Consider the following 288,358-nt stretch of genomic DNA (forward strand, 5'->3'; position numbering starts at 1 on the left):
TCTTAAAACTCAGCAATAAGAAAACAAACAACTTGATTTTACTATAGCCGAAAGATCTGAATAGAAATCTCAACAAAGAAAATATACAGTTGGAAAATAAGCATATGAAAAAATACTCAACATCATGTCATTAGAGAATTGCAAATTAAAGTACCAATGAGACACCTGTTAGAATGGCCAACATTTGGAACACTGATAACACCAAATATGAAACAGTAGGAACTCTCATTCACCGCTGTTGAGAATGCGAAATGGTACAGTCACTTTGGGAGACAGTTTGGCAGTTTTCTTCCGAGATTAAACATCCTTCTACCACATGACCCATTGATCACATCTCTGGTTGTTTACTCAAATGATTTGAAAACTTATGTCCACACAAAAACCTACACATGGGTGTCTATGGCAGCTTTTTTCTAATTGCCCAAACCTGGAAGCAACCAAGATGTCCTTCAGTAGATGAATGGACAAATAAACTGTAGTTCATCTAGACAATGAAATATTATTCACTGCTAAAAAGAAATGAGTGACCAAGCTATGAACTGTGTGGAGGAACTTTAAATGCACATTACTAAGTGAAAGGAGCCAATGTGAAATCACTACATACAATATCATTCTAACTAGATGAAATTTGGAAAAAGCAAAACCTTGGAGAGAGTAAAAAGATCAGGGCTTTCCAGGGGTTAATGGAGAGGGAGGGATGAATAGGTGGGATATGGAATTTGTAGGGCAGTGAAACTACTTTGTATGAGAACATACTGATAGATGCATGTCACCATACACTTGTTAAAACCCGTAGAAGGTATGACTCCAAGAATGAATCCTAATGTACACGATGGTCTTTCGGTGATAACGATGTGTCAGTGTAGGGATATCAATTATAACCAATGTACCACTGCAGTACGGAATATTGATAGTGGAGCAGGACGAATGTGGGTGGGCAGAGCGGTTAGATGGGATCTCTCTATACTTTCTGTTCAGCTTTTCTGTGAACCTCCAACTTCCCTAAAACATGAAGCTTAAGCCGGGCATGGTGGCTCATGCCTGTAATCCCAGCACTTTGAGAGGCTGACACAGGTGGATCACTTTGAGCTCAATAAAAACATTACCCAGGTATCGGTGGCTTGCGCCTGTGCTCCTCGGGATGCTGAGGCTGGAGAGTCACTTGAGCCCGGGAAGCAGAGGCTCCAGTGAGCCAAAATCACGCCACTGCACTCCAGCCTGGGGGACAGAGTGATACACTGTCTCAAAACTAACGAAATAAAGTGTATTATTTTTTGAAATACCAGAAAGTTGGGGGTCTCAGCTCCCTGCGGGATCAGTCTATCTACTCCATTTACTTGGTCGATGGAGAAGCTGAGGCCCAGCAAGTGGAAGATACCTGTCCAAAGTTACATAGCAGGCTTGTAGCACAGCCTGAGTCAAAACCAGATGTCTTGTTTCTCTGTCCAATATATGTCACCCTGCCATTGTTTTTCAGTTAGACAATGGCTAGCATGAGTTCTTCTGAAGTAGCCGATGGCTCTATTGTCTGCAAAGGGACAGAACGTCTTAGCCCTAAGCCCTTCTCCCTAGAAGGCAACCACTGTGATTGGTGGGCTTCTGCTTCGTAAGAGACCAGCGCTATTGCCAAGCCCGGGCTTCACTTCTGCCATGAGTTTTGCTGAATCTTCAGGGCTAGGGGAGGCCTCAGAGGAGAGAACCTTGAAAGGAGCCTAAGACCTTTCTCCCGGTTCTGTTCTCAGTGCTCCTGCTCCTGGCCTGAATCCAAAACAGGCTAGAACCAGCAGCACGCCCATTCATTAGATCCTATTTATTAACTGTAAAGGCTCATAATTTGTTTTAAGGGAGACTTTTAAACCTTGACTAACACCGTAGGCTCCCATATGAACAGTAAAATGTGTTTGAATCTGTACAAGCACATTTGAAGCATGCATTGTTTGCACTTTCCAGCAGAGAACCAGTGTCTCTATCAGCACTGTACTCTTCAGATGCCTATGACCAAGGCTCAGGGTTCTATCTGAACCAACACATGATTAGCCCACACTATCCACGTTCACAAAAACAAAAATAAAAATAAACCAATTCATGCGTTGATAATTTAATCTTCGCTGCTTCCTTCCCATTGAAAATGATTTCATGAGCAATAAACCATCAAAGAGAGGTCTCCCTTCTCCTACTCAATTCTAACCCCTCTTCCTGGGGTCTAAGCCCCCACCTGCCACTCCCTATCTGACTCCACTAGTTAATTCCTTTGTCTTCTAGGTTTTCAGCCTAGCCTGTCTACTAACTTTCTCTGGCTAAAACAGGCTTACTTGTCTCTTACCCTTACAATAAGGACTCTCCAACCTGCCACCGTCCGCTCCTCCCCTGGTTACCATCCCACCTCACTCATTTCCCTTCACTCCTCAGTCTTGCAGTTTGGCTTCTGCCCCTGACACTCCCTCGGACCTGCTCAAAAATCCAATGTAAACACCAGACCCAATGGACATTTTTCAGCTCCTCTATTAGAAGGCCTCTCAGCCCTGGGCACTGCTGAACGTGCTCCACTGGAAACTCCCTTCTCCTCAGCCTTCTCTGACCCTCTTCTCTCCCAGGCCTCCTCTACTGTGCTATGATCACTCCTTTGTAGCCACCTTTACTAAGTCATACTCCTCTACCCCTCTTACATGTCAGTGGTCCCCAGGACTCTGTCCTCAGACGTCTTCTTACTCCAGTACTTACACTCTCCCATTCTGGCCCCATCCAATCTCTTCTTTCCCCCTCTATTTATATGCTACCACATCTGTGGCCTGAGCCAGGCCTTCTTCCCTGAGCCCCAGATCCGTATGTCCAGCTGCTGGGTATCCCACTGACATCTCACACATAACACATCCAAGACTGAACTCGTCAACTGACCTCACAAATTTTCCTTTTTGTTCCCTGTTGCCTGTCTTGCCAAATGGCTCCATCAGACATCCATCACTTAAGTCAGAAATCTGGGAATTATCCAAGACTTCTTTGTCTCCTTTACCCTCCCCCATATCCAAACCATCAATTTGTCCTGCTGGCTCTACCTTCAATATGTATACCCAGGACACGGCCACCTCTTTCCACTTCTACTACAGGTTGAGTATCCCTTATCTGAAATGCCTGGAACCAGAAATGATTCAGATTTTAGATTTGGAATATTTGCATTATACTTTCCGGTTGAGCATCCCAAATCCAAAAATCTTAAATCCGACATGCTCCAATGAGAACTTCCTTTGAGCATGATGTCAACAAGTTTCAGCTTTGGGAGCATTTCAGATTTCAGATTTTTGGATTCAGGATGCTCAACCTGCACTACCTTCCTGGTCCAAGTGACCATCCTCTCTTACCTGGATGGATACAATAGCTTCCTAATTGGCCTCCCTGCTTGCACTCTCCTCTTCAGTTCGCACCCCACTCTACAGCCAGAGGGATTGATGGAGCATAAACTAGCCCATATCACTCTCCTGCTGAAAATATTCCAAAGGGTTCTCATCTCACTGAGATGAAAATGCAAACTCCTTACCATTGCATAGAAGGAAATCCACCTTCTGGTTCCTGCCTGCTCTATCCAGCCTTCTCTCACAATAGTCCCCATCCCACCCAATGCTCCAGCCACTTTACATACCAGGGCTACTTTCCCCGTGTGGATCTTTGCTCATAACTGTTCCCTCTGGCTGAAACAATCTCCCCATTATGGTTAGCAAACCCGATGACCACACACTTTCAAGACAGCAATAGAAACCTTTCCTGATACTCCCAGGATGAATCAACCATTCTGTTTGTTGTGTCCTGTAATTCACCATCAGGAAATACTTATTAAGCACTTGTTATGAGCAGTTCCTACCCACTCCTGTAGGTAACCAATTCCATCAGTTTCCGGTTTATTCTTCTTGTGTCTCTTTTTATACAAATGAGCAGATGCCGCTCTATATTTTTTTACTTCCCCTTCCTTCTTACACAAAAGGAAGCATACTACAGACGTTGTTGTTGTTGTTGTTGTCGTTGTTGTTTGCACTTGGCTTTTCTTTCACTTAACAATATATCCTGGAAATCACTCCCTATCAGTGCATAGACAGCATCCTCATTCTTTTTCACAGCTGCATAATATTTCACTCTGTGGCTATGCCATAGTCTATTCAATCACTTTTCTATGTATGGACATTTAGGTAGTTTCTAATATTTTGTGATCATAAACAACACTGCAATGAAAATTCTTGCACGTATGCATTTCCATATTGTTGGAGGTGTATCTGCAGGCTAAATTCCCAAAAATGGAATTGGTGAGTCAGAAGATAAATGCATACATAATTTTGTGAGATGCTGTATCAATTTTATTTCCCTCCAGCCACATGTGAGAGTCACTTTAAGCATTTCTGAGAGAGGGTGTTCTCAGAACATTAACTAGCTCCATTTCCTAGCTGACCTGTCTTTGTCTATGACTGATTCATCCCAGTGCACACAAAGGCCCCTCAGGCACTTAGAACACAACCCTGCCCCTTGAGCACTCGCATCCCAGGGTTAAGGGATAGGGAGCAATGGACAAAACCAAGCCCTGTGCTGGGGAAACGCTCCTGCATTTTCTGCCTTTCACATTCTTTGTTGAGGAGAAACAATAAGCAAATTATACTGGCTCCAAGTACACAAGGCCAGAGGCCCATCAGAAGCTACTTAAATAGGTGTCAAGTAGCTTGAGAAACACAGGAGGAAGTACAAAGAAAATTTAATACTTTTCCAGGCTCAACAAGTACCAGTTTGATTTGTTTGAAGGCCTCCAATAAGAACGGGCATCTATCTTGTAGATAAGCAAGCCATCCTATTGAGAAAAATAATAATAAAAGTAATTTACTGTGCTTCAAAGATCACACAGTGCTTTCACACTCATACATTATCTCATTTGACCCTTACAATAGAGGCTTCCAGGCTGGAACAATTGCTTCATTGGTCAATCTTTGATGTACATTACGTGGTTCGTGGACTTGAGCTGTGATTTATCCACTCAGACTTCAAAGGGTTAACTAGAGCTGAACTCTAAACAACCTGAACTTATTAAAGGCACAGGGTCGGAGGAAGCCTGGGAGCAGGAAGTGGTCAGGAAGCTGAGTGGGCCCCAGGCTCAAATTTCCCTGACCGAGAGCCTCAGATGAATTATGGTGGAAAACCCCCAACTGCACTGTGTCCTCTCCCTTTAATTTAAGCATTTAATAAACAGATTGCATCGTCCTCCAGAAATGAGGAAGGTTAATAATTTCTTTGGATGGAGAGTTCCAAGCAGCTCTGCGGCTTTGTGTGGACCTTCAAAAGAACTGCAGACAGAGTCTGTGCAACTTTTTATACTGGTCTATTAAATTTTCACCAGGCTCCTCTGCCCTCATTAATATCATTAGAGTATAGAACTGAGAACCTGTCCAGGATTTGTCAGACATTTCAGAACATAAGCTAGGGGATTATAAGGCATTCTTCCTGCCAACGTTCCCAGCTGGCAAAGCCCTCCTGCTTCTCCCCGGATGCCCAGGGCACCCCAGCATGGCAGCAGATTATCGCCAGGAGATCGCTCTTGGCAATTCAGCTCACAAGATCCAAGTGTCCACCTGCTCCTACCAACATGTCAGTCCCACCTTCAAAGTGTAAAACAGGGAGGAAGGGTCATTTTCTCTCCTTGGCAATCCCAGGTTGTCAGGGCTTTAAGGGCAATTTGGATGGCACAGAACCTGTAAAGTCGCTGCTTAGGGAAGCACTTATGATGGTAGGCTTTGGGATCAGAATCAGGTAGACCTGAATCCAGATCCTGGCTGTGCCCTTTGTTAGCTGTGTGTTTTGGGGTAAGTCACTTAACCTCTCTGAGCCACAATTTCCTCAACTACGACGTCTGTGTGTAAGGTGAGGGGCATAATAGTATTTGCCTCACAGGAACTGTTGTGGGAATGAAATTAAATAAGAAATATAAAGTGCTTAGCCTGTTATCTGATGCATAGCAGCTATTTGACTCTTAGCATGTGACAACTAGAAGTGAACTTGGAGAGCCTTTACTCCAATTCCCTCAGTTTCCAGATGGAGAAATGGGTCAAGGCGGGAGGTTATCCAACTCACCAACAAAAGAACCAGGATTACAAAAGCTTTCCTGACCCTCTTCACTCCACTATGGTATTTCTCGTCCAAAGCAGATGGGTAAGTAGTGAACCAAGGACCAGCTTGCTAGAGGTCAGGTTGCAGAGATGGCAAATGCCCTTTTGACTAGTGCAATGTAAGAGGGCACTAATGCCACCTAGAAGATAAGGCCACAGCCGGGCACAGTGGTTCATGCCTGTAATCCCAGCATTTTGGGAGGCCAAGGCAGGTGGATCACCTGAGGTTGGGAGTTAAGACCAGCCTGGCCAACATAGTAAAACCCCGTCTCTACTAAAAATACAAAAACTAGAAGGGCGTGGTGGCACACACCTGTAATCCGAGCTACTCTGGAGGCTGAGGCAGGAGAATCCCTTGAACCCAGGAGGCAGAGGTTGCAGAGAACTGAGATCCCCATTGCACTCCTGCCTGGGCAACAGAGAAAAAACAAAAAAGGTAAGGCCTTGTGAGAAGGGGAATTTTCCTGTCTAGGATTATTTTCACGATTATCTACAGTCTAGGCGATTTCAGCAAAGGCTTGGTTGAAAATCCATTTGGTGTCATTTCTCCCTAATTGGTGCTCAACCTGGTCCCCACAAAAAGCAAACGCTTCACTTCGAGCTTTGGAAAGCAGAACATTCATCCTTCTTTGGCTGTAAGCAACGCGCCTCTCCCCAAGGCCTTTTGGACCAGTTACGGGGTGGAGGAGGGAAGGAACTTCTCTCCCCTGCTCACTTTGTGGCGGGAAGTTCTGTGGCTTTTGCAAGGACAAGTGAAGAGTGGCGGAAGGGAGCGAGGATACTGTGGCTCTTGTGATTGGCCATCCACAGAAGTGGTGAGTCAAAGAGCAGCCAATCTCAACCAAGTTCAGGTATTTAGACCCCTCCCCTCCTGACCTCACATGGCCTTGCATGAGGTTTCTGCTTGCTTGCTCTGAGACCAAGAGAGCACTGGGAGTCCTGCCCAGCTCAAACTTCCTTATACTATGGAGGCAGGAAGGAACTGGCCTGCAAGCACTTAGCTCCTGTCTGAGCCACGACCAGACTAAATAAGGTGGGGATCTGTAACTGGGGGCCGATGCCAGCCTCACTGCAGCCCCAGGCACTGGAACAACAGAGCACCCCAAATGCCAGAATTCTTCATTTCCTTCCCACTCTGAGCATCTGCATCAGCTTCCAGAATCCCAGATTTGCCGGAACGCACCAACAAATTCATCCTGCCAGAATTCACTTAGAATTTTCTTCTCAGTTCTCTGTTAACTTCTCTCTTACGGGAGAATAGGATCAGGAAGCAGGGTGATCTTGGGAAAGTCACTCCCGTTCTCTGGGCCTCATTTATAAAATGTGTGAGCTCAACTTTCACAGAAGGCCTCCACAGCCACCACCCACTGCCAGGCCACCATCATAGCCTCCTGACTTGTCTCTCTGCTTCCACTGTTGTCCCCACCTCAATCCATGACCAACAACACAGCAGCCAAAGGACTCTCTTTAAAACACAAATGAGGTCAGGTGTGGTGGCTCACACCTGTAACCTCAGCACTTTGGGAGGCTGAGGTGGGAGGATTTGTTGAGCCCAGGAGTTCAAGACCAGCCTGGACAAGAGGGTGAAACCCCCATCTCTACACACATACACACACACACACACACACGCACATACACACACACACACACACACACACATACACAGTTAAACTGTACCACTCTCCAGCTTAAAAACTTCTCATTCCACTTTTAGTAAAATGCAAAATCCTTACCACGGCCCACAAAGGCCCTAGTGACCTGGCCCCCAGCTAGCTGTATAGTCTTGCCTCCTGCCTCTCACGCCCTCAGTTCCTCTGCTCTAGGTGTGTCGGTCTCTTGCATGTTCCTCACACATGCCAAACTTGCAACTGACTTGGGTCCTTACATAGCTGTTGCCTCCGCCTGGATGCTCTCCCCACAGGTTTTTGTGTTTAACTTCTGGGCATGCTTCTGATCTCAGTTCAAGGCCACTTCCTTGGTAAACCCTCCCTGAACAGCTCCACTCCCCTCCTGCCAAGTTAGTCAAGTCCTCCTGTTATACGCACATTCTGTACACATTGTGCTTTTCCTTTACAGCACTTATCATAATCATAATTCTTTCTGAAATTAATTAACATCCATCTCCCCTGCTTAACTGTAAACACTGTAAGGCCAGGAGACTTGTCTGTTTTGTTCACGGCTTTATCTTTTGTACCTTGTGCAGTGCCTGGTACATAGGAGAAACTCACTAAAAATTGGTTGAAAGAATGAACCCATGAAGCTCCCTGCCAGCTTGGCCTGTCCACAGTGCCAGCCCCACAACTCTTGACCCTGCTATGGCCTCAGCAGGTCACTCTGTTCCCACCTCTCTGGGGCTTATAAAGCAGTGGTGATGGCCCATTAACCTCACTGTCAGGGAAATCTGTCCTCAGAAAAGCCCCGGAATGCAGTCACTCCTAAAGCCAAATGCACAAGACTCTGATTTATGTTATTCAGGCCTCTTGCTCCTCTCATGAGTGACTGAATTCCCTAAGTATCTATCAGGCACCTACTGTATGCCTGGCCCTGTCCTAGAGGCTGCTAGTCTAAAAGCATTAGTCTTCCCAGACTTGGCCCCGGGCTCTTCAAGAGCTCACATGTAAACAACCAATTCTCACGCGAGTCAGACTGTGATAAGTGCCTGGGGGGACAGAGGAAAAAGCAATTGAGTACTGATTGTCCTGTGGAAATTTAGTGGGGGAAGGAGGAGGGGCAGAAGATTGTGCAAGATCTGATTAGTGGCAGAGCAGGAGTGTGTTTCCTGGTGGAAAGATGAGCATTGAGGTAGCATGCCCATGTTGGGAGAGCATTCCAAGGACGGGTCTCTGTCCATTGAGTGGCCCCTAGGGGCTGTGTGCAGGGTGGCAGGAGCACAGGCTCCCTTAATCCACACACTCTCCACCACAGCAGCTCCACATTATTGGGTATGAGGACCACCCAGAGAACCTCTGAAACATGCAGGACTGACGCCTTCCTTCTACCCAGCCCTGTAGATTCTGATTTAGTGGAGCAGGCATGGAGTGTGGCCATCTGCGTGTTTAATAAATCTCCCTATCCCCATGGTTCTGAGGCAGGTGGTTCAAAGAGAATGCTGAGAGGCCCACCACCAGCCTGGTGGGTTGGCAGGTGGCTGAGTCCAGTGGGAACTTCAAAGAAAATGTAGGCCCACAGTGGGAAACATAGCACTGAGGACTGCAGTTGGATCGCTAATTGATGGGGGGCATAGCTGGGTAGGAAGAGGCAGGTTTGCGGATGCGCGGCAAAGTCTGGGTGAGGGTGCAGCTAATGGTATAACAGGGGGTTCTGAGCTCATGACAAGGGTCCTCAGAGTCTTGGTGGCTGTCCACTCCCAAGTTCCCCCCTCCCACCGCCCAGGCCAGAGATCTCTTGTGTGACCAGGTGGTTTCTGGACCAGAAGGAAAGAAATAAGATAATGGTATCTTGGGGCTGAACCCAGTAACAGCAGAATCTCCAGGCCCCGCCATGCCTCTAAATGGGCAGTGCTGGAATCAAGTGTGCTGAGGTTTAAAGTCTACCCTATGGGTAATAGGGAGCCACGGGGAGGGAGAGGAGGACTGGGTGCACTTGATTCCATCCTTCAATTGTGTGTTCATTCCACAGACTTGTGCTGAGGGCCAGACACTGTGCTGAGCCCTGTGGTGTTTGGTGATACCACCATCTGCCCGCCCGTCAAAGCCAGAAACCAGACTGGCATCCTAGACGCTTCTGTCCGTCTTATTTATCCCCTCCCCTCAATCCGCTTATCTACTCTCATTGACTCAACCTCGTAAATGTCCTCTGACTCTCAATCAACCCTCCTCTCCAACCCCCTGGGGCTGCCTTAGTGTCGAAGCTCACTAAGTCTTGCCTGGACTGCAGAAGTTCTTTCACTGCTCTCCCCACACCGAGGCTAGCCTTACTCCAATCCATTCTCCACACTGCAGCCAGACTGATTTGATGGTCTCTTATTTTTATTTTTATTTTTTTAAGAAGGGGTCTTGCTATGTTGCTCAGGCTGATCTCCAATTTCGGGCCTCCAGCAATCCTCCTACCTTGGCCTCCAAAAGTGCTAGGATTACAGGCATGAGCCACAATGCCCGGCAGTTTCTTATTTTTAAATAGATTTACTGAGGTATAGTTTACATATCATCCGATTCAAATTCATACATCTTGGCCGGGCGTGGTGTCTCACGCCTGTAATCCCAGCACTTTGGGAGGCCGAGGCAGGCAGATCACCCGAGGTCAGGAGTTTGAGACCAGCCTGGCTAACATGGTGAAACCCTATCTCTACTAAAAATACAAACTTAGCCAGATGTGGTGGTGCACACCTGTAGTCCAATCTACTCAAGAGTGGAAAGCAGGAGAATTGCTTGAACCCAGGAGGCAGAGGTTGCAGTTAGCTGAGATCGTGCCACTATATTCCAGCCTGAGCGACAGAGCGAGACTCCATCTCAAAACAAAATAAAACAAAACAAAATTCATACCTCTTAAATGTACAATTCAATTATTTTGAGTATATTCACAGAGCTGTGTAACCATCACCACAATCCAATGCTAAAACATTTCCATCATTCCAGAAAGGTCCTTCTTGCCCATTAGAAGTCACTCCCTTGTTCCCAACCCTAGTCTCAGACGACTAATTTACTTTCTGTTTCCATGGAGCTGCATTTTCTGGGTATTTCGTATAATGGATTCATACGATATGGGGTCTTTTGTGTTTGTCTTTGAGTGCCTCTTAATACAGAAGTCTGCTCAGCTACTCTTGAACAATTTCCCATCATTCTCCATCTGAACACTTCCCGCTAATGTTCAAGGTCCTTCATACCTGACCCTGTTCTTGAACTTCCATTGTTCCCTAACGCACACCATGTACGCTTTCCTGCCTCCATGCCTTTGTGCCTACAGCTCCCCTGACTGAAATGCCCTTATCTTCCCCCTAAGCAGGCACCGCCTCTGCTATGTCTTGAACATCCCATTCCCCAAATTCTGCTTACCACTTTCACCCCGTTAGGCACTTTGCACCTTGTATATGCTTTATTCATTGTGCATCTCACACTGCATTATAAGTATGCACACACATTGCTTTCCCAGCTACACGGTAAGTTCCTTGAGGTTGGGGACTATGCTTTTCAACTCTGTAACCCCACACTTGGAACAGATCCTGGTCAAAAAATGTCTGTTGAACCAAACAGAACAGCATAAGGCTATCCAGAAACTGCCCTTGAGGAGCTCACAGTCTTGTGAGGGAGAAAACAGCCCATTCATCAGCCAATCTACATTTACTGAGGTCCTCACTGTGTGACTGTGGGAGGAGAGAGAGGGTAAAAAGGATGAGTGAGCCATGGTGCCTGCCCTCTTGGAGCTTGCAATTGAGTCAAGAAGATACACTCCACAGACTGATGGATTGCAATGCAAAACATTACTCAGTCAAATGCTAGGTGGAACAGTGGGCTGTGTCAAGAGTCCAGGGAAAAGAGTACAGTGACTGTTGCCGGGACACTTTGAGAAAGCTTCATAGAGGAGAAACCTAAGGGTGGGGAAGGGCAGGAGGATTTGGGCAGGGGTGGGCAATGTACAGAGCATCCTTGGATGGTAGCGAGAGAGTGACTTGATCTACATCTCAGGACAGAAGCACGATGGTTTGGAAGACAAAGAGCTGGGAAATCCGTTTAGAAGTGAGTGACTTCACCAAAGACATCCACGATAAGACCTGAACTAAAGCTCTACCAGTGGAAATGGATATGCAGCTAGAGTAGGGTTTCCAGATGTAGTGAATACAAATATAGGACACAGGCCAGGCGCAGTGGCTCATGCCTGTAATCCCAGCACTTTGGGAGTCTAAGATGGGAGAATCAGGAGTTCGAGACCAGCCTGACCAACATGGTGAAACCCCGCCTCTACTAAAAATACAAAAATTAGCTGGGCCTGGTGGCACGCACCTGTAATCCCAGCTGCTCAGGAGGCTGAGGCCCAATTGCTTGAACTCAGGAGGTGTAGATTGCAGTGAGCCAAGATCATGCCATTGCACTCCAGCCTGGGCAACAGAGTGAGACTGCCTCAAAAAAAAAAAAAAAAAAAAAAAAGGCCGGGCGCGGTGGCTCAAGCCTGTCATCCCAGCACTTTGGGAGGCCGAGGCGGGTGGATCACGAGGTCAAGAGATCGAGACCATCCTGGTCAACATGGTGAAACCCCGTCTCTACTAAAAATACAAAAAAACTAGCTGAGCGTGGTGGTGTGTGCCTGTAATCTCAGCTACTCAGGAGGCTGAGGCAGGAGAATTGCCTGAGCCCAGGAGGCGGAGGTTGCGGTGAGCCGAGATCGCGCCATTGCACTCCAGCCTGGGTAACAAGAGCGAAACTCCGTCTCAAACAAAACAAAACAAAACAAAACAAAACAAAAAACAGGACATAATGCAAGGGACATACTTGCACTAAAACATTGTTGTGTTTCTAAAATGCAAATTTAAGTGGGCATCCCTGTGTTTTCTGGCATCTGTTCTGCATTTTCTGACAGCAAGTTTGAGCCAAACTGTGAAAATCTTGAATGCCATGCTACAGTGTTTACTTTGTGCCCTGGGGGTCATGAGAAGCCCCTGAAGGGTTTTAACTTGAGGACTGATGGGATCAGAGATGCCTTTTAGAAGGATGGCTTGGATAACAACAAGGAGAATGGGTTGCTGGGTGGAGCAAGTGTGGAGGCTGTCACAGCAGTTCAAGGAACAGAGGATTAAGGCCTGAACCATGGCAGAGGAGCGGGCATAGAGAAGAAAGTGGGATGCAGGAGCAACTCAGCCCAAATCAGAGGGTGCGACGATAATGACAACTGCTCACTGGGGGAGTAAGGCATGGGGATGTTGCTTGCAGAAGGAGCAGCCTCCAACTACAGACTGGGCGACATCGAGCATCCTGTGATTTTTTCCTCACTACCTCTTGCTGCCCAAGGGAAGGCAGTGAGGCTTAGTTAGAAGAGCCTGAGCAGCTGCCAGAGCTGAATCCCCTCCCAGGCTTTCCCGCAGTCAGTCCTGCACACTTCCCTTTCCCTCTCGGACCCTGGCGCTCGTCCAGAACAGTGTGTTCCCGTGCAGATGTGAGCATTCTGATCTGGATGAATCACTGTCCCTGGACAGAAGGTCCTGCCTGACAGGGCAGGGACCAGGCAACCCCAAAGAACACTCCAAACAGCCTCCTGTGCACTCTTTCAGAAAGCTTCACACCGGGGGACACAACAGGTGCCAAAACAATACTGGCCTTTTTGGGGGTGACTTTCGGCACAACTGATGAAAAAGATGCCCCATCTCAGCCCTGCTGCTGGCCAAGAGTATCTACAACAGCCTCTCAAGCTCAAGTCCAGCACCCCTTGGGGATGCAAGAGTCAGAAAGGCAGAGCCTACTTCTATGTGTTGATTTGCTCCACCCTGGCCCAGATGCTTGAGTTAACTTCAAGTCCCGCCCCCACCCTGTGACCTCATGGCTGCACGTGGATCTGCACATGGCTTCATCAGGGACAGGAGAAGGCTGATAGCAGGGAAGGACACTTCCTCACGGGCTGCAAAGGTAGGGTTAGAATTTGTCCAAGATCCTCACTGTCATTTCTCTAGGATCCAGGAAGCAGTGGTCCCTCAGGGCTTGGGATGGAGTTGCCAGGACCTTCCTTGGTAATGTCTGAGACCATTATGTAATCAGTGGGGAGGCTGCCTAGTACAGTGGTTAAGGTGAGTGGCTCGAAACTCAGATGCATCTGAGTTCTAGCCTTCACTCTCCCCTCACTAGCTGTAGACCTTGGACAAATTACTCAACCTCTCTGAGCCAGAATTTTCGCTACCAAAGTGCAAAATGGTGATAATAAGGGTACATGACAGGATTAAACGAGATTATTCAGGTAAGCATTTAGCCTTGCAACTGGCACTTAGTAAGCATTCAGTAAGTGTTAGTTATTATAATTATCCTCCTTTGATTTTACGCCCATCATGCCCTCTTGGTTCCCTCATCCCTCATCAGACATTTTTCCCCAGGGCCACAGCTCAGGACCATCCCCTTCAGGCCACCGTTGCCTGGCCACAGAGCTTCCTCACAGATCCTTCTCAGACAATGTGTCCTTGCTCCACAGGTAGCAGCTCTCCCTGAGACTTTCGCCCTAATTCGGAGCCACTTGTCCTCTTACCTCAGCACTTTGCCTTTTCTCTGTTGTACCATTGTAGAAGAAGGAGCCAGAGACAGGGAACAAAAGGCAGGGGCAGAGAGCAATCTGGCTAGGCCAGGCTGGACAGAGGAGAAGCCAAGAGTGTGTCCTGTCAACGCTTTTTCCATGTGGGGAAGCAGCCACCGAGGGACTGGCTTTCTGAGCCTGCCCAGCCCCCATCCTGTCCAAAGCTGGACTTCCCCGGGGCCACAGCCTCCACCCCAGCTGAGTTTCTGATATCTTGGGTGGAAGGAAGGAACAAGAAGATCAAAGAGCTCAAAAGATCACCTCCTACATAGCCCTCCTGGCAGCTCCCTCAGTCCAGCCCAGCGCTGCCACCCTCAACTGCTTGCAGGCACCCATGTGCCCCAATTCACACCACATACTTAAAACCCAGGGGGAAAGCCAATCTTTTTTTTTTTTTTTTTCTTTTTACGTTTTTTGAGACAGAGTTTGGCTCTGTTGCTCAGGCTGGAGTACAGTGGCAGGGTCTCGGTTCACTGCAGCTTCTGCCTCCCGGGCTCAAGCAATTCTCCTGCCTAAGCCTCCTGAGTAGCTAGGATTACAGGCGTGCACCGCTAAGCCCCCCTAATTTTTTGTATTTTTAGTAGAGATGGAGTTTTAGCATGTTGGCCAGGCTGGTCTCAAACTCCTGACCTCAAATGATCCACCCGTCTGGGACTCCCAAAGTGCTAGGATTACAGGTGTGAGCCACCACGTCCAGCCGGGAAAGTTAAGCTTGAAAAGAGAGGGGGTTCCTGAGGGTGCCCATCATCAGAGGCATTTGTTTGCTCTCCAAAGTGCCCACCAGGTCTCTCCAAACCTCAAATGAGTTATGGAGAGCAAGTGTAAAAATGTCCCTGGTGCTAAATCAATTAGGATCACCTTGGCAATCAAGCCCTTGATTTAATGTTGGCTTTATTTCCCAGCTGCTTCCGCACCTTCTAGGTAGAATCTCATTAACTCCTTTCCAAGCTCTAGGAAAAAAGCAAGCACCTGAGAAAAGAAGGACACAGCGCTGCATTCAAGCCGCCTTCACAGAGAAAATAGGTAGTCAGTGGGGGAAAAAATTTGCGATGTTATGCTTAAAACATCTGGGAATTGGCCGGGCGCGGTGGCTCAAGCCTGTAATCCCAGCACTTTGGGAGGCCGAGGCGGGTGGATCACGAGGTCAAGAGATCGAGACCATCCTGGTCAACATGGTGAAACCCCCGTCTCTACCAAAAATACAAAAAAATTAGCTGGGCATGGTAGCGCGTGCCTGTAATCCCAGCTACTCAGGAGGCTGAGGCAGGAGAATTGCCTGAACCCAGGAGGCAGAGGTTGCGGTGAGCCGAGATCGCGCCATTGCACTCCAGCCTGGGTAACAAGAGCGAAACTCCGTCTCATAAAAAAAAAAAAAAAAAAAACATCTGGGAATTGGTAGCAGTCCTTTAAAAGCAAGCCTGGCTGGGGGGCCTTTCCACTGGCCTTGCCTAGCTGTCTCCCTCCCACTCAGTACGAAATGTTCTTTCTTTTTGTGGTTATAACCTCTTTTCACTTGGAAGGACTTGCTATGTCTGGACCTTGATCAGGGCTGCTGCTCTAAGACGCTCTCACGCAGTAATAAATTACCCAGTAAGCCTTGGTGGAATATCTCCTCCCCCGCCCCCGCCCAGTCTCTTCCCCTCCCCGTCCTCCTCGTCCCACTGGAACAGTTGCTGTGATTGGCTCTTAGGCGGCTTCCAAGCCCATGCTGATCACCATGCCTTGCCTCTGGCCACCCTCCCCTGTGACCGGCAGCACATGTCTCCCCATGCGGCCGGGCTTGGTAGGGCATGTGGGCCTCCATGCGGCCACCAGACGAGGGCGGGACCTGGACGCTTCACCCGGCCTGGGGCTCCTGGTGAGTTCCGGGCGACACATGTCCTCACTGAAAGCTGCCCAAGAAAACAAAACAAGCTCCACTAACAAGGGAGGCAGGGAAAAGTCGGGGAGGCGGTGAGTGTTCGGCCTCCGAATCCCCGAACCAGAGTGGGATGAGCCAGTGGGCAGGCACAAGGTGGAGAGGCAGGCCCAGCTGGCCACCCTGGTACAGCCTTAGAAGCCAAGCACAGGGGTCTGGAGGAGAGCGGGGGTCAAATGCCTGAGAGCCCGCCTAGGCAGGTAAGGGGAAAGGAGAAAGTGGCAAGGGTGCAAGAGGGTTGTTCTCAAAATTGGCTGCGAATTAGAATCACCTGGGGAGCTTTTACAACTCCAGACATCCCGGCCTCACCTTACACCGATGTTATCGAAATCCTGGGGGGTGAGACCTAGGTAGGACAGTTTTGCTAAACTCCCCAGGTGATTCCAATGTGCAGCTGAGTCTGAAAACCAGCAGTGCAAGAGCGGGACCTGGACGCTTCACCCGGCCTGGGGCTCCTGGTGAGTTCCGGGCGACACATGTCCTCACTGAAAGCTGCCCAAGAAAACAAAACAAGCTCCACTAACAAGGGAGGCAGGGAAAAGTCGGGGAGGCGGTGAGTGTTCGGCCTCCGAATCCCCGAACCAGAGTGGGATGAGCCAGTGGGCAGGCACAAGGTGGAGAGGCAGGCCCAGCTGGCCACCCTGGTACAGCCTTAGAAGCCAAGCACAGGGGTCTGGAGGAGAGCGGGGGTCAAATGCCTGAGAGCCCGCCTAGGCAGGTAAGGGGAAAGGAGAAAGTGGCAAGGGTGCAAGAGGGTTGTTCTCAAAATTGGCTGCGAATTAGAATCACCTGGGGAGCTTTTACAACTCCAGACATCCCGGCCTCACCTTACACCGATGTTATCGAAATCCTGGGGGGTGAGACCTAGGTAGGACAGTTTTGCTAAACTCCCCAGGTGATTCCAATGTGCAGCTGAGTCTGAAAACCAGCAGTGCAAGAGCTCATTCCTCAGACCTGGTCCCGAGCCGGGCAGCGTGCACCACACCTGGGAGCTTGTCAGAAATGCAGAATCTTGAGGCCCAGCTGGGATCTACTGAATCAGTATTTGCATTTTAAAAATAACAGCCCTATTAAAGTATCATTCACATGCCATAAAATTCACCCTGTTAACATGTACAATTCAGCAGTCATTAGTATATCCAGAATGTTGTGCAACCACCACCTCTTATCTGGTTCCATTGTCAGAACTCCAAAAAGAAACCCCGGTCCCTTCAGCAGTCAGTCCCCATTTCCTTCCTTCCACAGCCATGGGCAACCGCTGCTGCACTTTCTGTCTCTAAGGATTTGCCCCGTCTGGATGTTGCAATTACACACGTTACAGTTTGCAAAGCACTGGCATGAAAGACCCTTAAAAGAAACGGCCCTTGCTCCCTTCCCACAATCATTGCCATGCAGCCATGAGGGTCCCGAGTTGCTAGATTCTCTGCTTTTTCACAAGAGAAGCCAGTATGTGGATTTTTATTTGAAATCTTCCACTTTTTAAAAGGTTGGCAACAAAATCAAATTTATGGAAAACACTGTTCGGGCCAAACAAAACCTGCCCGAGGGTTGGATTCAGTCTGTTAGCCAGCAGTTTGCAACTTCTGACAGTCACCAGGTTCTTACCCACACCCACCCAAATCCTTTCTATTCCAGCCATAGTCTGTTTCTTTTTGCTCCAGTTTCCGTGAGTATGGGAAAATAGCTGCTTAGTAGCCTCCTTATAAAATCTCATCTTATTTCTCCCTTCTCCAGATGGACAGCCAAGCATTTCTTGGGGACCTACTATGTGTTTGGTGCTTTATATATTTTTTGAATCACTTAAATCTTCACAACCACCTTTATTGCAGGGATCATTATCCCAGTTTTTTAAAGATGCCGAAACTGGAGCTCAGAGAGGTTAAGTAACTTTCCTGATGTTGCACAGCCACTAAGTGACAAAGCCTAAACTCTTTTTTTTTTTTTTTTTTTTGAGACGGACTTTCGCTCTTGCTACCTAGGCTGGAGTGCAATGGCGCGATCTCGGCTCACCACAACCTCCGCCTCCTGGGTTCAGGCAATTCTCCTGCCTCAGCCTCCTGAGTAGCTGGGATTACAGGCACCCGCCACCATGCCCAGCTAATTTTTGTATTTTTAGTAGAGACGGGGTTTCACCATGTTGACCAGGATGGTCTCGATCTCCTGACCTCGTGATCCACCCGCCTCAGCCTCCCAAAGTGCTGGGATTACAGGCTTGAGCCACCGCGCCCGGCTTGAAGCCTAAACTCTTTCAACCTCACTACACTGCCTCTGCTTCACCAATCTCTGTCTCGAGGCCCACCTTTTATCTCTTTCTTCCTATTCTGAGCCTTTTCCCCAGATGATGGACATGGCTGTTGGATGAAGACTCTTGAGTGTCACAAAGCATGGTCTCAGCAAGTTTAGGACCCATATTTGCTGGCAAGAGTCTCAGTTTCAAGCCCTCAGGCTTGTTTCCCCATAAGTACATTCATCCCTGTCAAATATGTGTCCTGATCTTTGGTTTGGAAAATGTGGTCCACACACAAGTGAGCTGTGCTCTGTTTTGACACTGAATCATACTCAGCTTGTGGTCAACTCCCTCCTTCACTTGGTGATTTTCTTGTTTATTTGTGTTCAGTCAAATTATGTTGTTAGGTTTTGTCACTAACGAGCCCCTTGCACTCATCCCTGCTGAATTTCACCCGGGTTTCACAGGGCTGTCTTCCACTAACCCGTCCAACTGGAAGTCCCTCTCTACTATCTGCTGTGGGTTTGGCCCCCCTCCCAGCCTTCTTTCATTTTCAAGTCACTTCAGGCTTCAGAAAACTGTCTCCACCCTCCAGAAAGGTCCCATCTGGCTTCCTCCCTTCACTGCTCTGGAAATCCTACATAGGTCTCTGTGAGTCGGGGAGCAGGGGCAACCTCCCTGTGGATGGGGGAGCCTCCCTGGGAGGGAATGGGGAGAACAGGTAAAGGGAAGCAAAATCTGCTCCCCTAAATTGGTTGCGGGTGGAGGATCTTGATGTGACTGGGAGTGTCCCCAGCCAATAGCCTTCGGCTGGAACCTCTCTTAGGCTAGCTCCAGACTTAATCTAGTCCCAGGAGGGTGTCAGGGGTCCATGGACCTCTTTTCTGATCAGAGGGATCCTTAGTCCTGGGGGACCATTTGGCAGGAGGTCCTTTAACTCATTCCTGGCCCCTGAGTACACCCTATTGTCTGGGCACTGCAGACTCCCAGGCTGGTTGCTAGGTGCAGGGCTCAAACAATGTAGTGTGACAGTTCCCCAGCCCACCTCAGGGGCCTCCCCAAGCCACAAGGGTGTGGTTTGCAGTCTGGGTACATTCTGTACCCTTACTCTGGGGGCGGGTTTGTGGTTCCAAGCACTGTGCAGCCGAGCCCCGCCCATGCCTTTCCTCTCTAGCCACAAAAACAAGCTTGACACCAAGAGGGGAGGAATCGAGAAAAAAAAGAAAAAAAAAAAAAAGGCTGTTACTGTACAGCTCGTCTCTGAAGACTCCAAGGTGGCCCCGCCCCTTCCCCTTCCCGTGAAGGTTTCCCATGGGTGGACAACCAACAGTGTCACTGGCTGTCTACTGCTGGTTCTTTCCTTCCCTTCCCATGCCTTCCTGAGTGGCTGTCTGAGCCACAGAACAACAACCTAGAGGAGATGCCAAGCAGTGCTCTCTAGGGAGGAGCTGCTACTGTCTTCCCTAGAGCCCCTGAAACAGGACTTTTCTTTCTCTGCCAGCACTGGGCATCTCCACATTCCTCTGGCCATTGCTCTGACTGCTAGGTTCTCGGGCCTCTGCACCTTGGACGTTATTATTAGCATCATTATATCAGCCACCACCGATTGGGGGCCTGTATGGCACTGGGTGCTTCCACCCTTTCCCCATTTAATTATCACAACCACTTCATAAGGTAATCCTAGGTGATGCTTAGCTCACACTCACTGTTGCAAGTGCTTTGCATATCTCATTTAATCCTCACAACAATTTTGAGATGGGTCCCTGTACTGTTATTAACTACATTTTACAGCCAAGGAAACTGAGGCACAGAGCGGTTAAATACTGTGCCCAAGGTCATACACTACTAAGTGAGAGAGTCAGGATTTGAACCCAAGTCTGCTACACTTGAATCCCTGATCTTTCTGCTGGACTGGACTGCATCCACTTCCCCCAGGGTAATCCTGAAAACTGAACACCTCCTGTCTTTTCACTGGAGAATAGGCTAGCTAACTTGGACCTCAGAGGAGAGGACAGCTCCCTGGAGAATCTGGGAGAGGCAAGAACGACCTTTGCCCAGTTGCAGGGATTCCCCAGGACTCCCTGGGCGTCAGGCCACACCCAGTTGCTTCTGCTGGGTTGGCCTTCTGTCTGCTCTGGAGTGGGGTGGGGTAAACTCACTATCCCAGAGCTCTCTTGCACCCTCTTCAGGCAATAAGCTCTCACTGCCGTTCCTGTTCAGGTGACCAATTTTTTACCATCTGAGGCTCTATTTTCAGACCTCAATGCCCACCACCAATCTCTGGGCTGCAAGCTCAGTGGACCAGGCTGCTGCACAGGCTGCTTTGTTTTTATCTTCATGGTGTTTTAAATTTTTTTTTTTTTTACCATTTGAATCATTTTTAGGTGCATAAACAGCATTAAGTACATTCAAATTATTCTGTAACAATTGCTACTCTCCACTTCCAGAACTCTTCATGTTGCAAAACTCTGTACCCATTAAACAATAACCACCCCACACAAACCTGCCCCCGGAGTCAGGTGAAGAATATACTCTTCTTTCCCTCCTCCAGCCCCTAGTAACCACCATTGTATGCTCTGTCTCTATGAATTTGACTATTCTAGGTCCCTCATATAAGTGGAATCATACAGTATTTGTCCTTTTGTGTCTGGCTTATTCAGCTAGCATAATCTCCATGTTGTAGCAGGTGCCAGAGTTTCATTCCCTTTAAGGCTTAAGCTGGTCCCAGGAAGGTGTCAGGGGTCAGTGGACCTCTTTTCCAATCAGAGGGATGTCAGGGGCGTATGGATACTGTACCATTTACTTTATGGATATACCACATTTTGTTTATCCCTTCATCCATTGATACACACTTGGGTTGTTTCTGCCTTTGGACTATTGTGAGGAATGCTGCTGTAAACATTGGTGTACAACAAGTATCTGTTTGAGTCCCTGCTTTTTTTTTTTTTTTTTTTTTTTTTTTTTTTTTTTTTTTGACAGAGTCTCACTCTGTCACCAGGCTGGAGTGCAGTGGCGTGATCTCGGCTCACTGCAACCTCTGCCTCCTGGGTTCAAGCAATTCTTCTGCCTCCGCCTCCTGAGTAGCTGGGATTACAGGTGCATGTCACCAAGCCCAGCTAATTTTGTATTTTAAGTAGAGAACAGGTTTCACCATATTGGCCAGGCTGGTCTCAAGCTCCTGATCTCATGATCCGCCTGCCTCGGCCTCCCAAAGTGCTGGGATTACAGGTGTGAGCCACCACACCCGGCCCCTGCTTTCAATTCTTTGGGGTATATACCTAGGAGTGGATGTTGGGGCCATTTATTTGCCCGTTCCCTCAGGCAGCCTAGCGGCCTGGCCCGCGTCAGAAGATAGCTGCCTTCCCAGCTTTCTGCCATGACTCTGCTTCGTCTCAGTGCACACAACAGCGTCTCTAGGAAAAGGATCTCCTTTCATCCCACCCTACTCCCTGCCCCTGTCACCAATGAATCCCAGCGTCAACTGACTGGTGAGCCTCTCTGGGCTTCATTTTCTGTTTCTCTATCCAGTGTACTTATGGTCACATTCTCTCCCCTTGAAGACCATGTCACTCTTTTTTTTTTGGAGATGGAGTTTCGCTCTTGTCACCCAGGCTGGAGTGCAATGGCGCAATCTTGGCTCACCGCAGCCTCCGCCTCCTGGGTTCAAGCAATTCTCCCGCCTCAGCCTCCTGAGTAGCTGGGATTACAGGCACGTGCCACCATGCCCAGCTAATTCTTTTGTATTTTTAGTAGAGACGGGGTTTCACCATGTTGACCAGGATGGTCTCGATCTCTTGACCTCGTGATCCACCCGCCTCGGCCTCCCAAAGTGCTGGGATTACAGGCTTGAGCCACCGCGCCCGGCCGACCATGTCACTCTTTGTTGCCCTCTTGTTAGCTCCCCAAGGGCGGGGACCACAACTGCAATGGACTTTTAAAACTGGGAGACAGGGCCAGGCGCGGTGGCTCGCACCTGTAATGCTAGCACTTTGAGCGGATCAGCTGAAGTCAGGAGTTTGAGACCAGCCTGGCCAACATGGTGAAACCCTATCTCTACTAAAAATACAAAAATTAGGCCAAATTAGGCTCACATCTGTAATCCCAACACTTTGGGAGGCCGAGATAGGTGGATCACCTGAGGTCAGGAATTAATGACCAGCCTGGGCAACATGGTGAAATCCCGTCTGTATTAAAATATAAAAATTAGCTGGGTGTGGTGGTGCGTGCCTGCAATCCCAGCTACTTGGGAGGCGAGGCAGGAGAATCGCTTGAACTTGGGAGGTGGAGGTTGTAATGCGCAGAGATCGCTCCATTGTGCTCCAGCCTGGGTGACAAGAGTGAAACTCCATCTCAAAAAAAAAAAAAAAAAAGAAGAGGCCTCCTACCTGCCACCAAGTCTTCCATGAGGAGTCAGGGAACACTGCTTCCCAGAGACAGTGCTGACTTTTGTATTGACTCTCGAAAGGGTTGTTTGTCAGACCAACACCTGGCAGGGAGGACAAGGCACACCCCCAGAGAACAGGAAGCTTGTGTGCTGAAGGGTGAAGCTTCTAGGGTGCTGAGGGAGATGCCAAGGATTGGCTGTAGCTAAAGCATAAGGAAGAAGGCAGGGGTAGCAAGATGCAAGGCCAGGGAGGCAGGATCCAGAGCATGGGGAAATCGGGAAGTCTTTTTCTTTTTCTCTCTTTTTTTTTTTTTTTTTTTTTTTTTTTTGAGATGGAGTCTCTGTCGCCCAGGCTGGAGTGCAGTGGCACGATCTTGGCTCGCTGCAACCTCCACCTCCCGGGTGCAAGTGATTCTCCTGCCTCAGCCTCTCGGGTAGCTGCAATTATAGACCTGTGCCACCATACCCATCTAATTTTTGTATTTTTAGTAGCGATGGGGTTTCATCATGTTGGCCAGGCTTGTCTTGAACTCCTGGCCTCAAATCTGCCCGCCTCGGCCTCCCTAAGTGCTGGGATTACAGTAGTGAGCCATCATGTCTGGCTGGGGAAGTCTTTTTCTGTTTTTCTTATTGTTTTCTTTGTTTTGTGAGAGTTTGAACTTTATCCTGCAGATTTTCCAGCTGAGCTTCCCAGAGCACTAAAGTTCCACGGAGCTGCCTCTGTGGAGCTAGCCCGGTAGCTGCTGGTAGTGAGAGTGGCGGAAGGAACAAGGAGGATACCGGGCAGGTGGGGCTACAGGATCAGCACCCTGCTCCAAAAAATCCCACAATTACTTTGCACCCGCTTAATAGAATAGCTCCACCTTTACCTGTGTCAAAAGGTTTTGTTTTGTTTTGTTTTACTTTTTTTGAGACAAGGTCTTGCTCTGTCGACCAAGCTGGAGTGCACTGGCACCATCATGGCTCACTGCAGCCTTGACCTCTCAAGCCCAAGCAATCCTCCCACCGCAGCATCCTGAGTGGCTGGGACAACAGGCATGCACTACCACGCCTGGCTAATTTTTAAAATTTTTTTAGAGGCAGAGTCTCCCTGTTTCCCAGTCTGGATTCAAAGCGACATTCCTGCCTCAGCCTCCCAAAGTGCTGGGATTACAGGTATGAGCCACTGAACTCAGCTTTTATAACTTCTTAAAAAGTTCCACTGTTTCAAAAAATCACCACCCACAGGTTTTAAAATTTTCTATTGTGGACAATGGGCCTATGTGAAAGAATTTGGAGTAGAGGAGTTGATATATTTGACTTAAATATATATCTGACTGTTCTATGGAGAAGGAATTGTAAGAGGGCGTGATTGAAGGCAGAGAAACCAATGAAAAACCCAAGGAAGAAAATAAGGTGGCTTAGACTGGGGTGAAAGCTATGGACGTGGTGAGAAGTGATGGGAATAGGCCTACGTTGAAGTAGAATTGGCATGATAGAGTGATGGACTGGGATGCAGGAGGTAGGGAAGAAGGTGTCAAAGATGACTTCTAGGTCTACCGCTTAAAGCCACTCGTTGAGTGCCTTTTCCTCAGCTGGGGCAGTCTGATTTGTGCAAAACTTGAGTTGTTTGGGCTAGATTCGTTTGGGATATTAGTGAGACATTCAAGTGGAAATGTCATGGAAGTGGTTGGCTGTATGAGTCTGAGTTGAGAGAGGAGGTGTGAAGTGGTGCTGGGAATTAGGATTCATCAGCAACGAAACTGAATGAGATTGCCCGAGGACGGAGTGCAGGTAGAGAAGAGGAGAGAATCTGAGGAGTAAGTCCTGGGACGTTGCAATTAGAAGCCAAATTAGAAGGGCTTGGTAAAGGAGAGTGAGGAGCAGCAGCCAGTGAGGTAAGAAATCCAGGAAAGTGAAAAGGACTCCCAAAAACCTAGTGAGAAAGGAGTTTCAAGAAGGAATGAGTGATCAGTGGAACAAATGGTGCTAAGAAGCATCGTAAGTTAAAGACAGACAATTGACCATCGGGATTGGTAAACTGGAGGAGGCCAGGGACCTTGACAAAAACAATTTTTGTGAATGGCAGGCATGGAAGCTAGACTGGAATGGGTTGAAAATGAACAGATTAAAAAAGAAGAGTGGGCAGGTGTGGTGACTAATGTCTGTAATCCCGGTGCTTTGGAAGGCCAAGGGGAGAGGATCGCTTGAGGCCAGGAGTTCAAAACCAGCCTGGGCAACATAGCGAGACTGCAAGTTTCTACAAAAAAAAAAAAAAAAAAAATCAAAAATTAGCCAAGTGTGGTGGCTCATGCCTGGTCTAGTTATATAAGAGGCTGAGGTAGGAAAAAAAAAAAAAAGTGAAACATTGAAGAGAGGAGGGTGGAAATAAGTTCGAGGGAGGTTGAATCTGAGAAACCTATAAGATGTCCAGACAGAGTGTCCAGTTAGGAAGATAGCTATACAGGCCTGAAGTGCAGGAGAAAAATATGGGTGTCGTAGATAAGATGTGCAAGTCAGTCATTCAATAGGTAATCACCGAAGGTCTGGGATCTGATGAGTTGGAAAAAAGACAGTTATGGTGGTGAATAAAGATACACAGCCAAATGCAGTGGTTCATGCCTGTAATCCCAGCACTTTGGGAGGCTGAGGCTGGAGGATTACTTGATGCTAGGAGTTCCAGGCCAGCCTGGAAAACACAGGGAAACTCTGCCTCTACAAAAAATAAAAAATTTAGCCTGGCATGGTGGTGCATGCCTGTAGTCCCAGCTACTTGGGAGGCTGACGTGAGATTGCTTAGGCCTGGGAGGTCAACGCTACAGTGAGCCGTGATCATGCCACTGCACTCTAGCTTGGGTGACAGAGAAAGATCTTGTCTCAAAAAAAATACGAAGAATTGTAGGGAGCAGGTTACAAGTTGAGAAAATTCCTGGCTGATGACCTGATAAGAGCTAGTTAGGATGTGCTATCCTAAAAGACATAAAGCCAGTCCGTCGAAGGCTGGTGGGAAGACTTTTCGAGACCCAAGGCTGTGAGGGAATTAAGAGCTTTACGGTGAAGATGAGTCTGAATGGGACCTAATTATTGATACTTTATGATCTGGAATCCAATTGTGTGAATGAGGTCATCACTATATCAAGATACAAAAGTAATCACTCATGTTTTAAAAGAAAATGTGGGGCCGGGTACAGTGGTGCACACCTGTAATCCCAGCACTTTTGGAGGCCAATGTGGGCACATTGTCTGAGCTCAGGAGCTCGACACCAGCTTGGGCTACATAGCGAAACCCCGTCTCTACAAAAAATACAAAAATTAGCTGGGCATGGTGGCATGCACCTGTAGTCTCGGCTACTTAGGAGGCTGAGATGGGCGGACTGCTTGAGCCCCAGAGGTTAAAACTGCCAACATCACCACTGTACTCCAGCTTGGGTGACAGTAAGACTCTGTATCAAAAAAAAATTTACATTATAACACCATTTGTGAAAGATATTTAAAACCTCAGAAATTGGACCAGGAATGGTGGCTCACGTCTGTGATCCCAGCACTTTGGGGGGCCAAAGCAGGTGGATCACTTGAGGCCAGGGGTTCGAGACCAGGCTGGCCAACATAGCCAAACCCCGTCTCTACTAAAAACACAAAAATTAGCTGGGCATGGTGGTCCACTCCTGTAGTCCCAGCTACCCTGGAAGCTGAGGCACAAGAATCACTTGAACCCAGGAGGCGGAGGTTGCACTGAGCTGAGATCATGCCACTGCACTCCAGCCTGAGTGACAGAGTGAGATCTTGTCTAATATAATCCAGTATTATATATTTATGGATATATACTATGTAGTAAAGATATGAAAACATGGCATAGGAAGGAACCTTACCACTACCAACTCGAGGATGTTAGTTGCTAGTGGGGAGGGTAGAAGGGGAATGGATGGGGAGAATGCTAATTGGTTTTGCAATGCTTTCTTTCTTCTTTTTTTTAAAAAAATGGATCTAGGTCAAGACTAGCACGGCCAAGATGGTGAAACCTTGTCTCTACTAAAAATACTATATATATATATATATATATATATATTAGCTGGGTGCAGTGGTGTGCGCTTGTAATCCCAGCTACTCGGGAGGATGAGGCAGAGAATTGCTTGAACCTGGGAGGCAGAGGTTGGAGCTGAGATCGCTCCACTGCACTCCAGCCTGGGCGACAGAGCAAGACTCCATATCAAAAAAAAAAAAAAAAGAATCTAGGGTAAATATGACAAAAAGTGAACATCTGTTAAATCTGGGTTCTGACTTCATAAGGTGCTTATTGTGATGGTGTCAACCTCACTGGGATGTCATTAAGAATGAGATAATCTGCCGGGCGCGGTGGCTCAAGCCTGTAATCCCAGCACTTTGGGAGGCCGAGGCGGGTGGATCACGAGGTCGAGAGATCGAGACCATCCTGGTCAACATGGTGAAACCCCATCTCTACTAAAAATACAAAAAATCTAGCTGGGCATGGTGGCGTGTGCCTGTAATCCCAGCTACTCAGGAGGCTGAGGCAGGAGAATTGCCTGAGCCCAGGAGGCGGAGGTTGCGGTGAGCCGAGATCGCGCCATTGCACTCCAGCCTGGGTAACAAGGGCAAAACTCCGTCTCAAAAAAAAAAAAAAAAAAAAAAAAAAAGAATGAGATAATCTATCTAAAGTGCTTTGAACAGGCCAGGTGTGATGGCTCACTCCTGTAATCCCAGCACTGTAATCGTCTCAAAATAAATAAATAAGTGCTTTGAACAGGACTGGTACCTATAGACCCAGTAAGTATGAAGCATTAGAATCATCTGTTATTGTTTCTATACTTTATGTTTCAAGGGTTTCTGAATTAAACATATTTATATTAAAACCAAAAATAGCAACTCCATGTAAAAAGGCCACTATGAACTGCTGAGCACTTTCAGCTCAGTTAGGACTATACAGTAAAACAGGGAAATGGCATTTACTACGAGTCACTTCATCTAACTGCAGTGAGAAATGGACAATGCTGCAGAGGGAGGCATCAAAAGCAAGTGCAAGCAGGGCACCATGGCTCCCCCCGGTTAGTCCCAGCTACTCTGGAGGCTGAGGTGTGAGAATCACTTGAGCACAGGTTAAGGCTATAGTGTGCTATGACCACAACTGTTAACAGCCACTGCACTCCAGCTTGGACAACACAAGAAGACACTGTCTCTTAGGTTTTTTTTGAAAAAAAAAAAAAAAAAAAAAAAAAAGAAGAAGCCGCCAGGCATGGTGGCACACACCTGTAATCCCAGCACTTTGGGAGGCCAGGCTGGTGGATCACTTGAGGCCAGGAGTTCGAGACCAGCCTGGGCAACATGGTGAAACCCGGTCTCTACTAAAATTGCAAAATTTAGCCCGGCGTGATGGGGCATGCCTGTAATCCCAACTACTGGGGAGGCTGAGGCAGAAGAACTGCTTGAACCTGGGAGGTGGAGGTTTCAGTGAGCCGAGATTGTGCCATCACGCTCCAGTCTGGGCGACAGAGCTATACTCCATGTCAAAAAAAAAAAAAAAAGAGAAAAAGAAAACCGGTGTCCAGAGAACAGAAAGGACTTGTGTGATGTTGCCTAGCCACTCAGTGGCAGGTCAGGCAACAGACAAAACTCGCGTGCCCTGATTTTTCTGTAGGGCCTTCGTGCTTTTTTCAAGATCACTCTGCCTTCCTGGCCCTTCAGACTTTAAGCTTTTCACCTTGGAATCAAGATTAGCTTCCCTGAGATTCAGCCGCCTTCAAAATAATTCATCTCCTCTATGCAATACATCATCATCTCACCAGCCTCCACTGGAGCTTTTTTTTTTTTTTTTTTTTTTTTTTCTCTTTTGAGTTGGAGTCTTACTCTGTCACCCAGGCTGGAGTGCAGCGGTGCAATCTTGGCTCACTGCAACCTCCACCTCCCAAGTTCAAGCAATTCTCCTGCCTCAGCCTCCTAAGTAGTTGGGATTATAGGTGTGCACCACCATGCCCGGATAATTTTTGTATATTTATTTTTTGAGACAGTCTCACTCTGTCTCCCAGGCTGGAGTACAATGGTGCAATCTCAGTTCACTGCAACCTCCATATCCTGGGTTCGAGTGATTCTCCTGCCTCAGCCTCCTGTGTAGCTGGGATTACAGGCACGTGCCACCATGCCTGGCTGATTTTGTACTTTTACTACAGATGGGGTCTCACCATGCTGGCCAGGCTGTCTTGAACTCCTGACCTCAGGTGATCTGCCTGTCTCTGTCTCCCAAAGGCTCGAACCACAGCACCGGGCCCTAATTTTTGTATTTTTAGTAGAGACGGGGTTTCATCATGTCATCCAGGCTAGTCTCGAACTCCTGCTCTCAAGCTGATCCACCCGCCTTGGCTTCCCAAAGTGTGGGGATTACAGGTGTGAGCCACCACACCTGGCCCCTGGAGCTTTTCCCAGGTTGGTGCAGAGAGGTAGCCTTCCTCTGTGATGGCTCTGCTCTAGCAGCATGCATTACGGCACCTTGGAAGGATAGAGAACAGTCCCTAATATGTAACCAAGAGCCTGAATTTTCAGTCCTAGGATGATCAAAACAAGCTTCTTTTTTTTTTTTCTTTCTTTCTTTCTTTCTTTCTTTCTTTCTTTCTTTCTTTCTTTCTTTTTCCCAAAACAAGCATTTAAAGGCTGCACACGATGCATATGGAGGTGAGGATGCGGACGCGGGGGCGGGGGGGCGGTGGCAGTGACAAGCAGGAGAGGCCCTGCAAGGCCCAAGAGCAATGAGGGCCAGCTAGGAGAAAAGGTTGAATGGGAGAGTAATTGCCAGACAGGCCATCGAGGAGCACGAGGAAGCTGCTGAGAGGATATGATGGGGGGTTAAGAGGGTGGGTGGAGACTGGAGGTAGAGAGCCAAGCCACGCAGTTATTTAATTACTCCAACTTCACCTTTTCTCCGAAGTGATTTCAGGTGGCTCGCAAGGGCACAGAAAGTATGTCAAGGCAGCATAAATTAAAGATAGAAAAGCAGGGGAGAGTGGACACAAAATACGGCCAAGCATCAGGTTACAGATACATACCACAAAAACCTCTGCTCCCACGAAGGGCAGGCCAAAAAGTTGGCTCTGCCTAAAGCTTTCTAGCAGCCAACAGGAAAGGGGAAACCTTGTTGTTACACAATTCACAATGTCCAGGAGATAAAAACAAATGAATCGCTCAGAAGGGCAAGCGTTTTCAGTACTCAGATCAGACAGGAATTCCTCCCCCGGGGGTCCTCAGAGAGGATGCTGTGGGATACAATGAACAACAACATCCTTGACAACATCCTCTCAATCGCAGTAGCAACAAGTTTCAAAGGGCTGCTTTTCATAGGGACCCTCAGGATCAACTGCCTGTATCCCACCGCAGCCAGGCAATTAGGAGCTAAAAATAGTATGTGAAGGTACAGAACAGAGTATCTAGTATGTTCACATTGGTGGGAAATGAGAGAGTTATATATAGGCATGCATATGCATAGAACTCTCGAAGAATACATTGGTACAGTGGTTGCCTCTAGGGAGAGGAAGTGGACAACTGTGGCCTGGGATAGGAGAGACTTCCTTTTCTTTTTTTTTTTTTTTTTTTTTTTTTTTTGAGATGGAGTTTCGCTCTTGTTACCCAGGCTGGAGTGCAATGGCGCGATCTCGGCTCACCGCAACCTCCGCCTCCTGGGCTCAGGCAATTCTCCTGCCTCAGCCTCCTGAGTAGCTGGGATTATAGGCACGCGCCACCATGCCCAGCTAATTTTTTGTATTTTTAGTAGAGACGGGGTTTCACCATGTTGACCAGGTTGGTCTCGATCTCCCGACCTCGTGATCCACCCTCCTCGGCCTCCCAAAGTGCTGGGATTACAGGCTTGAGCCACCGCGCCCGGCAGAGACTTCCTTTTCATCGTATACCATTTTGTACTGCCTGGATTTTTGTTAACCATGGCTTTTTTTTTTTTCAGTAAAAGCATTGGTTACTAAAATAATAATGGCATTCAGGGGTCAGAAGTTCAGCTGGATTTTCTCTCTGAGCCACAGCCAGCCTGAGGATGTTTGAAAGTTCTCCTTGGTGCTCCAGGAAAGAAGGAAAGTAACATTTATTGAGCAACTCCTGGATGCAAAGGGGCTTGCATTGACAGGATCCTATTTAATCCACACAATAATAAGGTGCTATGAGGTCTATGAGGACAATCAACTCAGTTTTCCTGGAGCACACACGTGAGTTACATGGCTTAGTTTTCTTCCTGCGACTGGCATTTAAGAGAGATGAGCAATTAGGAAGAAAACAAGCAGCTATGGGGAATTTAAGAAAGCAGCTGTCGCCGGGCGCGGTGGCTCACGCCTGTAATTCCAGCACTTTAGGAGGCCGAGGCGGGCAGATCACGAGCTCAGGAGTTTGAGACCGCCCTGGCCAACATGGTGAAACCCTGTCTCTACTAAAAATAGAAAAAATAGACAGGCGTGGTGGCAGGCACCTATAATCCCAGCTACTCGGCAGGCTGAGGCAGGAGAATCACTTGAACCTGGGAGGTGAAGGTTGCAGTGAGCTGAGATTGCGCCACTATACTCCAGCCTGCATGACAGAGCAAGACTCTGTCTTAGAAAAAAAAAGAAAAAAGAAAGCAGTTGTCAGTGGGAGGGACTACCCACGGACTACCCACTCAGCTCATCCGCTTCAACTTACTTTCTCCCATCTCCTTGCCTGGGCTTGAAGCGGTAGGCACTGGTGTAGGCACAGAACTGACAACCCTGATGGTTGCCAGACCTCAGTCAGAAAATCATCATCAGGATCAAAACCAGGATCAACACCAGGATGCACAGGTGAATTTGAATCTCAGAAAAACAACAAAGAATGTTTTGGTATGAGTACGTCCCCAGTGTTGCATAGCTTTATTACCATCCGGTGGCAGTGAAAATCCCAGCTCCGTACCGGGCCTTTTCTGAAACCTGGTAGGGGTGGGGTTGGAAATATCTTCTTGCAAGCTGGCTTCCCACTGGTCCTTGCTGATGTGGGTGGGGTGGGGCCAGCTGGCTTTGCGGTGTTCAGTGATTGCCTAGTTTTATGTCTTGATAGGCTGCCTTTTGCCTGGTCTTTTCCCTAGAGAGAGCCAGATTTTGTTAGGGCTTTTTTTTGTCTGTACCCACTGGAGTTTCTGGGTAGCCAGTCTCTCTAACAACCAGTCTGGGATACATGAGGCAAAAAGAAAACCCAGGAACTCACTGCCTCAGGTCCTGAGGTCTCTACTGGATCTGCTTTCTCTCCATTTTTCAGAGTCTTATGGTCTTTTAATATGTAATATCCAGACTTGTTATCTGACATCCCGTATTTTCATTTTCTTTCTTTTTTAAAAAAAATTCTTGGCCGGGCGCGGTGGCTCAAGCCTGTAATCCCAGCACTTTGGGAGGCCGAGGCGGGTGGATCACAAGGTCAAGAGATCGAGACCATCCTGGTCAACATGGTGAAACCCCATCTCTACTAAAAATACAAAAAAAAATAGCTGGGCATGGTGGTGCGTGCCTGTAATCCCAGCTACTCAGGAGGCTGAGGCAGGAGAATTGCCTGAACCCAGGAGGCGGAGGTTGCGGTGAGCCGAGATCGTGCCATTGCACTCCAGCCTGGGTAACAAGAGCGAAACTCCGTCTCAAAAAAAAAAAAAAAAAAAAAAAACTCTTTTTTTTTTTTGAAACTGAGTCTCACTCTGTAGCCTAGGCTGGAGTGCAGTGACATGATCTCAGTTCACTGCAACCTCCACCTCCCAGGTTCAAGTGATTTTCCTACCTCAGTCTCCCAAGTAGCCGGGACTATAGGTACCCACCAACATGCCCGGCTAATTTTTGTCTTTTTTGTAGAGACGGGGTTTCAACATGTTCATTGGCCAGGCTGGTCTTGAACTCCCAACCTCAAGTGATCTGCCTGCCTCGGCCTCCCAAAGTGCTGGGATTACACGCATCAGCCACCGCACCTGGCCTTTTTTTTTTTTTTTCTCTGAGATGGAGTCATGCTCTGTCACCCAGGCTGGAGTGCAGTTGTGCTGTCTTGGCTCACTGCAACTTACCCAAGTTCAAGTGATTCTCCCACCTCAGCCTCCTGAGTAGCTGGGATTACAGACGTGTGCTACCATGCCTGGCTAATTTTTGTATTTTTAATAGAGATGGGGTTTCACCATCTTGGCCAGGCTGGTCTGAACTCCTGACCTCAATGGATCTGTTCACCTCAGCTTCCCAAAGTGTTGGGATTACAGGCATGAGCCACTGCGCCTGGCCTGTATTTTTATTTTGTAAATCTGGCAACTTTACCCAGGATCCCTACTACCAGCTGAGGGAGCAAATAGGACTTGGGAATTTTGGATGAATTTTCAACCACAATGAGTGGAACAATAAGTTTCTGCTCAACCCCCGTTAACTCAGAAAATCCAGTTGTTTCTGAGGGAATTAAGCTGACTAGCCAGTTTTCTTGCCCATTTCTGTTAATCAAAGTTTTGCTGTGCTTCTAAAACCTTGGCAAACTTCCCTTCCCGTATATTTGCCAGTGACATTGAATTTGTGCTAATGAGGCCCTCTGCTGTCTGAAGAGAGAATGGCAGTTCCATAAATCTAGAGGCTGTAGCCAATTACTCTGCAGCAGAAGAAGGTGGATCAGGAGTTCATAAATTACATTCAATTATGAGAGTAGCTGATCCCAAAACATTGGGGAACTGTAATGGCCTAGATCTGTTTAATTTCAAGATACTCTACCCTTCTCACAGAAACGTGACATAATTTGAAAATGAAGGTTATCTCAAATTGTATTTGGACATTTGGTGACAAGCTCTCCCGGAAACCCCCAAATTGGGAGTACTGGGAGTCATCTTGGGACTTCACTGAGGCAGGCCTGGGCATAGCAGTCAGTGCCATTTGTCAAATAGAAGAAAAGCCTCACTAAGGCCAAGCTAGGACATACGCCCAGAACCTTTGAGGGCCCTTAACTCCACCATACTGAGGGAAGGAGAACAGTGTTCAAACTATGGGGCCAAGTGTACCTCAACCGATAGAGAGGGGCTGGCTTTCCCATCAGCATTGCTTTCTGCTCCATCCAGGCCTTTGCTGGTGAAGTCCTGAGTAGGGGCACAAAGGGAGGCAGAGAGGCAGTAGGAGCGATCACTCCACATACTCCCAGGAAGTTGTTAGGAGGACACCACCCACGGTACAGCCACTCTCCTCCCTGGGGCTTTTCCCTCCCTCCCTTCAACCCAAGAGAACAAACTTCCAAAAAGTACTTACTCCCTAGTCCTACCCTGGAGGAAAGAGGGGGTCTCACACTTACTGAGTGCCAAGAACCTTATCAGGTAATTTACATAATTTATATCATTTACTGTTCACAGTAGCCTTAATAATGACAGTAACACGCTTGATCGAGGGCTGGCTTATGTGCCAAGCACTGCGTTCCCTTCACCCTTCACCATGAGTAGTTCCTCCCACTCCCTTCATCTCCTTCCTTCCTCTTCCTCCTTCCCTCCCTCCCTCCCTCCCTCCCTTCTTCCCTTCCTTCCTCCCTCTGCAGCCTTAAGCTCCTAGGCTCAAGCGATCCTCCCACCTCAGCCTCCTAAGTAGCTGGAACTACCACCTTGCCTGGATAGTTTAAAAAAAAAAAAAAAAAACTTTGTAGCCTGGGCACAGTGGCTCATGCCTGTAACCCCAGCACTTTTGGAGGCTGGGCGGGTGGATCACCTGAGGTCAGTAGTTCGAGACTAGCCTGACCAACGTAGTGAAACCCTGTCTCTACTAAAAATACAAAAAAATTAGCCGGGCGTGGTGGTAGGCACCTGTAATCCCAGCTACTTGGGAGGCTGAGGCAGGAGAATCACTTGAACCCAGGAGGAGGAGGTTACAGTGAGCTGAGATTGTGCCATTGCACTCCAGCCTGGGCAACAAGAGCGAGACTCTGTCTCAAAAAAAAAAAAATCTGTAGAGACAGGGTCTTACTATTTTGCCCAAGCTGGTCTCAAACTCCTGGCCTCAAGCAATTCTCCTCCCTTGGCCTCCCAAAGATCTAGGATTACAAGCCTGAGCCACCACGCCTAGCCTGAGTTGTTTCGTTTAAACCTTACAACACCATGCTGAGGTCAATGCTGCTATTACCCTGCTATAGATCATACAGCCAAGAAGTTATAGAGCTGGGATTTGAAATCAGGTTTAACTCCAAACCCATGCTCTTAACCACTACATTGCACTTCTGGGAATTAATGTAACTCAAATTTGAACCAAGGTCGGTGAAGAACTTTCCAACCTGTGGTGCCTAGGTGAGGAAGTCAGACTGATAGATGTGCAAGAACCCATATGCACACACACAATCTGGAAGGAACTTTGAGCCAGAGTGAGTCTCAAGCTGTCAGTGCCCTCTGCTAAGCAAGCCAGGTAAACACTATGGAGGCAATGATTACTCTTAGGTGGAAAGTAGTGGCTGAAAGGGGAGAGGAGGGGACTTTTGGTTTTTGATCTGGGTGACAGGTATGTTCAGTGTCTGATAATTCATATATATATATATATATATACACACACACACACACACATATATATATAGAAAGAGAGAGAGAGACTGAGTCTTGCTGTGTCACCCAGGCTGTAGTGCAGTATCACGATCTCAGCTCATTGCAGCCTCCACCTCCTGGGTTCAAGCAATCCTTCCAGTTCAGCCTCTTAAGTAGTTGGGACCATAGGCACATGTAACCACACCTGACTATTTTTTTTTATTCTTTGTAGAGAAGCAGTCTCACTATGTTGTCCAAGCTGGTCTTGAACTCCTGGGCTCAAGCCATCGTCCCGCCTGAGCCTCCCCAAATGCTGGAATTATAGGCATGAGCCACTGCACCCAGTTTAGCTATAAATTTATGAATTGTATACTTTCTGCTTTTTTTTTTTTTTTTTTGAGACAGAGTTTCACTCTTGTTGCCCAGGCTGGAGTGCAGGTGTGATCTCGGCTCACTGCAACCTCCACCTTTTGGGTTCAAGCTATTCTCCTGCCTCAGCCTCCCGAGTAGCTGGAATTACAGGTGTGCACCACCATGCCCGGCTAATTTTTGTATTTGTAGTAGAGATGGGGTTTCACCATGTTGGCCAGGGTGGTCTTGAATTCCTGACCTCACGTGATCTGCCTGCCTCAGCCTCCCAAAGTGCTGGGATTATAGACTTGAGCCACCATGCCCCACCCACACTTCCTGCTTTTTTAAAGGCATACAGCATTCTAGGAAGATAGAGTAATTACTTGTGCTGAGTTCCCTGGGTTCTCTCTTTTTTTTTTTTTTCTTTTTCTTTTTGGGTGTTCTTTTTGCCTCCTATATCCCTGACTTGGAGCTGAAGCAGCCGACAACGTGGAAATGCCAATGGGTGCAGATCAAAACAAAGTCTTCTCTCTCTAGGCGAAGGACCAGAAAAAGGGCAGCCTTACAAAGACAGAACATTTTAAATGCTGATCATTCCATTGTAGCTATACACAAGGAAATTTGTGGCCCCCCCACCCACCCCACCAACAAAGCCTGTGTGGAGAGCAGGGACTTCAGCCTTTGCCAGACTGTAACGAGGTACCTGCCTGCAGCCCCTGCTCGGGTGGGGGTCAGAGAAGGCCAAGTAGGGAGCTGGGACTTCATCCCCACTAACATCCTGCTTCCAGTGGTGTCGATGGAGACCATGTGGAGAGGCTGAACTTCCACCCCCACTAGGCTGTAATAAGGTGAGCCCCCCTTTCCTTGCTGGGATGGTGTCAGAAGACCTAGAGGAATGTTGATTTGACCACCACCTAGCAGTAAGAAGGGTCACCAGGTTACGGGTGAGGCTTCTTACACACATTCCCCAAATTTTCTGTAATGCTGTTGTAAAATATCTGTTATTGTTAAAAGACTTACAGTGTTTTCCTTTAAACTCTAAAGTTTAGAGTCTTTTTTTTTAAGGAGACAGGGTCTTACTGTGTTGCCCAGGCTGGATTTGAAGTCCTGGGCTCAAGCAATCTTTATGCCTCAGCCTCCCAAGTAGCTGGGATTACAGGCGCTAGAGCCTTCTCTCTTTCTCCTTCAGATATCCCATAATCCACATTTATATCTTCTGCATTTAATACACTGAATTTCTTCATCGTTCCTTAGCTTTCCTCCCATTCCATAACTTCCCCCATTGTGTCCTCGTCCTCTGAAGACAAACACCCAGGATACTTAAGGCTGGCCTAGTTTATAGCCCCATTGCTTCAGCTTCTTGACTATCCGAAGATGGCATTTGGGCAAAAATGTATTGATGACCACAACGTCTGCTAGCTGCAATGACTGCCCGTTCAGTCCTTCCAGTGAGGTCCCTCGGGCACCTTAAGCTTCGCAGTTCCTAAACTTCAGCCTCATCTCCTGTATTGCATAGTACCAGCATCCACCAGCCACTCAGGCCAGAGAAATGGAAGTTGTTCTGGACTCCTCCCTCTTCCGCAATCCCTGCATTGAAACGTCACCAACTTCTGTTGAATCTTCCTCCAAAATATATTGTAAATTGTTCTGTCCCACCTGCACTTTTCTCACCTCAGCCACTTTCCTCTCCCACTTGGGCCATGCACAGCTTCCTATCCAAACTCCTTCCTCTACTCTTGCCGCTTCCCAACCCATTCTTCACATTACTGCCAGTCCATTTTTTTTTTTTTTTTTTTTAAGACAGTCTCACTCTGTCGCCCAGGCTGTAGTTCAGTCGCATGATCTCAGCTCCTGGGTTCAAGCGATTCTTCTGCCTCAGCCTCCCGAGTAGCTGGGACTACAGGTGCGTGCCACCATGGACCTGGCTAATTTTTGTGTTTTTAGTAGAGATGGGGTTTCACCATATTGGCCCAGCTGGTCTCGAACTCCTGACCTTGTGATCCACCTGCCTTAGCATCCCAAAATGCTGGGATCACAGACATAAGCCACCATGCCTGGCCACTGCCAATCTATTTTAAAATCGAAATCTCATCCTGTTGATGCCCTGTTTAAAATGCTTAGTGACTCCTCTTTGCTCCCAGGATTCAAACTCGCTCGTGTGTCTTATGAGTACGGTTCTTGTATAATTTACTACCGAAACCAGGACAATTTTGAGAGTGAAGGCAGGTGCTGGTAATAAGTATGCAGGGACAACAGACATGTACACTCTCCTTATACAGCCCTTTATGATCTAGTCTCATCAGCCCACCCCTCATCACAGCTCTTCATCCTACCCCAAAACACACACATGTGTTGTTACTCTCTCTTTCACACACACACACACACCAGCCACTTCCTTTTGGGTGTCCAGGTAAACATGTGCTATTCTGCCTGCCTGAAACACTCTTCTCTCTCTCTTTGGCCAACTTCTAGTCAACTACTTAAAAAGTCAAAGTCTTTTTCTACAGGAAGTCTTTCCTGACTCCCAAGGCTGCCTTAGGTGCACCCACCCCAACCCCCATGCTCCCATAGCATTTTGTTACTTTTCACAGCACATTGTAATTACCCATTTCCCTGTTTCTTCCTCTAGACCAAATGCATCTCAGGATCAAGGACCACGTCAGGCCGCTTCTGCATTCCTAGCCTCTAGCACAGTGCTTGGTATGTGAAAATGCACTGAGCTATCTATGCCTTTAGGGCATGCACACATTCCTGTCTGCCGAATGAGTGTGGACTGGGCACCGTGTTTGTTGTCACCCTGGCTGTGGCCAGCATACAGGGGAAGAGAGGACCTGGAAGACCGACAGGTGCTTAGGCTGCTGCTCCTCCCACTGCTGGAGCCCCCAGTCCTGTTGCCCCCCGGGTGCCCCTTACCTCCGTCCTCTCTGCTCGGCGCCCCCTAGTGGCAACTGCTCAGCAGTGACAGGCCCTGTGAGCCAGGTGGCCTCGGCGGCAGGAGAGGAAGTTAATGTGTGCACATGGAGGGGGTGTCCTCAGCCAGGAGGCAGCTCTATACTCAGCTCTGCACCCTGGGGAAAGCCGGGACGAGGCTTCACGGGGAAGCCCTGCAGTCACCATACTCCTTCTCTACCTCGCTGCAGCCCCTCCCACACCACAAAGTCCCCGCCCAGTGTTATCATTAGAGGCTCTGCCCCAAGAACTTTGAGGATGATGACTAAAATTGGGCGGTGCGGCTCCGGGCTGCTTACAAGCGGGAAAATCTCTGCTCAGCGTATTGCCCAGGAGGAATGGATTGGTCAGACCTGGCTGGCCTGTTTTGTTTTATATTCAAACCCTGAATCATAGCCACACCATGTGTGAGCTCATGGCAACTCTATGGGAGAAGCAACAAGAAGGCAGCCGCAGCAGCTGGTGGACGCGCCAGAAGCGGGGGGTGGGGGGGGGGGGCGTGGAGACTTGGCTAAGATAAAATGTTGAGCCAGTCAGAAAAAAAAAGAAACAAAAAGCAAACAAAAAACAATGAGACTAAGGGAATAGGGCCTATTGTCACCCTGTACAGTTTCAGCTATTTTTGCTTCAAAATGAGCTTCCCCTTACTTTTTACAGTTGGCAGCTGAGCTATTAGAGGAATGACTATATTGGGAAAGAGCTCAGGAAAGGAGAAAGATGGGGAGAGGTCTGTCAGTGGAGAGTCTCTGGTTTTCCTTAGGGCATGGGGTGGGGGGACAATAGACCAAGGAGGGGGCATAGAGTAGCCCATGAGCAGTGAGTTCTAGGGAAGAAGGAGCCACAGCCGCATGGCCAGGTTTCTGAGTCTCAGACTCATTCCTGCCTCGGCCTCCCAAAGGGCTGGGATTACAGGGGTGAGCCACCACACCCGTGCAGTATTTTATTATTTATTTATTTATTGCCTGGATCCTAGAACTCAACATTTATTTTAAAAAATAAAAATAACTTATAGGCCGGGTGCGGTGGCTCACACCTGTAATCCCAGCACTTTGGGAGGCTGAGGCGGGTGGATCACTTGAGGTCAGGAGTTCAAGACCAGCCTGCCCAACATGGTGAAACCCCCTCTATAAAAATTAGCCAGGTGTGGTGGCGGGCACCTGTAATCCCAGCATCTTGGGAGACTGAGGCATGAGAATCACTTGAACCTGGGAAGCAGAGGGTGCAGTGAGTCGAGATCACACCACTGCACTCCAGCCTGGGCTACAAAGTAAGACTCTGTCTTAAAATAACAACTTTATAAAGCCAGGCATGCATGCCTGTAGTCCCAGCTGCTTTGGGAGGCTGAGCAGGAGGATCACTCAAGCCCAGGAGTTCAAGGAGTCCAGCCTGGGCTATTCACAGTGAGATTCTGTCTCAAAAAAAAAAAAAAAAAAAAAAAAAAAAAAAACAAAAAACAAGAAACAAAAAACCAAACTTTAAAACTTTATAGCAATAAATAGCAGTTGAAGAGTTGTAAAGAGTCAAATAAATGTTATAAACAAACAGAAATGCTGGAGCCAAGATTCTACGGAGCATCAAGCTTTATCGGCCATAATTTGGTGCACAATTTGCTTTATTCTTAAACAAGGAGTCTCAGACTGGTTAAAAAAAAAAAAGTCTGCGGCCCGGTGCGGTGGCTCAAGCCTGTAATCCCAGCACTTTGGGAGGCCGAGGCGGGTGGATCACAAGGTCAAGAGATCGAGACCATCCTGGTCAACAAGGTGAAACCCCGTCTCTACTAAAAATACAAAAAATTAGCTGGGCATGGTGGCGCGTGCCTGTAATCCCAGCTACTCAGGAGGCTGAGGCAGGAGAATTGCCTGAACCCAGGAGGCGGAGGTTGCGGTGAGCCGAGATCGCGCCATTGCACTCCAGCCTGGGTAAGAGCGAAACTCCGTCTCAAAAAAAAAAAAAAAAAAAAAGTCTGCAAGAGAAAAGCCTCCAAACACAGAAGCAAAGCAGAGGAGGAACTTGTGGCTGTAGCACCCTTGCTTTTAAACCACCACTGCCAAAACAGAAGCTATTTGTTTCCGATAGCAGCATTCAGGAACTAGTGAATGGTTCTAAGGGCAGGGATACCCTGGAGGGTGTTTTGAGGTATTCATATGCCACATGTTGGGCCAGCAGTTGGGAAAAAGGCAGCAAACAACAAATAGGCACATGCTTGGTCAATCTGTGGCCTGCAAATGAGGCATGAATTAACTTCAGAGCACACACCCGCCCCATGGTTAACTCTAACCGTCCCTTCTCCCATTTGCAGCTATGAGGAGGACAGCATAGATGACCCTGGTGACCAGGTGATGATGGAATGGAGTCCCTAAAGAGGACTCCAAAGACACATGATTCTCTTATACTGAAACCTCTTGGTCATATTAAACACAGGTTACAAGTCCTTGCCATGGGTAACTAAAGTGAATCCCCTGTAAAAAGGCAGAGTAAGAAGCCAGGAGTCACCAGGGGCGGTGGCTCATGCCTGTAATCCTGACACATTGGAAGGCTGAGGTGGGAGGATCACTTGAGTCCAGGTGTTTGAGACCAGCCTGGGCAACACAGTGAGACTCCATCTCTACAAAAAAATATTTTTGGGGGCTGGGTGCAGTGGCTCATGCCTGTAATCCCAGCACTTTTGGGAGGCCAAGATGGGAGGATCACGAGGTCAGGAGTTTGAGATCAGCCTGACCAACATGGTGAAACCCTGTCTCTACTAAAAATACAAAAATTAGCTGGGCGTGGTGGTACGTGCCTGTAATCCCAGCTACTCAGGAGGCTGAGGTAGAAGAATCACTCTAACCCAGGAGGCAGAGGTTGCAGTGAGCCAAGATCGTGCCACTGAACTCCAGCCTGGGTAACAGAATGGGACTCCATCTCAAAAAAAAAAAAAAAAAAAAAAAAAAAAATTACATTAGCCAGACTTGGTGGTGCATCTGTTATCCCAGCTACTTGGGAGGATAAGATGGGAGGATTGCTTGAGCCCAGGAGTAAGAGGTTGCTGTGAGCTATGATGATGCCACCACACTCCAGCCTGGGCCTCAGAATGAGACCCTGTCTCTGCGAAAAAATATAAATAAATGAAAGCCAGAACTCAAGGATTTAGAAAGTCAACCAACTGAAGAAACACCTGTCTGAAGACTGGAGGTACAGATAAAAGCAAGGGTAGGAGGCTGGCTCCATTTCCTGACCTAACATAAGGGCTGCTTTTCACACATAGAATGCGTTTACTCTCAACATCTCTGAGTGGTGAACCCCAAGGCAGTAATACAAAGCTTCCTCCCCTCAGCCTCACTTCAAGTTTTTTGTAAGGGAGGTGCCTCCAATAACCAGATCCCCTTTTAGAGGACTTTTCCCTCCTTCCCCACAACTGAGAACTAGTAAGGGCGAGATGGCAGGAGGGCATGGCAATAGGAAAATAATGCTTTGCTGGGGTTTCAGGCTTTTTATTATTTTAATGACCTTCAGGTTGTTAAGGGCTACATGCGATTAATATACAAGTTAACACGGCTGGGCGCGGTGGCTCACACCTGTAATCCCCGCACTTTGGGAGGCCAAGGCAAGTGGATCACGAGGTCAGGAGTTCGAGACCAGCCTGGCCAAGATGTTAAAACCCCGTCTCTACTAACAATACAAAAATTAGCTGGGCGTGGTGGCATGCGCCTGTAATCCTAGCTACTCAGGAGGCTGGGGCAAGAGAATTGCTTGAACCTGGGAGGTGGAGGTTGCAGTGAGCTGAGATAGTGCCATTGTACTCCAGCCTGGGTGATAGAGTGAGACCCTATCTCAAAATAAATAAAAAATAAATAAATATACAAGTTAACACTTTTTTTTTTTTTGGAGACAGAGAGTTTTGCTCTCGTTACCCAGGCTGGAGTGCAATGACGCGATCTCGGCTCACCGCAACCTCCGCCTCCTGGGTTCAGGCAATTCTCCAGCCTCAGCCTCCTGAGTAGCTGGGATTACAGGCACGTGCCACCATGCCCAGCTAATGTTTTGTATTTTTAGTAGAGACGGGGTTTCACCACATTGACCAGGATGGTCTCGATCTCTAGACTTCGTGATCCACCCGCCTCGGCCTCCCAAAGTGCTGGGATTACAGGCTTGAGCCACCGCACCCGGCCCACAATTTAACACTTTAAGCAGAAAACACTTGGTGTCCAAATCTGGAAAGGAGACCAGGAGTAGCAGCCCCAACTTGAGATGAAACAAATCTTTTATAGAGGCACCAACTTGGGGAGTTCCTGAGCTTTTTCTCTTGTCCTAAAGATGCAGGGACGTGAGGAGGTATGAAATAGAATGGACTGATGCCTTTTGCTCAAGAGGAGTCATGTAGCTATCACCACTATCTTGTCAACTGCGCTGGCTGCAACTCCACTTAGCTTTGGTGCTGCCTCCTCCTCATGCCCTTGCAGGTCTGCTCCTGCTACTATTCCCCACAGTCAAGAACTGCTTTGAGGCTGGGTGCAGTGGTTCACGTCTGTAATCCCAGTACTCTGGGAGGCCAAGATGGGTGGTCGGGAGTTCTAGACAAGCCTGGACGACATGGTGAAACCTCATCTCTACTAAAAATACAAAGATTAGTGGCCGGGGACAGTGGGTCACGCCTGTAATCCACTTGGGAGGCTGAGGCGGGCGGATCACGAGGTCAAGAGATCGGCACCATCCTGGCCAACATGGTGAAACTCCGTCTCTACTAAAAATATAAAAATTAGCTGGGTGTGGTGGTGCACCACTGTAATCACAGCTACTCAGGAGGATGAGGCAGGAGAATAGCTTGAACTCACGATGCAGAGATTGCAGTGAGCCAAGATCGTGCCACTGCACTCCAGCCTGGCATCAGATCAAGACTCCATCTCAAAGAAAAAAAAAATTAGCCAGGCAGGCATGGTGGTGCATGTCTGTAATCCCAGGTACCTGTGAGGCTGCGGCAGGAGAATCGCATGAACCCGGGAGGCAGAGTTTGCAGTGAGCCGAGATCACATCACTGCACTCTAGCCTGCATGACAGAATGAGACTCCATCTCAGAAAAAACAAAAACAAAAACTGGAACTGCTTTGAAAGGCGAAAACAAGAACATTGCTTGAGGCCAGGAGTTTGAGACCAGCCTAGGAAAAACAGCAAGACAACATCTCTACAAAAAGTGTAAAAAACTAACCAGGCATGGTGGTATGTGCCTGTAGTCCTAGCTATTCAGAAGGTTGAGGAAGGAGGATCATTTAAGTCCAGGAGTTGAAGGCTGCAGTAATGTAGTAATCTATGATTATGCCACTGCACTCCAGGCTCTTTTAAGAGACTCCTATCTCAAAAAAAAAAAAAAAAAAGAAGAAGAAAAAAGAAAAGAAAAAAAGAGCTGCTGCTTTGCCATCTAACTTGGGTCTCTCCCACTGTAGAAAAAGAAGAACGTTGGCTGGGAGTGGTGGCACATGCCTGTAATCCCAGCACTTTTCGAGGACAAGGTGGGTGGATGGCCTGAGGGCAGGAGTTTGAGACCAGTCTGGCCAACATGACAAAACCCACCTGTACTAAAAATACAAAAAAACTACCCAGGTGTGGTGGCGGGCGCCTGTAGTCCTAGCTACTTGGGAGGCTGAGGCAGGAGAATCGCTTGAATCCAGGAGGCAGAGGTTGTAGTGAGCTGTGATCGTGCCATTGGACTCCAGCATGAGCTATAAGAGTGAAACTCTGTCTCAAAAAAAAAAACACCTAAGAGCTATCATTGGACAGTAAGACATCTAAACCAAACCTTTAGCAGAGAGATCAGTACAGATTATGATATAGACCCCAAATCACACAGATACAGACACTTTATTAGTTTCCTCTACAAGAGACAATAACATCAATATTTTTTAACAGGAATCTCAGTTCACTTGAGAGGCCAAATAGATCCAAAGAAGGAAAATGAAAATTATGTACTTAAATTAATCAAAAGGCACTACGATACCACCTAAAACCTACTGCCTCCGTGGCAGCAGGCTAAGGAAGATCAAGCTACAGCACATCATCTAATGTCAATGTTGGCCATTACATAGCAGGAAGCACGTCTGCTTTCCAGAAGACTGGTACAATGTTCATTTGGGCCCAAGAGGATATTTGGCCAGGAAAGGATCAAGATAGACAAAGGTAAAGCCAAATCGAAAGGAATAGGTACAAAGGAGAATCCAAGCTACACAGTCAAGCAGATGGTGATGGATCAGGCTTCTTCCTCCCAAGAAACATTTGCTGCACTGTGCTGTCTCCCCGCTCAACCACCCCAACCCCCCAACCTCCCCACCCCCCCACCCCCCGACACAACGTCTGCTCAAGTAGAGCTACCTGCTCCTGCCTTACAGGGTGCTCAGCCACCGGGACGAGGTTTGGGGTTACCCAAGGCTCTTACTATAATTTAGCATAGACCTTGAGGAGAACTGGTCACACATGGGTTGGCTTTGTTGCTCGTTCTCAGCAAAGAAAACCCTGAAGCATTCACATGCAAAGTAGGCTGAGCTTCCCCAGTCACAGTCAAACACCCTCACACAACATCCTCAAAAGTCTGAAATCTTGCAGCAGCTGAGCTATGGTTAAAGCTGCAAGGCTCACAAAATCATCAAGGAAGCCAGAATGAGATAATGCAGGTAGGAAGTCCCAGCAGCTCATCTCAATCCGTCTCTCCCCATTTCGGATAAACTCTAATGTACCTGATGTGGGATGCAGAAAGCTATACTGGAGCAAGCCGGGTCTTCTGCTGAATTTGTCATCGAATACCAAGGGAAAACAAGGGGTGGGGTGGATTTTTTTCTCAAAAAGCCTCAGAATTTACTCTATTATAAAGGGACATGGCTGAATAGGTAAGAAACGGATTCCCCATTGTGAGTTCTCCTGATGGCTTCTGCAAGAATCATAGAGATGTCGATCACCTAGAAAGGCAAGAAAGAAAATTAGGTTAATACGATATGGTCAGAGATGACTGGCCAATTTGCAGACAGTGATGAGCAACCGGACAAGTGCTCTTCCTCTTAAAACTGCAACACTGTGCTATTTCCCCATCATGAGGCTGCACTCAGCTACTCTTCACAACAGTTTTAAGATAGCCACTCAGGGCTGGGCGCAGTGGCTCACACCCATAATTCTGGCATTTTAGGAGGCCAAGGTGGGCAGATCACTTGAGGCCAGGAGTTGAAGACCAGCCTGGCCAACACGGTGAAACCCTGTCTCTACAAAAAAAAAAAAAAAAAAAAAATTAGCCAGGCGTGGTGGTGGTGTATACTTGCAGTCCCAGCTACTTGGGAGGCTAAGGTAGGAGGATTGCTTGAGCCTGGGAGTTCGAGGCTATAGTGAGTCAGGATCAGGCCACTGCACTCCAGCTTGGGGAACAGAGTGAGACCATGTCTAAAAAAAAAATGGTGGTGGGTTGACATTTAAAAATCCTTATGAATGAATGAAAAAAAAAAAAAAAAGACTAAGTTGAAAAAAAAATCCTTAAGAATGGCATCATCTGTAATCTCAGCACTTTAGGAGCCTGACATAGGAGAACAGCTTGAGGTTACAAGTTTGAGACCAGCCTGGGCAACAAAGGGAGACACTGTCTCTACATATATCAAAAAAATTAGCTGGGCATGGTGGTACACGCCTGTGATCCCAGCTACTTGGGAGGCAGAGACGAGATGACTGCCTGAGCCTGTGAGGTCGAGGCTGCAGTGACCTTTGATTACACTCCAGCCTGGATAACAGAGCAAGATCCCATCTCAAAAAAGGACAAAAAAAAAAAATGATGATAATCCTCCAATTATACATATTAATTTCAAAAAGCTTATAGATTAATGTAAATATTTTTAAATAAGCAAGGCCTTGTTCTTTTAGTGCAAGAGCACTCAAACTTAGTGCCTAACAATTACTTGGGGGATTACTTTAAAATACTGGTTCCAGGACCTCTGGTTTATAGGTCTTAGATGGAGCAAAGGAATCTACATTTTAATAAGAACCTAGGTCCAAAGCACACTGAGAAACACTAAAGTTGGTAGAAGTGTACAGTCAGTTTAAAGGTTTCACATTATGTCTACGGGGCTGAAAGTTAAGAGTCAGACAAACACGTACTGTAAAGTATGGACTTGAAAACTTTAATTCCCATCAGAATCACTGGGAGAGCCTATTAAAATATAGAATCTTAGGCTTCATCTTCCAGAGATTCTGAGGTCTAGCAATTTAAATTTTTAAACAGGTGATTTTCCCAAGACTTGGCAGTTTGGAAAAAAAAAAAAAAAAAAAAAAGGAAAAGAAACAGATGATTTTTAACTTTTGGGTCACAAATTCTGATGACAAGACTAAATCCTTCGCCGAAGAAAGAAATCTTCAGCATCCAGAGACCTAATTCAACATATCAACATAAGTAACCACCTCCTAAACACTTAGTCAAGTGTTGTTTTGCACGAATCTCATCCTCACTTGTATTTTGGAGCAATGCTTCATCTTGTCCTCCTGAGGTATGGTATTGGTGACTACTACTGCTTCAAAGCACGCGTTGTTGATGCGAGAAATAGCCGGACCAGAGAAGATTCCATGAGTCAAGATAGCATAAACTCTGGTGGCTCCAGCTGAGAGAAGTCTAGAGGGGAAAAAAAGTAGATTTGTATTCATCTTACTTGTCACTGCAGAGTTTCCGTCAGGGAGCAGTAATATTAGCCTGCTTGGGCTGCCATAACAAAATATCATGTGGAAAAAAATAAAAAATAAAAAATAAAATTATAAGGCACAGTGGGTTAGGGGAAAATTTTTTTTAAGGAAAAGAAAATGCCATAGAGTGGGTGGCTTAAATAACAGAAACAAATTTTTCACAGTTCTGGAAGCTTGAAGTCCAAGATCAAGGTGCAGACAAAGTAGGTTTCATGCTGAGGCCTCTTCTCTCGGCTTGTTAGGTGGCCACCTCTTTTGTGAGTGTGAGTGTGTGTGTATGCGTGTGCGCACGTGGGGAAATGCTGGCAAGTTCTCCAGCATTCTCTTCTTGTAAGGGCACTCATCCCATTGTAAGGGCTCTGCCCTAGTGACCTTATCTAATCCTAAATACATCCCCCGCCAAGGTAACTCCAAATATCGTCACATTGGGGTTAGGCCTCAACATATATATGAATTTGGAGAGTATACAATTCAGTCCATATTGAGAGAGAACTGCACTAAGAACTTATCTGAATAGGTTTGAATTGGTGTAAAAAGACTCCAGCACAGACTGCTGCACTCAACAAAATTCACTTCCTCTTCTTTCTGGGCACATAGCTGAACTACATTTCCCAGCTTCCCTCACATAGTTTAGTGTGGCCATGTGGCTTAATTCTGGCTATTAAAATGTGGGCAGACATGATGTACACCACTTTTTGGCTGGGCTTATAAAAATCTTCCAGGGGTGATCCTGTGTCCTTTTCCTTTTCTGGCTGGCTAAAATTGAAATGTTTTCCAAGGTAATCTTAGAAGCCTCATGTTAAAGATACAGCACCAAGATTGAAAGAGTCTGAGCTCCTAACTACTGGTTAGAAAAAATGAGTCCAACAAGAATACTCACATTGGAGTGTGCCATGGACAAGAAGGAAACTATCATATTAGGGAGTTGATCTGTTATAGCGACTAGTATTCCGTTACTTGTACAAGGATGAAATGGGTTTTATGAATGTTTACTCCAGAATCCCAAACCAAGAATCATTCAGCACCCTAATACTTTTTAGCACCTATTCCGTGCCAGGCACTGTGCAAGGCACAGACACAAGAAAGTTTAAAAAAAGCATTCTCGGCCGGGCGCGGTGGCTCAAGCCTGTAATCCCAGCACTTTGGGAGGCCGAGGCGGGTGGATCACGAGGTCAAGAGATCGAGACCATCCTGGTCAACGTGGTGAAACTGCGTCTCTACTAAAAATACAAAAAATTAGCTGGGCATGGTGGTGTGTGCCTGTAATCCCAGCTACTCAAGAGGCTGAGGCAGGGGAATTGCCTGAACCCAGGAGGTGGAGGTTGCGGTGAGCCGAGATCGCGCCATTGCACTCCAGCCTGGGTAACAAGAGCGAAACTCTGTCTCAACAACAACAACAACAAAAAAAAAAAAAAAAAAAAAAAGCATTCTCAGAGCTGGGAGCTGTGGCTCACAGCTGAAATCCCAGCACTTTGGGAGGCTGAGGTGGGAGAATTGCTTGAGCCCAGGAGTTCAAGGACAGCCTGGCAACAGAGTGGGACTCTGTCTCTACAAAAAAAAATGAATTAGCCAACTGTGATGGCACGTGCTTGTAGTCCCAACTACTCAGGGTCTGAGACAGGAGGATTTCTTGAGCCCAAGATTTCAAGGCTGCAGTTAGCCATGATTGTACCACTACACTCCACCCTGGGTAACAGAGTGAGACCATGTCTCAAAATAAAAACAAAAGTAAAAATACCATTCTAAGAAACAATGCTGCTCATAATGGCTTAGATTGAAAGTAATGAGGGGCCATGTAAAATCTTGACGATTTTAAGTGATGGGATCAAACCTCAGTTGCAGGAAGATTAGCAAGCATGGAGAGATAGAGTAGGGAGGTAAGAGAATGGTAACTGGCAACGGAGATCAGAGTAGGGAGGCAATTTAGAACAGTGCAGGCAAGAGATGACAAGTTACATAAACATTAACCTGTCACGGGATTCGAGTGAAAAAAAGAAGCAACACGAACAAAATAGCAGCCGCTTAAAGAAGCAGTTGAGAAGTAAGACCAAGGGCTCTAGCTTAAATATAAATAGGAGCATACATGCCTATCTACTCAGGATGTTTACTTTTTAACTTGTTAAAACAAAAATTGCATGTAGAATACTCAGGGTAATCAAAAAACTTTGGAAATCAGGTGATGGTTATCTAACACTGTGAATATAGTTAATATCATTGAATTGTATACTTAAAATGGTTAAAATGGCAAATTTTAAAAATCTAAGAAAATCTAAAAAAAAAAAAAAGAAGCGTACTCAACAATTTCTATATATTATAATTTAAGCCTTGGTTGATAAAAATCTCCTAAAGTTACTTATCCCCTCAATTTGATTCCAAAAGGAATCAGCAGGCTGAAGACATTTGGACAGCAATTGCTAGCTTTTTCCTTCTAACTACCAGCCCCACCAATCCACACTTACTTGTCAGCTGCATGACAGATTGTGCCACAAGTGTCAGCCATGTCATCCACAAGGATGGCCACCCGATCCTTCACATCTCCCACAAGCACCATGCGGTCCACTTCATTGGCCTTCTTCCGTTCTTTGTGAATCAAGGCAAAGTCCACATTCAGCCTGTCTGCAATGGAGGTCACTCTGCAAAACAGGGGGTGTTCATATGTATCTGTGGCTTCTAAGATAAAAGAAATGGACTAAAGAATGGGCTTGTTTTGGGGAGGAGAACACTGCTTGAAACCAGTAGTTCCCAGGGCTGGAAGAAAGCAACTATCATTGACTGACTTCTCAAAGGCAAATATCACAAACTGGGTTTTATAAACCAATGCCTCCATATCTCCACAGAAGCTTATGAATGTACTGCTCAAACTTAGATGAGCATTCATTCTGAGTAGAGGACAGACACCCTCAACAGTCCAGGAAAGCAGTATAATGCTAACACATGTTTGTTTAATGGACTGGCAGCAGAAGGAATGAGGAAAGAATTAACTAATGCCAGGAGTACAAAGACTGTCCCAATTCCCATCATGGAAGACCGTGACTGGCGAGGTAGTAAGAGAACCTGACTGGCAGGAAAGGAGCAACATCCAGCCTGTTCCAATGCCCATGAGCTCAGCACTTCCCTCAGTGCTGTTGGCAAAACATCCATCAACTGTCACTGTCAACTGTACCTGGACACCAAGCTTGGGAGTTCCTTTTACAATTGCTACATAGAAAGTTATACCAATTACCTAGACAAGCTGGGCATCTCACTATTCAGTCCGAAGGATCTTCTAATCAAAGAGAATTCTTATTTTTCTTATTACAAGAGAATATAACCCAGACTAGAAGGCAGGATAGAAGATAAATTTGTCTTTTGACAAAGCACCGCATAATTCAAACAAAAAGCCATTCAGTGTAGATGACAGTGAGCTGCTCCAGTGGCATGTGTGTTCCTGCTCCGCTGTGCCATCTCCATCATGTGCAAAGCAGCCTGTGCTTGGGGATTTGTCCTGTTTTTTAATGTAGAATTGAACAAACTATAGCATTTTGTCCTGCTTCCCTTGGGACTATGGTCATATGAGTTTTTGCTGGATTAACTGAGAACCTGTGACCACATAATAAGGTTTGAACCATAATCTAGGTAACATTTGTACCTTGATCTAAACAAACCATACCCTGCACTCTCCATTACTACTGCATACGCACATAACATCGATGGTAACCAATTTGCTTGGAATGATTACTTATCTGAGGCAAATGCATGACCAATTAGTTCAAGTATCCCAAACTGCCCATACTCAATGGCCAACAAATTTAGTGACCAACAAAGCATAAAAAGGTCTAGAAAAAGTAACTTCCTACACCTAAGAGAATTACTGTACAAATCAAAATCACACAGGGATCTCTACCTACTCCCAAAACCCTGCCAAGACAGAAGTGATAGACACTCAATTGGAAAATACTCCATCACTATAAGACCATAATAATGAAAAAAATAATCAAGGCTGAGCGCGGTGGCTCACGCCTGTAATCCCAGCACTTTGGGAGGCCAAGATGGACGGTTCACCTGAGGTCAGGAGTTTGAGACCAGCTGGCCAACATGGAGAAACCCCATCTCCAAAGAAAAAATAAATAATCAAGTAGCAATAAGTTGTCTACCCAGCTTCGGAAAGAAAATCCTGCCTATTTCAAATGTGACTATTTTCTAAGTCCCATGGAAAGATATGAAAATAATGACCTACAAATTAAGTATGACAACTACTAGTTGGAGGGATGTTTCTTAGGCTGTCTCTAGCATTATAGATGGTAACTAGCAATTACATGGGACTCACCAAGCCATACATCTGGCTAGGTAACAGAACTCAACTTTCAAGTTATCAATTCTGTTTAAGTTATTGAAATAAAAGAGGTTGTTGAGAAAGTCATCAAAGATTTGAATGGCTTTTAGAAAGTTCTGAATTAGCTCTTCCTAATCATCTGTGTTTTGTAGCTCTTCATTCTATTTCCACAACAAAAAAAAAAACAAGTGTCACACTTTTGAATGCATTACTAACGAGTAATCCACTAAGGAAATCAAGAGCTCTTACTCTGCACAGTGTGAGCTGCAAGGCACTGTAACTGGCAATCCCTGGCAATCAGTTTGTTTAAAATGCTAAGATCTTGGCTTTAAATAAAAACATCATACTTTACTTTCCTTCCTGCTTCATATTTTAATCCCAAGGATCAAAATGATCTAGCCAACGGCATTATAAGAGGGGTGTAAAAGTGAGTTTTCCCACCAATATGTGGTTCAATAGCAGCTGCTATTCATTAGAAAACCACATTTTCGACCCTTCCCAAAAGGTTTATAGCTGTATTGCTAGCTTGGTAGTGCCAAATTACTCATGACTTATTGTCAAGTCCATAATACGATGATTTTTCTGTCTTGCCTGGTCTTCCAAGCAGTGACTCAGGACAGTAGAAGAGGAGAGGATGTCCTAGCTACTTACATCCATTCAAACATACTTACATACTTACAAACTGCCACTTGGATAGAAGAACATCACTCTGTGACACAACCATCTGAAAGATTTTCCCAGTACATTGGGAACAATACTAATTTCGACCATACCTCTTAGCTCCACCAGCATCAGGTGAGACAATAGTGCAGTTCCTCCACTCAGAGATATTCTCCCTTATCCACTTTAGGACAGCTGGCTCTGCATACAAATTGTCCACTGGGATATCAAAAAAGCCCTGTAGAAAGAAGCTAGATCAGTTCTGCCTCCCTTTCCTTGTCCTCCGTTTATAAGTGGCAAACACAAAAGTAGTAACTTGCTCAAAGAATGACTTACTGCAACATTCAAACTGATGGGAAGGCAGGCTCACTGTGGTAGATTATAAAAGCCTCCTTTAATCTGGGCTGTATGAGAGAGCCCAGCCAAGATCAGCAAAGCCAGCCCTCAGTCAAGCCACAACTGACCATAGGAACGGGGTGAGCTCTTGTGAAGAATGGCTAAGTTCAGACAAAACCGTAACAATTGCCCAGTCAACATGCAGACTCAGTGAGTTAGTAAATACTGCTTTATGCCACTAAATGTTGGACTGATTTGTTACTGAGTAAAAGCTAATGGATAAACCAGTTAGAGATGCTATGGTATATAACCTTAGTGTAAGCTACTTATAATAAATGGTCACAATGAATAACTAGAAATCAGGAGATCCATGTTCTAATTCTAATTGATACAAATTAGTTGTATTTCTCAACTAAATACACAAAATTTGTTCCTTTCTATTAAGGAGTACAATCCCTGTCCAGTGTACCTCACTGAATTCCCACAAGCTTCAAATGATAATGATTTGAAAATTTTCTTTTAAAAAATATAAAATAAAGGTCATATTCCACACCCCTTACTTTGGGTTTATGCTCAAAAGTAGGTTTCAATATCTGTGGCTCTAAATTTAAGACCATGACGCTGGGCGCAGTGGCTCACGTCTGTAATTGCAGCACTTTGGGAGGCCAAGGCAGGCGGATCACTTGAGGTGAGGAGTTCGAGACCAGCCTGGCCAACATGGTGAAACCCTATCTCTACTAAAGGAACAAAAACATTAGCCGGGTATGATGGCACGCACCTGTAACACAAACTACTTGGGAGGCTGAGGAAAGAGAATGACTTGAACCCAGGAAGCAGAGGTTGCAGTGAGCCAAGATCCTGCACACTGCACTCCAGCCTGGATAACAGAGCTAGACTCTGCTTCAAAAAAAAAAAAAAAATTTAAGACCATGAATATTCAAGGGAAATAAGAATGATAACTAATTTAACTAATTTAACCTTACCTGGAGCTGAGATGAAAAAAAAAAAAAAATGGTAACTAACAATAACAGCTCCTATCTATGAGTACCTGCCATGGGCCAGGCATTATATTACGAATTTAATGTCTTATACTCACAAGAATGAAACAGTTTATGTTCACAGAAGTTAAGTAACCTTCCCAAGCTTACAAAGCTAGCAAATACCAGAGCCTTTATTCAAAGTAGGTCCGATCCCAAAGCCTATGCTCTTTCTATAAAACTAAACTGCCTCCCTATCTAACCAACTGAAATGACTAAGATCATGCAGTATGCTTAAGGTGAATATTTAAAATGTTGTTGATATCTAGTTTATTTCAGATGTACTTGGGCATAATTTTTGGCTTCTCTGCAGTCTTCAGCATTATCAGTCCTTTCCTTCTACCTCTCAAACACCAATATTTAGCTTCCCCTGATACCTGAATTTGAGAAGCGTGGAGGTCCATGGTGATAATATGATCTGCACCTGCTACAGATAGCATATTTGCAACAAGCTTGGCTGAGATTGGTGCCCGGCTCTAAAGGGAAGGGAGGAAAAGAAAAGAAAAAAACAAGAAGCCAATTTGAAAAACATTCATTTGCCCAAGAAACTATTTATTGTATACCTACTATGTTAAAGGCACTGTGGTACCCAGAAATTCATAGAAGGAGACATGGCCATTGACTTTAAATAGATCATAATCCAGGACAAATATTAAGGGGAACATCACTTTTCCAAATCAGGATACATTGATCAATAAAGAAAATACCTTTCTAACTTTTGTTTTCTTAATGTACACATATTCATTCTATTCAAGTGTTTCCAACGCTCAATTATTCAAACTAGGCAGACTTTAAAAAATAATTTTATTAACGTATCTTTCAACACATAAATACGTAAACCTTTAACGCCTAACTTGTCAAGGTTTAAAGATACATCATAGAATAGTTATTATAGTTTCTTTTGTAAATTGCATCACTACCTTACTCATCTGGAGGTCAAACTTTCCAACAACTATAAATCCCTCCAATAAAACATACTTGTTGCACTGTAAAACAGCAAAATCCATGCCCTTTACCTTACACTCTGTTGGAATAAAAATATCTGACCTTCTTCGAGGCATTGTTTGTAAAACCGGGCATCAATTACAATAGACATGCAAAGTTTTATGTATATGCCTTATCCTCTTAATATACCAGATAAGGTGAGATATATATAGTCTGTCTGTCTGTCTGTCTATCTAATCTAATCTAATCTATCTATGAGTTCAAGTATTCATGTAACAGACTTCAAGTTTTATGAAGAGGTCACAGCTAGGACCCCAATCTTACACTTTGAGAAGATCTACCATAATTAAAAAATACACTCCAGGGGAGTTGGTGCTTAGTCTTACTGATACAATTAAAAATACCAGTGAGCTAAATGAAAGTTATATATGTATGACTGTAATAAAATCCAGACTATAAATGTGTTGCTTTATATAAGCCAATTATACTTCTATTGTTTTGAAGATGGGGTAACACCTACGAAAAGGTGATGTTTAAAATTTCCCCTAAACATATATTTGATAATTTAGGAATTTATTTGTGATTTGGAGCAAGTGCTCCTGCTTCCTCTGCTCAAAAAAATAAGATTCTGCTCCTACCTTATCTTTCTTATCCTGCCGGGCATAAGGGAAGCATGGGATGACTGCAGTAACCCGGCTGGCTGAAGCAATCTTGCAGGCATTAATCATGATCAAAAGCTCCATTAAATTGTCATTGATTTCGCCACAACCACTCTGAACAATGTAGACATCCTCTCCACGTACACTTTCGCCAATTTCCACACTACAATGAGGAAAGAAGGACAACATGAAATAGATTTTAAAGCATTATACTGTCAGCCCTCCATATCTGCAGTTTCCGTATCTATGGCTTCAACCAAGTGTGGATTGAAAATATTTGGGAAAAAAAAATTGCACCTGTATTGAACATGTACAGACTTTTTTCTTTATCATTATTTTCTAAATAATACAGTATAACAACTATTTACATAGTATTTACATTGTATTAAGTATTATAAGTAATCTAGAGATGATTTAAAGTATATGGAGGGGGCCTGGGTACAGTGGCTCATGCCTGTAATCCTAGCACTTTGGGAGGTCGAGGTGGATGGATCACTTGAAGTCATGAGTTTGAGACTAGCCTGGCCAACATGGCAAAACCATGTATGTCTATATTTTACGGCAAAAGTTTCAACACCCATACTTGGTCTCTACCAAGAAAAACCCATCATCTGGGAAAAAAATAATCTCTTAATTCCTGTTCACCAGGTCTAAAAAAAAAAAAAAAAAAAAAAATGCCAGGCAGTGGCTCAAGCCTGTAATCCCATCACTTTGGGAGGCCGAGGCGAGTGGATCACGAAGTCAAGAGATCGAGACCATCCTGGTCAACATGGTGAAACCCCGTCTCTACTAAAAATACAAAAAAAATTAGCTGGGCGTGGTGACGCATGCCTGTAATCCCAGCTACTCAGGAGACTGAGGCAGGAGAATTGCCTGAACCCAGGAGGCAGAGGTTGCGGTGAGCTGAGATCGCGCCATTGCACTCCAGCCTGGGCAACAAGAGCAAAACTCCGTCTCAAAAAAAAAAAAAAAAAAAAAAAAAAAATCAAAAAGAAATAAAGAAAACAATTCAAAAAAATTTAAAAATCACCTTAGTGATACCTCCCTCAAACACTATACTCCCAATTAATCCTCTAAGTCAAGTAGGGGAGCAAGTGTGTATATAGACAAATAGATCAGAATGGCTGACAATCCCTATTGAGTAAGAGAAAAACTTCAGTTCAAATCAAAAGACAATAATAGTTATTAAATAAAAGATCCATACTTCTATCTCACTCTAAGCACTATCTTCTATTTCAGGAACTACCTACTGTCCTATGTCTGCCAGGATCACTTTTACCCACCCTTCTCTCCCCAAAGAAAACTTGAAGGGGCATTCCAAAAGGGACTTTATAAAAACTGACAGAGGCAATTCTATTGCCAGAAGAAGCTGACACAGAAGATGGTTACTTATTTATTCCTTTCTAACCCAAGACAAAAGAGAGCTAGGAGTGGTGGCACACGCCTATAATCCCAGCTACTCAGGAGGCTGAAGCAGGGAGATTGCTTGAGCCCAGGAGTTCAAGTCTAGCCTGGACAACCCAGGAAGACCCCCATCTTAAAAACAAGAAAAGACGAATGGGGTTAGTTGATATTGTAAAGCAACAAAAATAAAAGCAAGTAAAAAAAAAAAAATCAAACTAGAAACCAGTTAAAAACAGGGAAGCTGAGATTTCTGGCAGCCAGAACAAATAAATGCACTAGTTTAGGATAAACCTTTTTTAAGACTGGGAGCAGTGGCTCACACCTGTAATCCCAGAACTTTGGGAGGCGAAGGCAGGCAGATCACCTGAGCTCCCAAGTTCGACACCAACCTTGGCAACACGGTGAAACCCAGTCTCTACCAAAAACCACAAAAATTACCTACGTATGGAGACGTATATATGTAGTCCCAGCTACTCAGGAGGCTGAGGTAGGAGAATTGCTTGAACGCAGGTGGAGGCTGCAGTGAGCGGAGATGAAGCCACTGCACTCCAGCCTGGGTGACACAGCGAGACTCGTCTCAGGGAAGAAAAAAAAAAAAGGCAGTGTTCATTTCAAGGACTTTTGAGACTTTTTCAGACCTTTCTTTACTACAAGCTCTGCCCTTTGAGAGATTTCAGGCTAAAAGAGTCCCTTTTATGTTTTATATTAAACAACTTTGTGGTTGAGAGGCAGAGGCAGGAGGATCACTTGAGCCCAAGAGTTTGAGACCAGCCTGGGCAACATAAAGAGACCTCCTCGCTACAAAACAATTTAAAAATGAGTTGGGAATGTTGGCAAGCACCTGTGATCACAGCTACTGTGGAGACTGAGGTGAGAGGATTGCTTCAGCCCAGGAGTCGGGAGCCACGATCGTGCCACTGCACTCCAGCCTGGGTGACAGAGTGAGACTCTGTCTCAAAAAACAAAACAAACAAAAAAATTTACTGCCCACATTCATCCTCCATATATCAGCTCCTTAACCAAAATCTCCATTTCCCTGGAGGAGAATGAAAGTCAGCCGGGCCCGGTGGCTCAAGCCTGTAATCCCAGCACTTTGGGAGGCTGAGGCGGGTGGATCACAAGGTCGAGAGATCGAGACCAAACTGGTCAACATGGTGAAACCCCGTCTCTACTAAAAATACAAAAAATTAGCTGGGCATGGTGGCGCGTGCCTGTAATCCCAGCTACTCAGGAGGCTGAGGCAGGAGAATTGCCTGAACCCAGGAGGCAGAGGTTGCGGTGAGCCGATATCGTGCCATTGCACTCCAGCCTGGGTAACAAGAGCGAAACTCCGTCTCAAAAAAAAAAAAAAAAAAAAAAGAAAGTCAGGAAGCATACTGATTTCCAGTCATGTATCAGAAGCCTATGGCTCTTGTTTCACTCAAGAACACAGAATATCATCTGTGCTCCAGACATTCACTTGCCAGAGTCAGGTTGTTAAATTAAAAGTTGAAGAACTAATGTATAAATGCAGTTTGGCAATTGATCTCAAATACTATACGGGATAAGCTAACTATTCTGCTATGTGTTTAAAGCTTTATCATTATCAAGTAAGCCCAGAAAACAACATTCTTAGATGACAGTGGCTTATCTCCCTTTACAAATGCCTCAACTATCAGTCAATACAAAAACTGCCCACAAAATTCCTATATTGTGCATGATGTTACCTCAGTATCAGTATTTAGAGGTCTCACCTATAAAATTCTTAGGATTTTGTGCCTGGAAGTTTCTAAAGAACTTTATGGAAATAAAAACTACATAATCCATTGCATATGCCTTTATCCCTCTGGCTGTCAGGAAGCCAAGGGATACAGTTAAAAAAAAAAGTAATACTAAACTTAGTAATCATTTTTGCCAAATTGTTGGCACAATTACCATAGTCCATGGTTTTATAACACTTATGATACCTACCTTAACAAACAGTTTGTACTTGTGACTTTCAAACATACTTCAAATCCTTTCTTGAAAGCAGGTGAGGTATTACGTAAAAATTAAATAATCACTGCTAATTAAGACATCAAAGAGCATCTGATAAATATGTAAATTTAGTAAGAGGTGATATATTTTATTTTATTTTTATTTACATTTTTGAGACAGAATCTTACTCTGCCACTCACGCTGCAGTGCAATGGCGTGATCTCCACTCACTGTAACCTCTGCCTCCCAGGTTCAAGCAATTCTTCTGCCTCAGCCTCCCAAGTAGCTGGAACTACAGGCATGCACCACTATACCCAGCTAATTTTTTTATTTTTAGTAAAGAGAGGGTTTCACCACATTGTTCAGGCTGGTTTCAAACTCCTGACCTCAGGTGATCTGCCTGCCTCGGCCTCCTAAAGTGCTAGGATCACAGGTGTGAGCCACCACACCCAGTCAAGGTGGTTATTTAAATATATATATATTTATTCTAATATATTTATATATTAAATTTATATATTAAATTAAATATATATTATTCTAATATATTTATATATATTAGAATATATATTCTAATATATTTATATTCTATTTAAATATATATATTCTAACATCACAGAAGGCTTGAATAATAACTTTATAAATCACTTATCAAACAAAAAATAAAATTAAACAAAAATAACTTATCAGCTTACCACCCAATACAATCACTAGTACCATTTTTGTTATTGTATCAGCTAATAATCAACCAGCAGCTCAGCTATTTCCCAAAGCCAAACATTTTAAAATTAAAAGTTACCCTCACCATAGAAGGATGTTTGTTATAAGGCATCTATCTAATAACTTGAAAAGGTTATTTATTTTTAAAAGGTGGTGCTTTTGAAAAGATCTTACAAAAACAAAATAAAAGTAGAGAAACTTAGAAAGAAAATAAATAAATAAAATAAAGTAGTACAAGTAAACTAGGTAGGACACTGCCTTGTTTTACTGTGTATAATTCTAATTTCACTTATTAAGACCAATCTCTCTCTACAGTAGTACTATAACATACAGACTTTGACAAAGTCTTTAAAAGTCTATGAGTTGCTGCCGGGCGCGGTGGCTCAAGCCTGTAATCCCAGCACTTTGGGAGGCGGGTGGATCACAAGGTCAAGAGATCGAGACCAACCTTGGTCAACAAGGTGAAACCCCGTCTCTACTAAAAATACAAAAAAATTAGCTGGGCATGGTGGTGCATGCCTGTAATCCCAGCTACTCAGGAGGCTGAGACAGGAGAATTGCCTGAACCCAGGAGGCGGAGGTTGCAGTGAGCCAAGATCGTGCCATTGCACTCCAGGCTGGGTAACAAGAGCGAAACTCCGTCTCAAAAAAAAAAAAAAAAAAAGTCTATGAGTTGCACTCCAATTATAGAGCTTGGTTCACCAAGTCCTCTAAAAATCTTAACCTTATTCTTATGGTTTCTTCTAAGTCTAAGTTATGGCAGTGACTGAGAAAAACACTTGTGCCTAAAACCTGTTTGCTCCTAACACAGTCTATTAAGTGGAAAAACCTAGTTCAGCAATTTAGAGAGTAATACTCCTTGTTCTCTCCCTCTAGTTAATGGAGAGTTCTCCAAATGGCTTTGGGCCAATCATTCTCTTAGCTGTTCTGGAGAGGCAAGAGGACTAGCTATGTCTATCCGATGAGTGAGAAAACTAACTTCTCTTTGCCCTTTCTTTAAGGTCAGGCATAAGTTTATCCAACAAACATGGAATGTCAAGGAACACCAAAAGTGAATCTAAAAAAGTGGATAGTATTTTTTTTTTTTTTTCTTTTGAGACAGAATTTTGCTCTGTCGTCCAGGCTGGAGTGCTGTAGTGCGATCTTGGCTCACTGCAGCCTCCGCCTCCTGGGTTCAAGTGATTCTCCTGCCTCAGCCTCCTGAGTAGCTGGGACCAGGCGCGCACTACCACACTCGGTTAACTTTTGTATTTTTAGTAGAGGTGGGGTTTCACCATGTTGGCCAGGATGGTCTCTGATCTCCTGACCTCATGATCCACCAGCCTTGGCCTCCCAAAATGCTAGGATTAGAGGCATGAGCCACCACACCCAACTGTTGATAGTATTCTTAAGAAAATCTGAAGAATTTAGATTATGGAGACATTGGCATGTGCAAAATACATGGGATTAACTAACCACAATCAGAAGAGACAGATTTCAGGAAAATCCTAGGCAACCAAAGTTCAAGTCTTCTTCCTCTCAGCCAATACGGAGTAACCAAATAAACCGAAATTATGTATCAATATTGAAGAGAACAGAGTCAACATTTCAGTATATCTAAGTTTGTAAAGCCAGGTAATAGATGTTGTCAGCAAAAATTAAAAGAACAATACCCAGAGCTGGGCAAGTTACTCTGCATCTTATGGTAGTTTCCTTCTCTATAAAATAGAGATAGTAAAAGTTATTCCTCATGTGAAGGGATTAAACACAATGTATACTAAATGCTTGGCACGGAAACTAGGACATTTTAGGCATTCACTATACATTAAATATGGCTGGGCGCGGTGGCTCACGCCTGTAATCCCAGCACTTTGGGAGGCCGAGGCGGATCAGGAGGTCAGGAGATTGAGACCATCATGGCTAACATGGTGAAACCCCGCCTCTACTAAAAATACAAAAAAGTTAGTTGGGTGTAGTGGCGCATGCCTGTAGTCCCAGCTACTTGGGAGGCTGAGGCAGGAGAATTGCTTGAACCCAGGAGGCGGAGATTGCAATGAGCCAAGATAGTGCCACTGCACTACAGCCTGGGTAACAGAGCAAGACACCATCTCAAAATAAATAACTAGACAGCCAAGGATGATCCTTATTTTAGAAGAAAAGCTACTCTGATCAAGAGAGCATCAACCCCTGAGATTCTGCCAAATTGTGGTAATAGCAAAATTGTTTTATTTGCGAATAGGCTCGGTAGTTCCCCAACTGATGACACACAGCACTTATTGAGTTGCCTTGTTCATGACCTTTTGATCCCAACAGTCACCTGGGGGAGCAGTTATATAGCAGATTATCATTTCTTCAGTATAGGAAAAACAAAAATGAGGGGAACTCCATAAAAAATCTGTTCAATGAAGGTTTTAGAATATCTAGGAACCAAGAAGCTAATGATTAAGCCAGAAACAAGGAAATCTAACCAGTCAGCAATTATCCATGTTGGAGTTAATAGAAATCAATCAGTAGAAAACTAAGTTGTCCCCCCGCTCTCCTCTCCCAACGTAGCCTCAGGTTCTGGGTTGTTTCATTATGCAGAGGGCAGAAGGATTAACACAAGAAGAAAATAAAGCTTTCATGCTTTCATATTTTTCCTACACGCATAGGAAAAGGATTAAATATCCACAGAGCCACAGAAAACCTCTAAATGAAAAACATTCTTGTCTCCTAGCTGTATTGCCAATCACAAAGTCTAGTCCTGTTTTGTATTCTTTATTAAGGCCCATGAGCTATAATGCTTTGGAAAAATCTAAAGACAGCTTGTAAGCCTCTTTTAACTAAGGTATTGCCTGGTTACAGATGGCAGTGTTTACACTATCATTTGCATCACAATCAGTAGCATAATAATTGGGGAAGAAGCTGTCCTATATAGAAGACATTATTTTATCAGCTGGGTCTAAAAGAGATAAGGGGAGTTACACTTGGAAATCAGTCCAAAGAAGGCAAAAAAGCAAAAGCATTTAGGAAAAACTATTCGAGATATTCTTATTTGATTATTAGGTGAAAACTTTCCCTTTAACAGATCTGTAGGATTGTAGGCAGGGCTCTAATTTAATCGATAGGGCAACAACAAAATACAAATTACACCTATCAGAAACTGAAGATCCCACATGTAGGTGGAAGAGCCACTGAAATAATCAGGAAACCAAGTTTTCTCTAAAACGGTCCCCTGGTGCCGGCAGAGGGTGTAAGTCGGGAGAGGAAGCAAGTTTTACAGGCAAGGCAATGGAAAAAACGCAAGTTGCAATGCACTGTCCAATCCTGGTCTTCCACTACATTACCTGTCCTCAATTATCTTTAACATTCAGGTAAAAAATTGTTTCCTAAAATTCCCTACACAGAGCTTAAAGAAGTAGCCAAGTCCAATGGACTCGGTTACTGAAAAATACGCTTTTGCATGATCTGTACCCCTAGCTGTACTGGGGAAGGTCAGAGATTCCAGAATTCAGGTTTCCTAGATTTTCTGGATGGCTCAAGCCGAGATGCTGACTATCAAGGATGCAGAGTCAACGCATCACTTTAACCAATTAGATTTTTATGCCTCTGATTACTCAAGTAGATGATTCATAAGATGAGAAAAGCCAACGCTTGCTGATCTAAGGGAAGTCGTGATAATTTTGGCGCCTGCAGTACGTAATGTCAATTTCCCTCAACACCAAGCCGGACGGACCAACACCATTTCGAATTTAAAAGCTGCTTCTTGGACTCTAGGAGAAGAAAGACCAGGAGAGCTCAGTACGCAGGTAGGCTCTCTAAATGGAAGCTAGTCCAAGAGCTGAAGCCACCCAGTCCAGCCTGTGTGGCTCAACAGCAAAGCCAAGCCACGTGTCCCTACCGCCGAAGCTAAGCGTCGGTCCCCTCTCGTCACTCTACGCAGTCGCTATCTATTGGGTCCCCCAGCCCTCGCCCTCAAATGCAGAAGCTTCGCTTCATGCTCCATCTTTTGACTCCACCCCACTGCACGGTAAGAATGAACGTGACCTCCCGCGTGAGGCAAAATAACGGAAACACACCGTGGGGTAGGCTAGCCACAGAGCTGCAGCCTGTCCCCCATCCCCCAGTCTGTTTGAGCTCCAGCGGCGACCCCATCCCTCCTATCCTCCACTGCCTGAGCAGGTGAGGTCTAGTCGGGGTCCCAACACGGTCCTTACCAGGTCTCCTGGTTGCTGAATTTCTTCGTCACCACCTTGCCTAGCTCCAGGCCCAGGCGGTCAGCAATTTTCTGAGATAAGTCCTGGTGGGAGCTGCCGCTGAAGATTTTGATATTCGGCATCCTGGCCAACTAACTACCCTAAGCCCTCCGCTAACCGATCGCGGCTGCTGCAGACACCGGAACCGAAGTCGGCCGGAGACTCAATACCAAGCGCTCTGCGTTGCTACTCCGCCATCTTACATTCCCGCCCGGCGCGCGGCTCTAAATTACCCAGAGCCGCGGAGGTGGGGCCAGCAGAGAAGTCCACACCCCGCCAGCAACGATTAGCTGAGAGGGAGCGAAGGGCGGGGTGTGGTCCTCGCTGTAGCTCCGCCTCCTTCCGATCCTTTCAGGTATTGGCTGAAGAGCAGAATGGGGGCGAGACTAACCCATAGCCCGGCCCCCTATAGCTAGGCTGTCGGGGACTGGAGACGTTGGACCGGGGGTAGAGGGATGCTGGTGACGTCTGAGGCAGATCGTTCCCCCTAGCGGGAAATTAACCATGCCTGCTTTTTTTTATTTCCCCTCCCTCAGCGCAAGAAAGTAAGTCTGGCTCTGGTTTATAGTTTCCTTTAAGAAAATCTGTTTATCAGGGTGACAACCACGAGTTTGCGTGTTCTGAACACATTTTTTATCTCTTTATAAGGATGGGGCTGAATTAAAACACTTTTACATCACAGACGTGCATCCAAAGGGTTTGCTTGCCCATTGTAATTGCAGTGTAGCCTTTGCCTGCAAAGACAGTTTCCAAGGGGGAAGTGACTGCAAACATGTCACCTGAATCATCCAAGAGACACTGCAAGAGAAAGTTGTTTTGTTTCTAGTGCTGGAACCAAGTATGTTGACACAAGTGTAGGAGGATGGATTTTCCAAACTATCTGGACAATAAAAGTCTGGTTTTTATAGCCCTTGGAAAGGAAAGAAAATATACTGTGCTATGTGACTTCAGATAAAGAGCCTTGAAAGGATTAAAAAAAAAAAAATCCTGGGTTTTAGTCCTTCCTGCCTCATGTAAGCCTCAGCGTCATCATCTACATGTTGCTAATGTGACCTTTTACACCATGTTTTATTATTTTTATAGTGATACTTGTTCATTGGACCTAAGTGAGCCTTTATTCTTCCACCACGTTTCCGTTAAGCATATTTCAAGAATGAGTTAGAAGTAAGAGAAAAATAATACAATTCTGGAATCAAAAGTGACCATAGTGCTCATAACTACTAAATGTAAAAATAGAAGGGACCTCAGAGATCATATAGTCATTTTACATATGATAAAACTGACATGGAGGTGGGGGAGAGATTTGTCTAAGTGGTAAAGGCAGAAAATACTCAAAGCAGCATCCTATCTTTGTCTTACTGCCATTTTCAGCAGTGTCCATGGAAGACTTCTCCTTCTGACTTTTTGTTGCACGTTTACAAGCTCAGAAATGTAATGTAGGCCCTTGTATATAAGAATACTTAGAGAAGTAAGTAACCTTCAAGGCAGAATATTAGTAGTCTTCCATCATAGGTCATTCATCAAATATTTACTGAGTGTTCTATTGCATACTAGGCATTGAGTGCTAGGCATTGAGGGGAATACAGGTATTTGGCCCAAGGGATTTGTTTATTCAAGAAATATTTACTGAACATTCTTTATGTGCTAGGCCCTGTTTATTGGCACAAGAATACAGTAGTAAACAATTAAAAATACCCCACTCTCATGGAGTTTACATTCTTAAACAATAAGCATTTAATAAGCAAAATACATAGTATGTCAAATGGCAAGAAGTGCTGTGGAAAAAAAAATCAGGCAAGGAAAGTGGGATAATATGCCAGAGTGTAGAGGAGAGAAGTACAATTTTAAGTAGGGTTGTCAGAGAAGACCTGTCTGGGAACGTAACATTTGGTCAAAGACCTGAAAGAGAGAGAAAAAAAAAAATGAGCCATGTTGATATCTCGATAAGCAAAGAGAACAGCAAGGGCAAATACCCTAAGGCGGAAGTATCTAGCTTGTTTGAAGAATACCAATTTGGGGTGAGTGTTGTGGGGTGGAAGTGGAATGTGTCTATAAGAGAAAAGGTGGAAAGCGAGGTCAATGAGATAAGAATGATTAGAGGCCGGCAGGTCTCAGTGGCTCACACCTGTAATCCCACCACTTTGGGAGGCTGAGGTGAATGGATCACTTGAGTTCAGGAGTTCAAGACCAGCCTGGGCAACATGGTGAAACTCCATCTCTACAAATATACAAAAATTAGCCAGACGTGGTGGTGGGCACCTGTAGTCCCAGCTACTCTGGAGGCTGAGGCAGGAGAATCGCTTGAAACCGGGAGGTGGAGGTTGCAGTGAGCTGAGATCGTGCCACTGCACTCCAGCCTGGGTGACAGAGTGAGACCCTGTCTCCAAAGAAAAACAACAAAAGTGATTGTGGGGAGAGTGCTGATCATGCAGAACTTACAAGTTGTTTTAGGGGTTTTGCTTTTACTGAGTAAGAATTTTTAGCACAAACTGACATAATCTAACTTATCTTTTAAAAAGATCACCCCAGCTACCGAGAACAGTGTAGGAGGCAAAATAGGATGCAGGAAGACCAATTAGTAGTTAACTTCCAAAGGGAGGTAATAAGACATTTATACATGTAATGACAAAGCACAGGCAATGTAATACATTACCATAGAAAACACTGTGTTTGGCCGGGCGCGGTGGCTCAAGCCTGTAATCCCAGCACTTTGGGAGGCCGAGGCGGGTGGATCAGGAGGTCGAGAGATCGAGACCATCCTGGTCAACATGGTGAAACCCCGTCTCTACTAAAAAAAAAAATACAAAAAATTAGCTGGGCATGGTGGCACGTGCCTGTAATCCCAGCTACTCAGGAGTCTGAGGCAGGAGAATTGCCTGAACCCAGGAGGTGGAGGTTGCGGTAAGCCGAGATCGCGCCATTGCACTCCAGCCTGGGTAACAAGAGCGAAACTCCGTCTCAAAAAAAAAAAAAAAGACTGTGTTTGGATAATGTAGAGGCTGCTGTAACAAGGAGACTCTAAAATACAGCAGCTCTAATGAGACAAATTATTTCTCTCTTGCATAACAGGCTGGCTGGTCTAGGCCAGTGGAATGATTCTGCTCCATGCTAGATCATGGACACATCCACATTCTAGATCAGAGAAGAGGTCTAGGCAACGGATTTCCTTTTAAGCAAGTGAGATGAAATTTGTCCATCCCACTTTCTCTCGCATCCCTTTGGCAAGGACTCAATCACAATTCACACCTAACTGCAAAAAAGACTAGGAAATGTTTTGTTAGGTGGCCCCGCTCCCAGAAAGAAGAGACAGTGAATTTTGGAGATGCAACTAGAAATCTCCCGTAAGGCCCAAACAAAATGCTCTGCAGGTCCACAGGTAGAAGATATCACCTCTACATCTAGCATCCTGGGAGGTATTTTTGAAGGTAGGAGCACATGAACTATGCGTTGATGAATGAGTAGAGTTTTGACAGGCAACAATTGGGAGGAGGTGGATCTCCCAGGCAGGAAGAAAAGATGAGGAAGCAGAGAGAGGTTTTGAAGAAAAGAAAATAGTTAAGGCCGGGCGCGGTGGCTCAAGCCTGTAATCCCAGCACTTTGGGAGGCCGAGGCGGGTGGATCACGAGGTCAAGAGATCGAGACCATCCTGGTCAACATAGTGAAACCCCGTCTCTACTAAAAATACAAAAAATTAGCTGGGCATGGTGGCGCGTGTCTGTAATCCCAGCTACTCAGGAGGCTGAGGCAGGAGAATTGCCTGAACCCAGGAGGCGGAGCTTGCGGTAAGCCGAGATCGCGCCATTGCACTCCAGCCTGGGTAACAAGAGCGAAACTCTGTCTCAAAAAAAAAAAAAAAAAAAAAAAGAAAAAGAAAAGAAAAAAGAAAATAGTTTAGTTTGGCTGGAATATCAAATACCATATTGGGACTTCACTCAGCAGGCAATAGGAAGCTATTGATTATTCTGGAGTAAGAGCATGATGTGATCATACCTGTGCTTTAGGTAAATTTTTCTGTGTAGAGTGAAGAATAGGGAAGAGATTGGAGGCAGGCAAGTCAGATTGGGAGAGCAAGTTAGTTACGTCATTAACTATGCCAGTAGTGGTAGGGTTTAAGAAGAGGAATGGTGAAGACATTGTGAATCTCAACCTTTTAGAAACCCCTTTAAGAACTTTATGACCACAATACATCCTCTCTTCAGATACAAGTATTCCTCATTTTATTGCACTTTGCTTTATTGCGCTTTGTAGATACTGTATTTTTTACAGCTTGAAGGTTTATGGCAACCCTCTATTGAGCAAGCTTATTGATGCCATTTTTCCAGGAGTATGTATTCATTTTGTGATTCTTTGTCACCTTTTGTTAATTCTTGCAATGTTTCAAGCTTTATTATTTGGGATGCCATGAACCAGGCCTGTATAAGACAGAGAACTTACTTGACAAATGTTGTGTGTGTTCTGTGTTCTGACTGTTCACTGACCAGCCATTCCCCCACTTCTCTTTCTCTCCTCGTGCCTCCTTATTTTCTGAGAGACAACACTATTGAAATTAGGCCAGTTAATAACCCTGCTATGTCCTCTAAGTGAAAGGAAGTGTTGCACGTCTCTCACTTTAAATCAAAAGCTAAAAATGATTAAGCTGAGTGAGGAAGATGTATCAAAAGCTGAGATAGCCTGAAAGCTACATCTCTTGTGCCAATAAACCAAGTTGTGAATGCAAAGGAAAAGTTCTTGAAGGAAATAAATAGTGCTACTCCAGTGAATAAATGAATGGTAAGAAAGCAAAAGAGCTCTATTGACAATATGGAGAAAGCTCGAGTGGTCTGAATAGATCAACCCAGCCACAAAATTCTCTTAAGCCAAAGCCTAAACCAGAGCAAGGCTCTAACTCTCTTTGTTTCTTTGAAGGCTGAGGAGAGGTGAAGAAGCTTCAGAAGAAAAGTATGAAGAAGCTTGCAGAGATTGGTTTATGAGGTTTAAGAAAAGAAGCCATCTCTGTAACACAAAAGTGCAAGGTGGGCCGGGCGCGGTGGCTCAAGCCTGTAATCCCAGCACTTCGGGAGGCCGAGGCGGGTGGATCACGAGATCAAGAGATCGAGACCATCCTGGTCAACATGGTGAAACCCCGTCTCTACTAAAAATACAAAAAAATCAACTGGGCATGGTGGTGCGTGCCTGTAATCCCAGCTACTCAGGAGGCTGAGGCAGGAGAATTGCCTGAACCCAGGAGGCGGAGGTTGCGGTGAGCCGAGATCGCGCCATTGCACTCCAGCCTGGGTAACAAGAGCGAAACTCCGTCTCAAAAAAAAAAAAAAAAAAAAAAAAAAAAAAGTGCAAGGTGAAGCAGCAAGTGCTGATGTAGGAGCTACAGCAAGTTCTCCAGAAGATCCAGCTAAGATTATTGATAAAGATGGCTATACTAAACCACAGATGTTCAATGTAGGTGGTAAAAGCCTTGTGTTGGAAGAAAATGTCATCTAAGAAGTTCTGCTGTGGCTAAAATATTATCAAACAGCATTTTATGCTACAGATAAATCTTTTGTGATAGGAAGTATATCAATGTGGCAAATTTCATTGTTGTCTTTTTTGGAAATTGTTATAGCCAACCCATCCTTCAGTAACTTCCACCCTAATTAGTCACCAGCCCTCAATGTTGAGGCAAGATCCTCCATCAGTAAAAAAAAAAAAAAAAAATTACTACTTGCTAAAGGCTTAGATGATCATTGGCATTTTTTAGCAATAAAGTTTTTCTTTTTTTTAAGACAGAGTCTTACTCTATCACCCAGGCTGGAGTGCAGTGGCATGATCTTGGCTCACTGCAACATCCACTTCTTGGGTTCAAGCGATTGTCATGTCTCAGCCACCTGAGTAGCTGCGATTGCAGGCGTGCACCACCACTATCGGCTAATTTTGTATTTTTAGTACAGACAGGGTTTGGCCATGTTGACCATGATGGTCTCAAACTCCTGGCCTCAAGCTGATCTGCCCAACTCTGCTTCCCAAAGTGCTAGGATTACAGGCATGAGCCACTATGCCAAGCCTACAATAAAGTATTTTTTATTTCAAGTATTGATATGGTTTGGGTATGTGTTCCCTCAAAATCACATATTGAAATGTAATCCCCAGTTGGAAATGGTCCTGGTGAGAGATACATGAGTCATGGAGGTAGATCCCTCATGAATGGCTTGGTGCTGTCCTTGCAATAGTGAGTGCAAGAAGGACAATAGTTTATTCTGAGTTCATGGGAAATCTAGTTGTTTAAAATAGTGTGGCACTTTCCCCCTTTGTTTTCTCTCTCTCTCTCTCTCTCTCTGAGACTGAGTTTTGCTCTGTTGCCCAGGCTTCTCTCTCTCTCTCTTTGAGACTGAGTTTTGCTCTGTTGCCCAGGCTTGAGTGCAGTGGCTCAATCTTAGCTCACTGTAACTTCCGCCTCCCAGGTTCAAGCAATTCTCCTGTCTCAGCCTCCTGAGTAGCTGGGACTATAGGCACCCGCCACCATGCCCGGCTAATTTTTGTATTTTTAGTAGAGACAAGGTTTTGCCATGTTGGCCAGGCTGGTCTAGAACTCCTGACATTGTGATCCACCCACCTTGGCCTCCTAAAGTGTTGGATTACAGGTGTGAGCCACTGCGCCACCCCCCCACCTCCACCCCGCTGACTCCCGCTTTGTTCTCTTGCTTCTGTTCTTGCCATGTGACATGCTGGCTCCCTGTTACCTTCTGCCATGATTGGCAGCTTCCTGAGGCCCTCACCCGGAGCAGATTCCAGCACCACACTTCCTATAAAGTCTGCAGAGCTGTGAGCCAATTAAACCTCTTTTTTGATATAAATTACCCAGACTCAGGTATTTCTTTGTAGTAATGCAAAAAGGAAAAAAAAGCTGATTAGAGGCATGTATATTTTTTTAGACATAATGCTATTGCACATTTAACAGACTGCACTATAGTATAAATGTAATTTCTCTATGCACTGGGAAATCAAAAAATTCATGTGACTGGCCAGGTGTGGTGGCTCACGCCTGTAATCTCAGCACTTTGAGAGGCCTAGGCGAGTGGATCACCTGAGGTTAGGAGTTCAAGACCAGCCTGGCCAACATGGTGAAACCCTGTCTTAAAAAAACATTCATGTGATTTGCTTTATTGCAATGCTTGATTTACTGTGGTGGTCTGGAACTGAGCCCACAATATCTCCAAGGTATGCCTGTAAATTATCATAGAAGCTTGGGCTCATTAGATTAAAACTAAACATAGGCCGGGCGCGGTGGCTCACGCCTGTAATCCCAGCACTTCAGGAGGCTGAGGCGGGTGGATCATGAGGTCAAGAGATCGAGACCATCCTGGTCAACATGGTGAAACCCCATCTCTACCAAAAAAATATACAAAAAATTAGCTGGGCATGGTGGCGCGTGCCTGTAATCCCAGCTACTCAGGAGGCTGAGGCAGGAGAATTGCCTGAACCCGGGAGGCAGAGGTTGCGGTGAGCCAAGATCACGCCATTGCACTCCAGCCTGGGTAACAAGAGCGAAACTCCGTCTCAAAAAACAAACAAACAAACAAACAAACAAAAAGGAACTAAACATAGACCAGGTGTGGCGGGTCACTCCTGTAATGCCAGCACTTTGGGAGGCCAAGGCAGGCAGATCACAAGGCCAGGAGTTGGAGACTACCTGGCCAACATGGTGAGCCCTGTCTCTACTAAAAATACATAAATTAGCCGGGCGTGGTGGCGCTCGCCTGTAATCCCAACTACTCGGGAGGTTGAGGCAGGAAAATTGCTTGAATCCGAAAGTCAGAGGATGCAGTGAGCTGAGATCACACCACTGCACTCCATCCAGCCTGGGTGACAGAACAAGACTCTGTCTTGGGGGAAAAAAAACCCTAAACATTCCATTAGGGCAAAAACTAAGTGCTGTAATCTGATTGACTGTAGAATGTAAACGTGTATGGAAAGAATGTTATCTTTGATCCTTATTTCTCTCTAAAAAGATAAGCACAATCAGGGTATGTGGACAAGGAATTACCCTTTGAGAGATTTAAATTTTTTTTTTTTTTTTTTTGAGATGGAGTTATGCTTTTGTCACCCAGGCTGGAGTGCAGTGGTGCTATCTCAGCTCACTGGAACCTCCGTCCGCCTCCCGGGTTCAAGCCATTCGCCTGCCTCAGTCTCCTGATTAGCTGAGATTACAGGCTCCCAGCTGAGATTACAGGCTCACCACCACGCCCAGCTAATTTTTTTTTTTTTTTTTTTTTTTTTTTTGTATTTTTAGTAGAAACTGGGTTTCACCATGTTGGTCAGGCTGGTCTTGAACTCCTGACCTCAAGTGATCCACCCGCCTCAGCCTCCTAAAGTGCTGGGATTACAGGGTTGAGCTACCTTGCCCGGCAAGAGTTTAAATTTAAATCTCTTTGAGGAGATTTGAATTAAAATACTTTAGAAAAAAAGTGTTTTCAGCCAGGCATGGTGGCTCATGCCTGTAATCCCAGCACTTTGGGAGGCCAAGGCAGGTGAATCACCTGAGGTTAGGAGTTCGAGACCAGCCTGGCCAACATGGTGAAAACCCGTCTCCACTAAAAAAAAAAAAAAAAAAAAAATTAGTCGAGTGTGGTGGTACATGCCTGTAATCCCAGCTACTTGGGAGGCTGAGGCAGTAGAATTGCTTGAACCGGGGAGGTGAAAGTTGCAGTGAGCTGAGATCCTGCCACTGCACTCCAGCCTGGGCAACAGGAATGAAACTCAGTCAAAAAAAAAAAAAAAAAAAAAGAAAAAAGAAAGAAAAAAATCTCCTCAAACTTTTAGGGATAGATGAACATAGACAAATTAGACCATCAGAATAGGGACAATGTATGTGTCAGGTAGGCATTAAGTTCATAAGAGGTGAGGTTTTTAAAAACTGGCTGAGTTGCTGGGCACAGTGGCTCATGCCTGTAATCCCAACACGTTGGGAGGCCGAGGTGGGAGGATCACGAAGTCAGAAGTTCATGACCAGCCTTGCTAAGATGGTGAAACCCCGTCTCTATTAAAAATACAAAAATTAGCAGGGCACGGTGGTAGGCGCCTATAATCCCAGCTACTCGGGAAGCTGAGGCAGGAGAATCGCTTGAACCCTGGAGGGACGGGGGTTACAATGAGCCAAGACCCCACGCCGCTGCACTCCAGCCTGGGCAACAAAGTGAGACTCCATCTCAAAAAAAAAAAAAAAAAAAAAAACTTGCTGAGTTATATGTAAATCATGGTGAGTTCTGTAAATTTGATATACTGTATGTATTTCAAAAGAAATGTGCTGAGGACCTATGTACCAGGGCCTCTGGAGGGTGTGCCTATGGAGAATGAATAGTACACTATCCTTTCCCTTGAGTGGAGTAGGCAAGACAGATGGAGAAATAAGGTTAATACTGTGGGCATGAGAAACACGATCATATTGAAAGGATCTGGGAAGAGTCTTGCAAAAAATGGGTAAAACCAAAGATCTTAACCTGAGGATACAGGGCAGGGAGAAGAGCTTTAACAAAGGCCAGGGGCAGATGACTGTATGTGTGGGGTGAGTCGAGGAAGGGTGTGTTCAGAGCTTGGGCAAGAAAGGCAGCTAGAAGACTGTGATGGTCCGATTTTTTTTTTTTTTTTTTTTTTTAAGACAGGGGCTTGCTATGTTGCCCAGGCTTGTCTCGTACTCCTGGGCTCGAGTGATCCTCATGCTTCAGCCTCCCAAGTAACTAGAACTATAGTCATGTGCTGTTGCACTCAGCTGATGGTCAATTTTTTGTGTCAACTTGAGTAGGCTGTGGTCCCAGCTATTGAATCAAACACTGGTCTGGGTATTACTGTAAAGATACTTTGTAAATGTAATTAGCATTCATAATGGGTCGACTTTAAATACAGGAGATTTTCCTAGTTAGTCTGGGTGGGCCTGATTCAATCAGTTGAAAAGCCTTAAGAGCGGAGCTGAAGTTTCTGTTAGGAAAAAGAAATTCCATGTGTGGACTGCAGCTTCAGCTATTGCCCAGAGTTCCAGCCTGCCCTTCCTGATGGCTTACCCCACAGATTTCAGACTAGCCTAGCCAGCCCCCACAATGATGTAGCCAAGCCAAATCCCTACAATATATATATATATTTTTGAGACAGAGTCTCACTTTGTCGCCCAGGCTGGAGTACAGTGGCACAATCTTGGCTCACTGCAACCTCCGCCTCCTGGGTTCAAGTGATTCTTCTGCTTCAGCCTCCTGAGTAGCTGCGATAACAGGTGCACGCCACCACGCCCAGCTAATTTTTGTATTTTTAGTAGAGATGGGGTTTCACTATATTGGTTAGGCTGGTCTCAAACTTCTGACCTCCTGATCTGCCCACCTTGGCTTCCCAAAGTGCTGGGATTACAGGCATGAGCCACCGTGCCTGGCCAATAAATGTATTAATATACATCTCATACTTGTACTGGTTCTCTTTCTCTCTCTCTCTCTTTTTTTTTTTTTTTTTTTTGAGGTGGATTTTTGCTCTTGTTGCCTAGGCTGGAGTGCAATGGCACAGTCTTGGCTCTCTGCAGCCTCCGCCTCCTGGGTTCAAGCAATTCTCCTGTTTCAGCCTCCCGAGTAGCTGGTATTACAGGGGTGTGCTACCATGCCCAGCTAATTTTGTATTTTTAGTAGAGACGAGGTTTCACCTTGTTGGTCAGGCTGGTCTTGAACTCCTGACCTCAGGTGATACATCCACCTTGGCCTCCCAAAGCGCTGGGATGACAGGCATGAGCCACCGAACCTGGCCAGGTTCTCTTTCTCTAGTTGACCCTGACTGATATAAAAACGGATTGTGGCCGGGCGCGGTGGCTCAAGCCTGTAATCCCAGCATTTTGGGAGGCCGAGGCGGGTGGATCACAAGGTCGAGAGATCGAGACCATCCTGGTCAACATGGTGAAACCCCGTCTCTACTAAAAATACAAAACATTAGCTGGGCATGGCGGCACGTGCCTGTAATCCCAGCTACTCAGGAGGCTGAGGCAGGAGAATTGCCTGAACCCAGGAGACGGAGGTTGCGGTGAGCCGAGATCGCGTCATTGCACTCCAGCCTGGGTAACAAGAGTGAAACTCCGTCTCAAAAAAAAAAAAAAAAAAAAAAAAAAACGGATTGTGGAGGGCTTTGAATGCCAGTTTGAGAGTGCTGAGTAAAGTCCACATGAGGGGAGCTCTGATCCCTGACATGGAAGGAAAGCCAAGGGAAGAGCATTGATAATTTTCGAAAATGCTGCAGGATGCTCTCTTGTCCATATATTATGTTTCCAACTAACTCCAAAGCTTAGGGCTTCCGGAAAAATTATGTAAACACCCTTCTCAATGGAAGGGCTCCCATATTCTCCCCACCCGGTGGGGTGTTTCAGTCTGACTGGCTATTCCTCCCTTTGAGATTCTTCTGCAGGCATTTCTTTTTGTTGTTGTTTATTTTTGCCAGGACGTTTTATTTATTTATTTTTGACAAAGTCTTACTCTGTCACCCATGCTGCAGTGCAGTGGTGCCATCTCAGCTCACTGCACTCTCCATCTCCTGGGCTCAAGCAATCCTCCCACCTCAGCCTCCCAAGTGGCTGGGACTACGCGCATGCACCACCACACCCAGCTAAATTGTTCTGTATTTTTTTGTAGAGATGGGGTCTCACTATGTTGCCCAGGTTGGTCTCAAACTCCTGGCCTTAAGTGATCCGCCCATCTCAGCCTCCCAAAGTGCTCCGGTTACAGTTGTGAGCCATCATACCCGGCATTCTGCAGGCATTTCTGGGGCAGCAACTGTGGACAAAGTACTGTACAGCACTCAGCTTCTGGATTACAGAAATGAATAAAATGTGACGCTTACATCCAAGAACCTTTACAGGCAGACTTGTCGAGCACTAACTTTAACCGCAGACAGAGAGAAAGAAGCCCCCTCCTCTCCTCCTTGCAGCACCAAATCGTCCTTTTCTGAGCCGGCTACTTTGATCCCCAGCACAATACGCTTCTTGCAGCTCAGTGGAAGGTTTGACTAGCTGGGCTTCCTTTTCATCTTCAAGCAACCTGGCCCACGCCTGAGTATTAGCATTTCTTTCAGGGTATTTTCTCTTTTCTATCTCTTATGCCTGCTCCAATTTTTCCCTCTCGGAGCTAGTGTGACCTGCTCTCGTTGTTCATGTTCCCTCCTTGGCCTTGTCAGCCAACCCACAATTCAATGCCAACTGGTGGCACACGGGTGTTTCACTTTTGTAAGCACGCCGGAGAGCTTTCAAAGGCCACCGCAAAGTCTATCACATCAGTAGAGACTGCCCACGCTGCAGCCCATGATAAGAATAAATAAGAGGCTCCTCTTCAAAGCTTTCCTCTTAGTTCATTACGAATAAATAATAGTTTCTTCAAAGGTTAATGCTAATAATCTTAAGGTAGCTATTAGTCATACTAAAGAAATAAGTGCATCCCGTGTTCTTAGCTCTTACACTTTTACCTAGATATTTGCCCTGACATGCGGGGACAAGCCCAGGCAAGTCTTAGGCCAAAGCTTATTCCCCTTCCTTATTTGGTAATGTTACCGCTTCTCTAAGCATTCCTCAACTTACTTCCTCTTTTTCTTTGTTCTCCTCTGCTGTTACATTTTTAGAAAATTTCCATTTCGGGTCAAGCATAGAATGTGAGGTTCCGTTCTGACCAATGGAAACTGGACACGGCAGTAGGGCAATTACATCAGGATATGAAAATTATAAATGTCCTTGTTTCCCTTGTTCAGGTGTGCTCTCATGGCAAGACTGCTGGCGAGTTGCACCCTTTCTAAAGGAAGTAACACTAGCCTTGCTGAGTAATCCATTGTCTTGGTCTGGATTTTTCCTGACATTATAAACCCGTTTCCAATACCGGCCTCACCACCTCTCAGGAGTTGGCCCTTCTATTGGGTCCCAGATTCCTAATCTTATATTCTCTGAGTCTTCAACAGGAATGCAGGCTGTCTGAGGGCAGAGGCTATGTAGCTCTTACAGTCTCTAGCATAGATTAGCCTCAGAGAGTATGCATTTTAAACACTTAAGGATTTGAATTGATAATCTGGATTGACAGGTATCTCAGGATGTGGCTTTTTTTTTTTTTTTAGACAGAGTCTGGCTGTGTCAGCCAGACTGGATTGCAGTGGCATGATCTCAGCTTACTGCAACCTCCGCCTCCCAGGTTCAAGCAATTCTCATGCCCCAGCCTCCCGAGTAGCTGGGACTACAGGTGTGTGCCACCACACCTGGCTAATTTTTTTTTTTTTTTTTTTTTATGACAGGGTTTCACCATGTTGGTCAGGCTGGTCTTGAACTCCCGACCTCAGGTGATCCCCCCGATTTAGCCTCCAAAGTGTTTGGATTACAGGCGTGAGCCACCGCGCCCGGCCTTTTTTTTTTTTTTTTTTTTTTAGTAGAGATGAGATTTCACTATGTTGTCCAGGCTGATCTCAAACTCTTGACCTCAAATGATCTGCCGACTTCAGCCTCCCAAAGTGCTAGGATTACAGGCATGAGCCACTGTACCCTGCCAGGAGGTGACTGTTAATGGCTTCTCCAAAGACGTCAACATAGGAGTCCTCTGGCCTGGGCGTGGTGGCTCACGCCTGTAATCCAAGCACCTTGGAGGACAAGGAGGGTGGATCACCTGAGGTTGGGAGTTCAAGACCAGCCTGACCAACATGGTGAAACCGCGTCTTAAAAAAAAAAAAAAGAAAAGGAGTTCTCTGAAAGAGCAGAGGACTTATACATGTAAATCGTGGTTTTATTAATAAAAGTCTATCTTAAAATGAGTCCTGTTCTGGAAGATTTATCACATATAGTGAAGCTGGCTTGTTTTACCTTAGATAGGATTTGGCTGAAACCTTTAGATGTGTCTCACTCTTCTAGGGTTCTCAAGAGTTTGTTTCTTGTGAATGTAGGTGTTATTGTACAAGGTCAGTATGACATGGAGCTAGAATCATGTAGGGATTTAAAATATGGGAGGTTTCACTCCTTCTTGACAGAAGGTGATTAGATAAAAACAGCAGGACCAAGTGAGTTTTGTAGTTTGTTCTGGTGTTTAAGTTTTATGAACTGGGGAATTCTCCCAGTTTAATTACTGACTTGAATGTTGGGTGATGCTAGAAGTACTTGCCTTTGTTTAAAAATGCTTAAGTGAAAGAATGCTGAGAAAAGGTGCCTTTTAAAAGCTAATAGACACTTTAGTTCAAGCCATTCATTTTACATAGTAAGAAATTGATAGCCAGAGAGGGGAAGTGAATGCCCAAGGTCACACAGCTAGGTTTTGGAAGAGCTGCAAGTCGAATCAAAGTCGTCTGGCTCATGGTATATAGGGCTGTCGCTTGCAGCTCTGTTACAGAGCCAAGCTAATATGGGCTCAGGGCTGCCGAAACTGCAAATCAAATCAAAGTCTCTTTCATTGTTCAGCAGGGGAGAATCTGTCCAGTTTCTTCTTGGTTCTTTGAGTCTTTTCAGGTCCCTGGAGGCATTGTACATTCCCACTGTGCCAGGTTAGGAAAAGGGCAGGGATGCTTATCTTTGCTGCATTGCTTTGCTACCAGGTCTGTCCTTGGTAGTCAAGGCCATATAGCCTTTTTTGGCTATAAGTCAAACTAGGATGCACGAATTGCATTTACTTCCAAGAAAATGCAAATGGCTTGACCATACTGCGGATTTATTCTCCAATTTATGTGAGTGAATCAGGGAGGGGTGGTTGGGATCCTTAGTTTATAAGGGGGCAGGCTGAGGGATTGAGTGATTAGGGCTCTAGAGAAGGCAGAGAGAACAGATGTTACCTCAGTGGCTTGGGCACTCCCCACTGTCATAATCACATAATTGAGAAAAGGGATTTCTGACAGCCACATTACCAAGGTAACACAGCATGCATATCAATTAAAAAAAAAACATGGCCAGGTGTGGTGGCTCTCACCTTTAATCCCAGCACTTTGGGAAGCCGAGGTGGGTTGATGGGTTGATCACCTGAGGTCAGGAGATCAAGACCAGCCTGGCCAACATGGTGAAACCCTGTCTCTACTAAAAATACAAAAGTTAGCTGTGCGTGGTGGTGAGCACCTGTAATCCAAGCTACTTGGGAGGCTAAGGCAGGAGAATTGCTTGAACCCAGGAGGCAGAGGTTGCAGTGAGCCACTGGTCATGCCATTGTACTTCAACCTGGGTGACAAGAGTGAAACTCTGTTAAAAAAAATTTTTTTTAATACAAATATTAGCTGAGTGTGGTGGTGGAAGCCTGTAATCCCAGCTACTTGGGAGACTGAGACAGGAGAATCGCTTGCATGTGGGAGGCGGAGTTTGCAGTGAGCTGAGATGGTGCCACTCACTCTAGCCTGGGCAACAGAGCCAGACTCTGTCTCAAAAAAAGAAAATCGGATTCACTGCATTCTGCATTGGATCTGAGTATATCTGGCATTGTAGGAAGCCCTTATGCCCAGCACAAAGTGCTTTATTCAGTTAATCAGATGGCTGAAGTTCATTATGCTGTCCTGGCAAAGAAAATGTGGAGGTGTAGTTTAAAAGATACAAAGTAGCAGATATGTAGGATGAAGTTCTAGACATCTAATGTACAACATGTAACATGCTCATGGTACCAGTCTTTGCTTGGGGAGATAAAAACCTTTTTCTTTTCTTTTCTTTCTTTTTTTTTTTTTTTTTTTGACATAGAGTCTTACTTTGTTGCCCAGGTTGGAGTGCAATGGCACAGTCTTGGCTCACCGCAACCTCCGCCTCCTGGGTTCAAGCAATTCTCCTGCCTCAGCCTCCTGAGTAGCTGGGATTACAGGCATGCACCACCACGCCCAGCTAATTTTTTGTATGTTTAGCAGAGATGGGGTTTCGCCATGTTGGCCAGGCTGCTCTTGAATTCCTGACCTCAGATGATCCATCAGCCTTGGCCTCCCAAAGTGCTGGGATTACAGGTGTGAGCCTTTGCCCCAGGCATGACTATTCTCTTTGTAAAAAAAACCAAAACCAAAAACCCTTTCCTATTAGTTGAGCCTAAATGTTGAGGAAAAATGAGAAATTCAAGCCTCCTTTAATTATAGCTGCTTCTAGCAAGGAGGATGAGGATGCAGGAAGAGCAGGAAGTTGTCAGAGAAACATGCAAGGGTATTGGCCAAAGGCCAAGACGAGTCTTGTGTTTGCCAGACTGTGTCCCCTGAGGACAGGGATTCTCCATTGAGTAAGTGAGCTGGCTTTGCAATTTCGAATAAAAAGAAAGGCCCAGGGGAGAAGAGGTCTTGAATGTCCTTTTTGAGATAAACTGACTGAAAACGGTTTTGCCTGAGAGCAATAGATATTTGGAGAAAACAATCCCCCAAAGCTCTTCTGGTCAAGTTTCTAGTTCCAGGCCCTCGATGCAAGCTTAATTAGTTTCTGTGGACCAGCTGCAAATGGGGCAGTTCGATTTGCACTTGTTAAGCTTGTACAGCTAAGACTCAGGATTTTTACAGCTGCGTTTTCAGAACCATCTCATTAATCCTCACAGCCGCAGAGGGAAGGCTGAAGACTCAGTCATCTTCATTTTAGAGGAGAGGCCCCAGAAGTAAAATGATGTATACCCCTCATATGGCAGATCAATGGCTGGGCTGAAAAATAGAAGTGAGCCGCCAGGCGCGGTGGCTCAAGCCTGTTATCCCAGCACTTTGGGAGGCCGAGGCGGGTGGATCACGAGGTCGAGAGATCGAGACCATCCTGGTCAACATGGCGAAACCCCGTCTCTACTAAAAATACAAAAAAATTAGCTGGGCATGGTGGCACGTGCCTGTCATCCCAGCTACTCAGGAGGCTGAGGCAGGAGAATTGCCTGAACCCGAGAGGCGGAGGTTGCGGTGAGCCGAGATCGCGCCATGGCACTCCAGCCTGAGCAACAAGAGCGAAACTCCGTCTCAAAAAAAAAAAAAAAAAAAAAAAAAAAGAAGTGAGTCCTAATTCTAGGGTGAGCTGCTCAGCCTAGCCCACACGGATTCCCTGCTTTGCTTACTCATTGCAGGCGCAGAAATCTCCGGCTTGTTCCCCTCAGTCTGGGCTTGGGGCTGAGCCACTGCTAAAGTATGTAATAGACAGCACTTGGGGGACAGGGGCAGTGAAGGGGAGGGAGGCTTTGATAATGCTGCCCCATCTCCTATTGGTGTCCCTTGCTCACACCCTATCACTCCAGGTCTTTCTCTTTTTTTAGAACAGGATTTTTCTCTATCACGTAGATTGGAGTGCAGTGGCAGTGTGACTTCCTGGGCTCAAAGGATTCTCCCACCTCAGTCTCTTGAGTAGCTAGGACTACAGGTGTGTGCTACCATGTCTACTAATTTTCTTTTAAGAGATGGGGTCTCGCCATGTTGCCTTACCTCCCCGAGTGTTGAAATATCAGTCATGAGCCACCTGACCTGGCCATTCCAGGTCTCATATTCCCGAACAAGAACTTGATCCCCACCCTGTGCCCAGATCCATGGAAACGGATGGGTCCCAGATGTTCTCGCCTTGAAGCTTATGCAACCAACTAGCTCATCTTATGGGCCCCGAGTGTGTCAACACTTCCATCAAAGCATGTCTAGTAGTCGAAGAAAGTGAACTTGGATGCTAGGTAGATGGCTATGAGAATGTCCCCAAAAGTATCAGACACAAGACTGAAATGTCTTTGAAATGATATGTATCTTTAAAAGGCATTCAATGTCTACATTCGTCACATGATTCTTTTAGATAAAAATATTTAACGTGTCATTGGAATGATATTTTCCTCTAAAATCTTGGAAAAAAATTCAAATGTGTCAGGAGTATGGGCCACATTGTAACTGGCTTTTTGTGTCTTCCAGCATATTGCTACATACTCTGGAGGGGGGGGGGGGGCTCAGACCCCAGGAGGAGGAGCACAGGGAGTTACATAACAACGGGCAGATGGTACAGGATGAGGGGGGGTGCCACATGCATATTTTGAAGGCCGCTTCTTGGATATAATGCTCAACCCACAGATTTCCATGCACATATACTGTTTCATCCCTGGCTCCCTCAAAGAAGCATGTGGCACAAAGGCACACTGGTGAAGATAAGTTAGGGGACAGGTAGGCTTGTGGTATCCTGCATTCACACTCCAATGTTACAGGCCACCTGTTACCCACAGGCTGCCTGGACCCTGAGCAGCAATTACAGGTCATCTTCTGATGAGTGTGGCTGCATCCATGCCTCTGTTTCCAGGGAAAGTGATTGGCAGGTAACGTTGAAGCTGGGCATGGTGGCTCATGCCTGTAATCCCAGCACTTTGGGAGGCAGAGGTGGACAGATCACTTGAGCCCAGGAGTTAAAAACTTGCCTAAGCAACATGGCAAACCCTGTCTCTACAAAAAAATAAATACATAAAAATAAAAATCAGTTGGGCATGGTGGTTGGCACCTGTAGTCCCAGCTACTCAGGAGACTGAGGAGGGAGGATCGCCTGAGCCCAGGAGGTCTAGGCTGCAGTGAGCTGTAATTGTGCCACTGCACTCCAGCCTGGGTGACAGAGTGAGACTCTGTTTAATAACAACAACAAAAACCCCACAAAGGTGAGTTACTCCCTGCACTTCCGGATACTGCAGAGAATGACCCTGGGTCCACAGAAAGGTGGGGTTGGGCTAAGTACTGTCCAGTAGTAGTTGAAAGCATGATCGGCTGGGTTTGAAAACTGATAGGCTTACCACTTACCAGCTGTGTGATCTTGGGCTAGTGACTTAACTTCTCCAGGCTTTGATTTTCTCCTTTGAGAAGTGGAAATGATAACGGTACCTCTCTCAAAGGATTATTGTGAAGACTAAATGAGATCATGTGTGTAAAGTACTTAGCAGGGTATCTGGCATATGGCAAGTGTTCATACACAGTTGTTTTCATCTATTTAAGGGCAAGGATCAATTTTTCTGTGTTATGAAAGGCTCCCAACATAGTACAGATGCAGATTCCTTTTAGCCAAAGCCTTGAAAATGAGAATGAGGAATCAATACCGAGAGGGAAGGACATCACAGACAGAGAGCAGGGAAAGCTGAACCTGAGCTCATTCCTAAGTGGTAGGTAAAAAAACCTGTAGCTGAAAACATCGCACGAACTCCAGAACATGTCGCTTGTATGCTGGGGTGTGGCACAAACCAAGGACTTGGTGCGTGGATGCGTGGGCCTGTGTGGCAGTCACTAGTAATGCTCATTTGAAACAAGCAGTTCTGTACCTGCAAGAAGGCAAGCTTCATCATTTCCACTTTACAGTGGCTTCCAGCAGGTCAGGACATTGAGCCCAAGAAATCTGCCTGGAGTCCAGGACATTTCTCCAGTGGCCAGGACTGAATCCTCAGAGGTCATTTCCTCCCACTCCATGTAGGACCTCCACCCCGCTCCAGATGTATACCCACAGTCTGGCTTCCAGGCTGCAGGATGAGGAATGGGATGTGGTTATTACCTTCATCCTACTGACTGTTTGGAGGAATTCGATCCTAAGACATAAACATATGCCCTTTCCCAGTGCCGACAGTTGAGCCTCCTCTGCCCCTTTGGCAGCAAAAATTCTGGCTGAGGTAGGTCCTTTCAACTCATTGCTGATGAAATTACCTATTACCCACAGTGTCTTCACAACAGCTTGAAAAAAATGTGATTGTGCCAGCACCCACTGGCATTTTGGGCCCATGCCAACAGTATGAACCCATTTTCCTTTAAGTGGCTGATGTCAGAAAAGCAGGAGTCAAGCTCTGGGGTACTTGGATGGGGCAACTGGAGAGCATCAGCTTCAGGTTCAGATTGAGGCCAAAGATGGCAAGGAAGACACTGGTGGGAATATGACCTCTCCCTGTGCTCCCAGATACTGCAGAGAATGACCCAGGGTCCGCAGAAAGGGAGACTGTCAGCCACCTCAGGAGAGTGTCAGGAGCTTTTGGCAAGTCATTGGTGAAACTCAGCTGAGTTGGTGGGAGATGGGATGATGGCCCTAACTCCTCATCCTTTGATAGGAGGATGCCAGGCTGTTTAGCCATGTCCAACGACACTGCCCCAGATCAACCAGTCCCAGAGGAGACAGAGACCTTTTCACTCGCACAGAAGTCTGGGATGGCTCTCTCATGACAGTCATCTCATTCAACACTCATTCATTCTACAAATATTTATTTGAATATCTACTATGTGCCAGGTACTGTGGGGGTGGGTACCCAGGGTGTAAAACTAAATCAGAATGCTTTCTGACCTCAAGGAGCTACCAGTATAGTTAGTGCAGGGTCTTAGGGCTCCCAAGTTTTTAGACCGTCCAGTTGGGTCATTTTGAGTGGTAGTGGGGTTCACTTTATCGTAGCATTGACTCACACTGAATCCCAACCTTAGTGTTTTGGGACAGTATGCCTGGCAGGCAGCACCCAGAAGAGCTCTGCCTCCAGTCCAAGGGCTGCTGCCTATAGTTCCCTCCCATGTGCAAAGAGGAGTTTTGGCTTGGTGTTGGGGAACATGCAGAGAAGTCCAGCCTGTGTGCCCCTGGCTCCTGCTCAGTGCTTTGCTTCCAAACCTCTTTAGCCATAACCTTTGCAGACATGGGGAAAAAAAGTCTGTACACAGAGTATGGTGGCTCATGCCTGTAATCCCAACACTTTGGGATAACGAGCTGAGTGGATCACCTGAGGTCAGGAGCTCGAGACCAGCCTGACCAATATTGTGAAACCCTGTCTCTACTAAAACTACAAAAATTAGCCAGGCGAGGTGGTGTGCCCCTGTAATCCCAGCTACTAAAGAGGCTGAGGCAGGAGAATCGCTTTGAACCTGGGAGGCGGAGGTTGCAGTGAGCCAAGATCACGCCACTGCACTCCAGCCTGGGTAACAGAGGCAGACTTTGCCTCAAAAAAAAAAAAAAAAAAAAAAAAAATTAGCCGGGTGTGGTGGTGGGTGCCTATAATCCCAGCTACCCAGGAGGCTGAGGCAGGAGAATCGCTTGAACCCAGGAGGCGGAGGTTGCTGTGAGCTGAGATGATGCCATTGCACTCCAGCCTGGGTGACAGAGCAAGACTCCATCTAAAAAAAAAAAAAGAGTTTGTGATCAATCTTTAGAAGTGACTAATTAGGATCGCTGTACACTATTGTGCAGCTTGTATACCCAGCCAATGAAGCAAGTGGGGCTGAAATTACCAAGCCATGTGCCCGTCACACAGAGGGTGTCATGACGGGGGCATGGACAGCAGGGAGAATCTTTTTCTAACTTGGACAAAGATGCCTCATAGGCTAGTGCAGACCTGTAAGTACCAGAAGGATATTAGGAAACAGGAGAAACAAAATAATTTCTCACCCTTGGGTAACTCTGAAGAGCCAGAGGAATTAATCCTGATTAGGGTCCTGATGCTTCCATCGTATGAAACAATCCCTCCCACCCCACTACATGGCCAGAGGCTGTTGCAAAGGACTCCGTAGCCTAAACTTCGAGGTAGTCAGGCTGCACTCTGAGAGCAAGAAGGTACGGTTCAGAGGGAGAGGCCCCATTTCCCAACCCCAGTCTGAGGGGTGGCCTAAAATCCGAATTCTCGGGCCATCTGATACGCTCGGCATACAGCACACTGTGTTTCTTCACATGCCTCCGCCTCCAGCCTTTCAGCTCTGAGGTCACAGCCCTGGTGGCCAGGTGAGCCAGAGGCCCTGTGGTCAAGAGAAAGAGGTAGACAACTTCCAAATCCTGTGAGAAACAAGAGGCTTCAAAGAGGAGCAAAGGGGATCCCCTGCATGTTGAGGAGGTGGCAGGAAGAGGGTTCTTAGCTCTCATCACCCACCAGGGCCCAGTACATGGGAGCAGGGGCCCAGGAAGAGCACACAAAGGGCCACCAGCAACCAACAATTCCAGGACACCCACAAAGAGGCACCGCAAAGACTTATTGGGATAGTAGGATGAATAGATTTAATCACTCTTGCTTGAAAAACAAGACATAAATTAGTATATATATATATAATTTATATATTTTATGTAGTATATATACTATATACAGACATTAGAAAATGTTTCCTTTCTGTGAGGCTCAGGGAGAGGTGAAGGATGGCGGTGAAATGACACAGGCGGGGGCTGAGTGGCGAAGGTGGGAGAAGACCACGTCAGCGCTCCGGCTTGCAGTGGCTGAGGGGAAACGATTCCCCACTGGAGGCATCTCTGGCCCATTCAACAACTTGGTTCTGGGGGAGGAGAAGCAAGGAAGCGAGGGGCTGGCTTCTGCAGAAGGGGCACCCCTCCTCCTTGCGGGAAGAACTCACCACTCAGGGAGACTTTATTGCACTAGGGGCTACCAAGGATGGGCAGAGGTTAAGCACAGTGTACATCTTGACAAAACTCACATCAGAATGAGAGATTTCACATGGGCCTCTCACACAGGGATGAAAGAGAGGCAGACGCGGGGCACGAGGGTACGGCAAGTGGGGGAGATATGGAGAGGTGGACGAGAAGCAATCTATACAGAAGAAACATTGGCTTTCTTTGTTCCCTACAGTGGGACAGTTGGTAGGGACTCCGTGTCTTCACTCCCAGGAAGGTTGCGGGGGTGGGGTGGGGCGGGGGGAAGGTTGGCAGCAGCGGTAGCGGTGGCGGTGGTGGTGGTGGTGGTGGCGGCAGCGGCGGCGGCGGCGGCAGCGGTGGTGGCAATAGGAGGTGTGTGTCAAGGTGGATGTTAAACAGTGTGAATTCCCTTCCAGATGGCTCCAGAGAGGGAGAAAGAGGTGCAGGACTGCACCGGGTAAGGCGCTCAGCTTCTTTTCTTAGAGAGACAAATCCACAGGGTCAATACACAGCCAAAAGCATATACTCAGGATTAACATATCACGCTAGCTTCCAGAAGTTTAAGATATAGTCATCAACACCCCCCGCCCCTCCCCCTTCCCCCCTCCCCCCTCCCCCCTCCCCCTCCCCGATCCACAGCTAAGTCAAACTCCTAAGGACAGTCTGTCTGGTAGAGAGATGTTAAGAGAGGAGCCTCACGCCTGTAGCAACAGCCCCTGCGCTGGGCTGGGCCGGGCCGGGCGGGCTCCTAGGCCTGCGCTGGGTCTCCCCAGGCAGACGTTTTTACCAGGTACCTTACCCAAAACGAGTGGGGTGATCCCAGATGCTTGCTCCCTAGTGGACTGAGCTGCCCTGCCCATCAGTGAGTGGCAGGGCACTTTGGGGATGGCTGGTGTGGAGCTACTGGACCTGGAGGTGAGGGCTCCCCAGGCTGCCAGCCCGTTGGGCAGCTGCAAACAGCCTAGTGTGGCTGTTTTCTGCAGGTATCTCACCCAGGCACAGGCCCTCAGGGTGGCACCTGCCAGTTGAGTGTGAGCCCAGGGTGGTTGGGCACATCTGGACTGAGCGCCCTCTCCCCTTGGCTTGGCGCTGTGGCCTGCTGCTACTGCCACTGCTCCCAGCAGGGGAGCTGATGCCATGAGGAGCTCAAGGCCTGAGGGTCTGCTTGCAGGCCTTGGCTCCCCCAGTACCCAACACGGATGGAGCAGGAAGTGAGCCTGATGTCACCTCTCAGCCCCAGAGAAGAGATAAAATACAGCTCTGCCGTGAGCAGAGTGATGAGGGGCCTTTGCCCTCACAGTGAGGCCCAGACACCAGGGAAGGGGTGAGGACACCCAGGGCGGCAGCTAAGCCTGCAGCCCTTAAGAGAGAGCCTCAATCAAGGGAGTTTCCACTCCCCGGAGACTGACGGGCTCTTGGACCCTGACTAGCCCAGCGGACACACACACTCACCACAAGATGCAAGGACCACAAAGCTCAAACCTGGGGCCATGGTTGGGGAAGGGGGACAGGTGTGGGCAGATGCCCTACTTAATAAGGGTTTTTAAGGAGTGGGTGAATGTGCTCATAACAGTCGCCGAGGTTGGGGAGCCTGGTGGGTGCTCCGTGGCTGCCCCTGCAGCTCCTGCCGCCTGCTGCTGCTGCTGCTGCTGCTGCTGCTGCTGTTGCTGCTGTTGCTGCTGCTGCTGCTGCTGGTTAAGGTTCCGGGCTGTGGACTCCTCAGCTGCACGCAACAGGAAGGTGTAGTTCCTCACCACCTCTTCTACCTTGGCCAGCAGCTCTTGGCGCTGGGCCTCGGAGCGCACGATGAATACCAGCCGCACGAAGGTCTCAATGAGGCTGCTCAGCACCTGGAAGCTGCCCGTGATGGCTGCCAGCATGTGAGTCGGGCTCTTGTCCACATTGGCCACACGGCGGCAGGAGGCCCGGAGCTCCTTGAACTTGAGAGCTAGCTCGAGCTTATACTCGGAGATCTGAGAGACATAGGGCTTGGGGGCACGGGCCTCAGGGCTGGCCACACACTGCCGCAGGACCGTCAGCAGCTCGTTGGTGTCCAGCCGGGCAGCCAGGAAGCCATCAGGGAGGCCATAGGCATGGGCTCTCAGGGCGTTTATCTTGGCCAGGCTCCCCTCGAAGGTGGACACACGGAGGTCAATCTCCTGAGTGCGGGAGGCCTCAGGGCTGCTGCTGCTGCAGGTGGCAGCATCCAGCACCTGCAGGGTCCTGCTCACCACAGGTACCACCTGCTCATCCAGCTTCATGCCGGGCAGGATCTTCATGGGGATAGAGTAGGAGAGCTCATCCTTGCCGTCACTGGCATCATCTGCCATGTCACACTTGCGGTAATAGAAGCAGTAGCGAATGGAGCAGCACTTGCTGCTCTCACTGTCCTCGTCTAGATCGGCAGGCTTCCGGTACACCTCCTCAGGCAGTGAGAACACGGCCATCTGTCTGGGGCCTTTGGTCTCCGGGGCAACCTGGACATAGGAGGGGTCTCCCAGGGTTGGTGACTCCAGAGACCTGCTTTTGGGACCCAAGGCTAGGGGGAGGCTTGCCTCTACCTCCTTGGCCTCCCTGGGCAGCATGCCCAGGGGCAGATGTGGGTAGACATCCGAGGTCAGCGAGGCCCTGTCACCCTGGTCCAGCTCACTGATACTGTAGCGTCGCATCAGTTTCCTGTAATTCGGAGCTCCCAGACATTCGCCCCCTGAGGCACACGTGGTCAGGCATGAAACACCACTCTCCGGGTCTGATCGGCACTCTCGGGATTCCAGGCTGGTAGAACGAATGCGCCGGACATTGATGGGGCTGCTGAGGCTCATGCCTGGGCTAGCTTCTGGCTGCCTCTGGGTAGGGAGGACCCTGTCCCTTTCCCTCCCCCGGAGGCTGGGCACTGGTGTCTGGGCGGCTTGTGGCCGGCCCCCCCGGCAGATGCGCTTGCAGTCGCAGCTGCGCCTCTGCTCGCGGGACATGCCAGGCCCCTGCTGCACAGGGCTGCTGCGGAGCTGGCAGCTACAGCGGCCAGGTGCTGGAGGTTGCAGGTACTCGGTGCCTGGCAACTCCCCCTGGCTTGGTGGTTTTAGAAGCTCCTCAAGGAACTCCAGCTCATACTGCTTTACCTTCTGCAGCTGGGCCTGCCGTTCATCTGTCTCCTTCTTCTGGCGGGTTGGGAAGGTGGCAGAGAATAAATTGCGTAGCCGGAAAGGACCTCGGGATGACTTGGGCTTTGCAGGGCCTTCAGAGGTCGAGTGGGCTCCATTGAGAGTTGTTTCAAGCTTCCTAGAGGGCATAGTGCTCACCTGCCGGCTGGCAGCCTGAGACCTCAGTGGGCTCTGGCCTCGAGGTTGGCAGCTGGGGCTCTGGCCTCGAGACTGGCTGATGGGGCTGTGGCCACGGGGCTGGCAGCTGGGGCTGTGGCTTCTCGAATGGCAGCTGGGGCTCTGCAGAGCCATGGGGTAGCTAGCTCGGGGAACCAGGCTGGTCTCTTCGAGCTTGCTGCTTTTGGGTGTGCTTTCCAGCTGCGCCTTCTCCCCTTGGCTGGAGATGGTGCCCTGCTTTGGTAGGATGGGCTTACCACCCTCTGGCCCACCTTTGCCTGCCACCTCCCCTGTAGCTTGCTTGCCCACTGACTCTCGGCTTGCTCGCAAAAGATAGCTTTTGGGAGGGAAATTTTGAACAGGCAGCCTGTCCTCCTGTGGAGAGAGGTGCAGGCTGTCAGCCCGGCTGCCTGTGGGTGCTCTGGGGCTGGAAGAGACCTCTGTGCCCAGCTGATGCTGAGAATTCCGTGAGGTCTCTGGAGCACTGGGACTCATTTTGAACTTCAAATTCTTATTGGCACTGCTGCTCATCATGCTAACTTCTGGCCTTACCATGCTAACCTCTGGCCTCCCCATGCTGTCCTCCAGCCTTCTCTCACCCCTGCTGGGGGCATTTCCCAAAGCCCCACCAGGAGTGACAAGACTCTTACTGTGAACCACCTGCTGTAGGGCGGCTGAGATGATGGCTGGGGTCACACTGCCCTTTGGGTCCAGGATAAGCTTGGGGCTCAACCTGACCTCCTTGGGCAGGTTCTCTCTCAGCTCAGAGACCTGCTCTTCACTGAGGGATGACGTAGCCGTTCTCAGTGACATCTCTAGGCCTGCCCTAGTGTGGCCAGGCCCTTTGTCCTCAGGAACTGGGGACAGCAGGCTCAGATTCTTCTGTTCACTAAGCTGTGGGGACAGTGCTGGGTGCACTGCCAAGGAGAATGTTCGTTCTCCCTGTGCCTGGCCCTCTGACTGGGGCAGCTTCCTCCGGGCGCCGGGGGGGACAGAACTCTGGCCTGTGGCAACCGGCTGGAGAGACTGGTTGGGATCTGGGCGCCCGAGAGAGTAAGGGGCCGTGAGAACGGCCTGGGCTGCACAGCTCTGGATCCGGAAGGGCAGGTCCTTGCGGGCAAGGAGGCTGTCCTTGTTGAGGTGCTGGGCCAGGAAGTAGGTGGTGTTCTGGTGCTGCTTCATGGCTGACATCATCTCTGACATGTCTGTGAGCTCTGAAGAGTTGGTTTCATGACCCGAGTCCAGCGATGATTCAGGAGTGATTGTGGCCAGCACAATCAGACCTGGAGGAACAGGGATAGGGCTTGTTACGCTTACAGAAATCAAGTTCTTTTCCAGCTCTACACGGTTGTCCCTTGGTATCCATGGGCGATTGGCTCTAGGACTCCTGAAGATTCCAAAACTTGCAGATGCTCAAGTCCCTGATATGAAATGGCACAGTATTTGCATGTAACCTATGTACATCTTCCCATGTACTTTAAATCCTCTCTGGATTACTTATAATACCTAATACAATGTAAATGCTACGTAAATAGTTGTTATACTGTGTTGTTTAGGGAATAGTGACAAGAAAAATCTGTAGATGTTCAGTATAGACATATTTCTTTTTTTTGAATACTTTCGATCTGTGGTTGGTTGAATCAGCGGATGCAGAACCCTCAGATACGGAGGGCTGACTCTTTAGAGAGTGCATGGAGGCCAAGGTTAGCCAGCAGTACTTCCAGCTGGAGAAAACCAGTCAGGCCTGGTGAGAATGCAGGGCTGAAGGTGGGAGGAGTGGAGGGGAGGGGACAAAGAGCGGAAAGCTGTAAGAAGGGGATGAAAGACTGGAATCCAAAACAGAAACAAAAGAGGTGGAGAGGGGATCTGGGCAGTTTGATGGCAAATTACCATGCAAATCACATGCAAAACACCATGCTAATCACAACTATTTTTAGATTCAACAGCTAGGAAATTTTTGTTAATTATCCTAAAGAGGGGCTGGCAAAGAGAGGCCCCACTCTATCCCTCCTCATCTGGCCGGGCCTGCCTACAGTCATTGCAGCTGAGGCCATTTAGCTGAGCTTGTCTGCTCTCCAGCAGCCACATGGGACTCAAGCCTGGGAGCAGCTAGCACTCTCTCCAGACTGGAGCAAAGAGAAATGCCAGCTCTGGGGGCCAAACACACGGGTGCTGTCCAATGTCAAGGGTGTCCTCACACACAGTAAAGGCAGGTTCCCTCTGACCCCAATCCCTTCACCCTCCCTGTCTACACTTTTCCCTGCCTCACATGGTTTCCCATGGTCCCTATTCCTCCCTATCCTTTTTCCGTTGCTGTCATTTACCTCTTCTCTCTTTTTTTTTTCTTTTGAGATGGAGTCTCACTCTGTCACCAGGCTGGAGTGCAGTGGTGCAATCTTGGCTCACTGCAACCTCCGCCTTCCAGGTTCAAGTGATTCTCTTGCCTCAGCCTCCTGACTAGCTGAGACTACAGCACACCCAGCTGATTTTTCTCCTTTTAGTAGACAGGGTTTCACCATGTTGGCCAGGCTAATCTTGAACTCCTGGCCTCAAGTGATTCACCCCCCTCAGACTCCCAAAGTGCTGGGATTACAGGTTGAGCCACTGCACCCAGCCCTCTTCTCTCTCTTTTTTTTTAAGGTGTATGTGTATGGAGGGACATTTGTGTGACTATGGGTACACGTCTGATATGAGTTTGTCTACAAGATGGATATACGTGTGTCTGTAACAGGGAACAGCATGCATGTTGTATGATTCTCCTACTAACTAATATGTTGCAACAATAGCTCCCACTTTCTGAGGCCTTACTGTGTGCTAGGCAGTGCTTACGTGCTTTGCCTGAATGATCTCATTCAATCCTTATGACAACCCCATGTGATAGAACTACTGTTATAAAAATCATTTTGCTAAAGGTTACACTGACAATGATCGAAGAAACCAGGACTTGGGTGGATCTGATTCGGAGCCCATGTTCTTAGACAGGATAAAGACCTCAGCAATGAACAGTGATGGTCCTTGGCTCCCCGGGTCCCAGTTCACTAGGTAGTGAGTTGGTAGTTTTGCTTTGCTTTTTTTTTTTTTTTTTTTTTTTTTTTAAGACGGGGTTTCACCGTGGTGGTCAGGCTGGTCTTGAACCCCCGACCTCAGGCGATCCGCCCGCTTTGGCCTCCAAAGTGCTTGGATTACAGGCGTGAGCCACCACGCCCGGCCTTGCTTTGCTTTCAATCATGTGCATGCTGGAAGTTCTTTGCCTGTCTTCTACATCTCTCACAGTTTTTCTCTGATCCCCCCAACCTGGCCTGCATCCATAGCTGTCATGACCCCAATCCTTGTGATCTATCCGTAAGGCATTTCCAAAAAGATGCAATGACGAGAGCCAGAACTCTAGCTAGAGCTGAGCAGCTGCTCCCTGCTATAACATGGATGCTCCTCTGACCCTATCTAAACAACCTTGGATTCATCCACTTCCCTGACATATCTCAGTGACTCTGACATCTACTTGGGAAGACAAAAATGTTACCTACTGGCCCTTCCTGGACAGGAGAAGAAGGGAGAGGAAAGAAAGAGAAGGAATGGGTCATTACCTGCAGTCTGTGGGGGTGGGGGGTGTGGTCCATCCTCGGATGCAGCCAGGGCTTCCAGAGCCTGCAGAGTGGACACCAGAGCATCATCTAGCTCCTGGGCGTGATCTCGAACTGTCCGGGTCTGCACACTGTCAATCAATGTCACTGGAATCTCGTCGTAAAGAAGCCCACGCAGGTGGCGTCCTTGCTCCTGGCTCTGGACAGCCCGGCGCTTGGAATCATCCTCATCAGAGCTGTTGTCTCGGAAACCAGGGGGTGGGGCAGCAATGGCAGGCAACAGAGAAGTTGTCTCATCTTCCTCCTCCTCCTCCTCCTCACTCCCAGGTGGTGGGAGGGACATCAAATCCACTATGTTGTCACGAGAGGAGCCAGGCTTCCCACCTTTGCGAGGGCCCAGCTGCTCCTGGAGTTTGGCTTTGCAAGAGTCACAGTAGAAATTCAGGGCTTCAGCCCCAAGGGAATTGTCCAAGGTGTAGGACCGGGCCCTGCTGGCACAAGGCTCGTGGTCTAGGCTAGCTGCATCAAAGTCATCGGGGACTACCTCATAACCTTGGCCAGAGCTTTTGGATGTGGGGTCAGACTTGGTTCGGGGCCTGGTCTCCTCAAAGAATATTAGGTTCTCGTTGACATCTGTCCGGCTTTCCTGCTCCTTCCTTTGTTCCCGCATATGGAGGTAGCAGAAGCTGACAAGCTCAGAGTCGGCAGGCGGGGGCGTGCAGCGGCTCGATTTCCTGGGGCTGGTGCCCACGCTGCCCACATAACTACTCTCCTTTTTCCCCAGGTGGCCCCCAGTGACAGGGCGGTGGGCACTGTGCATGTAATCTAAACCCAGAAAGAGAATCAACAGATGAGCCCTGGTGCTGAGGATTGTGACTGAGCTCTCTTGGCATCTGTCGCTCATGTCTCTGCAGCACAACCAAGTGGCAGGTCCCAAGACAAAGCATTACCTGGCTGCCAGAGATTAGGGATAGGGAAGTTGATGAGCTATGCTACTGCTGACCCTGAAAGTAGAGTGAGTAGAGTCTAATAACCTGAGCTACTAATGGCCCCATCACCTCTGAAATGGGAAAAGGCATGGGGTATGGTAAGGGTGGGAGTGAACACCTTAGTTTAGGGCCTGGTATCTGGGCACAGCTGGACTCTTAGATGGATACCCCTGGTCTGCAAGTCAGCTGTAAACGTATGTCCCCATTGGAACTATTCCTGCTCCTGCCCCCACCCCTTTTCAGAGTTTTTCCAACCACCAGTGCTCTATTGTTCTTGTTATCTTGAATCTCTTCTAGCAGAAGGAAATAGATCTGACAAGTTACTAATGCTTTAGTCGGAAACTGTTAAACAGATTACATACAATGCCCAAGAGTTTGCATTTCAAAGAGGCCTGTTGATGGAGGGATCCTAAAAGAATAATGCTGTATAGCAGAATTCCAGGATCTGAATGTGTAAAGTATATGGGAGATAGCTGGGATGTGCATATGTGACAGGAGGGCAGAGGAAGCATTCTTATAATTCTTCAAATTTTATTCCTTTCTGTATTCATACAGGGCCAGCCCTACCTGCCACACATATGCATGTGGCAAATGCTCTCAAGCAACCATTCTTAATGACGGTAGGTGTGTGCATCTGAGAATTATCTATAGCAAATGCTTTATCTGTGAATAGCTTCTCTCATTGTTTTTGGAGGTCTTCCCCATGTTATCTATAAGAATATACTCAGACTGCAGACAGAAAGATGACAAGCACTAAGTTAGGCCCGGGTCCTAATATACATGATCCTACTTAATCTTCATAACAACTCAGTGAGGTAGTTATTATTATCCCCATTTTACAGAGAAAGAAACTGACTCACCTAATGTTACACAGACCGAGTGGTAGACTGGATTTGAGCCTAGGTCTGAAGGACTTCAAAACCTGTGTTTTTAGCCATTACCCTTATAGCTCATCATGGTGGTCAAGATGCTGGAAAACAAGACTTCAAAATGCCTCTCAAACTGCAGTTTGACAGAGTCAATGTGCCAGTGTTGTCTTTGACTAGCGCTCACACCTATGACAAAAGCATAGCACTGGCACCTGGCAACAAAATCCCCAAATACAGGAAGAAAAAACTGACAGAATTGAAGGAAAGAATACACAATTCAACAACAGTAGTAGGAGACTTCAATATTCCACTCTCTTTGCTTGCTTTTTTTTTTTTTTTTTTTTAAATCCCTGAGATGGAGTCTTGCTCTGTTGCCCTGGCTAGAGTGCAGTGTGGTGTGATGATCTCAGCTCACTGCAACCTCTGCTTCCTGGGTTCAGGGGATTCTCCTGCCTCAGCCTCCTGAGTATCTGGGATTACAGGCACCTGCCACCACACCCGGCTAATTTTTTGTGTTTTTGTTAGAGATGGGGTTTCACCATGTTGGCCAGGTTGGTCTCAAAGTCCTGCCCTTAAATGATCCACCTGCCCTGGCCTCCCAAAGTGCAGGGATTACAGGCGTGAGACACCGCACCTGGCCAATACTCCATTTTCAATAACGGATAGGACAAGCAGAATATCAACAAGGAAACAGAGGACCTGAACAATACTATAAATCAAACTAGACCTAACCAAAAGCTATAGAACCGTCTTCCTAACAGTAGCAGAATAGACATTCTTCTTAAGTGCATATGGAACACTATTGTGAATAAACCACATGTTAGAGTATAAATAAGCCTTAGTAGACTTAAAAGGACTAAAATCATACGAAATATATTTTCTGACCACAACATAATTAATTTAGAATTCAATAACAGAAGGGAGTCTGCAAAATTCACAAGTAGAAATTAAACAAAACTCTCCTTTAAAAAATTTTTTGATACAGGGTCTCGCTCTGTTACCCAGGCTGGAGGGTAGTGGTGCGATCTTGGCTCACTGCAACCTCCACCTCCTGGGCTCAAGTGATCCTCCCACTTCAGCCTCCCAAGTAGCTGGGATTACAGGCACCTGCCACCATGCCCAGCTAAGTTTTGTATTTTTGGTAAACATAGGGTTTCACCATGCTGGCCAGGCTGGTCTCAAACTCCTGGCCTCAAGTTATCTGCCTGCCTCGGCCTCCTAAAGTGCTGGGATTACAGGCATGAGCCACCGTGCCCACCCAAAACACTCTTTTTAATTTATTATTTTTTATTTCTTATTTATTTATTTATTTAAAGATGAGGTTTCACCATATTGGTTAGGCTGGTCTCGAACTCTTGACCTCAGGTGATCTGCCCACCTCAGCCTCCCAAAGTGCTGGGATTACAGGTGTCAGCCACCGTGCCTGGCTGCCAAAACACTCTTAAATAACCAAGGTGTCAAGGAAGGACTCACAGCAGAAATTCGAAAATACTTTGAGATGAATAAAAATGAAAATACAACATACCACAATTTATGGGGTCTAGCTAAAGTATATATGTATGTATGTATGTATTTATTTGAGACAGAGTTTCACTCTTGTTGCCTAGGCTGGAGTGCAATGGTGCAATCTCAGCTCACTGCAACCTCTGCCACCTGGGTTCAAGTGATTCTCCTGCCTCAGCCTCCCAAGTAGCAGGCATTACAGGTGTGCACCACTACGCCTGGCTAATTTTGTATTTTTAGTAGAGACGGGGTTTCACTATGTTGGTCAGGTTGGTCTCAAAGTCCTGACATCAAGTGATCCACCCACTTTGTCTCCCAAAGTGCTGGGATCACAGGCGTGAGCCACCATGCCAGGCCTACAATAGTTCTTAAAGGGAAAATATATAGCTGGAAGTGCCTACGTTAAAAAAAAAAAGAAAGATTTCATATGAATTAACATAAACATCCATTTCTACTGTAAGAAACCAGAAAAAGAAGAGCAAACTAAATATTTAGAAAGAATGAATAAGACCTACTATTTGATAACACAATAGGGTGACTATAGTCAATAATAACTTAATTGTACATTTAACAATAACTAAAAGGGCCAGAGTAATCAAATAAGAGAAAGAAATAAAGGGCATCCAAATCAGTAAAGAGGAAGTCGAATTGTCACTGTTCACCGGTGATAAGATCATATGCCTAGAAAACTCTGAAGACATCCAAAAAGCTCCTAGATCTGATAGATGAATTCAATAAAGTTCCAGGATACAAAATCAATGTACACAAATCAGTGGCATTGCTATACATTAACACAGTGACCATGCTGAGAATCAAATCAAGAACTCAACCCCTCTTTTAATAGCTGTAAAGAAATAAAATACTAGGCCGGGTACGGTGGCTCAAGCCTGTCATCCCAGCACTTTGGGAGGCCGAGGCGGGTGGATCACGAGGTCGAGAGATGGAGACCATCCTGGTCAACGTGGTGAAACCCCGTCTCTACTAAAAATACAAAAAAATTAGCTGGGCATGGTGGCGCGTGCCTGTAATCCCAGCTACTTAGGAGGCTGAGGCAGGAGAATTGCCTGAACCCAGGAGGCAGAGGTTGCGGTGAGCCGAGATCGCGCCATTGCACTCCAGCCTGGGTAACAAGAGCGAAACTCCATCTCAAAAATAAATAAATAAATAAATAAATAAATAAAAATAAAAAATAAAAATAAAAAAATAAAATACTTAGGAATATACCTAGCCAAGGAGGTAAAAGACCTCTACAAGGAAAACTGCAAAACACTACTGAAAGAAATCATAGATGACACAAACAAATGAAAACACAGCCCATGCTCATGGATGGCTACAATCAATATTGTGGAAATGACCATACTGCCAAAAGCAATCTACAAATTCAGTGCAATTCCCATCAAAACACCATCACCATTCTTCAGAGAACTACAAAAGACCATCCTAAAATTTATATGGAATGAAAAAAGACCCTGCATAGCCAAAGTAATCCTAGGCAAAAAGAACAAATCTGGAGGCATCACATTACCAGACTTCAAACTATACTACAAGACATGGTACTAGCATAAAAATAGGTACATAGAGCAAAAGAACAGAATAGAGAACCCAGAAATAAAGCCAAATACAGCCAACTGATCTTGGACAGAGCAAACAAAAACATAAAGTGGGGAAAAGAACACCCTATTCAACAAATGGTGCTGGAATAATTGGCAAGCCACATGTAGAAGAATGAAACTGGATCCTCATCTACCACCTTATATATAAATCAACTCAAGATGGATCAAAGACTTAAATCTGAGACCCAAAACCATAAAAATTCCAGAAGATAATACTGGAAAAAGTCTTCAGGACACTGGCTTAAGCAAAGACTTCATGACTGAGAACCCAAAAGCAAATGCAACAAAAACAAAAATAAATAAATGAGACATAATTAAACTAAAAAGCTTCTGCACAGCAAAATAAATAATCAGCAGAGTGAACAGACAACCACAGAGTGGGAGAAAATCTTTGCAAACTATGCACCCGACAAAGGACTAATAATATCCAGAATCTACAAGGAGCTCAAACAAATCAGCAAGGCAAAAAACAAACGATCCCATCAAAAAGCTGGCTAAGGATATGAATAGACAGTTCTCAAAAGGAGATGTACAAATGGCCAATGAGCATATGGAAAAATGCTCAACATCACTAATTATCAGGGAAATGCAAATCAAAATCACAATGCAATACCACCTCACTCCTACAAGAATGGTCATAATTTAAAAATAAAAAAAAATAGATGTTGGTGTGGATGTGGTGAAAAGAGAAGATTTTTACACTGCTACTAGGAATATAAACTAGTACAACCACTATGTAAAACAGTATGGGGATTCCTTAAAAAACTAAAAGTAGGCTGGGCACAGTGGCTCAAGCCTGTAATCCCAGCACTTTGGGAGGCCGAGGCAGGTGGATCACGAGGTCAAGAGATCGAGACCATCCTGGTCAACATGGTGAAACCTCGTTTCTGCTAAAAATACAAAAAAATTAGCTGGGCATGGTGGCGCATGCCTGTAATCCCAGCTACTCAGGAGGCTGAGGCAGGAGAATCGCCTGAACCCAGGAGGCGGAGGTTGCAGTGAGCCGAGATCGCGCCACTGCACTCCAGCCTGGGTAACAAGAGTGGAACTCCGTCTCAAAAAAAAAAAAACAAAAAAAAAAACCACTACCATTTGATCCAGCAACCCCACTACTGGGTATCTAATCAGAGGAAAAGAAGTCATTATATGAAAAGGACACTTGCACATGCACATTTATAGCAGCACAATTCACAACTGCAAAAATATGGAACCTGCCCAAATGCCAATCAATCAACAAGTAGATAAAGAAAATGTGGTACAGCTGGGCACAGTGGCTCATATCTGTAATTCCAGCACTTTTGGAGTCGATATTGCACGACTTCACTCCAGACTGGGTGACAGAGTGAGATTCCATCTCAAAAAAAAAAAAAAAAAAAATATTTAAAATTTTTTTAAAAATATGGTATGTATGTGTATATGTGTGTGTATATATATACATATATATGTATACATATGTATATATATGTATACATATGTATATATATACATATATACATATACACATATATATGTATACATATATATACATATATATATATATGGATGAGATTGGGTACATTCAGGATGGTATGACTGTAGACTAAAACGTGGGAAATACATACAATGGAATACTACTCAGCCATAAAAAGCAATGAAATAATGGCATTTGCAGCAACCTGGATGAAGTTGGAGACCATTATTCTAAGTGAAGTAGCTCAGGAATGGAAAAGCAATATTGTATGTCCTCACTTGTAAGTGGGAGCTAAGCTATGAGGATGCAAAGGCATAAGAATGCTAGGATGGACCCTGGGGACTCGGGGGGAAGGGTGGGAGAGGGTGAGGGCTAAAAAATTGCACATTGGGTACAGGGTATACCGCTCGGGTGCTGGGTACACCAAAGTCTCAGAAATCACCACTGAAGAATTTATCCATGTAACCAAACACCACCTGTTCCCTAAAAACCATTGAAATAAAAATAACATAAAATAACGAAAAGAGTATAATTGGATTGCTTGTAACACAGAGAGAGGATAAATGCTTGAGAGGATGGATGCCCCATTCTCCAGGATGTGATTACTTCATATTGCATGCCTGTCTCAAAACATCTCATGTGCCCCACAAATATATAAAACTACTATGTCCATACAAAAATTAAAAGCAAAACAAAAACAAAGGCAGAAAAAGAAGAGCAAACAACCTAAAGCAAGCAGAAGGAAATACAGAGAGTATAGAAAAACAATAGAGAAAAATCAATGAAACTAAAAGTTGGTGCTTTGAACAGATCAAGACAATTGACAAACCTTTAGTTGAAAAGATCAAACAAAAAAGAGAGAAGACTCAAATTATTAAAATCAGGAAGGAAAGAAAGAATATCACTGCTGACCCTACAGATATGGAATTGATTATAAGCGAATATGATGAATAAGGTTATATCAACTGGATAACCTAAATGAGATAAACAGATTCTTAGAAACATACAATTTGGGCCAGGTACAGTGGCTCACGCCTCTAATCCCAGCACTTTGGGAGGCCAAGGCGGGTGGATCACCTGAGATCAGAAGTTCAAGACCAGCCCAACCAATATGGTGAAACCCTGTCTCTACTAAATACAAAAAATTAGCTGGCCATGGTGGCGCATATTTGTAATACTCAGGAGGCTGAGGCAGAATTGTTTGAACCTAGGAGGTAGAAGTTGCAGTGAGTCGAGATTGTGCCATTGTACTCCAGCCTGGCCAACAAGAGCTAAACTCTATCTCAAAAAAAAAAAAAAAAAAAAAAAAAAAAAAAAAAAAAAAAAAGAAATATACAATTTGCTAAAACTGATTCAAGAAGATAGAAAATCTGAATAGACAATAACAGGAAAAGAAATTGAGATCAGAATTAAAAATCCTCCCTCATCCCCCAAAAAAGCCCAGACCCAGATGACTTTACTAGTGGATTTTACCAAATGCTGAAAGAAGCACTTATACCAATCCTTCACAAACCTTTCCAAAAAACAAGAGAACACTTCTTAACTCATTGTATGAGGCCAGTACTACCTTGATACCAAAACCAGACAAAGATATCATAAAAAAACTACAGACTAATGTCTTTCATGAATACAGACACAAAGTTCCTCAACAAAATACCAGCAAACTGAATTCAGCAACATCTAAAAAAAAAATTATACACCATGACCCAGTGGTGTATAAATACTAACAAACTGAAGCCAGCAACATATAAAAAGAATTATACACCATGACCAAGTGGGATTTATTGCAGTAATGCAAGGTTGCTTTAACATCCAAAAAATCAATATAAGACACCATGTTAATAGACTAGAGGATAAAAACTACATGATCATCTCAATAGACGCACAAAAACATAAATAAAAACATAAATCTAACACCTTTCATGAAAAAACACTCAATAAACTAGAAATAAAAGGGAACTTCCTCAATATGATAAAGGTTATCTATATAAAACTCACAGCTAGCGTCATATTTGATTCAAATGAAAGGATAAAAGCTTAGATCAGGAAGAAGATGAGAATGTCCGTTCTCACCATTTCTTTTTTCTTTTTAAGTCTGGGGTCTGTCCAGATAGTCTCACCACTTCTATTCAACACTATACATAACTGAAAGTTCTAGCTGGGGCAATTAGGAAATATAAGACATCCAGATTAGAAAGGAAAAAATAAAACTATCTCTTGCAGGTTACAAGTTCAATATGCAAAAATCAATTCTATTTTTATACACTAGCAACAAACAACCTGAAAATAAAATTAGGAAGCCCTTCTATTTACAATAACATAAAAAAGAAAAAAATAGTTGTAAATGTACTTATTTTTTATTGTTTAAATCATATTTTACTTACTAATTTATCTTTTTAAAATTTGACTTCTTTATTATTTAACTAGTTATAAATTTAAAAAGGAGAAGCAGGTGGAGTCAAGATGGCTGACTAGAAACCCTGTCTCTATTAAAAATACAAAAACTAGCTGGGTGTGGTGGCATGTGCCTATACTTCCAGCTACTCGGGGAGTTTAGGCAGTAGAATCACTTGAACCTGGGAGACGGAGGTAGCAGTGAGTCAAGATCATGCCACGGCACTCCAGCCTGGGCAATAGAGTGAGGCCCTGTCATAAAAAAAAAAAAAGAGAGATTGCAGGCCAATAGTCAACATTCTTAAAGAAGACCCTGTATAGCCAAGACAATACTAAGGACCTCCTATTCAATAAATGGTGCTGGGAAAACTGGCTAGCCATATGCAGAAAACTGAAACTGGACCCCTTTCTTACACCTTATACAAAAATTAACTCAAGATTGATTAAAGATTTAAATGTAAAACCCCAAACCATAAAAACTCTAGAAGAAAACCTAGGAGGACATTCGGGACATAGGCATGGGCAAAGACTTCTTGAGAAAAACACTAAAAGCAATTGCAACCAAAGCCAAAATTGACAAATGGGCTCTGGTTAAACTAATGAGCTTCTGCACACCAAAAGAAGCTATCATCAGAGTGAACATGCAACTTACAGAATGGGAAAAAACGTTTGCAATCTATCCATCTGATAAAGGTCTAATATCCAGAATTTACAAGAAACGTAAACAAATTTACAAGGAAAAAAACATTAAAAAGTGGGCAAAGAATATGAACAGACACTTCTGAAAAAAAGACATTTATGAGGCCAAAAAAACCACGAAAAAAAGCTCACCATCACTGATCATTAGAGAAATGCAAATCAAAACCACAATAAGATACCATCTCACGCCAGTAAGAATGGTGATTATTAAAAAGTCAGGAAACAATAGATGCTGGTGAGGCTGTGGAGTAATAGGAATGCTTTTACACCGTTGGTGGGAATGTAAATTAGTTCAACCATTGTGGAAGATAGTATGGCGAATCCTCAAGGGTCTATGACCAGAAATACCATTTGACCCAGCAATCCCATTACTGGGTATATATACCCAAAGGAATATAAGTAATTCTACTATAAAGACACATGCATACATAGGTTTATTGCAGCCCTAATTACAATAGCAAAGTCATGGAACCAACACAAATGCCCATCAATGATAGACTGGATAAAGAAAATGTGGTACATATACACCATGGAATACCATGCAGCCATAAAAGAGAATGAGTTCATGTCGTTTGTAGGGACATAGATGAAGCTGAAAACTATCATCCTCAGCAAACTAACACAGGAACAGAAAATGAAATATCTCATGTTCTTACTCACAAGTGGGAGCTGAATGATGAGAAAACATGGACACAGGGTGGGGAACAACACGCACCAGGTCCTGTTGGGGGCTTGGAGGTGAGGGGAGGGAACTTAGAGGACGGGTCAATAGGAGCAGCAAACGACCATGGTACACATACACATATGTAGCAAAGCTGCACGTTCTGCACATGTATCCCGGAACTTAAAGTAAAAAGAAAAGAAAAAAAAAAGAAAAAAGAAAAAAAAAGGAGCAAGATTTGTACACTGAAAACTATATAAGACATTTATGAAAGAAATTAAAGGAGATTTAAATAAATGGAAATATATTCTCTGCTTATAGATTGGAAGACTTAATAAATATTGTTATAACGATAGTACTTTCCAAATTGATCTATAGATTCAACAGAGTCTCTATCAAAATCCCAGCTGACTTTGTCAAAATTGACAGCTAATTCAAGAATTAATATAGAATCTGGCCAGGCGTAATGGCTCACGCCTGTAATCTAAGCACTTTGGAGGCCAAGGCAGGTGGATCACCTGAGGTAGGGAGTTCAAGACCAGCCTGACCAACATGGTGAAACCCCGTCTTAAAAAAAAAAAAAAAAAAAAAAAGAATTAATATAGAATCACAAGAGACCCAGAACAGTCAAAACAATTTTGAAAAAGAAGTACAAAGTAGGATGACTCACACTTTCTGATTTCAAAATTGACTACAAAGCCATAGTAATCAAGACTGTATAGTGCTGGCATACGAATAGACATATAGATCAAGGTAGTAGAATTGAGAGTTCACAAATAACCCCTCACATTTATAGTGAAATAGTCCAATTTAAAAACGGACAAATGGTTTGAATAGATATTTCACCAAAGAAGATATGCAAGTGGCCAATAAGCCTATGAAAAGACGTTCAACATCATTAGCCATCAGGAAACCAAATCATAAGCATAATGAGCTACCACTTCACACACCTATGACAGATGTATTAATAAATAAAAATATGGCCAGGTGTGGTGACTCACTCCTGTAATCCCAGCACTTTGGGAGGTCAAGGTGGGCAGATCACTTGAGGCCAGGCTTTCAGGACCAGCCTGGCCAACATGGCAAAACCCCATCTCTACTCAAAATACAAAAAATTAGCCAGGTGTAGTGGCACACGCCTGTAGTCCCAGCTACTCTGAAGGCTGAGGCAGGAGAATTGCTTGAATCCAGGAGTCAGAGGTCACAGTGAGCTGAGATCATGCCATTGCACTGCAGTCTGGGTGATGGAGGGAGACTCTGTCTCAAAAAACAAACAAAAAGAGCAAAAAAGGGTGCTCTGTATTGTGAAGGGACTTTATGTGGTGTGTCATCTCACACAGTCCTGTCAAATTCCTCATGAAGTAGATAATAGTATTATCCTTATTTACAGATGAGGAAATTGAGACTAAGTTTCTGGCATTTAGTCATAATCACATAGTTAAGATATGGCAAAACAGGGACTGGAACCCAAGTCTATGTGACTTCAGATCTCAAGCTCTTGCAATTTTCCATAGACCATATTGCCCCTTTAAACATGGATTCAATAAGTGGGGTTGGATCAAGCCTTATGGGGCTTTACTGTATCTAGGGAACTCTGGGTCAGTCGGGGAAATATTATTTAATTACCTTCCATCCAGGCCTCTGAGACTTAGGATTAAGTGCTCCAGGGGAGCACTCAATCAAGAGTACGAACTCTAAGTTCGTGATGTCTCTTTACCCCAAGACATTGTCCACAGGTCCTGGGGATGTACCAGGTGCTAACTACCTATGAGACGGCTGAACAATCCGGATAGCCAGTCTGGCGATAAGCTACCATCGAAGGGGGCTCCCAGCGGCATGCCCGATAAGCAGATGGTAACTCCTCTCAGGCAAGGGCTGGAGTTCTAAGAGTGGCTTCCCTCTCTGCAAGATGGAAACATCTCTAAACACTAGACTGTCCAGGCCAGGTAATTCCCTGTCCATCGCTTGGTACTATGACTTCCAGATCAGAGGACAAAATGTTCCTGGAGAAGCCCAAATCTTCTCCTGGCAGAAGATTAGAAATGCCAGTAAAGCTAGGTGCGGCTGGCTGATGTCTGGGACAGTGTGCCTCCCAGATTGCAAATATGTTGTAAATTGCTCATCAGCTTTCCCCAAGGGGGTTGCCCTAGTCTATCCCTCTGTACTCAGTCACTTAGAAGACTGACTAGAAGAAAATGCTTGCCAAGAACACGACGGTGATTCAACTGGAATTATGTTTGAAAATACATGCAGTCTATTTTTATATATAAAACATACGGTCAGTGTGCCACTGACTCAACCAACATTCTAGTACTTGGTCCGTTCTCTTCTATAGTCCAGTAATCACTGGTCATAACGATGACCTAGAGGCCTTGCAAGAACCTCATGTTCTTTCTGAATCATCCAAAAAAAAGTCTATTATGTTCAGTCTTACTTTAGTACTTCGTACATGTTGCTGGATTTTAACTACATGAAAATTGGTAAGCCACTCCTAAGATACATAGTAGCCATTAACCAAAATATTCAATTCACCAGCCCAAACTGTTTTCTAACCATGGTAGAGGACGTAGAGTGAGTTCCTCTAACTGAGGCCCTAAAAGCTTTTTTTCCTGAATTCCCCAAGGATACAGGGAGCTCGGGGATGCAGAAAGATGGTAGCTGCCTTTGGGTTGCCCACCACCTCGTTACAGACAAGAGAACTGGCATTTTTCTGGGCCTTTCTCTAAGCTAAGAGCCTTTCTGGGCTCTCAAACCCAGGGACTGTTCTGTTGTATCTGTTGAATCTCTCATATATCAGTGCAAAGCTACTGACCTTATTGGCCTTATCTTTTTAATCATCTGTCTATATTTTCCCTCTACTAGATTGTAAGCTATGTGAGGGCAAGGATCATAAGGACCATGTCTGTTATTCATGGCTGCATCTTCTGCACCTGGCACATGATAAGTGCTTATTTGTTGAGTGAGTAAGTGTAGTACCTTTGGTGAAGCTACTGATAAAGCCCAAGAAGGACTCTTCCCTACTATGTTCCCATTCTCCCTTTTTTTTTTTTGTTTCTGAGACTTGAAGAAAGGTGATGATTTCACTTTCCCACTTGCTGCTTTAACTTCATTCTGTAGGCCCAATAGGCTGAGCCCTGAGTTGGACTTGCTAACAACTAGCAGCTGCTGTGGGACAAGAATAGAGCTGGCCAGACCTCTCCCTCCCTTTCCTGAGAGACCAGGACCTAAGTGGGCTGTGGCTTTGGACCCTGGGAGAAAAGCCCAGATGAGGTTGGGAGGATGCCTATTCTCTACTGGCCTTTGTTAAGGAACAACAGTTGGTATTGGGGCTTCTGTTCTGGGATGAAAGTAAGGCCTGGTGTAGGAAATTGATTTCAATTTTGGATCTTGGTCCTAAAAGTCTACAATACCAGGAACTGATAATCCCTTCACTGTAAGCTGAGCAGAGGTCTCCTCAGTGGTGCTCTTCCTTTCTTAGAGGCCATGAGACAAAATGTGCACACCGAGTCCTAGAACTTTGCTGGGGCAATGGCAGCTCAGTGAACTCAGGTAGAGCCATGAGGCTCACTCCACCCCACTCCACCCACTAAGAGCAGCTAGTAGTCCACAAATCTAAGAAATGGGGCCCAAGCATTAAACCAGACACCTGGGGAGATGATGCCTACTTCAAGTTCTCATATTTCTGACCAGAAGAGATAGGGAAGGAAGTGCAAAACTTTCTCCAGGTCTCTGCTCCTCAGCTAATTATTGCTACCCCAAGAAGGAGAAGTACTGCAAAAACAGAGACATCGCAGTGGTCCATCTGGCTCCTGCATGGACACAGTGGCCCTGTGCTAGAGGCAACCTGAGTGCCCATATTTCTGCAGGCCCAAGGCGGTTCTCAGGAGCCAGGAAGGTGGCGGCAGGGGGGTGTTCTAAAGCCATGCTTAGCCCATAGAGAACGCAAGGAAACAGATTTGCCTTTGGAAAAGCCACACAGAATGTTGGAATGTGTTCAGTCAGTGAGACTTCAGGAACACAGGAAGCACATATCCCTCTTGTGCTTGGTGCCACTATCCCCAGAGCCCCAGAGCCCCCTTGGTGCCACTATGCTCAGAGCAAGGGGAATACTCGGGGCTAGCATTGGCTAGGGTGCTGATGGGATGACAAAAACCTGTTTGTTAGACAGGGTGGGACTACAGAGCCACCTCTAGTGCCTTTTGAAAGTGTATTCCCCCTGAATAATCTCCACTGTCATATTTTGTCCTTGGCTGAGCTCCGGGTTCTTCACTTTATCTTCCCTTTTCCTTTTCTTCATCTCTAGCCTGCTCAGTACGAGGTATAGTTTACTTGGATGGAATTAGAGAGAGGAAGACCAGAAGTAACAGTGATAATGCTAATGTTGGCTTCTCCATCATTCAGCCATCTGTAGGTTTGTTAGTATGGCCGCCTCTTCAGAGCTGCTCACCTGGAGACATGCAGCAACTCAGCCCTCTGGTTTCTCACTATTCTGTCAGTTCCTTTCCTTTTCTGTGTGGAATCTCTTTCTCTCTTTTCTTTTAAATTTCTTCCTCAACCAAATTATGGAAATGTGGAATCTCTTTCATATGCCTTGGGACTGCCTAGCCTTGCCCAAATCTGTGTTTGGCAGATTGCCATTTAGTTCCTGTAGACAATGTCATAAGATGTAAACTTAGTAATATCATGATGATAGTGATGAAGAGACAAGAGATGAGAAGATGTGTATGGGTCGGGGGTCCACCATCAGGAGTGTGTTTCTGGGTCTGGGTCATCCATCAGGAGTGTGTTTCTGCTCTCAAACACCTCAATCAAGATCTCATCTGACTACTGTTTGTTTTGCAGAGGGAGTCTCACTGTGTTGCCTAGGTTGGAGGACAACAGCAGGATCTCGGCTCACTGCAAACTCTGCCTCCTGGGTTCAAACAATTCTCCTGTCTCAGCCTCCCAAGTAGCTGGGAATACAGGAACCCACCACCACATCTGGCTATTTTTTGTATTTTTTTTTTTTTTTTTTTGAGACAGTCTCACTCTGTCACCCAGGCAGGAGTGCAGTGGTGTGATCTCGGCTCACTGCAACCTCCGCCTCCTAGGTTCAGGTGATTCTCCCGCCTCAGCCTCCCAAACAGCTGGGACTATGGGTGCATCCCACCACACCCGGCTAACTTTTGTATTTTTTGTAGTGAAAAGGTTGCACCATGTTGGCCAGGCTTGTCTCAAACTCCTGACCTCAGGTGATCCACCCACGTTGGCCTCCCAAAGTGCTGGGATTACAGGTGTAAGCCACCATGCCTGACCTATTTTTCGTCTTTTTTTTTTTTTTTTTGTAGAGATAGTGTTTCACCATGTTGGTCAGCTGGTCTCAAACTCCTGACCTCAAGTGATCCGCCTGCCTCGGCCTCCCGAAGTGTAATCTGACTACTCAGAAAACTACAGCCTTGAAGAAAGAAGAAATAGTCAAGCAGCAAGGGCAAGTGGGCTGAGAGTATTCAGCATGTTAGGAGTGTAACTGCTGGGTGTCAGTCTTAGATTCCCTCATGATTTGTGGGTGCTGGGTAGCGGAGAACTTAACGGCATCTATGTGAGCCTTAGGTCTAATATGTGGAGTACCTGCTCTTTGAGCCACCTCTTTCTCCTCCCACCTTTATACTCATTTTCATCTCCACTTCAGCTGAGCCAGAAAACCTGCAAATATCCTCTAGCTCTCTGCACCTGTAAAGCTTTGCCTTAGATCCAATGCAATTATTTAATCAGCTCTATTTATCATGTTTGCTGTTTTAATCATACATTCATTGGCTGACTCAATCACAATGTTGTCACAGTATCCTCTGCAGAACAGGTACATGTGAAGGCCAGCTGTCTTTCCCACTGGGCTGTGCCAGCTAGGATATGGTGCTACAGTGTTGGCTCCTGGCAAATCAGGCACTGTGGGCACGGGGTGAACACTAAGGCGGAGAAATTCTTCCTTCCGTGTCTCCAGGGTCCAAAGGGCCTCTGGCACACCAAAAACCAACCGAGGTTGAGCCCTACCTGCCTTGATCATTGGAGGTGGAAGTGGCTGGCTGGCAGGCCTGGAGAAGACCATCTTCCTGGAATCCAGCAGGAGGCGGCAGTACCCCGCGATCAGGCAGGCAAAATTGGTGGCTTCAGGCCACTCCATCAACAGCACCAGAGGCTGCAGAAGAGAAGGGAATCAACAGGAAGACAGGGGAAGGAGGGAGACAGATACATTTCCAGAGGCATGCTAGCTAGGAAAAGACGACTTGCTTAGTTACAGGAACCATACTTTCTGAACCGAAAACTGAGGTACATGGCTTGACAAATAGTTTCTTCTGATTTGCGAATTTCTTTGTAATAACCTCTTACCCAGGTATCAAAATTAAATCAACCTTTAATTATACATTTAATGAACTACCTTTACTGAAAAGGACTAAAATTATATAACTTCATGGGACTGCTACGTAGCTGTATTTGTGTTTGCCAGGGCTCAGCAGATGTACAGGCCAGCTGGGAGAGCGGGGGTAAAGCTAAGAATCTAGGTTAGACTTCAGAACGGCCTGGAACGCCCTCAATTCTAAGCCCCTTGGATGCAAGAGCTATATCTTGCTCATCTTCACATGTCCCTTTAACACCCAGAACACCTCCCTGGACATAGAGGAATCTCTGTGGAATCAAGTTGTAACTCTGCCTTCTGAGCCAAAGTCTTTCCGGTCTGCAGCTCAGCTTGGAGTGTCATGCTCAGCTGGGCATGGTGGCTCACACCTGTAATCTCAGCATTTTGGGAGGCTGAGGTGGGCAGATCATCTGAGGTCAGGAGTTTGAGACCAGCCTGGTCAACATGGTGAAGCCCCGTCTCTACTAAAAATACAAAAGTTAGCTGGGAGTGGTGGCAGGCACCTGTCATCCCATCTACTCAGGAGGCTGAGGGAGGAGAATCGCTCGAATCAGGGAGGTGGAGGTTGCAGTGAGTTGAGATTGCACCAGTGCACTCCAACCTGGGTGGTAGAGTGAGACTTCATGTCAAAAAAAAAAAAAAAAAAAAAAAAAAAAAAAGAGCGTCATGCTCTATCCCCTTTCCTTTATTTCCCTGTGTCCTTGAGATGTTAATTAGTGTTTCTTAAAAGAGCTCCTTGGTCAAATATGTTTGTGACATTGGGTTAAATAACACTATGCAGACAGATTTACTCTGAGAATTCTTAAGACCTTTTAATATATAATTGTGTACTGGGAAACCTCAAAAGACAGGCTTTAGTATTAGAAGTTTTCTGAATTTATTTGACCTCAAAGATCTATTTTTATTGAACATCTCATAGTAACAAGATTGTTGTGTTGTTGTTGCTGTTAACCCACGTTGGGAAATACTAGCATACATTGTTGACTTCTCTTCCTAACTCTAAATCAGTGAGATTAGTCCTGGGGTTAACTGGTTAACTGTTTAGAGACGAGGCAATGCTATTCAAGAAAATCAGCACCATTTCAAGAAAACCTACTAGTATCTGTATTATAATTTTAACTGTGGCTTGATTAAGCTTGAGTGAGATTGAGGTCAGCCTTGGGGACATTCTCCCTGGAACAGGGCAGTGGTTTCCAGATAAAGACTACTGAAGACTGGCTAAAGAGGGAGCCATGGGGGCTGTGAATCACTCAGAGCAGGTCTTTTTTTATTTTTATTTTTATTTTTTGAGACGGAGTTTCGCTCCTGTTACCCAGGCTGGAGTGCAATGGCGCGATCTCGGCTCACCGCAACCTCCGCCTCCTGGGTTCAGGCAATTCTCCTGCCTCAGCCTCCTGAGTAGCTGGGATTACAGGCACGCGCCATCATGCCCAGCTAATGTTTTGTATTTTTAGTAGAGACGGGGTTTCACCATGTTGACCAGGATGGTCTCGATCTCTCGACCTCGTGATCCACCCGCCTCGGCCTCCCAAAGTGCTGGGATTACAGGCGTGAGCCACCGCGCCCGGCCTCAGAGCAGGTATTAAGAAGCAGGAGAATTAGGCAGGGGAAATGAGGTCCTTCTCTGACCAATGAGGCGGCTACTGCAACAGACTAGGAAAGAGGTAGTTAGGGCCTCCACGAGGGTGGTGGCTGGTCCAGTAAAAAGGAAGGGACATTATGAAGACCTGCTAGAACTTGATCACTAACTAGATTAGCCTTTTTTGTCTGAATCACCATTACCTTGGGCACAATTCTGATTCCAAACCATCTCAGCTGTTAGCTAAAGTTGCACCAGTTTTCTTTTTCCCAGGATTCCAACAGAGAGCCTGAGATAAATTTTGTAGTTCATATAGGCCAGGGGTCGACACACATTTTCTATAAAGGCCTAGGGAGTAAATATTTTATGCAGTGCGGGTCACAACAACTCTGCCATTGTATATAGTGTGGAAATAGCCACAGATAATCTGCAAAGTAAACAAATAGGCATGGCTGTGTTCTAATAGAACGTTATTTACAGAAACAGGCAGTGAGTCAGATTTGGCTCATGGACCATAGTTAGCCACCTGATCTAGAAGTGAAACTTCTTTTTTGCCTTTTTTTTTTTTTTTCAATAGAGACAGGGTCTCACTATGTTGCTCAGGATAGTCTTGAACTCCTGGGCTCAGGTGATCCTCCTTGGCCTCCCAAAGTGCTAGGATTATAGGCATGAGGCACAGCACCCACAGAAGTGAAACTTCTTCACAGCTAGAAACAATTCATTCATCACACATCTCAAGTTATTACATTTGCCAACAGCGATCACCTTCTTTGGAAATTCTTATCTTGGCTTCTGTTTCTGTGAGCCGTGTTCTTGTTCCATAATCTGACCATCTTCACCTCTCTTTGGCTGGCTCTTCATGTGCAACCTCCTCACCCTAGCTATATCCTAGGCTCAGTCTACAGCCCTCAATTCTCCATCAGGGTGGCTGCTTTCACCTCCATGCTGGCGATTCAAAAATCAGCATGCCCCTTGAATTCAGTCTACTCCCTTGCATTCTTTTCCCATTGCAGAAATCATATGGTGCTATGTCTATACTACACAATCTTGTGCTGGATCAAATACTAACTTGGATTCTTTCATAGGTATTGTACATCCAATTACAATGCATGCCATGATAAGGCATTTGTACTCTGCCCCATAGGCAAAAAGTTTGTGATGCTCCTATGGAGTTCATGCAATACCATTAGGAGTAAAAAGGAACACTTTCTACCCTGAGGAACAACCGTTTTGTTTTGTTTTTTTTTTTTTTTTCCAGTGAAAAGGGGGCCAGAGATGAGGTACTACTTTTTAGTCATTATTGAAAAGGGGTAGAGGAGACGTTCATACATCCAGATAACGAATGCTTGTCAGTCACAAGAGAATGGCCAAACTGGCATACAACAAAATAAAAAAGAAGTATGGAAAGGAAATGAACTTGGGGTACAGGGAGTCAGATACCACCTTCTTGCTGTACCCCCTGCTACTGATGGCAGAAGGATATACAGATACAAAGGTTTGAGTGTAAATGGTGGCTACCACCATTACCACAAGGGCCCAAGACTCACTAGGCTTGCCTCAGGAGTATTCACATCGCAGCCATCCCTACTGCCACTGCTTCGTTTCAGGACCTTATCGTCTTCTTCCCAGATCAAAACTCCTCAAGGTACAGGTGAGTGGGTGGCCAATGTGCTGAGACGCGGAGCCTCTTGGTTTCTTAGTCCTATTGCTTCTGGCCACAAGCTGCCTCATCTAGTTTGTATGTATGCCTTGTTTGTCTGTATGTTTTGTCACATAAAGTGTGACATTTCTCATGATAAGGAAAAGGTTGGGACACACTAACCCAAAGACCTCCAATAACCTCCTGACTGGCCTTTCTCCTTCTAGTTTCTACCCACTTGAAGCCATTTCACCTCCATATTGTTGCCTGAAGGTTCTTTCTACTTTATTATTATTAGTAGTAGTAGTAGTCGTAGCAGTAGTAGAGACATGGTCTCACTATGTTTCCCAGGCTGGTCTCAAACTCCTAGCCTCAAGTGATCCTCCCACCTCAGCCTCCCAAAGTGCTGAGATTACAGGCACGAGCCACCATCCTTGGCCCTGAATGACCCCTATAGCCTCTTTCTTTCTTTCTTTCTTTTTTTTTTTTCCAAGACAGAGTCTCAGCCGGGCACAGTGGCTCAAGCCTGTAATCCCAGCACTTTGGGAGGCCGAGGCGGGTGGATCACGAGTTCAAGAGATAGAGACCATCCTGGTCAACATGGTGAAACCCTGTCTCTACTAAAAATACAAAAAATTAGCTGGGCATGGTGGCACGTGCCTGTAATCCCAGCTACTCAGGAGGCTGAGGCAGGAGAATTGCCTGAACCCAGGAGGCGGAGGTTGCGGTGAGCCGAGATCGCGCCATTGCACTCCAGCCTGGGTAACAAGAGCGAAACTCTGTCTCAAAAAAAAAAAAAAAAAAAAAAAAAAAAAAAAAGATGGAGTCTCACTCTGACACCCACACTAGAGTGCAATGGCGCAGTCTCGGCTCGCTGCAGCCTCCGCCTCCTGGGTTCAAGTGATTCTCTTGCCTCAGCTTCTCAAGTAGCTGGGATTACAGGTGTGTGCCACCACAACTGACTATTTTTCGTATTTTTAGTAGAGATGGGGTTTCACCATATTGGCCAGGCTAGTCTTGAACTCCTGACTTCCAGTGATCCACCCACCTCAGCCTCCTAAAGTCTGAAGGCTCTTTCTAAAGCACAAATCTCATTGTCATTTAAAATCTTCAATAGCTCATCACTTGTAGAAAAAAATCCAACTGCCTTACAATGACATACAAAGCCCTTTGGGACCTGGACCCAATCCTCCATTAACTCCACCGGTGCTCCCCTCCCATCACTGTCCCTCACCTTATACTCCAACAATGACAAAATATTTACAGTTCCTCATGTTCTTTCACATCTTCATACCTTAACCTATGCTGTTTCCTCTGACTGAAATGCTCCTGTTCCCTGCTTTGTCCACCCCACAAGCTGCCATAAAGTGGCTATATGCCTCCTTGAGAACATGATCAAGTGAAAGATGCATCCATTCATTCCAGAACTGGGCCAACCTAGTTCCTGCCCTCATGGAGATTACAATCGAGCAAGAAATAAGACATAACCCAAATCAAGTAACCATGGAAATAAATATAATTGCGAGGTGTGATAAGTACTTTGAGGAAAACGCATAGAGAGCTACTCAAACGTAGAATGTCCTGGAGTGGTACGTGGGTGGGTAAGTGTGAATGCGTGCGTGTGTGACTAATTTGGTTTCAGAAGCTGGAGACAGCTTTCAGAAAATAGCATCAGCTGGCAAATATAATGTGAGACCATTTGACCAAAGTAGAGGCCGAATGGCTGGCTGACTGATGAGCTGGCTGGCTGCAGAGCAGTCTGACTCACTTATGACCTGGTTGAGAAGCCGGCTCAGGACAGACAGAATGCCTAACAGCCTCACATTCTGACCGCTGAGCTACCTGGCTGGTTGGCTGGATGGCTAATGGGCAGAATTACTGACTGGAGGCTGTGAGAATGGCTGATTGACTTAATGGTCTGACCACTTCAATTTCCCCTCTTACCCCAATATAGCCCAGTACCAGTAATAAAACAGCATGAACGCAAAATCCTGTGCACAGAGAGGGCCAAGCACATCCCCAGCTGGCTCAGCATAGCACAGCTCATCAGGAGCCTCTCCTTGGCATCCCCAGACAGCCAACTTGGCCCCAGCATGGGCCAAATGCAGCTCACAGTAAAAGGAATACAGATGCACTTTTTGCCAACAGAAAAATGAAATTTTTGCCAACAGGTAAAAATGAAATCAAAAGCAGGCAAACAAAGAGCTTGAACAGGTTCCTTAGAAAGCTTCAAAAACAACATTTTATTTTAGGTAGGATTTTAATAATCATGCTATGTAATGTAACGCTTGTCCCTACAGAAAGCACTAGAGCAATAAAGCTCAAACATGAGACTAGGAGACACGCAGGGCCACAACATATCCCTTGGGACATTCTTTTGATGATGTCTTTTTCCACCTTATGTGCTTCTGTGGTAATGGGGTATGGTAATAGCCCAGGGATGCCTCACTCCCAGGCTGCCATCTCTTGAAGAAAGATATTTGAATTCTACTTCATGTTTGCCCCACTAAGAGCAAGTAAGCTGAGTGAAAACTAATTAATATGCCCAGGCCATCTTCAAATGTAGCATGAGGAAAGGGGAATGGAATCGGAGGCATGAGCCAACCAGGAGAATATACAGCAGGGACTAATTTGACATACTCCAGCCACATCTTCCCAGGATACCCTGGGAGCTATCAGACACTTAGCACTCTGAGATGCCAACTAGGAAAAGGATTTTCCCTGGGGTAGCCTTGGCTTACTCTAGCATCCCTGAAAATAGGAAAAGGATGGAATCCAGGGACCTGGAGGGGAAGGGTACAAGATGATGGTCTAGAGACCCAAGGGATCAGTAGATTTGGTTCTTGCCTTGACAGCATTGGGAAAGGCTAATTGGGCACAGCCAGCCAATTTGGGGGCAAGGCAGAATATCACTTAAGGCAGTGGTTCTCAGGCCAGATACAAATTAGAATCACTTGGAAGGCCGGGCACGATGGCTCAAGCCTAATCCTAGCACTTTGGTAGGCGGAGGTGGGCCGATCACGAGCTCAGGAGTTTGAACCAGTCTGGCCAACATGGTGAAACCCCATCTCTACTAAAGATACAAAAAATCAGCCAGATGTGTTGGCACGTGCCTGTAATCCCAGCTACTCGGGAAGCTGAGGCAGGAGAGTCGCTTGAACCCTGGAGGCTGAGGTTGCAATGAGCCAAGATCACGACACTGCCCTCCAGCCTGGGTGACTGGGCGAGACTGCTTCTCAGGGAAAAAAAAAATAAATAAATCACCTGGAAGTGGTAAAGACCTATGTACTCCTGGGCCCCAACCCCCACAAATTCTGATTTTTAATGGTTTGGGAGGAAAAGTCTGGGCATCCAGTGGCTTTTAAATCTTTACATGTGATTCTAATGTGCAGTCTGGGCTGAGAACTACTTTAAATGAAACATCTTAATTTCACCAGACCCTTCTAGAATATTCCCAGACCAGAGTCTATCTAGGGGAAAATGGGCCAAGTCTGGTTTCTAACTTCCATGTCCTCTGTTGAGGATGTTCAGACAGTCCTTCTTCAGTGTATTCTATGCAGTGGTGTGCTGGTAAATATTTCACAACCAGTTTCTTTCTCTTTCCTTCCTTCCTTCCTTCCTTCCTTCCTTCCTTCCTTCCTTCCCTCTCTCCTTCCTTTCTCTCTCTCTCTCTCTCTCTCTCTCTCTCTTTCTTCTTCTTCTTGATCTTGCTCTTTCACCCAAACTTGGAGTATGGTGGCATGATCATGGATCACTGCAACCTCTGCCTCCCAGGCTCGAGCCATCCTCCCACCTCAACCTCCCGAGTAGCTGGGATTACAAGCACAAACCACCACGCCTGGCTAATTAGGTATTTTTAGTAGACACGGGGTTTCACCATGTTGGCCAAGCTGCTCTGGAACTACTGGCCTCAAACAATCCACCCACCTCAGCCTCACAAAGTGCTGGGATTACAGGCGTGAGCCACTGCACCCGGCCCACAGCCAGTTCTTTCAAGCAGTAATTTGTAGCATTGGCCAATTTCCCTGGTGTACATACTCCCACCATGGCTGCTTTCAAACTATCAACATGATGGCACTGAACAAAGAGTTAGGGAGAGACGTGCCCGGCTGGCTCTGATGCAGTGTGTGAGCCAGCTCCAGCACACCACTGGCCCGATGGATAGATTCTTATTGAGCCATTCTCCAGTAAGAAGCTTCCCAACCCTGCTCTTCCAACTCATTGCCAGAGCCACGTCTCACTAAACACAAATACTGCTGATATAAGAAGCTTTCCTTAATACCCTCAGCCAGAATTTTGTTCTCCCCTGTACTCCCCTAACATGGTCTTGGTACCTCTCCTATGGTATTTCCTTTAGTGTGCCATGTATTTGTGCATTTCGTGTTTTCTTTGAGATGGAGTCTCACTCTGTCACTCAGGGTGGAGTGCAGTACCCGCGATCTCAGCTCACTGCAACCTCCACCTCCTGGGTTCAGGAGATTCTCTTGCCTCAGTCTCCAGAGTAGCTGGGATTACAGGTGTATGCCACGATGTGTGGCGAATTTTTGTATTTTTTGTAGAGACAGCGTTTTGCCATGTCGGCCAGGGTGATCTCGAACTCCTGACCTCAGGTGATCCACCCACCTTGGCCTCTCAAAGTGCTGGGCTTACAGGCATGAACCACCATGCTCAGCCGTATTTGTGCATTTCTATCCTCCAAGCTAGCTAAGCTTCTTGAAGGCAAGGAGCCGTGATTTTCTCTCTCTCTCTTTTTTTTTTCATTTTTGTGGAGAACAGGGTCTCACTATATTGCCCAAGCAGGTCTCAAATTCCTGGGCTCAAGTTACCCTCCCACTTCTGCCTTCCGAAGTGCTGGGGTTACAGGCATGAGCCACTGTACCCAGCAAGCCATGATTTTTTCTCTCTTTTAATTTTTTAAAGTTTTTTGAGACAGACTCTCACTCTGTCTCCCAGGCTGAGATGCAGCGGCTTGATCTCGGCTCACTGCAACCTCTGCCTCCCAGGTTGAAGCAATTCTCCTGTCTCAGCCTCCCAAGTAGCTGGGATTACAATTGTGTACTATCACACCTGGCTTTTTTTTTTTTTTTTTTTTTTTTCGTATTTTCAGTGTAGATGGGTTTTCACCATGTTGGCCAGGCTGGTTTTGAACTTCTGACCTCAAGTGAGCCGCCTCCCTTGGCCTCCCAAAGTGCTAGAATTACAGGCGTGAGCGACTGTGCCCAGCCTCTTTATATAAAACAAAAAATCTGTGTTTAGCATGCTTCCCAGCAACGGCAAGTTCATACTAAATGACTGTTCAATCGAAACCTTGATCTTTTTTTCCTCCCTCAATCTTCCCTTTTTCCTTCCACCACAATATCATCTATTTTGCTTCTGCTGGGCACACAGCACCATTCTTCAGAGCACTTGGGACCCATGAAATAGGCAGCAGGGCTAGGTCTCATAAGACATGAGCATTGTCTGTGCAAGAATGGTATGCAGGGGAGGATAATGCACCCACATCTTACTGATTTTGTGTGTTTCACATCTGCTTTTTTTTTTTTTTTTTTTTTTTCTCATTATCACTGCTGTCCTTCCAGCACAGGCCCTTGTCCCTTCACCCCTGGACTAGTGCCATGATCCCTCCTCAGTGCCCTAGCGCCACATTAGCTTTGCTCTCACCTGTCTTGCACCCTGGTCCAAGTCAGCTTTTATTTGATCACCCCTCTGCTCAAAGACCTATTATGGATTCTCACTGTTCTACCACATTGAATCTAAATTCCATAGACTGGCCTTTGAGGCTTTTAACAAACTTGTTCTGCCCACCTCCAATCTCTGCAATCTCTTTTCTCGTTATTCTCCTCTCCAGCCAAGCAGCTATGCTTATCGACCTGCACATATGGCTTGCTTATTTCTGTGCTTGCTCCTTGCCTTTGAACACATCCCACTTCTCTCTGCTAATTCATGCCTATCACTTCAAGATCCAGCTTAAAACACCCTCTTGTGGGAAGCCAGATCTGGTTAACTCCTTCCTGTTCTTTTGTTCCGTGTTCCACATCATACTTGTCTGTAACATTTGCTTCATATTACTTTTTCTTTACTGATGTTTTGCTTTTGAAAAAATAACAGGTCTCATTCATTGAGCACTTACTGTGTGCCGGGCAGCGTGCTAAGACATTTTATGTACATTTTCTCATTTAATACTCACAACAGGCCGATGCGGTGGCCGGCTCATGCCTGTAATCCCAGTACTTCAGGAGGCAGATGCGGGAGGACTGCTTGAGCCCAGGAGTCCAAGATCCGCCTGGGCAACATAGCGAGACCCCCATCTCTACAATTAAAAAAATAATCCTGACCAACAACTTTTGAGATAGGCATTTCGTTTTGCAGTTGAGGGAATTGGGATTCAGGGAGGTTAAGGCACTTTCTCAAGGTCACACAGCTAGAAAGTAGTAGAGCTGGGATTTGAGCCTAATCTGATTCCAGAGTTCTATACATGTTCTGATGTTGTGCTTTTAAGGCAGGTCATGTTGTGAATCTAGTCTCCCCAATATCATCATCCTTCCACCATAATATCATCTATTTTGAGTGTAGCCTCTCCAGGGCAGCATTCATTCCAGAACTGTGGCTGGATCACTCCTAGAAATAAGCATACTGCTCCTCACTCAGGCGGCACCCACTGTTCAGCGTGTTTCCTCCTAGAGCTTTGGTCATATAGGTCTCAAGCCTGTGCATTCTCAAAGTGATTGCATTACACAATCACCTAGGAAACTGAAAAAAAAAAAATCCTGATGCCTGGGCTTCATCCATGACAAATAAAATCATAATCTCTGAGAGCAGGACCCAGGCATCTGCTTTTTTCTTAAAGCATTTAAGGAAACTCTACTGTGCAGTCAATGTTGAGAATCACTCAGAACACAGAAGACTCGGTTGGAAAGCTGTGTCTCTATTTTAAACCCCTTTTATTTCTCAGGAAGCCACGTCTCTCCTGCCTGCCTTGTCTTCCCTGCCCCCTTCTCTGCCAGTCCATTTGGCTTTTTACCCAACAACATCTGAGGAGGGCAGCAACCATTGGTTGAGGAGGTAGCCACAAGCCAATTAAACATCGGCTCCAAGCCAGTTCCTAAACCAATGGGGATCCTGTGACTCACAGGTGGAAAAATTAACATATTAGAGCTTTCTGGGTTTCACAAAGACAAAAATAAAGCAAATAATTTGCTCTTTTAGAAACAGCAAACACTCCACCTCTTAATCTGCTACCAACATCTCCCCCTGGGAAATCGTTTAAGAAAGGAAAGTTGCAACTCCTCTAAGAGCTTCCGCCAGCTGGCAGGCAGGCCTGCCCCCCACCCACACTGGTCACTGGTATTCAAACAGGAGAGCTGTGGAGTGGGTGGCTGACCAAGACTGCCAGACTTTGCACAGGCGACAGCTGCTTGCCAGTCCGAAGGAGCCGATCTATGGGAATGAATCTAAGGTTCTGGAAGGGCTGGACTTCTGGGAGGTGAAATAAGGACAAGGCTCTGCATGTTCCCCTTCTTCCCAGGCCCTCTCTGTTCTGTTCACACGCTCAGACACTCCCTCTTCAATGACTCAAGGCGCATGTGCTTATGGCAGGGGCCCCCAACTGGTGTGCACACGGAATGGGTAGCGACGGGCCAACATATTCATTCCTATAGTTTCTGGGGCAGCCAGGCAGAATGTGGGGTGGACAGAATCTCTGGGGCTGCTCCGTATACCCCAACGTTCTACATGAATGTTATTTTCTTTCTTTCTTTTTTTTTTTTTTTGAGACCGAGTTTCGCTCTTGTTACCCAGGCTGGAGTGCAATGGCGCGATCTCGGCTCACCGCAACCTCCGCCTCCTGGGTTCGGGCAATTCTCCTGCCTCGGCCTCCCGAGTAGCTGGGATGACAGGCACGCACCACTGTTCCTTTCTTTTCTTTCTTTTTCTTCCTTCCTTTCTTTCTTTTTTTTTTTTTTCTTGAGGCAGGGTCTCACTCTGTTGCCCAGGCTGCAGTGCAGTGGTACAATCACAGGTCACTGCAGCCTCAACCTCCCTGGCTCAGGTGATCCTCCCACCTCAGTCTTCTGAGTAGCTGGGACCCCAGGTGTGTGCGGCCATGCCCAGCTAATTTTTGTATTTTTTGTAGAGACAGGGTTTCACTATGTTGCCCAGGCTGATCTCAAATTCCTGGACTCAAGTGATCTGCCCACCTTGGCTTCCCACAGTGTGGGATTATAGGCATGAGCCACCGTGCTGGCCTGTGAATATAATTTTATATGTGTGCTATATGATATGAGAAAGAGGGGGAGCAGTGGCCTGGGGTTAGCCCCAAATTCTCCAGTTTCCCTGCCCTGTGCTGAAGAACTGTGTCAGGCTGAGCTGACTCTCCCTAGCCTTCCTTAGTGCTGGCTGAACTTTCTATGTGATCAGAACAGCATGTGCTAAAGGGCTGAGAAGGGACAGAAAGATTAGCCCGAAGAGGCCCAGGGTCGAACCCCTTCAGAATAACCGAACCTCACGTAACAGACTCAAATTCGCTTTCTCAAGTTTACTTCTTCTATTCCCAAGGCCTGTTCTGGACAGAAAGAGACCCTCCAAGCAGGGCTTACCTTGGCATCCATGATGCTGGTCTCCACCCGGGCCACGCCCTGGTTCTCCCGGAACAGCTGGATCTTGCTGATCTTGCTGAACTCGGACAGCACAGTGGTGAGGTTGGTTTTGAGGTCAATAACATGGCTGATGCCATGACGGGGTCCCACCAGGAGAGTGGTGGCCGACTGTTTCTCGTCCTGGTGCCCAAGAATGGCAGGCGGTATTCACAGAAAGAAGGGTGGAGGAGTTGGGGAGACGAGGCAGGAGGAGGAAATAGAAAACATGCATTGGACTCTGCTGGTGGGATCTGAAAATATCTGGGGCTCAGTGCCAGACAGGGCAGCTTTAAGGGGAAAATGGTCTGGGACAGAAAATGATTCCTGGGACAGAGCCCCAGATTATGGGTCCAAATGGACACCTTAGCGTCAGCAGCAGGTTGAGTAGAGAATGCAGCAGCAGGACGGGCTCTAGTAAAATAGTGAAGTAGGTGAGGTTTGTCCGGGGGGCCTCTGGAGCACCCTTCCCTACCAAGCCCCGGGGACTTTCCATTTGTTGCTGCAGGCCATTCGAGGCCCCCACCCAGTGCTCTGTCTGAGAAGGTGGCATCCCATGTCTGGTCTTTACTCTCCCCCTACCAACACCCACTCAGACTTGCACTTCTCAGGCCAAAATCTAAACTGGCACAGTAACTCTGCCTAAGGTGTTCAGGGTTGATTGGGTACTTCATGGCAGCCTCCCTCCTTAAGCAGAGATTGGCCTATTAATGGGCACTGTAGCAGGTATGGTCGAGAGAAGTTTTAGCAGTGGTAGGTGGGTGGGAGAAAGATTTGATGGCGTATGAAGGAGGTGGGAGGGGACAGTGGGCTTTCAGTGTTCTGCAAATCCCCATGTGTAAATGGCTACCTCTTGGCCTGAAGGGCTGGATTCCCTTAAGAGGTACTGACAGACTCCTTGGAGCAACCAAGCCTGAGTCCTCTGGTGGCCCATTCCCTGGTATTAGCATCACCCTGAGGAACCTCTGTGTCTGTCTATAGGCACTTTGATAAGTAGCTTTCCATCGTTGTGCCACACTAGCTGACAGTGTACCCCTGGGAGCAAGACAAGCACCTGGATCCAATCAGCAAGATCATTTGCATTCCCTTTCACCAGGGTAAACTAGCCTGGGGCACAGTCTGAGAGTGGGGCCAGCTGTGCCCCGCCCCAGAGCCTTGTTCCTGCAGCAGAGGTGCTGGGCAAGCAGGGGCAATAGAAGGACTCAGGAAACTTAGGGTAGGGGACTGCAGGAGTATGTGTAACAAAAACGAAATAGAGCAGGGGTTGGCAAACTACGGCCCATGGGCCAAATCCCGACCACCACCTATTTTTTATGGCTCAGGAGCTAAGAACGGTTCTTACATTTTTTAATGGTTGAGAAAAAAATCAGAAGAGGCATGTTTTGTGACATGTGAAAGGTACATGAAATTCAAATTTTCGTGTCTCTAGTTATTGGCACATAGCCACGCCCGTTTGTTTATGCATGTCTGTAGCTGCTTTCATGATCTCACAGCTGAGTAGTTGCCGCAGTTGCCCGTATGGCCTGCCTGTAAAACCTAAAATATTTACTATCTGGCCCTTCATGGAAAAAGTTTGCTGAGCCCCAAAATTGAGGAAGAGGAACAAAAAAAGGTCATGGAGGGATACTCAAAACAAGTATCTCCTCCCACTTTATTATTTTACCAGAGGCAGGGCCAGGGAGGGGAGAGGTAGAAGGAGGAGGAAGAGGAAGGCAGGCCTTTAGAAATATTTGCCCCTCCTGCCCCCACACCCAAGGACAAGAGCCAACAAAGGGCTCCCTCCCCACATCCCCCCATCCTGCCCCACTGACCAGGCCCACAGTGTTGAACAAAACGCCCGTGAAGGTAGGAAGTTCGTTCAGAATTCGTAGATACTGGAGCTTTGCCTGAATTGCAGAGCCCTGTGGAAAAACCCATTCAGAAATATGAGAAGCCTGAGGAGCACAGGAAAAGCAAAGCCATGTTCTCAACGAGGAGTCTCAACATCCTAGGACAGTCACCTGTCAGCAAGTGACACTGTGGAGATGTGAAGACGCCCTCCATAAAACTGCAGGAAGGTTCAAGTTCGGACAACTCTTCCCTCTAGCATCTCATCTCCCTTTCTAAAACCTTCTCCTACCTCCTGATCTTCATTCCTAAAGTATGCAGCTTACTCATGTTGTTTTGGGTTTAGTTCCAACTAACTCTGATGCCCCACCTAATCTATACCTCTCTGCTGAGATCTTTCCGACTCCTAGAGTCACCTAGATGCTGGTCATTCCCCAGCTGGGGATCCTGCTCAATACCTTTCATACTAAGTACTCCTAAGTTCCGTAGCTGCACTTCAGGCATTCCTGGTCTCTATCAGCATTCCCTGAGCAATTGCACCAGAAACCTGTGAGTCACGCCGGACTCCTCCTTAATCGTGTCATGTGAGGGCCACCAGTTACCAGAGCATCTGGATTCCTACCCTCTAGCTCCTTTTCCAATCTATCCATCCCTCTTCTCTAGCCAGTCATTGCCTTGACATTCCCACCTGTGTCAGGGTGACAGCCAGGTTACCTTCAGGACGGACACTCATTGTTTCCCTCTTTCTGTCAAGTGCCTCCACACACTGCTAGAGGGAGCATCCTAAAACGTAAGTTTAATCACATCAGCTTCCTGCTTTAAAACCTTAGTGGCTCCCAGCTGCCTACAGGATGAAGTACAACCCTTTTCCTTGGCACACAAGGCCCTCCATGAACTTGCTCCTGCCAACCACTCTGGCCTCTTCTCTTGCCTCTACCTTTACCCTTTGCACACAGCTTGCATTCTCTGCATTGCTTAGGCGGAATGATTCTGTCCTTGCATCATGGTCTCTCACATCTCTGGGCCTTTGTACACATGGATCTCCCTGCCTGGGAAAGACTTCCTCCCATGACCCATGCCCATGGATTGTACTCTGTTTGTCTTTCAAGACCCAGCTCTGGCCTATTCCACCCGCCTCAGGCTGGGCTTAGTATTCTTCCTCTGTGCTTCCAGAGCACCTGTGCCTAATGCACTGTGTTAGGACTGACTACTGTGTTTCTCCATTAAGCTGTGGCTGACTCCGGGACCAAGACCAGGCCCTCTTCATCTTCATATTTCCAGCCCAAGCACGGGGGTGCCTCGAAAAAAATGTTACCTGAGGAGATGGTGGTGAGCACTGATGCTCTCAGTTGAGAAGAAAACAATCTGATTAAATATGCACAGCAAGGTGGGAATGGCTGAACTCTCTGGGGAAATTTACATCTTAAAAGAGAAACTAGTTGGTAATGCAAGAAATCTGGAATGGGAGGAATATATGGGGGCGATTGCGTCCCGTGTGTACATCTGCATGCTGATTCTAGTGCCTCTCACCACTCTTCTGCTTCTTGGGCAGGAAGCACAGGCACACTGAGCCTTACAAAGCTAAGAAGCTGCTGTGGGGCTCGGGAAAGCAGATAGTGGGAGTCCGTCAGAGCACTAGAAAGTGGAGGCACTAACCTGATCCCTCGCCATTCTACCCAGTGACCCATTATCCAGGTCAGGTCTTGTGCCCCCAACTCTCCCCTTTTTCCCTGGGCTGGGGCTTTGTTTCCCACAATTCCATGTCCCAGGACTGATGAATTAGAAAGCTATTGAGGTACAGAGGTACATTTCCTTTTTTGATATTTTATTTAATTTATTATTTTTTTAAAAGTAAAGACGGTGTCTCACTATGTCCCCAGACTGGGTGTCAAACTCCTGGGCTCAAGCGATCCTTCTGCTTCGGCCTCCCAAAGTGCTGGAATTACAGGCACGAGCCATAACGACAGCCTAGTCGTTTCCATGGAAAACATGTGCCTCCCCAGGATTCAATGCTTTCCACATGACAGATGCTCAATTGGCACTGACTAACTGGTGAAAGGATCTGAGAATTATCTCCTCCTGCATCTTGGCCCCTTTGCTTTGAGGACCCTGAGCTCTCTCAGTGATGTGTCACTGAACTGTCTCTTGGGGATGCTCAGGCTTGGGGAAGACTCCTCTTCATAACTGCCCCCACACCTGGCCACCAAGCCATATGTGCACCGGAGTCAAACGCAGTGGTGAGGATCCCCAGAGGACCAGACCCTGCTGGGGAACCACCCAGGATCTCCCTGTGGCCAGTAGTGCCTGAGCACTGTGCCCAGTGGCCTACTCTGGATACCTTGGTGCCGCAGGAAGGATGTGTTTGGTGAGCCTTCAGTTGCTGAGAGAGAGATTTCCGGAGGTTCTTCTCTTTGATGCCCTGCAGGAGGGAGGGGGGAAGAAAGGGTTCCAGACCCCACTCCTTCCTAAAAGCAGAAGAAAAGTAAGAGATTAGTGAGAAAGGCAAAGTGGGACAGAGAGAAGATGGTAAGACAGAAATTGACTGAATCTGAAAGGTAGAGATAGAGGAATAGAGACTGGGAGAAAGAAAAAGGGACAGGGACAGGGACAGGGAAATAACATTAGCCATAGTTCCCTAGTAGAGGCTGTAGCTCTAGGGCTTCATGGGCTAGATATAAGGGACTCCAATTCTCACTCCCATCCCATGTCCTACATTTCTGAAAATCATAGCATAGCTCAACAAGCGTACATTTTCCCTACGCAAATATCTGCCCCATCACAAAGGGCCCCAGTCCAACTCACTCCACATTCTTGAGTGAGATCTTCTGACTAGGTCGAGTGGCTGAGACAGTGATATAGATGTGGAGCGCAGCAAGGCCCAAAAGCATCTCTGGCTTGGGGTCCATTCCAAAGCGTTCTCGAATAACATCATTCCGACTCTGTGAGAGAGGGCAGTCCAAACCTATCAGTTGAAGGAGACATTCCTTCCCCACCCCCTGATCTACTCCCTTACATCCCAGACAATACTCATGGTATCAGTAAGGCATGCTAGATCAAGGGACAGAGGAAGGTGCTCCCCTTGAGCAAGAGACAACACAGGAGCCTGAGGTTTCGGAACCTGTTCACTTCATTCAGCAGATATTGGATGGCCTTCTCAGTGACAGGTGCACACAATGGCAAGGTACAAGCAGACAGTCCAGTTCACTGAAAAAGTGAGACATGGCACCACTTCCTTTTTTTCTTCCTTTTGTAAGAGACCTTCTCACATCTTTTCTTGGGGGTTATACTCACCCCCAAGCTATACATGGCTCCTTCACTAGCTCGGATGGAAACAAGGGGAGAAACATATTAGGAGGGATAGGGCCTTGGCCCAGAAGCCCAGGGTAAGAGCTGGATTGCAAGGATGGGGAGGCATTCTGCTTCATGATGTCTGAAGGACAAAAATATTGATGAGTCAGTCTTCCCTATGCTATCCTAGAGGAGGTCTCCAGGAACTACTGGCCACGGGTATGACAACCCCCAAACCCTGAGGGTGACAGCCCCAGCTATCAATGAGTCAGCTTTGGTTAGACCAGTTGCCCATTTTGTTAAAGTGGAACCAGAATAGACTAAGGGACTAGGGAGCCACAGTGATATCACTATAGTATAGGAGAGAGTGGAAAAGGATTACATCATCAATGATCATCTATGCAGAAAATTCAGTGGAATCTATTACAAAAAATTACTACAGCTATAGTCTTCCCACGGTATCCGTGGAGGATATCTTCCAGGACCCCCATGGATATTGAAATTTGTGGATGTTCAAATCCTTTATATAAAATGCTGTAGTATTTGCATGTAACCTGTGCAAATCCTCCTGTATACTTTAAATCACCTCTAGATTACTTATAGTACCTAATATAATTAAACTGCTAGGTAGGACTGGATGTGATGGCTCATGCCTGTAATCACAGCACTTTGGGAGGCTGAGGCTAGTGGATCACCTAAGATCAGGAGTTTGAAACCAGCCTGACCAACATGGTAAAACCCTGTCACTACTAAAAATACAAAAATTAGCTGGGCATGGTGACACATGCCTGTAATCCCAGCTACTCTAGAGGCTGAAGCAGGAGAATCACTTGAACCTGGGAGGTGGAGGTTCCAGTGAGCCGAGAGCAAAACTCCATCTCCAAAAAAAAAAAAAAAAAGTTACGTAGGCCAGGCACCATGGCTCATGCCTGAAATATCAGCACTTGGGGAGACTGAGACAGGTGAATCACTTGAGGTCAGGAATTTGAGACCAGCTTGGCCAACATGGTGAAACCCTGCCTCTATTAAAAATTCAAAAATTAGGCCAGGGGCGGTGGCTCACCGCTATAATCCCAGCACTTTGGGAGGCCATGGTGGGTGGATCATGAGGTCAAGAGATCGAGAGCATCTGGGTCAACATGGTGAAAACCCGTCTCTACTAAAAATACAAAATTTAGCTGGGCATGGTGGCGCACGCCTGTAGTCCCAGCTCCTCGGGAGGCTGAGGCAGGAGAATTGCTTGAACCCAGGAGGCGGAGGTTGTGGTGAGCCGAAATCGCGCCATTACACTCCAGCCTGGGTAACAAGAGTGAAACTCTGTGTAGAAAAAAAAAAAAAATTCAAAGATTAGCTGGGCATGGTGGTGCACGTCTATAGTCTCAGCTACTTGGGAGGCTGAGGCAGGAGAATCGTTGGAATCTGGGAGGTGGAGGTTGCAGTGAGCTTCGATCATGGCACTGCACTCCAACCTGGGTGACAGAGAAAGACTCCATTACAAAATAAAATAAAATAAAATAAAATAAAATAAAATAAAATAAAATAAAATAATAATGTTCTGTAAATAGTTATTATACTGTATCTTTAAACTTTGTATTTTTTAAATTATTGTACCATTATTTTTTATTGTTTTTTGAATATTTTCAAAATCCACATGTATGGAACCTATAGATATGAAGGGCCAAATGTAGTGAGTTTACCAAGGTTTCAGTATATAAGATCAATACGCAAAAATCAATTATATTTCTATTTTCTTTTAAAAAATCTTTTTTTTTATATAAAGATGGGGGTCTCACTATGTTGCCCAGGCCGGTCTTGAACTCCTGAACTCAAGTGATCTTCCTGTTTCAGCCTCCCAAAGTGCCGGAATTACAGGCGAACATGCCCAACCCCAATTGTATACATGCTAGCAAGAAATAATTGAAAATTGAAATTCAGGCCGGGCGCGGTGGCTCAAGCCTGTAATCCCAGCACTTTGGGAGGCCGAGGCGGGTGGATCACAAGGTCAAGAGATCGAGACCATCCTGGTCAACATGGTGAAACCCCGTCTCTACTAAAAATACAAAAAAAATAGCTGGGCATGGTGGTGCGTGCCTGTAATCCCAGCTACTCAGGAGGCTGAGGCAGGAGAATTGCCTGAACCCAGGAGGCGGAGGTTGCGGTGAGCCGAGATCGCGCCATTGCACTCCAGCCTGGGTAACAAGAGCGAAACTCCGTCTCAAAAAAAAAAAAAAAAAAAAAAAAGAAAATTGAAATTCAAATCAAAATCATTTACAATAGCATCAAAAAATATGAAATAATTGGTGACAAATCTGACAAAACATGTGAAGGCCCATATACTGAAAACTACAAAATACTGTTGAGAAAAATTATAGAAGGTCTAATTAAATGTAGAAATATTGTGTTCAGAGATTGGAAGACTCAATATTGTTAAGATGTCAATTGTCCTCAAATTGATCTATAGTTTCAACATAATCCCAATCCAAATCACAGCAGGTTTTGGTAGAAATTATCAAGGTAATTCTAAAATTCACATGAAAATGCAAAGGACCTATAATAGCCAATCCAACTTTGAAAAAGAACAAAGTTGGAGAACAAATACTTCCTGATTTCAAGAATTATTATGAAGCTCCAGTAATCAAAAGAATGTGATGTTGACATAAGGACAGACAAGTAGATCGACATATCACAATAGAGAGTTCAGAAATAGATCTATACATATATAGACAACAGATTTCTGACAAAAGTACCATGGCAATTCAGTGGAGAAAGGATAGTCTTGTCAACAAAAGGTACTGGAACAACTGGATGTCCATATGCAAAAACAAAAAACAAAAAACCAAAACCCCACGAAACTTTGATGGATACCTTACACCACATACAAAAGTTAATTCAAATGGATCATAGGCCTAAACGTAAAACCGTAAATGATAAAACATCTAGAAAAAAAGAGAAAAATTCTTGTAACCGTGGGCTAGAGAAAGATTTTTTTAGATATGACACCAAAAGCACTGTCCATAAAAGAACAAATTAGCAAACTGGACTTCATGAAAATTCAAACATTTGCTCTGTGAAAGACATTGTTTGGAGACTGAAAAGGCAAGCCACATACTGGAAGAAAATAATTGCAAATAGTATATCCAACAAACAGCTTGCATCCAGAATAAATAAAGAACTCTCAAAACTCAGTAAGAAAGCAACCCAATAAAAAAGCAGGCAAAGATCTAAACAGCCACTTCACCGAAGAAGATGCGTGGCATCAAATAAACAGATGAAAAGATGCTCAACATCATTAGTCATTAGGAAAATGCAAGTGAAAATCATAATGAGATGCCACTACACACTATCAGAATGACTAAATGTTAAAAAAGAATATTGACAATACCAAGTACTGATAAGTATATGAGAAACTGAAACTCTTATACATGGCTGGTGGGAATGAAAGATGGTATAACTACATTTGAAAGAAGTATTGCAGTTTCTTTACAAAATTAAAGAAAGGTACATCTACCATATGCTCAAACCATTCCAAACCTGTTTACCCCAAAGAAAAGAAGGCATATGTCCATACAAAGACTGCTACATGAATGTTCATAGAAGTTTTATTGTAATAACTAAAACCTGGAAACAACCCAAATGTTCATCAACAGATGAATCAATAAACACACTCTAGAATATCCATACCTGACAATAAAAATGAATGAAATATTGATACATGCAACAACATAGATGGATATCAAAATCAGTATGCTGGGCCAAATAACTCTGATCAAAATAAGTGTATGTACCATATGATCTCATTTCTTTATATCTCTAAAAAGTGCCTAGGACTGAGAGGGATGAATTACAAGGTGGCCTGAATAAACTTTTGGCAGTGTTAGATATGTTCCATATTTTGATTGTGGTGATAGTTTCATGGGTATAAACGTAGGTCAAAACTTACAGTATTGTGTATTTCAAACATGTACGGTTTGTAATTTGTCAGTTATCCCTCAATACAGCTGTTACATATAAAAAATAAAGAATACAGCTAAAGTTCATATCATCATGAAGGAGAAGGATAGAATGGACATGATCTTGTCACTAACTTTTAAAATATTCAAATCAAGGTAATCCTTGGAACCTTGAATGAAGAAATTTAGGGCAAAAAAAAAAAAAAAAGAGAGAGAACTAAAACTATGAAATTCACAGAGCAACCACAACTCATTGTCTCCTAGAAGGTTTGTAAATGAACTTGAGGCTATTTGCAAAATGTTCCTAACATTTTAGGTTGTCAGAAGAGTCAAAAAGGACAATCACGATGTCTCATAGCACCTCCCGAGGTATCACCATCAGAGACAGATGAAGTTTTAGTTTTTTCTCTCATTAAGTGCTGCTGTATGTCCTATGGGCAACTAAAAGTCAACATTTCCCAAAATGAACTCATCTTTTCCCTAAACCCATCCCATTGCCTGTATTCTCTAATGGGAATGATACTACCTTCACAAGACACCATTAAGTTAAAGCCTATCCATTCTACCCTTTAAATCTCTCTTGCAACCCATCCCATCTGCTTCGTCACGGCCCTGGTTCTATCCCTTGTCATTTCTTCTGGATAACTGCCATAGCTCCCTAGCTGGTGTACTTCTTCAACACTTGTGTGGTCTTTTGAAATTGCTCATCTGACCAGGCTATTCTCCTTTAATCATTTCTGCTCTCCTACCCTCTGCAGAATTTCTTCACTTTGGCTGCACATTAGGATCACTTGAGGAATTAATAACAAAATACCAGTGTTTGGAACCCACTCCCATAGATTTTGATTCAACTGGTCTTGGATGGGGCACAGCATTTTCCCAAAGTCTGCATCTAGGGTTAAAACCCACCATCACAAGGCAGAGGTTCTCAAAATCTTTTGGGTATCAGAATCCCCTGGAGGGCTTGTTAAAACACAGGGTACTGAATTCTACCTCCAGAGTTTCTGACTCAGTAGGACTGGGCTGGGGCCTAAGAATTTGCATTTCTAACAAGTTTCCAGTTGATTCTGATGCTACCAGTCCAGGAAACATGAAATTGCAAAGAACCTAGAATAGCCACACTTTAAGAATCATTGCCCAGTCTCAATCATAAAGTCTATGCTTGCCTTGGCCTACCAAAGCCTTTCACCCTGCTTCCTGTCTCTCCAATGTTATTTCCCACTTCTCCTTACCCCACATCCTGTACTCTAGCCATTAGAAATCACTCATGGTTCTCTCATTATGCCATGCTGTTTCATGCCACCATGGCTTTGTAAATGCAAGGCCCTTTGCTTAGAGTATGCCCCCTCCACTCCATCTCTCTACACAGCAAACTCCCACTCATTCTTCAAGGCTAAGAGCATGGATACATCACTTCCTCCATTTAGCCTGCACCGTCTCTCTTGTGTTGAGTTGGAAAAATGCTTCCTGAGTGCCCTCATCTTCATTGCACCCTGGTGCTGTCTTATTTATTCATGTACATATGAGCTCTAGTGAGCCAGGACAGTCCTTTATTCACTTCTGATTGCTAGTACCTAGCATAGGACTTAACCCAGAGTAAGTGTCCAGTAAATGTTTCTGGATGAACTGAATTGGGAATCATCTCATACTGGAGCTAACTATTGGGGGTTGGGGCCCATTTAAACCCAAATGGGCTTGTTAAATTTTAGGATAGTAAAGTTTAGGATGCCAGAGTTACTGGGGTTGCTTGTTTCTGAAAGCCGAAGAGATCTGAGTGGACAAATAGACAAGACTTTGAGCTCACAGCCAGCTCAGGTCACCAGGCCAACCAGTTTGGCCATGGTCTACAATCGTAGCAGAAAAGGAAGGAAAGGGCCTTCAGAGCTACCTGGAGGTGGGAAAAACTTACATAGTGACTTCATTGTGGTGGCAGAACAGCCTGCCTGCTTGTTTGTCCACTGGTCTGTCTGTGTATCCCCAAGCCAGACTCTACCTGGATGTATAGATACTCAAAAGCAGCGGGATCCCGACGCAGGAGCTCCACAGGGTCTTTGGGAAAGAAGCTTATTCGGAAGAGGCATTTCATTCCATGATAGTGTGTCCGCTGTACCACCTGAATTCCAGGGATGAAAGGCGAGAAGAAAAGAGATCTGGAATCAATGGCTGGGATGGTGGGCAGGCAGCTCAGTGGCTCCTTAAGGTGGGGCTTGAGGCAGAGCTAAGCTCTTGTTTCCTACTCTGTCTCCCATCTGGCTGATCCCAAAAGTGTTGAGGAGTCAGGTCTTTTTGACTCTTCTGAGCCAAAATAACAGGAATTTTCAAATCACTTATCTAGGACATGACCTTTATCAACCACTGGGTCTAAGGCCCAAGACACTAGGCAGGAAGGTATGGTTCCTGGCAATGGCTCAGACTCTTCTTGCCATGGGATTCATGCCTTTACCTTGCAGAGGGGCTCAGCCTCAAGCAGAGTAAATTGCTGATTAGAGTAAATCAAAGGTTTAAAATCTTATTTGTAGGTACAGATGAAACAACTTGGCACTATATTGATAATTGTTGAACCTGAGAATGGGTAATAGGGTTAATGATACCATATTCCTCCTACTTGTGTGTATGTTTGAAACTTTTCATAATAAAAAAGTTTAAAATCCCATTTGGAAAAGGAGACCAACTGAATTCAAAGGGCTCCTTGGGGGTGAGGGAGGTGCCTAGGCCTCCCTGCAGGCAGGGTGCCCACAACGTTTCCTTCCCACCAGTGAGTCTCTGTATTGCATTTGGCTGAGAGTTAAACTTGAATCTCTCTTTCCAAAAATCCTTTCATCTTTTTGTCTGATTTGGGGTTTTGTTTGGCTTTCATGTTGGCTCTGAAAAGGTATTTCTTCCAGTCTCCCTCTCTAAGTCTGTCCCACCGTAGTTGAGAGTACTGCTTGGTTTTGGCGGTATCTCTGACGCTTCTTGATGCTTCACTGTTGATGAAATGCTAGCCAGAAATCCTGGATTTTCCCAGCCCTTTTCCACACGGCGAGGGCTAGAAAGACCAGATATTTTTTCGACGGGGGTGACATGCTGCCTGTTTTTGACCTTACTCAGTCAATTCTCAACTCCCATTTGTCCTAGGACTTCACTGGCCTTTATGCCACCAGCCTTTATGCAACACTGGCCTTTGTGGTAACCCAGGCTCTGTGTTCCACAATGAGTAAAGTGACCCCTAGTGCTGCTCAGAGGCCCTGGGGAGAGGTGCAGAGGTAGGTGGTTCTGAATTACACCTGACCAGGCATATGGCAAAAGAAGGGACAAATGAGAGCTCTAGGACAAGCGCAAGTTGGGAATTGGCTGAGTAGGGTCTGCTCCCTGACCTTTCCATAATAACCTTCATGCAAAAGGCCGAGTTTTCTCCCAGGAAGCAGAAAAATCTATCATGTGGAGTTTCCAGGAGCCAGGAGACTTGCCATTCGTTGTTCCTTATCTCAGCATTCTGGGTGCCATGTGGTGAATCACCCCACACTCTTACCCCTAGAGACCAAGACTGATGATCTTTATGCTCTTCTCAGCTCACAAAGGCCATTGCCAAAAGCCCCCTGGAGGTGGATAATACCAGCTTTGGGTGAGAACTGTGACTTCTGGGAACCGGCTGAGCATATCATTATGAATTTTCCAGACAGGGAGTGCCTTGGGTCTTCTCTACTAGAGGCCACATGCAAAGCTATGTGGAAAAAAGTGTTACTTACATAAGCTAGGGGTTGCTTGTCCTGAAGAAGCAGAAACTTGTGATTCTGTTCTGGCCCGGCATACTCCAGGACAAGAGCAAAGTGCTCAATGTACCTCAAGGAGAGGCGGTCCTGTAATGTTACCATCACATCCTGTGGGACAGAAAAGAGCCTTGAGAGGGAGATTGGTTCTGGCCTTAAGCTATGATAAGGACTAAACATGGGACGGGGGGATTAAACACCAAGAAAAGAAAGATAGTCCTGGGAGAAGGCTGCAACACTGGCCTTTATGGTAGCCCAGGCTGCGACTCACAATGGGTAAAGTGACCGACGAGCGCCTGCCTCGAGGTGCAGAAGGTCGGTGTTTCTGAAAAGAAGGTGGTTTCTCTCCCTCCCTACCTCTCCTTCCACTCCACAAATTATCTTCTAAATGCTTACTAAATGCCACGCACTGTGTTGGCTCTCCCTTCGCTTTCTCTTACAAGTCAGAATATCCACTTGGGTTTGTCTGTCAACTCTTAGGAATGAACAAAAACAAAAGTGACATTTATATGATTAAAAAGTATACTATTCCTGGATTCATAATCTAAATCAAATGACTTGAGTTACTGGCAAAATGTTCATTTTTGACCATAGCTGGTTTTTATAGATGATCAATTTAGCAACTTGAAAAATGTATCCACGCAGAGGAACTATGTCATGTGTTTTGTGTACAGTCATAAATCTGACTACTTCTGGGTTCCGTCTGCTCTGCTGCCCTACTTTTAATATGAGGGTGTCTGGAAACATATCAGTGGGGGCTGCACAAATGTCGGTTTTGAGACTTCTGCCACCAATTTGCTGTAACTTTGGCTTATACAGGGCTCCAATGTGCGTGTTCATGGAGTCAGCATCTCTCAGCCCCCAAACGCTGGAAAGAATCAGGCTTGGGAATGTGAAGCATCCTTACGACTGCGGTTGCCAAACAAGCCCCTCAGTGAACACTGAAAGACATTCAGTTATTCAAATGTTAGGCTGGAAATTGGTGGGTACTTGAGAGCATCTCTTTGTGTTGTCCAAGTAGTCACAGAGGCGCCAGTGTTGCTGGAGCTCTGTCAGGGACAGATGAGGTTTTCTTTGCAGTTCGGCTGCACTGGGAATGTGGACAGCCAAGCCAGCGATTGCCAACTGGTGTTACAAGTGTAACAGCCCCCGTGCAGGCTGTCAATTCACCCAGGTACCTCTCTGGGACAAGTGGCTTGGCAGCCTGTCAAAGTCCCAATAAGTTGCCAGCACACCCTTCCTGGAGTCAGATTGAGATCACAAAGGAGGGGAACACTGCTATCTTGGAAGGCTGGGGCCACCTGGAAGCCACAATAGAGCTGATGATGTGAGGTGGGAAACTTCAGAGAAGTCTCCAAGGGGAAAGAGAGGGCACTAAACACTCCAGGATGGAGACAGAGCCCACAATGGACCTACCAACCCATGAATAAAACACCAAGGAGGATTCTGACAGAAAGTGATATTCTCCTCTGCGGGAGGCACATTTGGAATCCCCTGGGTGGCTTAGTTCTGCTTCAGTGCCCCCTCCCATAGCCTGAGAACTTCAATAGCCAAAAGACCATTCCATGTCGCCGTAAGCAGTTTGTTTAGGTCCTGGGTCCCCTGCGGGACCTACTTAGGTCTAAGCCTTTCAAAAAAATTCTTCATTCAGGGACTGTCCCACTCCCTGCATAATACTTAGCGCCTCTGACCCTAAGACATAAAATGCCAGTAGCACATCCAATCATTGGGATGACCTAAAACACGCTTAGACACTTCCAAAAGCTCTCGAAGAGTGGGAAGTAGCAATCCTGGTTGAAAACCACTGGCAAGACCCATTCTGACTACCTGATAACTCCTCTGGGCATGCTGGCCCAGGAATTTCTTTACTTATAGGGTTGCCTTGGTCCCAGTGTGGGAACCACAGGATACCTGTGGACCAAGCTGGGTTTTCTGGGTAGATGCTGTAGCGGCCTGGCAGTTTGGGTAGGATTAGTTGCATGAAAACACTCGTTCTGGGAATGGCATTCTCTTTCTGGAGAGAGTCCAGAAGATGCAGGAATGGATATTTCTGTCCCAGAGCAGAGTTGAATCTGGGGGTGAATCATATCATCACTTCTATTCCGAAGGATTAGAGGAAAGTCACTAGGACTTTCTGACACCTGGCTGAGCTGTTAAGAAGCACAGATCAGTAATGGCTCTTCCTGTGAAAAGAACAGCCAAAGGGGCTGTGGCTTGACTTTTCAAATCTTGGTTCAGTGCTTGAGATCAGGTTGTTATTTAAAAAGCTAGGCATAGCTAAGCTAATGTCCCAAGAGACTGTGTTTATTTCTGTGCTTAAACTTGCATAGGTGTTATTGTATCAATATAAATCACTTTTGCTTTATAAATGGTTTAATGATCTTCATACTCCTTAGTTCCTAAGAATCCTGAAGGACCCCATGTAACACAAACACAAAGCAGTTCACAAATGTAAGTGCACACACATGGTTTAACAATTACTAGCACACAGTTGAGCATGCAAATTTCCACCACCACTCTCATCTGGGACTGTGCCTTTTTGCAGCCTTGTGCTAACAAGCATCCAGAGCTTAAAGGCCACCTTACTCCAGTGGCAAGCGGCTATGTGCCGACTCAGAGGAACACAGGACACGCAATCGCATATACTCTGGAGAGGGCTACGCTGATCCAGCGGGAGGAGACTGTATGTACCTTAACAGTGGTCCGGCCATCAAATGTGAATGACTTGATCTGCCCATTTTCTAAGAAAACCTTCAGGACGTTGGGGATGAGGAGGAGAGCTTCCTTCTTCATCATTTTCTGTAAACAAGCAGGAAAGGACAAGGGGAGGGGCTCATTCAGAAGGAGGTAGGAAGCCAGAGGAAGGGTGTGAGAATGGAGAGAGAAAAGGAGATGGAGACAGAGAGCCAAAGGTGTAAGAGGACAGAGACAGAGGAAAGAGCAGATCAATAATACATGGGACCAGAACCAAATTCCCCAACACGACACAGTCATATCAAAAGCTCACCTCCATTTGACATCACAGAGCACCCACATTCTACTGTGGTTCAAACCTCCACAGATCAGAGCATAGGGATCACCACATATCCTCTGAAGGGCTGATGGGAGGCCTCCTTTGGAGTCTACTTTACCCACATGATCTTATCTCTGACTTTTTAAAAAACACCTTCTACGAAGCTTCTAGACTGATCTTATCTCCTGATTTCCCCCTTTGCCCCGGGCTCTTCACAAGCGAAGGTCACTTCCCATCCAGGCCTTGGCTCTGCCTTTTCCCCTCCCTAGGCCCTTTCTGACCTGGCCCCTACCTAGTCTCCAGACTCATCTCTTGCTATTCCTAGTACCCACACCTCCAGACCTCTGATGATTCTTCGTCATTCAGGGACTGTCCCACTCCTGCACAACACTTAGCATCTCTGACCCTGAGACATGAAGAGCTAGTAGCACATCAAATCATTGGGATGACCTGAAACACCCTCGGACTTTTCCTTCTTTCTTTCTTTCTTTCTTTCTTTCTTTCTTTCTTTCTTTCTTTCTTTCTTTCTTTCTTTTTCTTTCTTTCTTTCCTTCTTTCTTTCTCTTTCTCTCTCTTCTTTCTTTTTTTCTTTCCTTGTTTCTTTCTCCTTTTTTTTTCTTTCTCCTTTCTTTCTTTCTTTCTTTCTTTCTTTTTTTTTTTTTTTTGAGACAGAGTCTTGTTCTGACGCTCAGGCTGGAGTGCACTGGCACGATCTTGGCTCAATGAAACCTCCGCCTCCTGAGTTCAAGCAATCCTACCTCAGTCTCTCCAATAGTTGGGATTACAGGCGAGAGTCACCACATCAGGCCCTCAGACATTTTCAAAAGCTCTCTAGTAGTGGGCAGTACTGATTCCGATTCAGAAGTTCTCAATAAAAATTCATTAAATAAGGGCTGTTCTCTTTCTCTGAGGACTCTAAAAGAAAAAAAAAAAAAAGGCTGTGCTCTGTGCCTTTCTTTTTTCCTCTTTGGCAAACTCCTATTTATCTTTCAAAACCCAGCTCAAATATGTATTCTGTAAAGCCTTGGTCTAATATCAGCAGATACTTGGATGTGGTTTTCCATGCATTCCTATAGCAATTTATACACACTTTTCACAATGCTCTTACCATATTTTGTTTTCTTTTGTTTATGAGACAGGGTCTCGCTCTATTGCCCAGGCTAGAGTGCAGTGGTGCAATCATAGCTCACTGCAGCCTCAAACTCCTGGGCTTAAGTGATCCTCCCACGTCAGCCTCCCAAATAGCTAGGACTACAGGCATGTGCCACTGTATCTAGCTAATTTTTTTACTTTTTGTAGTCACAGGGTCTCACTATGTTGCTGAAACTCACCTTTATCATATTTTTGAAAGATATTTGTCTTTCACAATCAAATGATGAACTGAGAGCACAAGGACCATGTCCTATTTATCTTTGTAGTCCCAACACTAAAGAAAGTTTCTGGCACATGTTTGGTGCACAATAAAAGGCTGCTGAATGAATAGGCAGTAGGTGTTTAATGTGTACTTATTGAACAATCACACGCATCCCATTTCCCTGGGCCAACGTCATGATCAGTTCTGTAGGAATGGAAAAGCTGCAGAGATAACCAGATTCCTTAATTCACCAGGCATGCATTGAGCCTCTACTGTATGCGCAACATTACGCTAAGTCTCCATGAGAGCTACAGAAGATTTAAGTCCAGTCTTAAATTTTTGTTATAGTGATTTGGCACACATACACATTATAAAACCAAAGCAAACCAACAGGTATAAGATGGCTAAAGTTTCCTAGATAAGGCAAATTGGATTTTGATTTTGAAGGAGACAGTGGGTATGGGATTTGAGAAGCCAGATGAGAACAGTCCAGACCTAGAGACTGTCACGGATCATTGACAAAGCATGGAAAGAGACAAGCTTAGCTATGGTCAAGTCAACGTGGGAAGTAATAGAATATCAAATTGGAAAAGTGTGACTCCCTGGTCCCCTCCCTAATCTTGAGATGCCTTGCTCCTGCCAGGCCCAGAGGCCCCGGATCCCCCAACTGATGATGCTCGCGGTGGCAGGTTTTATTTAGCACACTGGGTTGGACTCAGATAATTACTTAATTGATTTTGCTTAAAAATAGAGTTGGCAAGGAACGCCCACAGGATTTATTTTTGCTCTGGCTGCTTAATAAAGCCTTGGAACATGAAAGGAAAGGGTTGATAGGACAGCCTGGAGTCACCTGGGCCTGAATTCCCCCCAGGTCCTGACCTGTGATGAGGCTGCTATGGTCCATACTGGCGGCAGCATGGAGAAAGGTGCGTCAGGTAATTGCATGAGTGTAGCGAAAGCTGGAAGATTGATGTCTGTCTCTCAGCCAGACAAGAGCCTTGCACTGTGCCTGCTGGCCTCTCCAAGAAAAAGAAGTAACTCTAGGTGGGTCCCAGCTACTCTGTAGCATTCGCATTCAGATTAGACTGGAGTGGGGGCTTGTTTGTGCCTGTAGCCTAGCTGTGATGTATGGAGAGGGGAATCATGGTGCAGGAAGGAGAGAGTGGCGAAGGGAAAGTGAAAGGGAGAGGAGGGAAGGGGAAGGGGGAGGAAGGGAAGGAGTTCTTCACTGGGTTGCCTGCCCTTGACTAATTACTCTGCAGTGTTGAGATGGGGTAGGATGAACCTGTTCATGCTTCCCAAATCCGAGTCATATGTCCTCTGGGTTTTCAAGCACTCAGGACTCTTCCCAGTGACTTGGATCTCGGGGTCTGTTTCACCCCGATTTGCAGGGACTCAATTTTACTCCTCTTCCCCTCTGTTCACCAATTATCACGTATCTTAAACCTTCTCTGCTAGAATTGACACAGATCCCAACTATCAATCATTCAGACAGCTTGCCCAGTGGGGTCCTGTAGTCCCCTGGGCTTGCCAGCCTTCCTTGTGCAGAGACGGAGGAGGGTATAGGCTGATTTTGGGAATGAGAGTGAGAGAAATGGAGATGGAAGACACCTGTATCCTCTATCCCTTCTTCTCAGTGACTGTGCCTCAATTAATATAGAAGTGCCTGGCACCCTGCTGATTTCCCTTCTCTGTCTGGGCCTGCTATCTTCTCCTGACAACTGCGGCTGTGCCTCAGTACATACATGCCAAGGGCCTCCAGACAGCTCTGCCTGTCACAGCTATCAAAAGCACATGAGTGCCTGTTAGCTCTAGCTGTCCCTTCCGCCCTCACCAGGATATCACTAACTTCTGCAGATTCCCGAGGGACTTGGCCAGAATGCATGACTGCTTAACACACTTCTTTTCTGCTCTTCACCTGCCTCTTCTCATTTGCATATCTGGAGTCGACAGTTCATTGCATGTAAACCTCCCAAAGCAGTGAGAAACACTGTGGCTGGCCAAGACACCCCAGATTGGCAGCTGCATGGCATGGGCTGTCAAATATTACCTGTCCTTCGAAACAATATCACCCAGTAGTAGATTCTGTATTATCTCAATTGGAACCACTTGTCCCCCTCAACATTGCCGAGAGGTATCCAGTAGCAGGGAACAGGTATTCATTTTGCCTCCCTTCTGGTGCTGAGAACACAGCAGGTGTCTAATAAAAACTCGGTGCCTTAATGAGAGTCTGTATCATTTCCCCTAGGCAGCTTCACTCATCACTGCATGGCCTTTTCCAGTCAAGATGTGGAGTTGCAGGATCACTTAAATGTGAAGAGAGCTCAATTTCACCAGCCGCTCATTCCTGGGTCTTCAGGAAGCCATTATTTCCTTCCTGTTTCTATCAAGTAGCAAGAGATGTGTATGGAGCACTTGCTCTGAGTGTAAGCTACTGTGCTACGGATAGAAATTTCTCTAAGCATCAGAAGACTCTTGAGTGAATCAATATATAGTCCTTCTCCCCACAATTCCTGGGGCCTCTCTGGATGTCACATATCCCTCTTCACTCACTACTTTTCCCCCTCCAGCACCTGGATGCTCCCACTCTAACCCACTGGGAAAGCTGTCCACCATAAATAGCCCCAGAGCGAGAGCTAGACAGCCAGGCAGATTATGGCCAGGGGCTGAGGGGAGGGAGCCGAAGCTACACTTACTGCATCTGTTTCTCCAACTGCCACCTGCTCAGAAAATCGAACCTTCACAGGATTGGACCTCAGCTTGGCCTTCTTCGCAGCACTGATGAAAGCAGATTTGGGGGACTGGAAAAAGAACAGAGAGCTGGTGAGTTCTCCATCCCTGGGGAAAACCTGACCTTTGTCACATCAGAGTTAAGATGTCCCAGTACAGGTACACTTTGCATTACTGATCAAGGAGTCAATAAATAAATATCGATTACCTACTAGGTGCAAGGCAGCGTGCTAAATGCTTCCCTGTATAGTTAGTGAATTCTGAAAAGGCTGGGCATGAATTGAATTTGGGTAGCTTGAATCCCATTATTAACACTCCAGGCCTAGGGGAGTTTGCAGAAGTTCTCTAGTAATAACATACATTGACTTTTTATAGATTTGGTTTTCTTAATGTGAGATAGACCTAAATGATGTCTTTTTTTTTTTTTTTTTATGACATCTGAATATAAGCATCCCAAAGAGTTTACAGAAATGGTCTTATTCATCTCACAGACATGCCCTGCCCCAAGGAAGGAGTTGCATAATGAATACTATTTTAGATGTGGAAGAAAGGAGACCTAGCACTCCAAAAGGATTTATCCACAGTTACTATACTACTAGAGAATAGAGGTGTGAGATTTAACCCAGGTCTCCTGGCTTTCTTGTTTTGGGCTCTGCACCACTTTTTTTTATCCAATTCTGTTAGAAATGGCCAAAAAAATCAGCACGGCTTTTTTTTTTTTTTTTTTTTTTTTTTTGACAGAGTTTCACTCCTGTCGCCTAGGCTGGAATGCAGTGGCACAATCTCAGCTCATTGCAACCTCTGATTCTTGGGTTCAAGTGATTCTCCAGCCTTGTCTCCTGAGTAGCTGGGATTACAGGCATGCGCCCCCACACCCAGCTAATTTTGCATTTTTAGTAGAGATGGGGGTCTCACATGTTGGCCAGGCTGGTCTCGAACTCCTGACCTTAAATGGTCCACCTGTCTCAGCCTCCCAAAGTCCTGGGCTTACATGCCACCATGCCCGTTGGCTTTGTAGTTCTTGAAAACTCTTGCACAATTTTAGCAGGAAGCATGATTAGCAAACACTGGAAACTAAGCCTTTCCTGGTTGCTCCTTGGATTCTAGCTCCCTGCTGAGCTCTGTATGGCCCAGCAAGCAGGAAATTCAGGAGGTGCGCTGAGGGGCATCCTAATTGTCTTTAGGGGGTTTTCTTAATGTGAGATAGACCTAAATGATGTAGGGGGGCGTTTATTCATTCATTTGACAAATTTAGGAAGGGCTTACTACATGTCACACACTGTTCTAGGTGATGAGGTATAGAGCAGTAAATAAGACAGACAAAACTCCCTAGCCTCATGGAGTGTCCATTTCAGCAGAGATAGACAGAATAAATATCTTTTTGTATATTTACAAAAAGAAGGTAGCAAAGAAGGATTATGAGGAAAAATAAGGCAGGGTAAAGTACTACATAAGAGAATCAGTGACTTGGGGTGGGAGTGGTGAGGGCATTATTGTAGCAATTTTGTAACATAAAATACATTATTATTAACTATAGTCACCATGCTGTGCAGTAGATATCAAAAACTTATTCCTCCTATCTAACTGAGCCTTTGTACCCTTTGAACAGCATCTCCCCATTCCCTCCCCAACCTCAGTCTCTAGTGATCACCATTCTATGCTCCACTTCTATGATTTTGACGTTTTTAGATTACACATGTAAGTGAGATCATGCGGTATTTGTCTTTCTGTGGCTGGCTTATAATAAAAATATTATTTCATAGCACAATGTCCTCCAAGTTCATGTTGTAGCAAGTGACAGGATTCACTTCTTCTTAGAGGCTGAATAGTATTCCATTGTGTATTTATACCACATTTTCTTCATCCATTAATCTGTTGATGGTGGACACTTAGGTTGTTTCCATATCTTGGCTACGGTGAGTAGTGCTGCCATGAACATGGGAATGCAGATGGCTCTTTGGCATAGTAATTTCAATTCCCTTGGATATATATTCACAAGTAGGATTGTGGAGGGTTTTTGTTTTTTATTTTTGAGATGGAGTCTCGCTCTGTCACCAGGCTGGAGTGCAGTGGCGCAATCTCAGCTCACTGCAACCTCTGCCTCTCGGGTTCAAGCAATTCTCCTGCATCAGCCTCCTGAGTAGCTGCAACTACATATGCGTCACCATGCCCAGCTAATTTTTGTATTTTTAGTAGAGACAGGGTTTCACCATGTTGGCCAGGATGGTCTTGATCTCTTGACCTTGTGATCTACCCGCCTTGGCCTCCCAAAGTGCTGGGATTACATGCTTGAGCCACCAAGCCCGTCCTTAATTTTTTTTTTTTTTTTTTTTTTTTTTTTTTTTTTTTTTTAGATGGAGTCTTGCTCTGTCGCCCAGGCTAGAGTGCAGTGGTGTGATCTCGGCCCACTGCAACCTCTGCCTCTCCAGTTCAAGTGATTCACCTGCTTCAGCCTCCCAAGTAGCTGAGATTACAGGTGTGCATCACCATGCCCAGCTAATTTTTGTATTTTTGATAGAGACAGGTTTTCACCATGTTGGCCAGGCTGGTCTCAAACTCCTGACCTCAAGTGATCCACCCACCTCAGCCTCCCAAAGTGCTGGGATTACAGGTGTCAGCCATGGCGCCTGGTCACTGTGAGGTTATTTTAGACAGGATGGTCAGGGAAGACCTCTCTGAGGATGCGACATTAAGCAGAAACTTAAGGAAGCGAGGGAGAGACGGTCACCAGGCTATCTGGAGAAAAGCTTCTGGGCAGAAACTACAGTAAAGGCCCTGAGGTGAGCTGAGGTGTATGAAGAACAGTAAGGAAGGCCAAGGTGGCTGGAGTGGAGTGATGGAGCAGGAGCGGGAGTGGGAGGGGAGATGCTTAGAGATGCAGCTGGGAGCTGGGTCATGTAGGACCTTGTAAATCATGGTGAGGACTTTGGATTTCACTCCACTACAGGGTTTTGATTGAACAGGGTCTGGTATGCATTTTAAAGGGAAGCTTCTGGCTGCTGTGTGGAAAACAAGTGTAGAAGGGCAATGGCAGAAACAGGGAGACCGGCTGGGGGTCTCTAAGTACAATATTTGTAATTGCAATAAAATGGTTAAAACACAATGGAGGCTTGCGCTAGGATGGTAATGACGGAGATGATGAAAAATGAGTGAATTCTGGATATATTTTGAATACTGAATTAGGATGATATGTTGACTGGATCTGAGGGTGAGAAAAAGGGAGGTGTCAACTGGAAGAATGGAATTGCCATTTACTGAGATGAAGAGGACTAGGGAGTGAATCAGGTTTGGGGCCACTTCAAACCCACCACCCCTATGGGCCTTGCCATGGAGCCTAAGTCCTACAATCAGGAATTTCTTTGTGTTAAGGCCCTGAAGGTCCCTGCCAGCTGGGAATATATTAAGCTATTATCTACCATTTACACTGCAGTTGAGATTCATTTACCAGATCAGCCACAGGGGGGCAGGGCCCTAAGATATCCATCAGAAACAAACGACCTCATTGTGTCTTGGGCCCTGGTCCCAGCTGTGTTGTCTGTCGGAGCCAGCAATCTCATTCCCTACAGAGGGCAGATTGCAAAAAGCCACTTGTTTCACCTGAGTCCAGTAGGAAACTGAAGCAGTGAGTGTCAGTCCTGGCTGCATAGTAGAAATGCTGGAGGAGCTTTTAAAAATCCTGAAGCCCAGGCCCCACCGCAGACCAATTTCGTCAGAATTCCTGGGGGTGAGGTCTGAGCATCATTATTTTTTTCAAGCTTCTGATGATTTCCAAATGCAGCCAAGATTAAGAACCATTGAGCTAAAGGAACCTTAAGACTTCTCATCCTGAGCCAAAGGGGCAATTTGTTGGCAGCAGACAATATAGCACAATGAAATCCAGGGCTGGAGATCATTGCAGAAAGTGATTACAGTATTGATTATACATGGAGTTGATAAATGCCTTTGTGTGTTGCATAGCCTGGTGCTACAATCCTGAGTGGGGGCTGCAGGCTGAGGCAGAGGCAAGAGAAAGGGGCAAGATAGATACATCTGTAACTATCCTCAGGCAGCTCTGTTTGATTCCATCTCCACAGTCACCCAAAGTTCCATCAAGGTGCCACAAACATGAGGCAAATGGAATCTTCTTTCTACCTGACAGTCACCTTCTTTCTTCTCTGCCATCATCTGCCCTCAGATGCCTGCATGGCACAGTGTGCGGAACAAGGCATCTCTAGAGACCTGAATGGGCCATGCAGTCCAACCTTCATTTTCACATGTGAAACAGAGGTCTGTGAAGAGGATACATTTTACCCAAAGTATTGAAATAATTGAGTAGCAGAGCTGAAACCAGAACCCAGGTGTCCTGAGCCTTGGGTTAGTGGTTGTTCCCCCACAGCAGGCTAAAGCTGGGAGTCCATTCCTGATCGTTCATCCACTGGTTCTCGTTGTACCTTGGTGTTATTTAACGAACTCAAACAAATGAAGAACCCCAACTGGTATCTTCTTTGTATGTATCCACCATGGTGGAGACGATGGCATACTTGCTATCCGTACCAAAGATGCAAGATTAGATCCTGCCCTAGAGGGTTTCTGTTTGTACCACTGAAAACCAAAGATTCAGATATTTATAGGAGTAGACCACAAAGGAGGAAATGAAATTGTCAATATTTTCAGGGATTATAGTAATTTCCAGGTGTCTGTTTCAGAGTTATTTTCAGCTTGTTAATGCTTTATTCCTCAATGACCCTTGTCCTGTTGGTCTTTAAGATGCCATCCTATTCTCAGTCTTCAGCCTTGATGCTGGTGACTCACTCATTGCCAGCTGGCCTCTGGTAGATGTCATGGAGTCACGTCTAGCCTTATGCTCAGACACGGGTGAGGCCTGCTTTGCAGTGTGATATGAGGGGTCTCTCAGAGGCCTCTCTGTCCCACAGCATATTCAAAGCTTAGCTGTGGGGCTTGAAGTTCGTAATATTAGGGACACTCCTTTGAATTACAATGGTGAGAACTGGGAAGGTCCTGGTCAAAATGTGAATGTGGTAGCAGGAAGGCATGATACACTTCACGGGCCAGCAAATTGCAGGCCTGCATGGGCCAAATCTTGCTCACCACCTGTTTTTGTAAATAAAGCTTTACTGGAACACAGCCATGATCCTCATTTATGTATTGCCTATGGCTGCTTTTGTACTACTACATATGGCCTCCAAAGTCTAAAATACTTATTACATGGCTCTTCAGAGAAACAGTTTGCCAACCCCTGCACTAATTCATAACCATGCACTAACCAGCTGTTTTTAAAACTTGCCTGATGGTAAGAATCACTGAGGAGTGCTTGTTAAAGCACGGATGCCTAGGCTCACACCAGATTTTAAAAGTTAGAATCTCTGGAAGAGTGGGGCCCAGAAATCTGTAATTGTTGAAGATATCCCAATCCATTAAGCATAGATTAATTGAGTAGGTTAAGGCTGGAACGTTTGAGCTCTTCACTGACCCTATTTTTTTCTCCAAGCAGCTGGGAATCTCATTTTGCAACAGGCACCCTTTCCGGCTAAAATAAATTTTGGCTTGAAACACGGGACTAGAATTGCTAAGTACCTCTGGGGCCACTGCAAGCTCCTTAAAGCAAATATGAAGCCAGCAGTTTGACGGAATAAGGAATAGAAGAGAGAGAAAGTCTGCCTTTCCTTCAGTGCAGAATTCAGCAGCTGGTTATTTTTTGATCATTTTTAAAATTGTGGTGGCTGTGTTAGTACAGATGTCAAGGTTGTGATCAGTCAAATATTGACCAAAGTCAGGTATAGGGCCAAATATTTTAGAGCAAGATAGGGCCCTGCTTTGGTGACGGAAAAAAAAATGAATCTCAGGTTCTTGAAGCTTTGACTGATTCACTCTTCTGCTGGCTGGCTGCCTTTGACACTGAGCCTACTTACAATCAATTCCTGTAACAACCACCAGGGAGCCTAGGACAATGGAGGACCATCCTGGTTTTACCAATCACTGCTAAGGGAACCAGGGGACATTCCTTCCCACACTCAAGTCTGCCTAGACATGAACATATCCTCTCCCTGACTTCCAAAGCCCACCACAAACTACACCTGACTCTCTAACCACCTCTCTCCGATATCAACCTCTCCTCCACTTGGTGGATCTGTCCATAGCTCCCTGCACACCCTGGGCTTGTTACCATCCTGGACCCACTTCATGCTACTTCCTCCCTGTCCCCATCCTTCAGGGTCCTCAGCGTCCCTTTGACCAGCTAAATGCCATCACTTTACAGCTTAGTTCAAATTCTACCTTTATCCCGAATCCTTCCCCAACTCCTCCATTTCCCTTACTGGGTTTCCTATAGTACTCCTGTTAATCCACACTACCATCGCTCATCTCCCCAACTGGGCTGTATAAGCAGAGATTCCATTTTATGTTAATATGTCTCCCCCAGCACCAAGCACATAGTAGACACGGCATAAAATATATTAGTTGATTGTTAAGATTAATTATGAATTAGTTCATTAATTCAGCATAAATGGTTAGCGTATCTACCATCTGCCAAACGCTATACGTCAGAAAGCTCTGCAGAAAACCACTTTCTCTGAGGTGGTTCCCATTCCTTTGGCTTTCTTTTTCTGGGAAGGTGGCTCCAAGTAAAGGGGATTCCAGTTCTTTAAGTACAGGCTGTTTTCAGAACCAGAAAACTAGGGTTTCATTTGAAACAGACAGTCTGTGCTTGCTTTACCAGGGTCATACTAGGTCATAATCCAGTACTTGATCTGTTTAAAAATATTTACTGAGTACCTACTGTGTGCCAAGGTCTAAGGCAAGATTAATAAATATCCAGTCAGTCATGAGGACTACTTGGTAATTCAAAGATTAAGGAACACCCTTAAATAAGTGGAAGCTTATTAAGTGGCTATCTATGCAGTATGGTTTGAGGGGCCCTAGGAAAGAACTCTTGTGATCCATCTCCCTAGTTGTCTGCCATGCTATGAGTCGCTCTTACAAGGAAAATGTCATCTGAGAGAGACTCTATATCAGAACCATTTGGTGAGCCTTTTTTTTTTTTTTTAGACACAGTGTCACTTTGTCGCCAGGTTGGAGTGCAGTGGCGTGATTTTGGCTCACTGCAATCTCCACCTCCTGGGTTCAAGTGATTCCCCTGCCTCAGCCTCCCGAGTAGCTGGGACTACAGGCACGTACCACCATGCCCGGCTAATTTTTTTGTATTTTAGTAGACACAGGGTTTCACCATGTTGGCCAGAGTAGTTTCGATTTCCTGACCTCGTGATCCGCCCACCTTGGCCTCCCAAAGTGCTGGGATTACAGGCATGAGCCACTACACCCGGCCTGGTGAGCCTTTTCAAAAGACCAATACCAGGGCCTCATCTCCAGAGCTTCTAATTCAGTGAGTCAGTGCAAGAGCCCAAGTATCAAGATTTTTGTTTTCTTTTTTTTCCCTGTCTCTGCTGCTCGAATGAATCAGAACTGATAGTTTTCAGAGCTTCTCAGATGGTTCTAGGGCATAATCAGGGTCAGGAACCATTACCAAGCCAGGCGCAGTGGCTCACGCCTGTAATCACAACACTTTGGGAGGCTGGGGCCGGCAGATTACTTGAGGTCAGGAGTTCGAGACCAGCCTGACCAACATGGTGAAACCTCATCTCTACTAAAAATACAAAAATTAGCCAATGTAGTGGCACATGCCTGTAATCCTAGCTACTGGAGGTGGGGGTGCTGAAGCAGGAGAGTCGCTTAAACCCGGGAGGCAGAGGTTGCAGTGAGTTGAGATGGCACCACTGCACTCCAGCCTGGGTGGTAGAGCAAGACTCTGTCTCAAAAAAAAAAAAAAAAAAAAAAAACAACAACAACAACAACAACAACAACAACAAAAAACAAACAAACAAAAAAACCCCACAAAAAACAAACAAGAAAGAACCATTACTAGCCACAGTATGTAGGAGTAGCTATTAAGCTATTATCAGCCACAGAATGTAGGAGCTATTTATAGTAAGAGACTTGCAGATTGTCTGGTCCATTGTTTCCTAAATTTTTATTACAAAAACAGATTCCTGGGCCACATCCTGGACTTATCAAGGGGTTGTCTTCTGGAAGAAGTGGTAATCAAGCTTTATTATGACAAGAGTTCAGTAAGAGGCAAGTCTCCTCACACCCATGAGATATCAAGTGCCTGCTGTCAACACAGTATTATTTTCTGTGATGTAAGAGGTATAACATTAAACACATGGTGGGGGTATTCAGGAAGCTTTCAGTATAGCTAAAGTGAGAAGATCTCTCTCAGTGGAGTCTTGTTAATGTAGTTATGTTCTGTAACATTTCCATGAACATTGAATTAGTGAACACTGAACTGTTGCTACAATATTTCGTATAGATTATGGTGCTAAATTTTAAAAACAACTCATCCTAGTAGCTTCTATGTTCTTTATTTTACAAAGAGAAAATGAGGGTCACAAGTGTTAAGTGACTTGCCTGAGGCCACTCCACTCACAGGTGCCAGAGTCAAGATTCCAACCCCGTCCAGCTGGTCCCAGAACTGTAGTTTGCTTCTTGTACTACACTGCACTGCCCCCTATCGTCTCCACCCTCTGATTACCTCTGTATGGGAACTGACACAAGAAGGCAGAGCATCATCTTGTCCCACTTGGGCTGGGAACGTGTGCATTGGGTAAATAAAAATTTCCACACTCTGCACATGTCTGCAAATGACCAGGGAGGTGCCGTGAGTATTGATTTTGGGGATTATAAATAAATTGTAGGGAGTAGGCAAATTTGCAAACAGGGAATCTGCAAATAATGAGGATCGACTATACATGTATGCAAGGCTGACATTCAGTCGGGATGGCCATACCAGTTGTAAAATATGGAAAGATTCTTTCACACTGATTGGTAAGAAGGCACTGCCCTAAGCTTCCCGGATGCCACCTGATCGCTGCTTCTTGACCTCCTTACAAACATAGATCAACTAAAGGATTAACATCTGGCACAAGTAGGAGGCCTGCAAGACTCTGCTCTGGAGCTATTACTGGCTTCCTACTGTACAGGTAATTAAATGTTTTGACAATTACATCCGTGTGTATGTGCTCATCCACTTCTATGATCCAAGGGCTTAGAGAGCACAAGGCTGAGAACTAGAATGTAAGCTCGGTGAGGGCAGGGACCATGTCTGTCTAGTGCACTGCTATATTTCCAGCCTAGAAGAGTGTGCAGAATAGTAGGTATTTAATAGGCTTAATGAGTGAATGAACAAATTAGGGAAATGCTCATTGAGGTTAATTAGGCAAAGCAGTTTGGAGAACATGAGTATCAAACCGGGTCTTAAAAGAAACAGACATGTATTAGAAGAGATGTGGCATAGCACAAGGACAAAAGTCCATAGGGTAGTAAGACCTAAGAAGACAATGTTCCTAAGAAGGAGAAGGAAATCAGCCTGACCACAGCAAAGGGGCCATGGGTTGGGACCTGCAGAGTGAGCAGAACGGAGGGTAAGAGAATGTTGGAGGCACTGGGATGGGAAAGTTGAGATGGAGATTGGGGGGAATGTTAGGTCCTTTGTTTTGCACCTAAGTTTGAACACTTGATTTTAGTTTAGGTTGCTGTGATGGCTGGAAGCTGGATTTCCTTCATTCCTTCAACCAATATTTATTGGCACTTACTCTGTGCCAGGTGCTGGCGATACAGTAGTAACAAAACATAATCCCTACCCTCACGGAGCTGACATTCTAATGAGGGACAGAGAAGATAAACATGTAAATATAAGATCTCATGGGAATGTAAAATGGCACAACCACTTTGAAAAACAGTCTGGCAGTTTTTTAATAGGCTAAATATACACTTACTATTTGACCCAGCAATCGTATGCTTGGGCATTTATCTCAGAGAAATGAAAACGTATGCCCACAAAAATCCTGTACACAAATATTATAGCAGCTTTATTTGTAGTAGCCAAAAACTGGAAATAGCCCACATGCCCTTCAATGGGTGCATTATTTAAAAAACTGTGGTACATCCACATCATGGAATACTGTGGACTTCTACTCAGCAATAAAATGGAACAAAATATTGATACGTGCAGCAAGTTGGATGAATCTCGAGGGCATTTTGCTAAGTGAAAAAAGCCAGTCTCCAAAGGTTACATATTATATATTTATATTTATATTTGTTTGTTTATTTATTTATTTTGAGACGGGGTCTTGCTCTGTTGCCCAGGCTGGAGTGCAGTGATGTGATCTCGGCTCACTGAAACCTCTGCCTGCTGGGTTCAAGCAATTCTCCTGGCGCAGCCTCCTAAATAGCTGGGACTATAGATGCACGCCACCACGCCTGGCTAACTTTTTGTATTTTTAGTAGAGATGGGTTTTCACCATGCTGGCCAGGCTGGTCTCAAACTCCTGACCTCATGATCCACCCACTTTGGCCTCCCAAAGTGCTGGGATTACAAGTGTGAGCCACCATGCTTGGCCTTTTTGTCTGTTTTTCAAAGAGAAGTGGTCTTGCTCTATTGCTGAGGCTGGAGTATAGTAGTGCTATCGTAGCTCACTGCGGTCTCCAACACCTGGGCTCAAGCAATCCTGCTGCCTCAGCCTCTAAAGTAGCTGAGACTACAGGTGTGCACTAGCACACCTGGCTAAATTAAAAAGAAAAATTCTTAGAGATGAAGTGCTACTCTATGTTGTTCAGGCTGATCTCAAACTCCTGACCTCAAGTGATCCTCCCACCTCAGCCTCCTAAGTAGCTGGAATTCCAGATAAGAGCCACACTGCCTTGCTTCCATTTATATACTATTTTTGAAATGATAATATTACAGAAATGGAAAGTGGTTGACAGGGATTGGGGGTAGGGGGTGAAGTGAGTGTGGTTATAAAAAGACAACATGAGGAATCCTTTTGTTGATAGACTTGTCCAGTGACTTTTTAAAATTTTAAATGTTTGTGGATACATAGTAAGTATATATATTTGTAGGGAACATAAGATACTTTGACACAGGCATGCAATGTTTAGTAACTATATTATGGTAAATGGGGTATCTTGACTGTGTTGGTGGACATATAAACCCACATATGATAAATTCATGTTGAACCATATACATATGTTGTATCATTTTTCCTGGTTTTGCTATTGCACATAGTCTTTGTTTTGTATTGTTTTGTTTTGTTTTTTGAGATGGAGTCTTGCTCTGTCACCCAGGCTGGAGCGCAGTGGTATGATCTCAGCTCACTGCAACCTGTGCTCCTGGGCTCAAACGATTCTCATGCCTCAGCCTCCTGAGCAGCTGGGACTACAGTGTGCTCCACCACGCCCGGCTAACTTTTTTGTATTTTGTGTAGGGACAGGATTTCACCATGTTGGCCTGGCTGGTCTCAAACTCCTGGCCTCAAGTGGTCCACCTGCCTCGGCCTCCCAAAGTGCTGGGATTACAGATGTGAGCCACTGTGTCCAACCTATTGCACATAGTTATGTAAGATGTAACCATTGGGAGAAACAGGGTAACGGGTACATGGTATATCTCTGTACTATCGCTGCAACTTCTTGTGAGCTATAATTATTTCAAAAGAAAAGCTAAAAAATATAATATTTCAGCTCTGATGAAGAAGTAAGCAATATCAGGAGACAGTGACAGGTAGATGCTATTTTAGGAAGAGTAGTCAAGGAAGGCTTCTGCAAGAAGGTGAGATTTGATAAGACCTGACTAACAAAGCAAACCCACACTGGGTCTATGATCAGTGTGGTTAGTAGTAAATTCTAACCATACATCAAGCATGTTTTAGTGCAAGAACTGGTGGCCATTTTCAAGACAGGAGATTGGGAAGTTCGGACTGACTGCCCACTGCCCACTAGGCAACTGCACGCGTGCAGCAAAGTATCAGGGAGGGGACTACTGGCAACAGCAATGGAGGGGTGGGGCTTGCCTGCCCAGAGACAGAACTGGAACTGAGAAAGGCCTATCTGCCTGGGAGCATTGTGTGTATATATGTGAGAGAGTGCATGAGTGTGTCTATATGTGAATAGTGTATGTATGTGAGAATATGTACGTGTATGAGTGTGTGAGTGTATGTGTGTGAGTGTACATCGAGGATCTGTGTGAGTCTATTATGTAGGAGTGTGTGAATGAATGTATGAGTATATTGTGGTATGTACCAGTGTGTTTGTATGTGTGTGAGTGTATCAGTGTGTGAGTGAAGTTCACACAGATGAAGACGAGGTCTGGGAGCTGGGGGTCATGGGGAGAGAGGCAGTTAGCTTGAACCAGGATCGATCTGAACCCTGCTCTTGCCTGGTGAGGCCATGCTGTGCACTTGTGTTCCATCCCTCACTATGTCATCTCTGTGTCTGGAAAATCTTGCCCCACCCCTCAAGGTCCAGCTCAGGTGCAGCCTCCTCCTTTACGCCTTCTCTGATTTCATGTACCTTACCCCCAACAGATGTGACCTCTCCTGTGGCTATACGTTGAGGGTATGGCATCCATGCTGGAGTGCAGAGGACTGTTGGGGACATTAACAAAGGGACAGGTAGGCTGGAGGTAGAGTGAGGGTTCTGAATTTTGCACATGGAAGTTTTGCACCTGGGTTTGTGCATTTACATTAAGATTGCTCTATGGATATAACCAATAATGGACACTGAACTTTCTAAAATCCAACTCTTGAGGAGAGGGGCCTGCAAATTTTTACTTTTAATAAGTAGTCCTGGCAGCTATTATGATCAGGTATGTTTAGGAAACACTGTTCTACTTTAAATCTCTCAATGTACAGTTGATGAAACAGATCCAGAATGAAGAACTGACTCATCTAAGGTCACACAGCCAGTTAAGTGACTGCACTAGGACGAAGATGAATTTGTTTGTCCAACTGTACCTCCCAGCAACTTTATTAAATTCCCTCACATACGGTGCTGTGTCTCATACATTGTAGGTCATTTATATGAATAAGATTAGCACCTATCACTGTCCAGGACTTTATGAGAGTTCACATTGAACAGATACATTTTAATGGAGCATAGCCAAAAAGAAGTGGAAACTGTATTTGGAATTGAGTCAGTGGGCAGCTTAAGTGGGTAAAGCAGAAAGTTCAGGACAGAACACAGCGCAGCGCAGCCCTTCAAAGTCCTCAGCTTTGGACGTGAGCAGAGACATGGTATTCTTTAAGTTCACTCCTAAATCTGAACTCCCAACCCCATCACTGTTGCTTTCCAATATGGAAATGTCATCTCTTCTCAGTCAGGAGGAAGGGCAATGGCAAAGAGGCTCACTCACCTGATGAGTGTGCAGAACTGTAAGAACGATGAATTCCTTAGCGCTCCTACAGAGAAAAGAGGGAACAGGAGAGTAGTGTATCATGCACTAGGTATTCATCTAGTACAAGAAGCAACACCAGAATTTTCCCCTGGCTGCATTCAGGTATATGGATTAGGACAGAGGGCAATCTGAGTGTCTGCATGGAAACTTTGCCTGCCATCATTTGTGGAGGCTGACACAAGCCATCCATATTAGTTCACAAAGGTATCCGAAGATGGTATTACCATTACCTCTGGAGTTGTCATTTTTTAGGTCTTCTTTCATATTCCTTCTCACATACTCTCTGTAGAAATCTCCAAACCTTAGTCGCAATTTTATCTGTAGACTGGAAAATTCTCAAGGAAAACTAAAAGCCTACACTGTGGAACTCAAAGTCAGAGAGTCCTGGGAACCATGTACAATAATTGTTAGTAATTTGATATTTAAGTGAGAGGAGAAATTCAAAGGAAAAACCCAAAGGAGGTCATTTGGTCACCATGACTCATACTCAGCAGATTTGTTTTAATTGAGGGACCGAAAAAGAGAGCCAAGGAGCAACAGATGGAAGCCAAAGCTCTCCAGATAGCAAATATTCAAAAGAATGAAGAATATGAAACTCTTGAGGCAAGAATTATGCCAATGATCAAAGAGGCTGTGAGGTATGAAAACTCTCTCCCAGGAATACATAATCCTTTAAAAGAACTAAAAGAAATGGAAATAGTTTGCCTTGAAGGAGCTTCCCCTCTCCTTGTTGGCCCTTTTCAAATGTTTACGTGAACAAAGTTATTTAAGAAGTAGAGTCAAGCTGCCCTTGGGTTTGGGTATTCAAGAAATGCCAAGGCCTGCAGCTCAAGGACTTTGAACATTTCCCACATTTGGTGAGGCAACCTACAGGGATTAATCAGCCCCAGGGCCTGAGAAGTTCCCAGAAGTAAAGAGCTGTGTTCCAGGAAAAATACTACAGGAAATCTTTCATCTTGAACAGGGAAGGGGAATAACAGAAGTTGGATTACGTGACTCGTCTCCTCCAGCCCCTTCCATGTCTCCCCATTTCATTTCGAACAAAGCCGCAGTCCTTATGATGGCTTCAACGGTTCTCCATTAACTGGACCTATTTTCTACAACTCTCCTCTTTCCTTACCAACTCCAGTCCTACTGGCTTCTCCCCTGTTCCACAATTATGCCAGACACACTCCTGGCCCTAGGGTCTTTGCACTGGCTGTTCTCTCTCCAATGCCTTCTCCTCCTTAAGTCTTTTTTTCAAATGTCACCTTTTCAATGAGGTCAACACTGGCCCTAGTGTTCAGTTACATTTTGCACCCCTGTGCCCAGCACTCCTGATCGTCTTTACCTGCTCTATTCTCTGTTCTTAATAACATTTATCAACTTCTAATATGTGGCACAACTACTTCTCAGCTTTTCTGCTTATGATGTGTTGCCTTTCACTAAAATGTAAACTCCAATGAGCCAGGGATCTTTGTTTGTCTCACTCACTGCTGTATCTTCAGTATCTGGAACAGTGCCTGATGCATCGAGGACAATAATAAATATTGGTTGATTGATTGAATGAATGAATACCCACTGGCTCCCAGGGTTATCAAGAGTGTGCTCTGCTTTAACCCTGAAGGAGCTCTGGAGCCCCTCACAAAATCAGCCTACCTTGTTCTAGAGTGCAAAGATAGCCACTAAAAGCAAAGCAGTGACTTCCAAGGGACAAGGCTGGAAAAACCCCAACATGCCCTAACAGGATAGAAATAACTCACCCCATATTGGTGTGGTAGCAGAGGGTGGAGGGTGGGGAAATGCAATAGACAACTGAACTTGGAGAAGAGACAAAGTAAAGATCATTAGGGATCAGACACATTTCAGGGCATTGAGCTGGAGGGAGCATGCCAAGGAAGACACTCGAGGAGGTAGCATTCCAAAGCTCTCCAGAGCTAGTTAGAGGGTGCTGTTCCACACACAGAACGCTAGGTGTGCCTTTGAAGGCAAGGGAGGAGCTCTGGGACCAGATGGGCTTTTGGGAACCCCAGAAAGACGAGTAGGATGAAAACACTCTGAACCAGGAGGAGTTGAAGGAGATGGAGGTAGAGATGAAGACAGACTATGCAAGGGGATGAGAGAGAGGGTGAGAGAGGGAGAGAGGAAAGGCGAGAGAGAGAACGAGCAAGCATGTACATGGTTCCATCTGGAGTGAAATAACCAAGCTCCCCCAAACTGAGGTTAGCCTACGGAATTAAGAGCCTCTACCTCTTATTCTCTAATTCATTTTCAGCAAATCTACATCAGGGTGTGCGTATGTGGTGTGAATGTGGGGTAGGAGAGTGTGTATAGTGTGTGGTGTGTGTGTGCGTATATGTGTGTAGGGGTAAGGGATGGGTAAAGACGATGTGATTACTCTGCATTTACAGAGAACAGTGATCCCAAAACATTCCCTTTCTTTGTCATCTGCTGCCATCTGGGGAGGGCATTAAGGGGCCACAAACACTACGGGCAGTATCCACACTGGGAGGTTCTTTTCCTCAACCCACTGGCCAGGGATTCTGATTTTTTTCTGGAGCGAAGGAGTTGGTTAATGTCTTGCTTGCACTGTGCATGTCTAGGATGTTCTTTTCGTGGTTTGATTCTCATCTGTCACTTGGTCTGTCCCACCAGACAAAAACAAAGGGGCCGAGATGAGGAGATTTCTCGAGTGGAGGGAGGTGGAGGTGAGACTCCAGCAGGGAGTTCTTTGTGTTTGTTCACATCATTGTGAAGCCAGTGTGCGTGAGACGCTAAGCCAGTATGTGTGAGGGCTCCTGCTAACCCTAAATAGCTGGCCCCTGAAGTTCAGGAACCCTGTCTAGGGCTTCTCTGCCTGGAAGGATTCTGCTCTCAGAATGAGGGAGGACAGTGGTAGCCCCATGTCACTGGTGAGACAGGGGTAGGGATACTGATCAGCTCCTGCCAAGAGGCCCCTGTTACCTGATAAGTTCTATGAGCCTCTCCCTGGGGGCTTCACTCACGTCTTCCTCATTAATAGCCACAATCTGGTCACCAGCCAGGAGCTTGTTCTCAGAGGGGCCTCCTGCAAAGGAGAGGAGAGAAGTGTGAGGGCTTAGGGCTACTGCTGGGAAAGTCCAGGTCTGGGAAAGTCCCCTGTGACTGCAGAAGCTGAAGTGGGTGCTGAGGCCTGGAGATGGTGCAGGCTGAGCAGTGGTGGTGTACGGGGTGCTATTCGAGCTTTCTGCTGCTGCTGCTGCTGCTGCTGCTGCTTATAAGCAGATGGAGGGCAGAGGAATGAAGACAGAGAATGGCGTGGACCTCCTTTAGCTCCATGCCAAGGAAGACATGCTCTGGACTTCAGGAGGGAGCATTCCAAAGCCCTCTAGAGCTGGTTTGAGGGTGCTGTTCCAAACACAAAATGCCAAGTCTGCCTTTGAAGGCAAGGGAGGGGTTCTAGGACCAGGTGGGCTTTTGGGAGTCCCGGAAAGATACGTGGGTTGAAAAGACTTTATCTGGGCATGGTTTGGTAGCAAAAGGTCCCACACTCAGATGAGGTCAATACATGTTTTACTGGCTTGCTTCTTAACAAGGAACACAGACTTCCATCTCACAGAAGGGACTTGCTTAGGCACAAAGAATGACTTCTAGACTACTGGAGGTGGTCAGGTGACAGGAGGAGGGGGAAGGATCTTCTTACTTGAATATTATTCATACTTACTGGTCTGGAAGGACTTAGGCATTGACTTATCTGAAGACAGAAGGAAAAAAACCTAAAGGGTTATTTTTTTCAACACTGAGAAATGTCACCGTCCAATAAACAAGGGGAACAAAGCACATACCCTTGGGCAGTTAGATATTTGTTTTCTTTCCTTCCCATTTCTTTCTTTTCTTTCTCTCTCTCTCTCTCTCTCTCTCTCTCTCTCTCTTATTTTATGGAATCTGACTCTGTTGCCCAGGCTGGAGTGCAGTGGTGCGATCTCATGCAATCTCAGCTCACTGCAACCTCCCCCTCCTGGGTTCAACAGATTCTCCTACCTCAGCCTCCTGAGTAGCTGGGATGACAGGTGTGCTCCACCACACCCAGCTAATTTTTGTATTTTTAGTAGAGATGGAACTTGGCCATGTTGGCCACGGTGGTCTTGAACTCCTGACCTCAGGTGATCTGCCCACTTCAGCCTCCCAAAGTGCTGAGATTACAGGCGTGAGCTGTCGTGCCCACCTCTCCTTCCCATTTCTACTGCAAGGTTAAGAAAGCAGACCTATACGAGGGCCGTACCTTCTTGATTGGGGCAAAGGATGAGGGCAGAGGGGTATCACAAGGGTGTGCTACCTCTGATGTTTAGCAAAGATCTTCTTGGAGAAAAGCTTCTCAGAGACTTGGGGAGAATGAGAAGTCTGATCCAGCCTGACTCAAATTTGAAAGAAATATTCGGTGACACGACCCACTATCAAACCCGCCTTGACTCTTGTCTATGTCCACCTTGAAGGGCCAGATCCCAACTTCTCCCTCTCGCTCCAAAGAAGGGTGCTGCCCAAATTCCAAAAATGTGAGCATACAAAGCAAATGTGTCACTTGGGCACAGCTCAAACATGTCACTTGAGCACAGCACAGTAGGTTCTACACTCTAGAGCCATTGAGCTGTGCTCAAGTGACTTATTGAGGATGCCGAGGATGGGTATGCCAGCACAGGCAGCAGGATTCAGTGCTCAACACACTGGGCCAAATCTCCTGACAGTACACTAGCTTCAGGAGCAGAGTATGGTGGTGAAGAGCCAGACAGACATGGACTTTAATCCAAATTTGCAATTCACTGGTTGTGTGACCTTGGACAAGACATTTAATCTCTCTGATTCTCTCTTACCTCATCTATAAAATGGGAAAATAACAGTATATTTACACCATAGGAATGTCGGGAAGATGAATGAGATGATAAATATCCAGCACTTAAAACAGCTGATGGATGTTGCTAAGAATTGGGTAATTGGTAGTTATACCATCCAAGGGACAGTTCTTTCAACTCATTCATTCCTTCTATCTACTTCTGCCAAAAATGCCAGTCTCTTAGGTGGAGGTCACTCTATCTATTTTCTTCCTCCTTTCCCTGTCCTCCCTTTCTTCCGTCTAACAGAAGAGGTCCTCATGGACCTCAACCGCCTTTATGAGCCTTGGCCCTTTGATGGCACTGGCAACATCAGTCTACTACTGCTTTCACGAATGGTTTGTTGGCTTGATCAACCATAATTGCTCCTCTGTGGGATACTTTTTTGTCTTTATTATGGCCTTAAGTAAAGAACCAAGCAAGTCCTGTGCATTCAGGAGCCACCTCGGCCATTTAAAGTAGGGGCTCCTGGTGGTCTATTACTAAGTGTTAGCTGGTCCCTCTTTCCCAGGATAAGTTTGATTTCTGATCAGAGATTCAAAATCTTTTTGCCAAACTGCATGACTGACCGTGGAGCCTTAGGTCAGCCGCGGACTCCTGTACTAAATTGTTGTTGTGTATGTGTGCTTTTTTTCCCCCTCTGTGCCCTCTAGTTGAAGAGAGAGCTTACAAAAATCTTTTTCTTTCCCTTGGAGGATTGCAAAATTCATCAAATTTCTGCAAGACCAGTTTGTACTCTGACTGCTCCTCTTGACTGAGCGAGAAACTGTTGTAAACATCTAAAGCCTCAGGCCCAGCAAGTCAGGAATAAAGCTCCATTCCGTCTGTCTTTTTTGTCAATGCCTAGCAGATTCAAAACAAAACAGTACTTTAGCCTTTTCCCATTTCAGTCATGATGGCAGGGCTGCCTAGCTTAGGTGGGGCTTTGCTTGTTTCATTTCACATGGTCCCTTTCAGGCCGTACTTCCCCTGCATGGCTCAAACAGGCCCAGGTGCAAACCTTGGCTCTGCTGCTTTATAGCTGAGTGACCCCGGACAAGTCATTTCTCTTTCATTATGCCTCAGTTTCCTTGTTTGCAAAATGGGAAATGATTTTACTGATTTACCTTGCAGGGGTGGCTGTGAGTATTAAACAAGACGATGCAAAGTACATAGTAGATACTTAATCAATGGTAGATGTTTGGTACTGCCACTCAGCCATTCAGAGATTTCATTATCCTTTCCTCTCCTATCCCACCTGTGGTCTGTATCTTGATTCTTGTCTTCAATGGCTGACCTATTTCATGTACATGTCTCCACAACCTGATAGTTAGATTCTTGAGAACAGGAACTGTGTATTGTATTTCCCTACAACACTGCTAGGCTTAGAGTAGGCAATCTATGAATACTTGTTGAATTAAATAGCATTGGTACTTTGTTTTGCAAGGCATTATAGCTCTTTTATGAATGTTCGATGCAAAGGGAAGCTTTATTAAGACTCAGACACTATTAAACAATCGACTGCAGCCTTTTTCTAGGGCTCCTAACAGCCTCGATGCTTTGTGCCTATCAGTCTTAAAAGGCCAGCTCCCTCGCATAGTTATTGTTTGGCAAGTCTTCAACCATTCTTCATGAATTCTTCAGCAACGCAGGTAGAATACTTGGAAGCTCTGCTTTTTGGGAGGATATGTATGTGTTGGGAGACAGGAATCAGGGCTGGGGGACACTCTGAGGGACACCTACCTGGCCTCACAGATCGAACCACCACAGGCCTCTCACTGCCAGCCACGAAGCCAAAGCCATATATAGGGTCTCGGTGAATGGTCACTTGTCGCAGTATCTCTGCTGGCAGCTGCTCACATTCCATATCATTTGCGCTCTCTTCCTGCATCACATGACTGGGGAAAAGGGAAGATGGGAGCAAAACAAGATGCACAGGGAACTAAGCCTCAGAACCAGCTGGGAGAGACGCCGGTTAGGTTCTGGCCCTGGCACCCAGGAGTTTACAGCTTCGCTTCCTACATCCTCTGGAACCAATAGAGATGATGACTGCCTCATATTTCAGATTGGAGAAAGAGAAATCTAGAAACTGTCTTCAGGGCTAGAGCCAACAGAAGAAACTGATGTCATGAGCCCGAAATTAGAGTCAGACCCTTCCTCTTAGATACTGGGACTCCAGAAGGAATCCAATGGAAATATTCTGCAGAAGTTAACTGGTATCCTCCATTGACTTAGCTATTAACTCCCTAAGGAAAACCAAAACTTGGCAGTAAGAGACCGCAAGACAGACAAGTAAGTGGCGGAAGAAATGTGAAGTTGTTCCGGAAGATGGAGCATCTTCATGAAGTCTTGATGCATTTTTTTTTGAGATGAAGTCTCACTCTGTCACCCAGGCTGGAGTGCAGTGGCACAATCTCAGCTCACCACAACCTCTGCCTCCTGGGTTCAAGTGATTCTCCTGCCTCAGCCTCCCAAGTAGCTAGAACTGCAGGCGTGTGCCACCATGCCCAGCTAATTTTTATATTTTTAGTAGAGGTGAGGTTTCGCCATGTTGGCCAGGCTGGTCTCGAACTCCTGGTCTCAAGTGATCCTCTCACCTCAGCCTCCCAAAGTGCTGGGATTATAGGCGAGAACCACCACAACCAGCCCATACTGATGCAATTTTAAGGTTGAATATATCTTAGGATGTATAAAAAAAAATAAGTGATTTAGGCAGCATATATAAATAAATGTGCGAATGTCTGGGGCCACATTTGTCCGTAATGCCAATGTCTTTCAGTTAACGAAACACCTGGAAAAGAGTTCCTGTAGGCCAGAAGGGGAGCTGCATCTTGGGGCTGCCAGCATACCTGAAAGCCCAGAGGAGCTGGGAGAAGAGAAATCGCTAACCTAACACTGGGGAGAGATTATGCATTGTTCTCCCGATACCCACAACTTAAGTGACTAAAGCTTAGGGATTCCAGAAGAGCTTCATAAATTCTCCATCAAGGGCCAGGGGAGGCATACTGCAGGCAAGAAGGGGTTTGAGTATAGTATTCAAGTGAAGAGTCCTGAAGGGTGAGGGTGTAGAGACATCGAGGCCTGTGATGACTGGTTGCCAAGGGCAGGGGAGGAGGTAAAAGGAGGAATGAATGGTCAAGGGGAAGGGCAGGGCATGTAGAGATAGAGGAGAGAGGGCCAGGGCTAAGTGACCCAGAGCCTTAGCTTGCTCATCTGGCATCAGTTACAGCCCCAGACTTTTAGTCGTTCTCTATAGATGGGCTTAAGTTTTCTAGCCTCAGTAAGTATGTTTGCTAAAATAATGGTTCAAGGCAGAGCCCTTCAGAACAAGATACAGAAGGCCAGGGCCAGGAGCTAATTAATAAGCTAGTATAAGGTTTGTAAAAATAAGTAGGAGGTTTTGACACTCTGAGAGTAATGTGATTCTTCTTCTTCTTCTTTTTTTTTTTTTGAGACGGAGTTTCGCTCTCATTACCCAGGCTGGAGTGCAATGGCGCGATCTCAGCTCACCGCAACCTCCGCCTCCTGGGTTCAGGCAATTCTCCTGCCTCAGCCTCCTGAGTAGCTGGGATTACGGGCATGTGCCACCATGCCCAGCTGATTTTTTGTATTTTTAGTAGAGACGGGATTTCACCATGTTGACCAGGATGGTCTTGATCTCTTGACCTCGTAATCCACCCATCTCGGCCTCCCAAAGTGCTGGGATTACAGGCTTGAGCCACCGCGCCCGGCCTTCTTTTTTTTTAATGGAGTCTTGCTCTGTTGCCCAGGCTGGAGTGTAGTGGCACGATCTCGGCTCACTGCGATCTCCAGGTTCAAGCGTCTCCTGCCTCAGTCTCCAGGAGAGTAGCTGGGATTACAGACACATGCCACCATGCCTGGCTAATTTTGTATTTTTAGTAGGGATGGGGTTTCAACTTGTTGGCCAGGCTGGTCTCAAACTCCTGACCTCAGGAGATCCACCTGTCTCAGCCTCCTAAACTGCTGGGATTACAGGCGTAAGCCACCACACTTGGATGAGAGCAATGCAATTCTTTATTAGCTGAGAATATCAAATTCATCAGTAGCAAGTGGTTTCAAGCATTTACGTTGTTTATCAGGACACAGTTTCAGTAATTAGAGAGAAGCTTTAGGACTATTTATAAGGGAAGGTGAAAAGATTTAGAATAATTGTATAAAAAAGAAATTCATAGCCTGGCAAAGAACCGTGAAGTTGTCTCTATCATATAAGATCTCTCTGGCTGCACCTCACGCTGGCTTGGAGTCTGTCTGTCGCCCCTTAGGGAGGTGGAAGGGGATGCTAGCAAAAGGTCAAGCCTCTAGAAGGCGAATTCAGAAACTTGCTCCTTCCCTCTCACACCACTAAGATAAATGGTCACTTTTCAATGGAAAGTCACTCCAAAGCTGGAATGCATCTGATTAGTGTCCTGGACAGGCACCCTCCTGGGATAGGGACCCTCTGAAGCTGGCTACAGGCTGGCGCCTCTTTCAGTTTGGCTCCTGGTGGCAGACAGGAGCTTGTCCTTGAAGGGAGCCAGAGAGCATCTTCCTGCAGCTGCCGTCTTGTCTCACTCCTAGGGCTATTTGGGAAATGAGCCCTTTGCTTCCTGCCACCCGAACTTGTTGGCACGAAAAGGACTTCTTGGGACGGCACCAGCTCATTTCCGACATGGGCATCAGCCAGGGAAGGCTGTGCTAACTGTGGCATGGGGAGCAGGAGCTCCGGCAAGGAAGACAGACACAGGTGTGCTGCGGAAGCACTTGGGACACGGTCGTACGCTCAGCGCTCCCCCTTGATTCCTGACACCGCAGCCTCCCATGGGTCCCTTTTTCCTTTCTTTGAAGCAGAAGATACTGTAGTTTCCATTGGGCCTCGAGGTACTATCACTTCTGAAGAAAATGGGCACTCCTGGAGCCAGAGGAATCAATAAGCAAACAGTGTTTTGTGACAGAAGTGCTTTGCTGTATTCTTTTGACTCATAATTAATCAACAAGTATTTATCGAGTGCCTACTCACAGAGTCTACTGCTCTGGGGGGCACAGGAGAAGTGACAGGTCTCTGCCCTCAAAGAGCTTTCAGTCTAGCTGGGGGAGAAAAGACAAGTGTGTATACTGAACAAGAGAATTACAGTGCTAACTGAGACTGGTAGATGAGGTCTGTAAGTTCCAACTTGAGTGTTCAGAGGAGGGGGTGGAGAAGCTGGGGATGGCTCCATGGACCAAGTAGGGATTGTACTCACTGGCCGAGAGAGGGCAGGGTTACGGAGAGAGACAAAAACCAAACTGTCCATAGGTGCATTCCATCTCCCTGCAGGAAGCCCAGCCAAGTGGTTCATAGCTGCAGGCATGTCTCCAACTGCGGCTGGAGCGCATTCATCCCTGGATTGTCCCTAACTGAGCTGGACTAACTGCCCTTTACTGTCTTCAATTCTGCAAGCAGCTCTTTCCTCACACCACTTCCAGGCATCTTGGGGCAGGGGAAAAACACCTCCATTAACAGACCAGTAGACCATTTTACAATTCAAATGGAAGTTGTTCCTTTCCTCCTGGGGCTTGCCTCTTTTAGCGTCTGCAGCTCAGTCCCTCTGAAATTTGCTAAGTGCCTGGAGACTTGGGAATGACACTGAAGGCAAGCAGTGATGGATGACAGGAGCTCAGCTGTCCATGGGTCACATGACTATCCTCCTGGGGGAAATAGGCAATTTGACTTTGAAAGATGTTTGGCTTCTGGTTCCTTCAAACAGGGCATCCCTGAACGAACTTGTGAAGCAGCCAAAGCTTATCCCCTCACCCCACGAGCTTTGTTTCTGAGGCCTGCTATTTGCTTCCGCTGTTTGCCCCAAAGTATACAATGCCTTAATTCTCTCCCCTTCTTACCAAAGTCCCTACAGGTATCCCCTCACCCTGTGCCAGGCTTGCCCTCTCTGTTTAGTGACCTGGGTAAAGGCCTAGACTTTCTCTTCTGCCTAATGATAACGTTTTATATTTGTGCAGTTCTTTTCCTTTTGACACCCATTACTTCATTTGAGAAAAGGTGCTTTCACATCCATTATCTCCTCTGTCCTGCCAAATAAGGTAGACGCCTGTCCCTCCTCCATCCCAGCCTTCTAGATAGGAGATGAAGAGGCACAGATCCATAGTGGCTAAGCACATTAGTGGCCCAGCTGAGACCGCATCTGTATGCTAGGACCCACAATCGCAGCATCCCTACCTGCTCCCACACAGGGTCCAGGGCCCCCTGGCTACTCAGAGTCTCCATTGCAAGCTGCCCCAACCCCACAGTCAGCAGCACACTGTGTCTTAGCCCAGCCTGAATGCTCAACCCACATCATAATTAACCTGTTTCTGAGCCTGTTCACTCCACGTTGTTGGGAGAATGAAATGAGATCATGGCTACAGAAGCACTTAGGAAGGTTAAGCATATGACACAAATGTAGAGGTGGCGACATTATTGGTAGCATTATTCGGGGTGGCTGGAGGAGCAGAGAAAGGGAGCCAGAGATAAACTTCACCCGCTTCATACAGCCGAAGCCCTTCCCCCAACTCCTTGCCTCTAGGAGACAGCCCCAAAATGCACTCTGTCCGCTCATTTTCCCGGCAGCTCTTTCCCTGACCCAACTACCAGACAACCTGGCTCCCTCTGGATGCCCTGATTCCTCCGTGGGCTAAACTGATCCCTCCATCACTGTCCAAAGAGGGACTGGTAGCTAGAGCTCATGCTAACAACTGTTGCTAGGCAGGATGTGGCTAAAGGACAAATGAACCGAGAAGAAGATGTAATGATTCTAAGCTGATGCTCTCTCCACTTGTGCTTTCATGCAGGAAGATGGAAATGTAACGCTAAATTTCCAGGCATCCGTTTTTAGTTCTCTAGCCCTCTTTGCCTTTGGCTCCTTTTTCTTTACATTTGGTTGGCTCCTTGGGGAGTCTTGTCACTCCCCTCAAGACTGGCAGGATTTGGAACCATGTGAGGCCAATTAGCCCTCTGATTCCGGTAACAGAAGCCTGACTCTCCTGGAAGCTCTAGAGATCCAGCATGGCAGGCGAGCAGCTGGGCCCCCGTGAGATGCCATATTCCCTGGTGGCAGAGATGGCAGCCCATCCCCAGCACTGTGAAGTAGCTGCTCTGGGTGCCCTTTTGTAAGCAGCTTGGGCACAAACCCTTCTTCCTGTAAAGAAGCCCTTGCTTGTTATTTCAGCTAGCTGCTCCTTACTCTAGTAGTGCTGCTCAAAATTTAAAGAACATACAAATCACTTGGGAGTATTGCTAAAATGATTCTGATGCAGTAGATCTGGAGCAAGGTCTGAGACTAACAAATTCCAGGGTTGTGCCCATGTTGCTGGTCCACAGACCACACTTGGAAAAGCCAGGACTGAAAAGAATGCTGTTTTTAGACAATGGAAGAGCTACAGTCAGGTGGGAGAACCGAGGTGCTTTTATTCCACTGGGTTTTGGCATTGAAGGCCTGGGTTAAAGCACAAATGTTATCTTTTGTGGACACATAAATTGATTCAAACAAAGGACTTGCTGGTTGAGTCAGATTTACCCCAGGAGAGAACAAGGAGGGTTCTAAACTGACAAGAAATAAGACAGATACGGTTGCATTGAGGAAAAGTAGAGAGAAGATCTGAAAGACGGGATATTGTTTAAGTCCAGTTGAAGAGTGTGGTCAGCGAAAGGATAGCTTGAGGACAGTGACATCTGAGAGTAAGGCGAGAAAAATGCTGAAAAAGAGGACAGTGCAGAAAACAATAATATCAGCTGCCATTTATTGAGGACTTCCTATGCTTCAGCTGATGTCCACAAATTACGCCACTCCATTTTCACAATAACCTCATGAGCTAGGTGGTATTATGTGCATTTTACAGAGAAGGAAACTGAGATTTGGGAAGAGAGACTAAGTAATTTGCTGAAGGATATCCCCCTATATATATTGTGTGGCACCAAAATGTGAACCCAGGTCTGCTTAACTCCAAGGCGAATCATCTTCCACAATTTGTGGCAAGAACCTTTAGATAAAGTAGGGGTTTTTGTTGTTGTTGCTGTTGTTTTGTTTTTAAGACAGGGTCTCACTCTCTTTGCCCAGTGGAGCCATCACCTCTCACTGCAGCCTTGAATTCCTTCCACCTCAGCCTCCCCAGGAGCTAGGACTACAGGTGCATGCCACCATGCATGGCTATTTTTTTTTTTTTTTTTTGGATTTTTTGTAGAGACACAGTTTTGCCATGTTAGCTAGGCTAGTCTTGAACTCCTGGGCTCAAGTGATCTGCCCACCTCATCCTTCCAAAGTGCTGGGATTTCAGGCATGAGCCACTGCTCCCAGCCTAAAATAGTTTTCTAGAAGGCAATGAGATAGGCCTGGTGAGAGGATTCAGCAGACTACTCTTCCCTAAGTGAACTGAAGGCGGCTTCAATTCTGTCTGTAAGAGCAGCCTCCCTTGAAGCTGCCCCACCCCCTCCACCCACCAATCCCGGCAGCTGATCTATCAGAGACTCCAGACCCAGGACTGACTTTCTATATGTCTCTAAACCCACCTTCCCATATGTGAGATCATCCCATAGTGTCTCTCCTTCCTGTTTACTTCATTCACCACCAGAAAGAAGTCTACTTGACTCTGGCCCCTAGAACCCTGACTTTCTTCCCCACAGCAGTCTGTGTACACTCTTATCCCATTTTTCTCCTCCCTATCAAACCCTGCTAGTGTGTTCACTGGAACTCTCAATCAACAACAAACTCTCCTGTAGCCTCAATTTAGTCTCTGAAAGTGTCCTTTACCTTCTCTCCCAATTGAGACTTGTGTATTCATTGAGGACACCACTTAACCACCAGCCCTCTCAAATGGAAGCTGGGGTTTTTTGTTTTGTTTTTCTCTTGCAAAACTCAAGTCCTCTGGGACCTGCAGGTGAGATAGGCATCCTCCTTGCTTGCCCATGCTGCCTCCGGGCCATTACTCCTCCTTTCTGCAAAATATCCTGCGCCTTTGAGGAACCTGCCTGCCGCCCACCTCTACCACCCTCTTTCTCCTCATAGTTACCTACAGATTTCCTGAGTCAGTCCCACATTCACTGAGGACTTTAGTCCCCATTCACATGTGATCATTCCCTCCCACTCCTTAAAAAAAAATCATGGTAAAATATCTGTAACACAAAAGTTACCATTTTAGCCATTTTATTTATTTATTGAGACAGGGTCTCACTCTGTCACCCAGGCTGGAGTGCAGTGGCAGAATCACAGCTCACTGCAGCCTCCACCTCCCAGGCTCAAGCAATCCCACTCCAGACACTCAAGTAGCTGGGACCACAGGCATGTGCCACCTTGCCTATTTTTCTTTTTTTTTGTATCTTTTGTGGAGATGGGGTTTTGCCATATTGCCCAGGCTGGTCTTGAACTCTTGGGCTTAAGCAATCCAGCCACCTCAACTTCCCAAAGTGTTAAGATTACAAATGTGAACCACCGTGCCCAGCCTAGCACTTTTGAAAGTACAGTTTTATGGCATTAAGTACACTCACATTATTATGTGACCATCACTACCATCCATCTCCAGAACTCTTTCATCTTTCGAAACTGAAACTCTGTACTCAGTAAATAGTAACCCCTCATTCCCTCTCCCACCCCCAACCCATGGAAGCCACAATTCTACTTTCTGTCTCTATGAATTTGATTACTGTAGGAATCTCATACAAGAGGAAGCATGCAAATCTGTCCTTTTGTGACTAGCATATTTCGCTTAGTATAACGCCTTCAAGATTCATCCATGTTGCTGCACGTGTCAGAATTTCCTTCCTTTAAAGACTAGTAGTCCATTGTATGTATGCACCACATCTTATTAATCTGCTGATGGATACTTGGATTGTTTCTACCTTTTGGTTGCTGTGAACAATGTAGCTATGAACATGGGTGTACGAATATCTGTTGCAGCCCCTGTATTCTTTTGGGTACATACCCAGAAGTGGAACTGCTGAATCATAAGGAAATTCGATGTTTTACTTTTTGAGGAATCATCATATTGTTTTCCACAGTAGCTGTATCATTTATGTTCCCACCAGCAATACACAAATGTTCCAGTTTCGCCACAACCCGGCCAACGTTCCAATACTTATTATTTTCTGTGTTTTTCATTTGTTTTTATAATAGCTTTCCTAATGGGTATGCCCTCTCCAACTCTTGATATCGTTATTGGTGAATTCAACATCCACACAGTGACGAGGAGGCCTCTAAATATTGCTTCTTCCACTTAATTCACACCATCATCACCTACCTAGACTTTGAGTCATCATCAGATATTGCACTACCCCCAAAATCTATATGTCCAATATCCCATTCTTTATGACACCCTCCATCTTGCCAGTTTACCTCCACAAAGCTCTCCCAACTGCAGGAAGCATCTGAATGTGTCATGATCACCTATTCACTTACCACTTGATATTTCCTTTTCCTGGAACTCTCTTCCCTCATAGTTCACAGAGCTGGCTCTTCATCCTTCAGGTCTCAGCTTAAATGTCACCTTTTCAGAGATGCTGCCTATCTGCAAGCACTTTCTCCTACTTATTCACTTTTTTTCCTCTCCTTCAAGTTCCTTTTTATTTTCACTTCTCTTCAAGTCCAGCTTAGAGTTCCTAGTCTTTCATTGTGATCATTCCCTTGGAAACATCTTCAGCTTCCTTACTTCCTCCCCATATGCTATACCTAATTCCCTGATGAACTCAATTCTCCATGCCTGCATCCAAGTAGCTGAAGGGTGCTGGAGAAAAATCACACAACTGGGTAGATGGATTCCACTTTAAAATCCATGGGTATAGGTTTTCAATGCTGTCTGGTCCTTCCTTCCTTCCTTCCTTCCTTCCTTCCTCCCTCCCTCCTTCCCTCCCTCCCTCACTTCCTTTTTTTCTTTCTTTCTTTCTTTTTTTTTTTTTTTTTGTTGAAGTTTTGCTTTTGATGTCCAGGCTGGAGTGCAATGGTGCTATCTTGGCTCACTGCAACCTCTGCCTCCTGGGTTCAAGCAGTTCTTCTGTCTCAACCTCCCAAGTAGCTGGGATTACAGACACCCACACCACACCCTGCTATTTTTTGTATTAGTAGATACAGGGTTTTGCCATGTTGGCCAGGCTGCTCTCGAACTCCTAACCTCAGGTGATCTGCCTGCCTCAGCCTCCCAAAGTGCTGGGATTACAGGCGTGAGCCGCCATGCCCCACCATGATCATCAGTTTCTCTCTCTGTAAAATGACTATTTCATAGCTCCTCCTCTATCATTTTCCCCAAGAAGTCTCAGCTGATTACCTCATCCCATAGACTACTGCAAAAACAGAAGCCATCAGATGAGAGCTCCTTCAACGTACCACCACCAAATCTATACACTATGCCATCTACATCTGTACTAATGTTTTATTTTTCCCTATTAAAATTGAGAATGTTTCTTTTCTTCTATCATGGTAAATCTCCTTACTTATGTTCTGGTACAATCCCCTCTCGTCTTCTCAAGGATTTTACTCCTTTGGGCATTTATTCTCCTCCCTAAATTACCAAACTCTCCACTACTCCCGAATCATGCCAGTGTGCTGATGGAAGTCATCCATCCTTAAGAGAACAAACAAAATCTACCTCCCTCTACTCCACAATTCCCTTGCAGGGTCTGTGCCATTTTCCTGCTCCCCTTGGCAACAAAATTCTTCAAAAACTTTTTCTACACGTATGCCTCCACTTCATCTCTCTTTTTTTTCTTTTTACTGGCCTCTACATTAAGGACACCACACTTCTTCATCTCTTATTTGCTCCCCGAACCACTATCCTCTGGTTTCCACATCTGTCACTCTGCAGAGTTGCTCTTGCTAAGGTCTCTAATGGCCTCCATGGTCATTTCTCATTCCTCGCATACTCAACTTCTCAATAGCTGTAGACGGTTGGCCACTCCATCCTTGCCGAAACATTCTCCTCTCTTGGCTTCTAAGAGTACCTCCAAACTGTCCTCCTACCTCTCTGGCCACTTTTTCTTAGCCTCCTTTGTGGGCTTCTCCTCCCCTACTTAATCACTAGATATTGGGGTTCCTTGCAACTCAGTTCCAGGCCTTCTAGTCCCTCTCTACTCTCCTTTCTAAGGTGATCTCATCCAGTCCCCTGGTTTTAAATTCAATCTATATTCAGACAACTCCCAAATTTGCATCCTCCTCTGTGAGCTCTGAAATTCATATACTCTGACATCTCTACTTTTATGCCTCACAGGAATCTCAAACTTACGTCCAAAACTGAACGCTTGATGTATATTCCCCCTCAAGCCTCGGTTTCTCTCAGCCTTCCTCATCTCAGCACATGGCATCATCATCTCTTCAATTACTTAAGCCAGAAATCTAAGAGTCATTCTTGAGGCCTGTGTCTCTCTTTCCCTTACCTCCTCATCCAGTCCCTCAGTATTGTATATACATTGTCAGCTGTCAATTAAAAACCCATCCAAGGCGTAGCGCGGTGGCTCACACCTGTGATCACAGCCCTTTGGGAGGCTAAAGTGGGCAGATCACTTGAGGTCAGAAGTTTGAGACCAGCCTGGCCAACATGGTGAAACCCCGTCTCTACTGAAAATACAAAAATTAGCCAGGTGTGGTGACACGTGCCTGTAATCCCAGCTACTCGGGAGGCTGAGGCAGGAGAATCACTTGAACCTAGGAGGCAGAGGTTGCAGTGAGCTGAGACTCCACCACTGCACTCCAGCCTGGGTGACAGAGCTATACCTCATTCCTCGATGAACTCAATTCTCCATGCCTGCATGGAGAACAAGACTTTGTCTCAAAACAAACAAACAAACAAACAAACAAACCCATCCAGGATCTGATGGCTCTCTCCCTCTCCATGGCTGTCACCCAGTTCAAGTTACCATCATCTCTCCTGTGATTTGCTGCCCCCTTCAAAGTCTGGTCTCTACAGATATTGCAGAAAGTCCAGATCAGATCCTGTCACTCCCCTGCTTAAAACCCTTCAGACCTTTCCTGCTGCAAGCACATAATATCCAGAGTCCTTTTGTGTGGCCCACAAGGCTAAGCATGATTTCTTTCTGCCCTCCCTGCCAACCCCCCGCCCATGCTATTCTTCCTCTTAACTACTACAGTCTGGCCCTCCTGGCCTCCTTTTAGTTTCTCAACACACCAAGATCTTTGCCACCTTAAGGCATTCCCACTTGGTATTCCTTTTTACTGGAAATCTCTTTTCCCATTCTTCATATGGCTGAATTTATCTTTTAAGTCTCCACTTAAATATCACCTCCTCACAGAGGCTTTCCCTGGAAACTTTACCTTGGTTATTCTCTACTATTGCAACATGTTCATTTCCTTCTTGGGACTCATACTCATCACGATTTGTAGTTATATATTCATTTTGTGATTATTTGGCTGTAAACTCTCTAAGAGTAGGAACTCTGTCTTTTTTGTTCAACAGTGTATTTCCTCCACTTGGTATGATCCTGGCACACAGGAAGTGCTTAGTATTTTCTAAATCAACCAACGCATGAATAGAAGTGAATTTGAGGCATACAGATTAAAATCCTCTGGCCATTTCGTGCAATTTATTATCAAATGCCTACGGCTTGTGTCTCAGTCTGTGAAAGGCACGTTTCTGGATGGAAAGTCTGGCCCATGGGAGAAACCCTTCAACATCTCTGTCCAAAGACAAAGTCAGGGAAAGAATATAGTCAAAGAAACAGTACAAGGAGGGCTACAAGCTAAGAAGGAATGGGAGATGGCATGGCTCCAGCCTTTTTAGGGGAGTGACGGTGGGAAATCCAACAGCTATTTCTTCTCAGGGAAGGATTTTTTTTACGGGTAGACAACTATCCTTTCAGAATGGCAAGAGGCAGGAGGATGGGCACGATGACTTTGAGTAGTCCTTCCCACTCTGTCTCTGGGTAGATGATTTGGTTACTTTCCTAGGGCTTCCTCTCTATTTACCTTCCAGGTCTTCACAGCCCTGCAACTTCCTCTTCAGGTGAGCTTGGAGAGGCATCTTCTTGAAAACCTGGCATTGTCTGGATTCTTTTTCTCATTGTCCAAATAGTTGCTTTTCCCCAGTGGGCTGGAATGGAGACACCTGTCACCCATTTTAGCAGGTCCAGAGGGAGCAGGTGGAGAAACCAAGATCATCTTTCCTTTCACAAATACCTGGAAGCCTGGAGTCATCTTGCAAAAGACCAACCCCACAATGCTTCTGAGAGGAAGCTGCAGAGGACCCGCTATACAGCTGTCCTTCCCCTGTCCCCTCCTCCCTCTAGGAGCTACACAGTCAATAGATTCAGACATGTTGTCTAATAGGTCCAGACACACTCCTAAACCCTCCCTGCTGAGGCTGCCAGCCCGGTGACAGATGTGAAGCCTGTGCCAGATGTGAGTCTGATGCCATATGGCACTGTGGGTCATAAGGTCTGAAGCTGCTGCCATTGAGCTGTGGCGGAATTAGTGGGGAGATCCTTGTGTTTTAGCCCTCACTCACCTGTCACTGGCAGAGGCAGTGAGGGGGAACTGGAGCAATGAAATATTCATAGGAGCTTGAAGGAGTTGTCATGTCACACCAAAGAGCCCTGGGCACCCCAGCCTATACCCTCCATGTACCACGCCAACTAATTCTGAAGGAGGCAGAGACATTTCGAGATTGACTGAGCCAGAAAGGGAGAGATGAGGAATGAAGGGAAAGACACAGGCAAGAGAGGAAGTCAGCCGAGCAGGAAAGGGGACCAGGCAGAGCAAAGAGGAAGAGGAGAAGAGAGGCCATGAAAACAAGATAAAGAGGAGAAATAAGACAGGAGGAGGGCCGTGCAGACGGTGAAGGGGAAGGTTCACACTTGGGGAAGGCGAGCACTGCAGAAGCTGTGCAGCCACCTCTGGCTGTCTTGGCTTTTTGGAGGCGCTCTCTAGTCCCTCACCTGCTCTTTTTTAAATACTCTTGAGCTGTTCCCCACCCGCTCTGCCCTCAGGGCTCCCACTGCTGCTAAAGGGCCACAGGGTAATGACAGTCTTTTGGTAGAGGACCTTGGGTGATGAAGATTTGAGGGAGGAAACTGCTATTTTGCCATGCTGAGAGCCTAACTGTACCCTCCCCATGTCATGGATGGGGACGCAGCAGGCAAGGGATACATCAGAAACGGCATGAGGAAGAGACCCAGGACAGCTTCCTGACTTAGGCCAGTTTCCCAGTCACCAGAGGCTGTAATGTGTGTGAGAAAGAGGAGATCAAGAAAGGAAAATAAGAAGTGGAGAGAATTCCAGAAAGTGGGAGGGAATGGTCATGATGGGCAAAGTGGAGTTGGCAGGGAAAAGAGCAGCAGGCCTGAATTCTTCCCCTCAGTGAACACATCTCTCTGAGGCCAGGCTGGGCTGCAGAGCCCTGGCACAGAATGCTAAGCCAGAAAAGGGTCCCTGGCCACCCAGATCTCTCTCTCCTCTTGGATCTCAGACTTCAGCCTGCCAAGGGCTGAACTGTAAACAAACCTTGGAGGGCAGACAGGGGGAGCAGGTGTGGGCAGGAGCTTCTGGGAACTTCCCAACAGGTAGCCAAAGAGCCGGAGCTCAAACAGCACTCCTCTGGGGGCTGTTTGGCAGGTGCCTACTGCACAGGGCTCTGGGCAAAAGCTCCTGAAGCCAAATGTGGGCCTACTCAGCTAGCTGGCTGTGCCATCTTCCTCCTTCCTGTGAGGCTGCTAGGCATCGATGGCCTGGGCCACCAGCCTTCCATGCCCCCAACCCCTGACGTTCATCAAACTCCTGGAGAATCTCAGAGTTGGCAGGGAGCTTGGAGTTTATTGACTTCTCCCTTGTCCACTCTCTGCTGATTTACAGAAGCAGCAGGGGGAAGCTTTCTAGAAGATGACTGCAGCTGGGTACTGCAGGAAGGGCCAGATTTGAGCAAGTAGAGAGGGAGGGTACTGAGAACAGACCCAGGGACAGAAGGGAACAGGCGTATGTGGCACGAGGCATTAACACAATAGCCTGAGTAGATGAGGGGGTTGCTGGGGAGATATTACTTGGGAAGCAAGCAGCATAGCTGACCCAGCATAGACAGTGAGTAGGCCTTTCCCTCACTCCCTCTCTCATGTCTGGCTCTGTTGGGACTCTGGGTTCTACCCTCCACCCCCAACTCCGATGCCCCTTTGGGAAGCTTGTGAAGAGAGAGGCAGGCCAGTCTAGTCAGAGCTGGGCAGAGAAAGGTACATCTATCTCAATGTTTTGCCTAGATGTCTATCTGCTCCCCCCGCTTGCCTGAGATGATGCAGGTGGTATCTGAAGCCAAGAACTTACGCCCAGCAGTTGCCAAGCCAAGCTGACTTCCTGTGAGGGAGCAACTCCTGACTCCTTCCAGTGCACCATCTCTGAGTTGTCCAATGAGGAGCACAGTCCAGATACAGGGCAGAAATTAGGCCAAAAACCCAGTAGTCAAAGGAAGGTACATGAATAGAGACCTGGTAAACTAATGTCACTTTGTCTGGAGGCATCCAGAAACACCAGCAGCAGCCTCAGGACAATGAGACACCTTTTATTCTTCCTAATTGCATCTTCCTGTTGAGAAGGAGGAAAGAATTATAAGGTCTTTCTTAAACAGAGGTCAGAAAAGGGGAGTGAAGTTGGTGAACCTTCCACCTAAAAATAAAAGCCAAGAGCAAGAGCATGTGCTGTTCTGAACTACTAACACAAGAGGGTATGTGAGTTAGCACCAAAACACTCCGTACCTCCCCCACGCTGGTAGCTGGGAACCCCCTGTCTGTTTCCTGAAGGTGAGTGACAGAGAAATTACAAACCTCAGAGCACCTGTGGGCTTGTCTTTGGGTGCAGCAGGGACAGGCAGGGAGTGGGTGAGTAAGAAAATTGGATCCTACTGTACAACCAGGTTTGGGGAAAACAGAATCCTAGGGAATCCTGGGAACCCACAAGCTCTCTATATGGAAACACTGATTTGATGATGGACCCCAGACTTGACTCATGAAGGCAGAAAAGCAGAGCCAGGCATTTTAGGAAGAAGCAAGAAGAGTAAGGCAAAATGATTTTGTTTGGCCCAACCTTCAGTTACTTAGAAACATTCTATTAAACAGAAAATCCATTCCCTAAGCATTCAGGTTTGGGGATTACGATGTTGTTGTTGTTGCTGCTGCTGTTTTTTCAGTAATTAAAATCCACAGAAGTGAGGCTCTCTGTTATAGAAGAATGCAAACTCTGCTCTGATTTCTCCCTTCTTATAAGGGTAATAATAGCAGAGACCCTTACTGTGAATCAGGGACTTCCTCTACCAGCTTTTAGATAGCATTCATTCATTCATTCATATATGCAATAAAAGTTTACTGAGCATCTACTGTGTGCCTGGCATAGCGATGAGTACTGGAGATTTGGAGATAAATAAGGCCCAGTCTGTCCACTTAGGGAGGTGGCAGTCTAAGGCGGAGGCAGGTATGTAAACAGATGAATGTCAAACCATTGTGTTACCTGGTACCACAGAGGGCATCACAAGATGCTGTGTAAGCACAGAAGAGGGTATTCCCCCAACCATGCTGTGGCTCCCAGTAGAAGACCACCTCTCCCTCCTCTCACCAAAGGTGAGAAAGACATTCCAGGAAAGGAATGTCAAACCCGACAGCAAAGGAAAAATTAAGAAATTTAGTAAAGAGGGAAATCTCTAGGTATTTAAGTCACTGCAATTATAAAAATAAATCATAGAATAAATTCAGGAAAAACTGAAGGGAATGTTTAATTTGAGGACTAATGCTACCCACTGACTCCTTTCATGTTACCTTATGAAATGACAGTGCAGTCTGAAGAGGCCACGGAGACAACCAGGGACACAGCCCAGCACTGGACTTGTTGACCACATATCTAATGCATCACCCCAAAGCTACACATGGAAGGTCCCCCTCTCACGGGAGGAGCCAGAAAGGATGGACCACCAGCAGATGCATTGAGATCCAGCCAGAGTAATAGAGACCAAAGCCATAAAGCTCACATACCCCATTATGCCCACACTGAAGAAGGTCCATGCGGAGCTAGCTCTATGAATGGGCCAGGGCCAGCAGTGAGGAGCTATAAATATCCCAACTGCAGAGCCAGATGTGACACAGGAACATCCCCGAGGGACCTGGCTACATTCAGGTTTCAGGTTTCAAGTTTCAGCTCACAGAGGCCAAGCTGGAGGGAGGGGGGTGAATATCAATTAGCACAGCAATACTATTACTCATGGATGGGCTGCAGCTCTTGCTCTTGAAGTCCTATCCTAGAAACAAGTCCCCCTTCTCACCCTAGGGGGTAAGAAGATGGCTTTGTCCAGCATTTCAAGTAAGGTTCTAAAAACTTTTCAGAAAATAACTCCTAATAAAGGTACTCAGATATAGCCATAATATTGGATTAACAGCTCCAAGCCAGCAGAGCAGACAGTTGTCTAATTAATAAAACTTATAAAGCAGAACAACGTATTGATGTTACAGGCATGGCACTTAGTACAACAACAAAACCGACATCCATGCAGAACACTCCATCTTCTCTAGGAAGCCCTCTCTCTGCCAACCTGCACAATCACTTCCTGAGTGCAAAGAGAGCATAGTGTAGCGCTCTGGGCAACTGGCTTGGGGGAGAAGCGGACTGTAGGGAAGACAAACCTCTGTCACAGGCACAAATCTTCTAAAGGGTAGTTCCAACTTGAGCTTTGGAGTTAGTGATCTGGGCTGGAATCTCAACTCTGTGGCAAATTGCTTAACCTCTTGAGCCTCAGTTCCTTTATCTATAAAATGGGGTTCATGGGGTGCCTACTTCAAAGCACCTTACATGAAGATTAAATACATATGAAGTGCTGGTGCAAAGTAAGTGCTCAATCAATAATGGCTATCAACAATTATTGTTATCATTATTGCTAGGCACCTACTAATACACTTTGCTGTCTTGTTATAGCACACTTGGTTTGCCTTTCTCCACAGGACGTAATGGGGGTGATTTAAAAATTGATTCAAGGCCGGGTGCGATGGCTCAAGCCTGTAATCCCAGTACTTTGGGAGGCCGAGGCGGGCGGATCACAAGGTCAAGAGATCGAGACCATCCTGGTCAACATGGTGAAACCCCGTCTCTACTAAAAATACAAAACATTAGCTGGGCATGGTGGCGCGTGCCTGTAATCCCAGCTACTCAGGAGGCTGAGGCAGGAGAATTGCCTGAACCCAGGAGGCGGAGGTTGCGGTGAGCCGAGATCGCGCCATTGCACTCCAGCCTGGGTAACAAGAGCGAAACTCCGTCTCAAAAAAAAAAAAAAAAAAATTGATTCAAAACTCTGCACCTGGGCCATGACTTCAGATCTACAGAATAAATACATTTTGCTGTAGGGAAATCAAATTCAATTTTACTACTTCATTAAAGCCAAATTCTCATCATATTTCTAGTAGTTAACAGTGAGGGAGCTGAAGTAAAACTGGTTTGAGATCCCAGGTCTACATCTCACTGGCTGTGGGAACTTGGGCTTGTGGACCTCTCTGCGCTTCAATTTCCTGATCTGTAAAATGGGGGTAGTATCAATCCCATAGGGATGTTGTGAAGATCAAATAAGGCAATGCATGTAAAGCACTTAGAACTGTGCCTGGCACAAAGAAAGCACTGAGTGAATGCCAGCTACTGTTCTCACTGTACATGGACTACGTAAAGAGCTTAGCACAATGTCGGGCACATAGTAACAATAGTAGCTACTAGGATCATCAGTACTCTAAGTAAAATGAGTGATTGAGGGTGGAGCAACAGAAGTAAGATCTGGGTGTTCTCCACGAAGAGACTGAGTTAAGATAAGCTCGCCTTTAGGACCTCACCCCCCCCACCCCGAGTTTTACAGAGCTTAAGAAAGGAAAGTGACAGGTATGTTCCTGCATATTCCCGATTGCTAACATTTTCTGTGATTGGTGCACCACCTCGTAGGGTGGTCTTGCTTCTCCACCCAGCGGAGCTTTGCGAACGCTGACGCTTCAACCGGCCTCACCGGAGGCCTGGCCAGCCAGGGTATCCCGGCTGCACGGAAGCAGAGGCGCTGAGGGGCGGGGGTGGGAGAGGCGGCTAGAAGACCCTGACACTTCCGAGGCGTAAAGGCGGGAAGGGCAGGGTCCGAGAACTCAGAGGGACGGCCTCCTCCCCCACTGCACTCCGGTGATTCCCCCCCCCCCCCAGCTTCTGCCTCTCTTCGCCCCTTTATTCCCCGATCCCCCCCGCACCCCCCAGCGGAAAACTTCCCACTCGCGCCGCCACTTTTCCAACAGTGTCCAAAACCTCATCCCCACGCATCTTGCCTTCCAATTTCCTCTTTCGTGGCCTCGAAGGGGCCCGCGGGCTGCCAGGCGACCCATACAATGCCTTGGGATCTCGGGGTGAGGGATGGAGATGGATGTCTGCTCCCGACGTGCCAACTCAGTTCAAAGACCAGGTGGAGGGGGTCCCTGCCAGCGCCGCCCCCAAGTCACTTTGAGGGGCTGGTGAGGACCCTAGCGCTCGACTGCCGACCCCCTAACCCCACAGACCCCGGCGTCAACGGCCAGGTGCCCCCCAACCCAGCTGCTCAGAGCTCAGTACTTACTGTCGGGGCCCCCTCCGGACCCGGGCTGGGCTACTGCCCGGCCGGGAACTGCCTCGCTGCCTCCCTCTCGCGCTGCCCCTGGCTCTGCCCAGCGCAGAAGGTAGCAGCAGCGGCGTCTGTAGGAAGAGAAAGATCACGCCTGCCTTAGAAACCCAGCCCCTGATGTGACCAGAATCTTAAAGAAGGAGGCGACTGGCTCAGCCCCAGAGCCGCGGCTGAGGTGGCAAACTAGCGAGGGAGCTGGTAAACACGGTGTCTGCTGCCTCTCGCCCGCCCGCAATCGAGTCGTCGCGGGGACAGTCTGTGCCCCCAGGAGGACCCCTCCTCTCTCCACTGGGGATCTGCCCACTCGGGAAAGCTGGGGAGGGAGAGGATGGGAGGATATACATGTGCGGACAATCCAACTGCCACTTGCTTACTTACTAAGTGCCAGGCACTGTGCTTTACATCCATTTTCTCATTCCAGCATCCTCTCCACTGTAAAATAAAATTGAGGCTCACAGGAGCAAAGCAAGGAGCCCTCAGTACAAGCTCTACTAATATGTGGTGGGACCTATTTAAACCCCGAGGGATCTCGAATTCCAGGCTGCCTGCTTCAAAAGCCACCTTGTGCTACTGCAAAGCAGCATTTGAATACCTGTATCCCTACCTCTAGTTTCCCCATTTTTTTTCTTTTCTTTTCTTTCTTTCTTTCTTTTCTTTTCTTTTTTTTTTTTGAGACGGAGTTTCACTCTTGTTACCCAGGCTGGAGTGCAATGGCATGATCTCGGCTCACCGCAACCTCCGCCTCCTGGGTTCAGGCGATTCTCCTGCCTCAGCCTCCTGAGTAGCTGGGATTACAGGCACGCGCCACCATGCCCAGCTAATTTTTTGTATTTTTAGTAGAGACGGGGTTTCACTATGTTGACCAAGATGGTCTCGATCTCTTGACCTCGTGATCCACCCGCCTCAGCCTCCCAAAGTGCTGGGATTACAGGCTTTAGCTACCGCGCTCGGCCTCCCCATTTTTTTCTGACTGGACTAGGAACAAATGGCAACTCTGGGTCAGTTTACTACTGGAGATGGAGCCCTGGCAGGCAGGATCCTGACTGCAGTGTCTACATCCAGAGAATGGCCATCCCTCTTCACCTCAGACAATTCATTCATCCTACATTTATTATGTACCTACTATGTGCCAGGGCCTGTGGGCGACAGAAAAAGGAAAAGGAGGAAGTCTCAGTCCAGGTGGCATTCCAGGATACAGTCACTGAGTCTCTGAGGTCTGGGTTATGCTAGAAGTGTCAATGGGGTGACAGTCAGTGGTCCTAAAAGAGCGGGCAACCGGTGTTCCTAGACACCTCTTCCATGGCAGAACGTCGGGAGCCACTGTTAGGGGACATGTGGTGAGACAGGGCTTGCAGAGACAACGTGTGGCGAAGCCTCATCCCGTGGGGCTGATTCTGACTCCTTCCTGCTGCTGTAGTAAGGACCCACACCACCTCTTTAAAGAATGAGTTAAAGGCAGCCTTATTGGGACATTAAGCTCCGTGGCTTCTGCATGGGATCTATCCCAATCTTCACACCTTGGCAATAGTATCTATGAAATGAGAAAGATAATTTACTCCTTCCTTCCTGGTCAAAATGATGAAATAACACAACATTTCCTGCCCCTTCTTCATTTGATCATTTTAAAAAGAGGCCTTTTAGAACTTCTATTGCTTTCTGCCTTGCCCCAACTTATCCATGCAGTCATTCGTTTAGCAAATATTTATATATTTATTTATTTTGAGACAAGGTCTGGCTCTATTGCCGAGGCTGGCGTGTAGTGGCGCGATCTTGAATCACGGCAACCTCTGCCTCCCGGTCATTTAGCAAATATTTACTAGCATCTACTTTGTGCTAAGCACTGTGCTAGGAGCAGGGCACCTCTGTGGTTTTGTGGAGGGGAGTCTGCATGGAGGTGGAAAAATTACAGGGCTGGAAGTTAGAAAATACATTTGAAGTACTTAGTCCTTTGACTAAATAGCTGTGTGACCCTGGATGAGTCATGTTTCCTTTGGGAACCTCAGTTTCCTTGTTGTTCAAACAGGGATAATAACACCTTCTTATCCTACTTCACAGGAGCATTTGTGTGGCTCGATGGAGATAATGGATGTGAAGGAGCTTTGAAAAGTATAAAGCCACTAGACAAATGTCAGGGATTAGCCTGTCTCCAAGGTGGGAGGGGGCTGCTGGGAAGTAAAGCTTAAAAGAAATCCTGGCTGACTCTCCCAAATTGATTGCACTAAATTTCATCTTCCTTGAATCACTGAGCCTGCACCTGGGTGGGAGTCTCTGCTCTGTGAAATACCGTTCTCCCTCAGCAGTGCCCATGACACACGAGTTAGTGATGACTTGGCCTTAAGCCTTGGAGATTGTTTTGGGGACTTGAATGGAACCAGCAAAACAGTCTTGGCTCTGGGTTTAAAATTATTGGCAATGGCAATCTCCTCTTCCCACTCTAGCCCATCCAACTCAAGGACTGCAGGTTTCTGGGTAGAAACCACTTGAGGCCTCCAGAGACACGCACTTCAGAAAGCACAGGGCTCATGTCAGACAGCAGAGGTTGGCCACGTGGGTGGATGTTTTATTTTGTTGGAAGCTGGGGGTTCTGTATTCTGCCCAGATAGCTGAGATCTACAACAGGACTAGTGGAGACTTTGGAAAGGTCTCTAGCTTGCTCTTCTTACCCCCTATAAGCCACTGCATGTATACCTACAATCTAAATTACAGTACTATGCTTTCTATACAAACGTGGCTTCAAGACAGTTTCCCAAATTTCTAGAAGTACTCTTCTCTACCCTCTCCTATCCCAAGTAAATGCACACTGTAAGGAAATATAGGGTCTTGCCAGACAAAACCAGTTTCCAGACAAATCCGCTAGCCTCCTCCGTTCCCTTCCTCCTTCCCACTAGTTTTCAGGGGCTTCCCCTGAAGCCCCTAGGATATAAAAATGCTAGAATTGACGGCAGAATAGAAAAGGCTCAGGAACCTGGGACCCACAGGCAAGCCCAGAGCTGCACTGCACAGCTCTGGAGCAGAACCAGAATGGAAGTCAGAGGGAGCAACAGAAAGCACCCGGCCTTGAGCCAAGGCACCTGAAGCCAGCAAGTCCCTGGGGGAGCTGCAGAACAGACAGACTTCACATCCAGCCTCCCTTGGCAGGTTCAGAGCCCATCCCTCTTGCGGCTGAGGCTCCTCTCAATGTCTTCATAGATTCCCTTGTCACATCCATCTCTCCCAGGCTGCTCCTCTTAATAAAGTGCCACCGCGGCCACTCCAGACAGACTGATGTTATCCTTCACTCACCCGCCCTTCTTCCCAGCATGGGCCACACAGCAGTGATTCAGGCTTCCCAGGTCACCATGCAGTCTCCTGGGGAAATGCTTTCAGAGTGCCCAAGCTAGAAGGGAAGCTTTGGGTATGGGCGTATCAAATACTCCTTCCTTGCCCATCAGGGGGCCTGAATCCTGGATTCAGTCTTGCCCTGAGTTCCCATGCCTACCTCAGCTTGCATCTTCTTCACTGGCCCCGCTGCTACTGCTCTCCTGCACTGTATAACCTGTGTCTAATTTGCAAAGACCACTGACCTCCTAGTGGTTGTCAGGTGGTCTGTGCCGCCTGAAAGAACAGAACGCTTCGAGATCCAAATGAATGAATCACCAATGGTGAAATTTCAGGCACAATGACAGGCAATTGAGGAGACATATTTGATCACATCATGTTTACCTATGCGTAAGGCTGGCACTGAAGATATTCTGGCATTTTCCCTCAGATATAATGAAGACTTGGGATAGATAATAGCAAAGAAGGCAACAGAAAATACACCAGGCTGGGAACAGAGAAATCTTGCTGCTCATCCCAGGTCTTACACTAATTAGAGATATGACCCCACGCCTTCCCTTCCTAGGCCTCAGTTTCCCCCATATATCAAGAGATCACTGACTTAGCCGATTTCAAGGGCTCCTTGCTGTTTTAATAAGCTCAGGTTCTAAGCTGTCTGGTATGAAGAGATTGATGTTCCTCCAAAAGTGGGCCGTGGTTCCAGGACTCTGGCTATGGCACTGTGGGTTAAACAGTGCCATGGGGGTTAAACAGAGAGGAAGGGCTGGCACCATGGACATGGGCGTGGTGCTGCTATTCAACAGTGCAGCCAGTGTCTGACCGACCCTTTGCTATGAGAGCAAAGGGGTAATCTGTTCAATGCCTCCACTCCTCCTTGCACCCCTCAGACTCCCAGTGGTAGCTATCTGCCTGTGAACACCCCCGTGCCCTCCAGGACTAATTCTATCTGTCCTAGGATCAGGGCTGGCATTTCCTCCATGAACACCTATATCACCATCCCACTTGTTCAAATCTTACAGTCCTTACTTAGTGATGGGTAAGCAACTGTTGCCTCAAACCCCGCTGAGTGTCCCTAATAGACCTGGCACTCCCTCCCTCCACACCCTGCTTCAGATCCGGCAACGAAAGGGTTAATGTCTGCCCCCCCCCCCCCCCCCACAGGGGCCTTCCAGAACATTGCTTTGTCAGTGCACCCACCACATAGGCAATGCAAGATTTTCCGTATCACCCTAGTCCAGGATTCCATTCTAGTTCACTGCCCCTCCACGTCCCCAGGTCGTTTCTCTGTGAAGATTTGCCGAGGGCCTTTTCTGTGGGGAATTTTTGTTGTTGTTGTCCTTGTTTTGTTTTTTCAAGGGCTTTTTTGAATTGGTGCCTGAGTTTCTGCTCCTGAGTCGGGTGGACCCTGGTTGTTTCACGGAATGAAGAAAAAGAAGGCAGCAGGGGTAGAGGATCGGGAGGGGACCAGCTGCCCTAGTGACCCTCTGCTCTGTGTCCTGGATCCAGCTGCCAGGGGATGAGGCCACATGTGTTGAAGTTGCAGGGATACTCCTTCCTGCTGTTACCCCCGCCACCACTGGTTTCCTCATCCAAGGTCTGTCAGGTGTTCCTGACTGACCCCCAGGCCCACCTGGGGTACTTGATGCTATTCTCTTTCCCTCCTTCATAGCTAACTGCTTCCTTTCTGCTCAGAGCCGGAGCAAGCCTCCCTAGCTCCGAAAACCCCCCTCACTTGGCCCCTCTCTTTCCTCCCTGTGCTATTCCACATCCTTCTCCCTGCCAAGGCCTAGCTGCTCCAATGGGTGCTTTGCCCCTGCGGTGTGAATGTTCTGTTCTCGCTGGGCCCGGTATTAATTTGCTCTCATTTGTGAGCTGCTTTGTTAACGTGCATGGCCTTTTCTCAATGGGTAATGCTGCTCCCTGCTGCCTCTGTTGCCTCCCCACCCACACCCTCCTTAACCTTGTAATAATGTGCCCTCCCCTGTGGAGAGGGGGGCTGGGCTTTTGAAAGTACTTTTTATACATGATGTAGTAAGTTCACCACATCCTCAAAATCACCGGAGGATATGAAGCAGGAGTGATTCCTGATCCCTGTGGCATGAGTGAGGAAACTGAGGCTTGGAGAGGTGAGAAGGCTTTTTTGTGTGGATAGCTACTGTGTGATGTCCAAACTGGATAGCTACTGTGTGATGTCCAAACTGTGATGTCCAAACTGCCTTTCCCATGGCACCCCACACGCTTACGTCATTCATCTTCTGCACTGCCCCTTTGACGCCCCGACTGAGTCCCCAGAAAAGTGTACATATGCGCACACACACATATAAATTTTGCTTCCTATTGTGTAAGCAGTCATAAAACCTCTGAGGGTCAGGCCCTTGTCAGTATTTTTTATAAGCTGTCCAGGTGATTCTAAGGTGCAGCCAGGGGTGAGCACCACTACCTGAAAGGAAGATATAAAAAAAAGGAGACAAGAGAATTGGCTTTGGTGGCCAAGAGCTTTCTTTAAAAACCTTGGGCCTCCCCAGTATGAACTGAAGATAGAATGAATGTGAACTATGGCCCTAGATTCCATGCCTCAGTTTCCTCCATTCTGCAGGCCTTTGCAGTCCTTCCCCCATGCCCTGGACTGGCTTAATAAATTAGTCATCACTGAGGTTGCTGTAGGAAGGAGTATAAAGAAAAAAACACACCTCTCTCCCCATATGCATATGCTTGCCAATTGCTGTGCAAGTATATCTTTAATATTTTCTCCTGCAAGGATGGAGCTAAATTGTCCTGATTAAGGAAGCCACAGGGTCTAACTAGAGGTGAAGGAGAGACACTTTCCTGTCAATCAACTAGAAAGAGGTGCTCCTCAGGTAAGAGATAAACTTTTAGGAATAATAATCATCCTAATAGCTATCATGTATTAATCACTTACTATGTGACCGACATTTCAGTTATAGTACCTCATTTAATTCTCATGATTAGTCTCTGAAGTAGGCATTGCTTTTTTTTTTTTTTGAGATAGAGTCTCACTCAGTAACCCAGGCTGGAGTACAACGGCACAGTCTTCTCAACTCACTGCAACCTTCGCCTCCCAGGTTTGAGCGATTCTTTCAAGCGATTCTCCTGTCTCAGCCTCTGGAGTAGCTGAGATTACAGGTGCCCGCCACCATGTCCAGCTAATTTTTGTATTTTTAGTAGAGAGAGGGTTTCACCATGTTGGCCAGGCTGGTCTTGAACCCCTGACCTCAGGTGATTCATCCGCCTTGGCCCCCCCAAACTTCTGGGATTATAGGAGTGAGCCACGGTGCCCAGCCTGAAGTAGGCATTACTATTGTATCTATTTTACATATTAAGCAACTGAGGCACAAGAAGTTAAGTTACTTGCCCAAAGGCTGCCCAGCTAGGAAGCAAGGGTGTTTTGTTTGGCCTACAAGGTGTTTTCAAAGCACTTTAATTCGTTGTTAACACTTTTAAATCCTCAGATTTTAGAAATCCAGATTCTTTTATATAAGAATCTGGATTTTTGTCTTCTCTTGAGAAATCTTACCTGGCGGCCCTGGACCTTAAGGGCCCACTCAACAATAATTAGCTGAAGCTAAGTAGCAGCACCCCTTGTGGATGAGGTATGGGCTCTCCAGGTAACTCCAGTCCTTACCACTCTTTCCATACCCTCATCATGTGGCCAAGTGTCAGCTGGCATTTAGTATTATATTTGTACTGTTGTGTTGCCATTTTTATTAAAAGAACCATTATTCTTTTACTCTTTATTACAAGGAAAATGGGACATTTTTGGGCATACATTTGATCTTCTCCTAGTGAGTACATAATCCCACCCCTCCATTCCCTTCCATCACCTCTTTAATATGATGAGAGGAAAAGTTGAGCACCTCACTCTTTGCCTGCCTGTCCCAGAGCGCTGGTGTTTCAGAGGGCAGTTATAGATGGCCGAGGTTAGAGACAGTCTCTGGCTTGTGGAGGCAGGCCCGGAGTTGGGAGGGAGGAATGGGTTCCCAGAGGGCCTCAGCAGCAGCAGATGACTGAACTACACTTTCTAAAACCACCTGTCTAGTCTGGCTTCCTGGTCCTCATCTGTAAAATAGGCATCATGTCTACTTTATGGTTATTATAAGGGTTAAATGAGTATATATACACATACATGTATATTTAGAATCGTGCCTGGCTCAGAGGAAGTGCTTAACAAATGTTAGCTATTTTTAATATTATTAAATCCCATGTTGATTTCCCTTTTGTCATCCCTTAGCCTTTAACATATGGTTTTGTCTGAAAGTTTCAGCCTGATCTAAACGATACTGTGGATTATTAATGGACTCCCGTGATGAGTCAATGTGATGAGGAAAGAGGAATCTTACGGATGCTTTTTCCCGCTGAAACAGACTCCTTCTAGAGCCAATCATGGAGGTTCTGGGTGACATTTTATTAGAAGGATGGCATTTCTTACTCTAGGGAGAAGTCAGTTTTGCCTTTCTCATGCGGACCATACCAGGCTTCCAGGCTTTCATACTTCCATTCTTTCAAACTTGCTGTTTCCTTACTCAAAATGCCCTCTGCCACCTTGTTTACCTGGTAACCGCCTACTTATCCTTCTGGACTTAGCTCACCTCATCTGGGAAACCCTCTCTGAACCTTATCTGCCGCCTTAGGCAGAGTTAATTTTAAAGGCTACCTTTCACTGGAATGTGAGTTTGTTGAGGGCAGGGTGGGACATACGTCTTTTTTTTTTTTTTCTTTTTTAGTGGGACATATGTCTTGTTCACCATATCCCTGGCACAAGAATAGGTACTGAGCAAGTGCTCTTTGAAGAAACTGGGAGGAGGGATGTGTGGAGGAAGAAAAGGGTTCAAGAGGATACCCTAGCAGCCACATTTTGGTGGGGCACTTTCTGGCTCCCAGCAGACCTCCTAATTCTGCTTCTGCCTGGTACCCCAAGTACTTCAAACTAACGTCATAGATTCTCGGCACTCCTCCTGGACGTATTCTAAGTCTCTCCTGTAAAGCAGGTGGACGTGACCATTTGCAGAGCCTTTTCCCACTTTCCGCAGGCCCCTGCTCCTTTGGACAGCCCTCACTGTGATGGATCCACATGCTCTTCATTCCCCAGGCTTTGTAGGGAGTCCCCAAAGCATTGAGAATTTCCTGGGGATCCTCCTGAGCATGAAAATGTTTTATGTCCCCATTCCCTTGAGCCCTGCTCTCTCACTAGGTCTTTCTTCCCAACATATCTGGATCTCTAATGCCTCTATCTGAAGGGGATTTCTAGCACTGGGATGCTAGTTGGGGAGCTATTTCTGGGCGAGTGAAATTCTAATGCCTGTCCAGTCACACCCCACAGTCTGCCCCCTAAATTAGGAGAGGGTTTTCTTCAAGTCGTTGTAAGTATCAGTCTTGTGTGGAAGACCAGGAAAATATAGCTATGTGAGATTTATATCAGCAACCCTGTCACCTCCATTAACAACACAAGGGAGCCACAGAAGCCCCTCAGCCCTGATTAGCAGTCTTTTTCCTTCTACTGCTACCCAGTGTGGTCCTGGTCACCATCTCCTATGTCACGGCACCTTTCCTGTCATGTTTCCTTTAAGCGATCTGAGTTACTTTGCCAGGAGCAGCCTCTCTGTGTGCAAAAACAACTTGAGAGCCATTAACAGGAAAGTGCATCTTTTTGAAAAGCCAGATGATTCTAAGGCATTAATGGACACTTTCGCAATCCTGTTTCAGAAGGAGCTAATGTCGCTTAAACTGCCTGGCACTGAGCCAAGAAGTATTCCGATAGCAGCCTCTAAGTATGAGAATGTGACTGAGGACCCAGCGTGTGCCAGAGGAGCCAGGTAAGATCGGAAAACAGTGAGAAAACCCAGGACACGAGTTTTCATAGAGTGCCAAATCCCAATGCCACATGCACGTGCATGCGCACACACACACAAGCAGGGCCACATGTTGGCACAAAAACACCACCCACACTCTTGCTATAAGACCCACATGTGATTTGCCAACAAATTGCAAATTAACCTCCTAGTGAACAGATTAATGGTATTCATGGTAATTTACACTCCAAGTTTCATAGCAACAGACTGAGCATTCTGGTTGTGGAAGAATTCAAGGATTTTTAAGTTCCTGGAGACATTGTAGTAATTAACCTGATAAGCCTATGCAAATTAGCCCCAATTTGACACTGTCATTTTTGAATCCAATATCCAGGGCATTTGCCCAGAAGGTTGCCCGTCACCACTCCAGATCCTTGGCTTGAGGTGCTAAGCTGACAGATGCCAGTCTGCATTTGTCTATGCAAATAAGGCCCCTAAGCAGAACTCCCCATCAGGCCTGGAAAGGTACTGGACAGTTACAAATGGTCTGCTGCAGGGTGATGAGAATGGAGTCAAGGCTTCCAGGAGGAATGGGGAGGGGGCCTCAGCCAATTTGCACAGGTCTGACAACTATTTCTTTAAGGCCCGTGGTTTGAGGATTAAAACTCCTTACTTGGACAAGAGTTTGGGTTTTCCACCTGAAGGTCAGGAAGAAGCAGCCTCTTTGTGGCATGGTGCCAAGTGCCACTAGAATTTTTTATTTTTCCAGAAAGATCGGCTTCCTAAAATAAACCCCAAATCTGGGGTTCCCAGTTTCTGCCCCAGGAAGGTGAAGTTTAATTGGCTCTGTTGCCCATTTTGAGCAAAAATCACAGAACGTACTCAACTCCCTCATCAAATCAATCAGCCTATGGGCACAGCTTGTGTGCTCTCTCTGCAGGTGGACTGGTTCCTGTCTAATAATGTGTAGCCTCAGGGGGTGGCCACTCCTCCTCCCACTCCCATACTGAGCTCCATCCTTGACCTCATTCCTGTTTGATCTCTCAAACCACCAGGGCTCGCTGAACTCCCTGGTAAATCCACCCTGTGCTTCCTGCTCTGCAGGGCACAGCAATGAAGTGCCAAAGAAGAGATCATTCTTGCCCGCTGGCGACCCACTGCTGCTGCCCAGCTCAGCTCTCCCCAGGACTTCAGGTGGCTGTGGCTCTTTCAGCTACAGCCCCACAGAACAGCTTTGTTGAGTCTTCACTGAGGGTAGGGGAGAGCTGCGGAGCTCTCTGTGCAAGGAAATACTGCAGAGAAACTATTCAAGTCACCCAGACCCAAACCTCCCACTAATAGGTTACCACCTGGAACTCAGAGTGCTTTCTAGAATGCGCTGTCAGACACAGGGATGATCACAGTGGCTTCACCATGCTTCAAAAGCTAACACTCAGAGGTGATAAAACACTTGAAACTTACACCAGCGTTATTAGGTAATAACTATCTTTATCTGTCTTCCTGACTAACCTTTAGCTAAGTGAGGATTTCAAAAGTGCTAGCAGACCTCCCATGCAGCTGCTGGCTTCCTCTCTGAATATGTACATGGAGCCATCCTCCAAGATGCTGCCTATGGCCACTCTCACTCTTATCTACCTTCCCATTCTCACCATCCCCAGGCCCCTATTCACCCAGGCTCCAACCTATCTTCTTTGACTTCCAGCAACAATTAATGTCTGTGGCACCAGCTCCCAGAAGTATAGGCCCAGGAACTGAGAGACTGCAGAGTACACAGTACTGCAAGAGGGATGCAAATCCATACGCCTGAAAGGATTGCCTGTGGACTCAAATAATAATCCACAATAATGATGATGATGATGAGAACAGCTTCCATTTGGGGAGCATTTACAGGTCAGCCACTTTACACGAGCTCTACATGAAGTATCTCACTGAATCTTCACAACAACTCTGTCAGCTTGGTACTGTCATTGGTCGCCTTTTGCAGACAATGTCACTGAGGCAAAGGTTTAAGCAACTTGCTAAAGATCACACAGAGAAGAGGCAACACTGGAAACCAAACTCTAGCTGACAGATGCCAGACTGGGCATTTAAGCACTATCTTGAAACATCTTACACATGTACGTATCACTATTTTCCAAACTTTAGGAAGATGTCATATCTTAAAAAATACATTACTATTTTAAAATAGCACCGCATTCTTTTTTTTTTTTTTTTTTTTTTTTTTTTTTTTTTGAGACGGAGTTTCGCTCTTGTTACCCAGGCTGGAGTGCAATGGCGCGATCTGGGCTCACCGCAACCTCCGCCTCCTGGGTTCAGGCAATTCTCCTGCCTCAGCCTCCTGAGTAGCTGGGATTACAGGCACGCACCACCATGCCCAGCTATTTTTTTTTGTATTTTTAGTAGAGACGGGGTTTCACCATGTTGACCAGGAAGGTCTCGATCTCTTGACCTTGTGATCCACCCGCCTCGGCCTCCCAAAGTGCTGGGATTACAGGCTTGAGCCACCGCGCCCGGCTCTGAACACCGCATTCTTATTAGTTTGTGATCATTATGTGTTTAGAGTAAAGTTGCTGTGAAGAGTAATCCAGAATATAGGTCCGTGGTTTGGATTGAGGACCGGGAACATTTTGTGCATACAGTATGCCCACTCTATGTCTTCTTACCCATGAAGTCACACATTCCTCTTATCTGCTCATCTTCTATTTTATCTCAAAGACCCCGGGTGTCTCTGTGGTTATGGCAGGAGTTGGAAGCCATGTCTACAGCTATCTGCATATTGTCACTCGTCATGCAAATATCTACTGAGATCCTACTATGTGCAGAACAGTTTTATACACTAGGGATACTCAGCAAACAAAATAGATTTTATTTTATTATTTATTTTTTTTTTTTTGAGATGGAGTTTCGCTCGTTACCCAGGCTGGAGTGCAATGGCGCGATCTCGGCTCACCGCAGCCTCTGCCTCCTGGGTTCAGGCAATTCTCCTGCCTCAGCCTCCTGAGTAGCTGGGATTACAGGCACGCGCCACCATGCCCAGCTGATTTTTTGTATGTTTAGTAGAGACGGGGTTTCACCATGTTGACCAGGATGATCTCGATCTCTTGACCTCGTGATCCACCCGCCTTGGCCTCCCAAAGTGCTGGGATTACAAGCTTGAGCCACTGCGCCTGGCCACGAAATCGATTTTAAAAAACATTCCTGTCCTAATGGAGCTTGCATTCTAGTGAGAAGACACAGACAGTAAACAAATACATGGGCAAAATTACGAGATAGTTCAGAGAATAAGTGCTTTGGAAAAAATACAGCAAGGAAAGAGGGTACAGGTTTGGAGATGAGTGGCTGCAATTTATAAAAGGTGATCAGAAAAGGCCCCACTGAGAAAGTGGCGACTGAGCAAAGAGCTGAAGGAAGAGAGGGAGCCAGCAATGTTGATCTCTGGGGCAAGAGCCTGTCAGGCACAAGGAGTAGCAAATGCAAAGGTCCAGAGATGGAATGTGCCTGGGGAGACCAAGGACTGTGAAGGCCAGTGTTGCTGAAAGAGTTTGTCTGTGACAATGTATATGAATGGTTGTGTGTGTAGCAATTCAGGAGTAGGCTGTGTCATTAGATTTCCAAGTGGGGCTATGAGGGCCACCTTAATGTCACTTGCTTGCTGGGTTAGTCCTAGGTGAAATTATGAGGCAAACGTGCATGCCTGTCAATCCTCAACCCCTTAGTCCTTCCTTTTTGAATCTTTAGGAGCCAATTTGCCCCCTCAGAATTCAGGGCTTCTGCAGTGCTCTCTGCCATCACAGCCAGTCCCCAATCTAAGGAAGAGAGTACAATTGGGAGTTCCACAGATCTGGGCTTGCTTCCAGTTTCCACTACTTATTAGCTCTATGACTTTCCTTGGATAGGCACATCATCTATTTTTCTGAACCTCAATTTTCTTATCTGTAAAATGGGAATAATAACGTATTGTGAGGATTGAGATAATGTATGTAAAGTGCTAAGCCAGTGCCCAGTGCCTGGCACTTAGTAACCGGTCAAGAAATGACAGCTATTACTCACCCACACCCACGTACGAGTTACAGAGAACAATCTCTGCACCTTCAGTCCCCTGAAAGGCCTGTGGATTTTGTGCAAGGAAAATTCTTGAACACATCAATTGTACATTGTCAGTAGACAGAAAAAAAAAAATCAAGTAGAATCATTACTGTAGGAAGTGTCTTAGATGTTTAACATTGCAGATGGGTTTTAATACTTTGAAAGGTTAGAAACCATTGGCATCAATGGTTGTCTTTTCTAGGCGTGTTTGCATTTAGCTTTAAGCTGATTGGGCCTCTGAATGGTATCATTACCAGCATCATTGAACAGGTAGGAAATTCAAGTGAAGACTTGGCTCACCAGATCCAGCTCCAGGAAGGTATTTCCATAATTTTTGCCTCCTATACTTTGTTGCTTCTGCTCTGATAAGAATGCAGGAGAGGTAAGAATTAGTGTTACAAATGCATAAATGCATAGCAGCCAACCTCTGGGACTGGTAGACCTTCCAGCCCTAGGGGCTAATGGTGTAGTCTTCCTCACTTTCACATATCTGTAGGTACCCTCCCGCTGGCTCATCTTCCTCTTCTGCCTGCACTCTGAACAAACAATCTTGGCCAACCACAGAGCGTGGCCACTGAGAAGGTGCTTGGTGACAATCTCCAAGAAATCTTGCTGAGAGCTTTCTTGAGCTTTGGCACAGCAGAGCTTGGTCACAGCAGCACCTTACCGTACAGAATGAACGAATCCAGGACAGGTTTCCTGCAAATCGAATTTTCACATATCAAAGCCTATTTTCCATTTAACTTTTAACATATAATTGAAGATGTGTTTCTCCGAGGGCAAAAAAATGGGGCCCTGAGACTTAATAAAAATCATGTTTATGAATGCAATGCAGCAACACACTTGAAAATCACAAATGTGAATTAAAAAAATGAGAATTTTCTTATAAAATATTAACAATGCCCCCAAATGAGTTGCAAGATATGAATACAAAAGAGCTAACGTTATTTTGATGTTTGGCACAACAGCTTAAAGGCCTAAAAGTAAAACAATTATAGCTTAACCGAACAGAACACACTAGACTGAAAAGTTGCCCAGTTTCTACACAACTGCCTTTCTAATGTTCTACAGCAGGAGATCATGCAATATTCTTTGGCTACTTGAATTTTGAGCTTTAGTACTCTGGAGAAGGTGCTGGGTTTAAGAAACAAACAGGTTAATCTAAATCAGAGAACAGACCAAGAGGCAGAGGCATGGCACTGCTTTAAAATGCCCCAGGAAATAAGTTAATTGGGAGCAAGTGGATATAGGAATACTTTCTGGTAATACAAGATTCAGAAGACTTGAAACTTCTGTAAAATGAGTCTATGGGTAACATATAACGAATCAGTCTCCCACATTCTAAATGTTGCTTCAGCTAGTGTTTTGTTGTTGTTGTTTTGTTTTTTGAGACAGTGTCTCGCTTTGTCACCCAGGCTGGAGTACACTGATGCAATCACAGCTCTCTGCAGCCTTGACCTTTCTGACTCAAACACTCCTCCTGCCTCAGCCTCCCCAGAAGCTGGGACTACAAGCATGCACCACCACACCACGATAATTGGTTGTTGTTGTTGTAGAGTTGGGAGTCTCACTATGTTGCCCAGGCTGGTCTTGAACTCCTGGGCGCAGGTCATCCTCCTGCCTTGGTCTTCCAAAGTGCTGGGATTACGGGAGTAAGCCATTAGTGTCTTTCTATAGTCTCCACAACAATAAAAACTGTGAAGGGGTTTCTAGCTGTCGTAGTTCCCCAAAGTATGTTCCAGGGAACACTGGTCCCATGGGAGACTTCATAAAAGGGATCCATGGGCAAAAGCATTTGAGAAATGTGGTGTACTCTAAATCGGTGCGTCTCAAAAATTTAATGTGCATACATATCACCTGAGGATGTTGTTACCATGCCAGTTTTGACTTGGAAAATCTGAGGTAGAGGCCTGAGATTCTGCATTTTTAGCAAGCTCCCAGGTGATGCCTATGTTGCCATCCTCAGACCACACTTTGGCAAGGCTCAAAATGTCCTCTTGGATATTCATGATCCTCATTAGTATATTAAGGGCTCCACAGTAAAGTTTAGCTTATCTAACCCAGCATTCATCAAACTTGTTGGTATCCAGAAACCTTTTTCTCCCCGTGGTACCTGTTAATCCCTCACACCCAGGGTACCATGAAAGTCAATTTGGGAAATGCTAATCAAGCTAATACTACTCTACCTGGAGTGACTTTGCATCATCTAAGAAATGTACATTTTGGGTCATGGCCATATACCTCATCTACAGCTAGTTAACAGCTCTGCAGAGACACAGGTATGCCAGGGCTGTAAACTGCCATTGGTTTTCAAAGACTCCAAGCTCAATGACAGCAAAATATCATAAAACTCTACTTACCATCCTGCCACATTCACTACTTTCCAAACTGCTTTACAACCTTAATGTGGCTTGAACTGAAATGAAAGCAGGAAAAAAGGAAGAGATTTGGAGCAGAGAGGAGTCTGGCATTTTCAAAAGAGGTAAGAAATGAGACAATGAGCAAATGATACTGAAACTAGACAGGAGGTAAGGGACTCAGGTTAGCTGGGGTGAGGAGAAAGAAGGAGGCATCTGCAAGAGATGTCAGTGGGAAGGGTGTCTCGGGGGTGTAATGAGAAGAGAATAATTACTCTGTATCGTCCTACTCTTTCAAATGAGGAGGAAGAAAACATGAAGAGAAGAGTCATCTTGTTTACCTGGTCTCCACCTATACAGGTCTCAGCTACTGTATTTGTTTTGCTGTACAAATTGTTTGGCCAGGAGGCCCTCTCTGGGCAGATTTCTTATTCTCATTGCATTGGCTGCCAGATGGAAAGGGTCCGGGTTGTCAGTTCATCAGGCGGGCATCTGCTCAAGCCCATGGTGGCCCGCCACTCCAGCTCCTATCCCAGGGATAGGAGAGACAGAAATCTCTTAGTAGGTAGAGCCCCTAATATGAGAGGAAGTACAACATAGGAGGTAAGGTTCTGGTGTCAGACAGAGGTCATATCTCAGCTCTGCTACTCACTAGCTGTGAGGTCATGGGGTAAATTAGCCGTTCTAAACCTCAGTTTTCTCTACTCTAAAATAGGGCTAAGAATAGTATCAACTCATAGCAATACGGTGAGGAAGGATTAATGTAATCCTTGGAACAGGTTTAGGACCATACCTGACACGTAAGAACTCAGTAATTACTAATGGCTATTATTATTATTTAGTATTAAAAGCGTTTTAGTACAGTGCTTAGCACAAAGAAGGTGCTTCACAAATGACAGCTGATATAATGACATGACGACAACAAGCATGACGACAGTGATGATATTGCTGTTTTGTTTTTTTTTTTTTTTTTGAGACGGAGTTTCGCTCTTGTTACCCAGGCTGGAGTGCAATGGCGCGATCTCGGCTCACCGCAAACTCTGCCTCCTGGGTTCAGGCGATTCTCCTGTCTCAGCCTCCTGAGTAGCTGGGATTACAGGCACGCACAACCATGCCCAGCTAATTTTCGTATTTTTAGTAGAGACGGGGTTTCACCTTGTTGACCAGGATGGTCTGGATCTCTTGACCTTGTGATCTACCCGCCTCGGCCTCCCAAAGTGCTGGGATTACAGGCGTGAGCCACCGCACCCGGCACGATATTGCTGTTATTGATAGAGAGCTTGCTTTCCCTCAGCTCTGCTTTGGAGGTTGGCATCAGGAGATGACGTAAATTGAAAGTTTCTGGGGTCAGAGGTGTCGTGGGTTTCAATCCTTACTCTACTACCTAATAGTTGGTGGTCAGTTCGCAGTTGTAAACTGGATATGATAATACCATCTACCTCACTGCTATGGGGATGAAATGAGATGATGCATGTGAGCTAGCAAGTCCAGTGCCTGGTGCACTGTAAACACCAAAAGCTATCAACCAGCTAGCTAGTCATCTAGCATCCGAGAACTTGAGAGAGTTCCAGGAAGGAAACTCAAGGGCTCTGCAGTAAAGTTTAGCTTATCTAACCCAGTATTCACCAAACTAATTGGTATCCAGAAACCTTTTTCTCCCCATGGTACCTATTAATCCCTCACACTCAGGGTACCATGAAAACCAATTTGGGAAATGCTAATCAAGGTAATACTACTATGCCTGGAGTGACTTTGCATCATCTGAGAAACATACATTTTGGGTCATGATCATAGACCTCATCTACAGCTAGATTTGAAAATACAGTCCAGTTTGAAAATCATGGACAGGCCCATGAAAGGCTTATGTACATACCAGATGCCTTTCCACACGTTACCATTTCACACACATGGAAATAACGTGTTCAGGTCCACATAGAGAAACCCACCTGTTTGCTGAGGAGACTTTCCAGTGTACAGAAGTTCTTGATTCAGGACTTAAAGTGGTTTTTTTGCCCCTCAGAGAGGGCCTTTTAATTCGAGAAGAGGAGTTTAAGAAGGACATTAATAAAACCCACTGGACTGAAAGTGCGAGGTCACAATGAAATCGAAAACACCTAGCCCAGTAGCTGGCATATGATGATGCACAATAAATATCCACTGAAGAAAACATCGCATTTTCATCTCAAAATAATTCGCGGTAATGGTATCTCTCTATTTTTTTAGGCCGTGAATCAAGGATGTTTTTCTCTGCACTTGGGAAAGTCCTGTCAGTCTGCAAATGGGCCAAATTTGAATATTAGCCATAAGGGCTAGACACCCACAAGTACACAAAGACTCCCTCAAGTGGATACACAGACAGTCACTTTCCAAATGCTTTGCCAACTTTGGGCCTCCCCTGCAAGATCTGGGCCCTGTTTCTTTGGACGGAAATAGCAGAGCATGCGGCTGTGATGGTTCTCAGAGCCAGTGGAGATGTAATGATGAGGCCATTCAGGGTTCTTGTCAAAACCATGTGGATCTGGGGTGAAATTTCAACCATCTCACAAGCTGGCACCAGAATTCTTCTTAGGGAGGGAACTGGGACTGTCTTTAGGAAAAGGTTTTGATAAGCTGCTTGCCTTGACAGCATGGGTAGGCAGGAGCCAAGGCAACGGAGGAAAGAGCTGAACGCTGTGTGGTAACATTAAACAGGAGTTAGAGGTTGCAGAGAGAGCAGAGAGGAGAGGAGGAGATGGAGAAGAAAGGAGAAATGAAACACAGGGTGTAAGGCTACAGCCTGACTGAGAAAATGACCAAGGGATGTCTTCAGCCCAGGATTCCTAACTTTAAATGTTCAATTGTTTGTGCTGTTGCGAGGTAAATCATTTTGTTTCTCCTAAGCCTTCTACACACACTTCCCTGGGTGAAAGGTTATTTGGGTGAGATTAAGGGAGAGAGTGAAGCTCCACATTTTGGGCGACATGAAAAGATACAAACAAATGGACCATCTACGACTGCCACTTCTTAACTCTGGCTACACATTAGAATCACCTCAGGAGGTGATTAAAACCTAGAGATGGCCCCAGGGAGTCCCCACAGAGATTCTGATGTAATTGGTGTGGGATGAGATCTGGCATCAATACTCAAAAAGCTCCCCAAGTGGAAGTTTAGAACCTCTGGTCTCCATGGAGCTCTTTATTTTTGGAGAATGAGAGAAGAGAATGCAGAGATCTAGGAGGGCATGGATTTTGAAGGAAACTTATCTCAATCTGAAGGGCGGGGGAGACCATGAGAATATCCCGGTTACAGGCATAACTGATGCCATTCACCTCTGACTTCCCTCTTGGCTGTCCATAATGCCTTCCTACCCAAGCAATTATGACTCCCAGCTCAACGCATTATGCCTCACCGTGTTGAATTGCAAACATCTCCTATTTTTCCTTCCTATCAAGCGTTATTTTCCCTGTATCCCATTCCTTTTTGTTATTTATTTATTTATTTATTTATTTATTTGAGACGGAGTCTTGTTCTGTCGCCCAGGCTGGAGTTCAGCAGCATGATCTTGGTTCACTGTAACCTCTACCTCCAGGGTTCAAGCAATTCTCCTGCCTCAGCCTCCTAAGCAGCTGGGATTACAGACGCCCACCACCACGCCCAGCTAATTTTTTTGTATTTTTAGTAGAGACAGGGTTTCACCATGTTGGCCAGGCTGGTCTCAAACTCCTGACCTCAGGTTACCTCCCCGACTTGGCCTCCCAAAGTGCTAGGATTACAGGTGTGAGCCACCATGCCCAGCTCTGGATCCCATTTCTCTGTGAGCCTACTCTTTGACAGGAGAAACCCAGTGAATCTGCTATATGAAAACTTTTCTCAGACTAAACAAAAATGTGCTTTTTTTTTTTGCAAAGACTGAGAGTTTTTTACTTATTTTATTTTTTGAGCTCTTGGTATTTAAGGAAATCTCTGTCAAAACACAAGATGACCACATGCTCTAAAGGAATAGAGATTTCAAAACTTACTACAAAGCTACACTAATAAAGACACAGTGGTACAGTCATAAGAATGGATATATATAAGAATGAGCAACTACAAATAAACCCATTTATCTACAGTCAATTGATTTTTGACAGGAGTGGTAGGACCTCTCAATGGCGAAAGAATAGTCTCTTCCACAAATGGTACTGGGACAACTGGATATCCATGTACAAACGAAAAAACCTTTCCTTTATCCCATATACAAAATTCAATCCAAAATGGACCAAAGACCCAAATATAGCAGCTAAAGTAGAAAATCTTTAGAAAAAATATAATGTAAATAAAAAATGAACATTTTAACAAGGGTCTTTGGAATACAATGCCTTAACCCAAGGCAGTAATTTTCAGGGATGTTGGCAAAGCATGGAGAAAATATTCTGTGGTCAGAAGCGACCTGTGGAGATCCTCAAAGCATGCCATGTAGGTAGATACCCATGAAACTGATGACTGAAGCTCAAAGTCCGAGAAATATTTGGAACAGATGAGCCCATTCTTCTGGGATCCCTGGAGACGGCACCCAGGAAAGGGTGAGGCATGTCCCAGGCCCCTGGGGCTCTTTTCACATCCAACTGTGAGTGTCTTCCTCCCCCCTCCTCCTCAGTCCCTCCTAGTTCTTTACTCTTCTGGCATTTTATGCAGCTCTGAATAAAGTAAGCTTCACAGGCCGGGCTACCAGTTAAAAGCTCACTCCATCATGGACAAGGCAGGAGTCAGCATTTTAGCAGCAGTTTAGTCGTGGCCAGAGAAGACAAAGGCAGAGAATGGCAGATTGCAGGTGCCAATTCCCTGGTTTTTATAGGCCCGTGCCTGAGGGATGGATCATCCTGCCTTACCTCCTGGAACTAAAGGTGACAAATGAATGCTCTTCAGTGGGAAAGCTATTAAGTTGGATGAGACCAAACAAAAAGGACTAGCTCCCTTTCCCCCATATCCCTGTTTCCCTCCACTCCTGCCCTCAGCACCGGGATAACGGCCTGGCTTAAGGAGATGAGATAAAATGAGGCCTCAGAGGCTACTGGCAGGGATCAGGTGGTCACAGCTCCCATTTCTCACGATAATTTGCTCAGGGGCAGGAGCTAAAATTGATCAGATGAAGCTCTAAGTCAGAATGAAACCTGTTAATTTGTTACACTCTTTTAGAACTTCACAGATACCTTTCTTATTGAACGCAGCACTGAGGTGCTTTTTAAAACCTAGGAAGCCAATTAAACCCAGGAAGAAACCTGTATATTTTCTAACACAGTTGAACAAAATTTAAACTGTTGCTACATCTGAATAGAACTAAAACGTTTAATTTGGTCCAGGATCCTTCTCAGTAGCTGGGACATGCTAGTTTGGGAACTCTTTCCATGGCCTCGGTCTTTCCCCACTGATCCACCCCATCTCCCTAGAAGAAAATCTTGACAGGCATGGTCCTGCAGTGGGGCCCCTGCAAAGACTCATCCAGTCCTAAACCAGTTTCCTGAGGAACTGTCTCACCAGCAGAGGAACCCAAGCTCTATGCACAAGAAGCTCACTTCATTCCAGTGTACCTTCCCCTTTCCTTCCCCCTTACCAAATTACTTGGTTGGCTTAGCCCACTGGCATGACTAAATTGGCACATTCTTTCAGGGTATACGGTTCTTTCCAATAGAGTTCAGAAGAACAGGAAACAGACATTTCTGATGCAGAACGAACAGAATCTGGGGATCTCTCCCCTTTGTAAGCCTAGCATCTTGCCATGGCCAGATCTTTGGTTTTCCCAATTAGCTAATCATATTCTTTGGGATTGATACCCACCTCTGGGAGATTGACTGAACTGTCAGTAGTCCTGGAGGTGAAGGCTGATGGAGCAGCAGGAGCAGGGAAAACCAGCAGCTTCTGTTCTTCAGAGGCAGCCAGAGACTATTGCTGGACTCTGCAGAGCTTGGCTACCTGACCCATATCTATTTGGAGTTGGACTTGCCTTGGTCTGTATCCTCCTTAAAGGACCCCAGGTTACTGGACTTTTCTATTTTTCGCCATCTATGGATGGGCAGCTCAGCCTTCTGCCCTGGCTCTAAGACCCAGTACCTGGACTGCTTCTCATCTCTCTTTTCCCCTGCTCCTCCTAGTTAAGACCCACACCAAGCTCCCCTCCCCCAGCCCCAGGGGAGCCAGCTGGAGCCAGTGATGACGCAGCTTGTCAGGCCAGGAGATTGATGGCAGGCCCTCTGCTTTCTTTCCTTGCCCCTTCTTCTACTGTCTGGCTCTTTCCTGCTCTGGGATTTGGGGAGAAGGGAGGAGACAGAGAGGGAGAATGCTTAGGTGTTCCATTCACATTTGTCTTTATTCAAGGGCTTCTGCTAGTCCTCATTTGATGGGGCTCAGCTAAGAAGGCGCTAGCCTTTCAGAGAGGAGAGGTTTAGGGAACCCAGCTCACTCCCTGTCACCTCCCTGCTGCCCAGCCCAGTGCTGGTTCTGACCTGAGGCCCCTTTCTTCCCCAGCAGCACTTGGTCGGGCACTTTGCATTAGGCCCATCTGGCACCATAATCCACAAGCTTCTGGGAGGGCCCGTTGAGCTCATTTGGAAGCTTTGAGCCTGTGCTGTAAGAAAGTTGGGGGCGGGGGGCTTCGAGTGTAGCCAGAAGAAGCTACTCTGATCTCAAGGACCCATCTGACTCCCCACCCCCGCCACCCCATGGGGGTTTCTACAGCCAGTTCCTGGCCCTGTCACAGCCCCTCCGCTGCCGCTCAGGAAGAGTGAGTGTCTGGTGGGATCTTGATATGGCATTATGTGGACATAACAAAGCTCTCCAGCTGAGAGCCCCTGGCCACTGTCACCCTCTTTGCACACCCAGTGTACGTGTTCTTTTGCAGTGAAAGGCACCAACAGGGGGCCTCCATGTGGATCCGCAGGCAGAGTGCAAGAGAGGGAGCTCAGCGAGCTCTAATACCACCCCACCCCCGCATTAGGCCCTACAGACCCAGGATGTGTTCTGGCTGTGACAGCTGATTACAAAGGGGCAGCTGTGAGGGCAGAGCACAGAAAACAGGGGACACAGCAGTCAGAGTCACGATGCAGACAAACAGTTGGCACCATTCTGCCAGGAAGGAATCGGGCATCCAAGATGTAGTGGCTGAGCCAAACAGGTGGGTAGAGCAAAAGGGCAGAAAATCCATTGCTGAGAAAGCTCAGAATTCTGGGAGCCATCATGAGGGTGAGCCTCAGACCCCAAGAGACCTGCCTTACTGGATTTTCTGCTCTTGTGCTCAGAGGGTGGCTGTCAAGAACAAAACGTCTCAGCCTAGGTCCAGGGGTACACTGGGAGAGCCTCAGTGGGGGAAGTTAGGAGCCTAGGGATGGGTCGCCACAGGGCACTGGCTGATGGCAGCCAGGGCCAAAAGTAGTCTACTCAGTGCCTTTGTGTAAAAAGCTTCAGAAAAGTTACTCCTGGGTGAAGGCAGCCCCACGATCACTATAGCTCTGTCAGATGAGAAATGTACCCCTTCATCCAGGTGCATTTAGCCTTGCACCAGGGAACATGGTTTGGTGAGCAAGAACATGGGCTGGATTTCCATTCCTACTTACCCTTTTGGCCGAGTACCTTTATGCAGTTCACCTGCACAACTGTATATGCTAGCCCTTTCTGCAGCAAATAACTCGCCTCCTACTCCATATTGAGGCTGAGGGAGACTGAGCTGCAAACACCTTGCTCGCATCCCATCCTCTGGTTCCAAAGCATGGAAACAGCTGTGTCTATGGACAGAGACAATGGTGAGCCTGGCTGGGACACCAAACCAGTGGGTTGAGGTACTGATGCGGTTTTCTTTTTGAGGGAGTTCTTTTTTTTTTTTTTTTTTTTGAGGCGGAGTTTCGCTCTTATTACCCAGGCTGGAGTGCAATGGCACGATCTCGGCTCACCGCAACCTCCGCCTCCTGGGTTCAGGCAGTTCTCCTGCCTCAGCCTCCTGAGTAGCTGGGATTACAGGCACGTGCCACCATGCCCAGCTAATTTTTGTATTTTTAGTAGAGACGGGGTTTCACCATGTTGACCAGGATGGTCTCGATCTCTTGACCTCGTGATCCACCCGCCTCGGCCTCCCAAAGTGCTGGGATGACAGGCTTGAGCCACCGCGCCCGGCCTCTTTTTGAGGGAGTTCTTTTCGAGAACTGCTCTGTTCTTTCTGTCCATTGACAACTTTGCAACTTTCTGTTCATACTGTGTTTTATTCTATTGTGAAAATCATGTCTGTCTTTTGCATCCTTCAACCTCTCTCTTTTGGCATTTACCACTTCAAGATCTGCCACTTAACTGCCCTGCTCAATAGTGTTAGTACTCCTACTCAAGCAAACTCTTTGGTGAGTCTGCTCTCTCACAGTGTGCTCTAAAATGAAAATTAAGCTACACTATCGTGATAGTGATCCTCCATTTCCCTATATATACATTGGAGATGGAGCAAGGTCCTTTCTGTTCTGGGGTCATGTGACTCTGAAAAGCCTCTACTTTTCCTGCCCCAAGATTTGCTCCTTGGTCCTCCTCTCCAGCAACCCAACAGAGGATCATGTGGCCCTGGAGGCTCGGGAGAGGAAAAATAGGGCTCCAAGGCAGAATCTGGTGACCCTTGTGCTCCAAGTCAAAGGTAAGAAGAGTTGGACGGGGTGTAACAGACTGAGATCAGGAGTCTCAGACTGAGACCAAGGGAGATGGCTGAGCCTTTATTCAGCCAGCGGCTACCTACTAACAAGCACTTCACCGACATATCTTCATTTCGGAATGGCCTTTCCAGTAAGCCTCTGCTGACAAGGAGAAGGAGGGGGAGCAGGCTGGAGAGAGAGTGAGGACCTACTGGAGCTTGGCCTGATTCCAGAGCATGGCCACCTTGCTGTGGGAAGACCAGAAGGGAGGAGGGGGAAGGCTTTTCCAAGATTGGGTTTCAGTCAGTGCCACCTTGCAAAGATGTTTGAGAGAGAAAAACTCTCAGCTCATGGGGTTTTTGCTTACCAGCACAGTGTGTTTTATGATTTAGAAAAAAGGGCTGGGCTGGGATTTGGGGGCTCTACCTGGACTAATGAGCTGGGTAGCCTTGAGTAAGTCCCTTTCCCTCACTGAGTCTTGGTTTACTTATGTGCAAAATTACGAAGCAAATTGAACTAGTAAATAATCTCTAACATTCTAGCCTATCATAGTCTGTCCAATCTCCCACCTATATTCGTGTAACTACACTGCATTAACCCTTGCTTACAGCCTGATTTCTTTTAGACCCAGAGTCAATTATTTTGCTTTGAGGGGAGTTATGCTTATTATTATTTTTTTTGTCTTTTGTTTTGTTTTGTTTTCCTTTTTGTGGAGAACAGGGCCTCGCTATATTGCCCAGGCAGGTCTCGAACTCCTGGGCTCAAGCTATCCTCCCGCCTCTGCCTCCCTAAGAGCTGGGATTACAGGCATGAGCCATAGCACCCAGCGCCTCAATTATTTTGGAACATAATTCTCAAACATGACTTGGAAAGAGATCTAATTTTCAAGAAGGCTGAAATCCCACAGATTCAGGAGTTGAGGTGATGGCTCACCAAGGATTCATTGTGACCAGCTCTTCTCCAGACTAGCTTCTCTCCTTCCATTAGGCCCCTCTGCTTGCTCAAGCACACACACTCTCTCTCTCTGTCTCTCTGTCTTGCTTCATTTTCTTTGTGGCATTTATCCTTTATGGTGATTAATGTAGACACCAGGCAAATGCTGGCCAAGGGAAAATGCAAATGAAGTCCCTGTCCCTTTTCCTTGTGCACTAGGAGGATCAAAAGCCTGTCTTCTGAGGAGAGATGAGTCCCTGGTGAGGCTGAAGCTGGGCATGTCTAGCAAAACAACATCAGGGACAAAGGGATCCCCACAAATTACAGTTCATCATGTGGTTGGGGAGCTGGACCCCAATCTAATGACTCTGTTTGTTGGTACTGAACTGACTCTCAGGCCCTCCCTGCCAGCACTGAGATGTATGGCGCCTTTATACTCCAGGCAAGAACATCTGGAGGGCCTTCGTGCTGGAGCACATCCTCCCCTTCTTCCTCATCAGCAAAGCCTCAAATGGCCAACAGATCACACATAGGGAGGTCCAGGTGACTGGGTCACAGGTCCTTCTTTTTGACCTCTCCTCTCACCCAAGCCTGTGCTATCAAGCCATTCTGGGTCACCTTTCAGACAGCCCTTCTGACCCCCACCTAGAGGATGTGTAGTTTGATGATATTTCAAGAGTAAAGCTGAGTGGCACAAAGCTAACCTAAACGAATTGATAATAGTTTCAGCAATGTCTATTTCTTTTATTTCTATCTCTTTCTTTCTTTTTTCTTTCTTTCCTTCTTTCCTTCTGTCTTTCTTTTTCTTGTTTTTTTTTTGTTCTGAGACAAAGTTTTGCTCTGTTGCCCAGGCTGGACGGAAGTGGCACGATCTTGGCTCACTGAAACCTCTGCCCTCCCCGGGTTCAAGCAATTCTCCTGCTTCAGCCTCCTAAGTGGCTAGGATTACAGGCGCCCACCACCACATCTGGCTAATTTTGGTAGTTTTTATAGAGATGGGTTTTGCCATATTGGCCAGGGTGGTCTCGAACTCCTGACCTCAGGTGACCCACCTGACTCAGCCTCCTAAAGTACTGGGATTACAGGCATGACCCACAGCGCCTGGCCAGCAATGTTTATCTTTCTGCTTCATTCGCTCATAGAAAACCCACCATCACTACAATGGCCCATAAGAGGTGTGAAGCAGAAACTGCACAGTCAGCCTCTGAGTAACTCAGAGCCCTTGAGAAACCCCTAACTGTGAGCTACGTTATGCTATGACCTAAGCACCCTCCATGTAATAACTTTCACTCACCCCAAGTATCAGTCAGAGTAGACAACTGGCTCAGCTTTGCCGTTTTACCTATCAATGGACCAACAATGCTCAACTGCACAGTGACCCATCCATTGCCTCCCCTCCATCACCACACTCCAATCTTTCACATGCTCTTGGAGCCTGCAACTTATCTTCGGTACACTCTTTGGCTGTTATGGATAGCCTGGTGTCTTTTTCTCTGGAAGCCTGCTCACATTAAGAATTTCTTTTATTCCCTACATTTTATTCTGAATATTTTCAAATATACAGAGCAACTAAAGTTGCTTTAAGACCAATACAATAATCACCTTTTTTATGAGACAGGATTTTGGTCTTGAACTCTTGGCCTCAAGCAATCCTCCTGCCTCCACCTCCCAAAGTGCTAGGATTACAAGTATAAGCCACCATACCCGGCCTTGTAATTACCTTTTTTATTCAACATTTCTTAAAATTTTGGGCAGTTTTGCACTCTCTCTGTCTTTCTCTCTCTCTCTCTCTCTGTGTGTGTGTGTGTGTGTGTGTGTGTGTGTGTGTGTGTGTGCTTAATTGTGATAAAACATACGTAACACAAAATTTACCACCCTAACCATTTTTAAGTGTATGATCCAGTGGTATTAGGCCCCTTCACAATGTTGTGAAACCATCACCACCATCCATCTCCAGAGCTTTACCATCACCCCAAACAGGAGCTCTCAATCCATTAAATAATAGCTCCCCGGCCCAGCCCCTATTTATATCTAAATGTTGTGCCATTTTTAAAGTTTCAAACATCATGATACTTTACCCCCTCAATATTTCATCAGTCATCTCCTAAAAACTAGAACATTCCTACATAACCACAATACCATTCTCACATCTAAGAAATTCACAGCAATCTTCTATCCAGTTGTCAGGGTCTTCATACATAAACAAAAGTTTCTCACACTTAAAATGAAGGGAATGAGTCACATTTAGTTGTTTCATATACTGTGAAGTGTTACGTAAATGTGAGGCATTAGTAATCTTATTAAATGATCTTGAAAGTTTTTTTTCAGCTCAAAATTCAATTGATGTTTTTGATTTTCCAGAGTTCCTCCTCCAGAGCAGTTGATGTGGCCAGGAGCCACTCTCAACCGCTTCCCATCTTCCTAAGGCAGGGAGACAATTCCTATGGGTGGAAGCAATGGCCTTAATTACAGCCCAGCCTCCTATACCCTTACAACTGATTAGCAATGAACAAATAGATCAGATAAATCCATACGAATTCCAGCACTGTGATGCCACAGCAAAGTATAAAGGCCATGAAGCTGATTATCCAGACTCAAGCATGGAGGAGTCTTAAGCCCTTGGCCACAGCCAAGTGGGGGCCTTCAGCAGCACCGGGAGGAATGCAGCAGCCAGCTTGGCCATGGGTTTAGGGATGGGGTGGAGAGACAGGTGCCGAAGAACTTAGTGGGGTTCTGAAAGGTCTAATTCCCCACCTCTCTCACCGCCCCCACCCCATCCCAAACCAGATTCTCAACTCTGTTAGCACAGAGCACAAACCCCTCACATGTTTGAGCTGCTTAGTCTCTCTATTTGTCTCTGCCTCCAGATATCTGCACACGGTCACCAATCACTTGAGATCTCGGCTGCTTTTTACCCAGCCATCTTAACAATCAATTTCTGTATGATTGTATGGCTCAGCTTTACAGTCTAGCAAAACCAGGCCCTGAGTCAAACATTTTTTTTTTCTTTACTTATACCGTGTCTTGTTTCGGAAAGGATTTAAAACAAGGAGACAAACATTTAGTAAACACCCTGGACTAGATGCTTGAAACTGTGCTAGGTGTTGTGGAAAATGCAACAAAGAACACGTGAGGGTTTTTTTTTTTTTTTTTTTTTTTTTTTTTTTTTTTTTTTTTTTTTTTAACCCTCAGTTGAGTTTACAATTCACTTGGGGAGACAAAACTCTGAGGAGATAACTAAACCACAACTGCACTGGCCTGGGAACTGGGAGCCTGATACCTGGGTCCTACTTCCAACTCAGTCACTTGTCAGCTGTGTTATCTTGGAAAAGTTGCCTTACCTCTCTCGGCTTCAGTTTCCTTACATGTAAAACAAAGGGGCTGTATATAAATGTCTACATGTTCATAGAGATAGAGCATAGAGACTCGTAATACTGGTTTTCTGAGAGGATGGGATTTGAGAGGATTGAGAGGGAGATTACTTCTCGAACCCTCTATTTTTTGACTTGTTATAATAAGCATATATTACTTTTGTGGTTAAATAAATCTAGCATTTACAAATGAGAATGAATGGAACTAGCTAAATTCTCATTTAGCTCTAACCATGGTCTGTGATTATCTGTGGTTCAGATGACACAGAGCCTTCTGAGTTGGGAGAAGGGAAAGCTTACCGAGCATTTTGATAGCCAGGGAAGGCTTCCTAGAAGAGGTGAGGCTCCACGTGGGTCTCGAACAGCAGTCATGCTTTGGATTGGTAGAGACAAGGAGAGGGCATCTCTGGTATAAGATGGAGATGAATAATAAAACTGGCTGAGTCCATAATAAGGAGTGGAGGGCACAGAAGAGAATAACTTTCCCAAGGCCCAGATACATCTAGATTGGAGGGTGTGCTGGGCTGTGGAGTCTGAAAGCTGGAACAGCTTCACTCAGTTTCCTTCTCCGGGGGCAACCCTCAGGCCCACCTACCATTGCAGCAGCTGCAAAATCTGAGCAGCAGAAAGTCTAGAGGCCCAGCCTGGTGCTCTTGGATCACAGAGTAAGCATAACACTTGGGTATTAGCTAATCAATCTCGTAAATTCATCTCCCTTTTACTGGGATCTGTCAGGAAGCTGATTAAATGCTATGCGAGTGGGATTTGGCTCAGATGCTAGCCGGGAGCTTGGGGCTGAAGTTTTTCAATGTTCAGCTCATGCATAAAATTCATAGTTTATCATTACCCAGACTTGCTTCTCTAGAACTATCCAGATGGGAATATTTCTATATGACAGTCCCATCCTGGGTGAGCCAGTTGCCTGGCCTCTCCCCACACAGTTCTCTCTGCAGTAGGTGCTCCCCACCCCCCCAACACACACCTCCACCAGCTCAGCTCTGCCTGCAGAATCTCTAAGCCAGGATGCCAACAGCCCTAGGGCACCCAGCTGGCTCTTCCTGTATCCTGCGGCCCCAAAGGGAATTACCTGGGGCAAGTCCAGCACACTACAACTCCAGTATCCTTAGGCAAAGCTGGGAGTAGGTTGGATATCTTCAGGGAGAGACATATATGCCACTACTACCACCCCTTGCCCCAGCCCCTAGCTAGATGCCCTCTGGCTGTCCTTCTAGCTTGGCTGCCCCATTCATTCCTGCTTTCCTTTATTAGGGCCTCAGGTTCTCTCAAGTCACCTAGGCTTGGAATCCTACCCTGGAGGCCAGTCCCTCCTCTATCCCAAACCCTCAGCCTTACCAGGTGAAGTAATCCCAGCCGATGGGCAGATGGGAAAGAATAGGAGGAAGGGACTGAGCTGAGACTACAAACTTTTTCCTTTCTGAAGACAGAGTGGTTATACTTGCATATGGCCTGAGTTAAGATAGTCCATCCATAGTTTCTTCATCTGTAAGATATCTTCCTGATCTAACATTCCCCTTACCATGATTCTGCATACAACTCCAGCAATCGCAACAGAATTGGAAACTCTGCATTCATTTCCACTGTCTTCCTCAGTTTCTGGGTAGCCCCAAAGAATGATGATACCAGAAATAGCAGCTACCATTTGCTAATCCCTCAGTGAATGCTAGGCACTGTGCTAGTCCAGAGATGTCAATGTGAGGATCCTGTCTGCGCCTACAGCCTGGCCTAGTGGTAGGGTGACAAAGGCATCAGCACTGGCACCATTACTAAATGGCTAAGCATCGGTTAGGTGTTTGCAACTGGGAGCTAAGGGGTTTGAATGGTTTGGACAGATACAGTATGTTCTCAGCAATTAAGATTCTAGTGAGGAAATTATAAATTATTAAAGGCTCGGCCCACAAAATCCAATCTATTCAATCTATTGATTGATAATATACTTTTTTTTTTTTTCCTTCACTCAGCTGTTTGGAGAAAGAGGCAAAGAATAATGAAGTAAGCCTGCATGAGAGGATAATTCAAGTAAGTAATTTCCAAGAAATGGTCTGAGTTCAGTACACATTTTTACCTATACTTTCTCCATCTTATAAAAATAGCACCACTTCAGGCCTGGCATGGTGGCTGATGCCTGTAATCCCAGCTCTTTGGGAGGCCAGGGTGGGTGGATCATGAGGTCAAGAGATGGAGACTATCCTGGCCAACATAGCGAAACCCCGTCTCTACTAAAAATACAAAAATTAGCTGGGCATGGTGGCATGTACTTGTAGTCCCAGCTACTCAGGAAGCTGAGGCAGGAGAATTGCTTGAACCCAAAAGGCAGATGTTGCAGTGAGCAGAGATTGTGGCACTGCATGCCACCCTGGCAACAGAGAGAGACTCTGTCTCAAAAATAAAATATAAAATAAAATAAAATACAACTTCATTTTACAGGTGAGGAAATTGAGGTTCAGAAATGGTAAACCACTGCCCAAAGTTACCTGTTAGCATGCAACTGCACTCAAAGTGGAACCCACATCCTCGGGTTCCTAGAATTCAGTATTCTAACTGCCACACCATACAGCCTTTCTATGGGACTAAACATTACGGCTGATATTTAGAAAGCAAGGTTCTTAATCATCAAATACAGAATTCATGTCACTGGGCCTTACATTCTAAGGCAAGAAAGAGGTTTCATACTTTAGAGAGAACTTCAACAGTAAATCAAAATTATATCCCTGATTCACCAGAAAACTGTAATTATCTACCCATTCTCAAATATTCTGGTCAACAGAGGTTTTGCTCCATCTATGGATAATTCTCCTTTAGGCATCTGGAAATAATAGCTGAGCTGACATTTCATTGGCTCAGAGATTCTTCGCAAACCAATGATTGCTTCCTCCTTTGGATGTTGTTGAGGAAATAGCAGCTCAGGCTAAGCTTGGGGCAGAGGAAAAAGGAACCGCAGAAAACAAAAACACATCCCCATTCAAGGCCCCTCTTCCACAGAGTAGAGCAGACACTTGAAAGTAGCTCAGGGAGGGAGAAGAGCTGGGATTAAGGTGCATTTCACCAGCCAAATGAAGACCCACTGACACCTGGACAACAGAGAGAGAGAGAGAGAGCATAATCTCTCTCATGCACAAATACTTTTATGTGTTATCCATAGGTGTGTAATGCATCTGTGTTCCAGGAGAGGAAATTTTGCTCTCTATGAACACAGACACACACACTCATATTCAGACACATTTGGTGTTCTCTACTCTAAATTCAGAACTAGTCCCCCTGTTGGAGGTGGGCCTGATAGTTCTCTAAAGTAAGATTCTGAAACATACACCTCTTCTCTTCTTGTAGTCTCCCATACCAGACCTTCATTTAGTCCGTTTGTGATGCACAAAATCCCCATCACCAGCCCTGCCAGGGCAATTTAATCTGTTGCAGCCTTTGAGCCTTTTGCTTCCCCCCCAGCATGTAGTTTCTGCTGTTTCATTTTCTTCAAACATATTTTCCAGAACAGAGTAGGCACTTTGCAAATGTTGTTCATAAGTGGCAGTAGGAGCAAGGGGTGGCTTGGAGAGGAATCAGCCTTCCCCCATTAATCCCTAGCACCACCTGCCATTCACCCCTACTCAAGTTATTTCCAATGAATATGCAACCTATGTAAAAACGATGTGGCAAAGGGAGTTTTCAGACAAGTCCCCTACAAATGAGATGTTTGCCCCCAACTTCTTCCTATACGACAATTCTGGAAGTCACCTACTATTTCTCTACATTTTGCTCTTTGAGTTGCCCTCTTTATATTTTACCCATTCCTTCATATCTCGAACTCCTCTCTTCCTTGATTTCTTCTTTTCCTATCTCTTAATCCTTGTGCTTTCTCTTCTTTATTCTCTTTCCAGCTCTCAGGCATACATATTCTTCACCTAGCCTCCCTCACTCTAGACCAAACCTCAATTCTGGAATCGTCTCTATTCTGAATTCCTTGCCTCAAGCTCCAAGGGTTTCAAGCTCTTCCTTCTCTGTCCCTATTGTAAATAAAGGAGAGGCTGCCCTAGGCCGAACGGCTAGGGCAAGTTGTGGCTAACCCAGCTGCCCTCCTCCTGCTGCTGAGGTTCCCGCTGTAACAGGGAAAGGATACCTGCATCTCTGGGAGGAAGACTGTATACTTGAACCTTAGCATTTTTGTTTTGCTTTGTTTCGTTTTGAGAAAGAATCTTGCTCTGTTGCTCAGGCTGGAGTGCAATGGCATGATCTCGGCTCACTGTAACCTCCACCTCCCAGGTTCAAGCAATTCTCCTGCTTCAGCCTCCTGAGTAGCTGAGATTATAGATGCCCACTACCATGCCTGGCTAATTTTTTTTTTTTTTTTTGTATTTTTAGTAGAGATAGGATTTTGCTGTGTTGGCCAGGCTGGTCTCAAACTCCTGATCTCAGATGATCCAAACACCTCGGCCTCCCAAAGTGCTGGGATTGCAGACATGAGCCACCCATGCGCAGCCCCGAGCTTAGCATTTTGAACAGGCCCTCAAATATGCACACCCCATACCTGCATCCCTGTTTCTTGGACTCAGAAATGTGTTCAAAAGGAAATTGGCCGTTTGGGAGAAAACTGTGTGTATGTTGGGGATGAGGGTAAAACAGTGTCATTACACTAATTAGAACCTCTACTGTTGGCTCTGCCATGTGGAAGTGAAGTAGAAATTTCTCTGTAAAGTCAGGTTTGTGGGGCTCCAAAAGCTCCTATGATCTCGACCTAAAGCTTTTTACCTTTGTAGGCCAACTCTGGCACAGATATCGACCTCTATCACATCCTGAAATCATGTTCAAGGCCAAACAACATGTGAGGTACGCTAGAAAAAGGCAAGATTTCGTGCCCACAAAGGCAAACCTGGCATCTACACAAAAGTCTGCAACCGCAAGTGTATCCAGGACATTGTGGCCGCCAACTGAAAGATTTCCACCTTCTCTGGGTCCAGGGCCTGGAATTCACTGTAACTTTGTCTCACCTCTGGAGGAGCTCATATCTCGCACATAGAGGTGTCAATCAAATACTTTCAGTAAAAAAAGAGAAAGGCCAGATTTGGAACCATAACAGATCTGAGTTACTGTCCCAACTCTGCCACTTACTAGCTGTGTGCCCCTGAGCAAGTCTCTGAACCAGTTTCTTTTTATACAAACTGGAAATCATTAGAGTGCCTTAGTCATGGAAAGCTCTCTGCAAAAGAAGTCACTTACACTCAGAAAGTGTTTTTGATTGGCTTGGCTAAGGGGTCCTGTTCCAGTAGAGACCTGCCCCTTTTAAGCTGGGTGCCCTGAGTCAGAGCTGGGTAAATTAAGTAACAGCAGCTACCATTTATTGGTGTTTTACCTACATGAGCTCACTGATTCCTCATACCACTTCTGTAAGCTAGAGACTATTTATCTCCATTTTGCAGAGGAGGAAATGGAGGAGCTGAGAAATAAAATGACTTGCCCTAGGTCACAAAATCAGCAAGTGGTAAATCTAAGATGGGAACACAGGAGTAATAAAAGAAAAAAGGAGATGGCAGCAGGCAGTTTCTGGCCTAGTGCAGTTTTGCCTGGGGCTGGCTGGGCCCCTCGACCCAGCGCCTCCGACCCAACAGATCCAAGGGAGCCCATGCACCACCTTTCATTACTTTAGCTGGCTTGGATGAGAGAACCTGGATTACTTGGTTGCCGGTGAAGGATTCACATGCTTGTTATTTATTTATTTATTTATTTATTAATGGACACCTCCAAACGCTGCTGCTTTTATTTGACCATCTTGACCTTTATGCAAAAATTAAACTCAAGATGGATTAAAGACTTAAATGTAAAACCTAAAACCATAAAAACCCTAGAAGAAAACCTAGGCAATACCATTCAGGACGTAGGCATGGGCAAAGACTTTATGACAAAATGCCAAAAGCAATTGCAACAAAAGCCAAAATTGACAAATGGGATCTAATTAAACTAAAGAGCATCTGCACAGCAAAAGAAACTATCATCAGAGTGAACAGGCAACCTACAGAATGGGAGAAAATTTTTGCAATCTACCCATCTGACAAAGGTCTAATATCCAGAATTTACAAGGAATTTAAACATATTTACAAGAAAAAAACAAACAGCCCCTTCAAAAAGTGGACAAAGGATATGAACAGACACTTTTCAAAGGAAGAAATTTACGTGGTCAACAAACATACAAATAAAAGCTCAACATCACTGATAATCAGAGAAATGCAAATCAAAACCACAATGAGATGCCATCTTATGCCAGTCAGAATGGCGATTATTAAAAAGTCAGGAAACAATAGATGCTGGCGAGACTGTGGAGAAATAGGAATACTTTTATACTGTTGGTGGGAGTGTAAATTAGTTCAACCATTTCAACCATTGTGGAAGAGAGTATGGAGATTCTTCAAGGATCTAGAACCAGAAATACCATTTGACTCAGCAATCCCATTACTGGGTATATACTCAAAGGATTATAACTCATTCTTTTATAAAGATACATGCACACGTATGTTTATTACAGCACTGTTTACAATAGCCAAGACACAGAACCAACCCAAATGCCCATCAATGATAGACTGGTTAAAGAAGATGTGGCCTATTGCACCGCAGAATACTATGCAGCCATAAAAAGGAATGAGATCATGTCTTTTGCAGGGACATGGATGAAGCTAGAAGCCATCATCCTCAGCAAAGTAACACAGGAATGGAAAACCAAACACAACATGTTCTCACTCATAAGTGGGAGCTGAACATTGAGAACACATGGACACAGGGAGGGGAACAACACACACCAGGGCCTGTTGGGGGAGTGGGGGGTGGGAACTTAGAAGATAAGACAATCGGTGCAGAAAACCACCATGGCACACATACAGCTTGTAATAAACCTGCATGTTCTGCACATATATACCATTTTTTTTTTAAAGGAAAGAGAAAGAGAGAGAGGGAGGAAGGAAGAAGGAAGAAGGAAGGAAGGAAGGAAGGAAGGAAGGAAGGAAGGAAGGAAGGAAGGAAGGAAGGAAGGAAGGAAGGAAGGAAGGAAGGAATTAAGAGCTGCTTGGAGCTAACACTGCGGCAGTGGCCTGTGGGAGGCAGCCAAGAGCTAGCTCAGCAGAAATGACAAACCCTCCTGCTTCAGCCCCTTGTGTGAAGCTAAAATTAACAACTTTCCCAACTGCAAACAAATGCAATTGCTGAACCTGCATTCCCCTCTCCAGCTTCTGCTGCCACTGAGCTTCCTGCGCCTCATCCTAGCCTCCTCCTTTTTCCCTGGCCACATCCATAGGGCTGGGCTTTCTGAGCAAGGGCAGGCGATACTCTGAACAACAAATTTGAGATTGGATCTAAGGAGGGTCCCAGTACGTTGGCAACCCTAGGTGTGCGTCAAATACCTTCCAGGTACCACCACCCACCCTTTGGTTCCTCTCTTTGCTCTTCAGGTACCCAACATTTTTGGCTACCACTAAGTCCAGTAATTATTCATGCTGGCTTCCAATTAGCCAGGGGATTCCAATTTTTCATTTCACTAGGGCCTTTTCTTTCACCTCCTACCATCAAAACTTGTCCATCTGTGATAGCCAGCCTGTAAAATGTTGCTAAATAATCCCCACCTCCTGATGTTCCCACCCTTGTGCATCCCCTCCCCTGAGCATGGGCTGAACCTAGTAACTCACTTTTAGTGAATAGAATATGGCAGAAGTGATGGGATATAACTTCCAAGACAAGGTTATAAAAAGACTGTGGCTTCTGCCATAGGCTGGCCTAGGTGTGCACTTTCTCTGCCTCATCAATCATGCCAGAGAAAGCAAGCTGCTGTGTTGTGAGAAACAGCCTAATAGAGAGGCCCACATGGCATAAGGAACAGAAACCCTCAGTCCAACAGCCTGTGAGGAAACAAAGCCTGCCAACAACCACATGAGTGAGTTTGGAGGCACATCCATCAGCCCCAGTTGAGTCTTCAGATACTTCAGCGTTGACCCACAGCTTGAATGCAACCTTTTGAGTGACCATGAGCCAGAACCACCCAGCTAAGTCATAACCAAATTCCTGATCCACAGAAACTGTAAGATGATGTTTATTGTTGTTTATTGGCTATATGTTGTGATAATTTGTTATGTAGCAATGGTGTCCATTTATTCAAAGCTCTGCTTTATCCCAGTTGACAATGGATAGTGATCTAATGCTCAATTTCTTTTTTTCATTGCCAGATAAGAGGAGACTTTAATTCGGTTAAAAATGCTTGAATCTTTAGATTGCTACTAATGAACACTGGGGATTTTAGATGCTGGTGGAGGCTAATAGAAAAGATGATTGGGGCAGAGTGTCCACAATGACTTTGCATACAGTGAGTCCTAAGCCTAGGCAATGTTCACAGTGTCTTAGAATCCTCAGCTGACCAAACTTTGACCCAAATATACAAATTAAGGGCAGTTTCCAAACTGTACCCTCCTCAGACCGGTTTCTTCTCTGGATAATGATAGCTAAAGTTTATTGAGTACTAACTAAATAAGCACTGTTCTATCCACTTCACAATTATTAACTCGTTCAATCCTCATAACCACCCTATTATAAAGGGGAGAAAACTGAGGCACAGAGGAGTTAAGTAACTTGTCCAGGTTCAGAGTCAGTAACTGGCAGAGCTGGGATTTGAGCCCATGCTCATAACCATATTACTCTAGGACAGTCCACATGTATTGGGCAAAAGGAGAGATTCTGGTTACCAAGAGGTATTCAGAACCCTTTCTTACTAACCTTTTCTTCTTTTCATTTTGATATGGTTTGGCTCTGTGTCCCCATCCAAATCTCATCATGCAGCTCCCATAATTCCCGTGTGTTGTGGTAGGGAGCCCATGGGAGATGACTGAATCCTGGGGGCAAGTCTCTCCATTGCTGTTCTTATGATAGTGAATGAGTCTCACATGATTTGATGGTTTTAAAACCATTTTAAGCCATCTTTGCCTGCTGCCATCCACGTGAGATGTGAGTTGCCCCTCCTTGCCTCCTGCCATGATTGTGAGGCTTCCCTAGCTATGTGGAACTGTAAGTCCAATAAGCCTCTTTCATTTGTAAATTGTCCAGTCTCAGGTACATCTTTATCAGCAGTGTGAAAATGGACTAATACACACTTCCTTGCTCAAAAACCTACAGCAGTTTCTCAGTGTCCACTGGATCAAGTCCAAAGTACGCTTCATGACCCTTACCATAATGCAGCCCCACTCTACATATCTTTCTCTGCTCTCCACCACATGACTTCCACTTGTAGCTACAATAATCCCCTGGTTTCCCCATATGTCATGGTTCTGATTTTGTCCCACCTGAAAATTATCAATGTTTATTGGAAACAATTAGGTGTGAAATACAAAAGTTTTTTTTTTTTTTTTCTTTTGAGATGGAGTATCTCTCTGTCGCCCATGTTGGAGTGCAGTGGCACAATTTTGGCTCACTGCAACCTCTGCCTCCCAGGTTCAAGCAGTTCTCCTGCCTCAGCCTCCCGAATAGCTGGAATTACAGATGCCTGCCACCAAACCCGGCTAATTTTTTGGTATTTTTGGTAGAGACAGGGTTTCACCATGTTAGCCACGATGGTCTTGATCTCCTGACCTCATAGTCTGCACTCCTTGGCCTCCCAAAGTGCTGGGATTAGAGGCATGAGCCACCGTGCCCAGCCCACAAAAGGGTTTTATGGTCAGACCATCTGGAGAAATGCTGAAGATCCTTTCTCTTATAGTGGTTGTGTGAAATTCCAAAGAGAAGACTATGAATCCTCTACCCAAATGGCGGTGTATCTCTCAGTTTTGCCAAATTAAGGCCAATGCTGCAAAGCTGGTGGCCAAAGCTCTGTCTCATGAACTGGACTGAGCCAAACCCCATCTCCTCCAGGAAGTCTCTCCTAGTTTTTCCTGCCCACATTTTTCTCATTTCTGAAATCTGATGCCACCTGTAGTCTGGGGCACACAATGTAGACTGTTCTCAGGACATTCAATTCTTTTTTTTTTTTTTTTTTTTTTTTTTTTTTTTTTTTTTTTTATGACAGAGTCTCACTCTGTCACTAGGAGCCAGGCTGGAGTGCAGTGGCACAATCTCAGCTCCTTGCAACCTCTGCCTCCTGAGTTCAAGCAATTCTCCTGCCTCAGCCTCCTGAGTAGCTGGGACTACAGGCACACGCCACTATGCCCAGCGAATTTTTGTATTTTCAGTAGAGACGGGGTTTCGCAATGTTGGCCACGATGGTCTCGATCTCTTAACCTCGTGATCCGCCCACCTCGGCCTCCCAAAGTGCTGGGATTACAGGCTTGAGCCACCGCGCCCAGCTGCCATTCAATTCTTAATGCAAATGTTACCTCTTCAGAGAAGCCTTTCCTGACTACCCTAGCTAAAGTAGCTCCTTGTGACTCCCCAGCACAGCCCCTTGTTTCTCTCCTTCCTAGCACATATCAATACAAATAGTGATTATTTGTTCACTTTTAAACATGTGTCCCATTGAAACACGTGCTCCAGCAGATTGGGGATTTTTGTCTGTCCTGTTCACCATTATATCCCCAGCATCTACAACAGAGCCTGGCACATAGGAGGTGCTCAATGAATACTTGTTGGTTGAATGAAAAAATATTTCACCTGCAAGTTTATTTGTGTGCTTTTCTCTGGCTAGAGAACAAGTTTCCTAAGGGCAAGGCCTATGTTATTGTCTTCAGTCTTCCATGGCATCTAGTAAATCCTGAGATCATACTTGGGGAGTAAAATTGTTGCTTTCCCCTACTTCAATGTTTTCATCTGTTTAACCACATCACCCTGCCTTAATAGACTGCCCAGGATGGGGAAAAGTAGAGTAGGGGTAGGCTTTTTGACTGCACAAAATGCTAGTCTTGAACTTTCCAAAGGGTTGATCTGCAGAAGCCCAGTGTAGCAGTGAGAAGATTAGCAGGTTTTCTGCAGTTTCTGGGTAGTGGAAAGAGTCTTTGTAGTGGAGAAGGCACAAAGAAGTAAAAAGGAAAGATAGAATGGCCTACCAGGCAGGCAAAAGCTGAAGATCATCAATATATGTTGAATAAAAGGAAATGTAAGGAAATCTTGATCTTAGAACAGGAGGGGGCATTTGGTACCCAAACTGTAAGGTGGTCAGTACATTTTGAGGCTGCAAAGCAAACTCTAGGAGTCTCTGTCTGAATAGAAATGTGGACTAATACTGTAGTCCTCAGTGACCCTGGTGCGGGAGAGGATAAATGAAAAGAGAGAGAGAGAGACAGAGAGAGAGGAGAGAGAGAGAGAGAGAGAGAGAGAGAGAGAGAGAGAGAGAGAGAGGCACCTGGACTCCTCACATCTAAAAATAGAAATAATCTAGTGAGAGGGGGGGAAAACACATTTTCTAACCTTAATGCAGTTAGGGAGCAGAATAAACTACCTAGTGAGGATCTTGAGTCATTGGCATTAGAAGCATTCGAACTAGGCAAAATCAGCCAGACATGATGTACCATGTAAAAGGAACAATGATAAATGATAAATAGACCTTTAGTGATGTAGTCACAAGGCGTGAGGGGAAAGGAAGTCCCCTATAAATAGAGGATTACTTATCTATATTCCTATGTTTAGGTCTTTTGGTGAATCTGTGCCTATGGACCACAAACGTGGTCAGCTGGGGGAGGTATTGATGTCAGTCCTCAGAGGTCACCACACATTCGGTTGCTCTCTCTCTCTCTCTCTCTCTCTCACACACACACACACACACACTCTTACACTTTTTCACATTAAATGGAAAAAAAACAATTCTGCTCCATCTTCCCACGGCTTATTTGTTTCGTTGATGACAACAGGGCTATCACACTACAAAGAATGTATTCCTTCTCCCCACTGCCAAGTCACTTCTGTGATCCTGATATACCCCTGCAAAAATCCAGGTGTCTCCCAGGCCTCTCCAGTTAGGAAAAATTCAACCTTGCAGATTTACCTTCAGACATACACTTCCTGTCTCTCTCTGTCTCTCTTTCTGACACACACACACACACACACACACACACACCCCTCCAACGTGACTTGATTTCAACAGATATCAGCTAGACTCGAGCCTCATGTCTTTCTGTTTCCCAGAAGGCTACCCCTGGCCTTTCTGACTGTCAACTCCTCTTAGATTCTCTTGGCTAAAGGTGGGAGTTTTCTCTGCCTCCAGAGGAATCTATGGTATCCCTTGCTCCAAGGCTCAGTGGTGGCTATAAAACGGCCTATTCCTTCTCTGAGGGTCCAGAGAAACTACAGACTTGCCCCGTGCACTGCAGAAAAGGCCATGTCATTTTCCTTGCCTTTCCTCTTACTCCATCCTCTCCTTCTTCCCTTTGGCAGCAGCAAACTCAAAGGCCTTCTCAGTCCCACTGAAGGGAAGAGGAAAGAACATGACCCAAATGAAATGGATCAACTAGTAGACTGAGAAATTGAAAATGCGCCAGAGGCCCAGGGAGGGAAGTGGAGAGCAGCAGGACGGGGAATGAAAGTGGAAAGGCCCCAGCTGAGAAGCCAATGACCACAAACGGCCCTGCAGGGTCCTAGCCGGGCCAAAGCTGCTCCACTGTGTTCACTGTTGGCTCAGAGCCGAGAGCACAGCATCTATCAGGCCTGGCCCATGGCAAAACTGTTTGATAGGGGGAGCTTGTCTCCAGCATTCCCTGTCTGGTCCTCATCTCCATTTTGAGGTCCCCTCCCCTAGACTCCCAGTGATTTCTCCCTGTCCCAAGAGTCTTGTACAACCTCCCCACAAAGCCAAATCCACCTATCCCTGTCCCATTTCTGCAGAACGTTGGGTGCACTGAGTCATTTATGCAGCAAGGTGTGAAATTGTGGGTCATGGCCGAAAGCTTTGTTCTCCACAGCTGTTATGTGGCGGTTAACAAGGTGTATTTGAGGAGGAAAAGAAGGAGAATGGCAACCTATAGTCAAATAAGTATTGAAAGCCACAAAACTGTGTTTTTAGTGAGTTTCTCTACTGCAAAACTTCTCAGAGCCTTTCATATGCTAATGCCCATACGAAGCTCTAAGAGAGGTAGGTATGGATTTCTCATTTCTCAAACGTATTTGGCCAGCTGCTGATTTTTTTTTTTTGGTAGACCAGCTTAAAGGACTGGTATTTTATTTAATGTATTTCCCCTCTCAGATAACGTAGTTGCATTTCATAACAGTCCTTACTACTTAAGCCTTAAAGAGTGTCTGTAATGGTGGGAAAGTCAGGCAACTTTACAGTCAGGGAAGGCAGTGATGGTGAGACTAAATGAACCATCAGGCCATAGGGGAGATAAACATGGCCAGAGGGCTCTGGTGATCTGGCTGTTTTCGTGCCACACAGTATAGGTGGTTGTCACTTACCAATTGGCCTACTCCTATCTCATACAGTCCCAAATGTCTTTAATACTTATGTTTTTGTGTGCTGTGTCTGGGAGACTAGTATGGAGGGAATAGAGGAGAGCTTATTCCAAGACGTGTCTACTTCTTTTTCTTTTTTTCAGCACAGTCTCACTCTGTCACCCAGGCTGGGTGCAGTGGCACAATCTCGGCTCACTGCATCTCACTTCCTGGGTTCAAGCGATTCACCTGCCTCAGCTTCCTGAGTAGCTGGGATTACAGGGGCACTCCATTAGCCTGGCTAACTTTTGTATTTCTGTAGAGAAGGGGTTTTGTCATGTTGGCCAGGCTTGTCTCAAACTCCTGACATAAAGTGATCCACCCGCCTTGGCCTTCCAAAGTACTGGGATTATAGGTGTGAGCCACTGTGCCCAGCCTAGACATGTCTATTTCTCATGTTGACACACTCATGTTTGATAGCTGGTACTTCCTGAATCATTTGGCATTTGTGAATTTGTTCTCCACTGACACCACCAGTCCCCCAAATTCCATTCTCTAAAGCCCACTGGGCATGATGCCTCAAGAAAGTCTAGCTGGGAACATTGGTCCTCTTTCTGGGTTCTCCCAGAAAGAACCAATCATTTCTTTATAGCGCACAGAATTAGAAAAATGGGAGGCACTGGAGATAACTTGAGGGCTGTACTCAGTCACACTGCTCCTCTGCCAGCTTATTAAATGACTTGACCAGATAGGTCCCCAAAAGTGACCTCTAGTAGCTCCCCTTAAAATAGCTAAGATGGTCATCAAGCTGGTGAACTGAGCAGGGTGGACACAAAGGTGTTCTTTTGAATCAGGTGACCTAATCTTGGGAAGGGTCAGTTACCTAAGAACAGGAAGTTCTCATCCATTAATTGAGAACTCAGCAAAGTTGAGAACTGTGCAATATCAGGCAGCTGATAAAAGCATTCTGACTACTCTGTGCTACTCTGAGTACTCCAAGAGTACTGTGCTCACTTCTGGAAAGGACCCTAACAGACAGCCTTACAGATTGGACTGTTGCCAAAGGAAGTGACTAATATTCTATCGGGCCAATAGGCTAGAACATTTTCTAGACATGTAGATACAAGCCAACATTCTACATAAAATTTCAGGAGGTTCAAGGACCTCCAGGATAAGAAGCTCAGCTGTGGAACCATATCACAAAAGGAATCATTAAGCAAACTGGGTAGATTTAGCCAAAGAAATGAAATAAAACAAAAGTCAAAAGATAGACAGACTTGAGGGAACGTGATAGCTATATTCAGATATTTTAAAGGGGCTGCCAAGAGGAAGGAGGAAAGAAGTATAAGATTGCTTTCAGCTCGCTATCAAAAAAATGTGCTAATTAGAGTTGTTCAACAACAGAATGAGCTACCTTGGGAGGCAGTGAATGCCTTGGTGATGAGTTAAAAAGTTGAGGGAGAGACTGGATTAGATGATCTCTAAGGTCCAACTTTCCTTCCAGCTTTGCATTTCCCCCCACCCACGTGTTTCTCTCTATGTCACTGAGACCCTTTCTAGTTTATCACAGAACAGAGCCACAATCTTACCATCAAACAAACCCCAAAAGGCAAGATTAAATTAGAGGTGGCCCCAGACTCAGGACTACCTGGTCCCTTAGCTCCACTCCCACCTGAAATCATCACATCTTACCATCCCCCATCCTAGGACTCTCAGAGTTTGCTTGGTGACAGCTAGTTAATCTGATAAACTAATCTGCACTAATGGGATCAGGAATGCTAATGAATTAACGCGTTACTTTCCCAAGTGACATATTTGCATTTTAACAGAGGTCTTCTGGAGATAATGCCTTAACTCAAAGGAGTGATTAATGTTGAAATTTCGTCTGTTTGGCAGTCTAGCAAGGAGATATTTTTAGAAAGGGAACCTTTTTCCATCCTTCACTTCAGACCATCTGCTAGAAGCGGAAACAACATGTCCCTGCCCTTGTGGGGTTTATAGTTTATATAGTGGGGGGATTACAATTGCTAACATTTATTAAGCCTCCACCAAAGTGGAAAGTATAGCTCTTAGCCCCATGCTGAGTGCTATAGAAATATTATCTTTGAGTTCTTGCAACAATAGCCTCCTGATATAGGTATTTTGCAGATAAAGGAACTGAGTCTCAAGAGGTTAAGTAACAGTACTGCATTTCATTGACTCTAAGATGATATCAACTGTAAGGGGCAACATTTTCTCACATTTCCCTAAGAAAGAAGAAATGCTGGCAATTAAACTACAATGAACCATGTGTCATAAGAAGCATTTCAGTTTCAGAAATGTTAAAAATGTGTATTCAAATATGAAATACACTAAATGGTAAGGCCGACTCCAGAGTACACACTCTGCCTGATGCTTTTTATAAAACTCAGATGGGAAATAGATAGGGAACACTTTGATGTAGTCATATAATAGCAAGTACCTGTTAATATTTTAAAACAAAATAATTACACAGGCACCCAGAAGATCTCGCACACTGAGTATGAGGTCAATGGCAGATCATGTTGCTGGGGGGTCACAAACCTCAGTGGTGGAGAAAAATAGGGACAGTATTTATGGAAGAAGGACTACACTGAGCCAGGCCTGGAGCTGAGGTTGCAGGGGTGGTGGCAGATAGCAGATAACTTCCAAAATTCAGTTTTTGAGGAGATGGCACACCGGCTGCGTTGGCTAAAGTGAAGGGATTAGTTGGTGAAATCAGGAGAAAATACTTAATAGTGAGACAAAACAGGGAAGGCAAATGAACTGGTAGGTGGTCCGCAAAGGCCCGGATAAAAGATTCCCCTTTAGTATGATGGGTAAAGGGGGCAACTGCGGATTTCTGCCAGTTAATTCCAACATATTAGGAAAAGCTCATTCTGGCCACCAGGATAAATTAAAGTTTCCAGCTTCAAACCTAGGGGCTTCCTAAAGGGGTAAAAATCCAGCATGGCAAGGGGATTGTGTCATCAGAAACAGCAGAATTCCAGGATATTTTGCACCCTAAGCTTTCCGCCCTCTCTTGACGTGCATTCCCTTCTCCCCAGGGGCACCATTCCTCACCTGGAAGAGGAAGTAACAGAGCCATTGGCTGTGTGGGGCATGAAGTCCCAAGCCCTGATGCTGAAGCATGCACCCCTGTACTCTAGGCCATGGTGGAGGGTGGGGAAGGATACAGCCTGATGATGCACAGTCCTTCTCCCCTTCCTCTACTAATTAGTGTTTGTTGAGCCCCTGCAATGTGTATCTGGCTCTGTACTGGAGGATACCCTGATGAAAGAAGCCCCTGAAGAGTTTACTCTCTAGCTGGGGAGAAAGGAAAATTGAAACAATATAAGATGGTGAGATCAAGTGCTGAATTGTGGTGGAAAACCTGCAGATTTCACAAAGGAAGAGGTGGAATTGTGGGTGCCTTTTTGCCCTCTATATGTTTCCGTATTATCAAAGTTTTCTACTATGCATAGACATTACTTTTATAAGGGAAAAATTACCATTTAAAAAATGGGGGCAGCCAATGAGAGCTAGAATAATCAGGAAGTCTTCATAGCAGAGGCTGGACTGGAGCTTGTTGGTTAGAGATACAACAGAAGGATTTGCAGAGACAGAGCAAAGGGGGCCACTGCAGGCTGGGGGAAGAGCAAAAAAAAAAAAAAAAGACAGAAGGGACAAAAGTAAGCACCAAATGGGGCACAGTGGACAGGGAGAGCAAGGAGGGGCTAGGGGAGTCTGGGGATTGGGAAGAAGTGGGGCAGTGGGATACACACGCACACACACACACACACACACACACACATCTGTATCTCTATTATCTATCTATCTATCTAAAAGTATAGTGAATCCCAGCTGTTGTGGAACGCAGGCCTCAAATACCAGGGAGAGGAGTTTCTATTTGACATAGTAAGCAAAAAGGCGCTATTATAGGCTCTTGAGCAGGGAATGACATGATGAAAGATGTTTTAAAGTGATTCCTCTGGCAACAGCATGGAAGGATCACTTGGTGCTGATGGGGAGGCTCCATGCAGAGAGACCAGTTAGGAAGCTGCTGCAGTAATCTAGGCATGAGGTAATGAGAGCTTGGGTTCTGATGGTGGCCGTGGGAATGGTCAAGAGGGGGTGGATTCATGAGGCACATGTGAGAGATAAACTGCCAAGACACTGTGGTGACTGACTGGAGTGGGGAGGGAGTGATTGATTCCAAGTCTCAGGCCTTAGGCTATCAAAAGAGTGATGGTGTCATTGATAGAGACAGAGCTACAGCCAGCTGAAGAGGGGCAGGAGCTAGGAAACAGCGTGGAGGGGAAGTTTGGAGAGGAGATCCTGAGTTTGCTTTTAGACGTAATGAATTTAAAATGGTGGTAAACTCCAAAGAGAAAATGTCCTTAAAGGTAATAATGAAATGCAATTGGAGCTCCGGTTAAAGGCCAGACTTTATCATTTCCAGCAATCACCTAGAATTCCAAAGCAGGACAAGCTATATTTAGACTAAGTGTGGAAATCTCTAAAGCCCGGGGTGGGGGGAAGAAAAGAAAGCATACCCAACAGCCAATGATGATTTGGACTTTGCAGGTGACAGACACTATACTGTGTGGCAGCAGCAGCAGACTGGTGGGTCTGTTTAAAGAACCCCCTCCTTTTTCTCTGTCAGTGAGTGATTTCTCTACATATTACAAAGATTACAGCTCGACTGTAGGTGACGAAATGAATATGGAACAACACTCGCTTTATTAATTATATCTGCATTCTCTGCAATTTCACTGATGGTGGCAACAGAGCCAGTGCGACACACAGGACCCTCGCCAGCCCTGTGAATGGGCTGGTTTTCTGAATCCCAGTCCGCAAAAGCAAGATCCAGATTCCTGGCCACATTAATACAGGATTGGAGGCAAATTTATTTACAACATCCTTTGGGGACTGGCACCATAGCTCATGCCTATAATCCCAGAACTTTGAGAAGCTCAGATAGGAGGATCACTTGAGCTCAGAAGTTCAAGACCAGCCTGGGCAACATAGTGAGAGCTCATATCTACCAAAAACAAACAAAATTAGCTGGGTATGGTGGCACGCACCTGTAGTGCCAGCTACTTGGGAGGCTGAGGTGGGAGGATTACTTGAGCCCAGGGGGCGGAGGTTGCAGTGAGCCATGGTGTTGCCGCCACACTCCAGCCTAGGCAACAGAGCAAGACCCTGTTTCAAAAAAAAAAAAATCCTTTGAGTACTTCAGTTTCTCCCTGTGGCAACTGGAAAAGCATCTGAAACCAACTTGCTTCGGTCTAGGTTAGAAGTGGGATGATAAAGAGAACAATTACTGAAGGAAAAGATGCATAAACCAATGACAAAACTTAGGAGAGAAACAGTGAGTGCAGATTGTAGCAGAATCTCCAAATGGACAGATCTTGACACTTACCTGGTTGACTCCTAAGCCAGTTGTTGCCACCATGCCCTTTTCTTTCTGCCTTCAATGGGCTTTTCCATGAGAAGGGTAGTAAATATAAAAACTACCCTAGTCAGTGACTTGCATTCTCTCTTCTCAATCCTTCACTTGCATAAGCATTTTCCACTCCGGAGACTTGCCCCCTTCTCAGCCAACAAACACCACCCCTACCTCAAATCCACAACCAGAAGACTTTACAGAAATCAAAACAGCAATCTTTAGCAGACAAGTGCTGAAGGTTACTGGTTGACAGACTATGCAGTGTGTGTGTGTGTGTGTGTGTGCACTTGCATGCGCACGCACACACACGTGTGTTCATCCATCAGTCTAGCCATCTGTTCCTCTGTTTTCCCAGTGGGTTTGGATCAGAAGCAAGGAGAGGCCTGTTTGATAGGATGGTCCTGCCCTTGGAGCAGAGCTCCCTTGGCAGTTAGGAGCCCACAGCCTGAGCAGAACTACTGTACTCATTCATCTTTACAAGGCATCATACGCTCCCACAAGAAGAACCAGCAAAAGGATGCTAAAATCTCACAAACATCCATTTATCTGCAGTTCTCTGTTTCCCTCCAATCAAGGGCTGGCAAACCCGGCCCAGACACCTGGTCAGGACTAACGTTCAGTGGGTTGGGTGAGGAGGGGAAAGTTGGTGGGGGAGGCAAGTGAACAGGCAGAGGCCCCAGCCATAACTCTCCCACCTACCTGTGAACTCCTCACTTTGCTTCCTCATACCAGCTGCAACAACAGGGCTCCAGCTGGCATCAAAGTGCTGTGGTAGCTCTTGCCATACTCTGGCACAGGTGTGACCTCCACTGAGATGATTCCCAAGTGCTCAGAAGAGTTTTCAAACTGATTCTACAAGGGATGTTTAAAGATATCTCCTCACTCTCAGCAGCTCTCAGAAGCCTTGGGGGGCTTAAAACAGACCAGACACTGGCATGACCTGCCTCTAGCCTCCCTGATGGGGGAGCACCCCAGCTTGGCTATCATTTCGACTGCATTCTGCAGCCAGATTCCTCATTGCTAACTATTTCAGGTCATGGCACTGAAGGCCACTATGTACATCTACTTTACTTGGGATGGTTCCCTGATTATAATGCCCAATTTCACTTTAGCTCCAGAAACTGCCACCGTAAGGTCCTGAGGGCATGAGACAAAGAAAGTGTAAGTATTGAGGCTAAGAAGAAAAAACGAGTGAGACAAAAATAAGCCAGGAAAAACTACTTGGTGGTTCATCAGCCACGCTGATGCCTTGGGAGCTTTTTGGATTTGATCCTCCTCTCTATGCCCACTGCTACCACTCTCATCACCTTTCACTTAGATTGCTGTAGTATCTTACAGGCTGGTCTCAAGTGTCTCCTTATTCCAATCAATTCTGCTTCCAATTGCATAGCTAACTACCACCGTAAACCACTCTGCATAATTGTCCAGTAGCCCCCAAGGTTTCTCCAACTCCAAACTCCTCCTTCTGACATCAAAGGCCCTTCAAATCTGGGCATCCCATACCCAGCCAATCATTTTTTCCCCCACTGTGTCCGCATATACACCCTCTCCTCTAGTCAGAGTTCTTTCTGACCGTTTCTTGATAACACCCTGACCATTTCCACCTCCAGCCTTTTCTCTACACTGTGCCTCCCCCTCAGAAGTCTGCTCTTTTTCTAGTCAACGATCTCAATCTCACATGTTATTCAAAACATTACGCAGGTTCAACCTCTCGAACCCCTACAGTGCTTACGGTTTAGAGCAAAAAAGAAATGTGGCTTGTAATTGTTTCCCATCTTGTATTACTCTTAGTTATTTAATATGAATGTTATTTTTCTGTTAAATTATGAATTTCTAAAGAGCAGGGCCTTTGCTTTCTCCTTCTCACCACAACATTAGTACAGGGCTAGATCCCAGAGGGTCCAATAGACTCCCGTTCCCACGCCTTAACTCCAGTAGGAAGGAAGGATAAGTGAAGCCCTCTGATGATCTCCCCTGTTTATTCCCTCACCTTCTCACAGGATGTTCTAGAAGGCAGAGGAGCTTAGGTTGCCCAGTGAGACATAGGCAACCAATCAGCTGCCAGATCCTAGCTTTCAGAACACTCCCACTTCCTAAGGTTTTCTGGGCAATCAATAACACTGCTTAAGTGATCAATCTGAGACACAATGGGCTGCAGGGGCCAGTGTTTGATTAACTTGAGAGAATAAACGTATGCTGGGAGAGACAGCAGAGAGAGGGAAGCAGAAGAAAATGCAAGAAGAAAGATGAGCTAGCGGAAGGAAGAGAGAGAAAAGGGTTTATGAATGAGGATATGATGGGATGGAGCTGAGAGTAGTTCTCACCTAATCCGATTCAACGCCTTAAGTAAGTTCCTACTGAGGTGTTGAAATAATCTTGGGGCTTTGTCAGAGTCCAGTGACTATCGCAGGGCTTCTCGGCAATTTTTGACCTTGGCAAAAACACTATTGCCATGGTCCACTGAGGGTCCACACAGCCTCCATATTGGGTGGAAGAGTGGGTGTGGGATAGAGACTTCAGGGAATATCAAGGAAGGGCATGGGTCTTGAGTTATGCTCACTGGCTGTGTCTACAGAAATCTCAGGTTCTGGCATCCTCCACTCCTCTACCCAAGCCTGATGACTCAGAAACCCATGATGACATGGGACAGTAGGCTCATCTGCAAGGGAGGTATCAGCATTACCTTCTCTCTATTCAGAGTTCTGTGTACTGTCTCCCTCTCAAGGCTCTGAGGCTGAAAATTTAACTATTTTGCAGTTAACAAAAAATAAGGAATCCGTTTCCAAATATTTTCCAAACATTTTCAAATGTTTTGCTATATCACTAATCGATTTTTTTTTTTTTCTGGGAAAGATAGTATTATCTGGAAAAAACCAGAACAGATGGCCTCTTACTGTGAGAAAGTCCCTCCTTTAATCTAACCATGATTTCTGCTGCTCTCATTAAAAACTCATCCTTCACATAGGATGAGTACCCTCTCAGTTGGTACCCTCTCAGTTATGCAGGCTCAAAGCCTTACAATCATCTTTGACCTCTTCATGCTTCCTCACCCACTCATCCAACTGGTAGGTAAATCAGGCTTCCTCTGCCTCCAAATCCATTCACCCATCTTCTTTCTATTCCCAAACAGCTATTGCAACAACCTGTTAACTGGTCTTCCTGCCTCCAGAATGATCTTTTTTAAATCAACTTGCCAAAGGGGGGAAAAAAGAAGAAAAAAAAGAAAAATGAGTTTGACTCTAATCAAGCCCAGAGCTAACTTCCATTTATAGGAAATATAGGGGATAGGTGAACAAGCTAACTGATGATAAGAGGACAAACCAGAATGTGGGAATTGTGCAGAACAAAATACCTGATTTCTGTGACAGGGCAAAGAGAGAGGGCTGTTGAAAGGGCCTTTAGAGACATATCCAAATGTCATGTGTGAAACCGTTTTGGAACATGAGTCAAACAAGACAACTCTAAAACATGTTTTGAGACAATTGATGACATGTGATTATGGACAGGGTAGTGGATAACACAAAGGCGTTGTTGTTACTTTTATTAGATGCATTAAGAGTTCTGTAGTTATGTTAAAAATGTTCATTTTTAAGAGATGCATAGAGAAATATTAGGAATAAAATGACATGCTTGATGTTTGGCATGATAGGTGAAGCAAATACGGCTAAGTCGTAAGAATTAGTTAAATTAGTTAATGTGGATAATGAATATGTGGGGGTTACTATACTATTTTTTTTTTTATTTTGTTGAGGTTGAGGTTGAAAATACTTATAAGAAAACATAAAGACAGGGCCGGGCACGGTGGCTCAAGCCTGTAATCCCAGCACTTTGGGAGGCCAAGGCGGGTGGATCACGAGGTCAAGAGATCGAGACCATTCTGGTCAACATGGCGAAACCCCGTCTCTACTAAAAATACAAAAAATTAGCTGGGCATGGTGGCGTGTGCCTGTAATCCCAGCTACCCAGGAGGCTGAGGCAGGAGAACTGCCTGAACCCAGGAGGCGGAGGTTGCGGTGAGCCGAGATCACACCATTGCACTCCAGCCTGGGTAACAAGAGCAAAACTCCGTCTCAAAAAAAAAAAAAAAAGAAAACATAAAGACAGGCTGGGTGCAGTGGCTCATGCCTGTCATCCCAGTGCTTTGGGAGGCTGAGGCAGGAGGATTGCTTGAGCCCAGGAGTTGGAACCAGCATAGGCAACACAACAATACCCTGTCTCTACAAAAAACTAAAAATTAGCTGGCATGGTGGCATATACCTATAGCCCTAGATACTCAAGAGGCTAAGTGGGGAGGATCACTTGAGTCCAGGAGTTTGAGGCTACAGTGAGCCATGATCATGCCACTGCACTCATCTGGCAACAGAGTGAGACCCTCTCTATAATAATAACAGTCATCCACTATACCCACTCTATCCTCCTAGATTTACCTTCCATTCCTGCCCTATTTCTCTATGACACAGCCACCCTACATCCTTGCTCAAGTTTTTTCCTGTCTCAACTTCATCCCTTCACTTATTCATGAACTCATTCATTTGTTCAGTCAACAAATATTTGTTAAGTACCTACTTCTTCTATGCACTAGGCACTGTAAATTCAAAGATGACCAAGAAGGAGAAGGACAGGAAGCCTCCTTCATCTTTTGTATTATCCACAGCAGCTAGGACAGTGCCTTGCACATAATTGGTGCTCAATATGTTTTGTGAGCTAATGTACAGGGGGAGATGTGACAGAACCTTTGTCTAATATGTATCAACAAGCATTTGGTCCAACTGAACATATGCCTGTTGAGCACCTACTATGTATAAGATACATATGCTATAGGGATTAAAAAAAATAAAAGAAATGATGTACTTGCCAAATGTCTTTTTATTTATTTATTTATTTAGAGACAGGGTCTCACTCTGTCACCCAGCCTGGACTGCATTGGTGAGACCACAGCTCACTGCAGTCTCGACCTCCCATGTTCAAGCCATCCTCTCTCGCCTCAGCCTCCCTGTAGTCTCGAGGAGTTGAGACAGCAAGTAGGCACCACCATATCTGGGTAATGTTTTAGTTTTTTGTAGAAACAGGGTCTCGTTATGTTGCAAAGGCTGGTTTCTAACTCCTGGGCTCAAGCCATCCTCCCGAAGTGTTAGGATTACAGGCGTGAGCCACCTTACCCAGCCCCAAATGTATTTTAGAGACAGAAGAGTTCAGGGGAGAGAAAGATCACTTTAGTCTAAAACGACCAGCGAAGATTTCACAGAGGAGGTGAATTTGAACATAGAGCTGAAGGATAGGTAATAGTGGCATTGAATAGGAGAGAAGCATAGGCAGAAAGGAAAGGGCATTCCTGGTGAGGGCAATAGAATGAACAAAAACATAGAGGCAAAAAGTGTACAAGGCATGGTTAGGAGATCCTGGGATAAGAAACTTGGTTGGAGTAGAAGGATCCATGTAGGGTTTTGTTTCACAAGTAGACCAAGTGTATCAAAATCACTTGGGTAGCTTGTTACAATGCATATTCCCGGACTCCAGCTTCCAGACCTACTGAATCAGAAGCTCAGGAGGTGGGACTTAGGAATCTGCGTTATAATAAGTTCCCTCAAGCAATTTTAAGAAACATTAAAATTCGAGAATCACTGATGTGGAGCAAGCATGAAAAATAGGATTGGAAGAATATACAGGGTTAGGTCCACACAAGGAGAGCCTTGAATGCCATGCTAAGAAGGCTGAAATTTATCCCACAGGCAATCAGGTATCACCCTGCAAGGATGATGATCAGAAGCATTATGAATAAAGGCTATTCTGCAACATTAATCTGCCAGTTGTGTGTATTATGGACTGGAAAGGAAAGAGACTAGTGCAGTGTGGACATCAGGTGGTGACAGGAGGCAGGGTGGACTGGGGTATAGGGGAAGAGTCAGTGATGGCTTTGAGGTTTCTAGTCTGGGAGACTAGAAGCTTACGATAAAAGAAAGGTGAGAAGAGCAAGTCATCTCTGAGAAATGAGATGAGTTTGTGAATACTGAGTCTGAGGGCAAGCTATCCAAAGGAAAATGTTTAGCAAGCAGTTGGAAATATAGGCCTGAATCTCAGGGGCAGGGTTAAGTTTGGGTTAGAGCAATGGGAATGGCTGGTAAAGAGGTGAGAGGAGAAGCCCGGCATGGCTGTGCGTCCTTGTCAATAAAGAAAGTGGAAAGCAGGAGGAGCTGGAGAACACCCAGATTTGAGGACTAGGAAGAACTAGCGATGAAAGAGAAAAAAGGAGGGGTCACTTGGCCGGAAGGAGACCCAGATAGTAGAACCAAGCAGAGAGCCCTTTCAAAAGCTGAGGGTGGCTAGTGATGTGGCTAATGGCAAAGTGAGGTTGAGGCTCAGAGCAAAAACATTGGCTATGGCATGCATGCTGAGAAAGCTGTGAGAGTGCACGCGCCTGGTCATTCTCATGTTCCTTAACACAAACACACACGAACAGGCACACCTGCTCCTACAGACACAAGATAGCACCTCTTTCCCTCTCTTTCCCTCCCCTGCCCCATGTTACACACATATTCCCATTTCCAGGCGCATTTTCTGACTACCAGGGATTGGGCGACTGGTATGCTGCAGGCTGTTAACGTTCTGTTGTTCAGGTCTCAGAACAGGGGGTGCTGCCTGTCATGGGTGGGAAATAATACAGAACCCCAAGATCACTGTCCTTGCCTGTAGCGGCTCAGCTGAGGGGAGGAAAGGAGGGAAAATGGCCTGCTTCTCCGGAGTTGCTCCCTATCCTACCCCTTTGCCCCTAGCCCCAGGGATTTCTCAGCAGACGATAAGGTCCAGCCCGTTTTGAGAATCCTTCATTTTGGCTGCTGCTAATGCAAGAGAATGTTTTTGTTTCTGAATTTATGGTAAAAAGGAAAACAGAAGTCCTTGAGAGAAGACCCAGAACAGAGTTTTCTGCTGGGAATGCTAATGGCCTGAAGGCTGGCCCACAAAGAGAAGCTGACTTGGGTATGCTTCCTTCCAGCGGGCCTGTCGAAGCTAAGGGTCTTCATCTAGTATCAATAGGTATCAATCCCAGTCCCCCTCTCAATCATTGCTAGGGCCTATATGTGAGGGCATGAACCCCCCAAAACCAAGCTTGTCTGCATGAGCCTCACTTCCTACAATTTGCCCCAGGTATGTGCTGGGGTGTGGGGGTGTGCCTGACGGGTGTGTGTCTTGTGTGTGATATGTCTGTCTGTCTGTCTGTGTGTCTTATGGCTTCACTTAGCCTGGAGGTGTCACAAAAACAGGGATCTTTCCTCCGTTGGATCGGTGCTGCCCCTCCAAGTGCCTTATCAGGCATTGGCCACGCAGCTCAATCATTTATGCACAGTGCAGGTGGGTGGGTACAGAGTGCTTCCATTGTCTTGCATCCACCCGTGCTCCCTCCAAGGGCTGAAGGAAGGATTACTTCGGTGGGACAATGTCTGTCCTCTCTCCATCCCACCCCGAGACTCCCCTGTACTCATCCCCACCCCCACCTCCACTGCCTTTCCCAGCCTGCTGCTGTCATCAGCAATCCCAGGGCTTTCTTGTTGTGCTTTCTCAATCTACTACTGCTCCCAGAGGATGCCGTTGGTCACAAAATCCCCCAGCTGGACCACACAGCTCACTTCTCAAGACCCTCAGACTGCACCACTTACAAGAGGGAGGGGTCCCCTGCCTCACAGGAGTCCCCAGACCTCTCCTCCAGCACGATAGAGGCTTCGTTGCACTATCCACAGAAGCCACAGCACCAACAGCATCACTAGCTTATGTTGGAGGGGGCACTTACTGGCTTCGGGCCAATAGTTTGTCCACTCGCAGAATGCCTCACATATCTGAGAAACCCTCAGGGCCACAAGCCTGGGGCAGCTGCCACCCTCCCCTGGCCAGCCTCTTCTCCCTGGTGGCCTTCAGCCCACACAACTGCAAGGCAGCTGTGGTGGTGGGTGCCAGAGAGGGAGAGGGGAGATTCCACACGCAGCAATGAGTATTTCTTAGATACTCATTGCTTAGATCTTATTCCCTCCTTTCTCAGAATCCGGCAGTGCCTCCCAATTGTCTCTCAAGTCAATTGAAACCTTCTTTTTGTGGGCCTCAAAACCCTCCACAATTACATCCCACCTTCTGACACCCTCACTCCCACACACACATCACGAATAACTCTGGCCTTGGCACAGACGGTAGACAGATGATGCTGTCTACAAACTGTTCTTGCCTAGGTCCTGCCACAGGTGCCTGAAAGCCCCACCAACAGAGCCATTCCTCTGTCTCCTTTAAAAATGCAAATGTTACCTGTGAGGTGTAAGCAGTAAACCTCTACCACCTATTAACACCTTGGCCTGGCAGGGATTCTGTCATCAAATTTGCCGGAGCAGGGAGCAAAGCCCCGCCTAAATAATCTAAGGGTGGGGAGAGGACCCACAGGGGCCCTAAGCAGCCAACGGGAGGGGCGGGAGCAGGGAAGGGACTCTGACGTCGAAGCCATTGCCGTCACGATTTTACCAAGGTCTATATTCTAACTCAGCATCTCTACTTAAACCAGTTAAACCCACTAGTCCTTGCTCCCCTCAACCTTGTTTCCCTCATCCACACACACATTATGTCTTGTTTCACCTCAGAGGTACCCTCATGACAAGCTGCTAAGGCTGGGTAAGTCCTCTCACATGAACAAACAAACAAACAAAGCCATGAAAATGGGTAGACACTGGCGTGTCTGCGTGGGCACGGCCAAGTCTTGTTGAGGTCTCCCCGGGTAGAGCAAGATCCCTTTGCTCAGTGGAAACAGCAAAGGCTTCCTGAGAAGCCTCTCTTAGCTCCCAAGAAGCTGGCAGCTGGGTTCCCCCCGCTTCTCCTGCACTGAGCTTGATAGGCAGGGAAGGGGAGGGAGGGACAGGGCCTCTCAGCTGAGGGTCCCTGTGGCTGAACTGCCATACTATCCTGGGCCCTCTAGGCCCAGGTGAACTTGCCATTTATACTGGTCTCCAGCAGGGAAAACTCACTTGGTGCTTCGCTCTGAGTCAGCAGAGTCCCCCACCCTCCACTCCGAGAAGGGCGCCCCCAAAGGAGCCTTGCTCTTGTAGCAGTTTCTCCAAAGGCAGGAGTCCAGAGACTGCCCCGCCCTCCGTAAGAGCTGCAGGATGCTAAGACCACCCGGTGGACTCCAGGATTTTGCAGCTGGACGAAGATGCCAAGGGGAGGGGGCAGGTCTAGCAGAATTTGGCGTTTGCTGTGATCAAGTGATCTTTAGTTGCAGCTGCAAGGGTGGATGTGCCACCTGCTTCTGGGGGAAGGTGTCAAACATTTGCCCCTGCAGTGGTTTCAGTGTGTGTGTATGGGGGTGTGGTGTGTGTGTGTGCAGGAAACCCAGGAGCTCGAGTGTGGCGGGTATGACTATCAGAGTTGGGCACGCTTTTTGCCAGAATGGGGTTCTTAAGGGTTCTGGTGGAGGTGTCTACAGTGGCTGCGTGTTGTGGTGGTGGGGGTTTGTTGGATGTGTGTGTGGGGAAGCAGCAGGTACTGAATCTGCAGTAATGTGCAGTTGTCATGTAGTTTCTCAGGACCATTCTGAGAAAAAACACACACACACACTCACATACACACTCTCCAAGCTACAAAGCACTAGGCTGGGGAGTAGAGGAGTGTGTATGTGTGTGCGCGTGCATGTTTTAGCAGCGCTGGGGGGAGGTGCAAGTCTCTGTATATGTGTTTGAGCTTTATTAGCATCTTGGTGGGAGGGGGCAAGTGAAGCTCTGTGTGTGTGTGTGTGTGTGTGCGTGCGTGTGCGTGTGTGTGTGTGTGTGTGTGTGTGTGTGCCGTCTTTGCATGGGGCTGTGTGGCTGAGCGCCGGGTTTCTGGTGCGGCTGTGTGTGCGTGTGTGTGTGCGTCCGTGTCCGCTTGTGAACATGGCCCCGGGAACCACGCACATGCTTCAGATAGCTGCTTGTGGCAGCCCTTGGGCTCCGGCTTCGCCGTGCGCCCCGGTGAAGTGGCCACCTCCCAGCAGCCAGGCCCCGCGTCTCGCCAGCTCTCCCAACTGTGCCCACAGCCCGGGCGCGCACACAAAGGCTCCATAATGAACGCGCTGCACTCTCCTGCGCTCGACTCCTCACCCCGCACCCGCGGCGGCCAAACGAGCCCGCCAAGCCGGCGACTCGCTGGGGCAGTGGGCACGCAGCGGGCCGCTCCCCCGCCTGCCCAAACTCCGGGCGGCCAGACGCTGGGCGCCCCCCGCCCTGCCCCCGGCTCCCGGGGGCGCCCAAGCGCCAGTCGCCCCCCAGCCGCTCCGGGGCGGAACGCTCCCGCCGTGACCCACCCCGCTCTGGTTGAGACTGCGGGCGCGCCCCCCTGAAGGCAGCGCGCCTCTTACCTTCCTCCCCCTCCTCTTCTTCCTCCTCCTCCTCCTCCTCCTCCTCCTCAGAGGCACGGCAGCGGCGGCGCAGCGGCGGCGGCGGCGGCAGCGGGACTAGGGCGCCCGTGCCCCCGAGCCCGACATGGGCTTGGGGCTCAGCGGCCCCGGGCGGCGGGGCGGGCAGAGGTTAGCCCGGTGGCAGCAGCTGGCCCGGGACGCGGGGAGCTGGCGCGCAGGCGGCGGGCTGCGGGCAGGATGGCAGCAGCGCGCGCGGGCTCCTCGGGCGGGCTTCATGGCTGCGCCGCGGGCGGCACCATCGCCGTGGCTCGCTCGTCGCTCTCTCGCTCCAGGAGTGCGGCAGGCTGCGAGGTGACGGATGGCGGAGAGGCGGCCGGACGGCCGAGGAGGGGAGGGGAGAGGGGGCGGGGGAAGGAGGAGGGGGAGGAAAGAGGGGAGTACAGGATGAGGGGCCTCTCCGGCGCCTCCAGACCCTCGAGTGCTGGCATCGATTTCCCCGAATGGGAAAGCGGCTTAAAGGCGCAGTTCCTGGCTCGGGTCACTACTAAAAATAAGCAAAAAATTGACAATTGAGGAAAGAATCTCCCAAGAACAACCCAGCAACCCAGCCACCCAGCCTGGCGCTGCCTCACTTCTTGAACCTGACCGTTCCGGCCGGACTCTGCCGGGAACTGCTGGCTGCCGAGAGGGCAAGCCAATTTCCAAAGTGAACCCGGGAGAGGGGGGCGGGGAGTGAACTGCGGAGAAGAAGGGGCAGCGGACCGCTTGCTTCGGAGACTCCATTCCCTGGCCCCTGACCTTGCTTCTCGCCCCTTGTTTGCTCGATTTCTGCTGGGGATGCCCTCCCTGCAGCTCCCCTCCTGGTCACCATCGCAAACATCCACACGCACCTTGAGTTTCGGCTCGGGCTCCTGCTCTCAGCGCCTAGCCCCAGCACTAGAGTGTGAGTGGCTTCGAGCCCAGGCCCAACCCCAGGAGCCCACCTCAGTAAGGGAGCGATCTGCCAGCTGGGAGAGGTCTGCTTAGAGCATGCGATTGGTTTGGTGAGAAGGGAAGAAGGTTAAAGTGTGTGTGCATGTGTGTTCACCAGCAGATGGAGAGAGGGGTCCTGGTCACACACACACACGCGCGCGCGCGCACACACACACACACACACACACACCGAAGGAGAGCAGCTAGGCACACAGCACAGTGCCTGATGAATGATCTCAGGACATGTTTTAGAGACATGCTGTGAATACTAAACATGCAGCAGCCGAGATTCAAGAGAAGCTCTTGGTTTCCCAGCGGGCTCCAGACCCCTTCTGCTGAGTTTTGAGGGCCAAGAAAAAAGGCCATTCTTCCTTCCCCCAAAAGGGCAGCCTCAGTAGGGACCCGGAGAGACTGGGAAGATGGACAGTGGGTCTGAGTGACTGGCGTTAAGGCCAGGGAAGACAGAAGCAGGAGGAAGCAGCGGAGTTGAGGAGCTCCTGGTGATGACAAATACATGGTGAATTTCCGAATGTCAGAGGCACCTCGTCTCTGAGGCTAAACATTGACTTCTAAGGTGAAAAGTGAGCCCTCCTCGTTATCTTCTGTGTTCCTGAACTCTAAAGAAGGCTGTTGGCACAAAGAGATACATTCTAGTTGGAATATTTCCTCACTTTTGGTTCTTTTAAAGCACTTGTTTAAAGCTTCAGAAGAGGCTGGAGGACTACTGAGGGGCAATCGTGGGACAAGGGTTGTTCTCCTAGGCTGCTCGGAATTTCCAGGATACAGAGGAGAGCTCCAGGCGCAGGGCTCTGTGGCTTCCTGCAGCTGGACTCAGCAGTGGAGTAGCTGACTAGCAGATTTAGCCATCCATCCACTGAGTGCACTTTTTGATTCCTTCCTGGCACTTCCCACCTTGAAAAAAGGATGGAAATTCCCTGCATCTGGATGGGAGTAGCCGAAGCTGGGAAACCAAGCTGATGGAATTGTTAAAAACAGAGGGTAAGTGAAAGTGAAGACATGCAGGGAGAGAAACACACAACATTCCTTGCAAATGTACAGGCAGACCCCAGCCTGAGAAGATGCTCTGAGTAACACAACACACACAAAGGGACACACATGGAGTCCCATGTGGGGCCACACACTCACTGACTTACTGCAAATAACAATAATAATAATTGCTTAGCCAGAGAAGTGACTCAGACTTGATCTCTAATCCTTCCAAAGGAAAGACATGAAGAGGAGCAGGGAAGAATTGGCCTCTCGTCTCCAGAGACTGGAGAGGGAGCCGGGAAGCAGCTGTCCAGTATGAATAATAATATTTGCAGCCAGATGGTCCCTGGCCCATTTTCTTGGCATGGTGTCTCAAGAGGTGGGATCCCCTCCAGGGTCTCCTGAGCCTCACCTAGTTCAGTCTTTATTAATATGAATAACACAGATCCCAAAAAGTTGATTTGTATCAGTTATTACAATAAAGCTCATGGGTTACGAACTAAAACAAGTGCCTCTCACGAATCTGATTAGCCCTCTTCTGCTGCTTTCTGGGCTCCATTCAAGCTGCTGTGTGGTAAACAAAATACAGAAGAGGTGGTGAAGCGGCAGAGTATTGAGAGGGACTGTGTCGCTGGACAAATACACATTTGAGGGCTCCTAGGTAACCAGTGAGACACTGTCTGGTTTACGATAGTGATTAGATGCATGGCTTTTGGAATCTGCCTCTTACTAGTGGTGTCATCTTAGGTAGTTCACTTAACCTCTCTAAGCCTTACTCGTGAAGACAATGGCAGAATCTATGGAGTTACTGGAAGCGTTGAATGAGATAACAGATATAAAAGGTCCCAGTAAATGGTAGCTGTCATTCTTTCTCAAACCAATTTGCCTCCTAGTCATCTATTTAAAGGCTCCTCTTTCTGTTTTTATTCTGCCTAATTCCAGTCTGAAGTGATGCAGCATTCGCCTTGTTTTTTGCTCTCGGTTAAAGTGAGTTCTCAGGACTCAATGCACACTGGCTTCTTTCACTTCCAAGGAGAGAACTCTCACCCCAGAAAATCATGTAGTTGGGATTTTATTGTGCTTATTGTTGTTGTTTGACAAGTTGTGTGTACTTCCCATGTCCAATATAAATGATGGAGGAGAGAGAGCAGGAGGTGGGGTACAGAGAAAGCATGGTGAAGATTCTTCAGTGTTCTGAACTCCGTACCAATATGCAGCAAAATAAACACTTTCGTGTAAAACAGGGACCGTGGATCAAGTTGCACTGAAATTTGGTGAGGAGGATCCCCTGGGGGTAAGAGCTCAGTCTCTTCAAATCTTAATGACAATTGGATGACAAAAGAAGACGCTCCAGCCAGAAGTCTATTTCCTATTAAAGTCGGTACATTGAGACAAACATAATGAGTGGCACTGTTTCTCTCCCCTGCGTACTGAGAGTGAATGGAGGCAGCCTGGCTTGACTAGCACTTTGCTCTGAAATCGTCATTTAATAACCAAGCAACCAACTCGCCATTAACTGAGAATCCAGGGATAAACAGACTGAGAGTATCCTGGCCTCCAGTAATAATAGTAATACTGACTACCATTTATTGATCCAACATTTACTGCAAGCTAGGCATCCTCGACTCCTAGGGAAAGGACAGCAGTTCTTCATCTCTGGGATACAATTAGTTGCACTCTTCCAGTAGGACTTCCAGCCAGCCTGAGAGCATTACATGCATTAAGGCATTTCAGGATCACCACAACCTTCTTACCAGGTAACATCATTATTCTTGTTTTACAGAAGGGAAAGCCAAGACTCATGTAGCAGTAAATAGTGGAACCTGGATTCCAACCACATGACAATTAATAATAATAATTATTGCTTTTATTGAACACTTTATGGGCCAGGCACTGTGGTGGCATTTTACATGCATTATCGAATTTAATCCTCACAGTAAACCCAAGATGGTAGGTATCAAGATTATCCCTATTTTAAAGTAAACCAAAAGGCTCAGAGGGGATGCTAAGTGATTTCCACAAGGTCACACAACTACTAGAACCTAATCTAGGATTTGAACCCATGCTTATTTGACTATAGAGTGATAGTATTTCCAAAAAGGCCATGACTCCAAGAATTCAGCTGAGATTACAGAGAGGGACAGATTACTAGCCTTTCCCACAGAAACATTACTGAACTGCCTGCCTCTGCTGGGGCAGCCCACCCACTCATTAGCACCCAGGAAAAGATAAATGCCTGAAGGACAGGGTGTCATCAATGGCTGGAGTATAAACTGCATCTGCATAAGGCAGCGAGGGGACTCTGTAGGTTGCTAAGCAGGCCCTGGGAGGGTACAAAGGGGATGATGTCATCAGAAAGGTCAAGGAGGGAACTCACTTTATAATTTTGCAGCCTCTAACCTTTAATTTCCATCTTGCCTTTCAGCAAGACACTCAGTCACCCCAAAGCATCTAGGGCCAACCAGGAGCTCTGGTGTTTGGTACATGGTGGGTGAAGGAAAAGGGAGAGAAGCCTCCTGAGCTACTGAGATACCGGGGAAACTGGGAGCTAGCAGGAACACTGGATGACAGAGAATGCCTGCAGAAAATGTGGAAGAAAAGGACCATTTAAAGATATTTCTCACTAGGAGAAGGAAGGACGAAAGGCTGGGCAATTATACTAAGAGGGTTTTTTAGTGGCCCTTTGTGTGCTAGCTGAGCCTGCCCACCCGGTATGGGCTGGAAGACACTGAAGGGACAGGCATGGAACAACCCTGGGCTGATGAGCTGCACCGTGCCCGCCAACCCCTTCGCGAAGCTGGCTGGCAGACACCCTCTCCCCTCAAATGCAGCTGCTGGGCAGGGCTCACTGCCTGTCAAGTTTCAAGAGTCTCAGCTAGCTCCCAGCTTCCCTATCAAAATTCACCCCTTCCCAGCCCCTGAAACTTGCTGGAAAAGTGCCTAGTCATGGATAGAGGATCCTTGTGTCAAAATTGGGGTTCATACTACCATGGTGCCCCAGTGACAAGAATTCGGTCACCCAGTTCCTGGCTCCTCTTCTGGGGACTGGGGTCAGGCAGCCACTACTTACATTAATAAAGCCCAGGTCTCTTTCATGCTTGTGGGAAGCTGGCTGTTTTTATTCCTAGCCTTGCTTGTTTTTGCCCATTTCACTTACTTAAGTATTGGGTTGACAAGATTTCCTTCCAGCATATGCAGACATACCTCCCTCAGTAAGCCCTTTGATCCCTAGATCGTCTCTGAGTGTCCTTCCCTGGATAGCTCCTCGGGCTTTGGGTGTTTTCTGAAAGCAATTTCTGCCCCCCCCCATCAACATTTATCAGTCCCTAGTCTTAGTCTTAGATAATCTTATAAAATAATCTACATTAAGGTAAACACAGATGGTAATTGGTAGTACTTCTCAACCTTTAAAACGAACACACACACACACACACACACACACACACACACACACACACAGAGAGAGAGAGAGAGAGAGGGAGAGAGAGAGAGAGAGAATCCCTAAACATAGAATAAAGTGAGGATTTGGAAGTGAAAGCCACCCATGGCCAAAAACATAAATTTTTTTGAAGCTCATATTTTATTTTGAAAACATGAGAACTTCCACATTTTACTCCGTAAGATGCTTGTGTTTGATTTACCATGAAAGTACTGCATGTCTCTAAAATCCTTGCATGAATTGAAGCTCGAAAAAGATGCACTGTGTTGATCTTGTGGTTCTGCGTACCTACCTCCTAGGAGATAGAGAGACCCCCCATTTGAGAAGTGCTGAATGAATGCCCAGAACCTGTTTGCCTTTTGGCTCACCATCTCTATTGAAGACAGCAGTGTGCAGAATGAATGCCTAGAATTGTTTGGAATATTGAGGTGTGGGGGCATGGTGGGGGAATCTGTCTTCTTGTCGGTCTCCATCTCCCCCCACAGGAATTACAGCAGAGCAAGCCACACCCCTAGATCATAGAGGATGCATGTAGACACATACTTGGTGTAATATCAGGCTTCCCCTTACTCAAAATCACCTGCCCTCCAGCTGTGTGTGCTGGAAATTTTCCTTTGGGTTAAAGCCCAATCTCCAGAAGGTCCTGGTAAATTGCACATGTTATCTGGAATGGACAGCACATTAAGTCATTAGCGCCCATTAATGCACTCGCCTGAATAAATCTATCAGATTGCCTGTCACCTCTCGGAGGAGGGTAGAGCTGTAAGGGAACGAATACTGACCAGGGACATTTCCTGGGGTGCTGCGGGGAGAGGTGGGAGAGCTCGAGTGTAGCATTTCCCTAGCTATGGGCCTTTACCCAGCTGCATAAGAATCCTGGGGATCTGGGAATCCTTTCTACCTGGGAAGTTGTAGAAAGGCTGATTCCTGGGCAACACCCTCGAGCCCAGGACTTCATTTGTTTTTCTTAACAAGCCCCTTAGGTCTAGGTTGCGTCTGTAATGAAGCACTGCCTCCTCCCCGCCCACCTCCGTCGTGTAGAGGGATCCCCACAGAGGGAAGGAGGGTGGCTCTGGAAGGCCTTGGAGTGGAAGCTGAGTTGACAGTCTCTGGGGAATCGCCCATGGCTTCCTTGTGTGCCTTCCTGCTCTCCCTCCTGCTGGCATCTTAGGCATGTTTGCCCTCCTGGAGTTAGGAAGCAAAATACCAATTTAAATTGATGATGACAGAGCCTGTCAGATGCCAAGTGCTTGCTGCGGTTGCCACCAGTACAGCTATTTCTCGTGAGGGAGTTCAGGCGTATGCTTGGGACAGTGTGGCCAGGAGCTAGCCTCTGCCCTCTTCCTCACCTGTTTGGGTGGGACAGGGGATGGGGGAAAATTTGCAGAAGAGAAACTGGATGGACAGGAAATGTAGCTAGGCTGGAGAGCGGAGGAGTAGATGCCTCCAATAGGCTCTCGATCCTGAATAGGGCGCTGTGTGATCATGGACACTTTACTCAACCTCTCTGTGCTAAGGTCCCCCTGGGGAAAAAGAACATGAAGGATCATTGAATGCCTGTCCAATGCTTTTTACAAGGACGCAGACTTAAAGAAAGATGTACCTGGAGCTTTTTGAGAAAAAAACAAAACAAAACAAAACAAAACAAAACAAAACAAAAAAACACCATGCAGAGACAAATGTCCCTTGAAAGACTGAGGAAGAAAGGGTATTTAAATCCATCTCTGCCAAAGGCCCTGGGGGTGACCACCAATTTGATAAATGAAGTTTTGCTAATGTGCTAGTCAATGCTAATGGGCCTATGAGTTAACCTCTGAACAGTTTACATTTTGTCCAAGTCTATTTGACTCTCTCTCTCTAAAGGCATGATTGGTAGTGGGGACGTTTGACTTGGAGACAGACAGCTGAGGAGTTTGAGGGTATGGTGGCCTTTTCTAGTTCACCAAGATAATCACTTATAGGTACACCAAGTTTTACAGTTTAATTTGATCTTCACAATAACACTGAGAGGTAGGGCAGCTATAATTCCCATTTTATAGATGAGGAAGTTGAGACTTAGATTGACTAAATGACTGTTCAAAACCCCACAGGCAAGAAACAACTGATTTTTGATCAAGTGCTCTTCACTCTTTTCCATGCTTACTCCACCTGAGCAGAGCACGGGGCTCAGAAATTTCAGGCCTGGGAGGGATCAGCTTCTCCTATTCTCTTCTTCTGTCACCATTTTCTCTTTTCTTCATTTTGTCTTTTCTAGATCCCATTTTCTGTTTCTCTGGCTGCCTTTCACCAGACAGGGAAGAAAAAAATCATCAGCTTTGAAAGGAAAGGCAGGTGTGGCTTTATACGTCTCGGTGGGCTAAAGCAATAACTTCCAGAGAAGCCTGACAATAACGTTCTCACCACTGGACTGTCAGTAACTTCCTGTGTTTGACCTGGAGTCAATTGATTAACCTTTCTGTCTGCAAGTTCTCATCTCTTCAACCTGCATAAGCCTTGCCAGGCTCATGGCAGGATTGGTGAGAGGGAAGGAGAGAGAGGGGAGAGCAGGTGGGAGATAGGGATTGCTAATGAGTAGCAAGAGCAGAAAAGCACTTTGCAACCATTCCTAAGTGCTGCATCGATATTTAATGTCATTCTTTGCCTCAAAAGCCATGGCTCAGAAATGGGAAGCATTTGTTAAAGCACTGCAGGCAGGTCCCTGGTAATCCAAGAAGCCTCCCATTTAGAAGGAAGGCTTAATTATAGTGTCTTCTTTTCCTTATCTCCTACTCTTGTTCATTAAGACCAAAGGACATTCGCTCGGGAAATCAGATCTTGGTTTCAGAAGATTTCATCTGCTCCCACAAATTGAATTTCCCACCTGGAGTCAAATTCTCTATTTATAACAAAGATATCATCTGCCCAGAACTCTGTCCTTGGTACGGGCCTAAGCTTGCCAAGATGTGCTTTGAATGATGACCAGCTCCTTGGGCTGGTTGGGCTTGAGGGAACTGAAGCTGTGGTCTCAGGGTCTGGGGTCCAGACTGCACCTTTTGGAGAGGTGATTGGGCCCCCCCCAGCTAGCTTTGCCAGTTGAGATCTGCACCCTACTAGCACTTGGGCACATTTTTAGTGGCTACAGTTGCAGGTGTTTTCTTAGTGACTGTAGACTTAGGCCTGGTCTCCCCATCTCTGCCTCCAGTCCACCATGCCTAGACAGATTGATCTTGCCAAAGCACAACTGGTACCATGACATTCTTCTGCTCAGAAGCCTCAGTGACTGCCCAATACCTGCAGCATAAAATCCGTCCTCTTCTGCTAGTGTCCATCTCTCACTATGGTCTTCTGAGAACTGCTCACTCCAGCCAGGTGTGGCTCCTCATCCTTCCTTGCCATACCCTACCTCCTGTATTTTGGTCTTGCCATTTCCCACACCTATGTTGCTTTCCACCCTCTCTGCCTAGCCACATTGTGTCCCTCCCCTTAGGCTCCAGGCCGACCACCTGAGAAGATCCCTTCCTCCTAGGAATGCTGAACACTTCTCACTGCACCAGTCATTTGGCACATAGCAGCAAGTGAGTTCCTTATTGCAGTGCTTACATTCTTGGCTTGGATTGTAATTTGTTCTTTTGTGGGTATAGCCCTGTCTCTCTACATTTGTGGGCACAGGCCAAGCCTTAGGCTTCTTTCGATCTTCCAGAATTCCTGGCTCAGTGCTGGGCCCACGGTGTGGTGGTCAATGGAGGTACCTGGGCCCAGGCTACCTGGCCCTCCTCTCACAGATCCACACAGCTCTGCAGTCTCTGGCAGGTGCTTTATTTTCAGCCTTCAGGGCTTCCTCGTCCCCGTCCCCTTTTCTTGTCCTTCGCTGGAAGCTCCTAGCATCACTCAGCAGCGTCTTCCTTTTATTAATCATTTTGATGGTTCTTCCTTGGACCCTCTTCAGTTTCTCTAAAGTTAATAAATCCAGAGGCAGCCAAAACAAACAAAACAAAACAAAAAACTGGGAAGTTGAAGAAGTTCGTCTTTCATATGACCCTCCCTCTTCTGGTTACTCAGTGTCTGCTATTGAGCCAGACAGCCCTCATTTTCGCTTCCTGTTCCCTGGGAGTAAACTTCACTAAAAACAGTTGTGTAAATTTCCTTTTTATAATTTACAAAAAATATATATTGATTGCCTAGCAAGAAGCTAAGAATTTCTTAACCCTGGGTACCCAGAAGCTGGGACAAAACGGTTGTTCTAAGATAGTCAGAAATGCTTTCCTTGGGTCTCAAAGGAGGCTGGTGGGAATGTGTCCTTAGTCAAGGAAGAATCTTTCTCTGTTCTGGAAGGGATCACTTTCAGTTACATGTTCATTCATGGGCCTTGATGGCCCATTAAGGTATTCAAGTGCAACTACTTCATTCTGGCCTGGAAAAGCTTCTCTTTAATCAGAAGATGGGGATGTTCTGGCTGGAGGAGGAGCTGCACCATTGTTTGGTTGAGGAGCAGGAGCCCATATTTACTAAGCCTTTATCAGGTGTCAGGGATCATGACCCACAGGTTACATCAAAGATCTAAACAACTCTATGAGGTGTTTTTATCCTCAATTGTAGATGAGGAAACCGAGGCACAGAGAAGCAAAACTTGCCTAAGGTTTCCACTAGTAAGTGGGAGAGTTGGGATTCAAGCCCAGGTCTATCTGCTGCCAAAGCCTGTGAATTTCATCACCACTCTATTCTGCCCTGACAAAACTGCATTTGTAAAGCAAGTATATAAACAAGGGCTACCCTTGACTACCTTCTCTATGCCCTCAAGGCATGTTTTCAAGCTATTACCTGTCTTAACAACTACAATAAGCCCCACACTCTAGTCAAATTTTACTTACTTATCTAATACAGAAGCAGTACAGGCCAGTGGATGACAGCACAGAATCTGGAGCCAGAGGTTCAAATCTAGGCTCTGTCACATTATAGCTTTGTGACGCTAGGCAAGTTGCTTAATTTCTCTGTGCCTCAGTTTTCCTCATCTATGAATTAGGGCTAAAATAATAACTTACCTCACAGAATTGCTAAGAGAATTAAATGAAATAGTGGATGTGTTGGGCTTAGCACAGTACTTGGTACCTAGTAAGCTCTCAGCAAATGCTCTGTATCATAATTCTCCCATCTTTTTCCCTTTCTTACGTAGGGTTTTCAGAGACCTTATGCCAGGCGTCCCCAAACTATGGCCCACGGGCTGCATGCGGCCCCCTGAGGCCATTTATCTGCCCCCCACCCCGCCGCACTTCAGGAAGGGGCACCTCTTTCACTACTGGTCAGTGAGAGGAGCACAGTGTGTGGTGGCCTTCCAATGGTCTGAGGGACAGTGAACTGGCCCCCTGTGTAAAAAGTTTGGGGACGCCTGCCTTATGCCATCCTTGGATTATCAAGGACTCCTGTCCGTAGCACCCTTTACAGGCTTGCTGCTGTGCTGTGCTCCTTTGAATATCAGCCTTCTCACCTCAAGCTTCATGCTGAGTTCAATCCCCCAATTATTCATCCTTAAAAAACAATCCTAACATCATCAAAATTAAAAACTTTTATGTATCAAAGGACACTTCACAGAGCGAAAAGGCAACTGATGGAATGGGAGAAAATATTTGCAAATAATATGCCTGATAAGGGATTAATATTCAGAATATATAAAGAACTTTTACAACTCAACAACAAAAAAAGCAACTCAATTAAAAGATGGGGAAAGGATTTGAATAGATGTTTATCCAAAGAAGATATATAAATGGCCAATAAGCACATGAAAAGATGTTCAACCTCACTGATCATTAGAGAAATGCAAGTCAAAACCACAGTGATGTACCATTTTACACCCATTAAGGTGGCTACTATGAAAAAAAAAAACCCAGAAAATAACAAGTGTTGGCTAGGCTGTGGAGAAATTGGAACCCTCACATATACCGCTGGTGGGAAGGTTAAATTATATAGCTGTTATGTACATTTTACCAGAACTTTAAAAAATTCTTTAAATTCCTTAACCCTGTGATGCTGTTAGGCACTGAGAATGAAATTGTAAACAGAACGGACAAGGTTACTACTCTCAGAAGGCTTGTAGTTTAGAGGGGAGAGAGAGAGAGACAAATCCTATTCAACAATTGAACGACTATTTTCAGATAGTGATAAAAACTGCGATGAAGAAAATAAAGCAGTGATGGGGGAAGTTACTTTAGATTAAATAGTTAAGAAATTCTTCTCCAGGGTACTGACATTGTGACATTAACCTGAATTCTGAATGAAAAGGAGCCAGTCATATGAGGAGCTGGGGGAAGGGCATTCTAGGTAGAAGGGACAGCTGGTGCAAAGACCCTGAGACTTGAACTACCTTAGTGCAAATGAAGAACCTTAAAAAAGGCCAGTGAATGTGGAAATTAGTTTGGAGAAATAGGCAGAGGTCAGATCCTGGAGGGGCTTACATGATGAGGGTTTGGATTTCATTTTAAATCCACAGAAAGCCATGAAGCAGTTTTAAGCAGGGGAGCAACATGATCTGAATAATTGCTTTAAATTGATTATTTGCATCTGTGTGGAGGATGAATACAGGTGAGAGGTGATACTGGCTTGATGATAGCAGCAGTGGAGATAGAGAGAAGTGGATAGGCTCTGGATATATTTGGGAGTTTTACAGGCCCTTGCTATTGGATTGGATGTATGAATTGAGGTGGAAGGATGACACTCAGGTTCTTCCAGAGCAACTGGATACGTGGTGGCACTCTTACTAAAGATGAGGAAAAAAGTGGGAGGACTAATTTGGAGGGTAGAAGTTACAAGTTTCGTCTTGGCCATGCTAAGTATGAAATGCCTATGAAACCTCCAAGAGGCAACGCCAAGTTAGACAGTCAGATACCATCATCATCATCATCATCTATTTATTGAGGCTTACTGTGTACCAAATACTGTCCCAAATGCCTAACACATATGCAATCACTTAATTTTCACAATGACCTCGTAAAATATTGTATTATTATCCTCTCACTTTACAGAAGAGGAAACTGAGGCAAAAAGGTCAAATAACTCCTATAGTAAGTGATGGGAATAGGATTTGAACTCCAGACCTTGTGCCCGAATGCCGTAAGTTTAGAGCTCAAAGAGCAGGTGAAGGCTAGAAATATAAACTTGGGTGTGTTCATCTTATTATTATTTAGAGTTATTGGACTGAACAAAATTATTTTGGAAGGGAGTGAGTGAAATAGAGGTTTAGGGTTGAGCCTGACAGCCTCTCAAATATTTGGAGGATGAACAAAGGAAAAGGAGCAGGCAAAGCAGACAGAAAGCACAAGACAGGAAAATGTGGTATTGTGACAACCTAAAAAGGAGAGTGTCCAAGGCTAGCTGTGTCCAGTGCTCCTGAGAGGGTGTGTATGCTGAGAACAGAAACGTAACCATATTGGTGGGACCAACGTTAAATGAAAGGAAGGGTAGTTTGCTAATGTTTACATACCCAAACTTGCATAATACATTGCCCCTTCCATTCCCCTTTTTTTCCTTCCTCCCCTCTTTCATTCACTCATTCAAATATACTAAGGTCCACTTCTGTTGTAGTATCTATGAAAGGTGGCCAAAAGGTTCAGATCTAGAATCTCATGGTTTTCTAGTCAGTATTTTCTTTGGAAGGGATTTCAGAGTCAGTTTCAGGTTGCAAGAGAATTCAGTCATGCCTGACCCGAAGAAGGCTTTTGGTGAGACAAGACAGCCTTGGGATGTTGCTAATTTGTTGATGGCAAGGAAATTGGCACCAATTTTTCTTAGCAGCTTGGGCCTCCTTCCTGGGAACACAGCCTCAGGAGCATTGTATTTTCCACTCTGCTGGACATTTCTTCACAGTAAGCCATAAACAACTACCACCACACCTTTCTCAATACATAAAGATTTTCCAGGGAACAGACACACTCTATACATAATTTTTTACTGTGAAGACCCAGAGTCCAGTTTTGTCTTGCTCAGAGATTCCCTGATCCCGGACTATTAGTTTACTCTGATCTATTCCTGGTCACTATTCAGCTCTCAGAAAAGTATGTTCTATTTCTAGGAACATCGACCTCTGGTTACTTGAGAAATCAGTAGATCTTCTCTGCCGTCCAGGTCTCACAGAGACCTATCACTACTTTGTTTTGCGCTCCCTTTAACTATCGTTTACTTACCTCCAACCAAAAATAGGGGGGGCTTATCTTTTATCTGCTTGTAGAATGAGGACAAGCTGGCTACATTCAAGGCCAAAGGGACCTGTCCCCAAGACCGGTTACACTGTAGGTATGTTTCTGAGCACATACAGTCCTCATCATTTAGCATAGATATGCCCACTGTATTCCAGGCTAGGGCAAAAGGATGGTATTTTAAAAGGAGGGAGCTCACCAAATTCTTGAAGAGAAACTAATTTCAATTATATATACACATATATGTGTATATGCATATTCACACACATATATGACAATACATATGCAAAACTATAAAATAATATATATACATAAACTATATATTTCTACATATGCACATATATAGACAGATCTATTTATGCATTTCTACCTATATAAACATTTGTAGATATAGATAACTATATATCTATAAAAGGAATGGAGAGCTACCTCCCCAAGACAAACAATACCTCATAACCTACTCCTGAGAGCCAGCTTTTCCAGTGAACAAGTGACTTCAAGTCATCTTTGTATCTCTCTCAGCATCTGGCCTACTACCACACACATATACACACAAACACACACACTAATAGTAGATCCTTACTGGATATATGTCAAATTTACTAGAATTAAATGTATAGGCCTTGGTGTCTGACATTGCTAATATCTACAGGACTAAGTTGTGATTCTAGTTCAGTGTGATCCTTACTGAGTCACTTTACCTTTCTGGATCCAACTTTTGATAATCTGTTAAAAGAACAAATTAAACCAGATGATTTATAAAAGACCTTTTCAACAGGTACAAACATACAGTTAGATGAAGGGTATAAGTTCTGTCATTCAAAAGCAGAGTAGAGTGACCGTTGTTAACAACAATGCAGTTCGTATTTCAAAGTAGCTAGAAGAGAGGACTTGAATTGTTCCTAACACATTCAATGTGGTGGACACCTCAAATACCCTGGCTTGATCGGTATACATTCTATGCATGTAACACAGTATCACAGGTATCCCATATATATGGAAAATATGTATCAGAAAGTAGAAAAAAAATTACAAATAATTACCTGGGTCCAGGGCATAAAAGAGATGGAAAGGATCAAAGGGAAATCCCTTCTTTTAAGAACATTTAGCACTGCAAGGTTTGCAATGTCTGGAGAAGGATGGGAGAAGTTCGGTGGGGATAGGAGGAGCAAATGTCTGAAACTAGAGATGCTGGGGTGTGCAAGAGGGAAAGAAAGACTTTTCATTCCAAATAACAGGTAACATTACGGAATCTTAACTAGGTGCCAGGCTCCTTACAATCTCATTTAAACCTCACAACAACTCGATGAGTTAAATACTACCGTCATTCTTATTATAGAGATGAAAAACTGGCACAGAAAAGTAAATGAACTGCACAAGGGTGCATAGCTGGCAAATAAGAGTTGGACTGTGAACCTTGGCAGTGTGACCCCAGAGCATGTGCCCTTAAGCATTACTCAGCTGCCTCCAGAGATCGGAGGGGAATAATTTATAGAATGTGGATTCCGTTTGGGTACTTGGTGACCAACTCAGAGAAAAGGAAGCCAGGCCAAGTGTAGAACTTGGAAGAAACCAGTTAGAAGTTAGGAAGAAATGAAAGTTAGGCTCTGAATCAATTGCATATACCAACATTATGCAACTAAGAGACTCCTCATTGCCCACAGTGAAGTAGTTACTGGTGCTCTCGAGATGTGGGAGGGCCAAGGAATCCAGGGACCTGGGTTCGAAGGGCTGAGGCAAACCTGCCCTTGAACCACTGAGAGTAGTAGTGAAGACACTCAAGCTGTCTGCCCGGCGGCAAGCCGTGTGCTGCCACCAGTTTTTTCAATCACTGTGAAAGCAGGAACACCACGTCCTGCCTTTGCTCTAGGCCCTGAGAAATGAGCCCAGCACAGGAGGGGCATTTTTCATGCTTTCTACTCCAATCCCTGCCCACTTAAAAGAAATGGCCTCAGTGTTCATTTCTCCTCTTACAACTCCCCATCTTTCTGTGACCTGAATGAATCTGCCAGTTGACCCAGCAGCTGCTGCCTTTTTTCAGTTTACTTGGAAGTCTCCTGATGGGAGCCAAAGACTGAGCTACATGCAGCAGTAGTTCAAAATGGATCAAACAAACCCCTGCCTTTGAGTTACTTATTCCATAAAGATTCTGAGTGACTGCAGTTGCCTATTGACAATTCACCATGCCCCAGGAATCTGGCCACAGGGAGGTTCCAGCACCTTGTAGACAAAGCTGAATGACAGTTTGTTGTCTCCCTAGAAAGACGGAGGCACAATTACAGATGCTAGGTTTCTAGGCCTGTTAAGCAAGGACTTCTCCCCGTGAGCCATCTTGCCTCTCACTCACCTCTTCCAGCAGTGCCATCATAATTCCTCATTGGCCTTTTTCCATGCTTCCCTCTTTTGGGTTCCCCTCATTAGAAGAATGTTCTCTTCAGGAAAGCCTAGACAGCCCAAGGGGTCCAATGGGGTTGTCTGAACCTTGAAATCTCCCTGTGTATGACTCTCCAGGTATCATGAGTGAGACTATGGCCAGGAGGGAGTGGCCTCACAGATCAGCTTTCCTCATCTCATCAGGAAGCGAACAGGTCTGCCCACACCATTCATCCCAGCCTACCTGAGGTTCTTAGGGAAGTGGCTCTAGAAGATATGACAGCCCAATTCCTCTGCTCCATGTCCCAGGCTTTCTTGTTCTGACCCTAAGATAATCTCCAGCTTTACCTTCAAGCAGTTTCTAGAGCCCTCTTCAGAACTGCCCATGGAGGACCATAAAAATCAGCTGCATCTACTGGTCCTACCTGTACTTTCTGGCAAGCACAAGCCCACGCAGACTGAGAGGAGCCTCTTTAGCTAATGTGGAAATGTCAAAGGGCTTGTATCTCCCAGGGCTAAGAGGTGTGTTTGCTATTCCCTCTTCCTTATACTCCCTGCAGGATGCCCACTTGAAGGCACTCTTTAATGTCCTTTTAAAGATGATTTCAATGCTAGAAAAATAACCTGATTTACCCCAGCTCATGCCCTTGCCAGGGAATGTTTGGAACACTTTCTGGGGTACTGTTCAGCTGTTGTGCCTTTCTCTACTCATGGCCATCCCTGCTCTTACCCGTTTGGAAGACACTACCTTTCCACAACAGGACATCTTCCATCTCAACTGCCGGTTGGTCCTAGAGGAAGCTTGGAGAGGCCTTTGAATCAGAAGTTCCCAGAATGCTATGCAAGGTGTGATCCTGGTTCCTGGGCTACATTCTATGCCAGGCACTGGGGATAGAATAGCGACAAAGATGGACCCTGTTATTGTCCTTGCGGAGCTTACAGTCTAATGGGAGAAAAAGACATTAACTGAATCATTGAACATATAACTAAAATAATTGTAGATTGTGATGAGAACAATGAAGGATACAAATGATGCTCAAGTAGAGGCTAACAGGAGTGAGAGAAGATGACTTTTTAAAAAATCAAAATGACACATGAGCCTGGTTGAAAAAATCAAACAGCACAGAAAAACTTACAATGAAGAACAAAACCCTTTCTGCCACCTCATCCACTTTCAGACCCACACAGCTGCCATTTTTAATCTTTCTCTTCTAATTCTTTTAATGATTGACCTCTAGATCACGAAATAATAGGCTTTTGCTCTCTTTCTTGATTTATCAACTTGAGACATTTATCTATTGAATTTCTACTACGATAGATGAGAGGGCAGTACTCAACAACATACCCACTTCCACTCCTTCAAACCCCCAATAGGATTATGTAATATTGTTATTCCACTGCTACTTTTAGAACACTGAACAGTATATCTGAAATCTTATGCATTATACCATCAACTATAGACAGCATCTCTTGACTCCCCACTTTTATCACATGGAGTTATTCAAGTCCATATCCTTCCCTCCACCTCTTCTCCCCTTTTACTTTCATTTTCCATCAAATGTGTAATTACTTCTACATTGTCAAGGTTGATAGAGTTACATTTTCTTCTATAACTATGAATACATCTCCCATACTATAGCTTGATTCTAAAAGTTGATAACCAATAAATCAGGTCTATATTATTTTGACTCTACCAATATAATTCACTACAGAGAGGAATGTATTATGATTTGCATGGGCCCAAAGAAGTTTGACCTTCCTGCACCCTTCCTTCATTAAACAAATTATATTTTATGATGACGTTAGTATAAATATAAGTATATTAATATTATACGCTGAAACATCTTTGACCTAAAAGCCCATTTTTGCTTCTGACTTTAAAATCAATTAAAACATTTTCATGTACTCAAACTTCATATAATGAAATCATATGTAGGTAATCTTTTGTGTTTGACTTCTTTAAATTAGCATAATTTTAATAATCTTTTAAAATAGCTTTACTGAGGTGTAAATGACCTACAATAAACTACACATGTTAAAAGTGTACAATTTGATAAGTTTTGACATATGTTTATACTTGTGAAACCACCACCACAATCATATCCAACACCTCCAAAAGTTTTCCTCCGGCTCTCTTGTAAATCATTTCTTTATCCCTAAGCAAACACTGACCTGCTTCTTTCATTATAGTTTAGAATCATGCAATATGTATACTTCTGTGTCGGACGTCTTTCACACATCACAATATTTATGAAATTCATCCATACTGTTTTATGCATCATTAGTCAATTCCCTTTTATTGCTGAGTAGTACTCTATGGTATGGATTTACTAAAATTTGTTTATTCACTTTTATTGAGTATTTGGATTGTTTCCATTTTTGGACAGTGTAAATAAAACTGCTATGAAGATTTGCATGCAGGGTTTTGTGCAGACATATGTTTTCCATTGTCTCTAGGAGTGAAAAAGCTGCATCATATGATTGGTGTTAAGTTTAACTTTACAAGACACTGCCAGAGTACTTTCCAAAGTGGTTGTACCATTTTAGAATCCCACTAGCAATGAATCAGGGTTCCAGTTGCTTCACATCATTGCCAAAACTTGGTACTAACATTCCTTTTTATTTCAATTACTAGTGTCTCTCTAAAGGCACACTTTTGCAACTTTAATTCTCATTTCCTGAATGACTAATTTTATGTGTTTGTGAGCCATTTCTGTATCTTTGTTTGTAAAGTGACTTTTAAAAAATTTTTTGCCCACTTAAAAATATTGATTTGTTTCAGTAAGTTTTATTGAGTCTCATTTTTTTCAGAGATGGGATCTTGCTCTGTTGCCCAGGCTGCATGCAGCCTCAAGTGATCCTTTCTTCTTGACCTCTGTAAGTGTTGGGATTACAAGCATGAGCCGCTGTACTTCGCCTCTTACTAAGTTTCAATAGCCTCTTTATATATTTTAGATACAAGCTCTTTGTCAGATATGTGATTTGCAAATATTTTCTCCCAGTTTGTAGCTTGTCTTTTTATTCTCTTAACAGCATTTCTTACAGAGCAAAAGTTACACATTTTCATAAAGTCCAATTTGCCAATTTTTCTCTTTGATGGATCAAGCTTTTGGTGGTATGTCTAAACACTCTTTGCCTAACCCAAGGTCACAAAGATTTCCCCTTACATCTTCTTCTAAAAGTTTTATAGTTTTAGGTTTTGCATTTATAGTTAATATCTATTTTAAATTCATTTTTATATAAGGCATAATATTTAGGTCAATGTTCTGTTTTTAAAATGGTGGATTTTCCACTGTTTCAGCATAATTTGTTGAAAAGATGATGTTTTCTCCACTGAATTCCTTTTGCATCTTTTTCTTTTTTTTTTTTTTTGAGACAGAGTCTCACTTTGTTGCCCAGGCTGGAGTGCAGTGGTGCCATCTCAGCTCACTGAAGCCTCTGCCTCCCAGGTTCAAGTGATTTTCCTGCCTCAACCTCCCTAGTAGCTGAGAGTACAGGTGTCCACCACTCCGCCTAGCTAATTTTTGTATCTTTACTAGAGAAGGGGTTTCACCATGTTGGCCAAACTGGTCTTGAACTCCTGACCTCAGGTGATTTTCCCTTCCTTGGCATCCCAAAGTGCTGAGATTACAGGCGTGAGCCACCACACCGACCTTTTGTCTCTTTTGTACATCTTTTTCTGCACTCTCTTTTCCATCCCATTGATTTATGTGCCTATCTTTTCACCAGTAACACTCAGTTTTCATTACTTAACTTTCTATAAATCTTAAAATCAGTGTGATTTCTCTAATTTTATTTTTTCCCCAAATATTGTCTTGGCTTTTCTAATTCCTTTGCTTTTAAAAAAAAAAATATTTATTTTACCTGTGAACTTTCTGTTGGCCTCCTGCTCCCCAAAGAGTATCCTGCTTCTACTGGCTTAATGTCTCAGAACTTTGGCGTCGTTGGTCTCAGACACCACTTTATGATCCACTATCCAGCAGTGGTGGTCTTTTGGATGGTTTGCATGCAGTTGCTGCTGTCCAGGGTATCACCAAGATGGAAATCCTCGCCATCTTCCAGTAGGCGACGGTAGGTGGCGATCTCAGCCTCCAGCTCGACCTTGATGTTCAGCAGGGCCTTGTACTCTTGGGCCTGGTGCTGTCCTTCTGCCTGGGTCTGTGCCAGCTCTGACTGCAGATGCAGCAGGATCCCGTTGAGCTGCTCCCTCTGCCAGGCTGTAGCAGCCCTTCACCTCCCTCAGGCTGTTCTCCAAGCTCGCCTTCAGATTTCTCATCGAGTCCGGGTCAATCTCTAAGGACTGGATGGCATGCCTCAGTTCTATGAGCATCATCTCAGCAGCTACAACCTCGGAGGACTGCATGGTGACTACTGTGGTGCTCTCCTCAATATGCTGAGACCAGTACTTGTCCAGCTGTTCTTGGTTCTTCCAAGTCAGCTCATCGTATTGGGCCTGGATGTCTGTCTGACATGATCTTGGTGAGGTCCTCAGATTTGGGGACATCTACCTCCATGGTCAACCCAAAACTGGCAATCTGAGCTTGTAGGCCTTTTACTTTCTCTTCGTGGTTCTTCTTCATGAAAATCAATTCCTCCTTAGAGCCTCAATCTCTGTCTTTAGCTGCAGCTGAGTGACATTGGTGTCATCAGTGATCTTGTGGAGCCCATGGATGTTGCTCTCCACAGACTGATACAAGGCCGGCTCTGTCTCATACTTGACTCTAAAGTCATCAGCAGCAAGACAGGCATTGTCGATCTGCAGAACGATGTGGGCATTGTCCACACCTTTGCCTTTTCATATTAATTTTAGAATAAGCTTGTCTATATCTGCAAGAAATCCCCTGGAATTTTGATAAACATTGCATTAAATCTATAGCCAGTTTGGGATAATTGACATTTTAACAATGTTAAGTCTTCCAATTCATGAATATGGTATATCTCTCCATTTTTTAGGTTTATTTGATTTCTTTTTTCAGCATTTCATAGTATTCAGCATATAAACCCTGACATGGCTGGGAACATGGCTTTGAAAAACATAAGTGCACATGACATTCAGTTGGCTTCTTCAGTTAGAAAACTCTTGTTTTCCATCAGCCTTCAGAAATTTTATCATATTACTTCTTTGATAAGTTTCTCCCTTCCTTCTTTTTGAAATTTCTAATAGTTGGATGCTAGATGTTGAACTTCCTGAATTTTTCTTCATTATTGCTTTTCCTTTATTTCTCATTTCTTTTTTCCTTGTCATGAGGGATTTCCTCAATTTTATCTTCCAGTCCTTTGTAGAAGGCAGAATTCTACAATGGCCCCCAAGATTCCTGACTCCTGATGTACATGTCCTGTCTAACCCGCTCCTCTTGAGTGTGGGTTGGACCTATGAATAGGATGGGATGTTACTTTAATGATTAGGTTAAATGGCAAAGGTAAAGGAATTTGCAGGTGTCATTAAGATCCCAAATAAGTTTATTTTTAGTTAATCAAAGGGATTATTCTGGGTAGAACTGAGTGAATCAGTGAGCTTTTTAAAGGAGTCTAGAAGTCAGAGACAGAAGCTGGAGAGACCCTTTCACTGGCCTTGAATAAGAAAACAGCTGTTTTGTGAACTGCCTACAGAGAGAAGCATAGCTGAGTTGCTAAGGATCTCATTCTTACAACTTTAAGGAATTGAATTCCGGCAACAATGCAAATGGGCTTGGAAAAGGACCCTGAGTTCCAGACAAGAACACATCTTAAATTCACCTTGTAGCCTTGTGAGGCTGTGAGCAGGGAACTCCCACTATGCAGTGCTTGGACTTCTGGACCTGCAGAAACTGTGAAATTAAAAAAACGTGGGTTGTTTTAAGCCACTAAAGCTTATGGTAATTTGTTATGCAGCAATATAAAACTAATACACCGTTTTATGATATTTGCCAATCATATGTTTTATTTCCAATAGCTCATCATTTTGAAAAATTAAACTGCTGGGTGCTGTGGCTCATGCCTGTAATCCCAGAAATTTGGGAGGCCAAGCTAGGTGGATCACCTGAGGTCAGGAGTTCGACACCAGCCTGGCCAACATGGTGAAACCCCATCCCTACTAAAAATACAAAAATTATCCAGGCGTGGTGGCAGTCGCCTGTAATCCTAGCTACTCGGGAGGCTGAGGCAGGGGAATCACTTGAACCCAGGAGGCAGACGTTGCAGTGAACCAAGATTGTGCCATTGCTCTCCAGCCTGGGTGACAGAGCGAGACTCTATCTCAAAAAAAAAAATAAACTATTTTTTTTAAATAAGTAATATCTTTGCGTTGTTCAAACATCAAAGCAATATAGAAAGGTTTACATTGAAAAGTCTTGCAAAGAGATCAATTGCATTATTCACTCTTATTTTTTATAGTATTCTATTCTTGTTTTACAGATGTAATACAGTCTCAAATTTCTCTGTGGATACTACTTGGAATTTAAAGTACCTTTAGTACCTGAATCAACACTGCTTGTTTCATGTGATTTTTCTTTAAAGTTCCAGTCTTTCCTCATATGTCTAATTGTCGAATATTCTTTTGTTTCCTGTTTATCTTTTAAAATGAGGCTATAGAGAGTCTGACTGGGAGCTGGACATATGTGAGCAGACCTTGACAATGGGCAGATTTTGCTTAAGGACAATAAGAGGGGAGCTGTGTATTAATCTTTTGCAGGGGATATAGGGTGGGGTTTAAATACCAGACTACAAAGGGTCTAACTCGGAGGCACGAACATTCAGCTAGCTGCCCTACTTCTCACTAGACATTTTATTCAATTTCTGTAGTGAAGAAACTCTTTGGTTTTAGGTTGGCAAGTAAATATTTGGCTTCTAGGTCATCTCCATGTAGGGACTGGGGGTCAACTCTTCTTTATAGAGACCTTCAGTTAATTACTCTGTTGTCAGCCCCAGTCCTCAGTCTTATTTCTGTCGTACTTGTAGTCTTGCTAAGGTTTGTGAGGTAGGCAGGCTGTCTCTCTAGCTGCAGCCCCTCCACACAGAGTTTCAACTGATTGTTTGCTTCACTCGGCTCTACCAGTTAGCACTGCTCAGATGCTTTCTGACTTCAGAAATTTATTTAAATTTCTCAGCCACTGATGGCCTCCCTCCTGTTCTCTTTATTGTGGTGGATTTATGCATTTTAAAATGTCTGTGGTATTATTTTAATGAGGCCTCTGGAGGGACAAGACTTAAATGTTTGTGCTCAGTCTACCATCTTGAACTGGAAAAATGTAAATGGGGATAATAGTGGTGCCTATTACATAGGTTTTATTTTGAAGATTAAATGATTTATGCATGCAAATTACTTAGCACAGTGCCTGGCACATATTTGATTATTTATAAGTATTAGTTATGACTATTCCCTGGACAGGAAATATTTTCTTAATGCTGTTGAAAACTATATTAGGCAGGTGACCACTGCAGCCAACATCAAGTCAGGCCTGATCTAAGTCTGTAATCCTTTGCTTACAGAAGTGATGCTTCCAAAAACAGCTTTGAATTTGAGCAAAAGCCATGGGGAGGGTGGTGGGTGGGTAGAGGGATGAGCTGCATGCTCCAGGGGGGTAAGCCCTAAGCAGAAGCAGTGTAGCAGAACCTGAGCAACAAAATCTCAATTTTTCCTTGCAGCAAACTGGGGAGCCAGATGTGTTGATGGATGGAGAGTGGTTCTAAGTAGCAGCAGTAGCAGCAGCAGCAGGCTCAAGTAGAGACTAGAACCAAGGGAAAAAGGCTGACTGTTAATACAAAGGCTCAAATCTGTCATTGACCCGAGGAAGCTAAGCAGGGTGGAGGCTGGAACCAGGTGACAAATGAATAAGAATTGGATTTGGTTTTTTCTCAGAAGGATTGAAAAATCTTTCCACTAGCAACTCATTCCCTTCTTTGTTCAGCGGGCTCCCTCACTTCCTCCTGAGTGGTTACGGGGCACTGCGCTTGGCTGCATCCGCTAACCCCCTAGGCAGAGGCCAAAAGGATCTGCTGCTATAAAAATGTATCCTCAGTCTTATCCAATGGAGCCAGCTCCCTGAGGATGGGGCTTATCATATATGCCGTAGGAGTAGGTAGTCTGCCTAGTTTTGTAAAATCTTGAGCAGAGCTGCCAAAACATGATCCTGCCCAGGGATACCTTCCTAACTAGCCTACTATGCTGCCTGAAAATTCCATAGTTCTTTTGGGCTTGGTGTCTTCAGAGTTCTGAGTCAAAATGCAAATGCCATAGGTATTTGCTATTCAGGCATGAGTTCATTACCAGCCAGAAGACATTAACTCTAATTTGTTTAGTCAATCAAAGGGCCATCTAGCAGGCTTCCCAAAAGGGGAGGGGAGGAAAAGAAAGGGTATCTGTACCAGGCAGAGAGAGAGAAAGGCAGATCAGGAGCAGAGGTACCCTCGAGGCAATCTTCTCAACTTGGATAGAAGGCTGGCATGCTTTTCAAGGTCTCTTCCTTATGTGATTCTACAATTCTAAATCTTGGAGAAGCTAGAAAGTAAAATGATTCAGCTATTTCTCTTGCTTATTTGGGAATTCCATAGCATCAAGTAACTTGAAGAAAGGCAACAGGGGCAAATGTCTGGAAAGGAATTTGGATCAAAGCCTTGAGAGGCCCTTTGCCTTCCCAACACCTTCAGGGAAATACAGTAGAGCTAAGACAGCCCTGAAATTTGACGTTAGGGATATGATTCTATCCCAAACTCATTCTATTTTCAGGGCAATCACTTGCTTTTTCTGCCTCAACCTCTTTCCATACAATGGACGTGATGATCCCTGCCCTACTTATCCCCACAGGATTGTATGGAGGATCTAATTAATTGAAGGTCATGGAAATGGTCCAAATCCTCCAGAGTTTATTAAATATAAGATGCTTTTATGTGTTAGGCGTCACAAGGCATAGTAACTAGCCTCAATTTGAAGGAAAATTTTTTTCTTTTTGAGACAGGGTCTGGTTATGTTGCCCAGGCTGGTCTTGAACTCCTAGGCTCCAGTGATCCTCCTGAGTAGCTGGGATTACAGGAATGTACCACTATGCCTGGCTTGGAAGACATTTTTAAAAATAACTTTTCCTTAGCTGTGAAAGCAGTATTATAATCATGGAAAATATGGAGAGGGATCAAGAAAAATATTAAAATCACCCTTAATCCACCCAGACATAGGTATCATTAATGATATGGATTTTGGTTTATTTCCTTTTAGTCTTTTTTATGGCAAAGACTGTTTTATTTCCTTTTTCCTTCATTATCACAAAGACTCTCTGTTTGGCCCATTGTAATATCCCCAAAATCTATCACTATACTCAGTAGATCTTCGATACATATTTTTGGAAGTAATGAGTACATATACTTACTATATTTTAAAAACTATACATTTTCCATCCTGATTTCTTCACCTAATTAAATCCTGAACATTTCCTATAACACTAAATATTATTTTAAAACACGACTTTTAATGTCTGCATGGTATTCCATCATATCAATGTATCAGCCCTCTATTTTATAGGACATTTGGGTTGTTTCCAACCTTCCACTATTATAATTAAAACTTAGATTAATATCCTCATAGCAAAATCTTTTTGCCCATATGGTTTATTTCCTTCGGATAAGTCCTTAGCAGTGGGATTTTTGGGTGACATGGTAAGCACATTTGAAAGGCTTTTAATACGTATACCAGATTTCGCTCCATGAAAGTTGTACCAATTTGTTTACCTGTCAGCAATGTCTATGTTTTTTTAATACACATAAGTTTTTGATTTCAACTTTGTCACATATATCTATATTTTTTCTTTATGACTTCCTCCACTGCACTTACGCTTAGAAAGTCCTCAGGGAAGACCTTTTAAGATGATAAAAGGTCAATTTGTATGCAGTTCCTGTTTTTGCAATGCAATGTATTCATGAAAGCGTTATCATAAGACAGTCTACATGCTGGGGAATGGACCAGGCTCATGCATACACATGGCTGTATTCTTCTATTCCAACTTGATTGGTTTCATCAGTGGAAACTAATGAATTGTGGATAAAGGCAGCAAGGGGTGAAGTGTAGGTGTTCAGAAAGCAGTGTTGCGGGGCAATCAGTGAAGAACAGCACTTACCTCAAGTGGCTCCCATCTCTTTCTTGGCTATTAGAGAGTCTTCAAGCTAACTGATCCGGAAACCGCTTTCCAGAGCTGGAAGAGTCTCACAATACAGGACCTATCTGACCAGCAGGTGGAAAGGAGGCTTGAGAAGGGCCTAGGATCATTCCAAGATTTAGGAGATGCTGGAGAGTGATAAGCACTTCAGAGAGGTTTGCTTTTGATTCTGACCCTTTTTGACTGACTGGGTGTCTTCAGTGATTTGAGGGTCTGGCTGGATGGTTGGGTTTTGGAATGAATAAAGTTCAAGCTGGCCCTTGAACTTTAGAGGGATGGGATAGTGTCTCTGGCCAGTGTTGCCCAAGAAAGTTAATTGTGGTTCACTCTGGGACAGAGAAAATAAAAGAGATTCCAAAAGGAGAAGTTCAGTCATTGATTATCTCTATTCCAACAACATCTAGCAGAGTGACAGGTAATAGTAGACACTCAGTAAATATGTGTAGAATGGATGAATGGATAAATAAATAGTTGCTTTGTTAGTCTATGTACCTAGAGAGTTTATTGTTCCTTCCCTGGTATTTTCTGTGCCTTGGTTTTGCACTTCACTGCCCCAACTTCCTTATGCTTTTACCCATTTTCTCAGGCAGTCTTTCTCAAGGCCCAGAAGTTAGATATTCTAATTGTAACATTGGGTAGTGATTGAGAGCATGAGCTCTAGGGCCATGTGAATTTAGGGTAGCTCTCTCAATGTAGTTATGTGTGACATTGAGTTATGTGTGACATTGGACAATTTATTTATTATCTCTAAACCTCGGTTTCTGTCTGCAAAATGAAGTTAACAATAGTATCTAACTCTTTGGGCTGTTGTAAGGATTAAGTGAGATAATGCATGTAAAGGACTTAGCATAGTACCTGGCACATGGTAAGTGCCCAGTGGTTGGTAGCTGAATTAGTTTCTTATGTCCTCTGTAGTAAATTACCACAAACTTGGTGGCTGAAAAAAATAGAAGTGTATTGTCTCACAGTTATCAATGCTGGAATCAGTTCACTGGACTGAAATCAAGGTGTCAGCAGGACCTCGATCCCCCTAGGGGCTCTAGGGGAAAATCTATTTCCTGCCTCCTCCAGCTTCTCGTGGGTGCTGGCATTGTGTGGTTTGTGGCTGCAGCACTCCAATCTGCCTCTCTGATCACATTGCCTTCTCCTCTTCTGTGTGTCTAGTTTCTCTCTGCACTCCTCTTATGAGGATACAGGGGCTTGCATTTAGGGTTTACTGAGATAATTCAGGTTAGTCACCTACGGTGTCAGAACTAAACTTTCGCGTGCTGCCATGACATCTTTGAGCCTCACAGGGTCTCAAAGTCCAACTACGATGTCCTCCAGTCTTGCCTAGTACGTCCTCCATCCAGCAGGAATGGTTTCCTACCCAGCTAGTTTCTTTATCAGCTGTACCAGCTACACAACCCCTAGATCTCAACCTAATGGGTTTCTCCTCTTTGGGAGCCTATGCAAACAAGGCAATCACATTCTCCCAGCGGAACCAGGGGACACCCCACCCCTACAAAGCCTGGCTCCCAGTGTCTTATTCTGTTCCCAAATACAAACCCTGTGTGGCCCTGCGTGTCATATAGTATCCCTCTCCTTTGGGCTGTGACTGTATGTAACTAATAAACTGCTGTCAGTCGCATTCGTTCAGTGCCAGGTGTCATGCATTTAGCAATTACCAGAAAGCTAGTGCAGTACTCCCTCCCTCACTAATGGGATGAAGTCGAGGCAGACAAAACACCTCCTGATCTCAAGAGCCTTAATTTAATCACAGGTGCAAAGATCCTTATCCTCTCTTTTGCCATATAAGTTTATATTTACATGTTCAAGGGATTAGGATGTGAATATTTTGGGGTGGTCGTGATGGTGTTGTTTTTTTTTTAGCCTACCACAGTAACCCTTATCATTATTTAAGAGAGTGAAAGTTGGCATGCCTCTTAGTAACTTTAAAGGGCTATTTAATTAGGCATATTTGAATTCCTATTGGCTTTTCTGTTAAGGGATAACAAAGACTGATTCAGTTATTATTATAATAATAATTATTTTTTGAGGTGGAGTCTTGCTCTTGTTGTCCAGGCTGGAGTGCAATGGCGCCATGTCGGCTCACTGCAACCTCCACCTCTGGGTTCAAGTGATTCTCCTGCCTCAGCCTCTCAAGTCTCTGGGATTACAGGCATGTGCCACCACACCCAAATAATTTTGTAGTTTTTAGTAGAGACGGGGTTTCATCACATTGGCCAGGCTGGTCTTGAACTCCCAACCTCAGGTGATATGCCTGCCTCGGCCTCCCAAAGTGCTGGGATTACAGGTGTGAACCACTGTGTCTGGCTACTATTTTTTTTTCTTAGAGATAGAATTTTGCTCTGCCACCCAGGCTGAATTCGAACTCCTGGACTCAAGCAATTCTCCTGCCTCAGCCTCAAGTAGCTGAAACTATCGGCATGTGCCACTGTGCCTGGCATATTCAATTTTTTTTTTTTTAAGAAAGTGAGGCAACATTGAAGCATAAATAATTTAAGATTATTTTTGAACATCATTTAAATGGTGAGGATATTTCTCTTTGGCCAATAAACCTTTTACCAATTATCCCCTCTTACCTGACTTCCAGGGCTGTGAAAGAGCCTGCTGGTTGTGCCCCTCCCCCATATCTATTCTCTTATTCTTCCATTGAAATATGAACTTTAGCTGGCTACATGGCTTCCCAGGGGAAAAAAAATTCTATTTCCTAGCTTCCTTTCTAGATAAATGTGGCCATTGGTTTGTAAAGTTCAGGCCAGTGGGATGCAAGTTTAAGTGATATATGTCAGCTTCTGGGAATCTTTTTTAAGAAAGTTGGCTGGGTATGGTGGCTCATGCCTGTAATCCCAGCACTTCGGAAGGTCAAGGCAGGTAGATCACTTCAGGCCAGGAACTGACCAGCCTGGCCAACATGGCAAAACCTTGTCTCTGCTAAAGATACAAAGATTGGCTGTGTGTGGTGGCACATGCCTGTAATTTCAGCTTCTTAGGAGGCTGAGACACCACAATTGCTTGAACCTGGGAAGCAGAGGTTGCATTGAGCCAAGATTGTGCCACTGCACTCCAGCCTGGGTGACAGAGCAAGACTGTGTCTTAAAAAACAGAAAAACCTAAAAAGCTGCCCGTGTCCTTTGTCTCTTTGAAACTTCTTTTGTCCTACGGTCTAGAATGGAGATGTGACGGATGGTGCTCTAGACTTCTCCTCCTTTTCCCCCTCCTCATCCTCCACCTCCTCTTCCTCCTTCTTTGTCTTCTGGTTGTTATTGTTGTTCTTCAAAAGGACCACTGTCTTCAAGTATGATTAACTTTGCTTATTATCCTGTATGACTTCAACATATCCATGTGGACAACTCATTCAACTGGCCTTTCAGTTCTTTGGTACCTCACTCCAATGGCTTTTTTCTCTATACCACCTCAGCCCCCCATGAGTATTCAATCTCCACAATCAATAACTCAAATATCCCTCTGTTTGAGTTCCTCTCATTCTTGATTATTTGACTATTCCCACTATGACCTTTTTAAAACTTAATTATAACTCCAATATACTAACCCTTTAATTTTCTCTCAGTCCATCAACTCTCTTCTTTTTTTCTTCCATTCTTATTCAATTTATACTACATGATTCATTATTTCATCATCTTGTCACTGTCTCAAACTCTCTTGTCCCTCTGATTTTTTGCTGCACCTGTCTGGTAAAACCCTAATTCTAGATGAATTCTATTATTTACTTCATTGATGCCTTTACCCAACCACCTAAGCACTGACAAAGAAATTACACAATAGGACAGACTGGGATCACTACACATTTATGATAATAGAGCATTGCAGTTAAACATAGCAAACTGAACACTTATTCTTTCATTAAACTCCACTAAAATGAGAGTAAAGACATTTTGTAAAAAGCATAAACACATGAGAAAAAAGACAGCGTAAAAGGAGGCTACAGAGGATAAGAAAACATTTGGAAAATGGAAAGCAGATAGAGGAGTTAGCAGAGCTGAAAAGGCAGAATACCAATTCCATGCAAAGAATAATGCCAATGAGAAGCAAGCCAATTTACCTACAGAATCCCAGAAAGACAGGAATTAGAGTAAAGTTGGGTTGGGGAAAGAGTGGAGTTGAAAACAGTCCGGCTAAAGGCATGTAAAAGAAAGAGGTTTCACCCCTGAGTTAACTCTTCCTCCATCCTAGTACAGGACAGGAGATTTATTCCATGGAGAAATTGAATCAGAGAGGCTTTCGTTGTGGGGATATTAGGCACACAGCAAGGTACCATTAGAAAATAGTGGGATTAAGTAAAAGTCTACGTATTCAATGGTGAGATTCCCTATAACTCTTGTGCTACTCAGCTCCAAAAATGTTAGCACCTAGATACATAGTCACCAGGCAAAGGACTGAAGGATTGCTTCCCAGAGAAACTGAACAGCCAACACAGAAGATCTGTAGATGCTGGTAGTCCTTGCTTTTACAGTAGTGCAAGACCATAAAAATGACTTTTGGAAGCTGAAACCTTAATAACCAATGAGGAAAATTACAATTGTTCCATAACCTTTAAAATTGTTTGTCAAAGCATGAACAGCTCTTACTGTCAGGTATAAATGTATAGGGAATAGATGGAATAGTAAAGCTGATATTAGCACACTGTAATTTAAAACAACAATGATGACGAAACTTATTTTTTAACTTAAGAAGTAGGTTGTCCTCTCTTGTAGCAAGCCCTAGGTGTTGTTTTGAGAGTTTAACACTAGGGCTTCTTCCCACCCTTGGGCTGAGTTCAAGTTGATGTGGATTTCAGCCTGGCTGAGGGGGGACAAGGAAACCAGGCTCTCCTATGCATACCTAGGACAATAGCCACTGCCTTGCTGTGGGTTGCTGTGAGTCTGAGATTCAAGCTGACCACACTTCCCACAACTTACAATGCTGCTTGCCTGAAAGGTCTCCTAGTCTCTCTTGTCACAGCCCACAGCTGGCACAATTTTCAAAGTTTAAAGTTGGGCTGTTCCCTACTCTCGGGTTGAGTTCGAGATTATTTGGCTGCAGCTGCCACCTAGCTAGGGTAGGGACACAGAAAGCCAAGCTCCCCTAAGCACACACAGGACAATACCCACCACCTTGCTATAGATGGCTGTGGGACTGGGGACTAGCTTGCCCAGACAGTCACAGCAACCAGGAACACCAATGGGGTTTCATTGGGTTGCTCCACCACTGCTACTGCCATCACCCACATGACACTGGCTTTCTAGGGATCTGAGAACCTGGCCACGCACCTGACCCACCACTATTCCAACTACTAGCTTTTAAGGAAGCCATCTGGAGGCCCAAGAAGTAACTCTCCAGTACTCACTAACACTGGATCCAGTGTAAGCTGCTCTGGGGCCTAAAACCAGGCACATCAGCCACACTGCTGCCACTACTGGGGTCTGAAGACTGGCTCAGTTGACATGCAAGCCCTCAGAAAAACGTCACCATCACCTCAACTAATAATTGTGTTCTAGTCACTAAAGAAATCACAGATACCAGTGATCGTGCACTGCTTCGGTACTACCAAAAGAATCATGCAAAGGTTACACTATTGCAGACACCTAAAATAAAAGCCAAAATATCCTATTTAACCAAAAACATAAATCATTTTCAGGAAAAAAATTCTCCTCCAAAAAGCAATTTCAAAAAATTGGAACAAGTAATTGCTACACCAGATGTGCAGATATTAATGGAAAAGACCCAAGAAATATAACAAAGCAGGGAAATATGACAGCACAGGAAGACCACAATTATCCAGCAACAGATACTAATCAAAGAATTCCTCAAAATGTCAGATAAGGAAAAATTTAGAATATTGATTTTAAAGAAGCTCAATGAGATTCAAGAGAAATCTGAAAACCAATACCAAGAAATCAGAAAATCAATTCAAAATATGAATGAAATATTAAACAAGGAGATAGATAACTTTAAAAAATGCAGAAATTCTGCAACTGAAAAACTCTGAAAGAAATACAAGATACATTGCTTACATCAAAAGCAGAAAGATTACAAATTAACAATCTAATGTCATACCTCAAGGAAATAGAAAACAAGAACAAACCAAATCTCAAGTTAGCAGAAGAAAAGAAATAACAAAAATCAGAGCACAACTAAATGAAATAGAAAAAAAAATACAAAGGATCAATGAAACAAAAAGTTAGTTCTTTGAAAAAATAAATTGATAAACCAGTAGCTAGACTGACCAAGAAGAGAGAAGATCCAAATGAACACAATCAGAAATGAAAAAAGAGGCATTACGACTGATACCACAGAAATAAAAAAGATCATCAGAAAATATTATGAACAAATATATACTCACAACCTAGAAAACCTACAGGAAATGAATGAATTGCTAGAAACACACAACCTCCCAAGGTTGAACTAAGAGGAACTAGAATTCCTGAACAAACCAATAATGAGCAGCAAGACTGAATCAGTAATAAAAAAGTATCCCCCCCAAAAAAAAACCACCCAGGACCAGATGGATTCACAGCTAAATTCTACGAAACATATCAAGAAGAACTAATACCAATCCTCTTGAAATTATTCTAAAACTTCAAGGAGGAAAGGAGTTATCCTTAACTAATTCTATAAGGTCAGTATCACCCTGATACCAAAACCAGGCAAGGACACAACAAAAAAAGAAAGCTAGAGAATGATATCCCTGATGAACATAGACACAAAAATTCTCAACAAAAATGGTAGCAAATCAAATCCAACAGCACATCAAAATGAAAATACAACGTGATCAGGTGGGATTTATCCCAGGAATGTAAGATATTCAAATATGCAAATCAATATATATGATCCATCACATAAACAGAATTAAGGACAAAAATCATATGATCATCTCAATAAATGCAGCAAAGGCATTTGATAAAATTCAGCAACGCTTCATGATAAAAATCCTCAACAAACTAGGCGTAGAAGGAACATACCTCAACGTAATAAAGGCAGTTATGACAAACCCACAGCTGACATCATACTTAAGGGGAAAAGATTAAGCATTCCTTCTAACTTTCCATTGCCCACTTTCACCACTCTTATTCAACATACTACAGGAAGTCGTCACCAGAGCAATCAGGCAAGAGAAAAAAATAAAAAGATTTCCAAATTGGAAAAAATATAGTCAAATTAATTCCTGTTTGCTAATGATAAGTTCTTATATTGACATCTAGAAAACCCTAAAGATTCCACCAAAAAACTCTTAGATTTGATAAATAAATTCAGTAAAGTTTTAGGATACAAAATTAATATATGAAAATCAGTAGGGTTTCTATGCATCAATAATAATCTAGTGGAGGGCCACTAGATCCCACCCAAGAAGGCAATCCCACTTGCAATAGCTCCAAAATATAAAATACTTAGGAATATATGTAACCAACGAAGTTATGATGGTTAATATTAGGTGCCAATTTGACTGGATTGAGAAATGCCTAAATGGCAGGTAAAGTATTCTTTCTGAGTGTATTTGTGAGGTGTTGCCAGAGGAGATTGACATTTGAATTGGTGGACTGGGAGAGGAAAACCACCCACATTGTGAGTGGGCACCATCCAATTGGCTGCCAGCACAGCTAGAAAAAAGCAGGTGAAAGAAGAGGGGATAAGCTTGCTTGCTGTGTCTTCTGGCTGTCTCTCTCTTCCCATGCCAGACACTTGCTTCCTCTCCTCCTGCCCTTGGATCAGATACCAGGCCCTTTAGCCTGTGGACTATGAGACTTGCACCAGCAGCTTCTGGGGGACTTTTGGGCCTTCAGCCACAGACTGAAGGCTGCACTGTCAGCTTCCCTGGTTTTGAAGCTTTTGGACTTGTACTGAGCCACTGCCGGCTTCTCTCTTTCCCTAGCTTATAGAAGGCCTGATGTATAATTGCTCTCTCTCTCTTTCACACACACACACACACACACACACACACACAAAATTGGTTCTTTCCCTCTGGAGAATACTAATACAGAAGTGAAAGATTTCTATAAGAACTATACAACATTTATGAAAGAAAATGAAGAAGACACAAATAAATAGAGAAATGGCCTGTGTTCATAGATTAGAAGAATTAATATTGCTAAAATAACCATACTGCCCAAAGAAATCTAAATATTTAATGCAATCTCTATTAAATTACCAAGGTTATTTTTCACAGAATTAGAAAAAAACAATCCTAAAATGTATATGGAACCAAAAATTGCCCAAATGGCCAAAACCATCCTAAGCAAAAAACAAAGCTGGAGGCATCACATTACCTAACTTCAAAATATACTATAAGGCTATAATAACTAAAACAACATGGTACTGGCATAAAAATAGACATATAGAACAATGGAACGGGAATAGATAAACAAAGCTATATAGCTATAATGAACTGATCTTTGACAAAGTCAACAAAAATATACACTGGGGAGAGGACAGTCTATTCAATAAATCATGCTGGGAAAATTGGATTGATATGGACAGAAGAATGAAATGGGATCCATACCTCTCATTATATACAAAATTAACTCAAGATGGATTAAAGACCTAATCATAAGACCTGAAACTATAAAAATCCTAGAGAAAAAAACTAGAATAAGTCATTTTGGCCATTGACTTAGGGAAGGAGTTCTTGACCAAGTCCTTAAAAGCAAACCCAACAAAACAAAAATAGACAAATAGGATTTAATTAAATTAAAAAGTTTCTGCACAGAAAAACAATAGTAAACTGACAAACTACAGAATGAGAAAACATATTTCCAAACTATGTATGTATCTGACAAGGGCTAATATCCAGACTCTACAAGGAACTCAAACAGCTCAATAAGAAAAAACAACTCCATTAAAAAGTGGGCAGAGGATATTTTTCAAAAGAAGACATACAAGCAAACAACAAACATATAAAAAATGTTCCATATCATTAATCATCAGAGAAACGCAAATTAAAACCACAATGAGATACCATCTTACACCAGTCAGGATAGCTATAATAATAATAATAATAATAAAAAAGTCTGAAAACAGATATTGGTGAGGCTGTGGAGAAAAAAGAACACTTATACATTGTTGGTGGGAATGTAAATTAGTTCAGCCACTGTGGAAAGCAGTTTGGAGATTTCCTAAAGAACTAAAAATAGAACTATTATTTGATCCAGCAACACCACTACTTAGTGCATACCCAAAGGGAAAGCAGTCATTGTATCCACACTCATATGTTTATCACAAGCCTATTCACAATAACAAAGATATGGAATCAAGTGCTTGTCAAGGGAGGATTGGATAAAGAAAATGTAGTATATATACACCATGGAATACTACTCAGTCATAAAAAAAGAATAAAATCATTTATTTTGCAGCAATATAAATGGAACTGGAAGTTCTTATCCTGACTGAAATAACTCTGTAACAGAAAGTCAAATACTGCATGTTGTCACCTACAGATGGGTGTTAAACAATGGGTACATATGAACACACAGGGTAGAATAATAGGCATTGAAGACTACAAAAGGTTAGAGGGTGGAGAGGATGAGGGCTGAAAAATTACCTGTTGGGTACAGTGTTCACTATTTGGGTAATGGGCACACTAAAAGCTCAGACTTTACCGCTATGCAATATACGCATGTAAGAAATCTGCTCTTGTACAAACTAAATATATAGAATTTAAAACATTTAAGACTGGGCATGGTGGGTCATATGGGTAATCCCGGCACTTTGGGAGGCTGAGGCAGGAGGATCACTTGAGGAGTTCAAGACCACTCTGGGCAACATAGAACAACCTTGTCTCTACTTTTTTTTTTTTTTTAATTAGCCAAGTGTGGTGGCCTACCCGTATAGTCCCAGCTAATGGGAGGCTGAGGTGGGAGAATCATGTGAGACTGGGAGGTCAAGGCTGCCGTGAGCTGTGATCATACCACCGCACTCCAGCCTGGGCAACAGAGTGAGACTCTGTCTCAGAAAACAACAACAACAAAAATAAAATTGAAAATAAGTAGTTTTAACAGCGCTTCTCTTCTTCTTGTGGTGTAATTTACAATATGAATCAAACATCTGAAATTGTCATACTACTTTCTAAGTTTGGATCAGCTTCCAATATTTTACCCTTTTTACTTTCGATTTTGCAAAATATCTCTGAGAGTTTCTTTAATGTGAAGTTCTTTTCCCCAGCACCTCTCCCTCTGGGACATCTACATCCTTTTTGTCACAATCGCTTTTCCCCTTTATGTCAATAAGTTCATCTTCACTAAGTTTCTCTGGTTGCATATCTAGAATCTTTCCTTTATGGTCACTTGGTGACCCTTCATCTTTTGTTGTATAAGTTATTGATGGGGAGCCTTTCAAAAAAACACCTGTCTCATCAGCATCAAATGATCAATGATTATCATAAACACCAGCCTTAATTAATCTTTGGAATCTGGGTGCAACTTTTACGGTAGTATCTGTGCTAGTAGCTTCTCTAGATAGGTTAGCACTAATCAATTCATGAAGACTTTTGAAATGATTAAAGCAGACTTTACAGGAAATAACTTCAATGCTTTGGCCTGAACACTAGCCAAACTGATTGGGATTTTAAAATTACACTCTTCAATCCAAAGTATTGTTTTAACCATAAGCAGCTTTCTGTTCCTAGTGCAATTTAGATTAAAAGATGTTGATGTGGCTTTACCTTTTTAAAATATTCATTGAAGTTTTCAATATTGTTTGCCTCATAGCTTTATGGAGTCCTTGTCCCATCTTTGCTTTGCTGTTATATTTTCAAATCACATCCAATTTCACTTCTAGCATTTTCACTCTTCGTTTCTTTGCTGTACTTTCATCTTTGTTAGGCAATTCCCTCTTTGATTATCCATTTTTGTAAAATGTCATGTGGGTTTATTACTGGGGGACAAGGAGAAAACACTACAACAGTACAGGCTTTGTGGTGTGTGCATGAACAGGATAACAGATTCACAGTGACTAATCGCCATTAGACTTTGGTCTTGATGCACATATTTATTTATTTACATAGTTATTAAATAGTTATATACAGTTATTTACATATTTATTTGTGGGCTGAAGATCTAGCAGGAAAGTTTGTACATTTTGCAATTCCTTAGAGTTAATATTCTGTGACAACTGAAATTTGAACTGTACTGTTAGGGGACTGGTGGTAACTAAAGTTTGTGCAAATTGGAATCATGCAAAACAAGGATCACTTGTATTGACAATTGCCCTTCCAATGGAATTTCTGGGTTCCTGCCCAATCATCTACTGTGAATCCTACCAGTTAGTAAGACTTAAAAGTACTTCCGTTTTAAAATACAAACAGGTAGTAGAAGATCTTCAGGCATTTGGGAAAAGCCTCTAATGTGAAAGAGAGAAACCACACACATACATACACAAGCAAACATGCAAACACAAAGAGAACAAAAAACTCTAAGAAAACAGAGACAACACATAGAGCAGAAAACTTAAAAAACCCAATAACTAACATCCTTAGAAAGATAAAACATTTATTTCCTTGTGTTTAGTGCCTTAAAACAATAACCACTCTTATTTGCTCGTGATTCTGTGGGTCGGGAATTTGGTCTAGGTTCAACTGGGAAGTTCTGCTGATCTTGCTGAGGATCGCTCATTGTGACTGCAGTAATCTAGTGGTGTTCTTGGAGCTGGATGGTCCTAGATGGTCCCACTTATAATCTGTCAGTTGGTGGTACCTGCCACCTGGGCCTTTTTATCCATTTAGTCCCCTGTCTTCAAGGGGGCTAGCTTGAGCCTCTATTCACAGAGGTCCCAAGGTTCCTAGATGGCAAGAGTAAAAGCTGAAAGGCTTCTTGAAGTCACATTGCTTCTGCTGCAATCCACTGCTTACAAGAATTTTACATTTTTGCAAACAGAACAGTCCTCCTTCTTGCTGCAATCACTTACATTCATTTCAGATGCAAAATGTGCTCACCCCTTCCCCCGCAAAATTATCATTTCATTATAGTTTCAGATGTGGAGTCCAGGTTCTTATCATCTAATTGAGTCCAGATGTGAATGAGACAACTCAGGTACTGAACCATCTATGTGGCTCCTCTTAATCTAAAGACCTGTGAACTGAAATGAAAATTTACATGTCCTCATCACACCTTAATATACAGTGGTGAGAGGAACAGGATAGCTTCAGTACACATTTCCTTTCAAAAATAAGAGGAGCAGGAAGCAAGTAGAAGGCATTCTGAAATCTAGACCAGGGCATGTTGTCGGGACTTCCTTTTCTTGGGACAGAGAGTGTAATTAGGACTTACTTCTGTTCTCTGGGAGTGGTTGGTTCCCCAATACAATATTCTCCATGATTATTGGTTCTGCACTCTGAGATTTCTTTTCTTTTCCAAAAGAAATGATCCATATTTGTACCTTGGTAGCTTTCTTAGTCTGCTTCTTGTCCATAGAAACTTGATGGTCCAGAAGCTTCTTTTCATTTTGGAAAGTCTCAGCCTCTTTTAGTTCAAGGAAGTGGTGCTTTTGCCAATACATCTGTCTCAAAACTTTGTAAGGTTTCTTTGGATCTTAGTTGGGTTAATTTATAACTCCAAAGATATATTTTTTATTATATATAGTAATTACATTTTAATTATATGTTAAACAATTTTTTTGAACTTTGGAGGTGCTTTATTATGTCACAAATTCCCAGGAGATTTAAGAAATAGTATTTCTGAATAGGAATAATAACAAATACTATCACTTCCTTGACAATAGACAAGTCGTCTAGGGTAGTACACATGTACCTAAAAACTACCTTCTAAGAATCTCAACACTTTTAATAAAATTTCAGGGGAAACTGTAGCAGATCCTACTTTATTTTTCAATAGTTAGTGTAAAAATCTGTATGTAAAATAAATACATATTTTAAAGAGATGGGAGAAAGACAGCATGTGAAATGCTTTGCCTATGTTGTAAGGATCCTGTCTTTATACTCAGTATCATTATGTTAAAAAGGCCAAAAGATCAGTACTAGAAATGTTACCCAAAAACTGAATAAAGAATTCTTAAACAGCTCAGCCTTTAAAAGTATTAATAACGGATATAATATTTTAAAGTTTAATAAAATGTTTTTATTTACATTAGTGTTTTTACGAATTAAATAGAAAATTCAAAGTAATTTTTAAAAATAAAAACCCATATACTAATATATTTCAGGGTTGGATGCTGACAGCATTTTCACAAGATCCAAAGTATGGATGAGGAACTAGAAATAAGGACCTGTGTGCCACATAACTAAGGGTAACTAAAGAAAGATGAGTACAACCAAAGGCAGTAACTGTGCCTGGCATACCACCCTGTAATGTGGGCAGCAGATCACTGTTACCATGCTGGTTAAGAGTCTCCAAGAAGGGAAACCCTTATGCATTAATTCTGCAACTATATTAAATTAGATAATCTAATATTAAACTTTTTTGTGAGCAGTGAATATATACATGGACATATGAAAACTGCTTTGGAGACCAGGTTAATTATTAAACTAAAAGGGGGGAAATGTTGGTAGATAAAATTATGTGAATTCCAGAGTTTTCAATGAAATAAAGATACAGCAGCAGCTACTTTGAAACTAAGCTATGATCAGAAACCTCAGATGATAACCTTTAAAAATTCTGGAGTCCAGAGTCTCAACCTAAACCTACATAGGAACTACAGCCAGGGAATTCTTTGTAAGTTTCTCAAGTGATTCTGACGATCAGCCAAGCTCGAAACTTCTGAACTGGGGAAAGGAGAAAGCCAATCTAGGTAAACGTAGAGGCTTTTAGAATTCAACATCTGCTATTTATCATTTACTCCACATTTTCCTCCAGCTGTCTCACCTTCTCTGTTTTTCTTACAGTGAATAATAAAAGGGCTTGGCAAATGAAGGAAAAAATCAGTAGAGTACCCAAAATGGGTCTGACTATATTCAAGCCACTTTCATATATTAACTAGATAAAAAGATATCATACTGCTCTTTGAAATTCAATCATCAGGCAAAAATTTCATAATGTTAATGTATTTTAAGAGAAGAGTGGGTTCTTAACATGAATATGTAATATAAAACAATTCTAAACAATAATATTTAATAGAAGAGAAAATTGGTATAATTCTTTAGAAGTAATTCTGTTTTAAAAATTTCAATGTTAGGAAGAAAATCCCCTAAATTTGAAATAGGGGAATATTCTCTCACAGGGAAAAACTGTCACAGTGATAATCTTTAGCTTGGAAATGATAGAGATGAGGTCTCGCTATGTTGCCCAGGCTGATCTTAAACTCCTGGCCTCAAGCAATTGTCTTGCCTCAGCCTCCTAAAGCACTGGAATTGCAGACATGAGTCATCACACACTGCCTATAATTATTTTTAATAAAACTTCTCTTGATCCTGTATATATTAGGCAGCTGTGAGACAATGCCCCTGCTATGGACTGAACTGAGTACCCACTAAATTCATATATTGAAGCCCTAACCCCCAATGTGATTGTATTTTGAGACAGAGCCTGTGAGAAAGTAACTAAGGCTAAATGGAGTCATAAGAGTGGGACCTTGATCCAATAGAATACGTATCCTTATGAGAAAAGACACCAGAGAGCTCACACATACTTTCTCTCTCTCTCTCTCTCTCTCTCTCTCTCTCTCTCTCTCTCTCTCTCTTTCTCTTTCTCTTTCTCCTCCTACCATGTGAACACACAGCAATAAGGTGGCCATCTGCAAGCCAGGAAAAGAGCCCTTACCAGAAATTGAATTGGACAGAACCTTTGTCTTAGATTTTCCAGCTTCCAGAAATTCGAAAAACAAATTTCGGTTGTTTAAGTTATCTAGCCTGTGGTATTCTTTTTTTTGAGCAGGAGACATGCCATAATTTGATACATTCATATAATTTATAAAGGTCAAATCAATATAGTTAGAATATTCCCCACCTTAAATATATTTTTAAATGCTACAGCCATGCAAATTCTCATCTTTTAGCTATTTTGAAATGTACAATAGATTATAAAATATAGTCATCCTACTGGTCTATTTAACACCTAGGTCTTATTTCTTCTACCAAACTGTATATTTGTACCCAATAATTCACTTCTCTTCATTCCCCCTCCCCCAAAAAGAGATAAGATATTTTATTCAAGAAACTGAAATAGGATCCTTAAAAAGAAAAAAGAATATAGGACAAGAAACAGCTATTAGAAATTTAAAGAAGTATTACTGGATTTTAAATAATCATTGGAAAAGTTGTAAGATAAGACTCTTATCCCGAAAGCAAAGCAAAAAGATAGTCATAGAAAATTGGAGAGAAAAGATAAGAAAAAATAGAGTCAATTGAGAAGGCCAAAATTCAATCACTAGGAGTTCTAGGAAGAAAGAAGAGAGAAAATGGGTAGTAGGAAGTTATAAAAGAAATGGTATACATTTCCCATTAATCAAGGACGTAAGTATCCAGTTTATAAGGGTTCAACAAGTGCCCAGGTCAATTAATGAAAATGAAGCTACATTATGGCAAATCATCACAAAAATTGAGAACACAGGAGATAAATAAAATATACTAAAAGCTTCCAGAAAAAAAAAACCAGGTACATATAAAGAATTGGGGAGCCAGAATGGCATCAGAATTTTTAATTGGCACACTGGAAGTTAAAAAACACTGAAAAAATGTTTTCAAAATTCTAAAAGAAAATTATTTTAAAATAAGAATTTTATATCTGGCAAAGCTATTAACAAAGATTTAGCTTAGAATAAATAAATTTTCAGACATGCAAGGTCTAAGAGAACTTACTTCCTATATACCCTTTCTTAGGAAGTGACTAGTGGAAAGGTTCCAAGAGGCAGGAGCATTTGGGACCCAGGAAATAGGAAATTCATCATATAGCAGGAGAATGAAAGGAAGCACTAAAATGGTAGCCATGTGGCAAGCCTAGAACGCAATCAGTCCAGAGTGGATCAAAAGAATGGAGACCTGTAGGACAGATTCTCCATTAAAAATATGAAACTAGCAGAATTCTAGATTCCTTTGGTCATATGAAAAACAGTATTTGGGAAAGAGGGGAATGTAAGGAATATTGGTGATAAACAAATAAAAAATCAATACTTTTTTTTTACAAAAAAGACTAACTCTAGGGAGAAAAGAGATGTAGAAGAGAAGAAACATAATCATAGTATAACTTGACTCAGCAGTGAAAGATATTGACGTAGTCATAATGTAAACAATTAATATAAATTTAGATAATTGAATCATGACTCTATTGGCAGGATGAAGGGTGGGGAAGCCCATGTTTATGTGTGTTGGTAAGGAAGTGTGTGTTTTACAAAACGAAAATTCTATCCCCTCCTTAAATTATTCATGATTAAATAATATTTTCTCCTTTCTACATTAAAGTATACCTTCTCTCTTGGGTCTTTCAGCTTTTAAACCTGTTTAAAACTCTCTCATTAATACAATAGAACAAAAAAAGGAAAGAAAACCATCCAGTCAAATAATAAAAAAATCTTTCAAATTGGTATTACCCTTCAGCTAACTACCCCATCTCTCTCTTCTACTCTTTACCAAAGCCAAATGTCCTGACGAAACAGTGTCAGTTTTCTCTCTCTTCATTTCCTCTGCAAAAAAACCTACTTCCTTTGCAAAATAAGTTAGTTCGTCAAGATTAAAGGCCACAAGATCTATACCCCAAAATTAATTGTATTCCTATCAATGTCTATTCTCTGAAAATTCACCTAGAAATTCAAGGCAATCTCAATCAAAATCCTTGCATTTTTTTGGTAAAAATTGACAAGATTCTAAAATCTGTATGAAAAGTCTAAGGACCTAAAATATAAAAAATGATTTTGAGGAAGAGTGAAATTGTGGCACTTATACCTGATTTCAAATGTTTTCATTTTACAATTTTTAATTTTGTAGGTACATAGTAGGTGTATATATTTATGAGGTACATGAGACGTTTTGTTGCAGGCATGCAGTGTGAAATAAGCACATCATGGAGAATGGGGTGGTATCCATGCCATCAATCATTTATCCTTTGAGTCACAAACTATTCAACTACATGCCTTTAGTTACCTTGAAATGTACAATTAAGTTATTATTGACTATAGTCACCCTGTTGTGCTATCAAATAGTAGGTCTTATTCAGTCTTTCTAAAGTTTTGTACTCTTTAATCATCCCACTTCTTCCCCAGCTCCCCACTACCTTAAGCTTTACTATTAGACTCTACTAATCTAGACAATGTGGTATTGATATAAGAATAGACATGCAGATCTGTGGTATAAAATGGCATATATAAAAATAAATACATATACTATTTCAACATATCTAAATGATAGGTATATACATATATACAAGATTGTTGCGTAGGTACATACATGGCAATGTGGTTTGCTGCCTCCATCCCCATCACCTATATCTGGCATTACTCCCCATGTTATCCCTTCCCAACTCCCTAATCCCACTGTCCCACCCCTACTCTCTTTCTTTAAAAATTATTATAATTATTATTATTTTTGGTGATAGGATCTCTGTTGCCCAGGCTGGAGTCCACTGGTGTGATCGTAGCTCATTGCAGCCTCAAACTCTTGGGTTCAAGCAAGCCTCGTGCCTCAGCCTCACAAGTAACTAGGATGACAGGTGTGTGCCATTATACCCAGGTAATTAAAAAAATTTTTTTGTAATGACAGTGTCTTGCTTTGTTGCCCAGTCTGGTCCTTAACTCCTGGGCTGAAGTGTTCCTCTTACCTTTGCAGCAAGTAAATTTTGTCATAAAAACATCATAAAAATATAGAATGTGGTCATATGACCACTTAGCAAAAAGTGATGATTCTGTTTCATGTCCAAAATACTGTATAAAAAACTATTTCCGGCCGTGGTGGCTAAAGCCTGTAATTGCAGCACATTAGGAGGCAAGGTGGGCGCATCACCTGAGGTCAAGAGTTTGAGACAAGCCTGGCTAATATGGTGAAACCATGTCTCTATTAAAAATACAAAAAATTAGCCTGGCATTGTGGTGGGCATCTGTAATCCCAGCTACTCTGGAGGCTGAGGCAGGAGAATCGCTTGAACCCAGGAGGTGGAGGTTGTAGTGAGCTGAGATCACGACATTGCACTCCAGCCTACGAGACAAGAGCAAGACTACATAGACCGGTAGACAGGTAGACAAGTAGACCGGTGGAACAGAGGATCTGCAAAGAAATCCACACATACATTATGTCAAAGACAACATTGCAATTCAGTGGAGGAAAGAACAGTTTTCAATAAATGGTGCCTTTCTATAAATAATTACTGATTATCCATACAAAGGAAAATGTATGTTGACCTTTTCTTCATACCTTATACAGAAATGAATTCCAGATGATTTGCAGATACAAATGTGAAAAGTAAAACAATATAGCTTTCAGAAAAAAAAAATAAGAGAATATTTTTATAGAATAGGTAACTATAGGGAGCTCTCAGTAGCCATATCTGGGACAATTTGAGCAATAAAGTAAATAATGATAACAATGGATTATAACTGATAGAATAAAAGAAACATACATGGGCCCGCACTGATATAAATAAATAAATAATTAAATAAACAAAGTTAGGAGAGGGATAGCTCTTTCCTTTCCCCGTTCCATTCTAGAAAAGCTAGGGATAGCTTTTTCTTACAGAAGATTTCCAATTAGTAAATGTATGAATGATGGAAATAGATAATTATCATTAGGCAAACGTCATAGTAATAATTATTGCCAGCAAGAAATGTTGATGGATGTTAAAATTAGTGGGCAAAAATGTAAAGAGAAAGAAGATACTAGTATAGTCTCAAAGTATCTACCCCCCAAAATTTATCAATTACAAAAGGAAAAATAGCAACTTTATAGTGGAGAAACCTAGCAAACACCATCTTAGCCAAGTGATCAAGATTACCATCAGCAGTAATAAGACATATTGGCACCATGTATGCCCTGACATGATGCAATATGAAGAGTACAATATCACCTCTGTGATATTCTTGCCAAAAAAATGCATAACCTCAATTTAATCGTAAGAAAATGTCATACAAGCTCAAATTAGGGACATTCTACAAGATAACTGACCAGCAATCTTCAAAAGTATAAAAGTCATTGTACTAGTTTTCTATTGCTGCTGTAACAAATTACCACAAACATAGTGGCTTAAAGTAACACAAATTTATTCTCTTACAGTTCTGGAGGTCAGAAGTCTAAAGTTAAGTTGTTGGCAGGGCTGCATTCCTTCTGGAGGCTCTAAAGGAAGCATCAATTTCCTTGTCTTTTAATCTTTTAGAAGCCACTTGCATGCCTTGGTTCATGACCCTTTCCTTACTCCACTCCACCATTTTGCTTCCATTGTCATATTTCCTACTACTGACTCTACTCTCCTGCCTGCCTACCCCTTTATTAAGTACCCTTCTGATTACACTGGGGCTACCTGAACAATCCAGAGCTATCACCCTATCTAAAGAATCTGAAATTAATCATATCTGCAAAGTCCCTTTTTTCATATAAGACTGGGATTAGAATATGAACATCTTTGGGATCATTATTTAACTCTCCACAGTCATGAAAGATGAAGACTGAGGAATTGTCACAGGTTGGAGAAGACTAAGGAGATATGATAATTAAATGCAATTGGATCCTGGAACAGAAGCAATTTGTGGGACAACTGACAAAATTCAGATAAGGTCTATAAATTAATTAATTTCATCTGATCAATTTTAATATCATGGTTGCTAAAGTTGAACTATGGGTGTATAATATGCTAACGTTAGCTGGCACGGTGGCACACTCCTGTAGTCACAGCCACTTGGAGGGCTGAGGCAGAAGGATCCCTTGAGCCCAGAAGTTTTAACTCTGATAGTGCCAGCCACTGCACTCCAGCCTGGGCAATAGCATGTGACCCTGTCTCAAAAAAATAAAAATAAAAATAAAAGATTCTAATATCAGGGGAAATTAGGTGAAGGGTATCTGGGAATGCTTTGTACCATTTTTGTAACTTTTTCATGAGTCTGCAAATATTTCAAAATAATTAAAAGAAAGATACAGACAACAGGAAACCAAAATAAGATACCACTACATATTCATTAGCATGGCTAAAATGAAAGAAAAATAAAAGACAAAGCCAACTGTTAGTGAGGATGAAGAGAAACTTGAATTGTTATTCATCATTGGCAGGAGTATAAATTGTTATAAGAATTTGGAAAACTCCTTGGCAATATCTTCCAAAGCTGAATATATATCCATACGGCATGACTTAATGATTTCAGTTCTAAGCAAAAACTCAGCAGAAGTGCAAATATGTTTACCATAAAACATCTATAAGACTGCTATTGCTCCTGCAGCTCTTGGGAGCCTGAAAAAGGGGAAACAAGAGAAATCTCTCAATTCTCTTTAGATGGTGGTTGCAGTGGTCTTCAAGGCCACTGGAGAAGCACAGTGGTCAGGGTGGGGACACCACAGTTGCAAGGAGGGGTGGGAAGGAGGAAGCAGTTCATCTGTGGGGAGTAAAAACAAGGAGAAAGTACCACCAAAAGTGGGGAAATGCAGGAAATAATTCAAAAGGACAAAATACAACAGAACCAGAGTGCTACAGAGTTTGAAATTACCAATGAAATATACTGAAATGTTGGACTCTGACACTTCCTCATAAAGATAACAGAGGCAGCATGTCATATTAAGCTTGATATGTGACAGATCATTGTGTAAATTATTTTGCAGGAATACAAATTGATTCATTTATAGTTCCTCTGAACTTTGAATTGACATGCATTTTTTTTTATTGTTGGTTTTTATTCCTCATTTTCACCATTCTATTTCCACCCACTTCTAGTACCACCCACTTACTAAATATGATTGACTCATACATGTGAATTAAACCATTATTGTACACGTTTTTACTCTCTTGTCTCTCAACATTACTCTTAATTTGAACATTTCAACCTGAACATTTCAAATAGGTTTGGTATTTTCATGTCACTTTTCAAACTTTAAAATCTCACATCCACTTTCACAATCAACAGCTGCTCAGATTATCTTGTGAACTCACCTTTATTAAGATAGTATATTAGCCTTGAGTGTTACAGAAAGCATGTACCAGTCCAAGATATTGTAGCTTGAAAGGCTCAGGAAATAATACTTACAAAGAAAATATTAAAGAACTCAGACACATGGATAATTGTACTTCAAGTATCCGAAAGGTTTTTTTTTTTTTTTTTTTAGTGACAGGGTCTTGTTTTGTTGCTCAGACTGGAGTACAGTGGTGCCATCATAGCTCTCTGTAGCTTTGACCTCCTGGGTTTAAGGGATCCTCCCACCTTAGCCTCCAGAATGCCTAGAACTACAGACATGCACTACCATCCCCAGCTAATTAAAAAAATATTTTGGAGAGGAAGTGGAGCAAGATGGCCAACTAGAAGTTTCCACCAATTTTCTGCTCCTCAGGAACACCAAATTTAACAGCTATCTGTAAGAAAAAAAGCACCTTCATAAGAACAAAAAATCAGGGCCGGGCGTGGTGGCTCACGCCTGTAATCCCAGCACTTTGGGAGGCCGAGGCGGGTGGATCACGAGGTCGAGAGATCGAGACCATCCTGGTCAACATGGTGAAACCCCGTCTCTACTAAAAATACAAAAAATTAGCTGGGCATGGTGGCACGTGCCTGTAATCCCAGCTAGTCAGGAGGCTGAGGCAGGAGAATTGCCTGAACCCAGGAGGTGGAGGTTGCGGTGAGCCGAGATTGCACCATTGCACTCCAGCCTGGGTAACAAGAGCGAAACTCTGTCTCAAAAAAAAAAAATAAAAATAAAAAAATAAAAAGTCGGGTAAGCAATCACAGTACCTGGTTTTAACTTCATATTGCTGAAATAGGCACTGAAGAGGATAGGAAAGACAATCTTGAATTGCTGATACCACTGGTCCTCCACCCCTGGCAATAGCCCTTTATCACTAAGAAACAGTCTGTTTGCTTGGGAGAGGGAGAGCACGACAATCATGAGACTTTGCATTGACTTTTCTGTCACAGCAGAAAGCAAAACTGCACTGAACTCAGCTGATGCCCAACCATAGAGGGAGCATTTAGATGAGTCCTAGCCAGAGGGGAATTGCCCATACCAGTGGTGGGAACTTGAGTTCCACCAAGCCATGCCACTAATGACTAAAGGTGTCTGGGGCCCTAAAAAAACTTGAAAGTAGTCTAGGTCATAAGAATTGCGACTCCAAGGCTAGTCATAGTACTGAGCTGAACTGAGAACCAGTGGACTTGGTGAAAATGTGACCTACTGAGACATGAGCCAGGGTGGCTAAGGGAGTGCTTGTACCACCTCTTCCCCAACCCTAGACAGCACAGCTCACAGCTCCTAAAAAGATCCCTTCCTTCCACTTAAGGAGAGGAGGGGGAAGAGTAAGAAGACTTTGTTTAAACCTAGAGAAATATATCAACATCTAAGTACAAGAAGGTTATAGAACACCAAGTAAATATATACACAACCAACACGGGAGCACCCAGATATATAAAGCAAATATTATTTGAGCAAAAGAGAGAGACACTCCAATAATATAATAGTTGGAGACTTCAACATCCCACTTTCAGCACTAGACAGATCTAGACAGAAAATCAACAAGGAAACATCCAACTTAATCTATACTATAGAACAAATGAACCTAATGTATGTTTACAGAACATTTTATCCAACAACCGCAAAATGGGCATTTTTTTCCCTCAGTGCATGGATCATTACTAAAGGTAGAACATACATTAGGTCACAAAACGAATCTTTTTTTTTTTTTTTTTTTTTTGAGACGGAGTTTCACTCTTGTTACCCAGGCTGGAGTGCAATGGCGCGATCTCGGCTCACCACAACCTCCGCCTCCTGGGTTCAGGCAATTCTCCTGTCTCAGCCTCCTGAGTAGCTGGGATTACAGGCACCCGCCACCATGCCCAGCTAATTTTTTGTATTTTTAGTAGAGACGGGGTTTCACCATGTCGACCAGGATGGTCTCGATCTCTTGACCTCGTGATCCACCCGCCTCGGCCTCCCAAAGTGCTGGGATTACAGGCTTGAGCCACCGCGCCCGGCACAAAACGAATCTTAAAGTACTCAAAAAGTTGAAATAATATTAAGTATCTTCTCTGATCAAAGTGGAATAAAATTAGAAATAAATAAGAGGAATTTTGGAAACTTTACAAACATGGAAATTAAACAATATGCTCCTGAATGACTGGTGAGTCAATGAAAAAATTAACAAGGAAATTGAAGATTTTCTCAGAACAAATGATACTGGAAACATAACATTCCAAAACCTTTGGGATACAGCAAAATCAGTAGTACGAGGAATGTTCATAGCTATAAATGCCTACATAAAAAAGATAAAAATTTTCGAATGCATGATTAGTAAAATTAACAAAATTAGTAAAATTTCATATGTATGATTAGTAAAATTAGCAAAATTAATAGAAGAAAAGAAATAATAATGGCATGTGTATACGTATGCAACAAACCTGCATATTCTGCACATGTACTCCAGAACTTCAAGTATAATAAAAAAATAAAAATAAATAATAAAGATCAGAGCAGAAAGATTATAAATGAAATTTAAATGAAGAAAACAATACAGACAACAAAACAAAAGCTTGCTTTTTTAAAACATAAAGAAAATTGACAAATCATTATTCAGAGTGACTAGGAAAAAAAGAGAGAAGACTCAAATAATATCAGAGTTGGAAAAGGAGTTATTACAACTGATACTGCAGAAAGCCAAAAGTTTATTAGTGCTACTATGAGCAACCATCTACCAATAAGTTGGAAATCTAGAAGAATGTACAAATTCCTAGACACATACAACCTACCAAGATTGAACAAGCAAGAAATCCAAAACCTGAATAGACCAATAACAAGTAGTGAGGTGGAAACTATAATAAAGTCTCCCAGTGAAGAAAAAAATAAAGGACATCCAAATTGGAAATGAAGATGTCAAATTATCCTTTTTTATGCAGATGATATGGTTTTATATTTGGAAAAAACCTAAATACTCCACCAAAAACAATATTAGAACTGATAAGGAAATCGGCAAAGTTGCAAGATACAAAATCAACATACAAAAGTTAGTAGCATTTCCATGTGTCAACAGTGAATAATCTGAAAAAAAAATCAAGAAAGTAATACCAATTTACAAGAGCTACAAGTAAAATCAAATACACAGGAATTAAAGAAATGAACAATCTCTACAATGAAAATAATAAAACACTGATGAAAGTAAGGGAAGAGGACACAAAATAATGGAGGGATATTCCATGTTCATGGATTGGAAAAATCAATATTGTTAAAATGTCCATACTACCCAAAGCAATCTACAGATTCAATGCAATCCCTATCAAAATACCAATGACATTTTTCACAGAAATAGAAAAAAAATCTTAAAATTTATATGAACCACAAAATACCCAGAATAGCCAAAGTTATCCTAAGAAAAACAAAACTGGAGGAATCACATTACCTGACTTCAAATTATACAGCTATAGTAAACAAAACAGCATGGTACTAGCATAAAAACAGACACAAATACTAGTGGAACAGAATAGAGAACCCAGAAATAAATCCATACATTGAGAGCAAACTCACTTTTGACAAAGGTGCCAATAACATACACAGGGGAAAGGATAGTCTCTTCAATAAATGGTGCTGAGAAAACTGGATATCCATATGTGGGAGAACAAAATTAGACCCCTATCTCTCACCATATGCAAAGACCAAATTAAAATTGATTAGAGGCTTAAATATGAGACCTGTAACTGGGAAACTATTACAAGAAAACTTTAGGGAAACTCTTCAAGACACTGGACTGGGTAAAGATTTCTTGAGTAATAACCCACAAGCGCAGGCAATGAAAGCAAAAATGGACAAATGAGATCATGTCAAATTAAAAGCTTCTGTACAGCAAAGGATACCATCAACAAAATGAAGCACTAAGTCACAGAATGAAAGATAGTATTTGCAAACTATTCATC

The 288,358-nt window shown here is 45.0% G+C and overlaps 2 protein-coding genes and 1 pseudogene across 7 annotated transcripts; all 3 read right to left on the bottom strand.

Annotated features, from left to right (window-relative positions):
* Window positions 1-44,480: 44,480 nt before the first annotated feature.
* Window positions 44,481-63,817, bottom strand: PRPS1 (phosphoribosyl pyrophosphate synthetase 1). The gene is made up of 7 exons (XM_003935879.4): window positions 63,542-63,817; window positions 55,269-55,452; window positions 54,063-54,161; window positions 52,426-52,550; window positions 49,800-49,973; window positions 47,113-47,272; window positions 44,481-45,587 (listed from the first exon to the last, which is right to left on the bottom strand). Exons 1-7 carry the CDS (start codon window positions 63,661-63,663, stop codon window positions 45,495-45,497), a joined length of 957 nt encoding a protein of 318 aa, XP_003935928.1. The 5' UTR covers window positions 63,664-63,817; the 3' UTR covers window positions 44,481-45,494.
* A 22,620-nt stretch (window positions 63,818-86,437) lies between these two features.
* FRMPD3 (FERM and PDZ domain containing 3) lies at window positions 86,438-237,872 on the bottom strand. 6 transcript variants are annotated; one of them, XM_074392300.1, is made up of 15 exons: window positions 237,348-237,872; window positions 160,877-161,031; window positions 157,254-157,356; window positions 154,269-154,314; window positions 140,998-141,102; window positions 136,626-136,733; window positions 133,914-134,045; window positions 132,179-132,298; window positions 125,750-125,886; window positions 125,286-125,412; window positions 122,932-123,021; window positions 121,085-121,264; window positions 108,909-109,053; window positions 92,707-93,528; window positions 86,438-90,405 (listed from the first exon to the last, which is right to left on the bottom strand). In XM_074392300.1, the coding sequence occupies exons 2-15, from the start codon at window positions 161,022-161,024 to the stop codon at window positions 87,332-87,334; spliced, it is 5,337 nt and encodes a 1,778-aa protein (XP_074248401.1). In that variant the 5' UTR covers window positions 161,025-161,031; window positions 237,348-237,872; the 3' UTR covers window positions 86,438-87,331. The 6 variants fall into 6 exon arrangements, with proteins under 6 accessions (XP_074248401.1, XP_074248400.1, XP_074248404.1 ...); XM_074392299.1 differs by lacking the exon at window positions 237,348-237,872 and adding an exon at window positions 179,687-180,131; XM_074392303.1 differs by lacking the exon at window positions 160,877-161,031 and having other exon boundaries at window positions 237,348-237,494.
* A 19,330-nt stretch (window positions 237,873-257,202) lies between these two features.
* LOC101052820 (keratin, type I cytoskeletal 18 pseudogene) lies at window positions 257,203-266,038 on the bottom strand (annotated as a pseudogene).
* Window positions 266,039-288,358: the final 22,320 nt, after the last annotated feature.

This window comes from Saimiri boliviensis, chromosome X, assembly GCF_048565385.1.
Source record: "Saimiri boliviensis isolate mSaiBol1 chromosome X, mSaiBol1.pri, whole genome shotgun sequence".
In the NCBI taxonomy this organism is placed as follows: domain Eukaryota; kingdom Metazoa; phylum Chordata; class Mammalia; order Primates; family Cebidae; genus Saimiri; species Saimiri boliviensis.

What these genes read in the sequence shown, in the direction of transcription:
- PRPS1 (XM_003935879.4), bottom strand. Translation starts at nt 63,663, where the DNA reads ATGCCGAATATCAAAATCTTCAGCGGCAGCTCCCACCAGGACTTATCT. An exon ending in TTCAGCAACCAGGAGACCTG is followed by an intron (nt 55,453 to 63,541) that starts GTAAGGACCGTG and finishes TCCTCATTGTAG; the next exon opens with TGTGGAAATTGGCGAAAGTG. An exon ending in TCCACGCTTCTCAAATTCAG is followed by an intron (nt 52,551 to 54,062) that starts GTATCAGGGGAA and finishes TTCTTTCTACAG; the next exon opens with GGCTTTTTTGATATCCCAGT.
- FRMPD3 (XM_074392300.1), bottom strand. Translation starts at nt 161,024, where the DNA reads ATGCAGGAAGAGAGCGCAAATGATATGGAATGTGAGCAGCTGCCAGCA. An exon ending in TGTTCAACACTGTGGGCCTG is followed by an intron (nt 121,265 to 122,931) that starts GTCAGTGGGGCA and finishes CTTGGGCACCAG; the next exon opens with GACGAGAAACAGTCGGCCAC. An exon ending in ACCTCCAATGATCAAGGCAG is followed by an intron (nt 93,529 to 108,908) that starts GTAGGGCTCAAC and finishes TTCTGGGTTTAG; the next exon opens with ATTACATGCACAGTGCCCAC.